The following is a 288,358-nucleotide window of genomic DNA, read 5'->3' on the forward strand; positions in this document are numbered from 1 at the left end:
TCCGCTGCTGCTGCTGCTGCTGCTGTCACCGTGCGATGAATGCGTCCGTCGGTATGTCGCTGTGTGTTCAGGTGTGTCCTTGCGTCGTGTACTTATGGGCGAAAAATTGAACCAAACGACAAACGACGACAGCGACGGCGACGACGACGGCATCAACCGACGCGACCGGGCGCGTACAGTGTACAACATCATCGCATCAATGATTAATTTAAAACGGCTCCAGGGTGTTTTCTTTCCATCGTGCCGTGTAAGCAGCAGCGTGTGTGCGTCTGTGTCCCTCTCGGTGGCGGTGCAGCAACATTCTCGAGCACCACTTCACCCGGCACAACACTACATGTCAACATGGCAAACAAAACCAAAACCTATCCGCATGTGTGCTGTTGCTGCTTCCTTCTGCCGCTCCTGGCAAAGCTGCCATTTCTCCCTTCCACTAAACCCATCATCGAGGCCTGGTGAGCCTCAAGACACTCCCGCACTGCCGGCCACACGGAAGGGAAGATCTAACACACCAAACGGATCACGTTGACGGGTGACGATGAGATACTGCCGACAGGCCAAGATCCTCCAGCCCGCCCTGTCAGAGCGTCACGTTCCTGAGAGGCTGCAACTGCGAAGCATTTGTCTTCCGTTTGCCCGTCGCCAGCTCGCCCGATTCCCATGCGTCTGTCTCCACCTGCCGGCCAAGCCGAGTAGATCAAATAAAGGCAACACAAGACCATCAGCAAAGCGCGGCGAGCATGTTGTTGAATATTCCTACCTTATACCACCGCCGGCGCATCCGAGCACTTGAGTGTCCTTCTCATTGGCCGGAAGGTTGTCCTCACGACCACGACGCTGTGTGTGTGTGTTTGTGTATGAATGAATGAATGATCCTTTACTCCACTTCGTTCCCACACACACACACACACACACGCACACGATGACACACATTGGGATGGATGACGGTGATGTTCTATTTTTGAACGGAAAAAGGATTAATTCAAACGCCGGGCCTTGGGTGAAATGGGAGCCCTGGAAGGAATTAATGTACGCAATGCCAACCCCGACCGTAGTGGGGCCGTAGCAGGTGACATCCTTCTTGCGTTCGGAAACACCGGAAAGGATTGAATTGGTTATAATTTCCTCCCTTTCGCGCTCTCTCATTTCTCACTGTCTCCTCTCCAAACATCGCCAAACCCTTGCATCGGGAAACACGGGCGTGATTTACAAGGGATGCCAGATTTGAGCATCCGTCGGTGGTACCTTTTTCGTTCCGGGTCCCACCGATAAGCCAGGTGGGCTAGAGGAGGATTGACGTCAAGGTTTCAACCATTTTAACGACGTTAGACCACCGCCACACGACCGAAATCAGGATGACTCAGGACTCCTGAGTAAAGTAGCGCCGAACGATGAGAAGATATGATCTATTTCGACGTTAAGGTGGTGCTGTTTTGAAGGGGGCGTTGTCCCAAACAACAGGTGCAGCTCGTGCTACGTATACGATCTTGACCGTCGTGAAATCGTGTCGTAAATCATACATCAGCAGCTGAGCCGGTTCTGGGAAGAGCTTCGGAGCGGTTCAATGGACCGAAAGCTGATGGATATAATTAATTAAAGGTGTTTTGTTATGGGGAAAGTTGAAATTGTTTGCCCGTAAGACCGGTTTTAAGGAGGGCGGTTGAGAATAACGAGCTCCTGTTTGGAAATTGTTGATTAAATTGTATTTTGCCATGCCTTTAAAGACTTGAGTGATTGCAACGTTTAATGTTAAACTATCCAAAAGCAAACACTTCGGCCGATAATCAGCCCTCAGTGTGTAAGCCCTGGTATTAAACGCCTCGTAAGCTGTGGTTGATGTTTTCATTTGAGGAAGAAAAAAAAAACAACAACAGGCCCTTCACAAAACACAACCCAATCAGTCCCATTGTTCGTCCTGCAATCGACAGGGGCATATTTTATCGTGAATGAAATTTAACCCATAAATCATGCAAACAAATTGAAAATCAATACCACCGTCGCTGGATAAAATATTGAAACTCGAGGCTCCGATCCATCGTGGTCGGTGTATGTGTCCACCACTTTAAAGCTAATACCTTAATTGATTTCACTGGCAACGGGAATTTGTCCTTCTCCACTGTCTCTTGCCCTCCTCCCATCTCGCAATCGATAATGCGATTATAAACACAAACTCATTAAATGCATTCAATTATGCATTTTTCTCCACCCTCTCCCAATAAACATACACACACACACAAACACGCTGTTGCGAAGGTAAGGACAATGAGAAAAGGTTAACGATCAAATTTTCAGCACAAAAAATTTAGCCTTCATCACACACACACACACGCGCATACGCACTTGAGTAGGGCTGGTACACTCCGCTGTGCGCCGTGTTTAATAAATATTGCACAGCGAATTTTTGCCCGCCAATGGTATTTCCTACCACATTCCAATGGTATGATGACGAACGGAACGATTCCCACCATCAAGGCCAATGTTTCGTTTCGTCTCCTTGTGGGAAGCAAAACATTCATTTCACTCCACTCCATCATCCTCTCTTATCCCGGGCACTGTTTGTTTGTTGGGATGCTGTTGCTGCTGCTTCAGCTGCTTGCCCTGGGATGCCCCGGCAGAACCAATTGCCTTGTACTGGAGTGAATAAAACATGCGTCGAATTATTCCTAGATGATGTTGATGATGATGATGATGATGATGACGACTGTTTGTACTGGGTCCGTACGCGTCACCAGGCGTCTCCATCGGGCTTGAGTGTTTCATTTCAAGCACCCCAACGCGAGCCGCGCCGCAACGGATATGGTTGCTCAGCGCTACGCAAACACTAAACACACACGCGAGGCGGTAAGTACGCGTGGCCTCGAATCGAAATGCGAATGCGTCTGCTTAACCATCGAACGTAGCTAATTGGAGGGGTTTGCCGGGGAGCTTTAGATGAATTGAATGTTTGTTCGCTTTGTTCACTGCTGGCCGTGAGCCGTGTGTTATCCAGCAGCTGGAATGGAATCTTTCTTATTGCTAGCAAACAAAAGCACACACTCATGGTTTTACTGTTTTGTTTGCTAAGTGTGCCCTCTCTTCGAATGTTGTTTGAGTGATGTCTAGCAGTGATGTCCAATGCTCGGCTTTATTTACTGTTTTTGTATTGAAAGTATGCAAAAAAAACAAAAATGTGATATCTGTTTGCTTTGAAGACAATCTGATACGGCATTTTGACACTTTGATGAGTTGAGCGCCTAAATGTATGCAAGATGTAAACTCTGACCCACTAATCAGTTTGAAGGATTTATGCAATAAGCGCCTGAATGTATGCAAAATGTTATTTCATTGCTTTACTTGGGGAATTTACAGCTTTAACAAAAACACAATTATCAACTTGAAACAAAATATTTATTTTAAATAAGTTTAATGGATTATGAGAGCGTTGTAAGAGGTTTGCCTCGTTAAAATTTATTTAAAGGTTCGAACACTGGTCCACCAACAGCAACTATTTATGTCAAAGCCTAATTACTTCCCATTTATAGGTACACCAAGTGACATAACAACCACGAAATTTTAATTGCAGCTTCCGCCTATAATTCTTCGTTTAGCAATAAGAGGGCATTAACATTTGCATACCGATCACACTAAACCATTAATGAATGTTACGTTTCAGCTCGTAGCCCGCTCCCCACACCAATTCGGTGCAGATTGGTGGCAACAAGTACTCGACACGACACGAGTACACCCACAGGCACACAGGCTTTTATGGGCTCCGGCCGCTTTCCCACGTTCCTGTTGCTTAATTTCGAACCCATTACGATACGATGTAAATTCCAATTAACGATGATATTACTCAATAAATACACCAACGCTCGCGCGTGTACCCATTATCGAATCTTACTTACATTTCATCGAAAACGCCACCCGATCACGATTCAGCGCCGCGGATCAGCAAGCCCCCTGCGTTTTCTCCTGCTCATGCTCATGGGCACGGCAAACGGTGTAAATGACCGACGTGCGAGAGGGAAGTCGATTAGCAATCGCGAGCCCTCGGCACGGTACACCGTGCGCGCGTAAAGCTAATGAGAATGTGATAATTTGTAATACAAGCCAATCACGCGATCCGTACGCATGTGAAGTGCACTGCAAGCGCGAGAAAGAGAATGGTGTGAAGGAATGGTAGAGAGAGAGGGAGAGAGAGAGAGAGAGAGAGAGAGAGAGAGAGAGAGAGAGAGAGAGAGAGAGAGAGAGAGAGAGTGATGGCATGAAATTTTATGTCTTTCTGCCTTTTGGGGAGAAAAGTGAAGGCAACTTTCGAGCTAGCGCAGCGTATTGGGATTCAATTTTAGTGCGATTTTCCACGACCCCGGAAGGAACAGACACCAGCACCGTAAAGGAAACGTCTTAACGGAGGAACTTCTTTCCTGTGCTGTGTCTTGTTCTTCGTGTACCATTAACAGAGGTCGTAAAAAAGGAGGGGTGGATGGGGTCGTCTTCAGCCATGTTTTAGAAGTCAGAACGGCAAAAGGAAAAGGTGAACATGCTTTTGAACGGAGAGCAATCGGGTCCACTAGCGGACGACAAGCGAACGAACAGAATTTTCAATTCCACACTTTCATGGGGATGGAAAGGCCACCATAAAGACAGGTGTGGTTCCGCAGCACAAAGGCACGGCAAGGCTGACACCCCTTCCGGTAGCAGTCCGACTGCTCGAGAGACTCCAGAAAATGTCCAGAAAATAAATAAAAAATAAATACACTCATGCGCTTAGGCGATACAAAGAGATACATTTTACGATCGGCGAAAACCGGGGAGGGGTTCCCATCGTTGCTTCCGAATGCGATGAAGCGAACGAATGAACAGCAGAGGCCGAGCAGAGCATTTTCATTAATGTTGATGAAAACCCCTAAACAACAATCCCTCCGAAGCCTTCCGAATGAAGACGACGAACGTGATGATGATGCGATGGGAAAAGAAATACACCAAAATAAAAAAAAAAGAGTGGATCGCCCGACGCTGGACATTCCATTCCAAATTCCCATTCCAATCAAAGCAGCTCACCCGGACCCCCTCCCCTCCTCCCCAACGGAAAGGGTCAGCAGCAGGGCCAAAACTCACAGCCCGTACCGCCCACAATCGTCACACGTTTCTTCAACAGGCATCTCGACAAATCCACAAATCCCAGTACGGTTGGGTACGTGTGTACGGTGGGTGTGGGATTGCATCGAATTGGAAGGCAAACCGAGAGAGAGAGAGAGAGAGAGAGTAAGAGAGAGCGAGAGAGAGAAAAAAAGGGTTCCTTTTTGCTTCTCTTTTCCTCAGCCCGTCGAGGAAACAGTCACCACGGGGATGTATTGGATTAAAACGGGCTGTGGGTTAAATAATTGATGAACTACAATCCTACCGCAATGGCCGAGCGATTCCGAAACGGGTCGGGTCGGGTCGGGTCAGTCAGTCAGTGCCCGGGCCCGGGTGTTCACGTACGGCTGCCTTTTTTTTTTGGCTGCCCCATTTTGGGTACATTTTGAGCTTGTGCTGTGCTGAAAAGGAATCTTCAAAACTGTCCCTTTCTTGCTGAAACTGGGACACACACAAACAAAAACTTGAAAGACAAAAGAAACACGCTAGAAAAAAAACATAATTTCGGTATAAATAAACCAAACTGTGTCTCCCACAAACTCACTTTTGAAAAGGGGCAAAAAAAAGCAAACCGAAAAGAAAGAAAACACTCACGCAGGTATGCAACGGTTTGTTGTTGTGTTTGTGTTGTTTGTTCTTCTTGTTTTCTTCTTTTCTTGGGTTTAGCTTCCTGCTTTTACAACAGTTTTTTTTCCGGGCCATGATTACGTTTAGCCACATCCGGGAATGCCCTTCCCATTGTATTTGCCTTCTGCTTCCATCATGCATCATGTGACTTGCTTTGCCTTTTCTTTTCTCTTTTTTTTGCGTAATACATTAACTTTTTCATGTCTTTGCCATGCCTTTGCGTTGCCGTTTGCTCTGTTTTTTTCTGCTTGTTTTTATCTGCTTTTCGAAAATCTTTTTGATTACTGGCACTGCTAGTTTCCTGTTTTGTCTTTTTTTGCTGTTGCTTTTATGCTTTTTATGGCTGTATGTGTGTGTATGTGTATGTGAAAGTTTCAATTAATCATTCTCTTAGCGTCGCCGCCAATCTTGTGTGATCTGCTCAAAAGCAAACCACACTCAATCCATGTGGGCTTCTTCGGTGTGCGTATTATGTGAATTATTATATCCTTTCCTCCATTCTTTCTTCATCTTTTTTTAGTAGCTGTTTGTTGCTTGCATTTTTTTTATTGTTGTTGCCGAAGCTTGTCTGTATATTCCTGTAATGTATGCTCCTGTATGCTGGTTTCACTTTGTTTGTGCATTGTGAGTTTTTTTGTTGATGCGACTACTATTTCACACATACACTTTGTAGTGTTTTGTTTGTGTTTGGTTTGGGTTTTTTTTCTTCTGCATGACAAATACTGCTTTTTTTAGCCGTTCTATTTCACGCCATTCAAGATTGGTCGGCACGTTACATTGTTGTCCACTGCTCACCCTCTTCTGTATCACTGGCACTAACATCCTTCCATTACGATATTATTGTTTGTAACTGGTGTGTGTACGTGTGCGTCTGTGTGCTTATGTGACACGCTTCCGTGTTACCGCAAAACCGAGCAGAGCAAGACATTACGTTTTGCACTGTCCTTCATCTGCACTTGATGGATGTTGTTTTTATCACCTGATTTTGTATTGTTTTTTTTTTTTGTTTTGTCCCTCCTTTTGCTGGTGTTGTGACATTTTCACACTACCAAAGGATGTGTTTTGCCTGCCCTGCATTATGTCATACACTGAATGCTGCTTTTTGCTAGAGCCTTCCTGATGTAAGCCGCCAGCTGAAGCCATGTAATCACTGCCTAATGCCTTTTCCTCCCATTTCCTTAATGCTCGTTCTACAAACGCCAACATTTATGCAATCCGCATAGCACACTCGCTATTAGATTACGTTTCATTCAAGGTCTATTGAAAAAAAGAGGTCGCTGCATCCGGCGTCATTTGAAGACGATACCGTGGGAGCGGTTTGAGAGTTGGAGTAGAACAGTGTATACAAAACAGTGCGCATCGCAGCATACTCGGGCGTAATTCGACAGCATGTGTCGTAAGATTAATATCTTTATACTGCTGGTTTGCACGGTGTTGGTTTGTTTGCAGCCACCTTCTAGCCGAACTGCCAGCTGTGTTCAAAGCAGTGGCCCGAGCAACGACCTCTGAGTTAAACAGACCTTCACTGCATTCCTCCCACTAACTCTAACGCGTTATTTTCCTTTTTTTTTTGTCCCATTTTCATCATTCACAGTACACATTGGGGGCGGGTTTTAGCAGCTAAAGATTAGTTGTTTCCGATCGTTTGTGTTATAATTTTTCATCTGAATCGACTACTCTCCTAAAACCTTTCCTATGCTGTATGTTTTGTGTATTTGTTTGCGTGTATGTGTATTTAATGTGTTTACTGAGAGCTGCTCAGGGCCATTCGGTCGTTAATATTGTCCGAAATGGTTCTGCGCGTTCTCGCATTTAACAAGTACAAGCTTAAATAATGTATCAATTACTCGCCTTCAACATACATGCTACGACACTTTTTCTTCTGCCTTTTCTTCTTCTTCTTCATGCGTTTTACTTCTTTCCTCGCATTGTTCGCATTACTAGCATTCACTTCCTTTCTATTGTTGCTTTATAAGATATATTGTATTTTGTTTTGCTTTTCTTGTTTTAAGTATAATTTTTATATGTTTTGTTTGCTTTTTTGCGTTTTTGCTTGCTTGCTTGCCTCATTTGTATTTTTCAACAAACGTATGCGCGCACTCGCTTACTTTGCACTACTCGCCACACTGTAACGTCTTTCTCGTTTTATATATATAATATATATTTATATGTATAGGGTTTTGCGTATTCATTTACTAGTGTGTATGTGTGTATATATGGGATCTTTCGTTCTTTTTATTTTGCATACTTGTATTCTGCACACTGCCTTCAACATTGTTTTCCCAATGTCTTCCCTACAATCTATATATCGTTCCCATTCTTTATCGTAACCTTATCTTTCACACACACACACGTTCATGATAACATGATAGAGTAATTATATATGCTACGTTTAGTCACACTACATTTTTTTGTGAAATAGTTTTACTTCTTCTACGACCTTAATGCTCTCCTCTTCCTTACTTCTTCTACTGCTTGCTGCTTTTACAAACACTACTATAATTCGCCAGCGAGGGCGGTACATATGGATTTTATTGATTTTACTTCTCTCTCTCTTTTCGCGTCCCATTTCATTTCTTTTTTGCGCCTTCCTTTGTGCTCTCTATCATTATCTTCGCCCACCACAACGCATCAAAGCTCCACGAGCACGCACTGGCCCGGCCACTCCCGGCCCACTGGCCTCTCACTATACTAACGGTCAAATTATTGTTTTAAGTGTTCCGTTTCCTGCCTGCACAGTTCCCAACCCTCACACACACACACACTTCCGGCACAACTTGGCGGCACTACGCATTGTACCGCATTCCTATTCATCGGCATAACATGCCCCATTGTGATCGTCAGCATGTGTGACCTACATGTCCTTTTCCTTCTTTTTTACCTGCTCTTTTCTACTGTCACTTCCTTCAACAGGGATTTGCAACCATTCGTTCTTGTTTTTTTTTTGTGTGTTTTTTCTGTATTTGTTCCTTTCCTTTCACCAAGAGCGAGCGCATCATGCTGCTCGCCTTGTTGTGTAAGTTCAACATCATCATCATTAAATCAGTTTTGCATAAGGTTATGTTTTGCTTACCATGTGTTTTATAGGAAACAATTAAACATTTGTGTGTGTGTGTCTTGCTGTGTTTTGTTTTGCTCTGCTTGTTTTAATCGCTATTTTAAATGCTGCAAACTACTCAAGAGCTAAATGCGCCTTTTGTCGTCTCCCGCTGTTGTCTTCTGTCTTGTGTATATCCATACATAGTAGTTGTATATATGTACTGTAAGTTTTAAGTGTGCCTGTATGTATATATGTATATGTTCTATATGCTTGTATGCTTGTCTTGTTTACGCATAAATATTCCGCTTAGTAGAAAATCGTGTTTGCCAGGCTTTCTCCTTTTTTTGCCGCTTGTTGTTGTTATAATGCTGTAGCGGGGAGGAGAAATTTCATTTTCTTTTCCAAATCACTTCACTAATTCTACCACCTCCTGATCCAACTCTCCTTCTTCCTTCTATCTCTCTATTATTACTTAACTCGTAACGTTTACTAAATGTTTCTAAATACGCTAATTGTTTTGCTTACCATTACTAAAACGTCATTACTCGTTACAGTTTTCGGTTTTTTGTTTTGCTGTTTGCCAGGGGTTTTGCTTCCTTCCATTTTTTGTTTTACGTGACTGGTTCATTCACGTTCCTTACCGACTAGTAGTAATAGTAGTAGTTATATCTTTTTTTTTTTTTAGTTTTCGGATCCAAGTGGTGTAAAATTGGGCGCCCCATTCCCGCCAGCCAGGAGGCGCGGAGTCGATCTTAGTCTCCGCCAAGGAGCTGGGGCGCCCCTTTGCGCCTTAAAAAGGGGTTTTGCACTTACGCTGCTAGTTTAATTACTGCGATTGATGATTTGTTGATGATTCATGAGATGATTACATTGCTGTATAATTTATATATATATATATATATATATTTGTATATATATGTGTGTTTGTGTATATATAACTCTTATTCGATTATTCATTACTTGTTTCTTGCAATTTGTTGCTTTGTTTTATGTGTGTACGTGTGTTTGCTTTTTGTTTTGTTGTTTTGTTTTTTAAGAACTAAACATTCATTATACGAAGATTTAATGCATTTTACGCTTTGCTGTATATATTATCCTGTCGCTGCTGCTGTGTTCTACTGCCACCGTGGGCACATATTGCTACTGTGTATATAGTTGTGTGTCTATGTATGTGTGAGTGATGCTTTGTGTACGTTTGTGTGTGTGTGTGTGTGTGTGTTTGTATTCGAAACAACTAGCCAAGCTATACTATTACCGCCTGGGGCATCCTTCACACTACCAGATGCACTACCAGTGACTGTAGTGTTTTAATAAGTTGTATGCAGTTTTGCAGTGCCCCCCGCTCTGGGAGAGCTGTTGTCTTCAAAAAGTTGGCAAATCGGTAGAAGCATCATCGTTTAAAGAAGGCATCAGGTGTATGGGTGAGCGTGTGTGTGTGTGTGTGCGTGTGATCACCGGACCACTTGAGCGTACCTTCTGTTCCCTTGTTTAAGCAGAAGGGTCCGACTGAAGGGAGCGGCGCCACCAACGCCACACCACCACCGCCACCATTATCCCTGTCTGTAAGCCCATAGATTTCAAATCGTGTATGTGTGTGGTGGTGTTTGTGTGTACAGATATATGCGTATGTTTGTGGGTTGGCTGTTGCGAGTGTGACTGTGTCTCCCACGTGTCATCACGTTCACTACATAAATGGCGTGGCTTAGCACAAAGATCAAGATCAGCAGATTTTCCCCTACATGGGAGGTTTTGTTGTGGGTGTCTAGTTTACTTCTTTTGTTTTTTTTCCGTTTGTTGCTTGTTTCATTTGTTTACTTTGCACAACCTTTTTCAAAATTGGTACCATTGGTTTTCCGTGTGTTTTTTTAATTCTTTTTAAATGTGTGAGTTTTGGATGCAAGTAAAGTAAGTGTTGTCCAGTTGTTTTATTTGTTTAGTTCATGTGTTTTGCCGTTCACAGTACGAAGTATCCACGCTTTGCTATGTATCCTTCTGCCGATGTATAAACATTTACTATCTTTGCTGTGTGTGTTGCTGTGTATGACGTGGTTGTGTTTTGTGTGTTCTTGTCTCCCTCGCCATTTTTCATTCGCTTGTAGTTTAAGAAACATTTTTTTTTTGTTTGAAACTCTAAGTCCACTAACGTTTACATGTATGATCAATAAACTGCTTATTTAATATCGTGTAGTTATGTAAATTGTGTATGTATTCTTTCATTCCAAATGCCATCCCTCCTCGTCTCCGCGGCTCTTGGCTTCTTTCGCATTGAAAGCTAGGTTGTGGTTTTACACAAACAAAGGGGTTTTTGTTTTGTTTTGTTAAAACCATAAAGCATAGGTATGTAAGTTTGTTTTCCTCTTTCTTTCTCTGTTTCTCATAAAGCTTGCGTCTGCAACAATCGGCATCGTTGCCGTCCGTTCTGTCAGAACGTTTCCGTAGGAGTGGTTTTGTTTTGTATTTTTTCTTTTTTTTTATCTCTCTCTATTTGCTCCATCAACTGCACTCTCGCAAAACTGTGCGCAACTGTGCGTTTTGGGGATGTTTTGTTTCTTTTTAGGATTTTCAGGGGAGGGATAGCCGAGCTACCGAACGTTCGCGGTAAACCCAACCGAACATCAATCTCCCGGTTTGCGCAAACTTCGAGTGGGAAGCAAACCGGCAAAGGATACGGAAATAAGCGGTAAAAAAGCGATCAATCGCAAGCATTTCTACAATCCCGCTTTGCTCAACCAACAATGCAATAATGCACGGTAAACCTCGTAACCTCCGACTGGCTCGTCTAGCGCGCAAGACGAGCCGTCCTCTTGCTTTCCTGAAATTGCTTTGCCCCACATCTTCCATTTTCCCTACACAAATGCATCCCAACCATGAAGCGAACGCAATCAAGCGCTACTCCGTTCGTTCTACTTGTGTGTTTTTGTTTAAAGCGACTAGCATTTGCTGCAACCAGCTTTGTCAGCCAGCAAAATGCGCATACAACTGCATATAACGATGTAAAAAGGAGAGAGCGGAGATAAAAAAAAACGCAAAACATTCTGTAACCGGGTTCCGGGCTTCGACACAAACAACAATTAACTCTGCCGACTAACAATTAGGTAGGTAACTGTTTGTTTCTTTGTTTTGCGTGTTTTGTTTTGTTTTCTTTACGATTAATGCAACCAGATTAATTATTTGTAACACATTGTGTATAGTAAACCGCTCACCACTTGGTGACGGCGGGCTGAGCGCGATCCATTAATCCTTGCGGAGAATTAATGAACGCTTTTTTTCAGCGGGCCCCTTGTTTTTTTTTTTTTGCTTTTTGGGGTTTTTGCCATTACATTGAACAACACTATGAACGAACAATCGATAATTTGTAATGCACAATGATAGCAATGTGTTTTTTCTTGTTCAGATACACTGATAATAATCATATTGAATAGTCACTTATATTAATACCTTTTTCATGTTTGCCTTTTGCTTCCCCGTTTTGCATCGCATATTGTATTTGTTTGCAATAGTACTCTTTTTTTTCCAATGATCAAAGTTTCGTACAGAAACAAGAGAAAACAGACCGCAACAGAGCGGAAATCAAACGGAATAGTGTATCAACACTTGCTTGCGGCGTTTCAAATGCGCGTGCGTTCATAATTCAGCATATAAAAACAACACACACGCACACGTTTAACGATAAACTCGAGCACGAAACATTGTTAACAAATAAAACGTGCATCACCCTTTACAGGTTTCTTTTTTTTTCGCCTGTTCCTGATCATTCATTCATACCAGAAAGCTACACACGAATTCCCAATCCAGCGCTCGTTAAATAACATCACCCTCGGTTGACGGTCCTGCCTGGTCCTGCTGTTTGTTCAGCTTCTCGCGTACCGACGCATCGACCCGGAAGGGTCCACCGTGGCCCGGGATGATCCAGCCGGCCAGGCTGGCAATGCGGGCGCGATGGATGCGCTGGGCGCGGGGATCTTCGCTGCCCGCCTCAAGCCACAGCCGCTCGTCCTCGATGTCCTGCCGCCGCTCGAACAGATCGCCTGCGATGGCAACCGGGCGTTCGTCCAGGTTGCTCTTTGCTACCAGCACCGTCACGCAGGACAGCGTGTGGCCCGGTGTGGCCTGAATTTCGATGTCATCCGTCAGTCGGTAGGGGCCTGCAAGAAGAAGGGCGAACAAAGAAACGCGAGAGGTTTGAAAATGAGGGTTTTTTGAACGACGGCCAAACATGGGTAATGAATGCAAAACGAGAAGGGGGATAACTGTCACCTAGAGGTGACTACTATCGATTGGTCAAAAGTGGCGATGCTCGAACACCCATTATTGACAGCCGGGGTGGTTTGACACAGGCATGCGGCATGGGTGGGATTATTAATAGGTCTATCTTCTGTATCGGGCTGTCGCTACGGTTTTTGTTACAGCTTACACAGTGACGTTGCTGTCATAACAGTAGATTGCAATGAGCCGGCCCAGTTGACAGACCGCGACAGTAGCCGGGGCAGAGATAAAAGCGGCGAAATGTCCGACCAACGTCTTCTGAACTTTTGCAAACTCCAACACTCTGCAGCGACTATATCCATCAACACTCCGTGAACGCTTATTTGATGAGACAGAGCGATACGCCCTACGCTGCAGCAGCACTTCTTTGTCTGGGTCGGGCTGCTCATAAACATTTATCCCCGGGGGGCGCCCAATTTCCCGACCCGATCTCCTGCCCGACTGACGCAGGATCCGACCATGAAGATTACCATCATGATGGCCATGCGGAGGTACCTTCTTCCATCCGTTCGATGGCCTATCTATCCGATGATAGCTGCCGACGGATGAAACTACTAGCTTTCCATTCACGTACCGTACCATGAAAACTTCCCTCCTCCTCGCCGAGGTCCTTTTGCCCGTCTCTGACCACAGAGCACGCAGCAGCAGCAGCAGCCGAAGCGCCGGCAAAAAGCAGAAAGTTCATTTCGGTGAACTTTCCACCGCACTGCAGGGTTCCGCGTGCTGTACGCCCAATGTGCGCCGCCGACTCCTGCAGTGCATACGTACATTTGCATACAACCAGAAAGCACCCGACCAGCGCTCACCGCAGGAGGGGCGATGAAGGGGCAGCAACTGGAGTAGTAACGAGAAGGATGGGAATGCCTTTACTCATCGCTGCACACCCCCCCACCCAAAAAAAAAAAAAACAAGGTAGAGCGAGCGGGCAGCTATCCTGCAGTTTTCGTCTAAGGCTTTGTTGCAACAAATTATTACATCGCCCCGAAAGTTCATTGGCGCCCGGGCAGGCGCGCAAGCAGAATGCGCACCGCGCGTAATTGGTTTTCGTTCAGTTCAGTCTCCCTCCCGGGTGCTCCCGTTCCGTCCCCTTTTGCTAGGAAAAATTCGGAAGCTCAGTTTCGGAAATTCCCATGACGCTGTGTGTGTGTGTGCCCCACGGTGTGTTGTTTGAACGAGATGAGAAAATGAAGCTGCCAGCGATGCCGGGATCAGGCTCCGGTCGCGCGCACTGCAATGATGAAAATTGAATACTTTGATGCTGATTAAATATTCCAATCAGTGTGATCCCAGCAACAGTTTGCAGCGTTTTTCATCACATTTGCATGGGAAGCGGTTTGTTTAATTTAAAATAAAGGAGCTTTTACGTCAGGATAAGCTTGCCGCCCGGGGTTGAAAGGTTGGAATTGTACCAGCATTGCATACTTGCAGGCGTTTTTTTTTACACTCTACAAAAGAAAGTTCACGATTGATGCTAAACTCTTCAATGAATCGCTCAATTTTAGCACTTTTTCGTTTAACAGTTCTATTCCCAGAGTGATGATACTCATTATCTCACTGCAAACCTAGCAATTGTTTCACGTTTGCACCTACCAATCAGGGTACAAATATTAAAATAGCAATTACCAGTTGCATTTGCATTTGCAGCACAATGCAAACAGTTCGGGGCGTGATTTCAAATCAAATTAACACCTTTGCCCCAAATCAATGGCCATTACCTCCCGCACGCACACACACTCACTCTTCCAGATAACGGCCAATGGTGACGCATATGTCGCCCGTGCTTCTTACACATTAGCGGAAGAGTGAATTCGGTCCAGTGCCGTTGCAATTAACGGTAATTGAATTCCATCAATTGCTCCACAACGCAACGTCCATGTACGCTAATCGTACACGGACGTAAGCTACATTTAGTTGTCAGGTATTAATGCGTCCATCTAAAACACTTTACCCGTGCGGCGTTTCGAGCGCTTTCCCCGCTAGGTCTATAATTTCCTATGCAGGCGTGCATCGAATCATAACTCTGGATGACACCAATTCCATTGCCTGGGACGCTCGGTGCCCGGGTAATACTCGGCTGTGAATGTTTGATTTGATTTGATGTCGTGATTGAATCGTCGTGATCGTTTGGTCCTTCCAACGGCGCATCGATTTGTAATGAAATTTGTAATCAGTTACACAGATTTCCTCCACACTGCGAGCAGCACAGACAAACCATACCCTTCACTGCAAGTTGATGATTAATTCTAGGAACTTTAGCTTCTCTCGCCTAAAGAATGCATGATCCATCCGACGCGATAATACGAGCCATTTCGATCAAACATCAAACCCTAACCACTCCTTTTCCAACTTGGACTGGGTACTGAATTGAAAAGGCGAGTGGATCGAAAATTACTAACTTCAATCAACTCAACAACAAGTGCCACACACATACATACACACACTCGATGACAGTGGGGATGACAATCGCATGCGGGCACAATACCGAACGCTCCGGAAGCTCTGCTTGATCCAGCGCCGTAACCGAGCGCTCTCGGAACATTGAAATTAAGCATTCCATTCAAATTCAGTCCGACCGGCAACCGACCTAGGACCGGCGGTACTTTCCTAGGCACTGCTCCTCCACCGACCGTTCGAATGAAAGCCGATCCGTACATGACGTGCACCGGGTTATACCTGGCCCAACCTGCCCCAAAACACCCGAGAGCACAGGAAGTTCGCTTTGAAGTGTAGTGATGCGTATTAAATTGTAAACTCCAGCTCGACGAGCGGTACTCGCCCAGCCATTCGACTGCCGCTTCGGTGCTCAATTCTTCTGCCCGCCTCACGCACTCAACCTTCAATCTCCAGCACGGTACTCCACACACCAGCGCGCGCGCTAGTCGCCAGAGACAAGGGTAAAATATTAATGTTTCTCTAAAAGCGTCCAACAGCGATTGCATTAATATTTCAACCGAAAGCTTAGAGTTGTGTCCCTCCAGGGGTGGGAATGATATGGGGGAGGGGGGATAAAGGAGAGAATGCGTCGTGCACTCCCGGTGTACAGTGGGAACAGTCACCGGGGAGTCACCGGGACACCTTCCCATCCAGCCCCGTACTCTTTAGCCCCAAAATTTTTCCGTTTATTTGCTGCCCGATGATAGCAGCGCGCCACACAAACTCGGGCGATAAATACATGTTACGAAGCGAAAAAGAGGGGCTATTTTATTTTCTCACTTTTCACCTTTCAAAACCCTCCCGTCTCCTTCCCGTCCTTCTCCTCCGGCCGGAAAAATTACTGATGCCATCAGCATACATACACGGCGGTGTACGTGCCGCACCGCGTGTGCAGGGCAATTTCCCGCCCAGTAAGTAACTGATTCGGCGGGTCGGGGAAATCTTGATTACTGTTTGCCGATTTAAGCGTGTGTGTGTGTGTGTCTCTGTCCGTGTACTTGTGTGTAAAAGGAAGGAAAGTATGAGACCGGACAAATGGTTCCGTTCCCAGGTTCGTGCCAGTCGAGCGGCTTCCTCCGGCTAACCGAACAGGGGTTTTTAAAGGGGGTCTTTAAAAAAAGAAACAAAAATGTTTTTCTTTCCTTCCCTGCGGGGCTGGGCGCGGCAGACAAAACCCTGAGACACACCGAATCAGACTGCTTTCCGGTTTTGGGTAAAGTAGGAGAGCTGGTTTCTTCGTAAAGCTGAGTGAAGAAAAGCGAGAGAGCAAAAAAAAACCTTCATAAACTCCCCATCCTGTCGTTCACGCAACTGCTGTGCGGTCCTTTATTTCCCGGTAGTCGGCTTTACTTTGCAAAAGTTTGCTTTTTATCGTTCCGGATATATTTTTTGTTTCATACTTCCCGCTCTCTGCATCCCTCCCCATAATTTATTGAAACTTACTCGAGGAGTCTTTAACGAGCGCTATTTCTGGTTGTAGCAAAGCATAAACATTTAGCAACAAACGGCCGGGTAACAACCCGCGCTGAGGACGAAGAATGCCATCCTGATGCCATCCTAGCTGTCGCTGGCATGATTTTTTCTTCTTTTTGTCTTCAGTTCTAAAGACGAAGTTCATCACGCTGCAGACCTCAGGTGTTTTTCCGAAGACACCCCGTCGACCCCACCGTTAAACGTAAATTAACGAACATCGGTTACCGAAAGCGGTATGTGAGTTGCCGGCAGAGCGTTAGTTAATATTTTTCCGCTGAAATACTTTCCCACTCCTTGGCAGGAGCGAGAAAATGTAGCGAGTTTGAAAACGATCGCAGCAGAGCAGGTAAAAACAACGCAAAAATATAACAAAAATACGAACCCACCTACAGGAGTTTTTCGGTACGGGCAAACACGGTTCTATCGCAAAAGGAAAACATGAACCAGGCTAATTGAAAAAAGCTTTATCCTAAAGCTGTAAACGATCCCGGTGTACCTTTTTTTTCCTCCGGGATAGATGGAACGAGAGAGCCAACGCAGCACAGATAGGTTGCTTCACACGATATTCAAATATTAATAAGCTAGCCCTCGGGATCGGTTAATGGTGGATGGATGGGTTTGCGTCCGAGGTATGTATTTTATGGCGGTTGTAACACACACAGGCTGCGCTGTTGTGTGGGCGCTTCGGCAGAAGTAACCAGATACACGAATTAATTCGCTGTACATTAATTTACGTGTTCGGGCGTGAAAGGCGTTCGGGTGTTACAGCATTCGGTACGATTGGTGGTGCGCTCAGAGTGGAAAAACATGTTACAACCCGCAAAGGGAAGAAAAAAAAAACATTTCAGGCTTAAATGTTACGCATAAAAGGCAAGGTAAGCAGCAGGCTTATTTATTCACCCAAGAAAGAAACAAGCTGTAAGGGTTGAAATTGGAGCCTATTTTCGAAGAATATTGAATAGCAAGAGTATTTTTTTCATAACTTTCGCGTGAGCGATAATGGAATAACATCCAATTAGGCAATTTTTTTTTCCTATCAGAAAATAAAAATCAATGTGAATAACCTTGGAAACCAAGATGCTTGGATTGCATGGATAGAGCGTTATGAAGCGCCTAAAGCTATGCAACATGTACAACATTATAACTAAATGTATGGAATGAACATATATTGCATAACTTTAGGCGTCCACGATGCTAAAAAAAATCAATATTTCAAGGATATTTTTATTTCCCTCTCTTGCGATAAAACTTAACATCAAACAACTAGCACCATTTCCATTATAAAACTAAATAGCTCAATTTATATCCTACATCATACTTTCTCTTGTGTATGGGAACAAATCCATACAAGCCAAACAACCCCAGCACCGTTCAATCACTGCACAACCGAAAACTATAAAGAACGCTCAATCAGGCGTGTAAAATCCCTATCCCGCTTTCCCGATTAGGATGCAGCGCGCCCCCTAGATCGGTGGATCCATTTTTCATCCCACCGGCACCCGAAGGAAATGATTTATAACTCACACCAGCGCTTCCGTTTCCGTTTACCATCGACCATTTTCAAACGCATTATGGCGTATATTTTCTTACTTCCCTTACCAAAGTAGCTAGCTATGATGCATGAAAGCTCATCAATTCCCAGTGTCCCAGGCGTTTGGAAGTGCTCCAACGCGGCTGAAGAAAACTGGAACGAAGGCAACCAAACTACGCCGATGCATCCAGCGGGTGTTGATCATGAAATAAATGCGTCAAATTTGTTTGCGAGTACAAAATAATGAGCATCGCACGAGCCTCGGGAAAGTGTGTGCCCATTTTCATTTTCCCTGTGCTGATCGGGATACACAAAAGAAAGAAACAAACATACACACAAAGTAGCACATTCTTTTCAATAAATTTGAAACCTTCCATAATGCTGTAACCTATGATTTTTTGCTCGCGCTTCAGTTTTGCGTCGCTTCGACGGGGAGGGTCGGTGATCGAAGGATAAATTGAATTCAGCCTGTGCAACTGTGGGTGTGGATGAGATGGAGTGGGGTTTAACCAAAAAAAAAGCGAAGGAAACACCATCACACTTCACCCTTATTCAACGGGCATTACGAATAGAAATCATTGAATGAATTGAAAACGATTTTATGTAATCGATGGATGACATAAATCGTCGTTAGAATTCGTCCCATCTCGATGGTCTCTACACCGATGGGGGTTTTTTTTTGTGTGTGAATCAAGAGTACCCTTACACACACAGATGCACACACACACAAATGGGAACGGTTCGTAAAGAAATCGTTCGATGGTTCAATTTATTCCACTCAGAGTAAAAATATACCCACTCTGCGCCACAAACGTGTTACGTCCCCTCTCTAGAGGAAAAAGAAAAGAGCAGATTGCCAATTGAAATGGCACTCAGCGGCCAAGTGCAAAAGCGTCTTTTTTTTTTCAGCGATAGGCCACCTCCGCGGGTGAACCCTGCGCTGCGAAGCGGAAACGGGACGCCAAAATGATTAATTATTAGCCGCCCGTTGGAAGGTATTATCCCGCGTGATATTCCATAAATTGTGTTCCCTTTTACCCACCGACGGGTGGGTTTTTGGTACGAAAACGAAAAACGGACGAGCGAACATAAACGTCCCCTCTCTGGAATGGCTGGAGCACCCGCGGGGGGGAAATGAGTGCCGCGAGGTGATTGAGTTTTTATTCTACGCCAATTTGTAGCGTTCGGTTGGAAGGGGGTGTAAATAAATATGCCACGAGATTGGTGCTGCACTATTTTGTGCGGATCATCGATAACAGTTCGTTGTGAGGGAAGGTAATTTTGAATGTTTTGGTTGGATGAAAGCTTAATGTTAAAGCTCGAAGATTATTATATAATATTCAGCTCAAAAGGTATTACTTTACTCAACTAAATAAGTTTTCAATTCATTTTGAATGCAACTATGTAAGAACGAACACAAAATTATGTTTCTGTAGTGTGCAAAAAAGGGTCTCAACCCCCTTCGACACACAAAAACAAGCAGGTTATATTTATGTAATTCCTAAACACGGTAAAAACTCCCATAAAAACTCGTTGAACATTGGAAAAACAAAATCACTGCTCCACTCGAGAAACTTTGTTCGCTGCACATTTTTATCCTCGCTGCAAGGAAAAACAAGCAAATTTCCCTCCACTGCAACTGCACCCCAAAAGCATTAACGCGCTTTGCTTTATCCCTCCAATAGGAACATTTTCCCTTCGACAGGAGAGTTAAACTTGCTGGGTACAATAAATCGTGTACAAATTCCGATAAGAAAATGGTAGATATTTTGTAGAGAGGGGATAAAAAAAACCCATCCCCAAAGCACTTCTTGAGCCTTTTTCTGGCAAAAAGACACTCAAAAAAAAAAGGCTCAGCTACACAAAATACATGGCGGGAAATATCACAAGAGCTTTTTGCCTTTCCAGGCGGCAACAACGCGAACAAGACAGATTCGATGGATTTTTCCCGGAAAGTTTGCTCTTTGTCGCTGGTGTTTGAATTTATTTCGCCGTTCGTGTTCGCCGGCTTACACAACCGGGTCGGGTGGGATGCGGTAGAAACACAGAAAAAAAGCATAAAGGTACTCGAAAAAAGATTACTCCAATTCTTTAAAAAAGAACATTAATTTATCCTTTCTGGTCCATTTTTCTTTGCCACCTCAGTTTTGCCATATTTTTCCACCTTTTCCCCGAAACGTATGGCTTTCCCTTAACGAGTTAACGTATTAATCCTTCCGCAAAGGCCGTGGAAAAGCCGGTGCCACTTTTTCCCGGGCTGTAAAATTGAACCACTAATGGAAACTGGCAGTCACACGATTCCGTTACGCATGTGGCCATCGGGTACTGGGGTACTGACCGGTTGATCATTGATTGAATTAACAAACAGAACGCAACAACGACAAAAAAAGCCTCCAAACCCAGGCGCCCAGGCCCGATAACTCTACCGAATTTCGTTCGCACCAAAATGTGATATTCAAATAAATAAAGAAATGCACTCCCGGGTGCGTCAGGACGGCCGCAATTTATAGCCCACCGAGTCCACGGACCTCCGAAACCAACCTCCCCTTCAATACATTAAACCAGCCCCCTTCAGACAGATCCATCCGGCGTGCACACCGACGACTGGCGGGTTATCGCGCACACCGAAGCGGAAATGGGGAGCGAAAAAAATATGACCACCGGAAAACCTTACGGAGGCAGGCGATGTTGTTGTTGCTGATGCTCCGGTCGATCGATTCATTTCAATTTCGACCAGTTTCGCAAAATACAGTCCGGTGAGGTGCGAGACAGTCCGCGGGTGTCACACTTTTGAGCATGGAGGGGGAAAGGAGCGGTTGTGAATATTGATTTATGGAAGCACTCACTCGCTCTCGCTTCGCTAGGGCGGAAAGCAGCAGCAGCACCAGGGTTTTCCGGACATCGGTTCGACCGTTAACTCCTCCCGCCTCCCAGCTAGTGGTCGCGCGGAGCATCAACGTGCCCGCTTAAGCGGAAGCTCGCTGACGTAAATTAAATCTTTTCACAGTATATCGAGCCAGTACCGGGGGCCAGTGTGTGAGAGTTGGAAAACGGCCACAGCAAAGTGGAAAGGATAGCACACCGGCACAAATGAAGCACTCCGGGGGGGGTAAGGTCAAATCGGTTTATAGTGTTTCCGAGGCCCTCCGATGTGTTTCACCTCGTAGGGGTGGTCCTGGCGCGGAGATAACGCCCGGCCCACAGAGTCGGGCCACTACCGCCGAGCGGGCAAAATAAAATCTAAATGCAAAGCATAGCAAACGGCGAGCGCTTCCGTGCGCTCTTCCGTCCGGTGTCTAAACATTGCCAATAAAGAAGTTTCAAAATAGGTAATTGCTTGCGAACGAGAGAGCGAACGAAGGGCGCTAAGAAACGCTGCACGCAAGCGGGCCCGGGCGAGTTTTGCGGCGAGTTTCCGGCTCACAAGTGGCACAATTCCAACCGAACCACAGTATGTGTTTGTGTGTCTGAGTGTGTAAATGTGTGTGTATGTGGCACACATTTGCTTCGACCACAAAATGACATTAAACCCAAGAAGGACGATGATATCCGACTCGGTACGGACCCGTTCAAGATGTTCGCACCCTTATATATATGTGCCTCTGTATCTATGTGGGTGTCTAGCAACGGCATGGTCCGAACAGATATATTGGTGGCATCTTTCCACGAGCATGTGCAGCATCAGAAGTGTGAATATTTATGGAATTCGTACTTTGCTGAACTTTCCACTTCCACTGCCTTGTGGCCGAACGGCCAACGGTTTTACCCGAGAGCTGTCCACCTGATAAAAACGGGCGACAAAACTTTCTCCATTGTGACAGGCACACAAACGCACACACACAAACACATTAGGTTCATCTTTGGCTTTCGCCGTTGGTGAGTGGGAAAATTTATCTACCACAAATAATCGAATATTTAAGAAGCCGGTCGAGAGGGTGTACATTTGGTGTGTGAACTCTCCGGCATCGGGCGGGTTGGTTTCAAACAGGTGAGAGTTGTCTTAAAGCGCAGCGCTACTCATAATAAGGCTATTTTCCCATGCAGATTGCATAACTTTTGGCGCTTGAAAGCACACTGATTGCATATCTCGTTGAATCACGAGCTCACCCCAAAAGTATGCAATGGTTTTAACTCGGCACGCCAAAAATTATGCAAATATCAGTGGCAAAACTGTTATACAAATTTAATTGGAAACAGACACAGCATTTTGACATCACAAACCATTAAAAACGACGCCATTTTTCCACCCTGCTTACACCACCACCAGGTGCACTCATTTTCGACCACAAAATCGAGTCATCGGGTAAATTGAAACTACATTATGGACAAGCATTTCATCACTCGCTCACGCCCGGAATGTCGTCGCACAGTCGCGCTTGGTTCGGCAATCAATTTGCGGTCCCCGGGTCATTTACGTACCTAGGGCCCGGCGCGGCCCAGGGACACTGATTTTCATCATAATTATCAAACTAACTAAACGTAATGTGCCCCGCCCCGCTCGCAGGCCACTCATAGCAGGTCAGCCACCTGATGATGGAGCCTGCCGGAAGGCACTGCAGCCTCGTACTACCAATTTATTACCCCGAGAACGTCCGAGTTTGCGCTTGCGTTTGCAAAATTAAATAGGGTTCTTTGAAATTATAAATTAGATTCACCGGGCTGCGATCGATCCAGGGGTCTAATGCAGTGAAGCGTGTAGTGGGAAAGAGGCAGAAATGCCCTATCATCCTTCATCCTCTGCCCACGATAATGGAACGATCAAATTGAACTCGAAATTACTCACCGTGCCCTAGAGCTGTGCTGGTTGGATTTGCTCGTTCGCCCAATATGAGCTGCCTGCTCTAATTCCACGAACAATCGCAGATTTGGAGGGTTTTGGTTCTGTTGCACCGATTACTTATGCACCTTAATTTTGCAATGCCATAGTATAGTATTTGTGTGTGTGCCGGTGGTGGTTTCGACAGTTTGCATCGATGATTTGAAAATTGCAATAATACAAACAGCGACGGTAAGCGATTGCTTTATCTCCTACATTAGGCCCTTTCGCTCCGATAGCATTCGAAGTGCTGTGTTTTATGGTAAGCTTACTAATCCGGGCATAATGGCACTACTATGAGCAAAGATAAGCAAATAGATGATGCCAACCCGCCATTAAATGGACATCGTAAATAAGTGCAATTTAGCGAACCACCTTCAACTCACATAAAGAAGACGATTCGATTTAGGCCGTTTGGTCCCTCCCGTTCGCGCAGCAGCAGCAAGATGAAACTACTTTCCCGCTGCCCTTTCCCAGGCTCAAGCAGATCATCTGGCGATGCTTTGTCTTTAACACCCTCGCACTAACCGAAGATATATGCTACGGTCGAGGATTTATGCCCAAACTCCTCGGTGTGCTCTTATCGCATCGCATCGTCCCTCCGCGCCCGGGCCTGAAAGAAAAGACTGGTGCGTGGAAATCACGGGGACACCCTCCCATTAGTTCCGGCACCGTTGGTGTCGTTTATCAAACTTAATTACAAACACACCCACGCACACACATAATAGTCTTAAGCACACGGCACAAACACACAACACACTCCCACCGCCACACAAACACAAACAACGGCATTAGACGCAATTAACGCATCCAAATTCGTTTCAGCTAAAACTTTGCCGTTTGCCGGGCTCAAGAGAGAGATAGAGAGAGACAGCGAAACCGCGACTTACGCGGAAACCCCCCATCGGTAAGGAAAATTGCAGACCACACTTGCAAAATGGCGCCAGTGTTTATTCGGCAACGGGCAGCTGCAACATAAATAAGGTGAAAGGGAAAGAAAGCATGAAGCCCACAGCAAACAAAACGAGCGAAAAAGCGGGAAGGAAAATACGAACAAAGTTCTCCTACTCTCTTAAAAAAAAAAGAAGAATTTCATCCATGAAAAGCATTATGCTCTTACCGTCCTCGAACAAAAACAAAAAAATGGGGGGAAGAACACAAGAAATCCTTCCACACGAACAAAATAACGTCGTCAGCAGCCGAAAAGGGGAGAAGGGAAACCACGGGGGAAGGGGGGCGCCGCCAGTGGGCGCGTAATTGAAGAAATTATGAGCCCAAAATTGATCCTTGAGTTAAGCGCTCGTAAAACCACGTGGGCGCACGCAAGAGGCGCCGCGCAAACGTAGCGACGCCAAAACCCGAATCCAGACCGAGGCCGCACACTTCCACTTAGCACAGAGTGCAATCACAAAGTTGCCAATGTGGCCGGTTTTTGTGCTTGGTTTTCCATCCCATCCTTCCCCTCCCTCGACGCGACTCGACGGTGTGTCCTGCCAATAAGCAAGTAAGCAGCGCAAGCAAGCGAGCAAAGGAGCGGAAAGAAAAACGGCAAACTCCCCTGCGGTCTTCCAGCACGGAAAAAATCATGCCTCGAATAAAACTGGAAGGAAAATGCAACGGAAAAAGCCCACACCACCAACCCATATTGGGGGTAGTGTTGGGAATTTCGTTAAAAAAAGGAACGGAACGGAACTAGTTCATTTTTCAAAAAGAACGGAACTTGAACCTGGGGTGCAAATGAACCGACCCAGGGCTTAGAAGCAAAACTGTGATCCGGGGGGGGGGGGGGTGTTACTTGAGACAGGATATGAAAAGGCGTTTCTTAAATCATCATGCTGAAATCACCAAATCCAGATGGGTTCAACCTGATGTCCAGTAAGCTGTACCAGCTGTGCCAATATAAAGCATGCATTTATTATCTAGCATTTTTTAAACTTTTTAGATGTGACGACCATTTTCGGTCAAAGCCTTCCTGTACCACTAATAGGCTTGACTATCAGTAACTTAAATGCCCATAGCAGGATAATCATCCCAGCGTATGGGGACACGATCCATTCGAGGCTTTTACCCATGCCGATGTTATTGAGTGGTAGGAGTTGACGATTGTATCACGAGATTGACTAATTATTTGAATTTCACTTACTACTTAGAACAAATAGTTTTTTTTTTCACATAAATCGTTTACAACATCACGGCACTCAAACGGTTGTCGAATGAAACAGAATGCTTTGAATCGAATGACTAAATATTGGAATCATGCCGAGTGCCAAGATCAAGCAGATATCGTGGCATAAAAAATAAATACATTTTATTTTTCGTTGTTCATAATCGCATATTATAATACATCTCTTCCAACCCGTTCTGCCATATGAGTACAGATTTAAATTTTATAATAATTATTTGTCTGGTTAGGATAAGCTAAATTATAACAAAAAGTATAATAGATGTTACAAATTGCACCATAACACCAAATAACATTTTTGGTCTCGTTTATCACGATGTTTATAAACGATACGCGACGAAGTGTGATGAATATTCCTGTGAGCATGGGAGAGTGCACAGGCAACACATACTGTGTGCGAGAAAGAGTGAACAGTTATCTTGCATGCAGCAAGCAACAGCCGGACAAAGCCGGTTTTTTTAAAGAACGGAACGCACGAACGATAGCACCTTGATGACATTATTGAAGCGGCAACGACCGGAACGGAATGAACGGAAAGAACGAATTGAACGAAACGGAATGAACGGAAAGAACGGAAAGAACGAAATGAACGAAACGGAACGGAATGAACGGAATGAACGGAACGGAACGGAATGAACGGTAAGAACGGAAAGAACGGAATGAACGGAACGGAACGATTTTGTATAAAGGATCGGAACGGAACGGCCTACATAAAGAACGGAACTTTTTTACTAGGTTCGGACCGGAACGGCCAACACTAATTGGGGGAGAGGAAACCCGTTCGGCAACGAGTGGCATGTAATGTAGCAAAAGAGAAAAAAAAACCGCCCGCTGAAACTTGCGGTACACTCTGGGGGAAGCCTTTCTTCGACCGTTCATCTCGCATTTGGTTGTGGGAGGGGGCGTGTTACAACCTTCTGCTAAAAGAAAACGGAAGCTAAAGCACACACTTGCCGCACACGGGGTTTTCGTGTATGGTTTCTCGAGCTTCGAGTTGTAAAAGTTCGCTCGTTCGAACTGCAGGCTCTCGTGAACGTGTCTGTCGTCCACGAGACTGAAAAGGCAAAAAAAAACAAAGCCTGACTATGATACATGCCCCAGACACACACACACCCACTGACTCATGTATGGGAGGTGTAATAAAAAGTGGAAAACCCTCAGCGCACTAAGACATCCCCCCCGACTACTACTAGACTGTGAAAGCTGAAAAGTGTTTCTACTTTTCTGGTGCTTATATCGCGCCTCTCTTTGCTCATCGGTGATCGAAAAGGACGTGAGAAAGCGGTAGTGAGGCAAAGGTGTTTCTCTCACCGGTATATTCCATCGTGATTTGAAATTTTACTAGCGAGGCGACGGGGGACAAAGAATAAGTATTTTTGGCCGTTTTTTGCCACTATTCCGCTCGTCCAGCAGCAGCAGCAGCAGCAGATGAGAAGTTTCCGTGTTGGCGGGTTTTTAACGTTCACTCAGGCTTCAAAAGGCTTCACCTCGTTGTCGCCATTTCCATGTTTTGCTTGCCGTTTCTGTCTTCTCAGACACGAGAAAAGGGCCGCAAGCAACAACAACAGCGAAAAAAGGTTTGTTCTCGGTGAACTTTTTCTGATTTTTGCACATTTTCTGTTTTCTTCCACACGACTTTTTTTTTCTCTTTTTGGTAACCTTAACCCCAAGCGCACTGTGCTTTTGACTGTCGACGTTGTGGCGGAATGGCTCGAGCGCTAAGGTTACGCTCGGTTGCGCGGGGTACTGTCCAAAGAGAACAGTCCCGAAGAAAGGACGTACAACAACAAAGGATCCGTGCACGGCTAAAGCGCGAACAAACCTTTCCCCTGCCCTGCCGTCACGGGCGTAAGAAAGCGTTCAAAAACGAGCCCCGACCGGACGGGCTTGGGGATCTTTCGATCATTTAAGCACAGAGCATCCGGCGGTTGCATAAAACCCACCCCCAGAGCGGTTGGTTGGCCGGGGTAAGTAGGTGTCCTGGTAGTCAAACTTCTGCCACTTCCGGGCGCCACACGAGTGTAGAACTAAAGAAAATCAGGGAACTCCTTCTCGTTCCCTTATCTCGCTCTCTCTCTCTCTCTCTCTCTCTCTCTCTCTCTCTCTCTCTCTCTCTCTCTCTCTCTCTCTCTCTTTCTCTCTTCCACGCCATCTCCCACTACGTTTTGGTGATGAAATCAGAACAGCTTTTGCAAAGAATCATCATTTTCCAGAACAATCAGAGCTGCCGGAGGGGGAGCGGCGGCCACCAAAAATCCCATCCCGATAAGCTGACAAGCAAACGGGAACGCCAGAGAGGCCGGAGCGGCTGTGATGATGTTATGGTAACTAGGCCAACCAGAAAGGAAAATTTTCGAAAGCACCCACTAGCTTCAAAGCAATTTCACTCCACAATCCGCACACACTACTTTGTGTTCCGGGCGGGTTCGCTCTTTGTTGCCTTTGAGAGACAGGAGCTGCGAGACCCGTTCACGTATGGGGGTGTGTGTGTTTGTGTGTGTGTGTGTGTGTGTCGAATATTCCGGCCTTTATTCTGCTCCCCCCTTCTCCTACAGCTAAAAGTACTCATCCGGCCTTCATCAGCATCATATGCTCGCATCAAGGATATGCATATACACACACCCGAGCTCCGAACATCCAAGCGTTTGCCGGGGCTAGTCATCCGCTTTTGAAAGAAATTTCATTTCCCCCGCCTTTCTCCTTACGACCTCCCCCCCCTTCCTGCTGCGACACGAAAGAATTAAAATAGGATGACAAAAATACAAGATGCCATTTCAAACGGGCAAACGGAAAGGACGACACGACATCGTGGATGGAGCTGCGGGGGAAAGGGAAAATAAAAACGCAAAAGCTAGTGTGCACACGCTGGGGGACCAGAAATACCAAAATAAATCATTTACAGAGAGAACTATAATGAAGTTGCTGATGTGTACTGGAGAGCCCACACATTTGCTAGAGCTAGAGTGCGCAGTAGTTTGAGAAAGGATTTGGACGGAGAGGTAGTTTCATTCAAAGAAGTACTTCAGTCACATACTGCTGTTTTGAATGCGAGCTGAATTATTATAACCCTCTTTGGCGTTTGTAAGAGATGAAGAGAAATTAATTTCAAAATGGAATAGCTGTAATGGAGGATATTTCTAAATTTAACCTAGTGGAATGAGGAAGATGGTTTTATGCAGTAAGTAATAAGTGATTATTGCAGTTTTTGGTTTAATGTGGGATATTAAAGTTTTCCTCAAACATGTATTAGATAAAGCAAGAAGCTTTGTTTCGACCGAGTAGCTCTGTAGCTCGAGAGATTTCAATAGAGTGACTCTGAAGATCCACAACTTCAAGATATTTTCAAGAAGAACATTGGAGGAATAGTTCAATGGAAACACAAAACAACATTAACTAAAGCCAGGATTTTACTAAGCTGGTACATCTCCAAATCTCTCAGATTTCCTTTAGCAATAGCAGTAATTAATAGATAAGATCCGAAAACTTTGCTCATGGTAGGATCTTGTTACAGGTCTCATAGGCCGAAGTCTACGTAGTTTCCACTATCTTAACTGTCCTTAACTAATTGCTTGTTACGCAAAATCTAGGATGTTACAGTTCCGTACATTAATAAACGAAAGTTTTCGGGATTTACGTCCAAATAGATAATCTTACACATCAGTACAGGGATACCACGATTACTTTGTAATGCTATCAGATTATTTATCATGAAACATATCCATCAAACTTTATGAAAACCTAACACATAATGGCAAACTACGATGCAACTCTTGAAGCCGATGACTATTTCTATAAACCTTCATGAATGATATTGGTAAAATTGTTCGTAGGAATAACAAATTAACATTAAGTAAGGCCAGGATTTAACTGAGCTGAAGCATCTCCAGATTTTGCAGTGGTCCTTCTGGCATAGAAGTAATTAGGAGATAACATCAGGATATTCGGCTCATGTAGGCTCTTAATTGTCCCTAACTGATTGCTTCTAGGAAAAGAAGTGGAAGTTCCACACATCGATATACGAGAATTTTCGGGTGAAATGGTACCAGACATCTTCGCCACACTGAAAACTACTGTACAATTCACCAAAGCGTAAATGTGGTTCAAACGTTTGCAAACTCAAGCACATAAAGGCAAATTAATGTACATCCTTCCCCACTGATAAGCCCCAATCGATAGATATGATATGTCCCGAAACTACAAATATGTACACTAGAGCACTCTGCAGTAAGTAATTAGTAATTGGGTAAATACGTTACAATTCCAACCACACAGAACAAAGTCAGCGGCCGTCTGCAGCAGGTTTGCATGGTGTACGGAAACTCATAAAATGCACTTTTTGCTACGTCGCCTGTGCCGCTACCTGCAATTGCAATTGATTCCAACGCCCAATATCAATATCTCGTTCGAACGTTTCCTTCCCCAACCGGGGCGGAGTGGACGCATTTCATTTCGCAAAGCAAACTTGCAATGCACTCTCGCTTTGATCGTGCCGTCACTTCCTGCCCCTCCGCTACTTCAAACACATGTTTATGCATTTGTAAACATAATCCCAGGGAGTGATGCACACACACACACACACAGTACACAATAATAACAGCTTCCAAGTGCCCGTACCACCACCACGCCATGTTACCTGATGCGATTACTCCGCACCAGAAATACGTTCCGGAGGACGCATCCGTTTCCGCATCCTCGGGGGGGGGGGGGGGGGGGGGGGGCGGGAAATCGGATGCAAATATTGCACGGAAATACCGAATGCCAATGCACAGCCAACCGCTGCAGCGCACACCAAATTGCCAACAGCCTGTAGCACTTTGTGCCGGAGTTTGTGCGCGCGCCATCAGGTGAAATACTTTCGGAAAACATCCACCTCCATCTCCATCCATTGCGAGCTTCCCTGGGCTTCCGGCAGCGCGTGAATCTAGATCGAGAACGCACACAAAAAAAGGGGACCGAAGGATGTTTTACATTTCCCTTGCAGCTTCGTACCTTCGTGCCCGCTGCACGGGGTCCTCTGGCAAAAACTGGCAGGGCAATTTTAAAACACCAATTGCACACGACCTGCGGGGTGGGGTGAAATTGCGTGCACACATAAAACATGTAATGGAGCAACTTGTGAAACGGAGCAACTCCCCATCATACCGCAAGAGGGAGTGAAATTTTCCAACTCACAAGAACAATGTCACCGGTGGGAGCGGTTTGCCGCTTTGGGGCTCACTTTTATCTGCCCGATTTGACATCTCTTTTTTGGAGGGGGAGGGGAGTTTGGAGACTCGGTAATTGTGGCTCCATCCTCTTTTCCATTGCTTGCCGAAACAGCACTTGCAGAAAGGAATGCTGCCGCAACTCTTTGAAAGGGAACGTCGTGGTTTTATATTCATCGCACAAAACTACCATCTTTTTTTCTTTTTGTTTCGTGCTCCGAAGTTGTAAAATCAGTTGAAGAAGGTGTACAAATTAAACTGTCTATCTCTGTGGAAGGGATCCCCAGGCCCGACGTCAACTGACTTAACGATTTGCCATATAGATGCCAGCTTAGTGGCGCCCGTTCGTCCCCCGGCAAGCTTAGTGGTGATCGTGCGATGGTGACGTGTTTATGGTGTAAGGACGAGTGCTCAAGTAGTGTGTTTAATTGCAACACACATGGACTGCACGGAGCCCGGGCGCACTGGCAGAGATGGACCAGCAAGACCAGAAATTAATTGAAGGATGAAGAACCGCAGCACACCGCCACTAAAGGACGGCATGATCTGGCTCTAGTGGTGTGCTCTTCCGCACACAACGAGAACGCCGATGCTCCAGCTTTGCAAGCAGACGGGTGGTGCTGTTTTTATACGCACACACCGAGACAACAGACAACAGCCACCAGCAAAGAGCGCTTGCCGTGTGACAGGCTACATAATTTTAATTAAATGACTCAATCCACAAACACGCACCCACACACACACACACACACGCTGGGTCCGGAGGCTAAGGATGTCCCTTCCCCGTGGTTTCCTCGGGAGCTGCCAGTCACCGCATCACAATTCCGGTATCTCATTTAACGTGATGTGATTTGGCAAAAGGACACATACGTAACGCAACCAATACACTGTTGGACACATCTTCCCGGTGGCACCTGGCACACCGATCCCATTTGCTGGAGTACGCACCGTGCGACATCGTTAAAGCTTGTTAGTCAGTAACCATCGAACGGATCCTCCGCTGGACATTCGGTGCGCTCCCCCGCCAGCCGTGTACCCCTTCGTTTACGGCTTCGAAATGGAATAACACGATTACATGGGCCTCTCTGCCTACTCTACGCCCAGCATTTCTCCACCCAGGGTAGCATGGGTCCGTGCTCGTGGGTGTGCCCGGAGAGCTTATCAGAGCAAACCCCGCACCCCCGACATCTCACAGCGCCCAATAGCTCCCTCCCCCACGGGGAAGTGATTCATGTCATGTTCCGGTGTGCATTCGGTTTTTGTGCATGTGTAATCATTTTCTCGCCCGTTGACGGTCGACCGCAGCAAAATCCAATAAACGATCACACACACACGCGCACACAAAGTTCCTGCTCCAAGTTCGAACACTAATCGATAGTGTAGCCTGTGCCCCGGCACGAGCGATAAAGAGAGAGTGAGAGAGAGAGAGAGAGAGAGAGAGCAGTGGCTTAACACGCAACCCTGGGCAGCGTTCCACAGTGTCAAACAAATGTGATAATTGATGTTGAAATTTCCATTTCACAGGGTTTTTCGGGATATTCGGAGCCTTCTCTCTCTTTCTTTTTTGTCACTGCTGCTGTTTGCTCTCCCACTCACGCTCATTTTCCGTTCGTTAGTTAAGTCACATCTCGCCGCTAATGGAGAAAGGCATCGGGATTGGGAGTTTTTTTTCCCCCGACGTCGTCGCTTTCCTTTCGATTGGAAGTGCCCCAATCGAGAAAAACAGAGACAGCGAGAGAGAAAGAGATGTCGATGATGATGATGATCGGGCCATTGCGGAAAGCTCGCCTGCCTCTCCCTCGATAAGCTCGAAAATCGAACGAGCGCCAGGATGTGGGCGCGCGTAGTTAGCGCATTCGGGCGGCAGCAGCTCTCGAATGCGTCAGCATATTTATTTTTTTATCGCTTTTGCTCCGGTCCTGTGTGTACCCGGTCGGACCCAATGAAATGGCAAAATCTCTCGCTGCTGCCAGTAAACGGGTTGTGCATACGGAGGGTTGTTAGGCGGAGCGCATTATGCCTTTGCCTGCCACTGCCTCGGCCTTCCTTTATGTGCGCCGTAGCTCAGGCAGCATCCGAGCGAGTTAGAAAAGAGCAGGCAGGCGACAGCATACTGGACAGCTTGAATTTTCGGACAGCTCTTCTTGCTTACCAACACTACTCCCATCTCCCCACCCCCCTCCCCCCGGCCTCCCACCGTGGAACAAGAAAAAGGGGTTATCAGAAAGCTGGCTGGCCACATTTTGTTGGCGCATGAGAAAATTGACATTTGCAACCAGCAGGCGGGGGGCGCGCAACGAGGAAAACGGACGCTTGGTGGCGCTAAGCGACGAAGAAAGGTTTACTTTTCCGCAGATTTCCCGCACAAAAGACACTCTCTGCGCCACAATGTACGCTCTGGCCGCTCAGATAACAATCGTACCGCCTTCGCTGCCTTGAACGAGGCCCGAACACCGGGGAACGGTTTTCGTTTCAAGGAAAATCCGGTTGCTTTTGCAACCCGTCCCACGGCGTACGGCGAATTGCGTAATCGCCGGAAGGAAAAACACACGCTCACGCTCCCACTCGGGTGGTGCCCGTTCCGGCAAATTCCTCTTCCGGCGCATTACACTTCGCCGAAGACGGTGCTGGTGGGCAACGATTTTTATTTGCATGAGCCTGCCCGACGGGACCAGCCAGCAACCCGCGGCGCAGGGGTGGTTACAACAGTGGCCACAGCTATCTGATCATGGGGTGAGCTCGGACGAGCAGCAAAGGCACGGTAGCATCCCCATGGACCACGGGCAAAAGTGTGTGTTTTTATTTGTACAATTTTATTTATTTTCTTATCCTCACTTTCTTTGTTGCAGTGTTTATCGCAGCCCACATCAGCAGCACGCCGTTTTGGTAGAGAAGATATTAAAACAATATTTTCTTTCGCTCTTTTCCAACCTTCCATTTTTGAATGAGTAAAGAAAGAGATAGAGAAAAGGAAAATGTATTTTTAAATAAAACAATTTGACGGCGCCATCTGAATAAGCTAATTTAAATTGTTTCCCGTCACACCGAAAAACCGCCAAATAAATACGCGACGACCATCAGCAGCCAAAAAAAAAAAAAACCCCGGTACAATCAATTATGTTTTCCTGTCACACCCGTTCCCCCAGGACTTTCCCCTGGCAACCAATTGTTTATCCATAGTTTATATTGGAACAGATTTTCGATTATGAAATGCAAACAAACCCCTCGGTCCTCGGGCCGGGTTCGCTCGCTCTTGCAGTCCCACCTAGTTTTTCCCCCCTCCAGCCGGCCGAGAGATTAATTCGCCAAAGCACTGAGGTTTCCATCAGAATCAATTGGCATGGGAAAATGACAACGAAGCCACCCGCAGCGCACTCCCGCCACCGTCGCCTCCCACAGCAAACAAACGTTTGGGCACACCGGGGCCCGTTTTGGCATTTGGAGACAAACATAGCAATAGCTAACGTAGGACGGCAACGATCGTGCCAAAAATAAAACGTAACAACACACACACACAGGCACAAACGGAACAAATTGATATTACAATCGAACGGTACCGGCGTTGCTCGCTCACTCACTGCCCCCCGCCTCGGCCGGCATACCCGCGCAACCGTGCTGAATTATTTATGATATCTGATAGGAAGATAATGGTATCTTTATCGCGGTATCTTCGCCGAGCTTTTGCCCGCCGACAATAGCAAATGCCGGCCGTAGTGTCGGTATCGCATAACACGCCCGTGCCCTCGCCCGGATCGCTAACGAGCCCGCTGAGTGCTGGAAAGTGCTGCAGAAATGACGAAGAGAACAAAGAGAATCGCTTCTACTGCCCCACGATGACGACAGCGAGATGACGATTGTGTCTCGTTTCTTTTGCACATCGAAATCCAATACTCGTACTTCATAGCAAAGAGTGCAAAAGTGCGATGGGTAGACGGGGCGAAAGGGGGAAGAGATTGAAAAAACGAACCAAAAAAAAAGGGGGTACAGTTAACGCGTAAAGATCAGCTGCCACAAAGTCGTTAGTGTTCGCCCGAAAGGCAAACAAGTGCGAGAGAAGCGCAGTTTGGAATTTTGTGCCCCAACAACGATGACAAAGAAAAGTAAGACATTCCACTGCACAAACCAATTTCCTTTTTTTTTTTTTGAAGGACCTGGAACACACACACTTACACGCGCGGGGTGATTTCCAATTGAGATGCATGCACTCCTCTTGGGGTTTTCGAAACGACCAAGAATGCATCGGTTTTGTTACGTGGTTTCTCGTGCACCATGTGCTGCATGAGAAATGAGCAACCATCACGGAGACGGCTTTAGCACGTGTGTGTATGCATCTCGAAGAGGGTGAAAATACGCTGTACGCGTATAAAGGGCAAAAGCCTTGAAACGAGCAATGGAAACAGTTCATTTTAACGTCTAGATTAAATCAACTGACACAGTTCCACAGCGGTTGGGCATCAGTTTGTCGTAAGCATGATACAGCAATTATGACGTATCGGTTTCCACTTTACCAACTGTGACAGTGCTAGGATAGAAGTAAAAAGAGCCATGTAATCATAAGTGAAAAGTGTTGAGAAGAATCGAATGCCGATTTCAGATACAGTTATTATATTCAATGGCTTAAGGCATATTGAAAATGCTGTTACGATTATAAACGCCTGTTTTTATGCAATCATTAGACAAAAGATGTTAACATCGCAAACGCCGAAATGTATGCAATTTTTAAACTTCATTTCAACTCATACTTGTTAACAGAATCAAAGCTATTTTAGTGAGTCAATTATTAAGTTTAATAGAAATGTTTGACTGAATAGCAATCACGCTCACTTAAAAGAGCATATTAAATGCGCCTAAATGTATGCAACTTCGTGACAGAATGCACTTTTTACTGTGCAAACTGCACAACAGCCAGTTCATTTGGTACAATTCACAACAACAATAAAGCGCAACAAACCCCTCGGGCGAAATGTCATTTTCCCACGCAGCTAAAGGATTTAACCGAATCGTTTGCCAACATTAATTACATTAAGGCTTTTATCTTGACAGCGAATGTTGGACTGTTTATAATTCTTCGGCAAATAGGATTAGCCCCTCCCTTCCCCAGAGCACTCGTCTCGTTAGCCCCGATGCTAATGACTAATATAATCCGCAACCGAATCAAGCATTCAAACGAGAATCGCTCCAAGGTAGTACGGTGGTGAGCACACCGGGCCCTTTCTTTTGCAGCGAAATGCACTCGCTAACTGCATCACTGCACACAGCCAAATGTGCAAATTTGTGCGCGCACACCGTCACCGCCGCCTTCCCCTCACACACACACACACACACACGAGCGCCCGCGTCACCAGCTGGCTGGCTCATTTTGCCATCAGCTGCATACGCTTTTATCTGCAATTCAAATACAATTTTCTGCTTGCAAACTTTTCCCACGGTAAAGCTTTTAGCTTTCGCCCGGAGCTCGAGGGCGTGAAGATTGTCGGCAACCGGAAGAAGCCGGGCCAAACTTAGCTATCTTCAACTCGAGCTCGAGGAGTTCGGTCCACCTCTTGTGCGCCTGCCATTCTCCACTGCTCCGCCGGATGACGTCATTGTGAGACCTTTAAACCCCAAATAGCGTCTCCGCAATGCATCATCAGTTTCGGAAAGACAGTTCAGTGCAGGAACGGACAGGTGGTGTGGGAAAGTTTGGTGGGAAAAAAGACAGCTCTGACTTCTGTCTGTTTTTGTTGTGCCAGAGTCACCTACTTTTTTTGCCCACTCCCGAGACCCTCAACTAGTCGTTTTTGAGGGGTTGTCCTGCTTTTTTTTATATATAGCTACTACTACCAAACTACTCCAAACCCGCTCTCTTTTCGGGCAATATATATTTGTCACACGGACGCATCCCGGGGCCGACCTTTCTCGAGTGGGCTGTGTGTTCCTTAATTTGTTTCCTAACTTTATTGCCGGCCACCGCAATCATTCGACTCGTCTTTCATGATAATTTATGTCCGTAGATAAATAACAGCCACGGTAAGGGTAAAAAAAAACCGGAAGGCCCCCTGGTAAAGGCAACAACCGAAAGAATGGGGCAGGGAAATAACCAGCACCGGATGGCCAAACCGGACCCAAGCTCCCCAAAACAAAAAACCTCACAAAAAGAAGGCCATCCCGACGACCGGAAACTCCTGAAGCGAAAACTTTTACACCCACCGCTCGGCCCGGCAGCCCGGCAGAGGACACAGCTCTTTGGGAGGGGAGCGAACTTCTTCGACAAGTTCGTTATGGTTTCGGTTTGGTTGTTTTGAGATATTTTTTTTTTTGTGTGCTGTGTATGTCTTGCTTTGTGTCCGCTGGTCGGTCCCCTGCTTCTTTATTCCATAATCACGGTCTTCACATATTTTCTTCCACTTTATAATGCCCGGTTTGCTCGTTTGCTTTGCAGAAGGTTCGTCCAAGCACGGGCCCAGAACTCATCTGCGCAAGGACAACCGTTGCCCGTGTGCCAGTTGCTGGACTGATCGATTAGCATGCGTTATGCCTCATCAAAAGCGTAATGAACTGGACACGGCTGTTCTTTATTACCTGATGTTCTCTTTTTGTCTGCTTCCTTCTGTGTTTGCTCCTTTGCCGGAGTGCCGTCCTACGCGGACAGCAAATTTATCTTTTCGTTCGGCTAAATAGTTCCTTCGTGCCCTGTGGGTTGCTGGGTCGGTCGGAGTAATAAAGGGCGGCCGGAAATAATCAACGACGCTAGAGAAAGGAACGTCCAGCAGCAAAAGAATGGGGACAGATTGCACCAAAAAAAAAAAACTGTACTTTTTATTGCGGGAAATGTTTAATGACTTCGAAGATCTTAATTGAAAAAATGAATAAAAGAGAATTTTCACAAATATTCCATCCAAAACCCTCCACAGTTCAAGAAAATTCATAAATTTCACCGATCGAAAACAAACCAGCCAGCAAAATGGAAATAAAATTGAAAAAGTAATCAGATATCATCCATCGCCAGACGCGTCTCGCGCTTAAACATTCCACGTCGCTGCCCTCGGATACAATATGATATCCATGGGCCCCAGCGGCACAAGAATCACCTCCAAAACGGTGCCAAAAAGCGATTTTGCATTCTATTTCATCAAACCGATCGAACCTCATCAGACGTATCGTATATTGATTTGCTTGACACGTCGAGTCACGCGCGTGTGTGTGTGTCGGTTTGATAGGCTAGCCAAACCATGTGACACATTTTCAAAAATACCAAAATACCAGCAATAGCTACCAGCGCAGCGCAGAAGAGTTGCGGACGAGAACGAAGCCAACACCACGAGCACGAGAACCCATCATAACCAAACCAATAAGAGAGAGCATTTTTGATGGAAGCTCCGTTCCGTTCCAGCGAATATCAATATTTACACGTTAGCGCAACACAGGGCCAACAACAGCACACACACCTATGCCACACCGGCACACAAACAACACAACCAACAAGATGGCTTTCGCGCAGGGAATTGCGTTTTGACACGATTTGCTTCGCTCCAAACAGCAAAAAAATGAAGAAACACCATGTCGCCGTTTTCAACAGACCTCTTTTGGGCTTGGGGAGTTCAAATTTGCACGAACCATTTCACCAACATCTCAGCCTTGCCGCGTTGGGTTGAAGACTCCATTCGGGGAGGTTCTAAAATCAGGAAAAAGAACCACACGACCTTTGGCGGTGGTTGCGGTTGCGAAAAAGCGGATGCGGTCCTGGAAATCTTGTAGGTCACGCAAACAGTCGATTTCTTTTATCTGGCCCTGTAGTTTGGGTGCTGGGTGGAAGTCAACCAGCTCCCTCGCCGGCCCACTGCAACAACGTTCGTGAGCACACACACCAAAGTAGGACAAAACTTTTGACACGCCAAGCAGAACCGCCACCGCCAGCAGTGGCTGGGGTTTTGCTGATTCTGATGCCTGCCATCACAAACACACACACACACACACACACACACACACACACACACACACACACACACACAGATATAAAGATACTATCCCATTCGGTAGAGTGTTTGGTGCCGCAATCAATTAAAAGCGGCCTTAAGCCTCCAAACTGGTACGAAGGCATGCACTCAGGCTCGAAAAGCACTGAAGAATGTGGAGCTTTATGCTCAACACAACCTAAAACTAAATCATTTTTCTTTTGCTCGCTCCCATTCCAAAGTCTGCCAACGAGCTTATCATCTGCCACGTCACTTCGGAAGACTTGGAAATTGAAAGGCTAACAGGAAAGAGCAACGCGGTTAGCATTAGACGCGACTATCCGGCACAAGTTCCGGACCTCCAAAAACCTCCCATGCATTATCTCATCGAAACCAAACGGAGCGGCGACCAAGCCCTACCGGGAAGCTAGGACTTGTATGGTTTGATCCTTGCCAATAAAGTCAAACCAACCCGAAAGCCCCGAAATCCAATTCAGCTGCAGTCGGTCTGTGGGCTGCTGCTCTAAGCCACCACCCATTTGACTGCTGGTTGTGTTCGCCGAGTAGCGCCGTGGGGGGGCGTGGGCTTTGCGCCGACCGACGGACACCTTCGCTCTGGTGCTGCCAAATTCCGCGACCAGCCGCCCGTGAAAGCTCGAAAACACGTGTCCTTAAGCGCTCGGGAAGTCTAAGCCCCAGTGTGGCCGAGTGTGTGCGGGCACATCGAAACCACCAATCAAAGCGCTGTATCTATCCCGCTGCTCGCGTGGCGTTCCGAAAGCAAACTCCGTCGTAACCGGGGGCCTAAATGAACGGTCCTCGCAACAAATGGCCTCGAGAGCGCGTGAAGCCGGGCCGCCTGGTGCGCTGTAATAGATAAGCCGCTTCATTAGGTGACTTGGTTTTAATTGATTTTTTTCTGCTCCATGTCCTGGGGAACGGCATCCAGAGAGAGAGAGAGAGAGAGAGACAGGGAGAGAGGCAGGAGGAGTGGGATATAAAAGGACACAACTTCCAGCCACATCAACTTTATTGTTTCCATTCGGTCAACATCAACAGCGAGCGGCCTGGGGGGAAGGACTGCAAGCTTCCGACGGACAACGGCTCTGACCCAATCGACCGTACGGTTCCTCTATACATTTCTGTGTGCATGTGTGTGTGTTCACTTTGTCCTTGTGCGAATTATCCTCATGCTTTCTATGTTGCTTCTATTTTGCTTTTGCTTTTGAGCGGGCAAAAAAGTACACAGCAAAACTAAATCGCACCCAGAGTGAGCTGGTTATGATGCCTAAATGAGGGAAAAAGTCATCTCTTCCCATGAACGCCCCCGGGGAGTTGACCATGTACGCCTCCGATGGACGCTGACGATACATGCCGGACGAGGACAAACACACACACAGAGCTGGATCTTTTTTTTTTTTTTTTTGCTCGGGCTAAAAAAAAGCTAAACCACCATCCAACACATCCCCATTCCGTTCGGGTTCGTGGGCCACTCCTAGCCGCTTGTGCTAAACTGAACAAATGTGCTCCAGTTTAGCAGTGATGCGCTCGCCCCTTTTTGTGTGTACTTTTTGGAGCGAATTCTTCCTCCTCCACCCAATCCAACAACAACACACGACCCCATTTCCTCCTTCTTCTCCATCGCGCTTATTCGGGAACGAGCAGCAAAACCTTCCCGTAAACAGGATACCCTGGCGAGCCGTGCTCCGGGGGAATCGCGAGGGGTGTATAGTGTGTCCCGCTGCTCTACACAGCACACTCGTCATTCATTAAAAGCAATCTGAGCTCGGAGTTGCGGGCACTGTTTTACTCGCCCTGCAAAGTGGTGATGCTGGTGTTAGTAGCAGAGCAGCAGCAGCCCGGTACAGCAAAATGCTCTTGATGGTGCTCGGCTCTCGCGTACACAGCACACCGGTGGTCATTGCGCGTTCCACTTCCCAGGGTAACACAAAATTGGGGCAACAATGCAGCAGCAGCAGCAGCAGCAGCAGCAGCATCTCGCTCGCTTCCGGTCCGGTGCTAAATGTACGGGCTACTCGCTGCTTTGGTCACTGGAGCATCGGTGTCATGTTAGAAAGGATGAAAGGAACAACTGAACAGGAGTAGAAGAGCTGGCGTACCGAATGGGGAGGGGACGGAAATAGGATCACGGAAAAACCAAGGTAACCGTGTACCATCATCATCGTCAACAGCAGCGCTGGAACTGGAAGCTGATGTGCACCGCGTTAAGTGCGGCGTGGAGTGTGTACAGTGCTGTGCGAAACATTAGCAATTAATTAATGCTTGCCGTAATTAATGTTGGTATAGTTTTAGCCAAGGTCAGACGTTTAATGGATTGGAGCATTCAAGGAGGGCGGTAATTATAATTCGTTTTCATTTTATCCGAGGATATAAATTAATTTCATGGATTATAGTCGAAAAGCATCTTTGAATTCGATGCAAGGAACCACATTACCTAAAATCTTCGAAATATCTAGAGTAAAAGTATTTTAAACAAAAATAATAATTGATACATCATGCTAGTGAGTAGAAAATGATATGTTATTGCAATTAACTGGATCCCTAGCGAATTTTAAAATCCTTTTCCAGAGGTTTTATAAAATGATTAATAAGGCCATGGCAAGTAGACCACGTATACTAAATTAAATATCGAATACATTTATTAAATAATGTTCTTTTACTTTAAATCTATGTAAGATTGTCAGAATAAATTGATTATTTGATGTAGCCAATACAAATACAATCGAAATCAATTTCCTGGATCAGTTCGAACCCAAACAAAGCAATCAGTCAAATCAACAATCATTTGACAATCACTGTACCCTGCTGCCTCTACCGCCAGCCCCACTAGTGTGCTATTGTGTGTAGAATGTATATGCTCGTCCCGAAATGTTCACTTGTTTTACGTTTCCCAACGGTACGACCGACCGGCCCACCGGTTTTGCGAGTCACTTTTCCGAACGCGATTTCCCAACACACATTCCAACCGCGCTCAAAGCTAACGCAAAACTTTTCCTTCCCCTCTCGCTCCCTCCCCCCACCAAAATCTAACCTTTCTAAGCGAGAAGCTCGGTTTGCCGGTGCAACCCTCGGGTACGACCGAAACAAAATGGACAAAACACTTTCCCTTGGCTGTGTTTTGTGTACACACACACACACACACAAGTTTCATTCCGTTTCCCTGGTGAATGAACCCGTTGTTGTTTATGGAACCTTTTTTTTACGCAACCGGTCGATCGGCCGCGTCGGCCGGTTGGTGGAAAATTTGATAAACTCTAATTCCTCACGCGTGTTGTTTTGTGTCATCGTTTTGTGTGGACCCCTTGTTGCAAAAGGCCACCTCCACAAGCCTAAGGCATCACACCACGCGGGTCCTCTGCGTGTGCGTGCGATTTTTGGAGTTGTGAGAGAGCAAAAACAAACCTTGTACTCTGTTCTCTGGAAAATAAAAAGTAACAAACGACACACACACACACATAAAGCACCATTCGTTTGCCCTGAGGGGTTCACGCTGGACCGTTCGGAAGGGAGAGAAGCAATGAAGAAGAAAAAAAATCTGTCAAACTGCAAACCCGTTTTAGAATTCCCACCGGTGCACGGACGGACCTCGTTACACGTTACACAACAAAAATCCCATAAAGGTGGGTGACCCTGGGCGAGCCACAAAAACCAAGCACAAAACAGTGGATTGAAGTTAAATTGGCGCACCGTTTTACAAACGAGCTGACGTGTTTTGCTAATGGTATCAATTAAAGAGCCAAATGGAGCAAAAAAGAAATAGACCCCCGTACATACACGAAAAGAAACAACTAACCAGCCAAACCCGTGCACGGGTACGTGCTAATAGTTTCCTATAAAAGTTGATGCACAGCCGCATTGCTATGCAGCATGGCCCACAACCACCCGGGCCCGTTCTCGGCAAAACGTGAGTGCATGCGCAAACAATTGTTTTAAACTTTAGTTAAACCGAACACTCACACACTAATGGGCGTTTGAAATAAACACGGCAGTAATAATAACACAATCGCGTATCGCAAAAGATTCCATTCCACACACACACCAAACGGCAGCGACGTGCGCGTATCGAGTGTTGAATTTTTAATCGAGCATCTTTAAGTGCTCTTTTCAGCTTCCCGGTGACACTGGGGGGCGGACGTGAGAGAAGTGTGGCTTACCCGCCCAGACAGCGTTAAATGCCCATAATTAATAGGACTTTTCAAAGCTCACGCTTCCGCTTGCGGGGAATGAGATGAGAGCATAAGCGCCAAACACCCTCACAGATTATGCTGAAAGTTGAAACCCGCACAGAAATGGAGAAATCCAGACCCTCCTCCCTAGACACAAACATGCACAGCACAATCTAAAGCAGCAGCAAGTCAATCAAACCGTTAAAAAACATGAAAAGTACATTATTACATTCGCCATTCGCCGCGTCTAGTGGCTGCGTGGGAAAAGTCGTCCTCCTGGAGAGAGCGACCACCAAAACCAAAGCCAGAGGAAGCAACAACCAACAAAAAAAAAAAGCTCGTAATTTGTTTCGCATGGGTACCGAACGAAGCCAGCCGTAAAAGTTGTTTCCCAAAAGTCCAACGAAACCGTTACCGAAAACGTCACGGCACACGGGGAAAAGTTACGCTAGGTAACGGGATTGGGGTGGGTGAAAAAACGGTTACACGTAACAGAAGATCCGCTCAGACGGCAAAGAAACCGAGAGAGAGAGAGAGAGAGAGAAAGCGGAGGGAAGAAAAAAGCTACTGCCAACAAATTAGTATGAGTGTTGGCTCTTGACACACGTCAAAAACTTTTCTATTCACTCACTCCACTCCCCCCTCACCCCGCTTTTCCAGCGGTGATTTCCTTTTCCCTGCCTCGCCAGTGGGTGTCCGTTTAGGTTGAAGAAGGAAATTAAAAGCATTTTTACCGTTTCTACTACCCGACGCAGGCTGTGGAAAACGAGACGGAGGCGATCCCCGAGTGCGGCTGTCACTGTGAGAGAGACAATCGTTCGCTTTTGCTTTCCCGAATTTCGCCTGCCCTGGGTGAAAAAGAGAATTCGTGATGATTCCCGAAAACCTCCATTCCATTGCTGGATTTAGTTGCTAAATCGTTCTGCTTCTTCGAACCGTTCCTCTTTGATCCCAGGCAGGGTAATCGATTCCAGGTAGAGCCACACAGCCGAGCAGTGGAAGGCACCGTCCGACGGAGTAAAAAAGTTACCTAGAAGCACTCCGATTACACCCAGCTTTGATCGTTGCAATGGGAAAGTTGCAGAGAGCGCAACAAAAAACAGACATGATGACATGGTTCGGTTTGTGGTTTGGCGAAAAGTTTGATGTATCAGTTGCAGCTTCCGAGTACAGGAATCATTTACCACCACGCACCAATCGATCGGGTTTTACTTTGATGATTTACATTTCCCCACAGATGATACATCAAACTTTCAACGACTTTAAGGACACACACACACGCCAGGATACACACCAAAGAAAAACAAACCACATCCGGTCTGTCACCCATTTCACAGTCAGCGTTCGATAAACATCGCCGGAGAGTGATAGTTAAACCCGAACCGGCAGGCCCCCATCCCTGGGTTTATTCCAATCGGATTGTGACTGTTTGTGGAGGGCGGAGAAATAAAGGGAGGGATTCAACACTTCCCTCCTGTTTCTCTCCTTGCTCGCCAGCTACCCCTTTAGATGCTGCTCCTAGTCCCCCTCCGAGTGGGCGACCTTTACGACACCAACCCGGGGCGCCCCGGATGTGTATTAATCAACTGTCCCGCACGAATCACACATCGCATGGCGAGGGGAGCAGAAACAGAGAGATGAAGAAGGGTCGTGTGAGCTCCGGTTATTTTGATTTGGGTTGGCCCGACACACGCACACTCACGCGCGCAGCTGGACGAAAGCGATAAAAATCGAGACCCCTCGGGCCAAACCGGACTTTATGCATTCATGGACCATCGCCCTGGGCACCAAAGTGTTTTGGGGCAGCCGAAATATAAAATATGAGGTTACAAAACGATCATCATTTTTATGAGGCTCATCGAACCCGTAGCGAGGGAACGAGTCGGTGTTTCACGGTGTGATGGTTTGATATGGGAGCTCCACCCACAACAACAGCCCCTCCGGCACGCCAAGCATGCACAATATATAGTCGCAGCCGCACACACTAATGCTAAGACAATCAATTATATTGTTTTGAAAGTAAATGTCGCCCCCGTTTTCTGCTATAAACATGACAGCATCCGCTTATGTCATCTATAATAATACTGGTTCATGTTTTATTGGAAGTTATTTCCCGGTGCGCTTTTCCCGCGCTCACAGCTCTCTTTGCACAGTCTTTGCAGAAGCGTGTCACAGACCGGCACTTTGATGCCATTATGCAGATTTTCCCTTCATCACAAACGGTTCTAACATAGTTACCGCGAAACACACAGTTACATCTGCCACTCCTCGCGCTTTCAACATCAGCTTCAAAGACGTGCGCGTGCTCGGCGTGGGAACGTTCGCACGCAGACGCCGCCCGCTTCTTATCGAGAAAAGGCTAAATTAATACGAACACATTTCACTTCGTCACTCGTACCGAAGGCAACATTCGTCTTGGAATGTTTGTTCCGAAAACAATTTAGCACCCACCCCAGCCCAGAGTGGTGGTGATGTAGAAGAAAAAAATAAGATTTTTCCCCGAAACGAAACCCCGAGTCGGGATGCCATTTTCCCAGAAGGAGGTAAATGAAAACAAAAACCGCTCCCTTTGCCTGCGACACATAGCACGAAAAACAGCAACAACAACAACAACAACAGCCACAACAACCGCACCTTTCCGGAGCAGATTCAAATCGGTCGAAAAGACAAACAAACGCACACACACACACACACACACACACACACACGTGTTGAGGGCTTTGCTGATGTATAAAAGCATAACATCGTTGCGATAGAAAACACACCGTGCCACAAAAACCGACTCCTCCTTGTCCACTCCTTTTTTATTTCTATTTTTTTTGTGCTTGGTTTTGGACGAGGTGAGCTAGTGGAATTATGGCGTCGACCCGAAATGAATGTGAACATAAAACGCGGACAAGAGCCACGCGCGGAGCGACATACTTTTCCAGTGGGCGTTTTGTTAGTGTCACCGCACCGATGACTTGTCCCCGTAATGGAAAGGTGGACGGGGAAAGGGGGTGGAGGATAAAAGGTTGAAACATCCCCCTTGTGTGAGGGCGATCCAGCATCCCGGAGCTGATGACACACGAACGAGCAGCAGCGACGGTACACCACCGCAGCGAACGACGGCCACGGCGCAACCGGCGACAATGACGCTCGCTCCATCCACGCCCACATCAGCATACTTTTAGCTATTACAATTTACCGTAACACATCCTTCCCGCGCCGCGTTTTTCGTTCATTTCGTTTTCGCTATTAACATCCCGGGGGCGAACGGGAAACGGTTTTACCCCCCCAGCGAGCGCACAGACACGACCAGAGAGAGAGAGCGCGCAGTGACCGTAATGGATCGTGCCGATGGGCTGCTGCTCCGTGGGGCTGCAGATGCCCGCAAGCGATGCGCAAGGAACGAACCCGCAACGCCGCTGGTGAAGCTGCTAAAATTTATTTGATCAGCGTCAATTTAAGCCCAGGCCACACTTTGCGAACCGCCAGAACGTCACTGCCACTGCCGAAACCGGGCACCGGGCGTCTCCATCGAATCGGGAGTTCGGGTTGAAGTGGAGGAAAAAGCAAAAAAAATCCCCTTCCCCGTTGAAACCACGATTTTTTGACGGGGGAAAAAACGAAACCAGTGCCACCACGGTTTGGTAAGAAAAAAAAAAACGAATACCCCATCTTTACGAGCCTTGCGGTGAAATAAAAAATGAGTTCACCTTACCGCACAGCCGCGGCACACCCGAATGCGCAAAAGTGCAGGGTTCGTATGGATGGGATGAGGATGGCAAAATTAATTAAACTTAATTTCTACAGAATGTTTATCCAGGCCCGGAAAAAACATTAGATTTGCATAAAAATATTAAAAATAGCACAAAATATTAGTTTGATTTTTGAATGATATGAAATTAAGACACTTTGCTTTAAATGACTGATTGATAGGTCCATGTCAGGCATTACTCTGACGTCAGACACTAAGATCTTTGCTTAAGATCAGAAAAATCTTTTAAGATTCTATCGTGAAACATAAAATGTTAAAAGATAATAAATTATTGCAAAAAAATATGGAAAATAAAATCCTGAATCTGTCTGAAACTGTTTGTTCCAAAATGATTAAATTTAAATAAAGTAGCTTATAATTTCTTGATAGAATTTGAAGTTTTAATGGGTTGAAAAAAGTTGGAATGTGTTTTCAGGTGTGAAGGTGTAGCTTTAAAATTAATTTAATTTTATTATATTTTCAAAAATATCAAACCACCTGGATTTTGTATGGATGCCTTAGAGCCAAAATTTGGCGGCAAAGACTGTAAAGAGAACAAATACGTTGCCATAATGGAAAGCAAAATATAACCTTATCTGCGTTTTTTTCGCGACACTAGCTATCTCAAGCTATTGTGTAAATAGTATATTTTACATTTTACAAACAACATTTGAGTTCCAAAATGCAAACAAATGCTACCAAATAAGAAAGTAAGACGATTTGCTTCAAATGACCCTGTCAGAGACGAACCCTGTAAGAAGCAGAGCTAACAGCAAAAACAAAACACAAAATACCCCCACAACACTAAGAGCGCGACGAGATTGCTGTTTTGCATCCTCGGCCGTCAAATTTAGGCATTTTGGTTGACACTAAAACAGTTTGCCGCCCCGCATTGACTGTGAAAACCCATGAACGAGGGGGGGGGGGGGAGAAAAGCCAGCAAAAACACATAAAATACGACACACTGGCTCGGGACACACATAATGACTCCTCATTTGTATTGGATCCTCGCCTCCGCGCGACACGTGCACAAACACACGCTCGAACGCACAACCGTGGCCACCGCCACCGGTCGCTCCCATATACACACACACACACACACACCGTGGGGAATTTAAATTAATTTTACCACCATATCCTCTACCGAAAACTGGAACCAAGGGCAAAAAAAAAGAAACTCCACCCAAAACCCCGTAGTAGCATTCCATCCCCAATGCTCAACCAACCATCCAGCCCGTCAACGCGGGGAGACCCAGCGGAATGGAAAAAAAGAAAATCAAAGAATGAATGATGATAATGAAAATGCTCCTTCGCATAATAATGTGAGTTTTCGCACGACGGCGTCGACGACGACGACGAGTTGAGCCACGGGGCGAGTTGAGCGATCGTTCGCACCCGAAAAGAGTAACTAAACACCACGTTTGAAGCTGCCATCGGAGTGAAGAACCAACGAAAACCAATGCCAGAAAAGAAAAAAAGGTAGTCAGAGCGCTCCTGGACGGGAAAAACCTGGCAAAAGCATTCACCGCCCATCAGCAGCAGCATTCTTTCTTCCTCTCGGTCCCGGCGGTATCATTGATTCAAATGCCTTTTCTCCCCGATTCCCTCCGCACGCTCTTAACTAGTTCCCTCCAAACCCCTGTCCCGATCGTCCTTCATCTATCTTTCTTTTTTGCTGGTGATGCTGCTGCTGCCTGTGCTACATTTTCATCTTTACGATCCCATCGTGACGTTTTCTCGCCACACTGACCAACCGCCTCCATCGCGCAGCGTTTTCGCACTTTGTTGCCCCGCCCTTGTGGGTGGTGGGTGTTCGCCCGCTCGGACACATCCCTCGCCCAGCCACACAGACACACAAACAATTACACCTGATGGTTGTTGCTAAAATATTTCCCAAGCATTCCTCATCCCATTTTCGCCCATTCGCACTACTAGCGCTAGCGGGATTTTTGCCTTCTCCTCCTGGCTCTCCCCCCATTTCATCCCTTGGTTGTCTATTCGTGCCATCTGTTTTGCTTGAATCCGCTTAGCCGATTGTTCGCTTTGCTTTTTTTCACCTTCGCGCGAACCACAAAAGGACCATCGCAGAATGTCCATCACGTTCGTTGCTTATCACCTTTTCGGGAGGAGTGCAGTTGGGATGAGCTTTTCTTTCTTTCGTTTTGGTTGGTGTTTTGTCCAAATCCCAGCAACCTCTTGCCTGCAGAGCACTGCTTCTTCCCAAAGCTAGGGCCCCAAACCCCAAACGGAACAGTATGGTCGACCCCGATTTTCTGCCCGAAAACAAAGCGAATACGTAACAGACGGAAAGGAACATGGAGCCAAAACATTCCATCCTCTCTATTCATACCCACCCACTCTCTCTCTCTCTCTCCGTCCACCCAGTGCATGCCTGACCCGTTTTTACGATGCTTTTCTTTGGAGACTCGTGCGACTAGCGGCAACAACGACTCGCAGCATCAGCGAAAGACAAAACGTCCGAAAAGCTCTGTGAAATGGATACAAATTAATTTTCCCTGCCACGGGTTTCCCTTTTTTTGCCTCTCCATTGCTGCTAGTATGAACCTGGCAGCTCTGGCTCTGATTGAGACCATCCGTTTTTCCGGCCAGGTGAACACATCACAACCGGTGTTCCCGGTACAAGAAGCTCGCCCATCTGCTACAGTTGTTGCTGATGGCAACGTGCGCAGTTGCTTTGAAACTCTCTCTCTCTCTCTCTTTACCCCGTGGCACGTGATAAGCGTGCACACATAACAACAGAACGAACGAACAAAAAAAAAACACACGAATGCTCTCACTTAAAAGAGCTCCACTGCTTCACGAACTGGTTTCAGATTGTACGAAAATCAACCCACTGCTGCTGCGAATGCGAAAAATACAAATCGTTTGCGGTAAGCAACAACGAGCCAGAAGTACAGCCAAAAGTAGAAAAATGAGCTCCCTCACTGCTCGTACCCAGCAATAGCGAGGGAGCACCACTTTCTGCTTCAGCTCGAGTTTTGCAATCGAATCCTGAAGGACCGCCGGAATACGCCCATTTTAAGACTTTCGTCATCGTTGCGCCAAACTGCCCTCTCCCATGCTCCCCGTTCCTACCCCGTATGATAGAGTTTGTTGTTTAAGTGGCCTCTCTGCTTTATTGCGCTTGTTACATTGTGATTCTTTGCTTCGAAGCCCTGACGACGAACCTGGTGCTCCCCGGTGATCGCTCCCCTTTCTAACCCATCATCATCGCGAGAAGGGGGAAAAGAGAGGAAAATTGGAACCAAAGTACCAAGGTTTCGAGTGCCCTCTCCACTCAACCATATCGCTGAGAGGTCCCGTTCTTGATGGGAAGTGCATCGTTGAGTTGCGCGCTCTGCCTGTGTGTTTGTGTGTGTGTTGTTCTCCCGTAACAAAAAAAAGTCACCCCCAACATCGAGTTGAAGCCCAGAAATGCTGTGCAGAGAGTTTAAAGGAGAAAAATTAAATAAAAGTTGTTGATCCTTCACCACCAATAACAACAACAACAACAGCAAGCCGATGGAGCTCGTTTTTGTTCCCTCTTCTTCCTTTTTCTAATGTTTTATTCGAGTGCGTAAGTGTTGTGCTCGCCAGTTTGAAGATGGCAATTTCGAGCTTTTATTGGAGCACGCGCTGAGGGGCTAATAAATTTTGCCAAGCCAAGCAGTTGGCGCACGGTGCGGGTGGCGGTACGGACGCACGTCTAGTGACGGTGAATATGTATAACAAAAAAAACGCATCATTTAAGCACGCAAGCACGATCGGCGCCTGTACTGCTTGCAAAGATATAATCAACGTTTGCCTGTATGACGTGTTTTATTTTCTGTCTCTTTCTTTTTACGTAGCGGTTGAAGCGATCCGATAGCTTTGTAATTTGATGGCCAATAAAGCAAGGATTTATCGTTTGCGAAAGAAATATTTGCATACAAGTGACACCATTTTAAAGCTGTCGATCGTTTCGAAGCTTTTATTGCTTTCAAAGCAGCAAGTGCTGAGGCGGTCCCCGATGGTGTCGTGACAAGTACTTTGGTTTTTCACAACGCAGTTTATGAGTTCGAATCTAGTCTGAGTCGATTTTCATGCGGAGGTGTGTGTGTGTGTGTGTGTGTGTGTGTGTGTGTGTGTGTGTGTGTGTGTGTGTGTGTACTAGAACGATTTGACCTTGTTATGTTTAAATGTGTATTATCATCATGACGAAAAACAAATATTAAATATAAATTTCTGAAACAAATGACAAAGTACTCAAAAAAGCATGAATAAAAGGGGTACAATCCTCCATAAAACCTATGTCCTAACAAATTTAATTGTAAAAGCTTTCGAAACTTAATTCCGTTTCAATTTTAAACCTTTATATTTCACATCCATATCCGTATACATTGTGTTTTTGCCCTAATCATACCTCTTTTAACCATTGCGTCTCATTCTTCGCCTAAAAGCCCCCAAAACACACCACAGAAATGTTTGAGCCCAATTGTCCCCACCCAGCCAAGCCGCTTTACTGTAAATAATCGTATCACATAATTGTATCTTATACATTAAATATGGTGGTAGCTTGGCGCGAAGTACTTGCCCAAATACATACAACTTAACACCGAAAATAATGTATGTGTGTGTGTGTGTGTGTGTGTGTGTGTTATGTGACAACATAGAAAGTGAAACACAGTACCACAACAAACAAAAAAACAAGTCCACACTACCCTTCAGCTTTCTGAAAGCTGTACTTCCATTCTTTACGCCTATTACACACAGCTGGCAGCAAAAATAAGTACCTGCCCGGGGGCGTAAATCCGTCCTTTCAGGCTACAAGCTCCACAAAACACTCGCTGCCGATGAAGGAGGAGCTTGGAGGAGAAAGGTACAGGAGAGAGATAGCGAGAGAGCACGCACAAAACATGCCTCCCGGGACTAGCTGTGACGAATAACAGAACCATAAGTCAAACATAGAAATTAGGCAGCAATCAAGCGTTGCCAGTGCAACCACCATTTGAGGTACCTTTGGCCGGCGGTGTCGTTGTTTCCCGGCAACACTGCTTTCCCTTTCATTCCTCCCCACCAACGGGTCACCTTTAACCCGTGTCCAGTACTCTCTCACACACACACACCCCCGATCCCAGTTAAAGGTTACTTTGCCGGGACAAACTTTTTCTTCCGCCAGGTCCTGACTGACTGTGTGCGCACAGTGATTGCGTGGACGGAAGGATCCATGGGCATGTCTCAACCGAATACTTGACAGGGTTCAACTCGAGTTGGCAGGATAAAGGATCAACAGACACACACGCACGTACACGTCAACCCTCCCTCTAAATGCAAACATAACCTCTCGAAAAGAGAAAACAGTACAAATAGAAAAGGAAAAAAAACGCACTCATACTGATTCAACCTTCCCGGAATTGTTCCACTCGTCTCGGTTGCCAGGCTGCAGCCCACGAAGCCAGGTTCCCTGCGCACATACACACACACCCCGTGAAAGCATATGGATGAATTGGTTTCGGTGCTTCTTTCGGTGCGCGGCCTCGTGTTGGTACCGATTTTTGGCCTAGGCCCGAGCTGAATAATTAATCACGACCACCGGCCCGGAACGGTTGCTCTCCACTCGCCGGCAATAATGCCAGCAACGGCAGCAGCAGCAGCAACGGCACAGTCACCGGCAGGTTCCAACCACAGCGGAAGCAACACGCCCCGGCTAATCCGCACAAAACGCAACTTTGCTCGGATGCTTCTCCAATATTGCTCCAAAAATCCATTATTCATCGTTGTCTCGCAACAGTTTTAAGGTCGGCGAGGTTGGCGTTCGGCGAGTGGCACTCACTGGCTTGGCATTGGGGGGAAAAAAACGGGAGCGAGTCTGTGAGTTCAAATACCGAAAGGGCTTCAGGTTGGCGCAGAGGTCCATAACACACGTTCGTGACCTTTTCTGCATAAGCGAATCCGTAACCGCACCCTGCATCGGTCTGTCTCTCATCCCCACAAAACACCTACTTTTCGCTGATTCAAAATGAACAATGCAAATATGTGGTACTTCAGACACAAAAAGGCGAACAGGACCAACGTGGTTTGAGATGCAAATAAAAGCAAAAAAAAGAAAACAGAAAGCTCAACACACACAAAGATAAGAAAATGGAAAGGCAATCTTAATTCAAAGCTTTTCTTCTCAGACAGCGAAAGTAAAAAAAGGAACAATGGGGCAACAAACGGGTTCCGTTCCGATTTTTCCGACCCAGCTCCGAAGCAGCACCCCTTCCTCCCTCAAAGAGACAGATTTTCCATCACGCGAATGGTGCGCGAGGATTTTGTGCGATTGTGCCACCCGTCTTAATTAAGGTGTGTAGAGCCGAGACCTGTCCCTGTCATCGAGGAGAAATGTACTTTCGTGGAAGCACAAAAATGGACAAAACAAAAGCATCGAAAAACTCTCCCTTCAGCCCTCCACCAATCCAGCTGCAGCTGCTGCTGTATAAAAACACGAACCGTTAAAAGAAAAGTCGTGAAAGTGACAGAATAAACTGCCTTCAAGCGAAACAATTTTGTAAAGCGAAACGAGAAAATATCTCCCCACAAAAGACACAAAACAAAGCGAGCATTGAGAGTGGGAAGGAAGTGCTCGGAACGGCGTCGGCGGCATTTGAATTATGACTTGAAAAATTCATAAAGTCACCATTTTTTAAGCCACAAAGGGATCTTCCTTTCGTGTGGGATGGTGATGCCAAACGGTGTTCCACGCGCAGTTTACTGGAGAAAGCCTTTCCCATCCTTCCCCGATACGGGACCGATTTACGCGCCATTTGCCAATCGAAGGCTCGGCAGAAAAAAATCAAACCACAACGAGCTCGAGCTTGCTGCCAGCTGGCCGTCCGCCCAGCAGGAATAAATTCGTGACGGCAAATCTGCAAAAAAATCGAGGGAGAAAAAGTTGCAAATGCGGTGGTTACTTTCGTACTGCCAACAGCAAGAACGCACAGGTGTTGTGTACTGTGGTGCGGGAACAGTCTTACAGGAAATTGCTTAAAAGCGGCCCAAAGTATATCACATTACGACCGACACTGAAGGAATAAATGATGATTTTAATGTCAGCTTCGCGCAATGGAGGGCGCCATGGTAGTAGCAGCGTTGTAGATGAGATTTTCCCCAATAAGACACCGCCATCGAGGGGCAAATGCTTTAGCGGTAGAGAAAATTGTGTTTTACCGAAACGGCGTGGAGCAACAACCATGCCTCTTGGCCTTCTTCCTTTGTCTGGCAAGCGTTCCGAGAAACAATCAATGCCGACCAAACGCAGCGGAACTGTGATCTAAAATATCAGGTAATTCACGGTTTGATAACGGTGGCTGCAAATGGCATTACCACCTTTCCCACCCGCCACTGTAAGCCGGAAGAAAGCGGAAAGCGCAAAATTTAATGATCGAAATGAAGCCGGATTTGGAAGAAAGCAGCGGGCCTGCCAATTCGTTAATCGACTGATAAAAGTTAATTTCCCGGAAAGTCCATAAATATTTGCATAAAATAGAACGATTTGACGCAACGCCGGGGAACGGCCCACCATCGGGTGTCATGGCAAATGGCGAGATGTTTTAGTGTTCCTGTCACTCTTTATCGTCTGCTGACTTGTTCAAGTTGACAAGTGCGAGCAGTGTACTTGCGCGGTACGTGGTAAGATGAGCTCACCGTTTTCCACACCACATAAAAGAACGATGCGTCTTTCTCGCTTTTGCGATAGCTAGCGCACACACACATACTTTGCCGACAATTATCATTCCCCCGCTTGACAGTTATTGCCATCGGGGCAATCGTGCTCATATATTTTGTTCCCCGGCTGGCGAGGCCAGGTGCCAGGTGGCGGGCAACTTTTGGAGCAGCCTCCGCCCTATTGTCGGAAAGCACACGAGGACACATGTCTCGCAGGAACGACACAACGGAGGCTGCAATACGCTCGCAGTTGAAATCGAATTTCCGCCCACCGGGAAGAACTGATATGACCTCCTATATGGGTGTGTTGGGTGTATGTATGTGTGTGTGTACAAGACGAAAGCACGAAAAATAAAAACGACTCCACAACGAAACACATTTAACGAAACTTTTGCGAACTCCCCCGAGAAGAGATGCTGTGGCAGGATGAGCCTACGGGCAGGGCGAATTTTGTGACATTAAAATTGTCCTGGGATGGGCTCCCACACCTCGCCACATAAGAAACCACCTCAAATGAGGTTCCGGTCAGCTGGAGCGACAACAAACCGACATCCGGTAAAAGTTAGTCCGAAACGGAGCGCTTCCGGAAGGCCTCCTCGGGCGGCACCAGTGGACTCCCGGGGAAACGTGGCCAAACCAACAACAAAAAAAAGACGGGAAGTCTCCGTTTTGTGGCCTCCCGTTACAAATCGGCTAGGGCTTAAGGCCCGGCAGGCCCAGCAGGGGAACTTCCTCCGACGACGGAAATGGATGGAAGTAGATAGAAAAAAGAGCAAAAACGCACACGCACACACGATGAACTCATAACCGTCGTCTTGGTGAAAGCTGTAACCGGAACGAGAACGCCCATCACGGTGAGAGTTTGATCGACTCCACTCGTGGCATGGCAGCGCAAAACCATGTCAGGTTCATTTGTTCACCGCTGGAGTGCGGCATCCTCTGCACATATGTGTGCTTTGTGCAAACACACACACAAACTCTCGCACACATTCATACAGGATATTACCATCACCGCAATCCTCGGGAGGAGACGATATTCGCACAAAATTGAATTTTAGTTTCCTCCCTTTAGCATCTCCCAGCCGGAGGAATCACACACAGAGAGCAGCGCCATTGTGAAGGAAAACATCGATCCGGGTGACGCAGAATGTCGGTATATGTCGAACCTGGGTACACAATGATCAACAAAAGCTTCTCCAGTTCTTTTTTGTTGTTGTGTCAGTGTGCATCCCATTCCACTGTGTGAGGAAAGCGGAGGGAAGACAGTTATGTGGGAATATGCCTTCCGCCGCTTTTCCAGGAAACTAACGGCCAAAGAAACGAGGGAAAGGAGGACACCCATATCCGTCAAACTGTTTCTTCGGTGCATGTCTCGCTCCCGCCAGTTAAAGGCAACTCGATTATGGAAATGTCACGTCGTGCACCACTACCTACACGACCACCACTACCACGCCACAGCGTGACGTGGATTTGAAGCTGTCTCGTCAAAAAAAAAAACGAAAAGCCGGCTCAGTCCGCGCGGCCCTAGATGATTGTGCTGCAGTAGCCAGAGCAGGGCGGTAGGCAGAGCAGAGGGAGAGGCAGTGTGAGATTTCACACTGTTTCTGATAGCTTTCCGGTTCCGCCCCCGTTCCCTGCCGCCACCGAAGTTGGCCGGCAAGTGGCAGGCTTAAGCAACGGCGGCCCAAAGTACCTACTATCATCATGTTACTTCTCGCTCAAATTTTCCTCTTCCGAAACGTCTCACATCATCAACCGAAGCTGATGGAACACACACAGACACCCCCAGCGCCTGGTGAAGGAAATCACAATCCCTCCCGCTGCTACGGTATGGCCCAAGTACACGGAACGGGTGAAACGAGGGATGATCGAGGCGAAGGGGGTCGCCACAGGATACGGACTGGTGACGGATGATGGAGAGCGCGCGCAAAGGAAAATCTTACCACGAGCAAATACGTGCCCCGACTTACACAAAATGTACACACACACACACACACACACAGGACAGGCATACACAGCGATTCGCATTTCCCGACCGTAGATGAAATTACGGCGAATCGGTCGTAGCAACAAAAGCTGCGTGATTTTTTAACTTGACAGTGACAGAGACGTCATCACACGCGGAGGGCGAAGGAAGGGACCGCTGTGAAACACCTACCGGATGTTACGGTTCTTTTCCTTTTTTTGCCTGATTTGGAAACAGCACAAAACAACGCTCTTTGCCGCGTTTGCCCGGACTACCAACCAGGCAAATCGGAGCCGAAGCGAAACGATAGCGCGAGGAAGTGCACTGTGCGAGCACATTGTTACCAGCACTCGAATCAAAATTGCATTCAGCTCCGTCTTTTCATGCGAATTCAACACAACCGAGACGTTCGCCGAAAAACACTCAAGATGTGTACGGGAGCGTCGCTGAATACACGTGATTCGTGCAACCCTTCGAAGCTTCATAATCTAGGGATGGAATAGGGTACAGGGGAAGGTTTGTTCTTTTTTGTTGGACTCGCAGCACTTAGTTTCCGCGACAATAGGAGGATAAATGAATAGCGATCGCTATCAGAAAAGTTTTTTTGTATAGGAACATTTAAAGCATCTCAAGGCTTGTTGTTGGATCTATCCATATGCGCGGTTTTTAGTACAACCAAGGATAGATATCAAATCCCATAGGGAAGAACTCAAATATAAGTTGAAGAGTCTCCTAATAAGATTTTTCATTTCCAGGGAAATAATAAAAACCTGATAAGAAAATCCGTATAAGAGCCAGAATTCTCCAAAAATCGGTTTACTGTTCTTTTCACAGAAATGGAAGTTCACAGTTAAGCTTTATTGAATCACAGCTCTGTTTTGATTGTCTACATGTTTAGCGAGCTCCTAAAATAAGCTCCACAAGGCTACCAGGGGAACTATAGTCTTGTTTGCATAGCATGACTTATCCAGGTACTGAAGAATTGGTGCCATATTATACCTATAATAGGTCGTTTTTGGTATTTGATAAAAAAAGACATTTTTAACCTGAATTATACCAACAAATTTTCCCAGGACAACAATGAATAGTATCAAACAATCAAAACTCTGAAATAAGCTTACAAGAACGTATAAAACGAACAATATTCTAATATCTACTGCTACTTCTTCTTTGGCACAACAACCGCTGTCGATGAAGGCCTGCCTGTACCCACTAGTGAAGTGAGCTTGGCTTTCTTTGACTTATTGTTACCATAGCAGGATAGTCAAGTCCTACGTATGGGGGAACGGTCTATTCGGGGCTTGAACCCATGACGGGCATGTTGTTACGTTGTTCGAGTTGACGACTGTACCACCAGACCGGCCCTTCTTTAGTATATTAATATTCTAATATATGGAGCGAAACGGCTCATGTTACCGAACAACACTCATTTCCTTTCCAAAAGTTGTAAACGGTTGTAAACGCTTGTGCAGCTAACCACATGCAGAACGACGCATCGTCGTGCAATCATTTTTAAGTGGTCAATTTTCCGTCAAAAATACCCAATATCGCACCCCATACATAACCATCGGTCGCAGTGCTGTCGTGCTGTTTATTATCCCACACAAGAAACAAAAGCCGGCGAAAAGCCAATCCCTTATATCCTTCACAACAATCAACCATACCACTCTTCCCCTTGCGCTTCCCTAATCAAGCTTGTTTGACACGTTCTGACACACTCTGATTCAGTGTATGTGTATGTTACGATAAAAGCGGAGAACGTTCTTCCTTCAAAAGAACTCGATAACATATGTTCGCGAACTCAGCGCAAAACCTCACCGGATCGTATTGGAAGCGTTCTTGTTTTGCTTTGAATGTTTTTTTTCTACTCAATCTTCTTTGTACTATCAGCGAAACTGTTTGCGATCGAAATGACTCTCCAACTGTCGCGCAGCACTCGCGTAACTGGCGCGCTGGGTGGGAGTGCGGAACCGAAACTGTTTTCATAAAATTTTATCTAAATCCTTCCCCCGAAACGACAGCATGCGCCAAAGCACACAGTAAAAAATCACTACGCATAGCGCTGCTGCTGCGCCGGCATTGTTTCTCGCAGCGCACCGGGCGAGCGCGTGAAGCGAAGCAAACCGGGAAACGACACCAGCCACATTCCCCACGGCGAGTTGTGTTCGTCGAGCAGGTTGGGTAATGCGATACGCGCCAACGTTTTGATACCGAGGGCACCGAAAAACAAACACGGCAAAGAATTACACACTACCAAAGCTGCTAAAGATATACCACCGTCAGTCACCGTCTTCCGAACTGCCTTAGCCAGCCAGTTACACCTTCGGAGGCTGATGATGGTGGTAGTGATGCTGCAAAAATAAAATCACATCACCAAACCTCCCCCCCCCCTCTGTCGAAACATTTCTAATCACAAAAGACTCCCTAATATACTCAAACCTCCCTCTCCAAGCACAAAGGATTTTAAACAAAAAAGAAGCGAAACTTCCGCCTCCAGTCGCACACGACCGTAATTGAAAAGTCTTCAGCGCATTGAGCGCCCCCCCCCCCCCCTTCCCGGCCGCCCATAAAGCAAACAAAATGGTAGTCGGGCACCAAAAGCGCCGGGTATAGGCGGAATTGTACCATTAATTTTCACTTCGGTAAGCTTTCAGGAGCGGACGAGGGCGAGTACCTGGGCCGTTTTATGAGACACCATGTCCCTACCGTACCGTATCCAAAATACACCCTGTACCCTCCTCTAGCTTCTCGTATCATTTTCCGCAGTGTACAGCCGCACTATCTGGCGCAGTCACGAGACGCGCACGGGCGCCGCTCGCTCGTTCGTGCGGTAACGAACGCGCGGCTGTTAAATGAGGCAAAATTGAGGTATAGTGGTGGAAATTATGGGCAAAATTAAAATTATCGATTTTTTGACACCGATTTTCTGCGCGCTGTTCGGGTGGGCTGCTGTCTTCCGGGGTGTCTTTGGAAGTCTTTGGAAATCTTGGCGTATTGTTACTGCCATAGAGAGCATTCAATTCTTGCTTGCCAGCCTGTAAAGACCATGTAATAGCGTAACAAGTAGCGCTGTTAGTGGTGTATATGTGTCCAGGGCTTTATTCCAGCAAAATGCCAACAAAATCGCCTGGAAAGGAGAAAAGGCACATTATTTCAGAAATGGGGAAATGATTCGGAATCCAACCCCGAAGGAAAGGTATTTTTTGTTGCAGTCCAATCAGCCCAGTCCACCGATGCCGGGGCTCCTTCCCAAAAGCCTCTCCCTCCACAATGAGCACACACTCAAACACATCTGCCCATACATCTTTGCGCGGTTGATAGCTTCAACCAGCCGGAAAAGTAAGCGCTCAGGTCACAGGCTCCAATGCACACGCCGTACGCCCGCACGGAGATCGACGGTAACGAGTGTTCGAACGTCGACCATCAAATAGGCACACCGGGGCCCTGGAATTGGCACGTTCGAACGAATTCCGAGGGCGGTGGAATAAGTGGTAGAAAAAATAGCACTGGTCCCGAAAGAAAAAAAAAACGCGCCACCCAAAAACCCTGGCAGCCGCTCAAGAATGTCACCGGGAAATGAGGCGAAGAAAATAAAATTCCAGCTCCAAGACGTCGTTGCCGTCCTGTTCCAGGAAGGTTTTCGTGGTCTTTCACCCATCCCCAGAGACGAGCTTGAAATAAGGCCAACCGACGCGGAGGGCGGGTGGTCGAAGAATGATACATGTTCCTATGAGCCAGCGCGCTAAAAGAATCACGGTACGAAGCTCTAGCTCTCTCTCTCTATCTCTCCTCTACCGAGGCTCCAAATCGCGACCGGAACGGCACATACAAAGTCCGTGAGGCAGCCAAGAGGCAATATCTAATTTCGACTTGATTTTTCGCATTCGTTAGTGGCCCCCCAAAATCCCACGACATCCCGCGCCAGAGCGTCCAATGCTGCTTCGACTGCTGCTGCTGCTGCTGACGTGTCAATTTTCTGTTTATTTATTTCGGTAAATAAGTTTATGGTGCACGCGAAACGAGAACGAAACACCCAAGATCATCATTATCATCTTCATCTTGTGCTCTACCGGCAACGACCGGCTTATCCCTCCCAGGGGCGGGACACGGTGCGCAAAGATTTGGCTAAAACGGTATCAATTTCGGACCAACGACACCACCAACACTCCGGCCTCTGCCATCCTCAGCAAAGTGCGATTCTATCCGCTTCCCAAGAAAGCGCAAGCGAAAAAAAAGCACCCCCCGCCCTAGAAAAGCCGGGACGGAATTGGAACGCTTTGAAATGAACATGATTTCGTATCGTTTCCCCCAGCGGTTCCATCCACTCCCGCTCATCGTGCGACAAGCTTTGTTCGTTTGTCTTAATGTCAAACAATCAAGTCCATCCGGGGCTGATCCTTCGGGGTTGTTGTTGCTGTTTTTGTTGTTGGCGGACAAAAACTCGGTCCGTCGCCAACGCTGAAGTGTCGTCTCGCTAGCTGTTCGTGCTCAAGCAAGCAAACGATACCCGCCGTAGCAGCACCCAGCACCCCGGCAAGACGTCAAGAGATAGGCGCATGCAGGCGCACCAGCCCAGCTACTTACCGGCGTCGAAATCATGGACGTAGTAACGATTCCGGTGGGAAATATTAGGGCCAACGATGTGCCGCTTCGCCCGCAGGAAGAGGTTATTATTCCCCAGATGGTCGGAATGTCCATGTGTGCTCACGACGTAGTCGATGTCGTCCGGATGCAGCTGATGCTCCTGCAGTCCTGTGTGTTGTGTTGCCCCGTCCGCGAACGCATTTATCATCGGATGAAGGAAAAGATAAAGAGAAGAGAAGAGAGAGAGAAAAACCAGTACATGAAAACACATCAGCTCCATAAGTTCGAGACAGTTTTTTTTTCTTGTTTTGGAAGTACACACACACACACACGACAGACGGGTTGGCGTGACGAAATTGGACACCGAGCACAGTGACAGATGGAGCAGCGCAAGGAGATGTACTTTGTGTACACACGAAACCCCTTTTTGTGCATCGTCACTCAAGGAGACATGCAGCAACCAAACAACAAAAAGACCTCCAAGACAGCTTCTGAATGCTTTGCTTCTCGCCTTTCCGGTTCAGCATAATTGCTCTCTGTCCGGGCGCTTCGTTTGATGATGCATCATCAGCCGACACATGTGATATGTGATACAGAGACCACATCGGCATGGGTGGGACGGTGGTTGACGTGTGTACACCAAGAAGTAGGTTTCCTGCAATCTTCCTGCAAAACCAAAAATGCAAAAAGAAACCACTAACCCCGGTTCCTTCTGAAAAGCATGCCATCACCTCCAGCATAACAAATCTTCATTCGGGACCCGTTCGCTATTGATTTTCCCGTTCCGAGGCAACACCAACCAACCGACAACGCCTTCCGGAGCACTCTCTCTCTCTCTCTCTGTCTCTCTGGAGCACCACAGGCTCTTCCAGGCCTTTATGCGTTTGCCGAAAGGATGGGGTTTTATCACCTTCCCGACCCAGTAGTACCTACCCAGTACCGAGAGCAAAGCGAATCGTTCGATTATGAACCCACGTGTTAGCTCCTACCAGCAACGATCCCTCCCTCCTACTCCTTACCCTCTTTGATCCAACCAGCAGCACATCCCCTGCAGGCCAACACACGAAGTTTAGGTGTCGGGCGAAGAAGAACAAACAACAAAAGCGCATAAATCGCACAATTGCCGTATCGTGCACACGTTGCCACCAACCTTCTCTCTTGCTCTCTCTCTCTCTCTCTCTGTCTCTCGCTCCCCAGTTTTTTTATTACCTTCTCCCCATCTCCACAAAATGCCACACCAGGAAAACCAGGGTGGGATAAAAAGGGAAGCAAAGCTACCACAGGGCGGCATTTTCCAATGCTGCGAATGTCTTCGGTGGTCACGTATCCGTCCGGGCTTCGCAGATTACGGTCCTCGGGTTTTACGGACCTTTCCGTTTCAGCGTGTATGTGTGCGAAATAACACCGTACACAATCCTTCTCCCCCGTACGCTCTTCTCTACCTCTTTCTTGGTTCCTTCCATACGGTTTCGTTCCTTGGCTTATGATAATCAATAACTACATTCATCTCCTGATTCACCACTTAGTTAGGGTAAAGCCCTGCGCCTTTAGTACACACGGGGTACACTGCTGCGGTGGCTGCAGTTTCCACAGTTCCCGTTTCACACACAAACACACACACCAACACGGACAAAGGACCTGCCACTCACACGGCCAGCGGTGTTGCCATCGCTTCAGAAAGGCCTAAAACATCGACCCACCTCAGTGTGTATGCTAGTGTTGTTCACTCACCCATACACACAGGACGGGTCCGCCCGACACAGCTTCCGGGTTTACCGCACACAGTAATACACACCACCGGCACAAGCGACAATGGGAAGGACGACGACGACGAACACGAACGACGGCACCCACCCAGCCGGTTCTTCGTGAGTGCTTCGTGGCACACAGGAGGCGCCGCATTTCAATGCCCGATGACCCCCGATGTTGTGGTTTTGCAGCCGTGTGCACAGCACTGGAATCGGTCACGAGGTTTTTGCCATCCCCCTTCTCTCTCTCTCTCACTTCTTCTTCACACTCCACACTCTACACAACTGCCTTTTCTCCAACAGGCCAATAAACTAGCCACAGCAGTGGCAGATCGACCCCCCGGCTCTTCGAAACTCCTAGCAAAGCTTCTCCCAAAGCCGGATCCGGATCCGGAGTGAGCTTACCGCTGGGGCTCCAGGCCGGGGAGACACAACCAGGTAACAAAAGGTAGCCCGGGATGCGAAAATTGAATGAAGATATAGAAATGAAAAACGTAAGCCTCACAAATCCTGATAATCGGACATCAAAAGGGATTAGACGGTGTCTCGAGAAACTGGTAAGTTAGCATCGAAGCGGAGTGGAGTGTTCTTAGATGCTACGATCATGTTCTTCCTACTCCGCTGTTCGGTACAATCTGCAACATAAAAACATCAAATTAAAATTATCGATCAAAGAAGCAACCTGAACAAGCGGCAGTGGTGGAGAGGCCTGAACCTGGACCTGCTGGCAGCTGCTTTTATTGGTTGTAACTGACGTGCTCAAGAAGGTGCTTCTTCAGCTACCGAGGTGGGATGGCAGCATTTGCATACCTTTCTCTACACAACTTTTCAACTCGAGCAAGCGTTCAAGTTCTGTTTTGCCTGACGGAGAGGACGGCCGCCGAAGAGATTACAAACTCGCCCCGTGGGCAGGATCGTCGAATGTTTCGAACATCTTTCGCAACCATAAATAAAGATAGCATGGAAGGGAAGCATCGGTGTTTCTTGCCTGTTGGTACCGCCGCTTTAACGGATAAGCAAAAAGTATTGCACAACAATATTCATACGCCTTGTTTCACTTTAATGCGTGTTTTTGCCTCGGTCCCCGTCCGTACCGTCTTATGAAGCAGTCAATTCTCCTCCTTGCCCACACGCTGCAACAACGGACACTGAGCACGGACGATGAATATTCATCAACATTTCATACTTTACCGCAAAAACCGAATGCTCGGTGCTCATTTTCGCAAAGCAGCGCCCCATCGCTCTTCGCCCGGTTTCTACGGCCGAGTAGATTATTCAAATCGGCATCCCATGCATCCCCATTACACTGACTACACGGGGCACTTCACGGCGGCGTACACACCCGGCGGGGGCCACACCGAAAATACAAGTGGAAAATGATTTAGAAAAGCAAAAAAAAGGAGAGCAGACACAAGCATCCAACAGCATCCAAATGGTGCAGATTCGCCGTATCGTGCTATCTAGAACGGCCTACAACCACACCAAGCACAGTTAGTACAACAGATTAGAATCGCCTGGCCCTGGCGCATGAACTTTCGCACTGCCGAATGGCGAATAGCACACACACACGCCGGAGCGAGGTGAGAGACGTAGGGAGCAAAACTTTCCCCGAGCAACCGTTTGCTAAAACCACTTTATGAAAACTACCAAACTAAAGTCCGTCTGCAGGCAGCAGTGCGCACTCTTGCCCCGGTTCCGGAAGCGGAAGTACCGGCGGAAGGTTACACTCTTCTGCCTCCCCCCCCCTCCCCTCTCAAGAGCCCCGAAAAATGAACTGACCCCAGCAAGTCGTTCCACCCGGTTAATTGTGGTAACGATTCTCCGCTTCTGCCCGGGCCCGGGGAGCGAACGATAAAAGGAGGAAGAAAAGTTTTCCACCGGATACTCGCGCGAATCCGATTTCGATGTGCAAAATCGACCGGTTGGGGTGGGGTGGGATAGGTTAATCCTCGTTTTGGCTTGATTGGCATCATTATGAAGTTTGCGAGGGATAGAGACAGAGCGTTATGTACAGAACGCGAGCGATAGAGAGAGAGAGCGCGACAGAGTTATTAGACTCCAACTCAGAATTGACAATCGATGGCATGGTTCGCGAACTGTGCGCCGCGAATGCCGAAATAATTTGCTTCCACATTCCCACCGCACAAGCACACACACACACAGTTTAGCTTAACTTTATATCGATTCCATTCTCGATTCCGGTACACACTGTTCCTCGCTGCTGTTTGGAAACAACTTCCTCATTTCGGTATGCGGCGCTGTTTGGCTGTTCCAAAAGTCCAAACCAACTTTTAGCGCTTATTTACATAACCTTCCTTCCCCTAGGGGGGGTTTCAGGTTTTTGTCGTGAATGATTAATGTTTCATGTTCAATGTACAAGTTTCTCTTTTCTCGCTTTGTTTCTATGAGCGCGCTTTGTCGTCTCTTCATTTCCGTGCTCCATGCACTTCATCTCACTCGTTCCCTCACACTTTCATTAATGAAATTCATCAATCAGCTCTTTCAGCTCTTTTTCATGTGCAATTATTTCCAATTTTTTGGTTGTTGTGTGCCTCCCGCCCCCACCAAACCACCGTTGCGCGTCTGGCACAAAAATTGCAAAGTCAAACGCAAACAATTCGACAAAATCAATCCGGCAAGATCAATTTATTTCGCCGCGGAGCAAATCATGCTCCCGGTGTGCTTGCACACACACACACACACATACACCACACCGTGTTGTGTGCCGTGAAAATATCGCAATCAATTGTGAACTCGCGCGCCGCTAGAGCGCCAGAAGAGCGCACACAGCAGCTTCCGGTTTGCCCGTTCTGGGGGGAAATGGAAATGAAAAAACTTTCTAAATTAGTTTCACCTTCCCCAATTCTTCTCTTTTTGTGTTTTTTTTTTATTGTACTGTAGAGCAACTTTTTTACTAAACTACTGTTTGAGTTTTTTTCAGCTAAATCGTCGTCGGTCATACGACGAACAGTTTGTGAAGGGGGAGAGTGAACAAAAAAGGGAAAAAACGAGATCTGTGAACACAAAATAAATGAACCAAACGGAATTGTTTTTGAGATATCGTTCAACTTGACTGGACTGGCTGGTTCGCAATCGATGGTATTTCATAGTTATTGGGTGGACAAACGAGTGAGGAAGGTTAAAAGAAGTGATTGAACCCAAATTAAACACATTCAAAGTATCTCTATAAAGTCATTTTCAAGTTGTATTTTTGCAAAATGTGCCATGAGCCCTGTACCATGCGAATGCGCCTGAAGGTATGCAATCTTGAAAATCTAATCCCAGATAAGAAAAATCCTGTAACATCGGTCAGCACTAACAATAACGGATTGATATCATCTAGTAAGTCCCTTAAAACAACTGCCGAAACCTTAATTTTATAGTAAACCTGGATACCAAAAACCTGAAAAGAACGGTCAAGATAAGATTTGAACGTATGTCGTTCGTTGTGATGCATCCAGCAGTTTGCCACGGCACTATGAGATCATTCCCAGATTCAATGCGTAAAAAGCGCACTTAAAAACTTGACTTTTCGATTTATTGCCTCTTGAACTGGCTTTATTGGCTGTTTGAACACCAAAAGTTCATTGCGGTCAAAGTTCGGGAACTTTCTCGCAACCCCAATGCACCCGCTTCTATTCCACCCGTCCGGGCAGTGGCGAACAATTCCAAATCCAACATTCAATCGCCCGGTTGGCAATAATATTTCGCCCGCCTTTCTCATTCGCAACTCATCCCGCGACGGCACATCGATTGGAAAAGAAACCATTTGCAAAACTTTCTTTTCCAAAGCACCCCTACCCACCTTTCCGGCCAGACAAATGGAAGAAAATGGGGAGAAAACGAACCAACCCATACCGTGCTGCACCCATCCTCGCGAGCAAACAGCAGTTCGCGTTCTGCCCGGCACGAACGAAACCACGGCAAACCATTCAAATGACCACCGTCATCGGGTGGCCAAAGCCCGTGCACCCCGTGCCAAGGGTGTGTTTGTGTGCGCGTGTGGCCGTTTGTTCGTTGCGGTATGTTAAGAAACGAAGCGAGCCTGGAGAACACAACACAACACAACGCACCCCAAACGCGCAAAACGACAAAAGCTTAATCAAAAGTTCACCGCTGGCAAGCTGACTCCCGGTGCTGCCCGGTCCGTTTTGTTTGGAGTCCGAAGGAGAAAAGAAAGGGGGTGGTAGGAGTTTTCTAAAACTGTACCGTATCAGCGACTGGTGCTGCTGCTGCTGCTGAATGTTTTCCGTTTGCGTTTGTTGTTGGCTGTTTGTTGGACGAACGCTACGGAACGCTGCAGAACTTCTTGCTCGTCATTGCGTGCTTTTCCGATGTTTCACCTCGTTCCGGAAATGTTCGCAAGCTCGCAACACACACACCAGAGTAGCAGGGGTTTTTGTTTTCCAACCCTCGTTTGAATGTTTTATTCCAGGCGGTACACGGGCACGGGCACGGCATTCCCACCATTTGCTGCCACTCCCGTCGGCGACTGTGTCTTACAGCCACGGTGGCGCGCTCTAACTACTTACGATAGTGTTTTCCCCACTAACAAAAGCTTCCTTTAGACGGTTCACACACACACACACACAAAGGTCCAACCCCTTCGCATTTCCTTTCCATTCCCGGTGCTTGCCTTGTGAGTGACAAGAATTGATTGGTTTGCGGGAAGCAGCAAACGAACCTGTGTGCGAAAATCACCACACTTTGCCATTCTCACTGCCAAGAAGAAGGGGAAGGGTAGTATCACCTCTTTTTAGAAGTTTTCACCCGCCATTCGGAACCGTTTTGTGATTTGTGAAGCCGGAGGGACGAAGAAACTATTTCAAACAGTTGTCTTCGGGTCCCCCCCGGGTCCGCCCGCTCCATCGCTCCCGCGGGAACATCACGTCGAACATGGAAAACTTGCTCCTGCTGCTTGGGGCTGCTTTCCAAACCTTCCTACACCCAGTCAATCGTTTATTCTGCTCCGTGGCTTTGTGCGTGTGTTTGTGTGTGTATGTGTGTGTGTGTGTCACGCGTGCTTGAATGCGACGCTTCGTACAACAAACAGCGTCGCCATCATTACCATCGTAATGGCGAAAGGATTCGACAGGCAGGCAGGCAGACGAACAAGAAAAAGAACGTCTTCTGTGCGACACAACATACCCAAAGCACGAGTCAATGGAAGTAGTAAATGCGCATTGAAGTACAAGGGAGTTGGGGGGGGGGTGGGGGGTACAAAACAGCACTGGAAGGACCGAAAGGATATTGAGCCATTTTTGTATCAGCAAGAGGTCATACAAGAGCATGTTTAGAGCATGCTTTTGGCCGAGCACGCCCCTTCTAAAGCTACTGTGCGAACAAACAAAAAAAAAACGCCCAAAGAGATTAAGGAAAGTGGTTATTTCTTCCCAACCATACGTTAGAAGTCCTCTTACCGATCTTCCCCTCATGGCTGGCTGGCTTGGAACCGGTCCAGTGGAAAGTGAAAATGCTGCCTCTCTTTTCCATGCACTTGACCCTGTTGGATTCGTGCCTTCTCGTGACTTTCTGTACACCACCATTTTGCCAAAAAAAAAGAAGCGAAAGGATGCCTCGACAGAGCGAATATCCTTCTCCAATAACACACACACACAAAACCCCCTCGAAAATGGCAATTCGATTTCAGAGCCATCCTTTCGCAACACTCTTTCCCCGCGGACCTTTACATCGAAGAAGCCTTTAGGTAATGAGCTTTTTTTCCTGCTGCTTAGCCCATGTGTGGATGATGTGGATGTGCTGCCGTGTGCTTTTGGAAACGAATAAAGCGAAGAGATACAGACACAAAAACACACACACAAATGGGTGGTACAAATGTCCGTGCCTAAACTCTTAATTTCCGGCTGCTTCGGAGATGCTCCGCCAAGAGGGCAGTAAAGAAGTGTACCGAGTGTGTCTACTGTGTTAAAACAAACCATCCCCATACTTACGCTGTAAAAGCAGATCGCCATCCCAAGGTGTCATCGTGTCGACGATGACGTTGCAATCGGGGCCTTTGATCAGGGTGCAGGTGCAGTTGGCCAGCATCGGGGCGTCGGCCGACGGCGGTTCGTTCTGCTCGTACTTCGAGTAGCCCTCGCTCAGCACGATTATTTGATTCATGGTGGTGTTCGCCGCTGCTGCTGCTGCTGGTCGCTTGTGTTAAGCGGAGGGAATGAAATTGATTACTTTGGTCTTTTTTTTGCCACTCCAATTGCGAGGGTGATGCACCACGTAGAGAACGAACGAACTAACGAAACTTGTTTTTTTTTTCAAAACCGAACGCAACACAAACCGAACGAACGTATCCTTCTCACTATCTCTCTTTTGCTGCAGTTTAATTTTCCACTCCACGCGTGACAAGCGGGAGTTGGGAAATTGTTCACACACGCGCGAGTGTGTGTGTGCTGATTATTTTTAAATCGCACAAGATCGGCGGCGGTAGGGGGGCGTTTAATTTCAGCCCACCGCCCTACAAGGAAGATGACCACCGCGGCAGGAGCGAATGAAACGACGACGGCGACGACGACCGGCGACGGAAAAACGGACGACAGGCAGAGTGACGCAGTACGCGTAGCGTTGAACCAACGTGGAGGGGGGAATGGGGAAGGGACGGGGACAGGTTTGGGGTTTTGATTTAAGAAATTGGCCCCCAAGTTTCCTCACACTTTCCTTCTTTTCTGCTTGCCACTTGCACACACACGCACACACTTTTCACGAGCGAGCACACTTTTCCACCCCTCCCATCGTGCGCGGTGGTGGTGCATGCAAAGGGGAGGCGATTTCCGTTCCAGCTGTTTTGCGTTTTCGCCTCCCCCCACTTCAGCCCCCTTTTCTTTCTCTCTCTCGTACGCATTTCCCGTTCCGTCGGGTGGGCTTTTCTTTCATGCCCTTTGCCTCTCTCGTTTTGCGCACACAAAACACAAACACACACAGAAACACTCCAATACACCGCACCAAAACAAGTGCACCACACGGCCGGGGAGGGGGGAGACCACCGACAACCACACAGATGGCTACGGGCGCGCACGTTAGCCACACAGACACAGACACTCTCTCTCTCTCTCTCTCTCGCACACCACTATGTGCGGGGTTTTTGCGCGATGATTTTCCGTACCGCATTGGAGGTGAATTTTGCACGCGCGCGACACACACACATAGAGAAACACCCCGAGAGTGGAAAAAAGACCCCGACCTTTGCCACCGTAGCGGGCCACCGAGCAACGGAGGGGGGGGGGTAAGGGAAAATCGAGCAGCGGGTCATCCGTACACGATATTCACCCCGACCCCGATGGTTCTACGAATGGGGCGGGTGGTGGTGAGTGGTGCGATTTTTGCCAATGGCCGGTCACGCACATAAACACACGCGCACGCGGTTGCACTTTTCGCACTGTTTTCCCGGCTGGTTTTTCTTGCTTTTTTTCTTCTTCTCTTTGAGAAGAAACTCTTTCCGGTGCCGATTCTAGGTGGTTTGCCAAAACACGCCAAAAACAAGCTCTGTTCGTCGGGGCCACTGATGAGGAGCACTAGTAGGGGAGGTGCCAGAGGGATGTAAACTGGGGATAGGGAGGGGGGAGACATACAGTACAAAGCTACGCGTACTACGGGTCGTCCGAACGGTCGTCCGCCGTTCCAGCCGGGTTGTGCCAGTCGTTCGCTTCCGTTCGCTCCTGCCGAGTGATCAACCTTGACTGGAAACACGGAAAACAGTGAAAAACGGTCGAGCCACCGGGGTTGGTGCCACACACACACACACACACAGCCTGCAGTCGATCGGAAAGCGTTTGTGTGTGTTTTTTTATTCTTTTTTTCGCATTCGCCACCCGCGCGCATGAGGTGGAAAATCGTCATCGGAGTCGTCGGCGGGTCGTCGGCGAATCGTCGGCCTATCATCGTTCGTTCGCCCGCATCGTAGCACTCACCGGCAAAGCGCGCACCAGCAGCCTGCACTCACTGAGTTCTCCTTTTCCGGTGCATTTTCTGGAGGGTGCTGGTTTTGTGTACTTACCTACGTTGGAGCCGTGTATATGCTTTCGATGAGGGTGAGTGGACGATGTTTTTCTGACGATGCTGCACTATGGCTTGTGGAACGCTAAAAAAATCTCAGATATGTCTGCAAAGAAAGTAAAAATAGATAATTAAGATAATTATTTAACATGCTTTAGTGTCTAAACACTTTATAACTTGTTTGATAATCCTAATCCGTGGTTTAATAAAAATATTGCTTTTTATTAAAAAGTTGGTCCTAATCAATGTGTCAATACATTTGGACAACGATAATATTATTGTTAAAAAATAAAAGCTTTTAAATTTGTTGCCTTTTTTGTCCACTCCAAAGCTATACTTTAGATGACATTCCAACGCATTGAAAGGTTCGTTTTGTCTCTTTCCTTTTCTCTGCAACCAATGCGATGATAAATTGGAACTCACGAGTAATGTTGTTGTTTTGCTTTCCATCCAAAACAAAAGTCATCCCATTTCATTCGCACCTATTGCATCTGTTGAAAAATGTATTTCTTTTGGTATAAACTGTTAGTATTGTGCAAAATTGTATAAACAAAATGTCAAAAGACCAAAAACACTCATATATAACTTTGAATAAACGCGTTTTAAGTCGCCTTTATTGCACTAAATTATCATTTAAAATATGTAAATACAAAACTAGCTCCTCACACACAATCATAATCCACAACGAATAAAGGCAGTTTAAAAATGGCACAGCAGTCCACATCAACCACCCCACTGTTTTTTGGCTCTTTGTATCGACTCGTTTCTGACGTCACGGTGGCAACATAACCGAATGGCCAACATAAGTGAAAGAGCGAATACAAAAGCACACCAAAGCTTACCATAAATCTGTGGGCTGCTACCTGAAACATACCCCCAGTTGCGCGCAACTTTTCATAATGTTGGCGATGTTTCTTGCATGCAAGCTTAATACCCCACAAAGCGATGGAGACGCTTTGCTCTGGTGGGCACTTTTAGATTTGTTCAATGATTTTAATTAAACTGAATTCATTCAGGAGATAATCGAGCCAACTTTTATGGTGAAATATCATATTTCAATCTGCTCACTGCAAGGGCATCGAATGACCTTTTTTTAATTAAAGTCCTCTAATTAAATTATTTGAACACGTTTTAAGCAAAAAGGCCATCGATTTGGCATCCCATGACATTAATTTTATCTTACTGTGCCATCCCTAAAGCAATCTGAACAAAATGCCAACCCCCCCTAAACCATTTACAAATAAATCACTTACATGCGAGACTGTCAATCTTCCCAAAACCCTCGCTACCCCCACGCAAAGGTTTCCCACGTCTCCACGTGAACACGCTTGCCCCGTGTGAAAAAGTCCTTCAACGCCTTCCCTATTTTTTTCAATTTGGCGCTTTGAAGTTCAACGACAAAAACCAAACAAACGCTCGCATTACAACATAATCTGCCCGTGCCAAGGGTGAGTGCGTTTACAGCGTGCCCTTGTCCCAAGCGGGTTCAACACGGCGATTGAATATCAATAGCGAGGAATGCGTCAATAAACGCACACACACACACACGGACAAGTGCTCATAAACACAGTCAATTAATCGTAAACCCTCTTCAATCAATGGAGGGGAATCAAGCGACGGACCGACACAACGTACGCGACGGAAGGAAGGATGGAACAGTTTTTTTTTTTTTAATTATAATTTCGCTCCGTTGCACCTACTGTGGTCACTGGGCCAACAAACTGCCGCAGCCCGTACGCGCTTTTGCTTCGCAAATCGGTCTCCGGTCGAGTTGGCTTGCAATGGCGACAACGACAACCACGACGACGACGATGGCAACGATGACAACCAGTGTCGTTACTGCTGCAGGTGCATTTTTGGGATCATGGCCACACAGTGTACGATTATGCCCGCAGTTTTGTCTTGTGCCTCCGCTTGACTGCCCTTTCTTGCGCTTTTCGTATTATGCGAAGATGAGCCGTTGGGGCCCGATTATGAGGCTACGGGTTCGCCGGTAATGTGTCAAGAGAGCCCCTACCGTACGTACATTTCAACCCACTGCGAAACGCAATGGTTCCTCCTGTAGGGGGTACGCAATAGCGCTTCAAGCCACACGTACCCACACACAGAGACCGACGGCCCAATGTGCAACAGCTGTGTAATGCCGCATAGAATTAACGTACTGTGAAGGCACGCTTGGATGTGATGTGCACGGGGTGTGGGCGCGCTCACGTCCAATCTAAAGCCCACCGTCCGCTTTCGCAATCGATCAATGCCTCCGAAAGTGTCCGATTCCGAATGGTAAACTTCACTTCAGTCTGCGGCACGGGGGAAGGGCTGCTGCTTCTAAACCCCTCCCCGCAACGCATCGTGACGTGCCCATCGGTGCAGGGCTTCATCGCGCAATCGCGCACGTCACGTACCCATCCGAAGGGGTTCCTACCTACCACACAGCATTTCCTGTACGCATTGCACCTTACGTTCCCTCGTGGATCGTGGCTTGAGACGCTTCGGCGCTCACCGCACGATTATGGGTACGCTGAAGTGGACACAGAACCTAATGCGGTGCCGGTGCCAACTACAACGGGTACGGAGAGATTGCTCAATCCATTTGGAGCGTTGGATCAAACGCATCGCTTACCTTGACATGGCGGCATCACTCCAATGCCCATAAAACATCCCCAGAACTGCATCCACAATATCACCCAGGCACCTGGAGACACCTGGTCGATCGGCCTGCAGCTTCCACGGCTTCGGGATGAAGATGAACTTTGTTAAGTAACCGGAAATCGGATGTGTAACAATCGATAAAAGAGCACTCACGCATTCAACACACAACGGACGTAATCGGATGCGATCATCACATCATGCCCTCTTCTCCCGTGCTTCCTCTATGGCTTCTGCAAACTCTGTCGCCATTCGCGTCGTCTGGCGGGCGCCAAAAATTTCGCCCAAATTTCTTCCTTCGAAAGTTGACCCGACCAGTGCAGAAGATCGGCGGGAGGAAGACACGGTTAAAGGCGGGGGGGGGGGGGTGTTGCGATAATCCAAACACACACTTTGCAGTCGACCGAAACTCCAGAAGAAAGCAACAAACCAAAAAAACGTCATCGCCGTGAGAGTGATAATGAACGGGGCGACGAAGAAAACGACAACCATCGGCCCAGCCATCGGTGCACCCTCCCCTGCTGTGTCACCTGTTACATAAATGTTGATCACTTTCATTTTGCATTTTTTTTGTCGTCGCTCAGCCCCTTCCCGTCGCAGGTCGGCATTTTTCTCTGTGGTTTAGGTTTTCTGCTTTGCTCCGGCGCTTTGCTGGTGGCAAGGAGCGAGGGTTTCCCTTCTGGTTTTGGTTATGTTACTCAGTCAGTAGGTTTGTCTGTCGATTCGTCTCCTCCTGCTCGGCCACCTTCGCCCGGCTGTTTAGAGACGCTCGAGATCGAGACACGCACACACGATTGAATGTCCGTTCATCCGGTGACAGAATCGTAGCACGCACCAAGAGGAACGCGCATGAAATATGGCGTCTATAGCGCAGTTGGCGCACCACACACCGCAGATCTCGCCCGGTTTGATTGATTTAGCGCATTAATTCCTTTTCAAAACAACGCTTAATCATCGCATCGGTAGAAGCATAAATTATTCCCCTCTTTTTTTTTTGGCAAACTTGTTTATATTTACATTCGTTACGCATCAATCAACCTTGGGAAGCTGTTACACCATTTCGTACATTAGCACCGAATACATTAAAAGTAAACAAGTCCGCAACAATTTCTGCATAAATCACTGCACGCATGGTAAAGTGTTTGAGCAAACGGAGTGCGATGTTCAATTTGCCATCAAACGTGCTAAAATGTTTGACACTTTTGCCAAAACGTCTAAATTATTACAAATCGAAAGACGCAAAGGGGATGCGCTCTGCGCACGGTTCCGTGTGCGCCCAGTGGCCGGGAAAGGAAGTTCGGAAGCAAAACCGCATCGTTTCTTTACAGCGGGAGTGGGGCAAGTGTTCGAGAAAGTGCAACCAGCCAGCCAAATGACAACAAGTTTGCACGATTATCGCAGCACGTGTTAATGGGCAAAGTAAACCCCGCTCTCTCGTGGCGTCATCGGCCATGCCAGCTGAAGATGGAACCGTGTACGCTTGGCGCTATGGCCATCATGCTGTCTCTGTACTGCTTTGTGATGCCAAACAGGACATATAGCTGCGCTTCGTTTGGACTGGATGCTTCGGTTTAGTGATGTGCTCTCTGGACAAGTCGGTCGGAGTCGGCTGGAGTCGACCAGAGGCATTTCATTTTGTGGTGTGTTTTTCCTCTTTTGTGCCTTGCGACAGCCTTTCTTAAAAAGACCTTTCTTTCTAAGAACAGCGATTTTAGTCCACTGTATTCAGCAAGAATCGGAGTCGGATACGCCTAATGGTAACCCTAAAAACCTGTATCCGGTCGACTCCGGATGACTGCAGACGACTCCGTCGACTCCAGACGACTCCAGACGATTCCGACTTCGATGGCTCCGAATGACTCCCGACGATTCTGAATGACTCCAAACCTTTTCGGACGACTACCGACAACCCCGGATGACTACCGATGACTCCGGACGACTCATGGTAACTCCGGATAACTCCGGATGACTCCGAACGACTCCAGAAGACTTCGGATAACTCCGGAAGACTTCAGATGACTCGGGACGGCTCCGGATGACTCCGAACGATTCCGGATGACTCAGAATCTTCAATATTCGAAGCAATCCCAGATAACTCCAGACTGCTCCGGATAACTCCAGATGACTCCGTACAACTCCGAATGACTCCTGTCGATTCTGGATGACTCCTGACGATTCTGGATGACTCCAACTCCAGAATACTCCAAGCGATCCCGAATGACTCCGGACTACTCCGGACGACTCCAGATGACACCGGACAACACTGGATGACTCCGGACAACTCCGGATGACTCCGGACTCCAGTGAACTCCAGATGACTCCAGACGACTCCGAATGACTCCGACTCTGGGCGAATCCCGAAAATTCCGGACTTGACTTCAAATTTGTGCCAACTTTACCCATCACTAGTTTGGTTGCATTGCATCTCCCGGACTCGCATTGTTGCACACCAGCCTACTCGATTACGGGTTAGTAGTGGCGGTACAACACTTAGTAACGCAGAGCCCGTCAACAGCAGCATTCCAGTCGGCCGTGCTGCGTATTTGCGGCCTTGGTGCACGGTGGGGAGAAAATGGACCAGACCAGCGCGATGTTAACCCGACACCCCCTTTTGAGGAAAGTGCGTTAACAGCCGCATAACACGATGCAGCATGGCGATTACGGTCGGAGTGTAAACCAAACATACACACATACACAAACATGCTCGTATCATATTATGACCGTTTTTTTTTTTTGCTCACAACAAAATTGTGACAAAATTTTGCCAAATAAACAAACGACGAACAAAAAGTGCTCCAAAAATCACGTCTCGCCTTCCAGCCAGACATGTTCAAATGTGTGCTCGCTCGACAAAAGAAAGGACCTGCGGCGAAAGGTTGCCAGCCCCAGAAAGAGCCTGCCAGCTCCAGATAACCCAGCGTCCGAAACAAAAAACCCCATCCAGCCATCCCCGAAACGGGGCGCACGGTGTGCCCTCACGATTACGCAATGTGCGGTGCCACTCGAGCGCTGATTATGACATTTCTAAATCACATAACCTCATCACCTTCCGCTCGATTGAAGGAACGCCTCGGGAAAGAGTGCCGTCAACCGAAGGCGATAGAGAGAGAGAGAGTGAGAGAGAGCGCACCCAGCCTCCGCTAACGCTCGCACTTGCTCTCTTTCTCTTGTCCCATCTATGTCGGGTGCCATCTAGCGCCGCTTAAGCGCTGATCGTTAAGCATGCAGATAAAGTTCACCACTAACAGGTAGAAGCAACCAGAAGGACGGCTAAACCATGCTGGCAACACTGCGCGGGTATGCACAGAAGAGAGAAAAGCAAAAAAAAAACAATCTAAAAACAAAAAAGCTCAACTCTCCCGAACACAACAAGCAGCAGCGAGGGAGCGAAGTACCTAACCATCAACAGCAATTACTTGCAGCGGTTGTTAATCTGCTTCTTCGCTGCTGCTTCCACCCTGGGTCGGTCCCGCCACGGGCTACGGATGGCCGTTTTGTTTTGCCTATGCTGCACGGCCTGTGCTCTTTGACGGATCACCGCTTTTTTGTGTTGTTTTTACTTGAGCACGGTCTCACTAACGCTAAAACACACTAGTGACACAGAAAGGCTCTCCCCCTTCCCCATGGTACATACACACCAGCTCTCCCTACGATGGTACGATCGTGAAGAGACGATGGTTATGCGCCTGATCAAGCATACGAGTGCACTTCGGGATGCATGTGACGAAAGAGGCAGCTTGAGTGGCTAATGTTAATGCTTCCTTCACACAAGGCATCGGGTTTTTGTAATGTTTTTGAGGCTCCTCTCTTTCTCTCTCTCTCCTCTTTGAGATGTGCCCTTTTACAATTCAAGCTTACATTTCCTTTTCCTACTGCTATCCGTTTCATGTCGGAGGCTTCATTAGGTTTTAATTAAGATGTGGAAAATCTCTCAATTTCAATGTATCCAGTTTTGCTAGCATAATTGAAAATTTTAAATAAAATATGTGTTCGAGTTTTAGTGAAAAAATAGGTAAATGCTGCAGGTTGATTAGATAGCTGACAATTTATAAAACAACAAAAATTCATTAATTATGATCTCGCTTTAAAACAAGAATCTTATTTGTATAGAAATATAGCAAACATAAAGATAGAAATATAAAACAGTAAAAAGTAAAAACAATTTCAAGTAAACCTTTTCTAAGCTTTTAAGTTCCGTTTTATAAATTGCCCCACATTATTGGTGAAATTGATGCCTACCTTTATTCAATCGATCGTTTCCCAACAGCATCATAATGCCAAACGCTTTTTTTCACATCCGCAAAAAGGCTCTCCGGCCTCTCTCTCTCTCTCTGTTACTTCCTGGTGACTAAGGCGAAGGGTATACTAATTTTTGAACATTTTAGCCACTAATTGGCAAATCATTGACGGAAGGTGATGCGTACTTTCTACCGCTAATCATTGTCATGAGAAGCGGATTATCGTTTTCACGTTCGAGGTAGTACGGAGAAAACAGTTTACGCACTCTCTCGGAACTCATTGCATCATGGTTTGTTACTGCCTGCGCTAGATCATTCACGAAACGCATTGGGAGGAATATATCATCCCAAAACAACTCCGCTCAAATAGTGAAAAAACATAATTTATCATACAAAAAAAAAAATTATGAAACGTCTATGAAAATATGCAGAGCGAACCGGGGCTAGATTAATGATACGAAAATCGTCCGCAGTCACGTGCCACTACCGCGGTGAGGGAAATTAATCGATCTAGATATGCTGCCTGATACAAATGGCGAACTAAATCGCACGAAATGGGCAACACTCGATCATCGACCGCAGATGGAGCTTGTTGTGAGCAGCCTGGTGCGCATGGTTAACCATCAATGGTGTGTTAGCATAAGTGGTTTCTATTTGTTATGCCGATCATGTGACGGAAGGGTCTCGCACAGCTGGAACCAGCTTTATCCAGTATACTGCTGATAAAAAGCACTCACTTACTGGATGACACACTGACCAGGAGGTTAGGTCAGCTGTCGCAAACACAAAAAAAAACCCTCCTGCATCCGATGACACTTCACAAACACGCTCGTTTAGGAATCCACCCGAAGAGGACCTCCAAGGACAGGATCAATAGAGGGAGAGAGAGAGAAACTACTGGAAGACCTTGGCGGTCCAGTGGCAGGCCGAAAATGATGGCAGCGCCATCGAGGTCAAGTTTGACGACACTACCGGTGCACTTCTGCCCACCGTCCCACCCCCCGAAAACACTTTCACACACACACACACCCGGCTCTGGTCCTCCAGTGCTGAATATTTTAAATTCAGACAACGAAAACAACGGGTCAGACAATAAAAAATTAACCACTACTACTGCAACACAAATCGGCACACGTCCGTTAGGAAGTCGTCAACGATTCCCAGGCGCACTTAAGACCCCGGGGGGGGGGGGGAGGGCTAAAGCTTTCAGCACGACGGTGACGACAACGACGACGGCCTTCCTCGCGGGGTTTGGTTGATGCCTCAAAAACAAAACCCCCATCATCGTCCAGCACTGTCCCTGCCATTAATGTGGTGTTGCGCAACGCGCAACTTAATTATTAATTTTGTGCACACACCCGCACACGAACGCACGCACGCACGAATGGCAGTGGCAGGTGGGCCTGTCCCTGCAAAGTCTCAGGTGGAGCGCGTCTTCAAGCGGGACAGGTTTTTTTAATGTCGATTCCGGCTGGAATGTTTACCCAAAGGACCCACTGCCAGATTGATTCGTCGACTCAGATTGAGCATCGTATTAACAACGTTTTATTTTTCCACTCCGATCAGTGGTTTGCTCCTCCACTTTACTACCTCCCCTTCAGCGCGTGACCGACAAGGCGAAGATGATACTACCCTTTTGTCAGAACATAATGCGCCTAAAAAGCTCGCTAATTTACCAAACGGAATCCGCTATTCAAATTGAGCGGCCGGGCACATAAAAATATGAATTTCAATCATTCTCTACCTTCCCTAGCGGTATCGGTTCGGTGCTAAATGTTTGATGTTTGATTTGCCCGCGCGTTGGGCGCACAGACTGTTGCTTTACAACCGTGGAGGGAATATTGCTGCTGCTGTTGTTGTGGTTGCCCGCCCCGGGGTCAAACAGTGTGGCGCACGGTGCGGTACTATTGGTTCACAGCAAACAACAATTTCACAACGTGAGACAACCGTGCATATACTGGGTAAAGCCAAACCAAAACCAAAGGCGCGCGTTCGGGCGGATGATGCTCACCCCTGTATTGTTGCGCAGAGCGCAGTTTGTGCAGCGCAGAAATTTTGTCCTAAACAATATTTTATTGTTATTTCGCAACGTCTAGCCTAGAACAATGGGTAATAAACTGTCCGAGATGCCAAACCGATGTGGCTGCTGGGTGATGATGAACGTGCCATTTCGTTCTAGGTTTGTATTTTTCTTTTTATTTTGCTCCCGAACAAACCATGCGACCGCATAAGCGCTGGCACAAGATGAACGGCTTTCAATTCATAGTCACATTTTAAAACTATAAAGCTAATAATAAGTCACCAATGAATTCATTTCTTATCTCGTTTTGAGTTCTGGCTGAGAATACCACTATTCCGATTTTTAAACTTCCTGCTTTAAGATTAGAACAGGTATGTTGTGCTAGACAATACATTATGCATGAAGAATGTTGCTGTAGGTTGTAAATTTCAACCAGGAAATGTACGCTTCACGATTCCTCCGCAACATTGCAAATACTGTGATAATCATGGCAAATAGATCCATTGTTATTCTTATTGTTATTCCTGTTCAAAAATGCTTTAACAACGAAACATGACCATAAAACCTTACATGTAAAATTGTGACACAAAAATAGCACCAGAAACTCTTAAAAACGGAGCGAACCAAGGTTCGTCGCTTGTTGCCAAAATGCGGAAATTCTCGCATTCTCATCGAAACGCTATCGAAAAAGAAGCTCGCAATGATTCATCGCAAGAAACGGATCCAAGAAACGCTTGAGCTCATTCTACCCACCAGCTGGAAATGCCACAGGCCTTCCAAAATTCCCTTCTTTACTTTTCAACATGACGACACACCACACCGTCAAACGGATGCGATGCCTCCTTTGGCTGTTTGCTGTCGTTTTATTCTTTCGGTGGAATTCTTACCTATGCAAATGTAACACGGCACACCAACTCAAACCGAACCGCGAGCGCGGCACACACAACCTTGGCTCACTGTTTGCTCACGATCACGAACATCTCCGCGAACCGATGCCGCACGGACGGTTTCGCACTGCACCGCGAGCAGCAACGTTGCCACCACCACCACCACCGCGCCACCACATCTTCGTAACGATCGCTCGGCGCAACTTTCTCCACTCGGGTTTACCGACGTGCGCCGAGAAGCCTGCCGCGCACGAGAGATCGCGGATCTCGCGGATTTCCAGCGCAAATAACGAAACATCCCAAAGGCACATCTACATACTACGTACTCACCTAAAGCTGGCTGTAACCGTCCGAAACCAGTTCGCCACCACCGTGCACGAGAGAGAGAGAGGAAGAGAAGCCTCGCATAAGGGCGCGAGAGTCCGAGACACGGGCCGTCGGGGTTCGACTTTTGATTTCATAAAAGCACGATCAGCACAACGCATCGCAGGCCAGTCGCTGAGAAGTCGTTGCGGAGTGCGCACGTGTGCTAAGCAGTGGGTGTCCGCCTCTTATCCCTTCTTTTCTTGTCTCTTTTTGGGGGTATTTTTTGTAAGTTTAAGTGAAGTGCATACGGGAGGGAAAGCCAAAAAAACAACCGAGTGTCTGGGCAGCCGCGGGGGCAAAAGAAAAGTGTAACGCGTGCGGGAAATAATGGCAAAACAGTGACTTCATCGAATGTGCACACAATTTGTCGAATTTCGGTGTAACGTTGTGCTGCTGTGATTTCTTGATGGGGAAAATTGTATTCCGTAACTCCGAAGTGCTCCGTTTGCAAGTGCAAAAATTAGACATACCCCATTTACTATCACTGTATCAGTGTAGCAGAAGCTTTTGCATCTTCTTTTACCTCTTTGTCTCCTAGTGGAAGTGATTTGTGTTGCACTGTTACTAAATTATCCTTTCCTTTTCTTCTCAGGGCATTTTTACTTTGGTGATATAGTTATTAGGAAGTGAATTGTAAGTGAGCACGTAGTGCAAAGTGTTCGGAGAGCTTAACATTTGAACGAGTACAGCAAGCAAACGTCCGACGCACGTTTCAAACCTTCTACTATCGTTTACCTGTGTGTGCACCTTATGTTTAGTTTTGTGTAAAACCGCACACCCATACGGTGAACGCAGCTAAGATGAATCTATGCACCACGACAGCTCCCTCAGCAAGGTAGGTGTTTTGTTTGGGTTTGGTCTTCTACTGCGCTCTCTGGGGCAGACATGTGCATAAAGCGTTACATTGTTTCGGAACGATCAAGACATTTGATTTTTAAATCAAGTAGTAGCATAATTCATTTTATCGCAATATTTTTATACATTCAGTTTCGTTGTGCATCGTTTGCTCTTTAATGTAAGCAACTGTTAAGATAAAAATTTAAAGTAGACACTGAATGATATCAACATGGTGTATAGTGACGGAGTTCAATTCAGATGATTGAATTAACAAAATACAACTAAAACCATATTTTAAAATTCCTTAAACAAACCTCAGCCAAACAATGTCAAACTGCCGCTTTCCAACCAAAACCTGTTTCGATCATTCTCGAAGGCGGATGGAAATAGGAAAAATCTGTGCGTGGGTATGGTCAGCTCTTATTGTCTCGAATTAAGCCACTTATTTACACTCATTTGATGTTGCAATTATGAGATCGGCCAGAGATTAATTCGGCACTCCAATTAGACCAAATTGCAAACCGCCAAACAATGCAACATGCCTTCCGGCCACCCCGCAAGTTCTTGTGGCTTTTATTGTGGCTCATTCTCACAGCCTCTCCCTCTGTGTGCGGCTCATGATTTATGCAGACATTGAAATTTCTGCACAATCCCAATTGCACAGTATAAATCATTACCGAAAAAATCAGAATGATCATACTGTTAGGGTACGCGTATGCTTATTTGCAATCATTCCAGTTTTCTACGCACACCTACGCAACACCCAGCGCCAAAAACCGGACATTCGCCGAAGGGCAACTAAGCGACGAACTTCCTCTCGCCACACGGTCGCGTTCGAAAAGATTCAAATCTTAAATCATTGTTCATCGTCTACCTTTTCTTTTTATGCTTTTTGGAGGGCGGTATGCGACTGTGGAGGTTATGCTCACGATTTTTTTTTGTTCACAAACCACCAACCACTCATTGGTGCCGGGGCACATCTCACGGCGAGATGATTCTCCCCTTCTCGTACCACCCCCAGAGCCGAGCGTTTCAACCTGTTCAACGATCGACAAGTTGCACGGCTCATGTTCACACACCTTGCCACCCGCGCAACAGTATCCCCCCTTCTCTTCCCAGCCCATTTTTCGCTACGGGGCACGACGAAGACGGCTGTGTCTTTTATCCAACACTAGCCGCCCCCTTTCTTCTGCGTACCGCCGGCACCAGGTTGCGTAAGACAAAAAGGCAATTTCATTGAGCAGATCTTTGGACTTTTTTCCGCCTCGAAGTTTCTCTCTCACCGGCCGCGTGATGCGTGATGCACGAGCTAGGCACGGTTTTGGCACATTTTATAGATTCACCGGCAAAAAAACGACGCCATGAAGCGAAACGTGTCGTTTCCATCAATGAAAATTGGTAATTTTATTCCACCAACGAATGGGACGATTGTTTATTTATGCTAACATAAAAACTCCACGGCTGGAACCGCCACGAACCACATGTGAAAACTGATGTACAATAATCGAAGACATACAAAAGTGGAGGATTAGTTTTATTAGCCGCTTTTTTTTTTTTGTTGGCCTTCCTCCAGACATCTCAATTCGTCTCGAATTTACAATTCATCAGCGTCTTAAGACCAATTTTTGGCGCAAAGGCAATGATCCGTCCAACAATCAAAACAAAATTAAAATACTAACAAAAGTAAAAGCTAGGCATAAAACATAAAGCCTCGCTTTAAATCGAGCCGATGAGCTAGCACTGTTGTCTCCAGCACGAACTTCCGATAATTGACACCATTTTTATGACACTCGACTTCGATCAAATTAAACAATACTTTGAATACCGTATCAATCAAATTATTGTCTTTCCTTTTTTTTTGCTGATCAACATAATAGCTCCGAACACAAAGAACAGTTTTAATACACGGAACTTCGAACTCCACACGCAGTCAAAAGCCATTCGGCTTGACGACAATTTTTGCAGAACGCAGACAGCTTTCATAAACCTGTTGGCCGTCCGTTTTCGTTGACGCTGCTTCCTTATACGCGTCGCTTTTTTTTGTTGTCTTCCTGGTCCCGCGCCTCAAACCCATCGAGCCTGCGGGGGCTATTATCCAATTCTTGCGCAGGAAGACCCGACCCGGCCGGTCCCCAACATCTAGGACCGGTCCACCGGGCCCCAAAATGACCCGAAAGACCTGTTGTTGTTGCCACTGCGCTCTGTGGTCGCTTGCACGGGGGAAACAAATTATTGTACTCTTCCTGCAGCACCTGCTGCTGCTGCTACTACTACCCGGGAGGACTAGCGACCCCACGCAAAAGGTGATAAAAACAAGGAAACAAAGAGGAAGATACCGTTTTTGCGCTGGTAATAAATAAGCCTCGAATCAGAACCGAACGCTTGCAACCGTCCAGACGGTGACGTAGTCCTTCAGCAGCGTCCACGTAACAGCATCGCCCCGGGTAAGAGGTTTCGAGGGAGTCCTCCCATCCTTTCGCCGACCGAACGGTTCATTAATAAAACATAAGCTTTCCCAAAGACACACACAAACGCGCGCGCGTCCCTCTTCAAGTATAGTCCAGCGGAAGATAACCTTCCCCCCTTTCCTTACGGTTACGCCATAAAATATGAAGCTCCAGCGCGGTCGAAACCAAATTTATTATGCACCCGACCGATTGGCGAGCGTTTTACACGTTACGATTTTATTTTGTGGCTTGCAAGCATAACCCCCCAGTCGTTCGATATAAACACTACCGCGGCATAACTACACATCGCGATTGAACACATGTTTCGAGTGCGCGTTTTTGCAGCTTGCGCGGACACACTCCGTAACGTGTACCGTTTAGACTGTGTACCATCATCGTGGTTTGCAACAAGTACAACACGCGTGTCCATGAATCGATGCGAATTATGCAGGGCGAGCAGACAAAAAAAAACACGATTACTGCATCAAACGATAATATTTTGCAGAACCAAAATTAGGTCACCCGGATCCTACTTTCCCGGTTGACATTGGACATTCGCGATTTGCAAAAGCGGCATTTTGAAGGACAATGGCGACCGAACTAAATATCGGGAGACCCTGGACGACAACTCCACTTACGCGGTGCACGGGGAGGGTGTTGGAACGTGACGAAGCTTGCAGACCCAACGACTTGCAACTTCCAACTACGGTGGTGCCAACTCACGGCGAATGTGAATCATCCGTGATAATTATTTCGCGTTGCATTCCACGTCAACGACATCATTCGTAAATGCTATTGAAGTAAAGTGTTTTTGTTAACCAAGAACCAGAGGGAAGTAAAGAAGCGCTTAACCGTGCGACGATTCATCAGATAAAATTAGATGATTTTTCATGCCTCAGGAACATTTAGAGAGGTTCGTCGCTTAAGAATCGCGTTGAAATCTTTTGTTGTAATAAGCGAGATTTTTATCGCGCGCGTTGTTTCTGGATGTCATATTGCTTTAATTACTTATAATTAGTATAATTTAGTCAATTTGCTCAACTCGGATCTTTGCTAAATTGTCTTTTTAAAAGAACCATCGATAATTATGAATAATTATAAATAAAAAAATTATTTTAAAAAATCATGTGAAAGTACAATGTGTTGTTCTACTTGCAACAACAGCTTACTTTCCTTCGCAATCTACTCTACTTTGTATGCTGAAGCAATCTGAAGCGCACCTTCCCCGGGGAAGGGGGTCTAACAACAACAACCTCGACAATCCTGCGCGCACCTATTAACATAATCCACCGCGAAGGTGAATGAATTCGGTTTAAAGCCGTCTGTTATGGGACATTCCTCGCCAGGCGGCAAACCTCGGATCCTGCGCGCGATCGTGACCGGTTTGACACGAAAACCTGCCAAAGCCGCGAGGCGAAACTTAGAACCTTCTTTTTTTTGTGTTGTTCTTTTTCTGTCGCTTGCCATCATAGGCAGAGGTGCTCTTGGAGCTTCGTTAAGCAACACATACAAACACATTCCGCGAACACGCCGTGTGGCAGTTTCGATCGGTGCCTTTGCCCGTACGTCAGCCAGCAGCAGCAGCAGCAGCTGTTGCACGCGGACGCTCCCACGGAAATACTTAGCACGCTCGCAAACGAGCATCGCATTAGAATCTATCGTGCCATCCAAACCGCCGCGCGTTGCACTGCGCCTGTCCAATTAACATCATTAACCTTTTTTTACCCCTCCATTCCCGGTCCCGTTTTCCCCTCCTGCTTGATCGTTCGATCGTTTCAATGATCGTTTGAAGATGTTTTTATTTTACATCCATCTGTGTTACGATACAACACAATCCTCCAAATGTGCACTTTCCCGCTGCCGGTAATGCATCCCGGATTCTCCCTCTCTGACTCAATGGCAGCGGCGCTATTTTCCGGAATGTGCACGCGCATTCGCCAAACACATGTGCGCTCCCGCAAGGCACCACAGCGACGTCACAGTGTAATGCGAGAAGTTTATTGCTCGCAGTGTGCGCGAGCACGCCGACCGGGATCGGAAGATCCGGGATCGTAACCGCGGGACCGCGTACCACAGCGACGCGACAAACGCCTCCTCCCGCAGCTCATAAATCTTCGCCCGTTTCGGGTTGTGTTGAAGATAAAAATAAAACACAACTCCGGCAAAGGCCTCGTGGCGGCCGGAGGATTATTTTTGGCGCACCAGTACATTGACGCAGATTCGGTCGCTTCGACTTGATCGTCTCGAACGTCCGAGGCACCCTGTAGGGCGGCAGCATCCACAACGACACGCCAAAAGCGGGTCTTATGTGTTTCCCCGCACGGGACAAACGCACACCCCACCCGAGCGATCTCTGGACTGGTTGCGCGTTGCGGTTTTATAATATACGCGCACGTGCACAACACAACCGGCTCCAGTTTTGTCACCTCCAACAAGCGAAATAGGGAGGCGGCGAGCTGTTGCCTTCAATCTCCCGGGCTGACAGACACCCCCCCAATGACTGACATCATCACTGTTCATCTCTTCAGGTTTTTTTTTTCTCTTTTGTTTCTATCATCATTCCCTGATGGTTCGCGTGCCGATTCCAACGCCATATTTCACTTTCTACTCTACCACCGGATAGAGATCTACCGACAGCGCGCCCTTCCGCCGAACCGCCGGGAGAGGTCGTCGCCAATGAGCTGTCAAAGTCGCCCCCACGACGCCAAACTGTCATGCTGGCCCGCCGTCCTACACAGACCGAGCGCGCGCTGCCACTTCGAGCTGCATTTCCTCGTTCCGTCTTTAATTAACATACAAAGCCGGAGTGGAGAGTTCGTCCGCAGACAGACGAACCGCGTCCATGTCACACACCACCCAGCACACACAACAGCAAAAAAAAAAAACAAGCGAGCGCTGGTGATCTTCGCGCGTCACCGCACGGTAAATGATTGATCGCTTCGAGTGGTTTGAAACACCCGAGACGCGGCGACCTTAACGTTTTGGCGCATCACACTTCGTCGATCGGATCGACCGGTGGGCCCCCGCTGCTTCCAACAGCACCAACACACACACACACACACACGCGCGAGGGAGGGTTATCTGGCGTGAACTTGAAACATGACAAATGGTGACATTAAACACCTGGCTCGACAAACAAGCGCTTCACGCCAGGCCAGCAGCAAAACATACCTCCACACAAATTAACGCAAATTTTCAGCGATATGTTATTCTATCGGCGGCGGTTGTGGTTGTTGCTTTTTTTCCTGTTACCTTCTGTGCTTTGCATCCCTTGTTGCTTTGCCGGCAAGGTTATTGCACTTTTTGACGCCGACTCGACACCCACTAAATTCGAAAAAAACGGACGACACAACGCACACCACCAAAAAGCACAAGACCAGACAGACGACAGTTGCATACCCAACGCTGTCGTCGTCGTCGTCAACGTGATCGTTTGCTGCATTCTGGGGAAGATCGCCCGCTCAAGGCGAACCGGTCTGCTGGCGCGTGAAGATGAGCAAATGTCTCTCACACGGCAGCAGTCGGCATTCAAAAACAGCGAGCTTACCTGAAATTCTTCTCCTTGCCCGATGCAAAAGCCCCTGGTGCCATATCTTGAGCCTGGGTCGCTTCGAGCGTGCACACGATTACACTTCGTGGACGGTACCCCCTAGCTAGAAGTTCTTGTGCCCGGGTACCACATCACCGACCAACCAAATGGTTGCCAATTAGCAACGGGTAATGAGACAGTTTAATTTCAGTTCTCTCCTTCACACCGATTCTGCAAAGGAGGACCCCGGCACAAGCGATAATTTAATATAATTAGTGAACACAATCGCACTAATGTACAAAATTTATGGGATGAGGTTTCACGCCTGCCCGCCCGTTGAAGTCTTTCGAGCTTTGTGCTATTTAGAATGAGGACGTTCTCAGTCGCTTTTGGATGGATTGTTGTTTTTTGCAAGCAAATCTAAATCTCAAGGCATATAAATAAAGCATAAAAGCTTATTTTTGCAACACAATTCACTAACACACTATCCCGCTATTACTTAACCCACGACGCGCTAACCGCAACCACGACTTGCTATAAAAGGCTAAAAACAATAATTGAAAAAAAAACATCAACACACGACATCTCCGCTTCATATCCGGCCGCACTCGTCACCGGATCGGAAGAAGTTATTTTCTCGCTGTTATAAAATCATTCCTCCTCTCCTCCTTCTCTATTCCGAGCCATCGCACGATTCGTAAGCGTAATGCTCGCGCGCTGCCGTGCCGAGACTACAACCACAAAGATACTAAGCCGTTCGCCGAGATCGGCTCCGTTGGGTGATGGGGGTTGAAAAACGGTGAAAGAGTTTCATTTCCTTTCGCGATCAACACAGACACACACACGGACAAACGCACAGTCGTTTGCAGTTGTTTCGGAAGAAACCCATCACATCACTCGATCGGTGGTTACCAGTGCCGCTGAGCAGATGAAGTAAGCAGACGCGTACGATCGAAAGTGAATGCCGCAATGCGTGAAGAAAGTGCGGCGGTGGCATCGCCGTTGCCGCTTTACCCCAGCAGTCCGGGGTCCGCTTTGGGATGCTGTGGGAAGCATGCTTTCCTTTTCCGCACGCCCAATGATGCGTTCCGTAGTTTCATTTGAATATATGCGCATTGCCTAGGCAAAGCCTGCCGTCGGTTGGCGGTTTGGTGGTAGCGTTTTGAGTTTAAGATGAGGGGGGAAAAAACACCCAAAATCACATCGTTTACCATCAATTTTGATATTTGATTCCTTTCAAGCTAATAATTTTCGCTTAATGATCGTGACATTTTGCCGAAAAGCCTACCAAAGCCCCCGGGGTGCTACACTACCTCCATGAGTGGGAGTCTGCACACACACGCACAGGGGAGAGCGAGAGAGATCGATTAAGCGCAAAACAAAAATCCATTCCACAAACAGGCTTGCATAAGCCCCCTACACCCATACACAAAAATGCATCATTTTAATGAAATGTTTCCTTTCTTTTCTCTTTCAGGTCAGTATCGGTGTCATGTAGAGGAATGGCCGAGGGTGGGACAAGATAGCGACTGTGGCCAAGGGAAAAGCAAACCCCGTCTCCCCGTGCTGTTTGCAGTTTGTATTTCTTCTTGTTCAATTATGAGTGATAATTTAAGCGCGAAAGCAACCACCGCTTCCACTTTCCAATAACTAAAACAATATGTGTTAAAAAAGAAAGAGCAGACGAGGCCTTCAGGCCGAGTTTGTGCATATGGTTGTATGGGTTTTGACTGCTAGGAGTGCATTTCCGGCACAAACCACCCGAAGAGGTTTCTCGCTGTACCAAGAGTGTGTACAAACAAACCAGCATCAAACCGCCAACATTAGACTAGATATATAGAAGGCAAACAAAGGGTGAGAGAAAAGTACAACCTGAACCAAAAAAAACCAGGAGAAGAATGCACGAGTAGGAACTGCACGCGCACGACCTACAACGCCCGAGAGCGGCGAGAAGGGTTTATTGAAAATGAAAGTTCCCTTAGCTCAGCCGCCGCTCCACTTCTGATGGGACCTCTTAGGTTTCTTGTTGTTGTGTTTTTTTTTTCTGTTCCTCTTCTTTATCGATCGCTTTTACTCTCACTGTGAGCGGGCGTACCAGCTGCAGCTTGGGATTGTGCAAAACTTTCTCCACCAACGCGGTTCCAGAAACCGGGACAATATTCTGCTGACCTTCGGTTGGAGAAGGAAAAAAACAGCATGAAACGGATACTAGCCTTTTGCACTGCATCCGGTTCGAAGGACCAAACATCGAAGGATTTGCTTCAAAGCGACGAACCCGATTAAGAATCGTTTTTCGCTTTTTTAAAGGTAAAAATACCGCATTGTGGACGAAACGTTCGAAAAGAAGCTTTTCCAAAACACCAAAACCACCACGCAGAAGGTCACGAATGCGTTTCGAAATATGCACGCGAAACGGCATTCCATCTCTACGCGGTGCGCGGCACACAATATCGCCCCAAGCGCCGGTTGCACATTTCGGTCTGTGTGCGTCGTTGGTCGTCGGACCGCAAACGACGCGACTCGATTATGATTCTTGTTTTTTTTTTGTTGCTATTGTAGCCTGTCCAACATTTGCAACCGGATTTCACCATTTGGCTGGTTTGCAAACGCAACGGATGGTTTAGCCCTGACATCTTTGAATATATATTTTTTTAAAGTTTTTAATGCGCAGGTGTAGATGATTCGGACCCACCAACACCAGTCGGTTGAGCAAGTGCTGGGTTGGGGAAGTTCTGGAAGGTTACTTTGTGGCAATGTGGTGAAATTTTAAGCATAAAAAGAGCCTCAATGGCATCATTTTCTCAACAAAAATGTTGAGGCTAGGCTTTATTTAGTAATTGGTCTAGACTAAGAAAATGAAACAGCTACATTTATGCAACCAAACAATAATCATCAATTAAATGCAAATCCCAAAGATAATCATAATTTTCGTCCACTTTTCCCGGCTCGATTTTTTGTTGCCTCATCGTTCAGCCACTCAATCGAGCCAACCATTCCACAAACCGCTCATCTACTTCTGCAACAAACTTTCGCTTTCATCTTATCCGTCCAACCCCTTCCCGTTCGATTGCCGTATCTTGAGAAAAAACAGCCCACTCGACTGTGACCGCATTCCGGGCCGGCTTTCGGCTCTTAAAACCGATCACCGATCGTTCCAAAGCTTCCCGCCACCAAAGTTCGAAATCTTGCGGAATCTTCGAAATTGCACCGTCCCATTGAATTGCACACACACATAGACCGCAAATTCCCACGAAGCACTATCGCTCCCTCCCCCTAAACCTCAACTGCACGCGGCTGTGTTGATGATTGGAGAAGATGCCTGGGAAATTTTCGCTCTCGGTGTGCAAATACTAACCAGGCGCTTCTTGCCAAGCGTGATCGTTCGGCGGAGCTGCATTGTAAAAAAAAAAAACATGCCCGTTACAACGACCACCATCACACAACGCCGTTTAATGCGGAAGTGGCCCGGGCAGTAGTAGCTGGGAAAACAAACGGCTCGTCTGTGCGTTTGGGTGTTAGTAGCATGATTTAAAATATTCATACCAATTCGCATTGCAAGTACACTTCCTACTCGTCGCGATCTTCCTCCTGGCGCGGGGGAAAGCCATTGAACCGTGGCGCGAAAAAGGGGGCAATCGTTTTCCACCAGTCCAAAAATCCGCATAGACTTGTACGCACACACGCACACATACACAGGCGTGTTTATGGTCGGCCGAACAAAGCGCGGGGAAGGTGGAGATTGGTACTTTGTTGCTCCGACAGCATTAAAATCGGTTTCGCCTTTGAAATCATCTTAGCGTGTAAGGCGTAATGTTTTGCAACGCGTGTGGGTGGGAGGGCCGGCTGCTGCCGGCGTGATCATCACGGGCTGGTGTGTAGTTAATTGCGTGGAAAGCGATTAAAAAAATAAAGCGTGGAGCGAGGGAAGGAAGCAAAGATCGATATTTGCACTACACAGTGATAAATATTTACAAACAGTTGCTGATATCTTTGTTTTTAAATCGTGCCCGATATGAGATGAGGAGTAAAGGCAGTGTCAATGCTCCCGAGCAATAGGGAGACATGACCTGAGTAGACCTTCGTACCGAAGGGTGAATTGTATCGACTGTGCGCTAAGTTCAGATTCAGCAAAGCTCTAGCAAATGATGCAACAAGCGCAGGTTTCAAAATCATAATCATTTCTCAGTTTTATTACCCTTAACCGATGCTGGTAGCAATATCGAGCCGCTATAAAACCGCCACGAAGAAACGGGTAACTTTTGCAACCTCTCAAAACCAAACCATCCAAATCCAAGCGCCACGGTCAGCGGCTGGCCCTCCAGACAGCACTGCACATTGTTTGCCCGGTCCGTTTATGGCAAACAAAAGCACCCCCCTTTGAATGTGTCTTTGCGCCTTAAGCTTACGCCACCCACACATACGCCTGGGGTACCGCTCGGGCACAACAATTACGTGCAGAGCGTACCAACCTAATGTGTCAATTGCTACCTCGATCCTGCACCATCATGGTGCGATGCAAACAGTGTCATTACTGCATCCGACCCACTGCACCAGAAACGAACGTGCAGACTACACCGCCTGCACCCCTGCGGGTGCCAAAAAGGGACGCTGCTGATTTCGCTTTCGATAAACTGCTGTTGATGCGACCGATGTGATGGTTGGGCGTAAGCGACGAACCCTTGTAGTGTGCTCCCTCATCGCTTGGGTAGATGTGAATCAGCTGTGAAGCTGCCAAGTGTGGTTCGTTTTAAGGTTTGCCCACACAGACACACACACACACAAACGCTAATAGCTGGGGTACCTCTTCCTCCATCCCATTTTCTAGCGGTGCCAAGTGCGGAACGGAAAGGGTAACAACGACACTTAGCACACATCGCTCGGGGTAAAAGAAGCTCTAAACCCTTTCTAAAGAGCACTTCAAATAAGCAGCCATTTACGCCATATCCCTTCGATTGGATTGGACCTAGCGATTGACTTTTGCATCCATGTTTTAATGTGTTTTTCTTTCTCTCGTGCAGCTTGGGAAGATCTTTGCAGGTCGAAGAATGTCTGGCTGGTGAGGTAGCATGACGAGACATAAGAACAACAAACACATAACCCTATATAACCTTCGTCGAGGGACGGAGCTTTAGTATGTGGGACTGTGCGTGTGAATGAAGGGAACATATTGAAAGCATTGGAATTGGTACATCGATACAAACACAGCACCGATGAAATGGATTGGTTCCTTTTACTAGGACAGAGCAACCTGGTCGAAGCGCATCGTTCAAGGGAATTGCTTTTATTTGTGATGACCAACCGTACGGAATCGAACGGTTGCATTGGATGAAGCAATACATAAAGGGATTAATCGCACAACTGTTCTTTCAATTCAAAAGGATTAATGATCCGTCGTGTCCTTTGCTTTTCGGAGCAATTTTAATCACTATTCGGACATTGCCAATACATAGCGAACAACACAAAGTTAAGCCTTCACAGCCACCAATCTTGAGAAGAGCAATTTCCAAGTATCATCAAAGGTCACATGACTCACCTGGAGCAAAGACCCGAGAAGCACGAATCTAGTGAGTAATTTCAACTCATTCGAAATCCATCTGCAATCAATTAAACTCTCCGCACGTCGATGATGCTGCTGCTGCTGATGATCGCATCACGCCACGAGGGATTCCCCCGAACCGGAATAGTGTTGTTTTGCACTCAGCCAAAGCTCATCAAGTTTCGCGAGCGTTTCAGGAATGTGACAATGAACTTTTGGTATCCTAGAACGTTAACACACACGAGAACATCCTCTGGCTCCTGGCTCTTCTGGGCAAACGGCACCGTTCGTGAGTGTACAGTACAGCGCGTGTTGCGTTTTGTCGTGAGCACTTGTTGCTACTACCACTTACCGAACCGACGAGCGTCGGTTGGTGAAGTGGTGCGCAAATACACAGCCGGTAAGGCAAACATTACATCTTGGTACATACGCGTACATTGTTTGGTCGGTGGATTTTTGTTGATTATCAAGAAGTTTGATTTGTGTGAACAACAACTCCCTGTTGCTGCACAAATCGTTCACACAGAGATATATCCAGCGCTAACGTGCATGAGTTACTGAGCACGCTTGTTCCGTTTTTTTTTCTTCGTCTTCGTTTTCTTGTAAATCCATTATCTTCATCAGCGATACTATCATCCTGCGATGAAGGGTTCGTCGCCTGAATAATGCATTCCTAAACGAGAAGTCTTTTGTGTTTTTTTTTGTACTCAATTCATTCCACTGTCGATGAAGCTTATCCGTAAATCATTCCACCAATCGGCACACAATGTAGTGAGTGTGTTTGCGGCGAAACTGACAATCAACGCCTCTCACACCAAACCCATTCATAATTAAGCAAACTCAGAGCTGATGATTTAATCAAGCAGGGAGAACAAACATGTATGGATACCTCACCCCGCTCTGTACAGCCCTCTGGTGGCAAAATCTCCTCATACACCATCATACTGGAAGTTCGTGTGCCCGCTAAAGTCACGTCCGTTCCAGCAGTACCTTGCAGTCGCAAAACAAAAACATCCTCACCAAGAATTCAAATTAGCATTCCGCGACACACTCGTCAATGCTGTGTCCCTAACGGCGAAAGTACAGAAGCCGTTGGGTCAGGGTCTACCGCGTTCCGGCCGGACTCTGATAACTTCGGCGGGGAGGGCACGATTACACGTGTGACGGGGGCGCGATTTACGATGCCTGCCAGCGCCATAAATTGGTAGGTAAGGCTCGTTTGCGCGGGCTGTGCACAATTCTCGTCACGATGCCTCACGCCAAACGACAATGCAGTGTGCGCTTGTCCTCTCTCATCAGTGTCCCTTTGGCGTCGGAAGATGACTCTATTCAAGTCACTCCGCACAAACGACCAAGCGTGTTAGATAATTGTACTCCTTTTTGCGTCGATCGCTCAACGTCACCGATGTTGGTTTGATTTATATTCTTATTCACACACTTGGATTTTGAAGTATGCAGGAGCTAGCTGACGAGGAGGGGAGTCTTGTGTCCAAGGTGTTACACCATTCCCAGGCAAGCCCCCGGACATTGACGGGGGGACCGTCCCCTGCATGATTGTACCAATTTACTTTCACTTTTTACCGAACAGGTATGATGATTGGGTGACCGGACGGCACATTCTTGGCGGCATTTAATCGGCACCCTCTGGGGGTGACTTGACGATTGTACAGAGTGTGGAGGGAGTTAAGGAAGGGGGCAGGATTTATTACCGCATGTCTTTTCGCGGTCGGGTCATATCACGTTGCCTCTCCGTCTCTCTCGCTGATCCAACTACAATGCACAGTTCCATTTGTCTAACGCAGCATGAAACGATAAAGGTCAACATTCTTTTGTAATAATCAAACAACATTGATTGATACCAGAGACCAGAGACAAGAGAGAAAAAAGCGTACAGCCAACAAACAGCAGTGAAACACAAGCTGCCTATTTGCACAAGCCTGCACAGAAGTCTCCAGAAAAGGAAGTTCAAATGGCAGTATCATCAATCAGCCGAACTCGCCCGAGATCATCTTCCTTATCTGCAAAGATCCGCGAAGGTCATCGGAGTGGGTTTCTGTTTGCTTTGCACTGATTCTTCATTACGACAGCAGACCAATGTTCGTCTCAGGGGACACCCCGGATCCCGTTTGCTGATTCGCGACACCGTTTGTTCTAACAACTACCGCGTACTCTCCCTTTTTTCTCGAGCCATAATTCAATTATCACGCCAATCAAGCAGCTGATTCAACCCGGCAAAGCCGGTAATTCCTCACAAAAAAGAGGAACGGGCAGTCCATTATCTGTCCCGTGAGCTAAACGGCTGGTCGCTATTTGCACGCAAAGTCTCTTTGGGTGCTAATGGCGCTGATTTTCATTCATACCACCTGCCCCCAGGGAGAGCAACCCATCGAACGATGGGAAGGAGGAGCTGAGAGTTTCTATCCTACTATCTGCATTCTGTTCGGTACATGATCTGGTACGCAGCGGTGCAAACCGAACAGTGACCATGACAAGCAAATATTGGCGAGTGAGTAAGGATCATGCAAACACAAAATGTTGGGTAGAATTGAATTTTGATTCACGTCCGGGGTTTGGATGGTTTTTGAGAAGTCTTCGAGGTTTTTTTTTTTCTTGTGGAGGAGGGCCAAAATGTCAGGCACTACTGGAAGCCACTTCTGAGAACGCATGAGGGATTGATTTCCAAAACATCCGGGTTCTATGGGCTGCAGCGGAACATCCGGGATAGCATTTAAAATTATCAACATTTTAAAATCGCTTTTAGTGTAAAACATAAGGAGTGATACATTGGAAACTTTTAGAGATGCATTTGTCATTTCGAATAATGGCTGATCTTGCACAAAAGACTCCTTCAAAGACTTCAGAAGATACTTAGTATATCTCAGCTATTATGTTTGAAAGCGATGGGAATGATCCGTATAACGGGGCATTGAAAAAATTACAAAAACAAACACTGAAATTGGATGTTGTATCCCGTCCGCTGTATAGCCTAGACATTGATCCTTCGGATTATCGTATGTTCTAGTCGATGGAGCATGATTTAGCTCATCAAAATGTAAACTATAGATATCGATGCACGAATAGGAGCATAAGAGGCGATCTTTCTCCACGATTAAATCCGTGTAATACTCAAAAGATGGAAAATAGTAGTATTGAAAAAATTATTTCACCAATCGATGTATCACCATAAAATTTCCATTTTCAATAAAAAAAAAATCATCCAAGCGAACTACTTATAGTCCTACTAGGTATGAGATAATAACATAATCAAATTTCCCATAGAGATTACAAAAAAAAACTTTCACTATAAATTAATTACCGATATTCTACAAAATATTCAAATGCGTTACGCAGTGCTGCCCTCTACCGGCAATTCGCGCCCTGAAGCGCACGGCGAAAACGCCAGCTGTCATCCGCCCCAGCTGTCAAATCGCAACCCCGACCACCACACGTTTTGTTTACGTTCTGCTAGCCGATTACGTTCTCGGGCCCGCACTTGGCTGTTCCGTTCTGCCGTGAACGAACGTGAAAACCAAAACACGGCACACGAAAGACCACTAACTATTTATATACCTCGCCCGTCCAGTGCAATTTCGCGTGTGATAAACAGTGCAGCAGTGACGTGGTGCTGTGTTTGCGCAACACAAATGTAAGCACAGAAGAGGAAGCAGTAGAGTGAGCTTCCGAAAAGACAACCCGCATCAACCACAGCCAATCGAAACGCGAAGCAGAGAAGATGTCGAGCTGTTCACGCAAAATTCTCGCCCTCCGGATCCATGCGCTGGCGAAGACGTTCAACCGGTGCTACCACCGTGCCACAGCCCTCCACTGCCCGTCGGGGCCACCGAAACTCTCGCCATACGATGTACGTGCGCTGGCTCTGCTGGCAGGGGAAACCAAAAACAGGTTTCTTCCACCAACTTCCAGCATTACCATATTTCTGTGTGTCTCTCATACCACACCCCGCTGTTTCTCTCTCTCTCTCTCTCTCCGCGCCCCGGCAGGTCAACTGTATACTGCGAACGAACGAACACACGCAGGAGTTTTTCGGCGGCTCGGTTAAAAGCTACGACTCGAACCAGCTCGCCTCGAACTCGCCGATCGAAGACTCGCGCAGCGAGGCGAGCTGCGTCCACACGTCCGGTTTGCTGCTGGGCATCTTTGACGGTCACGGCGGACCTGCCTGCTCGCAGGTCATCAGCAAGCGGCTGATGCGCTACATCGCCGCCTCGCTCGTGCCGCCGGACGATCTGCGCCAGCACGTGCTGAACGGTGCGCAAAGCTTCTCCTTCCTGAGCTGCCATAATGATAAGGCAAGATGCGGCTAGTGCCCTTTAGCAGGGCGCTTGGAAGACACAAAACCATGTGTGCGATACTAATATCTTCCCTTCCCACCGGGGGCTTCTGGAATGTTCATTGCAGCTAGAGTTTGTGAGCGAAATCAAGGAGCTGTACGAGAAAAGCTTCCACCAGTTCGCGAACGAGCTGACCAACACGACGCTGGCCGGGTTTCAGATGCACCAAACGCTCGAGAACGCGTTCATCCGGCTGGATCAGGATCTGTCCCGGGAGGCGATCGAAATGCCCAGCCTGCGGACGATGTCGGTGGCGATGAGTGGGGCCGTGGCGCTGGTCGCGCACATAGACGGCCCCCATCTGCACGTTGCGTCGGTTGGCGATTGTTCGGCCGTGCTCGGTACCGTCACCGACACCGGGCAGTGGATGGCGAAGAAGCTCACCAACGAACATAACTCCGACAATGTGGGCGAAGTTCGACGCTTGCTGAGTGAACACCCTGCCACGGAGCGGGATACGGTGATCCGGGGCGAGCGGTTGCTCGGTCAGCTGGCGCCACTGCGAGCGATGGGTGACTTCCGCTACAAGTGGTCACGCGAGCAGCTCGAACAGCTGGTCGTGCCACAGTTCGGAGAGCAGGTCATTGCACCGTACTACCTCACACCGCCCTATCTGAGCGCGTGCCCCGAGATTACGCATCACATCCTAACGCCGCGCGACAAGTTCCTGATCATCGCGAGCGACGGCTTGTGGGATACGATGAGCGCCATGCAGACGGTACATCTGGTCGGGGAGCACATGTACGGGAAGGCGTTCCTGCAGCCGCTAACCCTCCCCAAGCAGGACATTACGCTCGGGGAGATCAGTCAAATGTTAACCACTCGAAAGGCGGGTCTGCAGAAGAAACCGCTCGATCGCAACGCGGCGACACATCTGATCCGCAACGCACTCGGCGGCACGGAGTACGGCGTGGAGCACTCAAAGCTGTCGCACATGCTGTCACTCCCGCAGGACATTGTGAGACTGTTCCGGGACGACATTACCATCACGGTGGTGTACTTTGACTCGGAATATCTGCGAAATTGTCCCACTTGATGGCGGGAGGGTGGAGGTGATGGTCCCCGCCGTGAGTTGGACAGTGCTTCATAGGGAACCGCCGGAAGCATTTAAAACACACACACACACACAACACACTCAGAGACAGTTCAATGTCGACAAAATGGTAAAGGCTGGCCCCTTTTTACCGCGCAAATATGTCCTACCGCTCAACTCAACAAAGCGTGCCCGTGTGTTCCTGTAGCGCGTTAGGTGTCCTAATGAATCATTTTATCGCAACAGCGTTACAACAGAGGACGCACACACTCACATTAGGTGCTTGTTTTTTTATTCCCTTGTATTTATGTTTCCGTTTATATGTTTTTTTTTTAAAAGCAATTTCAAAGGCCAATGAGTTGATCAACACGAATCAATCAATCGAGACCTGTCATGCGGTCGTTCAAAGCCGGCCACAGCGCAACGACGACGCACACGACGAATTTTATTTTACGGAAGTGCAATTTGACGTGAATTTATTGGATTGTTTTAAAAGATTTATCTGTTGAGTTCTTGAGTAGTTAAACGTGAATAAATTAAAACTAGTTCCGATTGTTCCGCCAACTCTGTTTACGGTCTCCATTTTTTGCGCCCAACTTCATCTTCCGAAACGTGTTTGGTAACGGATTGATGTAATCCATCCATCCAACCATCCCTTCCTCCCGGACACAAGTGAAGGTCACACAGGTGTGTGTGTGTCCCCATGATCGGGAGAGCCAAGCCAAAAATGAGCTGAAAGTTCGAATCAGAAATCCGTGCTTTGGAGAAAGTGATCCCCGGAGAAGGTGGCACCACTATTACGCCATGCCGGCTCAACTCATCGAGCGCTCCCCTGGCGGTGTGTTACTCAACGGTGTGAACGGCGTGGAAGAAGAAGATTCCACACACACACACACATACTCAGTTCCGGTTGATAATCCGGTGGACACAAAAGACGAAAAAGTGTGTTAATTTGTGCGCTATGATCGAACCTGTTTGGCCGTTTAAAATGTGCCCTAGGAGTGGTTTGGAGGTGTGTACCTCCAGCCCCCTGAAGGAAAAAAACCCAAAAGGTGCAAAAGTAAACAGTAGCCCAAGAAACGGACAGGTCTTTTCGCTCGAGTAACGCTAATGCGGGCACGCCACGGATGATCGAACGTGCGATCTCCCACCGGAGGCGTGAGTATGTCCGAGGCGAATGCCGATGACGTCGGCTTAACGTAGTCCCCCCATTATGGGGAGGGGAGCATGGTTGCAGGAAAGTGAAAACCAAAACATAACCTAATTTCCAATTGCACCCCTTTCCTCTTGGTCCGATCGATCGTGCAATGAATACGGTATATGCCGTAAGACCTCGGGGAAAGAAGGCTTTCGTCGTCAGTGTGCCAAACGGTCCGATCCGCGTGATCGGAGCAAACAAACACATGGGGGGGGGGGGAAGACGGTGCGCGGATAACATTGGAATATTTTACGCCCTTTTCCCACAACACAACTATTTACATGAATTTATAAAACAAAGTTACTTAACACTTACGGTACTTACGAGAAATGGAATTCCGGCACACGGAGAGCGACCTTTTCACTGCACACACTTGTTGGGCAGCGTGCAGCATGCGCTACTACGATGATTTGAAGACGGGATCCAAAACACTTTTCCAGAAATTCACCCTTGACAGTTGTCAGCTAGAAACAGTGACTGACAAAAAAACTTTTTACTATTTTATAGACAATATAGAAAATCGATTTAATTTTTTGGGACACATTAATAATGTTTTCACAGTAATTACAAACTATAAGGTTCTATAAGGTTTTACACTTTTCTTCTATCCTTTTTTTGTCTATACCTGTATCAACTTTCAAACCCATAAAACAGATAACTCCACCGCTCTGGTTAGCTCGAACCCAATTTCCGGAAACACCTCTGGAATTCATTTCCACATTTACAATAACGAATTCACTATGGATCATCTTCACCGTCGAATTGGCAAATGGCAAGTTTGCGTAACACTATCCCCGTTAAGCCTAGTTGGTCATTAAGCCTTCGGATATCAACAAACACCGTTCCCTCCTTGCCATGGGTACGGGATTTAAGCTAATCATCATAAGACGGTGCTGCCGTTGCCTACCATGCTACGGCGGAAAAGGTCGCCTTCGCTTTGGAACAGTGGACGCTCTTAAACGCATTTGCAAGTGATTTATCTTCCAGCGGAATCGTATGGTGGAATAATCAGAAAGCACCTGGAGACGACTTCCATTTCACATTTGCCGTACAATCAACATTGAATTTTGCATAAGTATGTAAGACCTTTCCGGTTGATTAAATGTAATCAGCGTGCGGCTCCCTATCCTATCCTATTTGCAATGAATAATTGAAGCTTTTTGTGCGTGTGTGGAGACTGATCGCGTGATCGTTTTCTTACAAGCTTTTCCAACCCTTCTAGATGGTTAGATGACCTTTTTTACCCGAAAATCCATAATTCAGCTGTTAAACGGGACAACGTACTGTAGAAGATGGATTTTAACGGAGTTAACACGTGCTCGCATGCCACCAAAGCGTCCCAATAATGCTCGTGCACGTCCCTTGCCTATGGACAATAAATTACACAGCCAACACGATTGTTGTTTGGTTGTTTGAGCAAACCAGACACCGGGACATGGATACCAAAAAACCAATAAACAAATCAAACATGAGTTCCCCTTGCTTGGCAAAATACACACGACTCGCAGTATCGTCAGGGAGCACCAGCAACAGCATCTCGCGGTTTTTGGTCTGCCGATAAATTTAAATCAAACAAACAACACACACACGGCACGGAGTGTCTCGGCAGCAAACCGATACCCCCCCCCCCATCCCACAAAGCCCCGCACAGGTTTCCAGAAGATTCGTAAAACATGCGGTACATTAATTTCGCCCAGCCAAACGTTGTCACGCGAAGCTTTGCTCTTAGTGCCTTTCTTCTTTCTGTGCTCGCCCTCTCTGTCCAGAGCTATTCCCAGGAGGATGTTGTTTATGGTTCTGACCAAAACACAGTCACAGCACAGGCATGTCCACAGAGCACTCCATAAACGGTCATTGCCTTGGTCATTTCATTGCTTCCTTCCTGGTGAAATCAATAAATTAACAACAGCTGTTTTGTGTGGATGATAAACAAGTTGCAGGACGACAAATGCAAACTTGTAACGGGGTTTTTTGGGGGGTGGTGGCCACACATTTCCGAGAGGGAAAACGGCAATAAAACACGGCTGTTCCTGATCGAGACGCCCAGACTTTAGGACCAGTGCAATATGCATAATTACAAACAGGTTTTACAGCGATCTCCGAAATTGCAACTCCAGTTGCCCACTTTCACCACTTTCGGAAAGGGGCGTTTGCTCCAAATTCTTCCAAAAGTGTTCGCAATGGAAGGTAGCAACTTCCTTCTCCGTGAGGCTATTGATGCTGGTTTTATTATTAGCATAGAACTAACCACATCAGGCCCTATTCAAGAATGTTGTTATCGCATTACGCGATGACATCACCAGCAGAAGCAGAAGAAGGAAAACCGGATTCCAACGCTATCAAGCCCGATCAGTACCTTCAGAAGCGCCACCTACCTATCTGGTGGGGTGTCACGCGATATGAGCAGCATTCCAGCGAGCGATCTTCTGCGTGTGTCGCACACGCTGATTTCATGCTAAATCAATTAAATATTCAAATTATCTTCATCTTCTGCCACTGCCACAGAAAGCTCTCGAACGTGTTGCCGGTAAACCGGATTAACGGACGGGGACTGACACTCCCCATTGAGGCCGATCTTTTACTATCCAAATGAAAACGATATCTTTGGGGTGGGGGGAGGAGGGCGCACCCTATGGTCACATAGTAACAACAGATAAACCAGCGTCATTGACCTTCTCTCTCGCTGGGAGAGCCGTCCTTGCGAAAGATTTTTAACACAAGTTTCCCAATTTCTTCCCAACATCTCCTTCATAGGTCCCAGCGATGGTACCCGTTTGCCTGCGGACTGCTACTACTCCTTGCCCTCCTAGCACACACCACCACGGGAGCCGACCTGAAGGAGCGGGCCCGTGCCGCCCTGCTGCTGGAAAAACCGAACGGCCCCGCCAGCTGCCAGGTACAGACGCCTCAGACCTGCCCCCCGAGCAAGTTCCGCTCGGCGTCGGGCGAATGTAACAACTTCAACCACCGGTACTGGGGTGCACGGGGTGATCCGTTCATCCGATTGCTGCAACCGGATTACGCCGACGGTCGCCTAAAGCCTCGCACATCCGTCGGGTCGCATGCACTGCCCACGCCCGACGTTATCGTCAATCAGCTGCAACGCTCGGTGGACGAGAAAGCCATCCATCCGCACATCACCGCCATGCTGCCCGCCTGGGGACAGCTGCTTGCGTACGATCTGGTGCAAATACTGTCACCCAACTCACGCTACCGCTGCTGCCGCAATCAAACCGAAGAGACGGTGGAGGATGTGGTGCAGTGCTACGTGCGGATGGGCGAAGGCTGCCGAGAGTACAAGCGATCAATCCCGTCGCACGATCCGACCAACTGCGAGTTCCACTATCGCGATCAGATGAATGCCGCTTCCGGGTTCTTGGACGGATCGGGCCTGTACGGTACGACGGAGAAAGAAATCCACGCGCTAAGAACGTTCCTGAACGGCAAGGTAGATACGGCCGCGTGTCTGCGCTGTAACGAACCCGGTGCGATCGGGGCGCTCCACACGGTGCTGCTGAAGGAGCATAACCGCATTGCCGAGCAGCTCGCAAAGCTCAATGCAGAATGGAGCGACACGACACTGTTCTACGAGACGCGCCGCATCGTGATGGCGCAGATACAGCACATCACGTACAGCGAGTTTCTGCCCATCCTGCTGGGCAGCCAGATTACGAACAACCCGGACCTGCGGCTGGAGAACGGTGGCTACTATAGTGGGTACTCGAGCGCCAACCGGGCCGGTATGTTTGCGGAGGTTGCGGTCGGTGCTGTGCCAGCCTTCCTGACGATGCTGCCACCGGACATGTACAACGATTCGATGTCGGCCGAGATACTGCTGTCTTCTCCGGCGATGCAGCAAACGTTCATACCGGATCATGCGAGCTTCAACGATGAGTGGACACCGATCTCGCTGGCTATTCAGCGTGGACGCGATCATGGAGTGCCGGCATACCACAAGGCGATCAATCTGTGTGAGAAGCGGTTCGGTAAGCCGTTCGGGGAGAAACTCAGCTTCGACGACATGCAGTACTTTGGGCTGGGACAGGGCAAGCGCGAGGTTCTCGAGAGCATGTACCAGTAAGTATGGCGAACTCTTTTTCCCCGTCTCGCCTTGTACTTAGTACTTAACTTCCCCAACTCTGTGCTCCCCTTCCAAAAAACAGAGATCCAGAAGATATCGATCTTCTCATCGGTGGGCTGATGGAAACGCCCGCCCTGGGCACGGTGTTCGGACCAACCCTCACCTGTCTGATGGCGATCCAGTTTGCGAACATGCGTAGCAGCGATCGGTTCTGGTACGAGAATGATCTTCCACCGTCCTCACTGACACTGCCCCAGCTGCAGGCGATCCGTCGCGTGACGCTCTCCGGGCTGCTGTGCGAAACGAAGGACGTCCAGCGTGCCCAACCGAAGGCTTTCATCCGCGAGGATCCGTACCTGAACGCACGGCTAAGCTGTGAGCAGGTCGCTGGATTGGATGTGTCCGCCTGGCGCTCCGAGCAGGACGATGTGGTGGAGGAGTACATGCAGGAGGAGCAGCCGACGCCGCCCGAGTTTGAGGAGTTGAACATGGACGTGATCTCGACCGCTATCAACAAGGCCAAAACGAAGCTGAACGAGCGCAAGCGCCAGGAGTACGAGGCGTGGGTACGACGTAAGTATTCTCTTCGGGATGATCTCACTCATTGATGGGTGCTCTTATACAAAACTCCTCGATTCCAATCCTAGAATCAGTTCCATAATCGGAATGGGATCAGGAATCGGAATCGGATCCGTGATTGGATTCGGATTCGGAACCAGTTCCGGAATGAAAATCGAAATAATAATCAGTTCCGTAATCGGAATCGTATTGGGAATCTGAATCGGATCCGTAACTGGATTCGGCTTCGGAACCAGTTCCGGAAAGTGAATCGAAATAGCAATCAGTTACGTAATCGGAATCGTATTAGAAATAAGTTTCAGAAATGGAATCGTATTTGGAATCGGAATCGGATCCGTAACTGGATTTGGCTTCGGAACCAGTTCCGGAAAGTGAATCGAAATAGCAATCAGTTACGTAATCGGAATCGTATTAGAAATAAGTTCCAGAAATGGAATCGTGTTTGGAATCAGAATCAGTTCCGGAATTGGATTCGGATTCGGTTTCGGTATTGGAATCGGATCCGGAAATGGAATTCCAACTATTGGGATGTTTTTTAATGAATGTTCTTCCTCTTCACCTACAGAGGGAGGCATCGATGCCAAGTCCCCGGACGGTACAGCCGCTTCCTTCAGCAAGGCGAACCGCAACGCACTGATCATCGCCAACACCTCACTATTCTACGAGCTGGCCACCAACGAGATCGTCAACTCACTGCATACGTAAGTAGACGATCAACCCTGACCTTCGGCTAAAGATTAACCTCCCTTTTCGCGTGTACCTCCACAGCCTGCGACGTCGCAAGCGTCAAGTGTTCGATAACAATCTCGGTGGCTTTGCGAGCGACGACTTCAGCAATGCGCTCCAGAGCGTGGACGTCAATCAGTTCATTACCGGGTCGATCTCGCCCATCAATCTGGAACCGCAGTGCGAAAACCTGGAAGCACCGTGCGACACCACGACACCGTTCCGCACACTCACCGCGCACTGCAACAACCTACGCAATCCGGAACTGGGTCAATCGCTTACCGTGTTCGCGCGACTACTGCCACCGGTGTACGATGATGGCATATCGCAGCCACGATCACTGTCTGTCACAGGGGCACCGCTTCCCAACCCACGCTCCATCTCCTCACTGATCCATCCGGACATTTCCAACCTGCACACGCGCTACTCCCTCATGGTGATGCAGTACGCCCAGTTCCTCGATCACGATCTCACCATGACGCCCATCCACAAGGGTTTCCACGAGTCGATCCCAAGCTGCCGGTCGTGCGATTCTCCCCGCACCGTGCATCCGGAGTGTAGTCCATTCCCGGTGCCACCGCGTGACCATTACTATCCCGAGGTGAACGTCACCAGCGGTGAGCGACTGTGCTTCCCGTCGATGCGATCGCTGCCCGGTCAGCAGACGCTAGGTCCTCGCGAGCAGATCAACCAGAACACGGCCTTCCTGGACGCGTCCCAGATTTACGGCGAGAACGGCTGCATAGCGAAGAAGCTGCGCGGGTTCTCCGGACGTCTGAACTCCACCATCCATCCGATTCAGGGCAAGGAACTGCTGCCGCAGAGCCCGGTACATCCGGAGTGTAAGTCCCCCAGCGGGTACTGCTTCATTGCCGGTGATGGACGTGCCTCGGAACAGCCAGGCCTGACCGCAATCCACACGGTGTTTATGCGCGAACACAACCGCATCGTCGAGGGACTGCGCGGTGTCAATCCACACTGGAACGGAGATCAACTGTACGAACAGGCACGCCGTATCGTGATCGCTCAAAACCAGCACATCACGTACAACGAATTTCTACCCCGAATTCTTAGCTGGAACGCGGTAAACCTGTACGGGCTGAAGCTGCTGGCACAGGGCTACTACAAGGAGTACAACCCAACCTGCAACCCATCGATCGTGACGGAGTTTGCGACGGCCGCCTTCCGCATCGGCCACTCGCTGCTGCGTCCGCACATCCCGCGCCTGAGCGTGCAGCATCAACCGATCGATCCGCCGCTGCTGCTGCGCGATGGCTTCTTCCGCACGGACAACTTCCTGCAGCCCGGACTGGTGGACGAGATTTCGCGCGGCCTGGTCGCCACACCGATGGAAACGCTCGACCAGTTCATTACCGGCGAGGTGACGAACCATCTGTTCGAGGATCGGCGCATACCGTTCTCGGGCTTTGATTTGATTGCACTCAACATCCACCGGGGCCGCGATCATGGCATGCCGTCGTACAACAACTACCGAGCGCTTTGCAATCTGAAGCGTGCGCAAACGTGGGAAGATCTGGGGCGGGAAATTCCACCGGAGGTGATTGCCCGATTGCGCCGTATCTATGCGCACGTCGATGATATCGATCTGTTCCCGGGCGGCATGTCGGAGCGACCGCTGCAGGGCGGACTGGTGGGACCGACGTTCGCCTGCATCATTGCGATCCAGTTCCGGCAGCTGCGCAAGTGCGACCGGTTCTGGTACGAGAATGAGGATCCGGTGGTGAAGTTCACCGAGCAGCAGCTGGCTGAGATTCGGAAGACGACGCTGGCGCGCATCATCTGCGAGAATCTGGACGTGGGCGGGGACATGCAGCGGGCGGCGTTCGATCTTCCCAGCAACTTCCTGTAAGTTTCGGTGCTGGTTTGAAGATGTTTTAAGATCGTCGCAGCTAACCATTGTTTCCTTCTTCGTCTTCTTCTTGTAGCAATCCACGTGTGCCGTGCAACTCCATGCCACAAATTGATCTCAGCGCGTGGAGAGAGAACGTCGTCCAGGGATGCCAGATCGGCGGTAAGAACGTGAACGTCGGCGAGTCAGCCTTCCCGTCGCCCTGCACCAGCTGCATCTGTACCAACGAGGGAGTAAGTTCTCAGAAAGTTCCCAGAGTGTGTTTGTGTGATCGCCTTTCACTAACGTGCTCTCGTTCGTCCTTCCAGCCCCAGTGTGCCTCGCTGCGCATTACCGACTGTGCCCAGCTGGCCCGCGAGTGGCCCCGCGATGTGATCCTGCGGGACGACGTGTGCAGTGCCCAGTGCGGGCTGGTACTGCAGAATGCCGGCACTCCTCAGGGACGCAACATCCCGATCAGCTTGCGGCCACCTCCTCAGCGCATTGCACGGTCGCGCATCGTGCAGCAGCAGACCGGCTCGGCACCGTTCACGTTCCAGGGCTTCCAGTTCCCCGATCTGTCGCAGTTTATCGGCTAGAGGAGGTCCCGGATGACCCAGTGGACTAAAAACACTGTCCGGTGTCCAAACACTTTTGTACATATTGAGCGGCCATAATTGATAGTTTCCTTTCTTATTTCCGTATTTTTTTTTACATATATTTTATTGTGAGGAATTCGTTCCTGGTTTCAGTACCAACCTTATCTATTTACCAACTGCCCACCATGTCCCCCGATGGTGATCTCGCGACGAAGGCTCACACAGGCTCCTGTGTGTGTGTGTCTGTGTTTCTGTATGTCTACTATTTTATTACTATCTTCCCCCTATTTTCGCCTTTTCGCCACTTCGCCTCTTGGCGCTTCCCTTAAGTTATGATCATCTTCTGCGCTACTAGGGACTAGCGCGAGAAAAGATGCTACTACTCTGTCCCCTACAGTGAGGTGTTGTTTTAACCTCCGATAGAAATCAATGTAACGTTAAATAGCAGCAGAGAACGAAGAACGAAGTGCGTGCGAACGAATCAGCTAGTGATGATAGAAAAGATACATGTAGTTCTATATATTTACGATTTGCAGGAGCCGGAGTTCCGTTTAGTAGTGTCTCCCGTAATGTTGTTAGTCTCGTCGGGAGAGGGGAGGGCGAATGATGATGACTTCACCTCATCTTTGCTGGGGTGTAATTGTCGAAAAATCCGTATAATAAAGAGTAATTCAACAAAAAAAAACATGTGTCTGCGCGTGTTTTACCATTTTTTCAGCATCTCGCGGACCTCGTCCAGGGTGAAACAGTCGGGCAAGAGCGATTGTGCCCATTCGATGGCGGGCAAATGCAAGCCGAGTGTGTACACTGCACAGCAATCCTGGCCACGGGTAGTAATGGGCTGACTTTCTTCAGAAACTTCAAAGTCGAATGAAGTGAAGGCTTAGCCATCTCGTTGTAACTATAGCTGACAGATTGGCTACGGGAAAGGCAGATCGAATTTACGACAAAGAATCAATTCGAATTTCTCTCAGCTTTCCCTGGTAGAGACTTTCTTGCCGGGCTTACTTACGTGCGTGATGACTTTGTCGATCTCATAGCCACAGGGAGCGATAAGCAAAAGCACGATACACAGTAGGGTCAGCGTGCGGAGAACGTTTCGGTTTATTTTGTGAACACTTTTGCGGAACAATTGCGAAAGAAAAGAACGCGATATGGCGGAGTTCGGCAACAACCAGCGAACGCACGATTGCCGTTGATCAACCGCACAGTTTGGCCGCCTACTTTGATCTGGACGAGAATACAGCAACTGTCAAACGGCCCAACATGACGTTTCATGCAAACCAAGGTTACTAGAGACACTACCAGACGGCTTGAGTGGTGAATGGAAGGATTGCACCAAAAAGTATTTTATTTTATTTTGTTTTAATTATAGGTATTAACTTATCTCCTTCTTAGCAGTATCAAATTCGATTGATGAGATGTGTCCTGCCTTGATTTTAGGCATTAAGCAATCAGGTGCTTCTCAAAGAACCGGATTCGATGCCGACCCGCATAAACCTACATAAAAATCCGAACTTTTCTGAAAAATTTGCACCTTGCCGGCCCACCGTCACGCACACACGCTGCTCAACTTTACACATCCGCCCCGGAAAGTCCAAGCTGCGCGAACAGATTGCGCGACAGAAACCGGTACAGATCACGCGCATCTTCCGCACCAAAGTACCCGGTCAGCCAGTTCACGATAGTCCCGCTGGCGACCTTCGCGCTGAGCGGCTGAAAGGTAAGCGAGTACATCAGCAGACACTTGGCCACCCGCAGCTCCGCGCCGAACTTGCGCAGAAACTCGCCAATCACACGAAACGCGAGAATGATCAGCTTGATGCCACCGACCACACCGGACGTCCTGCGGGAAGAAGTGCAAGCTGCCATTAACGGGACTGTACAGCCGCAAATTGGCCACACTGTTACTTACGCACGAGAGGAAAGCGATTCACTGAGCAGGGACACATTGGACAGGGCGGTCGACTCCTCGCCTGCTGCACTGCTGCTGGCCACCGTCGCCACACCGCCGTAATGCATCGAGTAGCGCTTCAGTTGATTCCATTGGGCCGTTGGCACCGGTGCTGGGGATGATTCTGCGCGCACGTGTTCGATAATCAGTCCACCGTACGTGTCGTTTAGCGACTGTCCAGCGCAGGAGGTGAACAGGAAACCGACAATCACCCACAGGACGGTCATTCTCCGCCGAGCTTTGGGAAACGTTTGCCACTGTGACGACGGACTTGCTTGCGCGCACTGTCTAAGGAACCACGGTGGTGCGCTGTCCCATTAGCGCGAGGCGACGGCGACGGGTGGAACGATAATAGCAATCAAATGAGCGAACAGGAAGAGGCAACGGACGGAAAGGACCCGTCTGTTGAACCTTTTTTCCCCTCTTTTTGGTGCCCGTTCTTCTACCGCTGGCTGTACGCACGCACACTACCAAAGAGGGAATTTTGAACTAAACGCAAAGGCAAAGGTATGCCCGGAACCTAACCGAGCAGGGAGAAGAGACATAAAATAGTTTTGTTCAACTTTTTTTTATTACCTTTTCAAGAGATTATACTGCAACACGTAACACGCTGCGCTTCCTTTCGCCGTGGGAAAGATTGATTTTCCTATTAGAATTTAAACCAGTTTTTACTTCTTCGCGAAAAAGCTCATAATGGAGCCTTGCTTCGTTTTCGGCGTTGGCGGCGTTGCCTTCTTCTCTGCCGAGGACGATTTGCCTTGGCTTGCGAGGGAAGCTTTCGGCTTGGTGGGTGCTGCTGCTCCAGCTGCCGGCGCTGCCATTTCTTTCTCCGTTCCATTGGCCGTAGACTCATCATCTTCCGAAACCATTTCGTAGTCTTTAACAGTGACTGGAAAGCACAAAGGAAAATGGTATTACAATTTAAGACGATTGTTGATGATAAGAACCCTCCAATACTCACTCAAATATCCCTCCTCGTCGGTGTACGTTTTGGTGACCAGCTTCTTAACCTTGCCCCTGTTACGGTTCACACTGTTCGAATCGTTCTCGACCGGCTTTTCCGGCGACAGTGACGGCTTGCGGCCCTGCTCCTTCTCCTTCTCCTCCACCTCCGTCTCCATCGGCGTTTCCTCGTCAAACTGCACCAAACGTTCGCTTCGCTGCTCGACCGCGGCCCCTGCTTCCCTCCCGTCCGCATCCTCATCGCTGGAAGAATCACAAATTTGCAGCAGCCGCGATTTCTTCGACGGATTCGACGGATTCTTCTTGCGCTGCAGTAGCGGCTTTCCGGTGTTGCGCTTTTTACTCTTATCTCCGCGCTGCTTTTTGCCCTCCTGCGGGGTGCTTGGGATGACGTCCTCCTCCTCTTCCTCCTCGTCATCGGTAATGGTTCGCTTGCGGGACTTTTCCACCGGCTTTTCGGCTTTCTGCTCCTTTTTCGCCGGTTCCGGCGCGGGTGACTGAGGCTCCTGCTTTACTGGGACAGAAGTGGGTGCTGGCTTTGATGCCGTACCAGCGGGTTTGGCGGAGAAAAACGATGAAATTGATCCCTTTCCAGTGACGGCCTTTTTCGCGTCCTGTTTCTTCGGGGACTGTGTTTTCGGTGAAGCTTTCGGTGGGGAGGCCGCCGTTTTGGGTTCCTGTTTTACCTGTGCCTTAGCGGGTGGTGATTGTTTTTCCTCCTTTACCGGGGGTTGTTGCTTGCTGGCCGCCGCAAACATGCTCGGTTTCGAGGGTTTTTGCTCCTGTTTGACGGGCGCGGGAGCCGGTTTTGGCGTTGTTTGTGGGGCGGTGGAAGAAGATGCTTGTTCTATTTGACGCTTTTGCGATTCCAACCGTAAACGGATCACACTGAACTCGTTGTCGTTGGATACGTTCAGCGGTCGAACGTCGGACGCAACCTCGACGGAGTAAAGCATTTTCGAGCACTTGGGGTAGGCTTTGCTGATTTTTTCTAGCTTCTCCTCATTCGCTAGCTGAAAGGAGGGAACGGAAACGCTTAAACATCAATACGAAACTCTTTCTATGCACTCTGCTGTCAACGTACAGTGATGAAAACGTTGCCATTTTTATCGACGCCCCTCACGACGTACTCTTTCGAGAGTTTGTTCGGCTCTTTCTGCCCTTCAACCCATTTCTGCAGCACTTCCAGCGATTGTTTACTATCCAAGCTCCACGTGTTACTGATCCGACGGGTCGAAATCTACGGGAAAAAGGTGGAATTTGTACGCAAAAGGACATTGTTGTACCGGAACCGTAGCCCCCTACAAAGGCCTTGAAGCTTACCTTCTCGTTGGCATCGAACACAATGTGCCCTATCTCCCTTTGGCACGTTTTCAGCAGCTCGTCATCCATAGCTAAGGACAACTTGCACAATCTAGAGACACAGAAAACGGCAATATATCGACAGAAAAATGCTTTTTCACCAACGTTTAGCTAGTAGAAAGGAGCGTAACAACAAACTGCACAACGCACAGGATATTCGCGCAATTTTTCTCTCGCCCTGACGTTTTGGCTGTCAAACGTTGTTTACATTGCCCGCCATACTTGATGGATCAAATGGCGTGAGCCACACGAGCGGGTACACTTTCAAATGTTCCGTTAAAAGGAATTTCGAGTTTAAAGTTGAATTACCAGCACATTCAGTGGATTTAATGGACGAATTAAAATGTTTTGTAGTATATTAAGTAATTTTTTTTTTTCAATGTAACGTTCTTTCTTCATTTCTCACCGATTGTTGAATTCAACCACGGACGCATTTTCTTACATGAGCTGCCAATTTTATTCGTTATTAAATCCACCTGTGTTTGCTGCAAGTATCGTCATTATAATTACCTAAACGCTTCAAACCCTTCTTCAAACGCCCCCCGCCAATCTTACCAGCCCGAACCGGTACGAACGGATCGGATCGACGTCCGATACACCCCCGATGTAGCATGTAGCTAGCAGCAGCTGCAGGCTTTAATATTTGCTTTAATAGTAGTTTTTTTTTTCCAATTGTAGTAAATTATCTAAACGTTTCTTGTCTCGTCCACTCTCGCCCGAGAGGCCTAGCGGTGGTGCAGTTGGTGAGCTGTTGGTGTTGGTGATGCGGCGTTCTAACGTTATCGCATAGTTGTTTTTTTTTCGATTACATTCTATTATTCTTGCCATCTTCGATGCTAGTTGGGGCGCGCCCTTACTACCTCAACGCTCAACACTTGCTGGGCGCACACGGTCGCAGTCTTTTTTGCACATTTGCCCACTGGCCTATCGGCTATCTGTGGAAGTGTGTGTGTGTGTATGGGGTGGATAGGAAGCTTCTTGTCTGCTTTAATCCTTTCCTCGAGGATGGTTGGGAACAAAACTTGGGTAATTTGAAGGCTGACTCTCACAACTACAAGCTATAGAAGAAGGGAGAAGGAAGTTCAAATGCCGCAGCACTGCCAACGGCCCCGAAACGTAATACTCTAACGTTCTCTGCACTTTTTTTTTGGTATGAAATGATCCTGGTTAGGTAACGCGCGCCCTCTCTATACAGTACTACTACCTTAAGTAAATAATCGTCCACTAAATAAAAGGATGTTTTACTGGCTTCCCACTTATAAGAAGCTTTTGCCCCGTTTGTTCGTGAGCAAATTCGTCGCCTTATTAAAGTAAATGCCCAAGCAAAGCTCCAGAGCAGCTGACGGCCAGGCAGGTGTGTGAGCAAGAAATCTATAATGGCCAAGCAAGAAAGCGCGAACGTACAATACACAGCTATACACAATAAACTACGCACAACCGATAACATTTGGCAAGGTAGGAGAATGTGGCTTTGCCAGCGCAATGGGGGGGAGGGGGGGATGTGGTGCACATGCAATAAAACGGAAGTGTGTGTGTGTGTGTATGCCTGGGTGTATAAATAAAATCGCAAAGCAATTGAATGCACTGGGGCAGGGCTCGCAAGCCCATCGAAAGCGCCAAACTAAACCTAAAAGCTCAATCAACCCTCGTTTTTTCGCTGTTTCCCTATCATAGTAACCCTTGAACCTTTTTCTTTACCTTGGCCTTCCCCGAACACCAAAGGCTGGAATGCTTCACGCCTCACTTTAACCAAATATCGTCCATCGTATCGTCGTGCAGCTCGGCCACCGGCATCGCCCGCAGCGTCCGCAGTGTTTCCATGTAAAACGTCAGCTCCGAAACGACGACACCGTGCTGGGGCCCCCCATTGTTGGTGATGTTGTTGCGGAGCAGCTGCTCCCGCAGCTTGTCCTTAAAGTTGCGCTGCACCGTCCGGTAGATGGTGTGCACCTGCTTCTCCGGCAGGATCGGTGCGATCGCTTCGTGCAGCTTCACGAACTGCCGGCTAATGTTGCGGAACGGTTGCGACGGTACCGGCGGCCTGGCGTCCCAATTGTTCAGCTGGCCCGTCACCACGTCACACACGATCGACAGCACCTTGTTCTCGATCTCCTTGATGTGGCTGACGAAGTCTTTCTCCACCGAATCGTACCCGGCAATGGACGAGTAGGTGGTGGTGGAGGAGGAGGAGGAGGCACTCGTGGGTGGTGGTGGTGGTGGTGGTTGCTGTGTGGGCTGATGCGTTCCTCCATTCGTTAGTGGGCCAGCCGCCGATCCGGAGGTAGTGTGGTTTACACCCGCGGGTGCTGCGCTCGCGCCCTCGAGCGCCCGGAAGTGACGTTTCACGTGCGGCAACAGCCACAGGACTAGTTCGAGCGCCCGGGACACCAGCGCCAGGTTGCTGCTGGTGATCGTTTTAAGCCCCGCGACGTGTAGTGCCCCCGCGCCCAGCACCAGCTGGCAGCAGCGCGAGTTAAACATGCGCAACAGGTCGACCACGTTCCGGCCCAGCTGTGGCGCAATCACCGGCAGCTGCGAAGCGCACCGGCAGTACTCGCTAACGATCTGCACGAGCAGCAGGGCCGCACCGACCAGGGCAAACGGTTCGCCCTCCACCTTCAGCACGGACTGGGGCGGTGGCGGTGCGACACCGCCCCCGTTCGTCTGCTGATGCCCGTTCAGCGCCGGTTTGCTCCACTGAAACTCGCCGCGCGCGATACAATCGATCATCGTTTGAAACTCGGCCGGCACCTCCGCCTGCTTCCAGCGCTCACTGTCCAGCAACAGCGCCAGCTTCGATTTGCGCTCCGTGTGGAACTTTTGCGCAAACCGATTGCCCTGCGCACAGAGGGCCAGCTTCAGCGGGGCGCTCTGCACGCCGCACGCCGCCTGGCAACCGTCCGCAAACCGCTCCACAATCTGCGCCAGCTGTGCAATCTGTTCCGCACTGACGGAGCTCCGCTCCAAGCTCTGGTTCGAGACGAGATTGGCGCACCGTTCGTGGCAGTAGTTGCACACGCTCTGCAGCAGATTGGCTAGCTTGCCCTGCACCACCGCATAGTCCGCCGCGGACAGGAACGCTTCCGTGTCGATAAAGCTCACATCGTCCGTCAGCCGGCCGGCGCTGGCGTCGGCCGTCTGCTGCATCACGTCGTGCACCGCCCGTATGCGCCGCAGCAGCTTCAGCAGCGTCCCGGTCGCACCCTCCAGCAGCACAATCCACTCCGAGAGCGATAAGCTTTGCGCCTCCTCGCCGGCCCCCGTCAGGCACACCTCCGCATCGCCCGACGCAATCACCTCGATCACGAGCTGCTTCACAATCGCGCGCACCGTCGTGATCGCCTCGTCCCGGTACGTGTCGATAAAGTCCAGGCTGCGCTTCCGCAGCAGCCCCGAAATGATGCAGATCAGCTTGTCCTCCTCGAGCACGCGCTCCTCCCGAGTGGCCGCCTCGCGAAAGGGCCGGTTCAAATCCGCCGTCGAGTAGCGCTCAAAGTCCGTCTTGAGCATCTTGTCGATCAGCAGCTCCATCTCGCACAGCTGGGAAGGCAGATGGCGAAAGCAGTGCACCCCGGTCAGCTCCTGGCCGAGTATTTCCTGCGTCGTGCTGATCAGATCCAGCGCCGCCACGTAGTCCTGCGTGCTGAGCAGCAGCTGTATCATCGGCTGCGTCTGGTGCACCGTCGACATGAGCTTTAGCTTCTCCAGCACGAGATTGTTGTTCGAGCGGATGCGCTCCGCTCGCACGACCTGCAGCGACTCGCGCACGATCATGTCGTCGATCTGCGCAATCTTGGCGCGCAATCGCTGCACATTCGCGAGCGCCTGCGTCATCTGCTCCATGATGGCGTCCTGCGACGTCATCGCGTGAAAGAAGGCGGACGATTTGTCCGCCACCTGCTTGGCGATCAGCACCTCCACGATGTCCAGGTAGTGGCTGAGCCGCTCCTGCAGCTGGCGGCTCGATTGGCGCGTCTGCTCGCCGCCCTCGGTGCCGATGCCGGCAAACGCGGCCGCAAACGTGGCCGGCCGGTGCAGCTCGAGGTGCTGCTTGAGGAACACCTCCGGGATGTCGCTCAGGCTGGCGGTGGCCCCGTTCGGCAGCCGGTCGCTCACGAGCGCCTGCTGGCTAGTGGCGTTCGCCGTCGGCACGTTCGCGATGCGCGTGTGCACCCGGTACCGCTTGCCGATGCGCTTCAGGTACGCATCGAACTGGTCCCACCGGATGTCGGCGAGGCGGGGCGACGGCCCGATGGACGCACCCTCCACGAAGCCGTCGCCCCATTTCTTGGTGAAGAAGTTCGTCTGCTTGCCCCGGCTCGGGTCGTTCAGTACGGCGGGCAGGTTTTGGGCGGCGGAAAACACCGACCACTTCACGTGCGGCTCCTTCTGCTGCGCCTGCACGTGGCACCGGGTGACGTGCGTGTCGTAGTCGCGATCGCTCACACCGTCCAACGGTAGCGACGCGCACACACCGTTGTAACCATAGCGACACACGTACGAGCCACCTTCCACCGTGCAGTGCTGCTGGCGAAGGTGCCTGAAACGACATGGCAAGACAGACAGAGAGAAGAGGGAGAAAGTAGAGCAAATATGTAAGCAAGGCGCGTGTGTTAGCACCGGGCGATAAACGGGCGCGAGGAGGAGAGCGATTGCGCCATGCCCGTACCGAAAAACGTAACGCGAAACGGTAAAAAACAATTATACAGATCAATTTCCTCGCAGCCTGGGGTGGGCGATAGTACGCAAGCGGCCTCCCGATGGGGTGGGTTCGGCACAATTGGTGCTAATTAACCCCAGGCCCCAGGGCGGCGTGGCAAGGTCTCTCCGTGCTATCATCACTGGCGCAACCCATCCTCCCTCCTCCGGATGTGTCAATCAAACTCGCCTCCCCATTACCTCACAAACTCGCTGGTATTTTTGAACAAAAACTGCTGTTGCTGCTGGGACTGCTGCTGGTCCTGGCTGCTGGTCTGCTCAGCTGACCGGGCCGAGACGGGGGAAAGGCAGTACTGGCAGCTTTGCCAAGGCGGTGGTTCCTTCAGATCGAAACTTCCCGAGGTAGACTTTGCCATTGGCACATATTGTTGGGTACGGGATGACCCTGCCCGTCCCGTTCAAAACACAAAACACACACACACGCACGTCCACGAAGAGACAATGATGACGGAGCACTGGAACTCCGTGCAGCAGCCGGGTGGAATGAATTTTTCGGAACACTTTCACAATACAGCACACGCACACACACACACAGCACGGGTTTCTTATCAGCCAGAAAGTAAACCAGGCAATCCGCGTCCGGCCGTCGGGCGCTACGTGGGACACACGGGCAAATAAATGATACGAACGGCGAGCAGGAGCATTTGGGGAAAAGTACACACACAACGTATCAAAATTCTTCAGCTGACACAACACCGATTTTTTTCGTTTTTTTTTTTGTTTTTTGACAGCTCAGTGACGTGCGCGATTGTGACGAAGTGACGGGTTGATAGAGGTGAAGGTGTGACACGGTACAGGTGGTACACGGGGTGTGCCTTTTTGGGGGAGTGAATATTATTTTATTTAAATTACAATAACCATTCGGGATGGAATCTTAGAAGAACGACTAATTAAAAGCATTATCATGTAGCAGATGGATTTGGAATTCAGCAAATAGTAGCTAAAGACAGAAAAAAGCAGAAGGGAAAGTTTTTGTAGCATCTTTGAGGCTGACGGCAGCTATTAAGCAGCAGAAGATTCTTTGCACCAAAACGACGTCCATTGGAGCTGATTGATTGGGAGCAAAGAGCTCGTACTCTTTTCTCAAGTAATTCGTTTTGTTGCTTTCTAGCTAGTTGGGTAAGACTCCATTATTCAGTACCAGTATTGGTATTGTTTTAGAATCTATTCCGAACATGTCGTAGGTTCAAGACATGATCTTAGACCATTATGGATAAAGGATCAGTTTCATTATCCGAATATCCTAAGGATAAGTTCCTGAACTGGTATAGGTTTGTGATTAGACTCAGAATCTGTATATGTTAAGAATCAGTTCCAGGCCATCATATGAGTTAAGCATTAATATCAGAACCGCTATGAGTTCAGGATTAGCTCCAGGACTGGCATTGATGCAGAACCAATTTCATGAGTAATATGACTGTTGGATCATTTTCTGCACCGGTATGAGTTCAGAACAAATTCCTTGACCGGTATTAGATTGAGATCAGCTCCAAGCACTGTTATAGACGTAGATAGTTTTGGTTTAGTATCAAGACCGTTATGGGAATAGTTATGAAAGGTCCTGCAAGAGTTCCAGGATCGTCAAAGAATTGGGATCAATTCTAGGACCCGCACAGGTTCAGTATCAGTTTCAAGACAGATATGGAGTTGGTCAGGTATCTGTTCCAAGACCGATATGAGATATGAAATTCCAGGATCAATATGAGGCGTAATCAGCATTACGCGCATCAGCATGATGCGTTCGCAGCATCAAGACTGATATGGATGTATGATCAGTTCCAAGATCTGTATAGATTCAGGATCAATTCCAGAACTTGTATGAGATAAGGATATATTTTAGGACAGGAAAAGGTTTGAGATCAGTTACAGATCACTTTCAAGTCATTCTGGAGACTCCAGCTCACAACCATACCTTCTTGCATCGTTTCGGATTCACCAAACATTAACCCCATTTTTGCTTCCAATATTCATTTGAATTGCACGATTTTTCTTTATTTTGCATTTTCAATTTTCACCTTTCGCTCTCCCCGTTCGTTTTATTCACTGTGAACACCGATAAACATTTACTTTTTTACTCAATCTCTCTTGAGCGAGGAAGATAACCATTTGTTAGTGTTTGCCATTACGAGTGTTGTGTATGGGGGGTTGTGTGTCTCTCTATAATGATTCCTAAGTTTGGGGCATTTCACTTTCAGTAAGTGTAATAATGGCGGTAGTGTAATGGATCCACCCTTGTCTCAGGTTCTCTGCAATTTTTGGGGTTTTGTTGTAATATTTAATAGAGCTTTTTCACTCCCATCACGACGAGTATACATCTACAATGTAGGAGGGAAAAAAACATACACAGGACAGGAATTGATCTATTCGTTTTCCGGTTGTTGCTTATCCACTTATAGTCGTAATATAATAACACAACAAGTATTCTTTCCCCTCCCCAGTTGGGGGTGAGAAATGCAAGAGTCAGGATGATAGAGACACCTGACCCAACACTACCCGAAACACGTGGTCCGAGTAGTGCAGGTCCGAGTTCGCTGTTGCACACAATAATCACATCGTGGCTTCCCCCGCTCCGTACAGCAGACCATTTGCCCTGGGGTGGGGTTACTTCATTTAACATAGATACATTAGCCCTATATACGTGCAGTGTACTATTGCCTGGCTGTGCAGCTGCTCTACGGCCTCATTTCCCTATCGCACCTTCACCTTAATCAAAGTGTTAATACAAGTGTACATTTGTTTTTAATGCTAAAAATCTGACGCTTTCATTAACATTGTACCATCGAGTTTTATTTGGGCAGGTTGTTTTCTTTTCTTCTTCAAAGGGAACTTGCTGTCTGTCTCCTCTCTGTGTGTGTGTTTGTCGGTGAGTAGTTTTTCACATTATCTACAACGTACGGGGGGGAGCATTTTGGAATTCTATCAATTCTATATTCATCATACATTTTTGTACAGCGTTCGTAGTATCAGTAACCCACAAGAGCGAGACTAAAACTATAAATGTTCAAAAATGTATCACCAAAAAGTGTAACGAAAAAACGTAAGGCAAAAATCAGTTCTCGTATAAATTGAAGCAGCGTTCCTCTCTTCTTAATGCTAGAAATTGCAACATAATGGTTCTCACAAAAACGCGGTGTGTGTTTTGAGAATTTTAAATTCCATTTCACATTCACACTCCACACTCGCGATGGGGACTACTAAAATGGAGCCTTTGTTTTGTATAAGCGAAAATAATTAAAGTAAGTTATAACCAGCACAGAGTTCTTCTCTTCCCTCAGCTCTCTCTCTCTCTCTACAGCTCTACACACACGTATCCTTCGCTTTCTAAGGGGTGAGCGACAACTAAACTACAAATCCGCACAGTCAACGCACACATTTTGTTCTTTTAGTTTTTGTTCGATCGTTTGTTCGTTCATCGCATCGCTATCTAAGTATAAGCCGGATTTGGCGGCGCATCCTCTCCCGTAAGGCGCATATATAATATATATGTGTAAAACACAACCAGTTGCAGCAGTGTGGCGCACACAAAACAAAAAAAACGCAAAACGGAAGCAAGTGTAAGTAAACGGTGGCCCTTTTCTTTTCGCAATCTTCGTAGTACTCTCCCTGCTCGTTACCATTAAACACTAGGAATCCTACTAATTCGTCAACGAAAACACAACAGTGTCACAACATCCCCACAAGCCACAAGGCGCTGTAAGCTGTAAGCGCAAAAACAAGGCAACAAGGATACGTGGGGAAGAAAACGTAAAATCTAATCTTTTTGTTTTTCTTCTCTAAACTAACTAACTCTCTTATACACATTGAGTTTGTGTAGAAAAATAATTATATGAATTCATCTCTGTTTCACTAAAGCTACATCTCTCTTTCAGCCACCGATCCTCCGCCGATGATGATGATCATGAGGGGTCGGAGGGATAATATAAACTATATACTACAGGGGGCAATCACAATCCTCTTCCGCACCAGGTTTTTGCATCCTTAACGAGCTAAAAATGACTAAACGCGACGGTTATGGTGGTGCTGTTGGGGCACGCACACATTCACACATCGTCCACATACACACACACACACGACGCACGCCACAATTCTAACGGGTTAGGTTTGGGGCGGGGGGTGGTGCGGGTGTGGTATTGACGCGATGATACAAGGTTTTCCAGGAGTTCTCATAGCTGTGGGACATTTTATTGACTCTTTCTTAAGTGAAGTGAACCTAATGTAATGGGAATTGCACTCTATAGCACACCCTGTTGGACGAATCCAATTGGATTTTTCTAGAAGCCTGTCCAAACAAGGTACCATGAAGTCCAATTTTCCTACATGTAAAGTTCATTTCTAATAGGAAAGAGTCTAGGAAGTGTCCCTCAATTATGAGAACCCCTGGAAAACCCTGTAAAAGCAATATATATATATATATATATATATATATATATATATATATATATATATATATATATATATATATATATATATATATATATATAGAAAACATAAACATAACTTTCACTCTCTTCTGCGCTATCTACTTAATATCGTCCTTTTTCTTATTATGCACCTACACCTTTTGTGTGTATGTGTTTGGGAGAAACCTTGTTTGACACGCTCACTCTATTTTCTTGTAAGCAACCTTCTTCAATCGTTAATAAAATTCTAATCCAACAAACTTGTTGCATGTGTTTGTGTGTGTTTAGGAATTGTTTTTTGTTCTACATCTTTGAATACAGCACAACAGGGGAGAGGCAGCGCTTCTATGGTTTTCTTAAGTAAAGTGCCTTGCCTTGGTCAATTTTTGAGTCCACGTGTGTGGTTGAATGTAATATGTAAGAGTTTCCGCTACTGATTTGCATGGCATGTCCCGTCGCCTTCCTTCAAATCCTTAAGCTTTTCTTCTCTCTTTTCTATTTAATCTGCTATTTGACGCTTTCTTCCATCGATCCATCTAATTGGTAAAACTGTGTTTTTTTTTTATGTGAAACCACCGAGTGCTAAATTCATTTTGCAAAGCAGTGCTTTAAAAGCGCCTGTGGATATACACTTCTTTTTTAAACTATTTTCTATTCACTTCTCTACTCAGTTTGCATTTGAGTTTTGTTCTCTCGCTCTCTAATTAGCTTACTTGTGTGTCTTTTTCTCGTTCTCTCCTGATTTTCCACAAAATGGTCATGTTTGTTTTAGTTTTGTTCTTGCTTGGGGGGTTTTTTATCGTTGTTTTACGTTTTGCTGCTAATGTTTCTACTTTTCTTCTTCTTCTTCTTTTTCTTTTCATTCTTCTTTTACTTCTTCTTCTTCTTCTTTTTCCCATTTATGCAGTTTGTGAGTGCGGGGGGTGTGATGAGCGTGCGTGTTTTGCTGCTTGCTGCTTTGTCTTCGGGTTTCAAATTTAAGTGGCACTTTGAGAAATTGATCTATGTTTATTATTCGTTACCTTTTCTTTTAATATAAGTTTCTTTTACTTTTTTTGCTAAGCTTCTTCCTTTGTTCAACAACTGCTACCGGTCGTCTTCTACTAGTGAGAGAGATCTCAAGAATTCAATAAAGAATTTATGGGTGGAATTTTCGTTTGCCCTCCATCATTACACACACCACAGATGAAGAGTCGTTCCAGGCGCGAAAAGCCATCCATAGGGCTGAGGGGCAGGGCGTGAATCATTTTCTTTTTCTACCATACTAACGACACAACGGTCATACCGTTTGGCGCGCGAGTTACCCCATATTCCGGTCGGCAAAAAACTTTGAACTATATATTTTTCTTTTCAGGGAAGCGTTTTCATTTCGTCTATCCGCAGGTTTTGGTCGTGTAGTGAGTGTGTGCGTGTGTGTGTCGTTGTACTTGAATAATAATCTCAATCATATCGCTCATTAGTTAAAATTTGCGATTCCCCAACAGATCGGAGGGGCACACAGGGATCCAATCGTGTTTCTCTAGTTTTTGATAGTTTAAGATTCGGGGAGGAAAAAGGCTCCGTGTAGAAAATTGGTACCAGAGGTTGGGGTTAAAAATAGTCATAACTAATGTAATCGTAGGAAAACACAGTTCCAAATAGAGTATGTAGTTGTGTGACTGTGCCTGTGTGTGTGTCTCTCTATTGGACAGTAAAATTCTTCTCAAAGCGATCGTTTTCACAGTGCAGCATGACGTGGCTCGCCGCGTTTTCGTGGAAAAATGTATCGATCGCCCATCCTTTCGTAGGATTTCGAGATAAAGTTCTGAGCGCTTCCAGCTACACCAAAAACCCTGTTACTAATATTTCGCTCTAGTTAGGTCCCCGTGCACTGTAAACTAATTTAGAGTTGTAACACACACACATAGTAGATCTTGCGTGTTTACTTCGCTTCGTTTTCTTCTAGCTTTTGTTTCAAATTTCTCTAATAAGCCACATCTATGTATACATAATCACGGCACATACATTTCATCGTTCCTTTCCCATCATTAAACAGGATGTGTGTGAGTGTGTTCAACCCACTAATAGAGCCCTCTTTGTTATTAGTATTTCCCCATTTTAGGCGCACATTGGCATACTACTAACACACACACGTGTTTTGTGATTGCCACACTACGAGTAAAGTGATAACGAGTTAATAAAGTTATAAGTATGTACGAGTATGGCTGTGTAATTAGTGTTAATTAACACATACACACACACTCTCTCTCTCTCTTAAACTGTACACATACACATACACACACACTTTTGCTTGATAAAAAGCGCAACCAACGACGACGAGGTTTCCCAATAGACTATTTCTAATATGATTCCGCTAGAACACGGGACACGAGTATTTTGTAAAAAGGACAACCATTAAGATTCGTTCACACAATACTTTCTTGTACACCGGCCATCGGGTTTGCATCTCTCTCTTCGCACTATCTTTCCTTACAGCTTTCAATTTGTTTTCCTTCACACTTAATCCTTTGTTTTCTTCATCACGGGGGGAGGGAGAGCACATAGAGGAACGGCTAAAACGTCATTCAATACACTATCCATACTGTTTTGTTTCTTAGCAAGTGCGAATGTATGTGCTTGGCTTCTTTTTTTTCCCTACATTCTCTTCACAACAAATAGCGCATCTGTGTATCTAATGATCATCAAAATTGACGAAGGTATGTGTGTGTGTGTGAGAGTATAGTTATATCCATAGCATAAGTGCGAACGCGCGTGCAATCGGTTTAGGCTTTGGAATACACGATTCTTCTCCTCACGACAACCGTTGTTGCGCTCACAAGGAAAGGTGACGCGACTTGTTCTTCCCCATTTTTATGGCGTGTGCTGTGCGCAGAGTGCTGTGCAATCGTCTCACAGTTAAGTTAAAATACAGATCCCACACACCATCCGTCGTGGTAGCAGTGTGCCTGGGTTCGCTTACCTGCTAGTTCTAAGACTTTACACCTTTTTCCATCTTCTGTGCTCTTTCTTCTCTCGCTCTCGCTCTCTTTCTTCAAACATTAAATATAATGGCTTGCCTTGCGCACACAAGAACACGCTAGCGCTTATTCACAGATTCTATTCAACTCATCCGCCTGTCTGCGAAACCTAATAGATCGGTTCGCCGTACTGATTGATCATGTCGTTCAGCTCCTCCAGCAGCTCGCTGAATGTCATGCGCTCGTGCGGATCCCGCTTAAAGCACGGTGCCATCAGCTTATCGTACACGTACGAAAAATCCTCCGGAAGCTGTAATCTGTCGGTGCGCGGAAAGAGAAACAAAGAGAATCACATCACACGTGCGAAAAGTCAACCACCACGACCGGCACCATCACAACACACCACTTACATCTTTGTCTCGCGTTGCAGCAGTTGATACAACTGGGCCGCACTCTTAACGTCCACGTGCGAGTACGGTGTCGCACCGTACGTGAACATCTCGTACAGCGTCACGCCAAACGACCACACGTCCGACTGGGAGGAATACTTTTGCGTTTCGAGCGTTTCCGGCGCGTACCAGCGGATCGGCAGCTCGCGGCTGTGCCGCGCCACGTAGTAGTTGCTGCCCTCGGTTACCTGCGCCAGCCCAAAGTCGGAGATTTTGACGCACTTTTTGCTCTCCACCAGGATGTTGCGGGCGGCCAGGTCGCGATGCACGATGTTCTTCTCGCACAGATAATTCATGCCCTAAGAGGGGAGATGGAACGAAATTCGATCATTAGTTTTTTTATAAAACGTACAATCCGGTTCCTCATCCCGTTCACCTACATTTGCTATATCGCGCGCCATCCACAGCAGGTCCAGCTCCTTCAGCTCGTACCGCATGTAGCCGAGGTACGCCAGCAGCGATCCCAGCGGCACGTACTCCATCACCACCACCAGCTTGTCCAGCTCCTCGATGAAGCAGATAAACTCGACAATGTTGGTGTGGCGCAGGTTTTTCATTATATCGACCTCGCGCCGAAAGTCGTCCTTCACCCGGCCCAGGTCGGGCCGATCGTCGTAGATCGTTTTCAGCGCAACGTCGCGCGGCGCCTGGTTGTCCCGCTCGAGCGTACCCCGGTACACGCGCCCATAATTGCCCTCCCCGAGCATGTTGTGGAAGAAGATGCGCTCGCTGCCGCTCAGCTGAATGTAGTCGGAACAGTTGACGAACGTTTTCTCGTAGTACGAATCGCCGCTGAAACGGTTGATCGAGTTCGAGAGCAGCGGAAGCGAGCTGCTGCCGCTCGAGGCATTGCTGCGCAGCTCACTGTCGCTTCCGTTGCTTACGTAGGACGAGGAGGTGCAGTCGGTACGGGACCGAATCAGGGTGGAATCTGTTGGGAAAATGTAACAAAACAGAAGCGATAAGCATTGGCGTTGTGTAGAAAGAAAAAGAGCCTGCGGAGAGCTTTGGTTCCCTCTCCTATCCTACTCACTGGTTTCCATTGACAGGATACTGTTTTTAAAGACGGACCCATTCAGCATGTTGCTCGTCGAGTGACCGTTCACGTGTCCATTCCCGACCGTGCAGTAGCTGCCATCTAATTGACCTGTTTGTTTTCAAACAATTTGAACACAAGAAAATGATTATTATAATTCAAAAATGAATCCAAGCTCGGCAATACATACGCGCATGCACCAGCAGCCCCACGACCGTTTGCGGTGCGAGCCGCTTGTCCGGATCGGCGTGCCAGCCGCAGCTCAGACACTCGTAGATCTGCTTCGAGTCCTTCAGCTCGGGCGGCATCGTCTGCAGCCATTTGCGCGTCGGCAGAAACTCGGCCGGCTTGTACACGTGCATCTTGATGCCGCGGCTAAAGATTTCCCACAGCGTCGAGGTGCAGGCCCACGCATCGGTGGCCGGATCCGCCCGCAACCGGGCCACGCTCTGCTCGCTCAGATCCTGATACTCGTACGGTATCCAGAGCAGATCGTGCTTGGTTAGCCGGCGCTGCCCGTGCATCCCCGGGTCGCCCAGCTTGGCCAGCACGCGCTGCTCGCCCTCGTCGTACTGCGTGACGAGCATGGACGAGCACCGGATGTGGCCGTGGATGATGCCGTGCTTCTGCAGGTAGTACAGGGCCCGGGCCAGCGAATGGCCGATCTCGATCAGTGCGGTCGGCCGTACCGAGGTGCGCCGCGTCCGCAGAAACTCATCGAGCCGACCGTACCGGGGGAATTCGAGCACCATCGTGATGGGTTTGCAAACGGTCATACCGTACAGCTTGATGATATCGATCGAATCGATCGTTGCCCACTGGCCAGCAACCTGCAGAAAGTCCTGCAAAAGGGAAGAGGAACCACCCAGTGTGCTGGTTAGAGAACACATTCTAGCGGCGCGCGATGATGGTAGCGCAGCGACAAACCTTCAAATATTCTCCCTCCTTCTCGTTCTTGAGCAGCTTGAGCGTAACCTCCATCTTGCTGTTGTTTGGCAGCAAAAAGTCGGCCCGCGTTCGCTTCGTGTAACCGTCGCTTTCATCTTCCACCGCATCTGTACAGAAAAAGAGCACACGAGAAAAAAAAAAACACGAACAAACACAAATTAAACCAACTGTTCCTTTTTCATTCATTAGCAAAACAGCATTAGCATCGCCGTATCTCATACGCACTTCGATTGATAACCAGCTCCTTGGCGGCATTGATAATGCAGGCCCGCTTCTGGCCGAGCTCCTGCGTGCCGCCGCGCAGCAGCCGCTTCGGGGAGGCTTTGTGCGTCGGCCGGCAGAGCAGCAGGTTCGGGGCGGTATCGTTGTCCGATGGTGGCAACCGGTACACGCTCGTTATCTCCGGGTTGAGGCTCTTCAGCGCCTCCGTCAGCTGGTTGTACCGGTGCAGTACCTCCTCTTCCTCCTTGTCGCGCTGCACGTGCCACTGATCTTCGGCGTGGATAAGCTTGTACGTTTTTATCAGTCCACTGGAGGGGCAGGAGATGGTGTGCGATAAATGAATTGATAAAACATACAACACCGCGCACAATTGCACGTCCTTCTACTTACTCGGTTTCTAGCATATCGACATAGTAGGTATCGTACTGCTCCTCGCACTGGCGTATAATGCACGCACCGCAGCTGCTGTTCTTTTCCCGAATTTTGTCGGTGGAGTACTTTCCGCTGAAGAAAAGAAAAAAAAAGGCATAAGAACGCTGGGGGTTAAACGAAACCCCCGACCAAACGGGGCGATGGCCACCCTTAAACAGTGGGAGGGAGGTTTGCGTGCCTAATTTCGCAGAAGCGTCCCAGTCCTTCAACAATCTGCGAACTATTAGCTAAGGATACATGGGGAAAAGTCCTTATTTTTTCAAAATCCCACTTAAAGCTGAGCTCGGGCCTCTTCTCCATCCGGTAGAGCATATCAAAATGCTACAAAAAACTAACGCGAAAAATGCTCTCCTCATGATGACATGCCGTACCTCAAACTCATCAAACTCACAAAAGGCGCCTAGCGACCATTTTTCTAAAGCCCGCCCTGTAAAATGATATGCACCGAGAGTGCGCGCACCAAGTTCGAAGAATGTTTCCTCCCCTCCCACGCCCCCCCCCCCAATCCGAGGCAGCAGCAGGATGGTTGGCTTTTGCGTAAACTTTCCATTCATCCGGCCCGGACGGACGGAACACACCAACCACGTTGGCGGCGGCGGCGGCGGAGGATGATGATGACGACGATGACATGCCGATTCTCGGTAGTTTCTCGGTGTATACGATGTCGCGGCGCACCGACACACACACACACACACACATAAAACAATGAAAGGAAAGCGCAACTTTAGGTCTAAGCCCTTTTTCCAAGATACGAGCAGCAGAGACCGGGAGACAGGCGCAGTTCGGCTCGTTCGCTCGTTGCGTACTGTTGTTGCTGAATGCGTGGAACTTGGTCCTCGGGTATGAATGAAACCCTACCCAGCTTCGATGATTTTACCGGAATTACTACACCTCCCCCCCCCCCCCCACCATTTCCCACCGAAAAACGACTCACCCGATGGGACCGTGGCACTTGAGCTCTTTCAGCAAGTTGAGCATCGGCGAGGAAAGGTAGTCCTGGCATAGATACACGGTCCATTTGCACATTAACCTGTAGCGAGAAAAGGGTAACGGAGTGGAGGACGTCCCCCCAATGCCGCATGTTAGGTGCCGGGTTTGCGGAAAGACATACACATGCCAGCTTACCTATAGTAACCGGCTAGGCAGGTTACGAACGAGTTCAGTTCAGTCTGATCATGAAAGTCTATACAGTATGGCTCCGACTGGTCTTCCAGCGCGAGTTTCACCGTCAGCTTCTCCACCAGTATGGTGAGTATTTCGTCGATATTCGTCACGTGCTGCCACTGTTGGAATGGAAGCGAAATGTGAGTATGGAGTAAGCATGCAAGCACATTCTAAGGTCCTCTGGCGCGTATAACAGGACCGGACATTACCTTGCTGGCATAAAACACCTTCAGGCCGGGCGTCGTGGTCGCATCCTCGTGGTCCAGCGTACGCTCCAGCCCGCCGCCCGTCGAGCCGTACTTGGTCGTTTCGCGGCTCGATACCGCCGTACCGTAGGGCTGAAACCGTAGCTTCACCGGACATTTGCCGGTGCGCGAGCTGAACTCCCTCCGCGGGTACTGTATTTCGGCGGCGTACTCCTCGTACAGATAGCCCGGCGCGATGTTGTCGATATCGTTGATGTAAACGTTCTTCACGTAGCTGTGTTGCGATAGTAAAAAACGGGAGAGTTTGTACATGAAAAGGATCTTACGGGTGGTGTGACGCATGTTGTCGGCTGTGCCGCCGCCGCCTCCCCTCCCCCCCTCCCCCCAAACCACTTACTTCACATCGTGATCTCGGTTCTGGATGGAGTTGAGCGATTCGAATATCCGCTTCTGGGCGACGTTCACGAAGCACACCGAATGCTCGCGGCTAATCTTGCGCGGGATGTACTTCTCAAAGTCACGCTTCAGCTCGCTCAGCCCGACCTTGTCCTCGATCATCTTCCGGTACATGTCGTTCACGACGTAGCCGAGTATTTTGTTCTTGTACTTCCGGTAGTCGATCTCCGGGATGCGGTTGTGCAGCAGATCGTACCGGAGCTGGCTGTAGTAGTAGTTGAACAGCTCCTGGTCGAGCGCTTTCAGGCAGGATAGGTCCGGGACCTGAGGAAATTAGTGAAAACAGGAAGAGGAATGCATGTGAATATCAAATGTGATCTTCGTAGTATTTGTTTGTTTTGAGAGCCCTTTCGCTTTGAATATACAAAACAACATCCTTTTGTGGTTGTCTTCCAGACTAGAGATAGGTAGTAGTGATCCAGATTTATGAATCTGAGTGAATCTTCAGAGTGTGAATCTTTGAAATGAACCTTAAGTCGATAATTTTTTTTATGGATTCATGAGTCACTAATGATTGACGAATTTCTCGAACATTCTTAAATCTCTGACAATTCTTGAATCTTAAAAAAAAAAAACCATAAATCCCTGAAGATTTATGAATCTATAGAGAAACAATAATATCTACAGATTCAAGGAACTCTAATGAATCATAAATCCTTGAAGATTGCAGTCTTCAAATCTCTAGCGATTCATGAATCTCTAATGATTCGTGGATCTCTAAAAATGATGAATCACAAAGGATTCATCAATCTAAAGAGATTCACCAACGTCCAAAGAGTCAATGTTTGCAATACCCCGTCATATGTGGCCATATGAAACTTAAAAGATTCAGAAATCATTACGTATGAATCATTACGAAAAATTCAAGAAGCACAACACTACTCCGAACATAATTAGGACGCGCAATATAGAACAAAAAACCAACTATTTGCCAACAACCGAAAGATGAACATCCCTGCCCAGGGGTGCCATTTGCAAGCGATAAAACGCGAAGATAAATTCCTATGTACCAGGTATACGTACGCTACAGCTAGCTTCTCTCGTCGTGGGGGTTACAGGCTTTTGCTATCTCAAAACGGGAGACGACCACAGAGAGCTGTTAAGATAGAGCGGCTGGAGCGGATGTAAACTAGCGCAATTGTTTAAAGTTTCACATCCCGAGAAGGAGGGGAAGGCAAATATTTTGCTAAATCATCACACCCGTTTATCTAGTCCTTCCCCCTGCCACGAAAAGTGCAAACAACCGTCTTCCCGGAGCGACTGCTTTAGAGGGTTTGCATCCATTCACCGCACACACACTCTCTCTATCTCTCTCCATATCTTGTACCGTCCAAGTTTCCGACGTAAAGCAAACCGTACACTGGAGCAAGGGAACCGAACGAACGTAAAATCACGTCCCACCATCAAGAACATCGCGTCCAAAAGGCAAATAGATTAGTTATATTACAATTCCGAACCACACCCATACGCCATAAGAGCACAAAACACACACACACACACCACTGCATGTATTTAATATCAAGTGCAACCAAACTAATCGGTCTAGGCAGTGCCCTAGGCAACAACAACTGCCGAAAGAGAGAGAATAATCAAATAAAAGTAAGTTTGCCCAATCTGTTATACAGTGTGTTCTGTGAAGCCTACGGGGGCATATACAGTGCAGCCCAAGAACGCTTGGAGGATTAATTATGGATGCAGCAGTGTGTGTGTGGGGCTAAGGAAAATAAACAGCCCGAATGGGCCGCTGCTGGCTTCCACGATCGATCCACGAGCACACTTTTTATTAGTTATGCATGGGCCTGGATGTTTAATTTATTAATGTTTCACTTCAGCTTTTTCCACTGTTTTTCTCTCCTTCTCTTTGCCGCTCCCGGAGTTAGCCGGGGATGGATATCTAATAATTCATGGAAGTTACAACTATGCAACTTTTGCTCTAACTGTGTCACCACCACTACCGGGGTGGGACGTACTTGTAAGCTCACCCCACAAACAATCTTTACACCCGTCGAAGTCTTTTATTATTTAAAAAAAAAAAAGCAAGAAAGCACTCCAATAACTTCTGTGCTTCTGACACATGGATTGACACAATTGACAACAGCTTACCTTGAACCGCAACCGAAAGTCGTACTTCTTGTCCGTGGACGGACGGCTCCCGCCGGCCAGGAACCATTTCTCGTCGTGCAGCCGCAACCCGACCAGCGCAAACACGACCGGCTTTATCTTGAGCTGCTCGCAGACCGCCCGGCAGACACGCTCGCACGTATCGTCCTCACCGCTGGCGCGGCCCACCACCGGCACCTGGATGAAGCAGTCCGCCACATAGTTGAACACCTGGTACGCCGCTTCATCGGGCATAGCGAACGGGGTTTTTCCGCGGGTCAACTACCGGCGCAACGATCGCGCACCGGTAGCCACACAGGAAGGAAAATGATATCCTTTCTCTACCACTCTCTAATCTCTACAGCTTGCTGTCTTTACTACCAATACGGACGCGTTGTGTGTTTATTGGACACTTTTTTTCATGGACGCAAATAACAAGATAGACGTTTAAGTAGTTATAACTGCAGTAACATTGTTTAAAACTTCAAACTCCTTCAAGCTCCTTCTTTCTTAGCTCTAACCTGCTCTAAATCTGGTACGCTCTCATCGACCAGCGCTCGACGGAACTAGACACATTAAAATGGGAAACCTTCTAATTCTGTGTGACATTTGATCAATTCATTCGCCTTCCGCGAACGGGATGGCATCATATCCGCGTCGTTTCCGCAACCGCACACACGTGTTGTTGTTAAACGCACTTTGAACATTTTACACAGATATCACAGATATAAAATTCCTTCGACTTTGCACCACACCAACCACACATCGGTACCGATGCATCGGACGCGATTGATGAACGGCAGAGGAATGTTGTTGCTCGGCTGCTCTATTCTACGTGCTTAATTAGGCGGGCTCAAACCGAATGCCTTTGGAGCCACTCCGTGTGCGTGTGAGTGTGTGTCGCCAAGGCTTAGACGTGGGTAGGTCCTGCTGTCGTCTGCTGTACATCTGTTCAGACGCTTGAATGTCGGCTCGTGGCCGTTACTCTGTGAGTTGATTGGTGGTTGTGGTTGGTTCCTTGCTCAAACGGTTTCGATGATGTCCGTTGGGAGGTCACTTTGGCAAGCTTGCGTTGCAGGGCCACCCATAACCATCCTTTCTAGCCGGTGGCTGTACGTATGTATTGGGCTGTAACGATTCGAAGCAGAGAGAGAGAGAGACATATAAGAAACAGTTTAATTGACCATAGGAAGGTAGCTCGGTACTTGGTAAAACAATTGATTACATTATGCGCGCCCAAATAGCAATTCCACTGTAAAGGGTGTGTATATCTGTATATATTTAATTCATTAAGCTTCACCACCACCCCGGGGATTCCGCGGACGCCCATGCTTTAACGGCCGAACCATCGACGATGCCATCATCACACCACAACACCACCACCAACGAGTGGTACGGGAAAGTGACCACCAATTTCAACAACTACTGACAGCCGAAGGATGAGTTAATAATATATGCGGTAACCTGTTGCCGGGCATAACGCCACGACAGGACAGTGAGCGCGAGCGCGTTAACGCGATAGGATGGGAATGAAATCCCCTCCCTTAAAGCCGGAACTCTGATAAACCCAATAAATGGGTGGGTTAACATAATTTAAAGCCATTGAACAGGGGGTGGAGGGTCAGTAGAATCGTGATAAGTGAAACGAATGCACACGCGAAACGCGGTTTGATCGGAGGAATTAAACGCGCATTAAAATGATTCCGCGACACGCAAAACCACACACACACGCAGACAGTGGTGTTGGGTAGACAAAACGAATTTAAATGCTCATTAGAGATTTAATTGTAACTGATGATTGGTTTGATGGGATTTTTACGGTAAAATAAAACGAACGCATTGTCAGGGTGATTTAACAATGAATTATCAATTGTAAACATACAAAGCAGCTACAATCTTCATATAGCTCAACAAGTGAAATTTATTATTTGAGTTTGGTGAAAAAATGACCTTGCTAGATACGCAGACGACGCTTTGGAGCGTGCCCCAACGACTCCGATCCGACTCCGGCTATTGTTAGTTCGATTCCGACTCGGGTAAAATTGGATCCACTAGCTCTTTCCGCAGTTGCGGTCGGGCGGAGTCGAAGTCGTTCCAAGACGTGCGGAGTCGTTCGGAGTTGGCCAAAGGCATTTCAACTAATGGTGTTTTTTCCTCTTCTTAAATAGACTCCGGCCGACTCCGGACGACTCCGGACGACTCTGGAGACTTCGGAGCACTATGACTTCAAATGACACCAACTACGGCGTACGACTCCGGACAACTCTGGACGACTCTGGACGACTTGGTACGACTCCGGATAAGTCCGGACGACCCCGAACAACTCCAAACAGCTCCGGACGACTCCGGAGACTCTGTGCGACTATGACTCCGCATGACTCCAACTACGGACGACTCCGGACGACTCTGGACGACTCCAGACAACTCTGGAGACCCCGTACGACTCGGGAGACTCCGTACGACTATGACTCCGGATGATTCCGGACAACTCCGGACGACTTCGGACGACTCTGGACGACTTGGGACGACTCCGGATGAGTCCGGACGATTCCGAACAACTCCGAACAACTCCGGATGACTCCGGAGACTCTGTGCGGCTAGGACTCCGCATGACTCCAACTACGGACGACTCCGGACGACACTGGAGACCGCGTACGACTCGGGAGACTCCGTACGACTTTGACTCCTTACGACTCCGGACGATTCCGAAACGACTCCAGACGACTCCGGACGATTCCGAAACGACTCCAGACGACTCCGGACGACTAAACACTACTCCGGACGACTCCTGGCTAGGCAGGCCTAGTCGGTCACGTCCCCAAATTTTTTCCAACGTTACCCAGCACTAGACCTTGTACTTTGAAGGTCTTTGATTCAGAAATCATAATCATATGTCCCCTTTCTTCACGTGTGCCAATTTCAACCGAAAGCCATCGATCTGTGGTTGATACCTTTAATCACTGTCAATGACGTCGGGATACCCGCGAGGTACACCGCGTCTTTTGGGGAATCAGTTAGAAACATCATTGTCAAGATTTACCCCTCTCAACCCTTCCATTAACATCTACTGTCGCCAGTTAAGCATTCCTTAACCTCTTTGATATCAGAATGAAACGTTCCCCACCAGCACAGCCCAGAGAGGTGGGGGTGGTGGTTTTGCACTAATTTCATGTGAACTGGTAGAATCCATTCAACATAGCTTTGGGGTGTTGTTTTTCCCAGAACAATAGATATTGAATAGCAGCAGGCCCCCGGGACAGGCAACCGATGTTGTAACCGATCATGCACGAACGTGCTCATACAACTTGGTTGGTGGTGATTTGATGCTAATTATTTGATTGCCATTTTACGGACAATTTTTTGCCGATCGACTTGAGTTTGTGTTCGGTGGAAAGTTATGCTATTTTAGTTAATTATCCTTACGCATACCGAACAGGGCTAGTCCTAACAAAAGAAGCTATTTAAACAGCAAAACACTTTCAGATGTGTGGGCAGTCACAAAACGAAAAAAAGTAATCTTGCAAGCGGAGCTGCTGGCACACGAACGCGCGGCGGCGCCGTTAATGACGTACGACTTCCCTTTCTTCCCACCCACCAGGCGGCATCACACACGCCGTAGAAAATGCGTTTGTTTGTGTATTTTAAAAATATAATAAAACAGAAACGCAGAGACGCGATATATTTGCGATTGAAATGTGCAAATGAGAGCGCGGCTCGTTGACGCGTTACTGCCACTGCTGCTGCTGCATCATCATTCGATATTTTCTCGATTTTCCCCTGGGCCACACAAAACGAAGAAAAAGGCAGCAGCAGCACACACACACACACACCGACGTATCGATTTTTCGTGACCAAAACCATCAACTGGCTGGTTTTAACTTCAACACTTGAACAACTGCATCCTAACGAGCACACGCGAGAATGCGCTTGGCGCACCGTTCCCGGGGTTCGGTTTTAAAGCGCGCCTCAACCTCAAGCACCACCGTCCTCCACAAGCTTGATAATTAATGCACATTAACTGCACACCAACCACAACACAAAACACACAGCAGCAGAGCACATGCACATTGGGACGGATTATTTGCTTCGGTGCAAAAACGAACGGTGTGTGTGCAGGTGTTACAGTGTGAGCTGAGAAATACATTCCGCATCGCGCCATTGCATGACTTGTTCCCTCCTCTCCCTAGAGGGGAGGGAGAGTGCGCGCATAAGGTCCACGATGGCCGCGCGTTGACAATTGGGCAGGTCGTCTGCTGCGTCGATCTGCGTAGCCGGGCATTCGACACACGAAAGGAGGCAGCACCATGCAACGCACACGCGCCATTACTTCTCTCTCATCAACTTTATACGGCTGAATGCACTTTGGATGCAACGGAGAAAAGACTCTTCTCCTGTCTGCCTTGACCAGTGAGGCAGAGAAGAGATTTGTTTTAATTATTCCTTGCCCTGTTTTCTGCCCCGTTTTCTTCCTTTTTCTTGCCAGCAGCAGAAGGGTTAAATTAACGATCTCAGTTAAACGCAGATCTTTGCTTACACTTTATGGAGTGCGCGCGCGCGCATTCTCAACCCCCGCGCTTTGTGGTTCTGTGTTCTGCGTTTAGATAAATGCACTAAAACCCTATCGTTGTCGTCGTCGTCGGTATAAATTGCTGACACGCCGTGTTAAAACGAATGCTTTCTTCGCTGCGCCAACCGGCAGCACACATCGTCGCTTCGCGTTTGCATAAAGCTCATGTGTGCTGTGTGCTTCATTGTAAGGGAGCCTACAAACGGGACACACGGGACACACAGGGGGGAAGGCAGTTCTCAAGTGCAGTAGCGGCGGCAAGTGTGCTTTAGCTGCATTTCCTTGGCATGCAATTATTTTGCAGGGGTTTTTAGTGGGTAATTAAATTGGCATTTTTTACAAATTTGGCTACATTTTGAAGGTTATGTATCATTTTATGTGGTAGATTTTGCAAAACAAGTCATACCTATAAAGGACAAATTAAGGATACATTAAGGACATTATAAGGATATCAACAAAAATAAATTAAAAAGCCAACAAGTGAAAGAATATTAAAATCCAGTTAATAAAATTTAGCTCACATTATAACAACCTACCCAGAAATTGCATCCGAAACTGTAAAATAATCTGCATAACTGTTAAACAATTTGCCAAACTATGGGGGGGGGGAGAAATTAAATTAAATTCAATTAAAAAAAAAGGAAACCCTGCGACCTTACCACCCCTTGGAGAAGGGCTGGAGGAGAGTTCATTCTGCGAAATGGAAATGAAAAGACCCGAGAGCTTAATGTATTTCTATGCACTTTGTTCGTTTTTTTTTTTTGAAACGATTTTGCAACTCGCTGGTGCATAAAAGTGAGAAGTGCATACGAGCGGCGCGCGCGCGGACTGGAGAGAAGGTTGGCCGTGTTTTAAAATGATAGCATTCTCCCGCCCCTCCAACTGCATTCTCCCTTCCGCAATAAGAGTAACACGCCACCACATCGCTCTACCGCCCTTCCAACTCTCCGCCGCTTCCCCTGTACCGGACGGCTTTGGTGCATAAATTAATAAATTTTGCATTGTTTACACTTGCAATCGCAGCTCCGCTGTTTGAGCAGCAGTGGATGGATAGCGGGGTGATGGTAAGAAGGGAGAAGGTTATCTTTAACTTGTACGTGTGTGTGCACATGCAGCAGCAGCAGCAACGGTCCCCGCCAACACCAAACTCACCACCCTCTGCCACGTATCGACTCGGGTGTAGATTGCTTTCTTCGATAATTGCACAAACCCCTCGCCCTTCAACGTTTACCGCCTCTTCCTTCTACTGCTCCTCATAGTCTGAGCGACAAAGTACATGTGACAGAGGGAGAGAGGGGAACATACACACAACCGAAGGGTGATAGAGACGTTGCAACAGAATGTGCCGTCGTTTTAACATCCTCGCGCGCGAAATCCGATGCAGCGCTCGAAATGACGAACGAGCGCGCACACAGACACACACACACACACAATTTCCATCGGATTATGCACTTTTCAGTGCATACTGAACTCACTCCCCCCCAAACCACCCGATCCCTTCGAACGGAGAGTTCCTTTTTGCCAACTTGGAAGGCATGCATAGTTCTATTGTTTTGATTCTAGAGGGCACATGATGCGAAAAGGGATTGCCGCAGCAGTTGGAGTGCAGTTGTAACAAGAGCCACTCCACAAAAACCCCGGGATGGAAGGGAAAACGGTGCTTGCAACAGAGCCGAGGTAGAGAGAGAGTGTTTTGTAACTGCTGCGTTCGGGAATTTGCAAAAAGGAAAGAAAAACATGGTGCGTTGTACGGTGAGGAATTATTTCAACGAAAAGGCCTGGAGATAGACACCGTCGGGAAGGAAAGCTGGATGGAGGCCATGTGTCACGCGGATCGCAATTCATTTGCTCGACAATGAATGGACTAGTGATGGGTTAGTTTGAGAAAATTCCGGAGTCAACTGTGATCCAAATCCGACAATTTCGCAACCGTCTCGGGACGGTAGGTCCGCCCAACATTGTCCGGAAACGTTCAGAATTGTTTGAAGTTGCCCGGAGTCGTTCTGAGTCGTCCGAGATCATCTGGAGTCATCTGGAGTCATGCGATGTCGTTCGAAGTCGTCTGGAGTCGTCCGGAGTCGTCCGAAGTTGGAGTCTTCCGGAGTCGTCTGGAGTCGTCCGGAGTCGTCCCAAGTCGTTCGAAGACATCCGGAGTCGTCCGGAGTCGTCCGGAGTCGTCCAGAGTCTTCCGGGGTTGTCCGGAGTCGTCCGAAGTTGGGGTCTTCAGGAGTTGCCCGGAGTTCTTCAGAGAGTTATCCAGAGTCTTTCGAAGTCGTCCGGAGTCGTTCGGATTCGTCTGGCGTCGGACATCTCCTGACGACTCCAACTCCGGTCGACACCAACTTCAGACGACAGCGACTCCGGTCGAAACTAGTGATTTCGACTTAGCCGGATTCAGAATCGGCCTATCAATAGCCGGAATCAGATCAGAGTCGTGGATGCACTTCAGAGAGCACACTACTATAAGGGACAGTAAAATTCAATGCACCAAAATTGGTATGCAAAACAACAATTAACTCGTTTGTACAAACTGCCTCCTTAACTCCATTTCCCAAATAACGCCAAATTTTCCCTAAATATGCCTTAAGCTGCATCATTCAATCAACATAATTAAACATTCGTCTGCTACTGTGCGTGGGTTTGTTTTCTGTCCGTGTGCGTGTGCCATTTTAATTAATATTTCGACAAAAAGCTACAATTAATAGGCGCATATATGCTTTCACCTTTGTAGGCCCCCATTCCCAAACCCGCACATCAATTTTACCTGAAAGGCATCAGCCGATTGAGAGGCGGCTTTGACGGTTGGACTTCATTTGCTTCACCGTATGTAGTACACCACCATCAAAACCACACCCGGCCGTGTTGTTCAGCATGATCAGAACACGCACCTACCGTGTGTCGGCCAGGGATCGCCTGTAATTGATATTTTCCATTAGCGCTAACGTCAACTGTGTGCGGTGTGTGGATGCGGCCGCTGTGGAGCCGAGGAAGTGGTTTGAATTACAAACCGCCAACGCACACACCCCGAATGCATGTGCAGCGGGACACAACACGCGGTAGAAAACCTATGCCGCCGCTGTGGAATGTTTAAAAAGGAGTAAATAATGCGCGCGCTTCGGGCTTGCCGATCATGCATATCATTACGAGGAAAGCGTTTGTATTAACGGAAGCGAGAGGAAGGAACAGTAGGGCTTGGTTTTCAAATGGTGGCGCGATGCACAAAATTACAGAAAAATGGGTTTATTTCCCATTCCGTTAAATATTGAAACTGGTGGCGTCCGTAAGTTTTCCATCACTCGAAACCGAACAAGTGCGCTTGAAGGGAAGAGAAGCGTTAACGATGATATGAATACGGGAAATATTAGGACCATGACACAACACCACCAGCAGAGAGCTCTGCCGTGGCCCACAGGAGCTTATTTGAATGTGAATGATCCATCAAGTTATAAACAGCATTGACTGTGCTGAAGATCCTTGGCGTGAAGCACCAAATGGCGCTTATTCTACTTTGTATGAACTGTATGAACCCCACATTCTAATCTTGCAAGCAACTTGTTTTCGAGAATCGATTACTCCCGACCCATGAAAAAGGTCGAAAATAAATCAGAAACCTCAACCGTGTTCCACCCTGTGAGCAAAGATTGATTTGTAACCAAATTCTGACTAGAAACAAGCCAAGTTTATACCAACAAACTGTGACCTGGGCAAGTCCGGCGTAGACTACACAAAAGAATCAAATGTTGATACCGACGACTGGACTGTGTGTGCGCTTGGTGGGACAGGACGTCAGCCTCCCTCTGTTGGAGTTGGCCGAATCAACCCCAAAACGTTGCATCAACTCCAAAAAAAAAAACGGGGTTGATCGATCACTTTTCTCACTCCGCATTGCATGGCATAAACTTTAATCTTATCAGTTTTCAGGAGGGCAAGCAGAAAAGAAGACAGCCAACAAAGCTCCCATTACCAACATCGGGCTCGGTTTGATATTTACGAGAACCTTTACCGATCGTGTTACACACACATTAGAGGTTTGTGATTTCCAAAAAAAAGAAAGGAAGAAATCGCGAAACACAAACCAAAACTTTTAAAATGCTAAAGGTACAAGCTACGGGCACCGTTTCCCATCGAATGTCAACAAGCAGGGGGAGAACATGTTTCTTTAATTTGAAATTTAGTGAAATATATTCCTTCCGCTGCGCACGGGGGGGGGGGGGGAATGGGGGTTTGGAGAACGAATTAAAATCGCTGCTCTGATCGTGGAGATGCCAAAAGCCAGCAGCAGCAGCAGCAGCTTCACGCTGCGCCTAAAGAAGAGCAGTTAAAGATTACACAACAGAAACAGCGTGGTGGAAGGACTTGAGAAACAAATGGGGACGACTGGGGGAGGGGAGGAGGATTTATTCCAACAGACAAGCATTTAAAATGTAGCAAAAATACAACCGTGCGTGTCTGCCCGCCGCCCCAAAGGGTCGAAGGATCCAAGCCAACCGAACCCAACACAAAAAAAACGAGGCAAAAAGACACACAAGGACAGATAGCGATAGAGGATCGTTCTTCGTTTTTCTGTGCTTCGCTGTTCCCTAGATCTCGTGTCATTTTCGGGAACCACTCGGAGGACTAGAGGTAGCGCGGGGATCAAAGTGATATCTTCAGTGAAAGACAACATCCCAGTGCGAGTTTGCCTTCCAGCAGCGGTGGTTGGTGGTGGTGGTGGTGTTGGGAGGTTGATGCTTCGATTAATCAAGCGTCAACCGAAGGAGCATAACGAAGGAGAGAGCCAGAAAACGAACCTTCTTCTTCTTGGCTAGGCCTGTTGTGGACGAGGATCGTGAAGGAAACTAGGATAGAGAGAGAGAGAAAGAGAAAGAGAACGAGAGCACGATCAGGTACCGGACGGGGAAGGATAGCGGGTGCACAAGACTAAACGAAACCAGACACATAAATATCAACAACCGTGAAGTCAAGTCGAGTCGCAGCAGCACGCCGTGACCGGGACACGGAGGAGATCCGCCAACAAAAGAGAGCCTACACCATCGCCAAGGGAAGAGAGAGAGAGAGAGAGAGCGAGGAAAGGAGGGAAAGGCAGCAGAAAGGGCTGCGCGCATGAGCAATTAAATGTGTGTGGCGTGTCTTTTTTCTTTTTGCCTTCTTCCTTCGCCTTCGCTTGTGGTCTCTTGCTTGCTTGTAGCATACACACAGACACAACTGGAAAGCGCAAGCACACAGTAGAAAAAAAAGGGGTAGCAGCATAAGTTGAAAATCAGAAGGCAGCATAAAAACATCGCCCATCGCCTTAAACGAGCGCTGGGAAGGACAGGAAAGGCCCCGTGAAGGGGGTTCCGTATTTAAGCAGCGATTATCAAGTCAGTCGCGTTGCGTCGTTTGCGGTAAGAAAAGTGGGGGTTTCTTCTTCAATCTCTTGCAGCCACCAAGTCAAGGTTTTTTTTTTCATTTTCTTGGTTGAAGGAGAGAGAGAGAATGAGACTCCAGCATTACACCGTGTGGGTTTGTGTCTGTAAGTTGAGAAAAGGAAATCCAAGTTGAAGCCCGATGCCGTGTGTGAGCATGAGCATATGCACGATTGGAAACGGGGAACACACAACATTAACTCGAACTGAGCTGGCAGCCATCACCATGCAGACATATACTGCGAGCGAGACACGCCGGTGGACCGTCCAGAAAAGGGCATCCCATCCATCAGGGCGAAGAAACACCCGATCCGCGGGTAACGGAACCTCCTCCTTGGGGTCCTCTGCTGCGGGGCTGCAGAAATGAATTGACATCTGGGACGTTTTTGAAATGGGTCGGCGGGACTGGTTAAGCATAGCGTGCACAACACACCTCGCACGCACGCCCTGGACACTCTAGGCAACACAGCCAGCAAAAGCAAAAAAAAAAAAGGCAACAGAACCAACAACCAGAGACAACCGGGTGCTGCCCCAGTCGAACTGAAACGTAAATTTCTATTTTTGACATTTTTCACAATATGTGTATAACAGACGCACACACGTTTGTCCGCGTACTTTTTTTTTTTAAAGGTTCTTGTTTGCTGTGGTACATATTCCAACTCTGCCACACCACTCCACTACGCCAGCCAGCCAGTGATATCACCAAAACCCCCTGACTTGATAGCGCTTTCCAACGGGTCCACACGGTCCCCAACAACTGATAACGCTTGATCACCCCGCCCGCCTGTGTGTGTGTGTGTGTGTGCGGGTAGGACCGATCGGCCGTGTAATACGGTTGAGTTTCGGGTCAAATATTGCTGCCGATTGATAATCTGTGGAGCGTAAAAGTGTAAACAAACAAACACTGGTGCGGACACACCCGACGGCGTTAGTCACACACGGCCCTCTAGACCAACTGGGTTTTGCCCTGGGCGCATAGAAACAACACGGGGACACGGCCACTGCCGCTGCAGACCCGCGAGCAGATGAATGTGTAAAATTAGGGCACCGTTATCAGGCAAAACCATTGCGAAAGTTTGTCTGTAAATTATCAAACGTGACGATACAAAAAAGTATTGCGGAATAGCTGGACGAAAGGAATTCCATTTGTCCGTGCTCGAACGGCGGGAATTTACCACAAGATAAGATTAGATCGCAACGATAAGCGGACTTTTCGGCAGAAATAAAATTGCAAATTTTAATCCAATTTAAAAAAGGTCTCTTGGAAATATCTTGTGACGTTGACACATCAGCTGATGATATCATATACATAGCTTCAGTGCTCCGTTGCCCAAAAAAAAAAAAAAAAAGATAAGATTAAAAAAGCATCAAACTCATCAAGCAAAACGGTAATAAATTGTAATAAAACATAACCCCTTTTTGCCCTACCTACAAGCACGAAAACAACCCCCCCCCCTGTATTAAGAGTGGTGGGGCGCAAAAAACAAACCTCCGCCCAAATTAGCGCATAATGCCGCGGCCATTACTGGGAGGGAGATGGACCTAACAGCGGAGGAAGACAGGTTATTGTCCATTAATTAATAATAGAATCATAAAGCTTGTTTTTGTTTCCTGCGGGCCGTATAAAGCACAAACGGAGCGTGCGTGTGCTGGGCGCGCGGGACGACTCCGAAATCGTTTCCACATGATCCTCGCGCTGTCCCCTCCCAATATGTGCGCTTGTGCGCCGGTGTGTGTGTGCCCATATCGGGGGACCTTTTCCGCTCCCACAGCTTGTACAAGCACAGAAGCCACAATTGGAACCGCCAAACATGAAAATCAATTAGCTTCGCGTTTGTGGCCACAGCATATGCCAACACAGTGCCAAAGCGCCTCCGTGTCCGCGTCATTTCGCATTAGGAACGTTTTGCGGGGTGCGACGAACAAAAAGGCCAGAGAAGAGAGGGGCAAGGTGCTGGAGAGGAAAAGAGGGCATACAAGAAAAAAGCAATTCTGCTGCACACGCACGTAATGAAGTGCCGTCTGGTGAATTAATTCAAGACCGCGCCGCGCACCAATGACCGAAGGATGCCGGGTCAACATGGTTTCGCTGCTGCTGTCCCCATACAGTGGTGGGTTCTGTGTGCCACGCAAGCACTTCATCAAACATACATAAACATTACATACATTGAAGGAGACGGAGAGACGGCCCACCGAACTTCTACGAAGGGACAGAGACAGATCAAGAGTGGGGAAAAGTGTGCCGAACAAGCGTCCTGTACCCACCAAAACGGCCAAATTAAAATCCCTTTCCATACCGAAATGCGCGTTTTCCCCGGTCACCCAGCCATATGTTGGAGCTGTGGATGCTTCCCTTGCTTCTTCCTTGCCAAACGCAAGCGACACCCGACGACGAACCTCCGCCCGCAAAAGCAGCCCTCCCGGCATTATTGTTCTTATGGACGGGCGCGGGCCTTCGTTTGATCAGCACATGATGGAGTAATGGATATATTAATGCCCCACTCTCCCCAGACAACACACACACACACAGACACACTGGGGATGGGACATTGCCATGGGGACACGAAGCCAGAACAGTCGCCGGGCTGTTCATAAATTCATCACAGCACAGCACACAACCAAACATATACACAACACGATCTCCATTCCGTTTTTGTGCGCAAAGGCACGCAAAGAAGGGATATGGGAATGAATACCCAATGAGACGGAGACCTCCCCAACCTCCCCAGAACAAAACAAAACAAAAAAAAACTCCTGACTGCGGGGGTGTGGACAAAGGAGTCGTACACATTGGCAAACATAACCAATTCGTTTAAGTAAAGCCTTCTCCGGGGGGGGGGAGCCAAAGCCACAGAGAGAGAAATAGGGAAAGAGCAACTCTTCAAGATTCACAAACGCGCTCCACAACGCGCAAAGTGTGTGTGTCTTTGGGGCGGTGAGTTTGGCCACATCTTCACGGCAAGTCTTCGGCGGCGGAGCGCACGTCTTGTGTTCGATATTCTCTAATCCCTCCATTTCATTCCCCAACTCCCTTTCCTTCCCGTCAAACTTCAAACCAGTCTCGGGGATGGGAACGACCAGAATATGGGAGATGTTACCTCTCCTTCAAGTAGTAGCTACAGCCAAGCCGCAGCCATCAATCTGCCTGCTGTTGCTCCAAAGACGGTATAAGCAATACAAACAACAACCAGCTCCTCCGTTTTGGATCTCCCCCCCCCCCCCCCCCCCCTGGTCCTTATCATATCATCCTCCTCAAACTACTCCCCGGTGTGTTTTGTTGTTACGACCTATCCCGGCCGAACTTGCTGCTAGCAGAACTTGCCCCTCTCGACCGCCATAAATAATGCTGCCCTGGTCGGTCGTTCTAAGGCTGTGGTGCGGTGGTGCGGACGGTTGTTCCACAAACAGCGTTGATCGGGGAGAACTTCTTTGAAAGCTCGTTGATCCAGGCGTTGTGCCTTTTCTTTCGTTGTCGTTGCTGCTTACACCTTCCTGCTACGCGCTGCCTGTGGTGAACTCCCAACAAGGGAGCGCGCGCGCACGGGTGTGTTATCTCCCTGTTTTTTTTCGCTTTCTCCCGTATTTATCGTGCTTCGGGTGGGGGTTTGGTTTTATTACGTCGCAGACGCATTTACCAAAACGTGCCTAATGCTTTTTGGAGCAATGCAAACACACACACACACACTCCTGTTACTAGTGTGAGGTACTCCTCCCCTTTGGACCATCAGATCTTTTTTTGCTTTGCTTTTATGGTCCCCAAAGGTTTCGGTGGACGCATTACCTTCGCATCGGGGATCGATGTATTCGCTGATCTCGAGAAAGGGATTTTGGCACGGTTTTTGGAGGTTTAAAAATAGCGTCCTAAAACCCCCGCTGGAACTCAATTAACGCCCAGTGTGTCCAGATCATGGCGCAAAACAGAAGTACAAAAAATGCCTAACAACGTGTCGGGATGAAGCTTTCCAATTATACGTCACACCAACGAATGGCTTCCAGTTGACACAATCTTTGCCCGGGGGAACGAACAACGGTCGATGTAAAACAGATTTCAAATTTGATTGCTAAATATAACCGTGAGCCTCACAGCCTCTGGAAGGGATTTCGTTGTGGCGGGAGAAGTAATTTTGGAGCAAAGTTCTTGTTTCTGTCAGATGTTTGCAAAGAACATGGGGCATGAAATTGTAGTTTGATGGATTGTTAGGGGCTCATTGCAAGATGCGTTATTATGTTATTAAGGCTTAAAATTTGAATATGTACCCAGTCCAACGGATCTTAGCTAAGTACACGTAGTACGGTAAAGCAGAACCTCATATGTCCTGATTGGCTATGAGAAGATAACGTGGCTTAAAGTTCTTGTACAAAAGTTTGATGGACATCGTCGTTGAAATATGCGTTCCAATCCTACACTGGACATCTGAAATGTCCTAGGCAACATCCCGAGAGGTCCTAACGAAAATCACAAAACCATAACCAGTTTCTCCAATGATGTTGTCCGAAGTCGCCCAGTCATATTCCATTCGATCAACAAGTGCCAATACAGAATTCCGAGCGTGTCTTCTGATAGAGATATCCGAGAGGTATTCAAAGACACGTGCAAATGGCAATTCGCGTAATACTGGAAGGTTTAGTGCAACAAACAACTCGACCAGATACCGGAAATGATTCCCACTCTTGACACTCTTTGACCGAATTCCAGACTTTTGTAGGCTTAGATTCACAAAAGGATAGATCAATCGTGCACACTTGAGGAGACAAGCCCCCAAGAAGTACCATCATACAAGAGCACACACATGCTATCAGCGGATATTTCCAGTCACCTCATCAGTGGAGCACAATTCACATTTCCCTCCGATTTAATGATAATCCCAAAAATCAAAAAACACCTTCCCACCCACTTCAACACATATATGCCCGGCCGGATTTATACATAAATCCTTCGCAAATCGCATTAGGGTGCAGAGCTCCGGGAAGTCTCTCTCTCACACTGTGGAGCAGTTTGCCGCACCGTCGAGGAGGTTGGGTTTCCGGCGAAAGCACAAAACGCACTGCTGCATTCCAAAGTTATTGCCTAAGCTCCATCGCTCCCCCCACCGAGTACTTTGAATTGCGTTTGGCAGAATTGCTGGAACCCGCTGTTGCAGGATGCAGGACGAGGGCCGTAGTGTAATTCGCACGAAGGTGCGGGTGGCTGGAGAGGAGGCTGTTCAGTTCCACGGCCTAAATGCCAGTACCGAGTAATAATAATTACACATCCCGGGGTTGCATATGTGTGTGTGTGTGTGTGTGTGTGTGTGTGTGTGTGTGTGTGTGTGTGTGTGTGTGTGTGTGTGTGTGTGTGTGTGCGTGCGTGCGTGCGTGCGTGCGTGCGTGCGTGCGTGCGTGCGTGCGTGCGTGCGTGCGTGCGTGCGTGCGTGCGTGCGTGCGTGCGTGCGTGCGTGCGTGCGTGCGTGCGTGCGTGCGTGTGGAAAGAGCAACAACTTTCTTCCTTGCTAATGCGTGACCTAACAAACGGCTCGCGAGAGAGAGAGTGAGAATGAGAGCGATAGAAAGAGAGAGAGAGAAAGTAGGTAAGGCGATCCCCGTCTGCAGAACGGAACGGTTCCGGGAAAACCGGAGTCCATGCCGGATTGCCAGAACCGTTGCCAGCGTCATCGTGCAGCACCAGCGTGGCACAAACCAAAACAACAATCACACACACACACACTCTCTGGTGCCGTTCTTATTGTTTTACTTCACTTTCGACCCCCCTGTTCGCCGTACATTGTGTTCCACGAATGCAGTTTTAAGCGAAAGCCACGACTGCCCTGGCATGACCTCGAAGAGACACGTGGGTGGGTGGGTGGGAGTGTGTGGCGCACTCGTGTGGGCGTGAGCAGTTTTTCAGCCGAGCGCTCCTCTTCAGGGGATTGAAAATTTGATTTTTGCGTTCGCAACACACACACAAACACATTGACAGGAAAGAGAAAAAAAAGGACCAAGCAATTATCCTTCGGAGGGGGAAAAACCAACAAAAAACAAAAACATTGTTTGCATTAGCGGTTGTTCCTGCTAATTGACCCCGAGAGCCCGTCCCCTGACCGCTCGTGCACACACACATACACACACTCGGCATCGATAGGCATGACATCCTTCGATCGATTGGACGAAGGGATGGAGAAGGCTCGAGCCATTACAGGGCCGAAAAAAAAGGAACCTTACCGACGAAATCAACGTTTGCTACGTCTTACATTCTCTGTTGCTCTCCGCTCGGAGCGCATTTTCCACCTTCACTCTCTCTCGCTCTCTCTCTCTCTCTCTCTTGTTGTACACCAACCTGATGCTTCTGTGTGATTTTTGCTGCATGTTTGATGTTCGTCCTTTTTTCCTTCTCGATTGTTTTTGGCCTACTACTGTTGCTCTCTCTCTCTCTCACTCTCTTTCTCGCAATACTCTTCCATCCTATCATCTGGATTGATGGGACCGGACGATGGCGGCGGCCGTGCAATATGATCCTGGAATTGATACATACACACACTTTGGGTATTACGACATCCCCCACACACACACAGACACAGAGCTCATAAGGGATGATTTTTCCGTCAGCCACCCAACGGTTTTTTTTCTTACACATCCGCTCAGTCGTTTTTCTCTCAACCTGTAACACACACTCTCTCTCTATCTCTCTAGCTGTTTCCTTGTCTTCTACAGGACACACAGAGTTGGTAGGGAAAAACGGCCACCCTCCTTCTCGCATCCTTCGATGGCGACGGCACTCCCGGGAAAATTACACCCAACTCGAACCTGTCCGAAACGTGTCTCACAACAGCGCAACCGATGGCCTTTTTCCCGTCCACACACACACACACAGGTGACCAACACCGTGGTACGAGACAAATGGGAAGGGTGGCCTTTTTCCTTCGTTCATTCAGCTCATTCTATTACTGGGAAGCAGGGCAGCTTTTCCACACTCCTGCCCGGGGGACCTGAGGCCTGTGTGCTGATGGATTTTGACAGGGCACACACCACCATCATCGTAGGCGCGCAGCAGCGAACAAAAAAACGGTGGGGTGAAATACACTTACAGCACACATATACAACCTCGCGCGCACACACACACACACACATTACAGCATTTACACCCGAGCAAGCGTTCGCGCACACGCGGGGAGCAACAGCAGCGGACGATTTTCCCGGAACCCGAAATGTTTACGTGCAGTTCAAGGAAAATGCCCAACGATCCAACATACAGAGAAAGAGAGGAGAGGAGAGGAACATCGAATGGGGTGACGGCACGTGTCTTGATGCTTTTATGCTATTATAAACAGGCACACATAAGCACACATGGGGTTTAATTCCAAAACTTACGCCGCGTAGTTTGCGCCGTGTTGCAGTGCACTTGGAAAATCGGGCTGGAAAAACTCACCTTTCTCAGCTCGTCCGTGGTGCTGCTCGTCCGCTCTCGACCTGTGCCGATTGACAACGGCCTGCTCCGCCTCTCATGGCTTTTGCTACGGGCTGATGGCTGATGAAAATGATGTTTGTACGACGACGAACCCACACACACACACACACACGAAAACTTTGCAATTTTTTGGAACAATTTCGGAACAATTTCTACATGCAACGCAACACACATTCACTTTGGGATTGGGATGAAATAGACACGATTTGGGGATTTTCCTTCTCACCGCCTGCTACCTTTTTTCCTTCGAAATTCACATAGGCACAAACACACTTATACACAGGCGCGCACACTAACAGGACGTTCTTCAAACACAACGACACAATAACAGCAACGGCAACGACAAAAAAAACAACACTGCATCCGCGGGGCCACTCCGTAGGTGGATGTAGAGGATAAACGGGTGTGTGTGTGTGTGTTTTTTTTTGTTATAAACCTCCTCGGGTTCTAGAGCTGCCCTGTACGCCAAAGGGAGACTCCTCGCTTCCGGATCTAGGAAGGAAGCCCGGAGCGTGCAGCTGAGTGAGCTTAACCTCCGAGCACTCCCCGCGCTCTTCCCACTCTTACTGCGTCGTTTTCACTTCCACTGTTTTGCCCCTTTCCAGACCCTTGGCAGCCTAGCACGGTGCAGCGTAGGTGGGAAAGGAATGGAAAAACACAACCATATCACACACCCGCACACACACACGCGCGTACGGGATGAAGCTTTACGGACGCTCTGCTCTAGGTTGCATTCCACCGAAAAAGGACGGTTCACACACCCACACACGCACACCACGAACGCATCTAGAACGCACTTGCAGCACCAACACTGTACATACACGCACACACATACACACAGAGCGCACGTTCAAAAACCCCGGAATCCTTGTATGGACAGAAAGGGGAGGGCTGCGTTTTGTAAAATCCAATCAATTGCCCCGTTGGCTACTAAACAACAATTGTTCCGTTACCGTCTGTTTCCCTCAGGGCGAAACACTTGCCTGATCCTGCAATGCACAGGGAAGCTGGCGGTGGTGGTGGTGTGTGTGTGTATTAAATTTGCTCCACCAAGCGCGAGCAAACGCAAAAACACAACTGTGCGTCCGCTTGTGGTATTTCTGTCTGTCAGACTGAGGTTGTTTTGGTTCGAGCGCTGTCAGCGGACCCGCTCAACCCGGTCGGGGTATAAACGCGCGCTCGGAGCGCGTGCCCAGTGGGGCAAAGTTTGACGTTTGAGGATTGGTGCGGGTGCTGACAGCACTGGATGCGAGCAGTCAGATAAGGGTCACATAACGAAACGAAAGAAACAACACATGAAGATAAATGAAATTTGAAAACGTTTTTTTTTGTTTTTTATTTTATTATTTTTTATTTTTCTTATACACTGCTTCTGCACTGCAGTAATACCACCGACAAACCGACGTCCCAAGCGCCACAGATTAAGCTTAAACGACTGGAAAATTGAATATCCATAGAAAAAAAATGAACCCAAGCGCCACAGATTAAGCTTAAACGACTGGAAAATTGAATATCCATAGGAAAAAAATGAAAGCTTCACAGCTTCATTGGTTTGATCAATAGATGGCGTATTACAACTCATCATTATATTGCTATCCTTTTCTTGCAATGTGTTTCGACAAGTTTCATCTTATAATGACCTATATAGCCTTCTAACTTTCTGAGCAAAAATCTATACGAATGGTCGTGTGGTCAGATACGTGGGTATCAACACCAACGACCATTTCTCAAATCTCACTTGCTTCAGTACTGGTGGTTTCCGTTGGAGTTTAGTATTTAAACAATCGTATCGCCGTTCTAGTTCTAGCGATGCATAACTTCAATGCGAAACCATACAACAGTACAGAGGAAATGAGAAAGCTCTCCTCCAAGCGAGGAAGCTCCACAGGTTGGGATCCCACAAACAGATGGCGCCACCAGCTTTTTTGCTATTTTTAGAATGCATGAGTCGTTTGCCGTCTGCTAAACGAAGTCTTTCTATATTCCGTTTAGGTAGAGAATTTGAGGCGTTTAGAAGCCGTTTAGTGGTCGTTTAGTGGATTTGTGGCACTTGGGAAAGCTCCACAGCTTCATTGGTTTGATCAATAGATGGCGTATTACAACTCATCATTATATTGCTATTCTTTTCTTGCAATGTGTTTCGACAAGTTGCATTTTATTATGACGTATATAGCCTTCTAACTTTCTGAGCAAAAATCTATATAAATGGTCGTGTGGTTAGATACGTGGGTATCAACACCAATGACCATTGCTCAAATCTCACTTGCTTCAGTGCTGGTGGTTTCCGTTGGAGTTTAGTATTTAAACAATCGTATCGCCGTTCTAGTTCTAGCGATGCATAACTTCAATGCGAAACCATACAACAGTACAGAGGAAATGAGAAAGCTCTCCTCCAAGCGATGAAGCTCAACTGGTTGGGGTATCCCACCAACAGATAGCGCCACCAGCTTTTTTGCTATTTTTAGAATGCATGAGTCGTTTGGCGTCTGCTAAACGAAGTCTTTCTATATTCCGTTTAGGTAGAGAACTTGAGTCGTTTAGAAGCCGTTTAGTGGTCGTTTAGTGGATTTGTGGCACTTGGGGTGACACTTCGAACAAAATGAGTTTCAAAAGTTGTCTCCTTATTTCAAATGAAAATACGTTAAACACTAGCGCCATCTCTATAATGATTCGCTTACTACACTGACACAGAGAAGAAACTGCTAAATCCCCTTTTTGTTTTTCTTCGCAAATTCCAATGCGTATTGTTTTATGTACTTTTCACATCTTTTGCATTGATTTGGAAACTTATAAAATGATGTTCCCGGGTGTTTTGTCCAATAATCCTCACAAAATTATGCCTCACACTTCCTTCACCATTTGTATTTAGAAAAGTTGTTTACATCGAAGCAGCAGTGAACAGAGCTTACTTTGACAGAAGTGTTCGCCTCACTGGTAAATGACAGTACTTTCGTGTGGGTCACTTTTGTAACGCCAGTGTCACGTCGGTTTGTCGGTGGTAATACAGCTGGTATTTCGTTTCGCTACATTATGATCTAAGGAGGCCATACATTCGTGCTAGATGGTTTGACAGATAGAAAGTGACGATAAAAATTGTCGCGGAAAACTTTTTGGGTCGTCTATGTAGGGAATGAGATCAACATAGGCCGTAAACAGTAGGCAATGACGACAACATCAATAAAAAGTTAGCAATTTATTATTCTACATTAAAAAGCAAAATAGGATGTACTTATATAATTAAGAATCACCATTACAACGGCAAATTCAAAAATACAGTAGAACGTTGATTATCTGGGCAGCTCGGTACCGGGCGGATGGAATATTTTTTTAATCTATAACAATTGATTTAACAATTGTTCTTCATCAAAAATTAAGTTAAAAAATATCACTAGACTCTACCCAAACGCCACAGATTAAGCTTAAACGACTGGAAAATCAAACATCCATAGAAAAAACAAGAAAGCTCCATAGCTTCACTGATTTCCTCAATAGATGGCGTTATTATAACTCATCATTATATTGCTGTCCTTTTCTTGCAGTGTGTTTCAACAAGTTTCACCTTTTCATGACCTATCCCAAGTGCCACAAATCCACTAAACGACCACTAAACGGCTTCTAAACGCCTCAAATTCTCTACCTAAACGGAATATAGAAAGACTTCGTTTAGCAGACGGCAAACGACTCATGCATTCTAAAAATAGCAAAAAAGCTGGTGGCGCCATCTGTTTGTGGGATACCCAACCTGTGGAGCTTCCTCGCTTGGAGGAGAGCTTTCTCATTTCCTCTGTACTGTTGTATGGTTTCGCATTGAAGTTATGCATCGCTAGAACTAGAACGGCGATACGATTGTTTAAATACTAAACTCCAACGGAAACCACCAGCACTGAAGCAAGTGAGATTTGAGCAATGGTCATTGGTGTTGATACCCACGTATCTAACCACACGACCATTTATATAGATTTTTGCTCAGAAAGTTAGAAGGCTATATAGGTCATAATAAAATGCAACTTGTCGAAACACATTGCAAGAAAAGGATAGCAATATAATGATGAGTTGTAATACGCCATCTATTGATCAAACCAATGAAGCTGTGGAGCTTTCATTTTTTTTCTATGGATATTCAATTTTCCAGTCGTTTAAGCTTAATCTGTGGCGCTTGGGATACAAGTGTCCCCCGAGATACGACTGTATTTGGGACCGAAAAATTGTCCCAAAGCAAGGCGTAAGTCGAAATAGTCGTATGTCGAATATCTGTGAACATTTAGTTTTTAACCGAAGTTGAAGAGTTGGAATCTATGCTATTGTGTATTTTACATAAAATAATGTTCGATAATGTATTAATTTTATTCCAAAAGCCTGATTACACGATACAGATATTTAAGATCGAGTAGTTGTAGAATCTTTGGAAATACGAGTGTAATGGTTATCAGCACGGAAATTAAAAAAATACTTTTTTTTTTCTCAATGACAACTTTTAACTGTCAAAATCAAAATCGTCGTATCTGCGAATCGTCGTAACTCGAAGGGGATCGTAACTCGGGGCACGCTTGTATAGCCTTCTAACTTTACAATCAAAAATCTATATGAATGGTCGTGTGGTCAAGATAAGTTGGTATCGACACCATCGACCATTACTCAAATTTCACTTACTTCAGTGCTGGTGGTATACATTGGAGTTTAGTATTTAACAATCGTATCGCCGTTCTATTTCTAGCGATGCATAACTTCAATGCGAAACCATACAACAGTATAGAGAGAATGAGAAAGCTCTCCTCCAAGCGAGGAAGCTCCACTGGTTGGGTATCCCAGCAAAAGATGGCGCCACCAGCTTTTTGCTATTTTTTAGAATGCATGAGTCGTTTACCGTCTGCTAAACGAAGTCTTTCTATATTCCGTTTAGGTTGAGTGCTTTAGTCGTTTAGAACCCGTTTAGTGGTCGTTTAGTGGATTTGTGGTACTTGGGTAACCTGCCGAAAATCCGTACAATTACCCAAAATGCGCAATCTGAGATTGTGCATCATTTTTTGATAAGATAACAGATAAATATATGGTCAATCTTAGATTGCGCATTGTTTCTTGATATGGTAATATTTGACCTCGTTCCTACACATACCTTGTTTCATCCTATCAATTTTGAATGATGGCGCCCGGCAAATGCGATAATGATTCACCTTCTAAATACATACATCTTGAGACCAGACGTTGTTACAAGTCCATTTTGTTACAAGCGCTGTTACGTGCCGTGTGTAATTGTTGTGCATTATTTTGTTTTGTGTAGCGACAAACTCCAATTGAACAGCAGTAAGTTGAAGTTATAAACTAAAATGCAGATAATTGGTTCAATTAATGAATGAAGTCAATTTCTCGAACATTATTAATCATTTCGTTTTATTACAGATGAAAACTCGCCAGCAAACTCGTGCTGAAGCCGAAGCAGTAAGTATTACAGCCTGAACTCACTGTTTAGTATTTTTCATGAATGTAATATTATTTTGGATGTTAACATAATACGATAGATGTTAGGATAACTGTACCAGTTTTCGGCAGGCTAGTGCAGCAGTTTCATAAAAACTTCTCATATACCTACGTATACGTTTATACGTATATACGTTTTTTTAATTATTATTTTTCATAAATATGACAGCTGTTCAAACGCACGGTGAACATTTGCAGCGATAGTAAAGTGGGCAACCAGTTTTAGGTGCAATTCTGTAGTGTCTGATGGTTTTTTAGAACTTTATTTTTGTCTATAGTTGTTGCTTAAAATTACAGATTAATGGCCGCAACATCGCAGGAGCTCAAGCAGAGCCAGCGGTAAGTATAAACGAATAAAATTCCAATTTTTATTCAATCCCCGACAATGGCGTTAGTTGGAACATTATTAATCATTTCGTTCTATTACAGGTCAATGCCTCCAGAGGCCAAAAAAGAACTCGAGTAGAGCCAATGGTAAGTATTATTACAGCGCCTGCCATACAGCGTATTAAATTATACTATTTACACTGTTTTGCGGGTCAGTGTCGAATGTGAACGGCATTATTGAACAATCGCGAGAAGTTTTTTAACAGCTCAGCTGCCGCAAATCATGACAGCTGTTGAAAAACATGTGTGGGTTTGTTTGTTTGTCTGAAACTTATTAATCATTTCGTTTTATCACAGGTGAGGATCCGCCGGATCTGCTTGCCAGGGCACGCACCTACAGTAAGTATTACTGCAATAACCAATCACCCATCACGTTTTGAATCATTTAAGGCCACAAATACACGACGCGCGTTTCCGCGATATGTCATTCGCGTTTCCGTTGTAATGAAATGTCATTCGAACGCTCTACCACGGAAACGCAGCGATACTCTTGCTGGATATCTCTGTTATATGCGAATCGGTTATACGCGTTGCAACGTACCCGCGGAAACGCGCGTCCTATATTTGCGGTCTACTGGAATTAGTTAAACTTTCATCTGCCCAAGTACAAACGCAAAAATGTTTTATTTTTGTTGTAGATAACGTATGAAAGATGCCGGGACAACCGCTACACGGATTTTGGGCAATAGTTAGCGCGAGAAACGTGGCCGCTAAAAGATGATCGAGCTTCAGTCGTCTGTGCTAATTGTGGTCAACTCATTTTCCTATAATGAATAAGGGTAAGGAAAATAAAATATATGGGTAAAAATTACTTATAACCTGGGTTAGTCAGTCTCGCAAGTCAGTTTCGAAAGTAAACATTGTTATTCACCGCATGCAAAATGTTGTTCGACATCGATCTGACATTTCATTTCTATCGCAATCTTTTTTTTTTATTTCTACAGCATGATTTTCAACACGACTCAAGCAGGATTGAGTTTGACAGTTATCGTTATGTGTTGAAAATCATGCGTTGAAACTGAAATTTAATTTTCAAGCAAATACACCATTTGACAGCTGTTGAAAAACATATTGGATGAGATGAATAACAATGTTTACATTTGAAACTGACTTGTAAAACCCTGTAAGTACTTTTTACCACACTTGTTACCGAGGTTTTCAGCCATTTTGCGTGGAAGTTAGGAACTTGTGCGCAAGCTGGTTTATACTTTTTACCAAACCGCGTATTTACAATTTCCGTGCAAGTCGAATAACGCCGTTTCGAATCAAAATATAGCTAATTTTCGTGTGAGTTTGCATGTAATGCGGTAATCCTATATTTTGTCTGTTAGTGTTCAAACGCATTTGCGCTGTATTCTTGCCTAATGTGGAAAGGCCTTTAGTGCTGGAAGGTTGCTCAACTCTGCCGCCAAAAGCATTTGCTAGGAATTTATCCTCAGCTTTGAAAAAGCTTACCTAAAGCTACACTACCATTGTACATAGCGCCCTCTATAAAAAGGCTTTCATCCTGAGCTTTTTAGAATACGTGCAGTAGTTTTGTTATTAAAATTTGGTATCTAGCGATAAATAATATTTTCTTTTTCTTTATGCACAACAACCGCTGCCGATCAAGACCTGGTTGTACCACTAGTGGGCTTGGCTTTCAGTGACTTACTGAGTACACATAGTAGAATAGTCAGTCCTACGTATGGGGGCACAGTCCATTTGGGGCTTGAACTCATTACCACCCCACCGGTCCGATAAATGAATAATCATTGATATTTGTTTATCAACACTTTTCTTTGTTTGAATAGAAATGAGTCAAATAAAAAAATATGGTTAAATGAGAAATGGTTGGGTTAAAAAATACTAGCAGCTGAAACGAATAATGTAACATTACCATTACTACAACATGTACAAAACAAGCTTGGACTAATCATGTTATAAAAAAAACAAAACTAAGGAATTTACGCAAATCAGTGCAGTGCAATCTCGCGTACCGTGTGGCTTGCGGCAAAAAGGTTTCTCGCGCAACGTTTCCCATTGCGCTCTTGTTTGATTAGGTTACGCGGTGGCATTTAACTACTGCATTTTTCATACCATTTTGTAGTAAAGAGAAATAATTTCAAATACGTATCACGCTACTGTCAGAACCACAGAACAGGAACGCTCTTGGCAGGGCGAACGAAATCGAAAATGTGAAACTTTCGCATGAAACTTTATTGTGCGTTCAATATTTTATGAACGGAATGAACCTGCCACCCACGAGCGGCAATGTTGGAACAGTATAAATATTTTTGAACGAATCCCACCAACGGTTGTAGACTAAAAAATGTACATCGTGAAAAAAAGATTACAAAACGGACATGAAAAATACAACCCCACCGCAAAGGATGAGCTTTTGTTTCTAACATTTTACGACCCATAAGTATCTGGCATTTTATGACTTTAAGCATAATGAAGGAATGTGTGTGTGTGTGTGTGTGTGTGGGGGGGGGGGGGCGGATGTGCACGTGCTGTATGATTTTTTGTTTCTCTCCTCCCGCCAATTGCATAGCCAATGTGTGTCCATTTTTTGTTATGTTTAACTTAAAGTTCACCCCGCCCCGAGTCACATACGACGCCCTGCACGGAATCCTTCCGTTTGCATAGGAAACATTGCACCAACCCCACGCAGTGTGTGCACATTGTAGCCAATGTAGCATTGCAATTTTCTAGCCCTCTAGCCCCCGTTCAACACTCGCCCGGGAGAAGTGCACAATGTGCGAGCGCTCCTCGGGAATAATGGTCATACGATGGAGCCAACTGGTGGTTTCCACTCAAAACAGGGAAAAAGGACGTTTGGAAGGACAATATTCTTCATCATATTTTATGACCACTTCAGCGTCATAAAGCACCGCTTGCATAGCTTGTCGAGTCGGGCCCGCTGTGGTAGTCGGTTTTGAGTGAGTCCCGGAATCCAAAACAGGATAGGACGGGTGACGGTGGCTAACATTTTAAGATTGACGGTTAAGTGCAAGCGCCGTGCCGATGCGCTATGTGGGAAAACACATAAATGGAAATTTGATAGACTTCAATATTTTTTTTTCGGGTAGCTCGTGTGTGTGTTGCGGGTGCCACTGACTGGGATGGAATGTTTACGATGCACACTTACAGTAACGGGTGGATTAAAGTGTATTTCCCAAAGCGAATTTGGTTTTGAGATTTAAGTAGACTTTTCGATCGAACTGATGCAAGTGGGAGTCGTATATATAAATAAGGGTAATAATAAGTGCTGGTAAAGATGGTGGAAGATGGTGGAAAAAATCACATTGTTCTAAAGACATTTTGTGACATTTTCGTTAAATAGGAAAACACGCGCCTAAAAGTATGCAATTTACATAACAAAATCGTCATAGAATGATTTAATTGATTATTTTGTTCAATTGCTGTATTTCTAATGGTAATGTTGCAGTCCTTCATAGCATTATTGTATTTTTTTTAAACCACATGTATAGTATCCTCATTCAGTAAGGAGAATAATAATCATGTGTTGTTTTATGTCAGCAAAAAGACAAAAACAATTGCGAACCTTTTCCCATAGCAACTCTTCAGGACATTGCGCGCATTATCTGCGGCGAAGGTGTTTATGTGTTTCACTGCATTTTCATTTATTGGAGAATAGCATTACAACTTTCATTACGTGGTTGTACGCTATCCACACCCCCTTTTAGCTGCTGCTTTATCCCCTCAGCTCTTACCGTTTGATTGGTTCCACTTTACTCCCGCTTTGAACAAGTGCAAGCAATAAAATCCTCCAACGGTTCCAAAAAAAATCGAGGGAAACAGGGCGAAGAGCCCTCGCAACATCCATGCATGTGGAAGCGATTTTTCCCCCTCTCTAGCTGAAGCTATTTTTTGTTCTTTCTATTTTAAGAATTGCTCAATCTTGAATTTTTCCCCTCAAAACGCTTATCTTTCAGGTAGATCCACGCATCGTAAGGGTGCGAGAGAGCGGTGCGGCAAGCAGAGTAATGGCCAATTCGCTTGTTTTCCGGGCGAACTGTGGCGAAGGGCAAATCACGGCTCTAGGCCCCTGGATGCCCCGAAACAACGGCTGCAACGAAGGCAGAAGGCAGCAAAAAACGCAAAAAGCCACCAATCGTCACATTCTCCTGCAGGCGGGAGGGTTTTCTCCAGTGCTTCACAAAGTAGCGAATAAAAAACCGAACGAACCCCTAACTTCTTACCTTGCTATTCATTGCAAAACTGCTACACTGAGAGGGAAAGTTTTAGAGCTGGTTCCCCTCGAACCAACCAAGCCGTTGCTCGAACAGTGCGAGGTGAAAGTGGCTCAGCAAAAGTAAAATAGATGGTGTGAACTTGAAGCGGTTCCACACTTCCCTTTTCCCGGTTGGGAAACAGCCCTGGGTACCTAAGCTCGTTATGGGTTCGTACCTCTTCCCAAGGAGTTCCCTTTACGTTATTTACTGGGTGCTTCCGGGTTTCGGGACTACAACCAGCGTACGGTACAGACGACTACACGGCACACTCTGCGGAGGCTGCGATTTTCATAAGTGATTTGTGGGATGCGGACGAAACGTGCGAAAGTGCGTTGTTTCGGAAGTTGCTCCGGGTGGGAAAAATGCGGCAAAGAAAGCAGGAATCGAGTCCTCCTGCAGGGTGAGGCCTCCCATACGCCCTTCCTTTGCCGTCCCTGTTACAAAACAACAGAGACGTTCATCCAAATTTATTTACGTTGAGATTAGAAAATTTATTTATTTATTTATTCATGCAACAAGAAGTTTCACTTTCAGGGTGGGAGGGTCGTGGAGATTTCTTTTCCCACCGTTAAAATGCGGGATGAAAATACGGGTAAAAAAACACGGGAAGAGGGATTTTTTTTGTTTTGCTTCCAAAGGAAGAGGACGTGACAAACGCAATGGCTAGATAGTCGCTTAAACCAGGGAGATGATTTCTTTATCCATATTTAATATTGTAATGGGATTTTAAGAAACGGTTTATTACCTCCGGAGCTGGCCTTTTCGTTGCTTTTCTTAGAAGAAGAAAAAAAGAGATCAATATTTTTCTCCCCACCTTCCCGTGTACCCTGATCTCCTTGTCCTTGTTCGTATACCCTCTTTGACAGGCTCCGGTGTCGGTTACGATGGAAAGGATAGCGAAGGTTATGCGGAGGGTTAATTGTTGAAACGTTCATCCGTTTTCTAGCCGGGCCTGGCGGTCAGTGGAGCTGGTGGTGTCGGTTTGATTAAGGGTCGATCATGATAATCGGACGAAGCATCAGCGGGAAAAAGTCGAGGACGAAAATGTTAATGAGCGAAATAATTGAACTTCCGGAGAGGAAAACAAAAAACGGAGGGAAACACTTTCACGCACGAATAGAGAGTCGGTTTTGCGTGTCCGGAGGAAGGCTTTGCGTGCGATTTGTTTTGCAATGCAAAATTTTAAAATATCATAAATTGGTGCTTCTCTGCAAGATGTTAAAAAAGGATTTTGAATTCAAATACGCTACTTTACCACTGCAAGCTCTAACAAGAATGTCTAAATCCTGACGCAATAATCCACGGTTGGTTCTGTGAATTAGCTCAGCCGCTGTCCGTCAGCCTACCTAAGCGTGAGCCTACCACGTATTCGCTTTGCTGGATTTGGATAGTCCAAAAAAGACCTGAAAAAATAACAAGCCATCCTCCAACGTCATTCGAGTGCGTTGGACAATTGCTTGTTGATGCAAAAGGTAGAACATTGTGAGGGCTTAGAGAAATTATCGTTGGTGGGATTTTTTCAAACATGCGGGCTTACATATCCATCTGTTCGTGCATCTCGTACGAATGATTTAGAAGAAGTGGATCATAAAACTGAGCCTGTCCCGCATGGCTTTAGGGGGTTGAAAAATGAGGGCCTTAGTCCCTTTTTTTAAACTGACAGAGTTAATACGACGCATATGGTTGGCTAGCTTTTCCTATACGAATACAACAGTACTGTATACGATTCAAGTTAGCATTGTTACTGTAATCACTATCGGGAAATCGGAGAGAGAAATCCATCGCAACGAAACAAAAATATGGCCTTGAAACACGCTTGATGCAGTGATAATAATGATGCACTTCACCAAAAAAGTTGCGAAAATAATATGTTTTATTCTGATATGAATTGGAATTTAAATAAAGAATCGCTTCTGCTCGGAACAGGGCTGATAAAAGTATTTTCTGTTTTTTTTTTCAACCAAACCGTAAAAAAAGCCTTCCGAGGTGAACGAAAAATTGGATACATGAATGTCTCTCCACTTTCTCCGAGGTCCCCGGTTTTCCCCCCGTCCCGTCCGGGGTCACATTACTCTTCCGGGGTAATATTCGTTAAAGGGTTGCTTCCGCTAGAACGACACAGCACAATTGGCTCCATAATCTTATCGGATGTCAGTCAGCGTCCGATGTCGGGTGGGCCCGGATGGCTTGGCGAACTTTTTTTTTCCTCTTTATCTGTGGGTGTGTGTGTGCAGGCACACGAAAAAGGAAACTTTTTGAAATTCATACATGAATGAAACATTCCACACGAAACAGAAGAATGCAGATGAGTTGGGGTGCGGAAAAAAACGAAACGAAACCGACATTGTGGGCGTGTGTGTGTGTGTGTCTGTTTTACTCTTTGGTTATCTCCCCAACGGTGCATATCTTACGCCACAGTGGTCTGCTGACATATGTTGGCGGCTGATCAGACTCAAACAGGACCCTCAGGCAGGCTGAGCGTGTGTGTTCTGACCTCGCACGCGCGCGCGCGCTCGCTCGCGATTTCTATCCAACCGACTGAACTGCCTGTCGGGTCGGATTCCTGCCTGTAATCCCTCGTCATCCACCCAGACAGACAGACATCTATTGTTCGCTGGAAATAGAAACAGGAAGCAACGCCAGCACGAAGTTAGTCGAAAAAATGGGATGCTTTTTTCGGTTTAGGGAGCAAAAAAAAAACGAACATTTTCAAAAAGTCAACCACGTGGCACGCGCTGTGTATTTGTTCCAATTTGTCTGCTTTTTGAGGGGAGGTTGAAACAGATAGCGATGAAATCATCTAAACGAGCGTTTTCACACAACCAACGTGATCAGGAACGTAAGCTTGACCAGGCTGACCATTCCGAAGCTGATGGAGGGAAGAAAACATGTGTCCGAATTGTGAGTCTGGCCTTTTGTTATCCGGGGGAAATTTGCACAAACACACGGAGCGTTTTTAGGTGGACGCAATGATAGACACGCAGGTATGGGGAAAACCACAATTGGAAATGGATTGCATTGAAGGAATTGAACGTACCCATTTTTGGTACATACACATTTGCTGAGGTTTTTTTTACATTTTTATGGCTTAATCGTTATATTTTGTAATAATTATAATACGTGGAAAGGGTAAACAATTACTATAAAAAATCGTATACGTTATTGGGTGGCTTCAACATCTTCTGTTCATTCAGCAATCATAACAATATCATCAAGGGTCATTATTATGTGTTAGAAGATGTGGATGTACTTCACATTCATAACAGAAGGGTGCATTATTCTCAAGAAAATTAATTAATTAAAAATTAATTGAAAAACTTAAATTCCAAACTGTCGAAGGACTGTAACGTGCATGGCTCTTGCTCTATAAACTCCCAAAAATGTGAAAACTTATACAAAACGCATTACAAACAACTTGTAAGAACTATTGCATACCTTCAGGCGCTTTAACTGGAAAAGAGATCCTATTCATCTTGGCAGTCGTTTCTTTATAGTGACAGCCAGTGCTGCAAAATGTCTTGAGCATCACGAAATATTCACCAACGAAAACATTGAACATATCCGTGTTAGCTAGATGTTCATTGCTGATACTCAATGAACGTTCGCCATGACATGCCAAACGCGACGTGCGAATGCTTGTGTCCAACGCGATACTCTGACTGACAAGCTGAGCTCAATCATGATTTTTTTGGCTGTCAACAGTGCTGCCAAATGCCATCCCTCGTTTTCAGGAACCAATACTCAAACGAAGCTCGAATCAGCTCACGTACCCAACTGAGATGATCATAGGTAGGACTCAACCAGCTGGTGGTGGTCCAATCACATGCTTGATGACATTTTGTTTACTACACAACTCTTGGTCTCCCTCACTTGGTCACGACATTTGCTATCGGTGATAATCACGACATTCTTGGAGTATACCTGGTGTGTGGTCTTAAGCAACAAAATGGGCATTCTTTCTCCCTCTGTCTGCTTTGATTGCCTGTTGGGTCAAACAGAGCGATTAAATATGTTCATTAAGTTTCTTGAAACCACTCGCAAACACCGCACATCTCCCATCACTATCGTGATAATCACCGACACAAAATGTCGCAACCAAGTGACTGACCACGAGTTGGATGCACACAATGTTGCACCAAGCATGTGATGGTCGCACCAACTGTTTGAGTCTCGCCTCTGTAAGTCACAGTAAAAAAAAAAGTCATGACATTTAGACTGACCAAGCGATGGTCGCAAAAATGTCACGAAACATGTATTGGCCACACCAATCGTTTTGAGTATCAGCTCTGATCATCACAATTGAGTACGTGACGCTGACATGTCTGACATTTTGTTTCAGTCAGATTTTTTTATGACATTGACAGCGACGTTTTGCAGCACTGGTGATAGCAATGAGGGAATGCCTTGTTATGGCAAATGTTAGCTATTGAGCTCAGATTTAGGCTGTGTAGTTATAAAGTTATTTGACCAATTCATATACTTTTTTGTTGTTGAATTCTTTGCTTCCTGGTTGTATCTTACATGTTTACGCTCAAAAGCACAAAAAACTCATCCAATACAATTGACGAGAAACCGTCTTGCCTATGCACAGGATGGCAGCAAGAATTCGATTCCAAAGTTACAGCATTGCCAAGACAGGCTCCGTTCGTTGTAACAACGTTCGCTTGTTAAACATATTGTTTTATTTTCTCCGATCTCTGTGTACGTGCCGACAAATGTACCGTGTACACTCGCTCTAAAGAGTCGTCGGTGGAGAAAATGGTTGCAGAATACTAAAATCTACCCACCAAACTCCGTTACACAGTCCAACACACACACATGCAGTCACTCCGTGCAGTTCATGCATAAAAAAGTAGTCGATCGAGGGAGAGTCTGGAGAACTCCCCTCGCCGTCCCATTCCATGCTGCGATTGGTACACATCGCTATGATAAGAATGTGGCACCATGCACACCATGAACTGGGAGGGCCAAACTGAATTAAAGACAAACCCTCCCGTGCTGGAGCTGGTCGAAGCACGTTGGAAAAATAGTTTTCGTTGCTCCAAAACAGCAAAAAAAAAAAAACAAACGGGCTTTTTGTTCTACGACGCTCGTTTCATGCTTCATCCAGCATTCAATGGAGTGAGTTTCAAATGTGTGTGTGGGGAGGGTTTATTTTCGTTGAAATTTCGGCACCCACACGTACCGGGCTTGGGGTGGACCGGTTAACAATGGCATTGACGATCAGCGAACAGGAATCGAATTAAGTGGTAAAGTTTTCCCATTAATATTACACACTTTGCTGCTGCACAATGGAAGTGGATGGATGGATGGAAAGCTCTGCGGGAGCTGTGCATTGCTGGTGTCACACCATTCACATTAAAGGGGCAGGCACACTTCAATTGACGACTCAACAATTGGCCCGATGCCATCGCCGTCGGCTCCGGGTGAGCATACCCCAAGGGTGGCGCTGGTAAAGTACCAGGCTTCTCCATTTTGGGTAGCTTTCCTCCCCGTACGGCAAAACACGCACGCGGGACGCGCGCGCAGATGAAGACAAATTTCACGCCTGACTCGCGCTGCACAAGTGGTGAAAGTTTTTCGATTCTAGTGTTTTTTTTTTCGTTTTGTGTTCGCACAAATGTCGCACGGGGGCTCTTCTTTTTTATGAATTTTGTTTTCGCTTCATTTCGATACTTCCGGTCTGCGGTGGAAATCGTTGATGGAACAGAGCCGCTTCATGGTTGAGATTTCAGCCATCAATGGAGTGTGTACATTGGAGGGAAATGAACGGATGTATAAATTATGCTTATGCTGCCACGACCCTGGCCACTGGTTATACGCTGGCTTGTGAAGTTGGGCATCCCGAAATAGCTCATGCTGAGAAAAAGTTTTACTGTCCCGGGCGTTCCCAATGAATCGATGGGAAAAGACGATGTTTTTGCTAAGTCAATAGTGACGTAAAACGAAATGGTGATGTAAAACTCTCAACTTTACTTGTACAGAACATTTATTTTATCTTTCCTTTTCTTGTTGCGCAGTAAAATTTAAAGTTGATTTATGTATTTTAGTTGTTTGCTGTCTATTTCACTGTTATTTTTGCTCATTTGCTAATATCGTTAAACTTTTCTTTTGTTTCATTTACATATTTACAATTCTGAATTTTGTTCTATAACCTTTTCATTGTTTTTTTTACTGTATTTTTACTTTTAATTTAAAAAAAAATACTGGACCAAGGTGATTAAAAAGCTATACTTCAACAATATATTTTGGCAAGTAAGCTTAAATAATTATCAATCAAAGGAATGGAAAGAATGGAATGAAATTATCTCTCTTTTTGGTCTACTGCTACCCGAAAAAAGTTTACTTAATGCAAAAGTTGGCAATTTAAATATTTTCTTTTATTTTCAAAATTTAATATGTTTAAAATTCCAAACAAAGAATCCAAAATTGCTTATCTGCAATTTAATGTGCAAGGAAATATTTCTCCCTAACATGAAACCAACCATGGAATGCACATTAAACAGGCCATTGGCACAGAATTTCAATTTACATTCCTGCCAATAAGCCACGCTATAAACTTAAAATAGATTCATCGGCCAAAATACCATGTTTTCCCAACAGAACGCGTACCATTGCTTGTAGTTATTTTTTTTTACAATTCCTCCCCACAAACCTGCCAGCTGCAGGACATTAATGGGCAGCAACCTAAAACCAGGTGAAAGCTACACGCTGTATCCATTTCCTTATGCTTTCACAAATTCCTTCCCAAACTATCCATCATCTTTAATGAATGGTTTGCGTGTGACGATGCAGCGGGAACTAGCGGGCACGCTCGACAACAACAACAACAACAACAAAAAAAACGCAAGAGTAGCAGCAACACAGAATTAGAAAACTACGCAAATGCAGCCGCCGGTAGGTTTTACATCGGCTCGTGCATCATCGTGACCGGATGGAAGGAAAAAGGGAAACAAACTCGCAAACGAAAGATTTATGCACCCACCCTGTGCTGTGCGATTGTGGAACCCTCGGCACAAGCACTGTTTGCATGTCTCGTCTCGCTGCGGTCGGTGGCAATTGGTGGCAACGCTTACAGACATCAATCATTTGTGCAGCTGACCCAGGGGAAGGGAGGGGAGAAAAGAATATAAGGGAAAGAAAACAACCGCACCGTCACGACACACTGGCTGGGTTGCATTCATTAGGATCGATAGAAATCGGCAAAACGCTAGTCGCTTGCCGTACACTGGTCATTGCATGAGGAATTGCTTCACGAAACCGGCATCCGGCAAACGCTGGAGTTATGAGTCCATTTAGCGAAATGGGTATGGAATGTCAAAGGCAACACAATTCTCTTAACAGCAACCGTCCTCTCGGTTGGTCATCGGAACGAAACGTCAGACTCTGCCGCGTTTTTCTTTTGGCGGTTGTTGTGCCTCCTATCCAACATAAGCGACGTGAAAGATGATCGTCACCGATGCCCACTTAGTGCACGTAATTAGGCTAATGATTTGAGCTCACCCTAGGTGGCCAAGGGGAGCTGAGGCAATGAATTAGTTGGCGAATGCCGCAGCCATTACACTTCCGCAAAACAATTGACGAGAAAGGTTTCTCGTGCTTAGCAGCACCGCAAGTACTATTTAAGGGACAGCAAATGGTAACCGCAAAACCGCAGCACGATACTTTCGATTGATTTCATTCACCCACTTGATTGCTTTTCGGTGCTCACTGCAAAAAAAAAATACGTGCGACGAATCGTAGACGAAAGTTTGAAGATGAAACAAATAAACGAAAAGTGAATTTTATTTTATTTTTTTATTTTATTTTTTTATTTTATTGTTATTTATTTATTATTTATTTTTATTTTATTTCAAGTGAAGCTTTATATTTCTATCCAATTGTCCTTATTTAATCTTTTATGCAGGAGAACTAAAGAAAACGTTAAATATAAGGCAAATTCAGTGTTAAAAATAGAATATGCTTTACAGATTGCATACTATGAGGCGGTTTAAATTGCAAAAATCATGAAAGCTCCTGGAATTTTCTTCATAGCTTAACCTGCTTGATGCATATCATTGCAGCAATAAAACGACAATACAATTACTGCTCGCAGCTCTGTTTGCATAAACATTATTAACCTTTTTTCTTCCTATTTTCCTTTCCCGCTACAAAAATCCATCTCGTTACGCCTGAATAGGTTAGCGTGTCGTCCGTGATTTTCGCTCCACGAGTTCCTGTTACTACGGCAAGTAAAAAAAAAAGAGTGCCATTTTACTGTGGCATACATTAAGTGTTACCCGCGTCGTACCGAGGGCCACGCTTGCAACATGGTATAGATCAAGCGTACGTCCTTTTATGTTTTCCACCATACATTCACCTACTTCCAGCGGCAGCAGCAACAGCAAAACAGCCATCAAAATTCATGCACAATTCATATGCCAACCCCATACAGCCCCCATACATTTTAGCGACATTTTCCATCATCAGTATCTGGGAGGATGGTTGCACCAGCGCTGGGCTCCAGCCCTCCATCCATCCATCCATCGGTTTCGGTCGAACGAACATTTCGCTCGACCTTAACATTTATGTGTGGGGAAGAGCGAAAAAGCGCCGCAGCTCGTTCTGTTCCACCAAAAAAAACCCTCCATTTAAAGCCACCCACTGGCCAGAGTGGAGAAGGAGAAGGTAGGAGAATACGCGGCACGTTGGGCGAGGCTCAAGTGAGGTGCACAAACAAGTGACAAAACGATAATTCAATAACCCTGTTTGCCCCAATGAAATTATAATTTATGATAATGAAGTGGAGTGATGAGTTTAACGCACACATATGGCAGTTGGCAGACGCAACAAAAAAACGCATCAGACTTTTTCACACTCCCTCGTCCACAGTTGACACGTTCATGAAGCTCCCGGGAGGAATGATGCCGCGTCTTGCACGATAATGAGCGCGGACCGTGCTGCACCACATGCACCACAGCTGTGTCGAGCTACATAAGTGTGATATGTGCAATAAATTATTTCTGCACATCACAGAATACAAAGGTGTCATTTAACGTGACTTTCTTTAAACAATTACAAATAATGCAAAGCGTTGCCAATCTCATTAAACCTCACCCGAGTGTAAAAACTCTATTCAACTTGCTCAAAAAGGGCACCAATTTCAAAAGCATGACAGCAAACATCGGGTAACATTGCTCTAGCATTGCACTTCCTTGCCCCATTCTTTCCCAACATAAAGAAAACCGTTGACAACGATTGACAAATTAATCACCACCCAGCCGGCAGCTTCATTGCCGCTGATAACATTATCAAGGCGAGGTGGAAAATTACAGCTCAAAGGGTCGACGGTTTTTTGCATTGCTTCATCGTCCTGGGATTATTCCCACAGCCGTGTCCTCCCAACAGCAAGTCTACAAGAGTTTTATCATAATTTCCTTTCCCTCTTTCACCACCACCGCCTTTACATGCTCTTCTTCAGTCCTCTCCAACGATGGAGAGGACAAAAAACGCCGGAACGAGACATAAACCCACCTTCATTCTTTTCATTTAAAAAAAACTACCCCACTGCGCACCGGCGGGAAAATGAGCGTCCAGCCTGGGCCGGGGGCTTCAGAACCAACCGGATGAGTTATGGCTCCTCCGTGGGAAGGTATTAATCAGTTGCTCGGGCAACTTGGAGACAGCCAAGCCCTTCGACAAACACGGGCACAAACTAGCTAACCAGCAGCGGTGCCGCAGAGCAGCCGATCAGTTAGCCGGACGGCCCGGCACTTGGCAGGATTCGTTTACGTAAAATCCAACCACCCCGGCTTCCGCTAGCCATGGTCAAAGTTCAAAGATGACGAAAATTAGCAACGGACAGTTTAATTCCCTCACTACGCTCCATTAGATGGACACTGTTTGTAGAGACGCGCTCGAAATGGGCTCGCTGGAGGAGGTCGAGCACGGGCACGATAATTGAACGATTGCCAGAAAGCAATGTAGAAAAAATAGAAAGATACCAGCATCACGTTTTGTTCGTTCCTTGTGCCCTAATTAATAGGGATTAAACAGTAGCCGGTGGAACGGCTTCGTCGCAGGGGTTTAGAAATGAAATAATTGCGCGTGCTCAAACTGGGTCAACCGGGGCTCGATTTAGGAACGTTAAATCATGCTTTAGTTACTTTGGGTTATGCTTTGGGATTGCAATGGCGATTTGCTGGGTGGATTTATGACATTTTCTTTTAGTAGCTGTTTGTGAATTGTATAAATTAAAACAACAAACTGGTGAAATGTCTACTGAAACGCGTGGATGAATAGTAATGAACAAGCTGAAGATGCTTTGTCCATTGCATACCTCTAGGCGTTTCATTTTTCGAGCACAATGCTTACGGATATATACGTACAAGTATCCCCAAAATTATTCAAACAGTTCAGATGAGCTACATTCAAAGTAAAACGTCTTTTAAAATACTTACACAAAAGGCAACACATTGTTGTCCCATGACCTCATTTAGTGGTTCTTGTGACACCCAATACACCCGTTTGAGTAATCTCACGTTCTGTATTTACTTCAAACGCCTACCAAAAAAAGAACACTTGCAACAGTAAGGCATTGTGCGCGCCACAAAACTTCTCAATAGTAGACGGACACAGTACATTCCCTTACTCGCCCTAACTGTGCATCAAAGAATCCTGGGCCTCATTTTAATCAATGATTACAAACAGTGCTGCGCTACAACAAAGCTGATGCTCACTATGGTTTGCACTATGTGTATGCTCTAGCCGCCGCCAGCTGCAAGAAAGGATTCTGGGATTTTTATTTTTTGCTCTTCGTAACCACACATTCACCCAGTGCCATACATGTGGTTTCTCCGGGCGGCACATTTTGATGAAGGAAAACTTTTCATTTTCAAACACACAAACACCCGCTAGTTCCGCAGTACTTCAAAGCGAAAGCGTCGCACGCTGGTTTAAGGAAGCTGGCTCCATCAGCAGATAAACCTCAAAAGCCTTTGCTGCTGCTGCAGCAGCTTCTTTTTTCAATGTGCTTGCAACGGAGAAGAAAAGTTATCATTCCAGGCCACAGTGTGGTAGTTGTTTTAGTTCTTTAGTTTGTAGTTTGCACCAGTTTCTGCGCAAACAACCAGCCCAGGCACGGGTTGATGGTGATCTCGCTATTGTACTACCGAACCAGAACAAAAAAAGCTTAAAAATGGCCGAATGTGCAAGAAAACTTACCATGTTACGCTGATGATGGCTTCAGTCAGCAAATTTGAGTGCGGGTTGATAAAGGGATGTGCAGAATCGAGGCCACGGATCAACGAAACGTGATCGAGGACCTTAAATATGTGACGGTAGCACATTTTAACATTTTAAACTAATAAAAGAAAAATACTGAAAACGTGATATAAATTAGATTTTACTTCTAAATCATGAACACTCTCGCCTAGATCCTTCCACAATCTTCAAGAACTCAACGGTGGCCATGCCCAACGATGCCAAGTATTTGCTTATTGAAATATTTCATGACGTTCACCTGCAAAACAGGATCGCTTCACTGCCCTTTCTAGCAAGAATTAGGATACTTGCCGGCAAAGTTTACCTTCACAACGAGCTATATTTATACTGCCTTACCTTGACGGTGGACCAAGCGAGCGATGCAGCAGCAGGTGACGAGCCCGGGACGAGTCTAAGAAAATTCCAAGAATGAATCCCTTCATTACTCGGATTCGAAACAATTGAAGGAAAATGTCCTGCATCCCTTCCAAACTTCACCCGGGCGCGGCTACCGTTGATTGCGAGTCAGTGCGTCAGAGTGATTGATGTGCCGGACCGTCAGAAGACTAGTCAGACCTTACGACCAGTTTACAACCTAACAGCCATCCTTACCGGAGCCAAAATTCCAGACAGTAAATTCATCGTTCACCGATGCAAACATTCCATCGCACAGCGCAAAAGGCACACACAACAGTTAACGAGTGCTTGCGATGGGGGAATTTTTAATCTCAAACCTTTTGGTCTCTCCGACCCCTCCGTTTCTACCTCCCGCCTACATTTGCACTCGTAAACCGCAATCATAACTGGTTTCGTAGATTGGCCACCTTTGAGGCCACATTTTGGGATTGCCTGCAGTGCTGCCAAGCGAGCCTGGTGGTCAGTTACTGTTTCTTTGGCACAGACGATGCCTGTGTGCCTGGCCGACCGGACCGGCGGGACATCGGGTAAGCACCATCTTTTGGGTAAGCTCAGTGGGCAGTGGTGGCAGCATCAAATTGTTTGCGGTCACACCCACCGGCTGGGAAATCACTTTACAACCGAAGCTAAGATACCGGTAATCGGTTTGAACCCCTTTCCAGTGGGTGCACAGTGACGTAGAGCTAAGTATAGATTGTTTGCGGGAAGTGCATTAAGCTTTCTCGTTTGTGGTTTCGAGAAGAGGAGGTTAACAATTGATTTCGAAATTGAAACATGAAGATTAGAGATGTCAGAAAACATGTCAGAAGCTCTTTAGTAAGTGATTTTGATGATGAAGGTTGGTTTTTTTATGTACAATATGCCTTATTGTGTCTATATTTTTACTATGGATACATTGAAAGCGCCTAAAAGTATGCAATTTACATTGCATTTGGCCTCTAATTGTTATTTTTCATGAAAATGCTGAATTATTCGATAAGATAACTGAGATTTTTCAAATTTTAAGCTTTTTTTCATTTTTATTTATTTACAAATTTGTTCATAAGGCTCTCTTTGCCCTTTCCCAACAAGTTCATGCACAAATGGGAATGCAACAATGTACATTAGCCCTACATAATAAATCAATACTCCAACTACGAGCTCGTGTACGATCTTTGCCCTTTCGAAAGTAAAGATAAGACCTCCTCCGGTACGGTATGGTTTTGCACATTTATTATCACTAATTTGCCATGCGAGCCAAACTCCAACGTTCGTACAGTAATAAACTCCACCAGCACCACTGTCGCTGAAATATGCCCACTACTAATCGGGGTAACATTATATCAAAACTTCTAAACAATGGCGTTTGACACTCACTATCCCACAACCATCTCCGACCATCTCCACCCACAACATGTCTCGATTTCATGGGCATTGAATGTACCTCTAATGAGGCTGGTACCCCAATCCCAGTACCGAGGCGTACCCGTGTAAAGTCTAACCTTAAACCTCTCCACTAATTACCGGATATTGTTTCGTTGAGGTTAGGACCTCAAATGGCTTATTCGGCACGCCACCACCGGCAGCCGGGCCGGGCTGCCTGGGGGACGCGGTTGCATCGGATCCATTCCGAGGAAGTTCATCGGAAAGTATAATACTACTTTCAACCAGCACCACCGGCACCAGGAAGCTATCACCATAATGGGCCTGCCGTACTGTCTGGTGCGTCTCGTTTCCGGTGCAGTCAATGCACAAATGGGGATTATAAATAGAAATAAACCACACGAAAGGATTGGTTTAGGAGATGGCTGAAGCTTTCCTGGGGAAGGGAAGTGGGAGACTGCAGCCGGCAGCTGCGTTGCGGTTTGTGGCTGTGCTCTAAAGTCATCCCGCTGCTGGGTGGATGTATATAATGCATCCGTTGGGATTTTGAGCGAGTTCACTAACGCAACCTGATCGCTATAGCGCTCCGGTTATGTGAAACATCTTGCTGGGTGGAAGGATTTACTAGTAGCTTTAGTTTATTGTATTATTTGATAATTTTAAACCAACGTTTGAAACCACATCGCTCTATTCGAGTTGTCAACTTTAGCCTATTTCAAACCTTAAAACTTAAAGTACGATTTATTACATCCCGCAAACGGTTCACATCTAATCCAATTACATTGTTTTATCTCATCCTGTGCTTACCTCCTACTTCCTGCTAACCGATCCCTCTCAAACACGCACACAGTATCACGCTTTCTGCAACGCAAATGTTGATCCAAAAATGTTCCCACTAAATCCGCTAACAATCGCTCCTTCCAGCGGAAACGGACTCGTTTCCCAATGGCAAATATTTGAAATGTAATTTAAATTATCTTCCATACCGGGTTCTGGTGCAGTCCCTTCACCCTTCCAGTGAAGAAGCTTGCCAGTAAGCGTATACCAGTAGTTGAGTAGACACGATCGGCAGAGATACGCCGGCAGAGAACAACGACTCCAGCGAGCCCCCCCTTTGTCCCCATTGTCGATAGTGTTTCAAATTTGCAGCTCAGTTCATCATTCGACGGCGCACATTTACACCGCCAGCCGTCTTTCCGTGGTCGTCTCCATGGAGGCCTCTTCCCGCAGCTTGGTTCCTTCCGGTTAGCTGCCACCACGAGCCACGGAAGCGCTAAGCGAAGCGCAAACCAGAGCGCTCAAGAGATATGCCACCCGCCTCGAGCACTCCTTCCAGCAACGCTGGCGGTTCCGGCGGCGGTTCTGGCTGTGTGAAGGCTGTATTTGAACTGTAACCGAAATCTGTATTTAAATGAGAATTTCATTGGCGCTATTTGCATTCGACTTGAGCGGTTTTGCAGCGCTTCCGGAAGCGCCACGGTTTACTGCCGGCGTTCGGAGGACCCGCTACCGAATAGGCGCACAGGCGTCATCCGTCCGATTTATGGTCCTTTCCTACGGGTTCGGTGTTTCGGCGCCTCCCTCGGAGACTGTTCAAACAATACTTACCTTCGCCCGAACAAGGAAGATGTCGATGCGGTGCCGTGCCGTGCAAAAGACACGGAGCATGGTTTTAAATGCTTGCATACCGGGGTGAACTTTCGGGGTGAATGCTAAATTTGTTTAATTATCTGTGAAGAATGTGGTCCGCTGTTGAGGGTTTTCCCCCGCTACAGCCGTGAGCGTTACTTTTTACGCTTTAAGCTAGCAGCAGCACCGTCGTGTTTCGGGTTGCCGGTTTGTCCGCCTTTTTTTGTTTCATTTTACGAGTCTCCTGTGACATTGCTGACCGCCGTATCTTTGCAGCAAACAACAGTCTCCAATTTATCGGTTAATTTCATTTGAAATATTCCTTACGCACGATTTGATAGAAACGGCAGTAGCACATTTTCTGTGGCTCGTTTTGAGGGCAGCCTTTTTTTGTTTTTGGTCTTATTTCCCGACTTTGGGTGCGATACGTACTTTGGGAATGCTTTAAAAAACATGAACCCAGCAAACAACAAAACCAAAAAATGAAGCTATTCGAAAGCAGCTTCCCAAACTCGGTGGGCCAGTTGCTCCAATAAACCACATCGACTTCCTTCCCGGTTCAAGTTACCGTCTTGTGTGTTTTTTTGGATCCTTTAGACGAATTCACGGTAATGGCAAACCTTCTCTCAAACTGTGCTTCCTACCCGCCGACGCTGGGCTAAGGGTAAAAGAAATCAAGTTGATCCGCGCAATACGAAGGCAGATAAAAACACAACCGACACGACGGTTCCCTTCTGCTACTGGCTCATTCTGCTATTGTTGCTGCTTCACCTCAACAAAAAAAAAGGTTGGACAGAAGAAAATGTTTCGCTTTTTTATGTATTCCTCGTTTATCTCGGCTGTATATCAAAACTACGTGAGGATGCTGTTGCTGAAATATGGTAATTCTTCGATTTTTCCGTTCTTCCGCCCTTCTACGGAGTACGGAAGGGAGACCGGTACGGTACTGCCTCCTTTTTGCAGGTTGTCTTCTTGTCGATTGTTTGTGCCTATGCAAGAGCGACAGCAATCATTGGGCTGCTTTTGCGTGCTTTCTCCGATCGTTCTCCCTGCATGGGCACAGTGGAATAGAGTGCGAAAGGGGTCGCGAAATTGGTTACAAACTTATGCAAAATGTAGCAAAATATTTCACAAGAAAATAAGTAAATAAAAGAGTAATTAAAACTAAAATGAAATTTTCTTGTCAAAAGAATAATATAAAGTGATTTTGGAGATATCAAAAACGTCTAAAGCCTCCAATTAGACCTCTATGGGAAATATGATTGAGTAAGAATGATTTGCTGCTTGCATAACTTTAGGCGTTTCAACTCAATGCAGCAAACTGATTACTGTATCCGCCTGAATGTATGCAATTTTGCATTCAAATTTTGACTGAAAAAGACAGTATTTCGTACCCATAGTAATCACATACCCCGATCACAACCATCCCCCGAGCTTCCGAACCGTGCGACCGGCAGCTTCTGGCGTAGGCAAAATGACAATTGATTGGATTCGATTTCGTTTCCTTCGCCTTCGGGGCATTTTCGCTATCGATTACCAATCTCGTTGGCCGGGTTTGTTGCGCGGTTGGAAATCTCGGTCGCTCCGGTGCATTTTCCCGACATTCCCATCCCAACCACACCTACTACCCTCCACTCCCCCGATAGACTGTTTGTCGGGATAAACTTTCCAAAACCGTTCGATCCCCTGCCCGCAAAACAGTCCAGGACCACCAACAGCAGCAAATCGAAAGAAAGCTTGAGCCTACCGAGACGCCTACAACGTGAACAAGGGAGAGAAAAAAAATCGATGAAGCTATAAATTTAAAGATTTTCATATAAATGATGATGGGAGCGGTGCGATAACGATTTGAATATTTCGCTTTTCGCAGCAATCTCGGGGCGCTCCCGTTTTGTGTTCCCGTTTTTTTTTTTTTTTTTTTTTTTTTTGTATCTGGCTCTCATTCGATTAAACTTTTGAAAAACGCGAATTACCTATTGAGACCCTCCGCTCCGATGCGATGTTTACGAGCGTAGATTGTGGGGTAGGAAAGAGGGCAGCAAAGCTTCGACGGACAGCAACAACAGCATCCCATCCCACTTGTCACCCCATCCCACCCTGGTTTTGATAACGATGAACTGTTTTAAATCCTGGAAAATTTACGCCTTTCCGGGAAATGAGCGGGAAGATGGGAAGCTATCAAATCCCTGCCTCGATACTGCAAATCCTGCCGCGAAGCGCTTCATTCTGCAACGGAACGGTCCATTAAAGCACAAAAGCGCGTAAACCAAAGTGCTGAAATAAACAGCGAAAATCGTTCACGGCACAAAAAAAAAAACGCTCGCGGAAAACCCGATCCAGACAGGCTGCGGGAAAAGGGCAAGGGTAAGCACAGTACGGGCGCACGGATAAGAACTTTTTAGACAGACAGTTTTATAAAATCGCAAAGCCTCACGCTCCACGGGTGTAAGCACGCGGCCGTCTCGATCTCGATAGCTCGGGCCGCAGAAAAGAACAATAAAAAGGCAGACAAACAACCGGCGAAAATCGGACGCTTTTACAACAAAGCTGAAGGGCAGAAGGGAGAGTGGCTGCGGGGCCCAATGGAAATAAGTAGGAAATGTCGGTGTGCTTACAGCCGAGTGGCGGAAAATTGTTATCCAACAGTGAAAAGAGCCACCACTTTCTTGACGAAAGGCTCTCGCTCCCCGGCAGCTTCGTGGGCAAGATTAATTGCATGGGCAAGATTAATTATTTTACACAACTGCCCGGCAACAAATTGAACGTGCATAAATGAATTACTTACTTTCGCAGGGAGCTGTACAGGGAGCTGAGTCTTCACTTCGCTCAGGTGCTTTCTGTACCAGTGCTTTGGTAGAAAATTAATGAGCAGCATCATAATAAGTGAACAATTCGACAAATGAACGGTGAAGCACGGGTTGTGACGGGTTAAATGCTGCCAGCAAGTATCGTTGACGTGATCAGTGAAATTAAATATGACTTCTTGGCGGATGGTGAACAGAACAGTCATAATTAATGTAGCCCTAGATTTTTAGTTTTATTCAGGAAAGCAATTTAACCTTTTTAGACACTTTGGAAACGTGGCTTAGAATCAAATTCAAGAAGAAAAATAACTAAATAATTCACAAGAAATATTTATTAAAATTAGAATAGAATATAAAATTTGTTTCTACGTTCAAAGTATAAAAGTAAGCAATAATCAAGATATAAAAACAAACAAAGCGACAATTAAAATTTTACAATATTTAAAAAATACAGTAAAATTGTACTAATGAAAAATAAATATAAAATCAACAACACAAAGTATTGATACAAGCAACAAAGTAACTATTTAGGATTTAAATGCGCCAAAATGTAGGCAATTTGTTATACCCTTTAATTAACCCACAAACCATCGATATCTTGCGGCGAACTCCTCCATACTTAATAGAAGCGCTATCTGCGTAATTAATCGTTATAATCATGGGGTACAAGGGTGTTTGTATCAGCTAATAGTTGAGAAACATTTGTATGTTAACGAAATGAGGGGAAATTAAGCCATCGTACAAACCCAAAAATGTTTACATCGCTATCGGAACACAGCACTGTGTAATAAGTACTCCAAGAAATACATGCAGAATTCAGTTAACAGCACAGATTTCGGAGTCTGAATTTGTTAATTTCAAATCACCTAGATGGAAAATCTTTAACAGAGTTCGTGGCGGGTAGCTCTTTCTTGTAACTTGTCAGAGCTCTCATGAGTATTTGGTATCGTGAACGTCAAATCGCGAGTTTAAGGTAACTGGTGTAGGACGCAATTATAGACAGTAACGTTTGCATTAAAACATACTTTTTCAATATCTCTGAGAAAACAAAAATTAAGAGAGATTAATTTCGTTCCATGAACATCCTTTAAAAGGTAATTAATTAAGCTTTCTTGACAAAATAAATCAACGAACTTGTAAGAAAATTCCCTGTCGTCAGTTATCCGGAATTTTCCTCATGTTGGGCGAAGACAGACATGTAGACATGATCTAAGGTCTACCTTTGATTTTTATCTATTCCTGGTCAGTTTGCGCGACAAAATTGTTGGAGTAAAGCTTATGTTTGTCCAGTAGAATTCAATGGGCCATAGCTGAGGGACGTTGGACCAGTTCGCGGACTAGGGTGTCATATCGAAATTCCTCCAAAATTCGTTTGAAATGGTCGAATTGAGTTTTGACGTCATTGCTTGTCGCTGCAAATTGGACACTATTTCTACTTTCTCATATGTTTATTCATGATTTCCCAGGTACTATTTCGCTCTTTGACCGGCTGCATTTATCTCCGTTGCATCGGCAAAGCGAATGCAGCGATGTCGCCATTTGTTCCTCGATCTTCCTTTGGAACCCCAACTCGCTCATGATCATCGGCCATTCGGAACCGGGCCTCTTAGATCTTTCGATGCTCCGATTGTTGTCTAATAGTGCCAAGTTGTTGTTGATGCCGGAACAGGCTTATACGACGTACACGAGGCTTATACGAGTGCTGTTCTTTGATCGCACACGCTTCTAAACGAAGTTGCTTCACTTTTTTAACCATCGCGGTTGGAGTTCGACTGATAGAGGTGTCAAATTTTGTCTGCTGACTCATGGGATACTATTAATGAAAATTAACAATAAACAATACATTAGTATGGTATAGTTAACCCATAAAACTCGAAAATGTGTGTCTATTTTTTTTAATCCAATTCCCAAATTTTAAGTCCAATAAAAAGCATTAAAACATACGTATTAAAGCGTAATTTTGACGTTTTCGACTGCCAGAATATGGAGGGAAAACAATTAAATCCAGAGAGCAACATTTTCCCATCCTTGCCATGTTCCAGCTGCTGAAACTGAAATAAACGCGCTTGTAGCGCTCATTGCCAATTGCAATAATTTATGGAGCAATCGTTTAGTCTAATGCTTGCAGGAAGATTCCTTTCAATGGATCATTTACCGGGGCCGGTTTATGCTGTTTGTTCAGTTTTTCGATTGAAATGAGCCCTTCTCACCCCCCCCCCCCCCTCTAGATTGTTCCTTTAAGTAGATGTTTGCACTACCCGAAACGCAGCTGCTACCAGAGCTGGCTAGAGCATGTCCAGCTTGTGAAAAGGGACATAAAAGCGGCCAAACTTCCACACTTTGGGTGTTCCAAACGTCCGAAACGAAGCAGATCGAATCCGAATGTCAGCCAGACTTGCCAGTCCGATCAGAGCAGGGGTTCGCGGCAGTTGTATAAAATCAGTGTTTTATTGGTTTTGTATTGGAGATTCGTTCGTCCCTTGTTGCCCAGCGCTGCCGGTTGGCGGTGTAATAAAGGAAAAAGCAGTGTGTGTTTTTGTTTTGTTTCCACTTTTTATTTATCAATCATTTGATAGCGCACACCACGGTGTGGTGCTTGGCGAAGGATGTTACGATTGCTGCAGACACTGAATCCTTCGTTGTTGGTTTTATTGCCAGAGCACAGCAGCAGCGAGGGAGACATCGTTCACGGCTTAAGTAGTGGCCTCCGGGGACGACCGTTGTTGCCTTCCGCTAAACCGGCTTAATAAGTCGTGAAAACTCCGCACCAAATCCGATACCTCCTTGCTCCTGTCTTGTGCCAATAAAACACACTTCCCGAAGGTCCCTCCTCCTCCCCTCCCTCTAATCGCTCGATAAAGTGACGAAGAGAGCGAGAGCAAGTTTTTATACCAACTCGCCATATGGACAAACTCCGCACAGCTTGGCTGTTTGGAAAAATGCCTTCCCTGAGCGCTGTTCGCTGTCCCTGGTAAGCTGTGTGAGTATTTTTGGATGATAGAAATAAAGGAGCGAGAGAAGAAAGAAGAAAAAAAATACACGTTCCCACCCCGCCCGGTTCGGTGCAAATAAATCAAAATGTAATAAAATACGCAATTTACGCTAGACTACTGTCAGCTGCGATTCGCGTAAATCACACCGACGATGGCAGCAAAGTTTTTGATCCCCCTCCTACTGGAACTTCTCCGTACGACGGCAACGGCCGCCTGGTCCCGATTGTACCGCGTGTTGGCGCGTTGTCACATGCACTGGAACGGTGAGAAGCTTACAGCAGGATGAGTGTTATGATGCTGTTAATTAATTTAGGAACTTTCACCTTCCCAGTGCAGCTGTCTCCGGTACGGGGTACCGGGGGAAGGTAGTTTTCGGTGAAAAGGCGGTATGAGGGAGCGCAGGTATGGTGTCAAAAAGTACCATTCCTTGCCCGCACTTGTCTTGAGAATAAGTGTAGAAACAAAAACAAAAAAGTGATAATCAAGAGGACATTAAGAGTTAAACGATTTTACTCGGTTTGTAGTCAATTTATCATCGTTTATTAATTTTAGGTTTGTCTGAGGAAATTAAAAGAAATGTGCATTTGACATTGGTTTTTGAGAAGGATGATCTTTGTTAAGAAAAAAAAATGATTTATAATTGATACAACGTGGTTTATTTAATAAATTCTATAGCAGAATGTACTTAAAAAGACACATTGCTAGGTTAATGTAATGTAAGTTGCATATTGTTAGGCGCATTTTAGGATGCCGTTACGATTCAAATTGCGGACAACTTAAAATTCCGGACATTCGGAATGTTTTTATTGAATTTCTTCACATGCAGTCCCTGACCATATCATTTTTTTAATTTTACATAATTGCCTTAATATTCTAGAATCAATTAAAAATGTGTCTGACCCCTAGTAGGACGTGATGCCACAGTAAATAAATATTTTCTGTCGCTCTGTTCCTCGCCAAGAGGTGCTCCTAGCAGTTTGTTACGACGCCAGTGTTATTTCGAAACTATCCGGAATAGAAATCAAAATATTGTTAAAAATTAATGAATTTTTGCAATGTTTCTAGTAAATTTATTGCAAATCTTTGTTTTTTTTTCCTCAACTGTAGAAGGGTTTATTTATTAAAAGGAGCTATGCATACGTTTGACTGATTAAAACTGAATTACAGTGGAGCGACGTTTATCCAGGCTCATCGGGATGCCCCGATATGCGAATAACACGGATAGTGAATCAATTAATATATTTTATCACAAACTACTGATTAGTTTAAAAAAATTATCTTATTTGTTCATCAAAATAGACCAGTTTTTATTAACTTCATGTTTTTCCCATAAGAATATTTGAAATTTGCCTTGAATTATCGAGTCTTTTGTTATGACAATGTGGGCTTTTAGCCGCTTTTTCAAATATCCTGCTCTTAACGCAATGTCACCTTTGTATTGAACTGTCATTTCTTAACAGCACGGATAAACGGACAGCCGGATAAAAGGTACACGGATATACGGCGCATCACTGTATTTAAACAATATTAAATGCCAAAAATGTCTTCAGTGTTCGTAATTGGAAGCAATATGGTAATTGTCACAACATAAACACTTTTTTTATTTATTTTCAAGGTTTGCACGTCGCTTCGTTCTTGAACTGCTACAAATAATTTGCAAATCAGATCAGTACAGCTTTTTTTTAGCATTTTTTCTAGAAATTTCATTCGTAAAGTAAACGTATAAAATAAATTCCCAACATTTGCATTTGGATGCAATAAATCTTTACGTTTGATGGTTTCATAAATTAGCAAAATCCTTAGGGAGCATCCAGAAACAAAAATCCTCCAGAAAGTAAACTTAAAAAAAGGAAAAACTAAAATAAATATCATTCTTCTTAATCACTTGAAACTTAATAAACAAAAAAATGTGAAACACATCCAACGTTTCTCATCCCTTTCTTCTTCCTCACTTGCGTTTACAGTAAAAGCTAAGGCAATAATCACGATAGGCAGAAAACTTTTCATTTTCACCCAAATGTAAATGTGCATGCCGCTGTGAGTGTTATTTATTCTTTCCATCTAGTTTTTGGGAGATGGTGAATCTATGACCAAAACAAAAAATAAGGACAGCTTGACGAAGGTATCCCCAACAGTGTGCAGGCATCATTTTATCTTCCCCGTTTGGTGGCCGTGCGCTACATTTAGCCGGGACGATTTGAACGCCAAACCTGAAGGGAGGACAAAAAACCAAAAAATTAAGTGCCTATTAGGGCGTTTAACGGAATGATAATGTTTGATAAGTGTAATGCCAGTGGGGCTGTTGTTGTTTTTTGCTAAACTTCCACCCAAAGGGCGACGGTTATTCCCGGTAGCCGAAGGATGGCGTTGACCATTTAAAAGACTCGAAAAGTCCGGAGATGCTGTGCGCTCGATCTGTAGTTGAATCAAACTGACACCACTTGCTTGGGAGGGAGCAGCAGCAGCGAGGTATAAATATTATTTGCATAAAATTGAAATGAAAATATTAATAAAAGTGTGCTGCTTGCGCTGCTGGCACATAATTGTTTCTGATGGACGTGCTACCGAGCGGCCAGTGGGGGCCGTTCCTGCTGGACGACGGGGAAAAGTTTTCGCACAATAACAAAAAAAAAAGTCCATTCTCTCTCTCTCTCTTGAGGAGCACAGGAGAAGGAATTGAATGGGCGGAATCCGTGCAAACGAAAGGCAAATGGGTGTGCCGCTTTTACGAGGCTCATCATCATAAAAAAGCATTCATTTATGCGCACCATCGAGCAGGAAGCAGCCGGCTTCTTGGCTTCACTCTTGAGCATACTTTCCACCCCATAAGAGAAGGACACATGGAGCAGCAGCAGCAGCAGCAGCAAACGTTCTACGACATGATGAGAACAATTGTTATTAACGACCGTTGTTTACACTTCTATGAATCTCAAAGGTGCCACTTAAAGAGTCGACAGCCCACTCCTGGCCAGCCGTAGAGCTTGCTTGGATAGGAGAAAGCACCACCCTTGGGCGGGCGGGTATGTGAAGGATTGTTGGCAAATCTTGGCCCACATTCTGCTCACCTATTCTTTCTTTCTTTCCTCCTTTCTTTTGGTTGAATGAAACGATGGGGGCCGTTGAACGCCCGGTTGAGCCAGCATGAGCAACGGAGCGAACGGTGACAACGAATGATTGTAAGTGAGCGTAGCGAAAATACGAAGTAAAGCTCATCAAAAGTACAGCCCATAGAATCACTTCGCTGCAAGTGTTTCCATTAGTGAGATTGTTGAGCTATGCGTAGGAAAGTTTAACGTTTTGCTCACACCATTTTACAAGATTGTACAAAATTTCGTACATATTTGAATAAAAAACTTGCGAAATCAGGATGCAAATAGATCGCCTTTTGACACCACCCAAGGCTATTACAGAAGAATATGTAGTGGAATTTTTGATAACGTCCCATATTTCTCAAGTTTTAATACGATATCAATAAAATGACGTTTACTTTTATTTTAACTAACTTTTAATATTATATAGCGTAATATATTGTACAATAAATTTCGATATTAATCATATAACAATAATTTAAATAATTAATAAATAATAATTTCAAAATAAGTCGTAATTATGATCAATTAACAAAGTTGTTTTTTTGTTTCGTTTGGCTAAGTTTGGCACAAAACTTTATTTTTTTAATTTTACACGATTTTTTTTAAATGTATGGGAGTGTTGACATAGCGACGCACGACAAGCGGCGGTTTATCAATATGCAATGTACTCCATCACCTGTCTTTCTATAATAGCCTTGATCCCACCACCTGATCGACTATAATAGCCTTGATTCCAACACCTGTTATCATATAATAGTCTTGCACATACCTGTACTTCCTTGCCCGGCTGTACGCACGTGGAGTGAGCCATTTCTGTTCGGACTGCGGTGTGCTTCGTGTGTAGTAATTGTTTTTTTGTGCGTGTGTTCCCGTTTAACTACAGGTAATTTAAGTTCCATGGAATTGCAAATCGTGTCATTGATGTATCAAACAAGGCACTAATTATGTTATTTTTATTACAGATGATTGAGATGAGCTTTCTCCTTATCGATAGACTTGAAGTCCTTGAGCGATAGGTAAGTCCATGTGACTGAAAATAAGTTTATTATAAATGCCTACACCCTTCTTAAAGTTAATTGCAATATTAATTCCTTTATAAAATAAATCAAATTAATTTTATTAGTTAATTGAATTATATTAAATTTTATAAATTTATCAACCTTCCTTCCAACCTAAATTCCTTTATAAAATAAATCAAATTAATTTTATTAGTTAATTGAATTATATTAAATTTTATAAATTTATCAACCTTCATTTCTCTAACCACCTACCCGTGTATTTTTTGATCAATATTTTATAATAACTTTTTATTGGAGAATCAAATCGATCCAAAAACTTTAGAATGCCTAGAGAAACACGTTTTCAAACAATGGTAAAAATATGATATTTAAACAAATAATATACCTCAAAAAAAATTTAGCACCATATACTTAAAACCGTTTTTTTAAATATAAAAAAATAGCTTTATGTGGTAATTGCAGCATAGATTCATTCAAATATAATACCCGTTGAATCCAAATAAATTACCCTAAATATATTTGTGATGGTGTGTTGGCTAAAATATTTGTGAATTTGATGAGTCGGCCTGATTTTTTTGTAAATGCAGCGTAGCTAAAAAGTACCACCATCAATGAAGTGAAGAATGTGATATTTCGATACAGTTCACGCTCGATAATCCGCATTTAACTTTGCGCGGATTATCCAATGACGTTTTGATAAGTTTTTTTTTAGTTTCTTATTTTCGTCTCGTTCCATGAGTTAATTATAATATATCATATTTTTTTACAAACAAAAGCTTATATAAAAAATAGATTACTTTTTAATAAAGTATCACTACTCAACACTATTTCTTCGCGTGAATTTGGTTGTCAAAAGTGGGGATTGCTGAGCATATGTACAGTACATGATTTGCTAACTATCCAAAAATGTCCAAAAGTCCTCAAATGGGTGAAAATCTGAGGAATTCGATTAGCGTGCCGTCACTAATCAACTATTAAAACTCATGCTACATGCCATCTTTGGTGCTACCTTACCAAAGAAGCGCCTTTGAGTTATATTTACTCCACTCTTCGTTTATCGAACTACTTAGACTAAATGTTTCTTCCTTCTATTAAAGTGGATCAAAATTAGCGCATCCTTTTTTCTTGTCTTTCAACTTACAATCTATTTTAGCTTCATTCAAATAAACGTCCAAGTTCTTGGCGGACCGGATTGAAAGCTTTCGTGGGCCTTACGTTAGACGTGTCTGTTCCTGTAGTGTTCTGAGGAAGAAGCATTGTACAAGAATTACACATTTTTCTTTGTTGGCGACATGACACTTGTCAATCGATTTGAAGGAAGGAATCGGTGGACGGTTTGTGTCGTTTGGAAAACGGGTGCGTTTTTCAGGATGAGCAATAGAAAAATATCCTCTTTGATTTTCCTCAAAAATTGCATTTCCTATTTGATTGCTATTGCTACAGTTCCCCAGACGTTGATATAGACGTTTGATGGTAGACATTGCATAATTTTTCTACGATCTCCTGAAACTAATTCGATCGGTTTTTGCATCAGGATTGGAACATGAAAATAATGGTTAATTTACTGAATAGAGTATTTATGATAATACCTGTTCCTTCTGCAGTGACCGTTATGACTTTGGACCAATTCTGACCTCTAGATTCGCGTTAGACGAATTCTAACTCCATCTCCATCTGACCCTGTGCACCTCAACCTTCCACCTTCCTCTAATCGGGTTAGACCATGGTTGCCAACCGCGTTAGCAACCGGAGGAAGAATTGGGGCACTAAGGGCATGCGGTCCTTATGCCCGTGGCAGTGCTCCATCAGATGCAATTTTATCGGAAGGCCTGTCAAATTTTATTGATATTTTACAGAAAACATCAGAGATTTTTATTTATTTTTTATTCCGTCCGATCGTCGCATCCAATTTTATCTGTCAATGTAATTATGTAGGCTATGTATATTGTATGTTGTATACAGGGGTTCCCATAATTTTTATTTATTTATTCATCGTATCCCATAGATTTTTGTTTCGTTTCCATAATTTATTGGTATCTTCCGAATGGTTATCAATGCAATTGAACCAAAAAATTCTGAGAAATGCCCAAAAAGTTGTGAGAACACACCAAAAACTTATGGGAAGCTACCAGAAAATTATGGGAACCAACCAATAAATCGTGGGAAACCCTGTGATGGTTAAACTATCAACATCAACCAAATAATCGCAATATGAACCGCATTCGCAATGACGGGCACTGGCATGGGCCTTAGCTCGGGCTCGGCTCGCTCAGCGTCGTAGTGAAATTGCCGTAAGTAATAAAGTGTAGAGTGGTAACGTGATCAAACATTATAAGTGGTGACCCCGACGAGTGAATAGACAAATTAAATTATCTGTATATGCGTGGGCCGGTCTGGCGGTACAGTCGTCAACTCGAACGACTTAACGACATGCCCGTCGTGGGTTCAAGCCCCGAATAGACCGTGCCCCCATACGTGGGACTGACTATCCAGCTACGGTAACAAAAAATCACTGAAAGCCAAGCCCACTTCACTAGTGGGTACAGGCAGGCCTTGACCGGTAGAGGTTTTGTGCCAAAAAGAAGAAGATCTGTATATGCGTACGGCAAATTTGCCCTATTCGTATAAATACATAATCATGTAAATAGTTAAAATATAAAAGTAAGAAATTATTATCCATCAGTATAAAAAAACGCGGTTTCTTTTATTTTGAAGCTGCTGATGCTTTGGCACGTATCCCATCAACACAAAAACAAAAAAGCAGTCAGTGAAAGTCTGAGTTCAAATAGCTCAAAAATTGGGCAGTAGCATCGTTCCTATATAGTAACGGTACTAGTCGCATACGCCTCTGAGACATAACCGTCAGCGAAGAGTTAAATCACGGCACCATGGACAGCTACAATCCACATCGGCATCATCGCCGCCGCATCGCCATCACCATCGTGGTCGAAACTAGTGTTGGGTAAAGTAGCACAATTAAGCGCTGAATGTGAGCATATTGCAAAAATTCCAATTTACAAAACCAACACGCTTTTTTGCTCTCTCAGGTTTAATGGTCCGCTGGGTAGAACGAGAGAGAGAGAGTTTGTAGGTTTTGTTAGTTGGGATGTTAGCACATTCGCATAGTACCCAACTAACAAAATCAACATGCTTTCTCGGTCTCTCAAGATGGGTAGTATGTTGAGTAGAACGAGAACGCATGATGATTTTGTTAGTTGCTTTAGCAATACGTCCACAGATGCGAAAGTGTTAGCACATTGCTAGCATTGCGTAAACTGCACACACTCCGTCAATAGCATAGCACACTTCGATCAGCACTTTCCGCATAATGCGCATTTTGAGCGGTGGGGTGTGGTATGGAGTGCACACAGTTGTTCTTTACCCAACACTACGCACTCGACGTACGCAATGTGCGAAGTGTGCGCTCGAGCACAATTCCCAACACTAGCCGCAACCCGATGACAACGAACGCTTCATCATCGCTGCCGCCTCGAGACAAAATTGTCAGAGCATCACGAGCCCCACAAATATGATCGTGAGCCGTTGACCAGTACGTTCACAAACAGAGTGTCCTACCCGTTAAAATAAAGAATGTCTTGGACTGCCAAACAATGTTAATGGTAAATAATTACTTTCTTATTCCGAAATGAAACAGTATATCCTATTTTCATTCAATCAAATGAATTGAACAACTACGATTCACGTTCAGTTTATTTATAATGAAAGAACTATCATCTTCACGTCTATGAAAGCGAACCTAATTGTCCAAGCCTAGTCCTCACTCAAAAACGTCTAGCCTACAGTCCTGGAAGGCGCAATATGAATCAGTTGTGTAAACAGTATAAATTAATTAATTGTTTGCATTTTTGTTTTTTTCAAATGACATCATGTAGCCAAAAAATATCTCACTGGTTGTATCAGACTCATGCTCTGGCTTACAAGCCACATTGAAATCATCCAATAAAATGTAACTCCCAGAGCATGGGTTAAAATAGCAGAAATGGCTCGGAACACCAGTATCGGAACAGCTCATGCTCTGGCAGACGAGTCATGAGCTTTACAACAAAAGCCAGAGCATGGCAGAGTGTAAATGCCAGAGCATGGGGCTGAATAGCTCACAGGCTAGGGAGCGTGGCACCAGCTCCGATACTAGTATCGCCAAATCAGGATGGATGCGTGAGCTGGCAGCTATTCGACAACGATAAAGACGGCAATTCTTGCCGTATTGGTGGCTTTTGCTGATATCGAGTGAAGGTAAGGAAAAATACTGTTGTAGCATAGCATAAAACTCGCGTGAGCTGGTATGTAAACCTCACTATCCGCTAGAGCCATATCGTAACTGTTGTGTTCGGATGGTAATTATGACGCGAACACAATGATCAGAATTAAAACCTCTATACATTAACAATTAAAATAGGACATCGCTACACATGTCCGCTCGCAACCAAGCCCAAGATCAAGAGAAAACGATCGGACGATCTGCCAAGCCCTGCACGGCTCTCCGAATTACAAATCTATTCGCATTGCTCTTACCTAAAATAACATTTTATTAGCCTAATTGCTGGCCACAACATTAACACATTTCGGAAGTAACACAACACACTACTGCAACACATTCATTATAATACACTAAGCGTTCAGGCCAAACCGTTCATCTACAAACAAATGTAAAACACTTATTGAAAACTCCCGAAACGCGTAACATAAGCTAATTGAATCATTACTGCAGCTAAGTAGAGAACGGATAGCATCTCATATCGCTTAAAATATAGCATAGAAAAAGACCGACTAACGCACCCGCTCTTTGGCTAGAACAGTTGAAACTTTCCAGATCGTTCGTAAAAACACTGGAAGCGCAACATAGCTTTAATTCAGACAAAAACACATTTTACAATCAAATGCATGAAAGCCATGTGTATCATCTTTTGAGCATAAATAAAACCAACTCCGACCATGGCAGCAAGTCTGATTCGTTCGGATATCTTTATCCGGATTCGTTGTTAGGATAGGACTATTACCCATCCAACATTTATCCACTTATCATTTAAAGAATTCCATTTCCAAGAGTTCTCGTAGCTGTTGGACACTTTATTGACTCTTTCCTACTTGAAATTAACTTAATGTAATGGGGATTGGGAGTTCTAGCACCTTTGTTGGACAAATTTAATAGCATTTTCCAAGGATTTTGTCCAAATAGGGTGCCATAGAGTCCAATTTCCATCATATGAAGCTCACTTTTCATAAGAAAGAGTCAAGGAAGTGTCCCACTACTATGAGAACCCCTGAAAAACCATGTATTACAGTTAGTTGGTAGTCTCTTTTCTTCAACTAAATGGACCCTTACCAAGCCAATGCTTGCCGATGTAGTGCTAAAATTTTGAGTTATCGTTAAACTAATTCATGATTTGTCTTTTGTTTTTTTTTGTAAGGCCTTAACCCGTAGCCTAAAGTTACAGCTTTTTCGCTGCATTGAAAAACACCCCTTGCTCTGGCAGACAAGTCATATGTACTATGGCAATAAAACCCTTACTGCCAGGGCATGGGGAGCAATAGCTGCGGGGCTACGGAGATCGGTGCCGGAGTGCAAAAAGATGTGGCAGCAGCTCAGGTTCCGCTATCGGCAGGTTCAGATGCGCGTAACCGCTGCTAGCCGCAATGGCGAAAGTAAGTAATAAGTTGCTTGACGCGCTGTAAATGCATGAAGTAAGGCATCATAAATCGGACTTTATTTATTAATGTTAATTTCAGATCCTAGGTACAGGCCAAAATGGTTCGCGTACGAGGCCATGGCTTTCTTAAGAAGCAGCAGCACTGATGCCATGCTGCAGAGAGATGACCAGGTATGTTAATGAAACAGAGAATGAGTTTCAAAGGTGATACGATAATGTGCTCTTGTTTTGCAGGTTTCGTACCGACCAGCAGAGGAAGCTGTCGGATTGGGCAACCCTTTGGCTTCCTCAACGCCTAGGCCTGTACCTAGGGAGGAGGATATGGGGGCGTACGATTTTGGCCCATTGTTTGAGGTGGCAACTCAAGCAATGAGACCAAAAAGAAAAAAAGACGGCCCCATAATTCTGCAGGCCATCATCGACGCGATCGGACTTTTTGAGGACGCCTAATTGTTTGATGTTTTGTTTAGTTTATTAATTTATTTATGTATTTATTAGTTTCTTCAATAAAAGTTATTGAGCCACTATAGGCCTACACTGTTATGAATAAGCAACGTTTTGTTTTTTGGGTTTGACAGTACTGGCGTATGGTAGTATATAAGCGATTCAAAATTGTGAACTTGTACAGTTGCGTCTCAGGAATAAAAGAACTAACATCGAAGCTTGGTCGTTATTCTTTTTGCTCAAAGTTCGTCGCGTTACATTTCTCTCGGTTGATGGTTTGCTTTTCGTCGTTGTTTTAACATACATAACTTATATTATACTGAATGGGCGAAAGGTTTAACCAAAGACAAAACAAACATGTTTACAATAATATGCGCTTCGATATAGTATTTTAAGTTTGTTTACACTAACATTAGAATATACAGTGCAATTTGTAGAAGTATAAGCATTAATCATTGTTGTAATCGGGTCATTTGACCCAAACATGTTAACATGTTCAGGAATGAACAGGGGTGTCAATAAAACCACAAAGTAGGTTACGTAGAAATACACACTGTGCCGTCATTCGTCTGTGTTGGAGAGACTCCAGTCCGAAAAGGATGCACCTGGTGCGGTAAGATGATGGGTAAGTATAATCGCGAGACCAAGGCAAACGATATAACATTGCGCACAATCTATAATGTACTGCTGTGTAGGAGTCCATAAAACACCTAAGGATTGTATGCACGATATCACAATACATATATTAAAGGCTGAAATGGGTCTTTGAAATCTTCACCAACAAGTCAAATTAAACCTAATAAGCGGTTCGCTTTGCAAATACAGAGCTCGTAGTAATCTTTAAACAGCCGTCTAATTGCACACCTAAATTCACGCACCGAGTTAGTTATTGGAACTGAAATGTCGGCAATTTTAAAGTTCAGTACAGTATAGTATTCTTCAGTATAGTACAGTATTGGAAATCTTTTTCTCGAGAACGTAATCACTGCGAATTTGTTGATGTTGACACCCAAACGATATAGTTTGCACCAAGAAGGGAAGCTATACAGACAATTTTTAAGTCTCAAGCAGTCATTAGTATCCGAAACAGGCGTAAACATCTTGGGATCGTCAGCATGAAGTAATGTATGGCAGTTCGGAAGCGCGTAGATGATGTCGTTTATAAATGTTAGAAAAACCAGTGCTCCACGAATGATCCCTTGGTGTGAATGGGAAAATGCTCCCGAAGCGCTGGTGAAAGGTGTCGAAAACGGGGCGTTTAATTTAACCTCCTGTTGATGAGATAGCTTGATGATAGCTCGAATCCGGCATGAAAGTCAGTAAAGGTAGTGTCGACTTGTTTTCCGTTGTCAAGCGCTGGAAAGCAGGAACTCAGCAAAGAGACAAGATTTGTGTCGATACTACTACGGTTATCTTCAATATAGAACTTGTTATAAACCATACTATCAGCTATTGTAACACACTTCCCAAGCGCCACAGATTAAGCTTAAACGACTGGAAAATTGAATATCCATAGAAAAAAAAAGAAAGCTCCACAGCTTCATTGGTTTGATCAATAGATGGCGTATTACAACTCATCATTATATTGCTATCCTTTTCTTGCAATGTGTTTCGACAAGTTTCATCTTAACTTTCTGAGCAAAATCTATATGAATGGTCGTGTGGTCAGATACGTGGGTATCAACACCAACGACCATTACTCAAATCTCACTTGCTTCAGTGTTGGTGGATTCCGTTGGAGTTTAGTATTTAAACAATCGTATCGCCGTTCTAGTTCTAGCGATGCATAACTTCAATGCGAAACCATACAACAGTACAGAGGAAATGAGAAAGCTCTCCTCCAAGCGATGAAGGCTCAACTGGTTGGGGTATCCCACCAACAGATAGCGCCATCAGCTTTTTCGCTATTTTTAGAATGCATGAGTCGTTTGCCGTCTGCTAAACGAAGTCTTTCTATATTCCGTTTAGGTAGAGAGCTTGAGTCGTTTAGAAGGCGTTTAGTGGTCGTTTAGTAGATTTGTGGCACTTGGGTTACTGGAAAGTCAAACAAAACTATTGTAACACATTCATTATAACACACTCAACAAATCAGATCGTACCATAACAACACAACCGGAAGAGTTGAGGCCACACCGTTCATATACAAAAACAATTGTAAAACACTTATTGAAAACACCCGAAACGCGTAACATCAGCTAATTCAAGCATTACTGCACCTAAGTAGACAAACAGAGAACACATGGCAACTTACAAGCTCAGCGACGAAAACATCCATTCTTTAGTAACAATAGTTGAAACCCTCTTTCGCAACACAGTAAAACAGCAGCATAGGCACACATCGACAAACACCTCTCACCAATTGAATTAATAAAATGTTACTTACTTATCTGGCGCTACAAGCGCTTTGCGGTCTTGGTCGGCCTCAGGAGTGTATAAATTGTTACTAATAAAAATCAAATTTAATTAGGACAAAATCAAATTCTTATTTTGAGTAAAAATAAAACCAATTCCGATCATGGCAAGTCAGATTTGTTCAGATTGCCAAGATAGGCCGTTACCCTTCCTAAAAGTTCGCCTTCCAACTCATTCAGGGAGTTTAGTTATGTCCCCTACATTCAGGCGGCAAGGCTTTTAAATTTCAGCGTTTCCAGCAAGGGAAACCACTACCGGGTTTACATGATCGCCTGCCATGGTCAAATGCCGGGTTTAATCAGTCCGCTTGTCAGTTAAACATGGACCTACAGCGAAGTATCCAAAAATTGATCATACTACACTGTTATGTTATGTGACTATGGTTATTTATTTACACTTTTATAACTCATCACGGTAATTAATATCTAATACGCACAATGAACAAACACTTGAAAATATTCAAGTGCAAGATGCAATATTCAAATGAATTCAAACCTAGGATGGACCATCTCCCCGTAGCTACGAAGGATTGACTATCCGGCTGCGTGGTAATGAATTAAGTCTCGCAAGCCTTTATGGGTTGGCATTTTTGCGAAGGATGCTATTCCAAATAGAAGAAGATCTACAGTAATGTAAGTAAATAACTTTTCAAACAAGCATTTGAGAGAAAGTACCAGAAAATTAGAAAACAAAACATGATTAAGATTTTTTGATTGTACATGTCGTGATCGTCACACATTTTAAATATTTATTTGGTTCGTATTATCGTATTTTTATTCAATTCTTACGCTCAACCGATCTCGTTGCGATTAACCATAAGACTGACTCCCCAATGAGACATTTTGGTCCTAGCTTGAACTCGGCTGTCTTGCTTTATCTTCTATACCGCTCCTGCCTGCGCTCATTTGCGAGCGTTCAAATATACTCTCCCGATTTCATGTTCTCGCGAATTGCCTGCTGCTGTAAGAATGTATGAGTGAATGAGCTGCGTTTTTCTCTATGCTTCCTCTTCTCCCCCCTCGTGCGTACTCTCTTCTTCCATCGATCCGATGCGCGATTCCTGATTCGATCGCGCAATAACATTTTTGAGGTACCGTCGCAATGAGATACTGTACAAAAATGTACACAGCATTTCCATTGAGTATCTGTGGTCCACACAGAACGCCACAGAAACTTCTTCTTCTTCTTCTTTGGCGCACCCCCCAAACCCATACCCCCAAACACCACCGGAAAATAACAAATTCTCGATATTGGCGGTGTGGTGGGGAGTGATGGTGAATGTGTCAGTCTCCTCCCTCTACTCATCATTCAATTATATTTAACCCACTTGCTACATCTCTTCCCCTTTCCCCCCTCTCCTAGAACTCATACAAATGAAATTCGTGAGAGAAGGGGAAGAGAGGGAGGAGCATCAGCTTTTTGCTCTCTCGCAAAAAATAAGTCCAAAAGTGTCTGTCTTTGGGTACCAGTATGGGTACTGAGATAGGGCCCCATTTCAGGTCCATAGTTTTACCCATTCATCGCGCGTTTTGGTCGTTTGGGTCAAGGCTCGCTTATTTCTCCCTGTCGCCTGACTCGTCTACTCTCCCTGATCTCACGATCTCTCTCTCTCTCTCTCTCTCTCTCTCTCTCTCGCTCCGAGTTTACTCTCTCTCGATCCGAGCTACCGCTAGCTACCGGTAGACGTCTGTCTCCCTTTCCGCGAGCCTTCTCCATCTGTATCTCTACTTTCGTCCAATCTCTCCTCTCTCATCCTCATTTTTGCATGTCTCAATATTTTGTCGCTCTCCTTGATTTCACTTAACTTCTCTCGCACTCTTGATCCCCTCAGTACACATGACGGTTGATGTTATTTGTTTATTTATTTATTTATTTTTCATTATTTTTTTATTACTTAGTCACCGCAGAAACATCCGGAATGGTTGCCTCACGAGGAATTTTGGCGTCCTGTGTAACGGCTCTCGACAGGAGAGCATTAATTTGCTGCTGTAGCAACACTACCGTATCCGTCTACATCGCCAACGGCTGCAACAGAACCAGCGAGTTCAGCACATCGGCTGCCGCCCCCTTTTGCAGCTCGAAACGCCCATCACGGATTTTTTTTGTTTTCTTTCATAGAGACTTTGAGCCGATTGGCCTCATTTGCATATCTTAATCGGTGAATTAGTTCTAAAACTTGAGGTTATAGTTTTGAGGTTATAATGAATAAACTGATCACGTTTTGAATTTGAATGTTTGTTGTTCTTTACCTTTTTGGTGCGCATTTAGTATTGTTGAGAAATTGGGTTTCACGTTTTTTGTCCCACTTTGAACGTTCTGGATTTTTAAAGTATGCTTTATTTAGTACACATGCTTCAAATCATTCCGAAGGAGACAGTTAATATTGAGCGTAGAAATGGGCGCCGACATAAACTAATGTATCCAGCAGAAGACCAAGACGGGATTGAAATAAACTGGCTACTTGCGGATTTTTTTTTTTTTTGATAAAGGTAAATGTTGGGATGTGGATGGGTGGAGTGATGGTGAGTGAGTGTCGTGATCGATGCACATTTTTTTCGTTAACAATACAATAAACTTCACTTTTATTAAAATTTGTTCTTTTTTTAACTTTATTTCTCCGATTTCGATCCTCCCTGCAACCTTGCTACAATCGCTCAACCACGAGACTGACGTCCGTCCTCTTGCAACTTCCTTTTCTTTCCTGTTTCGCCCGGCCTGTCTAGCGCTTGCGGCTCTTTCGCCCATTCAAGCAAATTGCTTGATTAATTCAATTTTATGTTTTGAATATTATTATTAGCCGTTCCTATCAATATCAATCCTTCTAATTCAACTGATATATTAGTTTATCTCCTACTTATTTTTTGTCATAATTTTTTATTACTTTTTTATTGTTATCATTAAATCGCTGTCCTATATCAATCTCATGAGCTCTCTGGAGCGCACCCACGACTTCATCACTACTGCGGATATTGGGGGCTTTTACGATAGCAGCTAAATGTTTTATATGGAGTTTAACATTTGGCGGTTGAAATAATGTGAACACTTCATTCAAAACAACACGCAAAACTAGCCTCACTATATTAGCTTAAAAATATATAAAAAAACGCAGATTCTCATGAAGCCAAATTAAAGCAAGGCGTCGAATTGTAGTTTAAAACTTATTCTCTTTAAAATAAAATAAAATTATTCGCCACAGATAAAATTACCATATAACAATTAATACAAGCGTATCACGCAAGTCTGGCCTTTATCGCTGTCCGTATGAGAGAGCACCCATTCATGTATCGATTTCTCGCATCATACACAAGAACGATCACCGACTATCTCTCACGAGCGGCATATTTTCATATTTTTGTCGAATAAAACAGTTTAAATAAAGAGTGTATGCATATTTTCACAAATTAAATTTAAAATGTGTCCCAAGGTTTAAAGAAAGAGTATTGAACCAGGTATTGTTTAAAAATATTTCCAGTGCAGTAAATAAAGAAGTCATTTTGATTAATCAACTCCTAATTTTGTATTGAATTTTATTGCTTATACCGGCCATTTGAGTCATTATAGCGCTTCCAAATACTTCCTACTGTTACAATGGCTTCTACGGGCCTGACGAAACCGACGGCTCCGTCGGCACGCTGATATTCGAGTTGTGCGGATTCCTCGGGAACGCACAAACCGCGGAACTCGGGAACAGGCTGTACCGAATTCACCATAATTCATATTCTGTTGGACTCCTGATTACACAGGTATTCAGGGAAACGAAATAGGAGATCGACTAGCCATCGCAGAACGTAAAAGCCCGGCCTGCTGCCATAACACTCTTCACGCCGTAACTCAATTTGCCTTAGCAAAAATATCCTCACCAATAATTTGCTGGAATGGTTATTTGTTTAGCAGCGGTCGCTCTTTCCAGAAAATCATGAAGACCACAACACCACCTTGCGTTTTGTGTAGCGTTGATGATATCACCGTCCGCCACATCTTGACCGAATGCCATGGATGTATTGCGGAACGCATAACCTTCGAGTTAGACCCCAGCATCGACACTATCCTATCAGCAGACAGCCATTGCCAGCGTCAACTTTTACAATTCTTTCGTATGATTAGCCTTTATCAAGAACTTTAACCAAAACCTTATGTAAACCAGATGCACATTTTTCATAAAATCAACAGATTGCTTAAAGTAATCCGAGACTACCCGGTATAAGGTAATTTGTATATCACAAATAGCTTGCAAAAAAAGTTAGATTTTAAGAATGTAATGAATTTACTGATTGTAGTGAGAGCACTGTCTTTGCAGCATAAAAGTACGCAGCCACCTGCTCGACGTCGACATCGATAGTCGGCCATCGACGCACGATCGTGGCTGAGTGTCTGGGTGAGTGCGTAGCAACAATCGTCGAAGTTGACGCCGAGCGCTCTAGGGCAACGTAGGGGTTGCACATGTATCTGTATTATTATTCTTGTCTGTGTTTACTATTATTTATATTTGTGTTTTTAATAGCTGTTAGAATCACAACACTGATTAAAACAGGCGAATGAGGCCAATCAAATTCTAGAAAATAAAAATCGATGCTATTCGGTTGAGATCGGTGATATCGACGCCACAGGATAGTGGTGGTGGGCTGTCCAATCAGAAGACCTGCTATTACTCCCAGATTTTGGTGAGATGGATGGTCTCTCAATGGTGATGTTGTGATCTTGAGGGATTTAAGAAAAGAGCGGTCACAGATAACCTAATAACCGTTTGAAAAAAGTCCTTACTGAACATCAACCGATGCTTTGGAATAGAACACACTCGGAATATAGAATATGTCATAATGGGTTGTAACGTTGCGAAGTGCAAAGATGTATCACATAATTTACCCGTCCATTATTCCGATTCGCGTAGTACAGCGGTAGGCAAACTTTTGAGGCAGAGGGCCAAATTTATCAAATGGTCGCCGCGGACCAGGAACTAGCGTTGTTTCAACTGTGTTTGCAATTGATACATTTTAACATTTAAAAATCAAATAATTTGTGGTAAGTTTGCTTTTGGGTACGGTCGCCATTTAGTATAAAAAATAAATTTAGTATTAAATTAAAATTAGTATTAAATACTTGTGGACTGTGTGCTCTCGATTCACCTAATGGACTGCTGTAGCGCTTGCTTTGCGTATGTTTAACGTGTCGATTGTTTTCGTGAAGTGTAATACAATTGTTTTTGTGTGAACGGTATGGCCTGAACTCTTGCTCAGTAGATTGTAATGGTGTGATATGGATTTGTGAAGTGTGTTACAATGAGTATATAATAGCTGATAGTGTTTATTTCAATAGAACATCAAACGATGTTCTACTGTAGTATAAAAGTTTTAACGTGCGGTGTTGGTGTAGAAGAGTCCATCAAAAATGGCGAAGGTTTGTTACAAGATGCTAGGTGCGCTGCAAATGCAAGAAATGAGGCATATTAGTGTATCGTTTTAGGTGTTCATTGCGGGTCTGAGGCTTTCGTGGTATACTTACGAGCTGATAGCTGTCCTCCAGGACGACGTCGAATAGACGAATCTTTCCAGAGCAACGTTCAGGCATATCCATGAAACAGTGCCTTGCGGTAAAAGTGTAATGCCGCAAATGGAACTCATACTACAAGATGACGAGCGACACGATGTTGGCTGGCTCATTTATGCAGCTAGTGGTTGGTTAAAGAAAGGATATGATTTAGAAATGATAAAAAATGTCAGCCAAAGCACAAATGCTCGTATAAGGTGTGCCGTGCAAGCAATGAAGTAAAAATATTACAGTAAGGTTAGAGTTAAAACTTACCTCGGAATTCGAACTTCAGGGTAGCGCAGATTCGAGCTTTAGACCTTCGTAGTACGCTTATACGTGGCGATGACGTTTCTGCAGGAGACAATCGACGAACCTGTGCAGGAGAAACATCCCATTGCCAAGGAAAATATCTCATCGCTTTTATTGAGAAGAAAGCGATAATGAGTTTAACATCGTGTTATATCTCAACCTAATGGTCCCCTAGATGGCCGAGAATGGCACTCAAATGAGGCTGTATGTCGAAGTGGGCGTGCGAACTATAGGGATGTCGGTGAACGCGCAATCCACACGATTTGTGAGTGCCGATCAGAAGAGATTAGAAAGGTCGCGATGAAAGTTTGGCCCCAACCAACCATGTAATAACAAAAAAGGGGACAATCATCTTCTCTCTGCCTGAGTCAAAATAGACGAAACATTGGCCAGCAGCTGATGAGAGATGTGAGACGCGAAAAATATCTATGCTATGCTAAGTGGTAAGTGATCCTAAGAAGATAGAAGAGCATCTAAATAATGCTTATAAACTGTGCTTTTTATGTACGTCAATTTCATCAGATGCGATCTCGAATTCCAAACGTTTTTTTTTTTTTTTTTTTTTTTACATGGAGAATTAAATCTTTATGACTAACCTACGTGGGGGACGTAGAGTGGGGGACTCACGACACTAAGCGTGCCGCGTTACCGCCCTAAACGCACTCCATGTGCCTCTTTCTTCTGAACCCTCCGGCCCCATTAGGCAGCAGGGAGAAGGAAAGGCAAAAAGCCAATCTGCAAACCTTTAAGGCTACATTCGGCGAGCACAACTTGTACTCCACTAGGTACACCCCCCGATGTACCCTATTAGACCCTCATTAACCTGACTCCACCGTAATGATACGGCCCCGTATATTACCGTGAGCTAGGTCACGGTACACGGGTCACTGCCGTTCAACCACCGGCACTACTCAAGGAGGGACAAAAAAGGCTATTGATAGCCATGATATCGGAACACCTCATGCTCTGGCAGACGAGCCATGCGCTCTAGAACAATAGAAGTGTTACAGCCAGTGCATGGGTTAAAATATCCGGCAGGCTAGCCACAACGGTGGCTATTTGCCGGGAAGTGTGGTACCAGCTCCGATACAACTATCGCCAAATCAGAATGGCTATTTGCCGGAAGGTGTGGTACCAGCTCCGGTACAAGTATCGACAGAACAGGATGCGTGAGCTGACATCTATTCGCAAAGGCGAATGTAAGTAGGAAGTTGCTTGACGCGCTGTAAAGATATGAAGCTGAATTTTGATCCTTTTTTGAGTGATCTCAAAGCTCGGATGCGGCACAAAATTAGTAAAGAGCGACTGGCAAATGGAGCAGGCGTTTTTTGCCGATGCCAAAAAAGGATATTGATAGCCTTGGTATCGGAACACCCCTGGCAGACAAGTCATATGCACTATGGCAATAAAACCCTTACTGCCAGGGCATGGGGTGCAATAGCTGCGGGGCTACGGAGATCGGTGCCGGAGTGCAAAAAGATGTGGCAGCAGCTCAGGTTCCGCTATCGGCAAGTTCAGATGCGCGTAACCGCTGCTAGCCGCAATGGCGAAAGTAAGTAAGAAGTTGCTTGAGGCGCAGTAAATGCATGAAGTAAGGCATCATAAATCGGACTTTATTTATTAATGTTAATTTCAGATCCTAGGTACAGGCCAAAATGGTTCGCGTACGAGGCCATGGCCTTCGTTAGAAGCAGCAGCAGTGGTGCCATGCTGCAGAGAGATGGCCAGGTATGTTGATAAAACAGAGAATGAGTTGCAAAGGTGATACGATAATGTGCTCTTGTTTTGCAGGCTTCGTACCGACCAGCAGAGGAAGCTGCCGGATTGGGCAACCCGGTGGCTTCCTCAACGCCGAGGCCTGTACCTAGGGAGGAGGACATGGGGGCGTACGATTTTGGCCCATTGTTTGAGGTGGCAGCTCAAGCAATGAGGCCAAAAAGAAAAAAAGACGCCCCCAGAATTCTGCAGGCCATGATCGACGCGATTGGAAGGTTTGAGGACGCGTAATTGTGTTGTTTTTGTGAAGTTTAATTTGTTTGTGTATTTATCTATTTATTTATTTATTTATGTATGTATTTATTTGTTTTTACTATACATACTATACTATACAGAACATATTGTAATACACAGTACCAGCCACAGACACATAGTAACACACTTTGGAAAGCCAAATCACACCATTGCATCACATCCATTATAACACACACAGCAAATCAGATCATACCATACACACCCGGAAGAGCTCAGGCCACACCGTTCATATAAAAACAATTGTGACACACTTAACAGAACCAACCGAAACGTACAACATAAGCAGGAACAGTTTATGCATTATAACCCAAAGCAGGAACAGTAGAAGCATTAAACCTAAAACAGGAACTTAGTGACAAGAACCATCATTCTTGTCAACAAAAGACAATCGTAACTAGCTTAGTGAAAACAATAACTTTCCAACATACAACCCGGAACCAATTGTGAGAAACCCTTAACTTCTTTTGAGTATAAATAAAACCAACTCCGATCATGGCAAGTTAGATTCGTTCGGACTGTCAGGATAGAAATATGCCCATCCTACATATATCGACTTCTTCATTTAAAGAGTTAAGTTATGTCCCCCTACCCAAGGTAAGGCCTCTAAACTCCAACGTTTCCAGTAAGGGAAACCTCCTAAAGGTTTCTATGATCACCTGGACGATCAAGTGTCGAACGTCCGCTTCGAAACAGTATCCACCTCAGTTCTGCTTATTTCGGCAAACGATGACCTTCCTCAAACGATGTTTGAAGGCCACCCTGGCCAACGCGAGTTCAAAGTTACTACATTGCGATCGACCCAAAATCGAACATACCGTGACTATCTCAAAACATACCACATGGCGACCGTAACAGCCATCAAACATATTACATAAGTTTGTTCACTCTAACATTAAAATAAACAGCGCAATTGGCAAGAGAATAGGCATAATTCATTTTTGAAATCGGGTTATTTAAGCCAAACTATGTCGATCTAAAATTTGTTCAAAATAATGATATTAGCCTAAGGATTCGTCTAGGTGCACGTAAGTTAGCCTGTTCAAGAATGGATGGGGCGTCAATAAAACCACAAAGTAGTTTATGTAGAAATACACACTGTGCCGTCATTCGTCTATATTGGAGGGACTCCAGTCCGAAAAAGAGGAACCTAGTGTGGTAAGAGGAGTAAGTATAATCGCGTACGAGGCCATGGCCTTCTTAAAAAGCAGCAGCTCTGATGCCATGCTGCAGAGAGATGGCCAGGCTCCGTGCCGACCAGTAGAGGAAGCTGGAAGATTGAGCAATCCGGTGGCTTCCTCTACGCCTAGGCCTGTACCTAGGGAGGAGGATATGGGGGCGTACGATTTTGGCCCATTGTTTGAGGTGGCAGCTCAAGCAATGAGGCCAAAAAGAAAAAAAGACGCCCCCAGAATTCTGCAGGCCATAATCGACGCGATAGGAAGGTTTGAGGACGCGTAATTGTTGAATTTTTCTTTTCTTTATTTATTTATGTAGTTATTAATTTATTTATCTATTTATTTATTTATTTATCTATTTATTTGTTTATTAAATTAAAATATTAGAGCCACTACAGGCGTACAGAACTTATTTCTATACTGATAAGGCAAAAGTTTTAACCTAAGACAAAACAAAAATATTCACGATAATATGCGCTTCGAAATAGTGATTTAAGTTTGTAAGCTGGCGGATTGGGCAACCCGGTGGCTTCCTCTACTCCTAGGCCTGTACCTAGGGAGGAGGATATAGGGGCGTATGATTTTGGCCCATTTTTTGAGGTGGCAACTCAAGCAATGAGGCCAAAAACTAAAAAATAAAGACGCCTCCAGAATTCTGCAGGCTATAATTGACGCGATAGGAAGGTTTGAGGGCGCTAGGACTTCAATGCTTTGTGAGGTCTAGGAATTATTGTTTTGCTGATTTATTTATTTATTCAACAAAAGTAATTGAGCCACTATTCCGGCTGCAGTTACACGAAGATAGCAACTAGCAGTATTTTTGCAATTTCACGCCTGTGTGGTTTGTGTTTTTGCAGTCATACATTTTCAGATGTCTCGTATGGATTTTAATAAAATCGCCAACATATGGCTATCCATATACAGTAATAATTCATGATTTGTCTTTTTTTGTAAGGCATTAACCCGTAGCCTAAAGTTGCAGCTTTTGCGTTGCATTGAAAAACACCCCTTGCTCTGGCAGACAAGTCATATGTACTATGGCAATAAAACCCTTACTGCCAGGGCATGGGGTACAATAGCTGCGGGGCTACGGAGATCGGTGCCGGAGTGCAAAAAGATGTGGCAGCAGCTCAGGTTCCGCTATCGGCAACTTCAGATGCGCGTAACCGCTGCTAGCCGCAATGGCGAAAGTAAGTAATAAGTTGCTTGAGGTGCAGTAAATGCATGAAGTAAGACATAATCAGTCGTACCTTCCATAGAAATGGATACCAGCATTACGTGTCAATCATAGAACACGTAAATTTTTAAAGCGCAACGCTATAAAATGAGTGCGTGAACATAGCACAGTTCAGTTACGCAGCCGGTAACGTAATAGGATTCGAGCAGTAGCATCGATTAAAAATTGCAGAGGTTTGTTAAAAGATGCTTGATGCGCTGGCAAATGCATGAAGTAAGACATGGTAAATTATGCATTAGTAAATTAATGTTATTTATAAAACCATGGTTCATTAGGTCTTGTATACTTACCATTGCTTTCCTCCAGGATGACGACGAATGGACGAATCTCTACAGAGAAACGCTATGGAGCTACCAAAGTATCTACTTGACATTTGGAACCTGTGCCACACGAATGACGAGCAGCACAATATCCGACGCAATTGTAGCGGTCAGTGATATATTCTGGAAATGGTACAGAAAAATGTTAGTAATTGGTTCCAGGTAAAGAGAAGGAACATAGGAATTATATGCTACACAATCCTTTGGAACGAAATTTACGGAAACAACCCTACGGATGCGGAAATCTCGTTTCATCCATTTTATCATGCGTAGTAGTTGTGTGGCTCAAAACGTTTAAATAATAATGATAATAGAGTAAGACAAATATGTACTTGCTTGGAACTATCTTCCAAGTGAAGTCAATTGCTTGCTTGCAAAATCGACGATGAACATTTAGAACTTTCCATTGTAGATTAACCCAAAATTGCGTGGTAAAATGCAATAATAGTGAATCTATCGGAGCTACATAACTAGGATTAAGTGTCGCCTGAAAGACGGATAAGACTTTGCACGAGTTGTGTTAAACAGTTGAAAAAAAATCTATAATTTAATAATTGAATTTTAATATTTATTCATCGATTGAAAGTATATCTTGCGGGAAAAATTATCTTATGGTTCAGCAGTGGCATTACAGCTGAACTGAACTGAAAAACTGAAATGAACTGCAATTCCTATTGGGAAAAGTAGTGGTACAATAATGTACACGGAATAAGGACATTCCTGCGCCAAGGTGTTCTTTTTGATATGAGCACATGATGAAGCAACTAATTTTCATATCTTATAGATCATCAACATGTTTTTATATAACAAGCAAAACAGCTAACAAATGTATAGAACTTTTGAAAAAAAAAAAAAACGTAAGTAAAATTTAGAAAAGACTTTAGCATCCTCTCAAAACTTGCGGCCTGGCCGGTTGGGGTGTTGGAGTTACAGCTCATTTTTATTGAAAAAATATTGGTAGGATTTTTTAAATTCTAATTTTACTACGATATGTTATAAAACATTGTTATGAACCTATAAAATAGTATTCATTCAAATCTAACAAGTAATTCAAAAGTACACGCTTTCAACCACGAAAAACCACATTCTTCCATACAAAATGTATGGCCTACCCGGGTATGCCTGATGAAAATTTATTCTTGATGGTGGGAACAAGTGGTCCGCAGACCAAAGGTTAGAACACTGCTTAATATTATATATTATACGTTTCGGATACGCTTTTTAGGGGCATGGTTACTTACCAATTGGTTGCTTTCTTCCAGGACGAGTCCTATTGATCCCATTATAATGATGAAAGATCAAACACGAATATATCAAGCAGAAATATTAACAGGACAATAATAGCTCAACCGCACAGCTCGGCACTTTCAGTGTAAAAGAACGATATGATAATGAAACGGAAGTGAGGCTGTGACGTTAGAGAGAGACAAAGATCGAGAAAAAAAATAAGGTGTCTGATCAAAAACGATACGAAACAGCTTGATCGTTTCGTTGACAATCAGTACCGTTGCGTAACCGATCGCGCGGAGGACACATGACCATGTTTTAATACGATTTTTTTTAAATCACTTGCTAAATTTTTTTGATGAAAAACTAAGAATTTTTACAACTGAAAAATATTTTGAATGAATTTCCGCTTAGCATTTTCGTAGAAAGCTGGCGATATCGGAATGATTGCCTCATCTCGTCATGCATATGACTCAAGTTACACTAAGCAATTAACGCCGCGCTCTGGCAACTATCGAACAGAACATCTGACCCGTTTACAAGGTGGCCATAATATAGAGGTTATCTTTTCCCAAGATGTATGTAGTAACAAGGTGTATTAATATCGCAACTACCCAGTCAGACAAATCGGACTTAATTTACCCCTATCTTACCCCTAAATTACCGGTAATTTAAGAGTAATTTAATGGTAAATTAGCAGTCGTTGATTTATCCATTCGAGCAGTTTTGAAAGATCCTGTCAAAGTTTGGATAGCTCCTATCAATTCCTTCCTCAATTTTTTTTTTATTTTTTTCGGCCTCATTTCATTTTCCTTAAGTTATACAAACAATTTCTATTTTTTTCAGCCAACTCGACATGTACAGCCGCTTCACCCGGAGAAAATGATGCACAACAAGCACTGATAAACGTACTTTCTCGGCTGATTTTTACGTTTAACAGTTTAGAACACACCGCCGTCGTCTTCTTCCGCTGAAGATCATTAAAACTACACTCTTTTTGCTCTTATTTATATCTTTTCACTGGCAACAAACGACAACACTTCCATCCGCTAAATTGCTCTTAAATTACTGTTATGCCAGACACTAAACTGCTCGAATGGGTAAATTAACAGAAGGGTGTCTGACTGGGTGTTACCCAGGTGACAACTGTTCTACAGTTTTAGCTTTTGCTTCTTGTGAGCAGCTCGATTTAACCCATTGCCTCATATGAACGCTTGAAAACATGGATGTGTGAGTGAACAACGATGTGTTGAAGCGTTGATGTTTATGTCAGAGCTTCGGTAGAAACCGGACAAGCAAGTAGCTTGCAGTTTCGTCCTCGGCGTTCAACAATCAAAACACTGAGTAAGAAGAAATAAACTATTGTAATGTATTGAATTTTCGGAAGAACGAAAGATCGGAAGACGCTTGCAGCTTGCTTGTTCAAACTCGAATGCCCATTTTATTTTTCTGCTGCTGTTACTTTCGGTTTTGACATTAATCAAGATTCACATAGACATAAGGTGAGACGGAATACCACGATTGCTATTAACAAGATATTACACTCTCTATCCAGGAATATCAGAATAGCGGAGAAATGCAGGGAAATTAACAAAACAACGCGAAAGAGTGTTTTATAATAAACTTTTTGTTTGATACGGATTGAAGAGTACGCATGTTTTGTTTTGGGCAGGTAGCTTGTGCACAACGAGATGACAATTCTCAAAATGGCACCAGCAAAAACGCTTCACTCTGACGTTTCAACTGTTTTAAGCCTGCTCTTTAAGCTTCCAGCAGCTTAAAAAACGCTAAGAATCTGCTCGAAAATGTCACTTGGGTACCCACTTTGCCAGCTGCTCGAAAACTGCAATTCAATGCAAACAGCTGACAGGCTAAATTTGAATCCAACGAACTGAAAACGGAAAGGACCCCAATGATCGTTTTAAAAAATCAATCCTGAAATGAGCGTGGAGCAAAATATCAAAACATGCACCGCCATAAATCTCCTGCCCTTGTGTACCGGTGAAGCGTCAAGCCCGAAAAGAAACACGGCAAAGATCCATTTTTTTTTGGAACGATAACATTTTACAGTTTACCCGCTTAATTTCTCCAGCAGTGCCAACTACGACAGCACTTATCTGCAGTATTCACCGCCAGTGTGGCTTACTGCGCTGCATTTCATGGGAAGCGACCGTGTTTGCACTTACACATCGCAACGGCAAGAAGCGCCGTGTGGCTGTTCAGGTGAGAAAATAATAAACAAATATAGTGTACCCTGGGCTGGGAACAGATTCCCAGGAAACGTGGGCTGTGGTCGGCGGCACTACACATCCTTTCTCGCATACACTATCACGGCGACGTGCAAGCAAGGACGGAAGATTAATTCGCAGCTTCCGTAGAGCTCCAAGCTTTGGCCAAGCAGCGCGCTGCTACAGAGGGGAATGCACCGGTGCATTCCATCGCTACAAGAGTGTGCAGCACGCGCCACATAAAGCACTCGGGTTGCAGTGCAAACAGTTTTCGGTTGAAAAGGGGGGCGGTTGAATCTTCATTTCATCGTCCCCATCCACCACCATCAAGAACCGTACCAAACCTTGAGGTTGGTAAGCTTCGTTCCGGCAGCGTACAGGAGGAACGCTTTCAGCGGTTAAGCTTTGTGCCTGGTTGCTGTTTGCACGGGATCTATAATGCAAAAAAGTATGTACCTTGTGCAATAAATTTTGCAAAACCCCGAAAGTCGTCGTGGCAGATTTCTGGGCTGCAAAGTAAGGGTTTAGCATTGCGTAGTGTGTATATATTACGGTACGGGTTTTAGGAATGCTACGAGGACTAGGAAGTGGTATTGGCAGTCTGAAAGGAAAGGATACTAAAATATTCACTGCACGGCACGGCATCGGTTCGCACAAATATGGTTCTGTGGATGGGAACCCTTTGCGGGCAGGGTACGGGCATCGGGTGGTAACGATGAATAAAAGACGACAGCAAACCAGAAAGAGCCGGTGCGAAGTGACGTAAAACAATCCACAATTACGTTACCCACGTTTCGACTTACTTGCGCCCCGGTACCAATCATAATCAAACAAATTGGATCAGAAAGTTTCTTTTCGCTGTGTTGCTGTTGCTTTCTTCGCGATAGATTGATAAGCGGCTGGAGCAGCGATAAACATTGAACGTCCGGGATGCCCATCACAATTACATCAATCTTCGGGGCTGTGAAGTGCGGGTGGAACTGAACGCTTTTGTACGAGAAAATGTTAAAAAAAGGCATTTGTTTTTAAATGAAACAGTGCGAAGATCGTTTTGGTGCAGCTGATTGCCTACATTTGGGCGTCTTTTGCATATTGAATTAAAAAATCAACTAAATCGCCTGAAAGTATGCAATGCGCATTGCACACCATTTACAAACCGTTTTACGATGCATTGTCATAGAACCCATCTATTTACTCAATAATCTAACGGTTCTTGTTTTCTTTTTTCGCCAGCTTCACACACTCATGGGAGGATTGATTATTTCCCCTCGCTGCGCCATAACGCCATCGTCATTCAGCTTAGCAAAAAAACACACACACTTTGTCTGTACCGCAACGAGAGCGGAAATATACAATATTTTCATTCAATCAACCGTCCATTCATCGTGCCAAAGTCCGGCCCGGTACGTGGAACGGAAACAGTGGAAACCGGGCGCTGGTGTAGTCTCTTTGATGACTTTCCGTCTTTCGGCCGTTCGGGATGCCGTGGTCCGAGCGGGAACGTGCTTCCACTGTGTGTTGAAGTTGTTGCACTCAAAATCAGAAAAAAATACACCCCGACGGAGCTAACGACCAAACCCCGTTGCCCGGATGGTAGTTTGTTTGATATTGGTTAGCTCTTACTGGCTAGTGTTCGCGACAGATGAAGCACACCATACATACTGGTCGTGTTATAGGAAGCATAATGGGAGCGGAGAGGAGGTACAGAAAAAACAGGGAAGAGCTGTCAGAAGGAAAAAAGTTGATAAATTTAATTTATGAAACCATTGCCGTGCACTGCTAGGCGGCTGTTACTGTTCCAACGGATCCCCCCCTCGAGTATGAAGTGGCAACTTTTTGCGGTTATGTATTTCGAGTTTTTTTTCCCTCTTCTATCCCTCTGTCCATCGTACGCTCTGACCGATGGGAATAGTTGGGTTTCAGATTGATTAATTAAATTATAATATTCCGAGCAGGTAAAACCCGTGCACCTTGATGAGCCTTCCGCACGGCAGTGTAGTGTGCGTGCGGGAGAAGGCAGCAAAAGCTCGTTAGTGAAAGGCCAATCAGGTCGCCTTCTAGGGGTTTTTCCCCCTTTGCTCCTCTTTTCAAACGCACAAAGATTAGAACCAAAGGTTTCATTAATGAAGAAGCGAACGTTAACTTCTTCTGGCGAGTTTCACCGGAATGCCGCCGGAAGGGCGGATGACAAGATCCGCCTTGTAGCGCACTTGATCGATCGACTCGCCGGGCAGGATACGGTAGCTGGCCAGCAGCTTCACGATGGTAACTTTCATCTCGAGCAGCGCGTACTTCTGACCAATACAGTTCCGCGAACCGGCACTGAACGGGATGTAGTCGTACGGGCCGCGCGGGATTTCGTTCGCGTCGGAGAACCGCTCCGGGATAAACTTTTCCGGCTCGGGGAACACCTCGGGATTGCGGTGCAGGCAGAAGATGTTGAGCGAGATGGTTGTTCCGGCGGGCACTACTGTACCGTCTGGAGTGAGGAAAAGAACAGCTTAGTTGCAAAGCTACAGAGCGAAGGCGACCAAAGTGACCTACTCATTTCCATATCCTCGAGAAGTTTACGCCCCACGAACGGAACCGGAGGAACTAAGCGCAACGACTCCTTGATTACTAGATCCAGATACTTAAGCTCCTGAAGGAGTGCGTTCGTGAGGACGATCGTCTTTGCACTCTCCCCCAGTACGGTGTCGATCTCTTCGTACAGCTTCTGCTGAACATCCTGATGCTTTGCCAGCTGCAGAATGGTGAACGAAATGCCCGAAGTCGTCGTATCATGCCCCTCGAACATGAACGTGTCCACCTCCTCCCGAATGTCGGCCGTGCTGAGCGGCTGTCCGTTGACCCTTACCTTCAGCAGCTGATCGAGGAACGTGTCGCGGTGTTTGGAGTAATCGTCCACCTGTACGGGTTTGTCTTCCTTCGCTAGCTGTTTCCTTCTCGTATCGATGACAGTGTTTGTGAAATCATGCAACCGTTTGATGATTCTTCCCTGTTCCCTCGCGTAAGAGTACAGCACAAAGAGGGCGGGGAACTGATTCAGCACACTGAAAATGCGCCGAAACACGTACTCGGACACCTTCTTAACGCCCTGGGTGTACTCGTTGCTGGGGTCTTCCTGTGCGTTGATGTGAACACCCATCGATGTTGCTAGAAGGCCCAGATAAAACCATTGTACGATAAGCTACACCAATAATCCCACCAACACGCAAATCCCACGCCCAATGACCTACCGCAAATACTATCCAGCGCGTACAGCGTGATGTGATCGTAGATATCGAACTCTTGCTGATCGACGTGCCGTTCCAGCTTGGAGACGAGCGTGTCCGCCTCTCGGTTGAACACGTCCATGAATTGGTCGAGAATTTTGAAATGAAACGACGGTGTGATGATCTTGCGACGCTGGAACCACTTCTCGCCGAACGAAAGCAGCAGCCCGGTACCGAGCCACGGCTCTAGGAAGTCGTATTGGTAGGATTTTTTCGTTGTCTTTGCCAGCAGCACCTTTTCGATGTTTTGGGCGGAAGCGATTTCTAGCTCCAGCATGTTGAATGCACCGATTAGGCATATATCCTTACCGTATTGGGCATGGGAGTCAACAATGGTATCGAATATTTCTGTTGTAAATGCGGAAATAAGCAAGTTTTTTAACACGGGAGTTCAAAAACATTGCAAAAACTCAATGCTCACCTGTAATAGATTTGTTATGAAACAGGTAACTACACCCAAGAATGTACTCCGGCTGGGGTCCTGGGAAGTACCTAAGAAGCTTCAGCCTCTCTTGTCGCTTTTGATGATATTTTAGCAATAGGTAGGAAAGATAAACCACAAACACCGCAACCAAAACAAACATTTTGGTAGTGTAACTTTGAACCTTTACGCCTTATCGACACGGACCGCTAGCAACTGATGCGTGAAGACACCGCTGCGCTGGACGTTTATATAGCAAGGGTCTTATCGTATCGATAAGATCAGCTGATTGCAGGTTTGTTTTCATCAAAAGCGTTGGCTACAGTGAGCAGTGAGTCGTGGGAGCAAAGCTCATGGGCGGGATTTCTGAGTGACTTTCTGAATCATCCAAGCAAAGTCGGTTTTGGCGTCTGTAATCTTGTTGTCGAGTGACATCATTTTTCAATTTAAATTTTAGTTTAGATTTGGATACCAACAGAATATTTGCTGTTTTGAATATTTAAGGCATTTTTTGTGTGTAAATTAAACCAAACCTTAAAAAATTGTAAAATGTACAGCATCCACGCCACCTTTACGAAACAAGACAGCCACTAAAAAAGAAGCACTTGTCCCTTCCTACGTTAACTCAAACAAACCGTGCGCCGGATAAGAAATCTCTTCCTGCCACGACGTAACGCTCCCGTTTTGATTGGCAACGACCGGGCAATAGCACTCTGACCCGTGTGCTCAGATCAAGATTTGCCAACTGTGTGACCGGAACGTGACAAACCAAATCCAAACGTAATCCTTTTTGTCTTCCGAAGCCCGTGCCCGTGTCGTGCTCGCTATGGTGACGCTACGATACCAGCGATACAGGCGCTCTGTCTGTCTGTTCTTCAGGGTTCAGCGAAAGCTTACCTCGATTTAGACATTGGGCTTGGTAAAAAGAAAACCAAAACTCACGGACAACTTGAAGAAGCGATGCTCGTGGTCCCACTCGAGATAACGATAGGATCACGGCTTGGAAAAGGCCCATGAACTCCGGCGGTGATGTTACAAAACTGTCCAGATTTGGACAACGCAGCATCATCATGTAACACAACGGTCTGAACTCCCTTTTCTGCAAAAAAAAAAAACCACCGAAAAAAAGGGCAATACTAACCCAGCAACTTAACGATGCTTGTTTTTAATGTGATTTTGTACGGATTTTATGCCCGTGTACCATTCGCACCGTGACAAACCAACTGGTCTTGTTTAGCTGCGAATGTCGTAATTCGCAAATGTGTACAACGTGCTCTCGGAGTTGGGGTTTGTGCTGCCGTTTACCACACGCCATTTCCCGTTGTATGGCTGATACCTTAGAAGCCCGTTTTAATTCACATTCACCCCCCCCCCTCCCCCTGACCCGTGTGTGTGTGTGTGTGCACAGGAAACGGACGGCAAATGTTTACCCAGAGGGTGGGTAAAATGGACGCAATAAAAGCATCTTCAGCTGTCCCGACGACGGCTGGTATCGGTGGTATGTATCGGAAACGGTTAAACGGTTTCATTACGAAGGGACGGTAACGTTTCACAACCGTAAAAGGGTGGGGTTGAGTGTATGAATTTTGCTGTGTAGCTTTTGCACCGTACAATGGGGGACGATCGGGAAGGTTTTTTTCTGTTTCGAAAACAACCCAAATGACAATCCAGCCTACTCTCACTATGGCGAGCTCAATGACAGCTGCTTCAACCCATACTGAGAGGCTATCATCGTTTCCTCCTGCGTACTGAGCAAGCTTGTTTTTTCCCCTCGCTAAGGCGAGATGATTTTGTTTGTATGGTGAGCAAATCTATCGCCGATGATTGCTCTAATGAGATGATCAAGCAACAGCCGCTCACATGATGAAATCATGATGAGGTCGGATTTTGGAGTGAGTAAAAATATCTTCCCCACATCGAGCCGCCATTGTGTTGTGGTTTTAGGAGAACATTGGATCATCTACGAATTTTTTACATTTGTAAAACGTGCAATAATTGCTCGCGGTCTACATTTCTCAATTCTTTTGTTGAAAGAGCATATCAAATATCCCAAATCAGTTAAAATATAGTGAAATGTTGTATCAGACACACGATGCTTTGAAGAAAACGTGAGGGCAAACATGGGAAGATGATGAACATCTTCCCGTACCAATAATTGATTCGCAGCCTATAGGTAAGTGTAAAATACCCAACAAAGTGCTGTTGTCAATATAAAAAAAGTTTTAAAATTGCAGAGGATGATTCGTCTCCATCACAGGCATCAACAAAACATGAAGTAGCGTTTGACGATGAAGAAGATACCCAGTTGTGCGATGACCATTAACGTTGAAAATCAAGAGAAATATTACATGGATTGAAAATACCTAGAGATGATACGCATCGAGTCGAATTTAAAACGGAAAATAATGGTCCACAAAAGCCATCTAATATTACATGAAAGGCCATGTTTTGGATATTTTTGATTGTTAGCAATGGCGGATTAAGACGAATGGAGGCCCTAAGCGGTCACACGAAAGTAGAGGCTTGATTGAAGCGTCTAGCAGGGGATTGTATTAAATGTCCTAACCAGAGAAGGATTGAGTAGCAATTTAACTTGTGAGCGGGTCATAGGTGCCTTTTTTGGGGCCCCTGGCCGACACTGATGTTCGACACTTAAACAACTGAATTCGATGGAACACATTAAAACTGAAGGAAATACACATCTAATCAATTACTTCAAAAATAGTATAATTGTATTGATTCGTAATATATTTTGTAGTTCTGACCTGCATGCACAATTCTAAAACATTCCTATGAATCACAGAAAGGCCTAAAACCTAAAGGCCTGCCTAATAAACTTGAAAAAAAAAACACCCGGCAAAGAACCCTATAAAAGCTAAATAAAATCACGTGCTTTTTATGGTTTGTAGTGTAAATAGAGTGACAGAGCCGGCTGGCCACATGTACATAACATGTGCTGTTTTGCAGTGTTCTTACATCCTGCGTCATTTGCAAATTCATCCCTGCTTAGAGAGCGTACACTCCTTTTCCACTGCTAGTCACATTGGAATTGCTTCAGTCATTATTTGTACTTGGAGGATTTATACATTCCGTTTTCACAAATTTTCTCCAAATCCTTTTTCTTTGTCTAGCCTGGATCCTAAATCAGCAGCTACCATTAAAAAAGAATCAAATTTAGTTTCCGCAATTAACGAAAACAAAATTCATTACTTGCACTCTCCATCGTTTGCTCTTCACCATCCCTTGTTGTTTCTTGAACACCTAGAAATCATCAAAGGCAACACGATATCATCGTCAATATTTTCACTTGTACGTGGATCTATTTCTGCTTCAAGATTCGATGCGTCTACTGGTGCCCTTTAAACGTCCTAGATTTCGAAGCCTTCAATGGTTTACATGTTTAATAGAGCTGTTCTGACTTGATGTACTGCGGATCAAATCCAACCATGGCAGTACAACAAGTCAACAGATAAACTGAATAGAAAGGAAGAGTCAGAGTGTACTAGGGATGTAACGGTAGAAAAAGCGAAAGAGGGGAATACCTTTTTTTCGCCATGACTACCATGACGATGATTGCACTGATTTTCCCCTTACTTTTTTCTCACAGCACGCTGCTCAAAGTGAGATCGCTTTCGTCTGAAAAGCGGAACGGAAAGCGACTTGCATCATATGTCAACTCGATTTTCCGTGCTGAAATTGTCATCCGGGAAACGTCGCCGGCTCGGGGGATGGATGGATGGATCCCGCAAGCGGAACGGAAGCTGCTGGGAGCCTGGTGGGCGTTCAGTAAATCCAGCAGGGATTAGCTGCTGGACCGGTGGAGAGTGTTGCGTTTAATAGTTGCTGAAAGCATAAATAAGCGACGAGATAAGACGGAAGGAATCTATTTTAATTTTATAGGTTTCGGTAACGGTGCAGGAATCGGTACCGGGACGGTGGACAGGATTATGGGCTCTGTATTGCTAATGGGAGCAATACTACTTACGGTGGAGCATTGTTGTCATCGAAAGCGACTTGGGGGGGAGGAAACGTGGCAGTTGTGTTAAAGTAGGAAGTGTTTTATTGTACACGAGCAAACAGATGTTCACTGAGCGTTGATGTGTATGATGATGGTTCTTGTAGCAAAGAATCGTTTAACAGGATGGAAATACGTTTGCTCTAAATCAGCTTTGGTTAGCAAATTTCAAGACTAAAAAGTGTTGTTATTAGCTAGCCAAGCGTTCAACTTGACGGTTTGTCGTCATAAAATAGATTTCAATTGCAAATTGCATGCATTTAGGCGCTTCGATACACATTACATTTTAGTTTTTACACGCCTAGATGTATGCAATTAACACAACAAAAACGCGTTAAAAACTTGTTTATTGCCTTTTTCGCCTTATTTTTTGTCATGTATTATTATTATTTTTAGAGCTAACTTTAGCTGTAGTGTTTGCTAAATACAATAATTTGACAAATGTTGTGCAATTTGCCTTCAACTCTCTAGATGTAGTCCCAGCTTCAGTCAGATAAGAACATGCCATCGATGTTAATCCAATCACCGTGCAAAGAAAGCATAACAACATGTCCCAATGTCCGGCCAATAACGGAACCTAATTCCTTCCGAAGCTTCTGTGTGCTTTGGGAATAAATAGTCTCCAATCTCAGCTGACCCAATAAAACACCAGCATGAGAAAGAAGGAAAGACGAAGCACACACGCACACACACAATCGAGTGGACCTATTATCGTAATCACATTCTTTCCGGTAATCTAATTTCAATCGAGATCAATCTTGATGACATGACTCACTGTGCAATAGGTCGAAAGGACAAAGACAAAAGGCTAGAAAAAAAGGGCTAGCTAAATGTTGAATCTGTAAGCAATCCGAGCGTCAATCGATCTCAGCTCTATTTGGACGGGTTCCGGTGTCGGTTCGATGTCTTCGTGTCGCCATCATTTATCTTTCATGACTAGCCCCGATCTCGGAATCGATTTCGGTGCAAAAAGGAGTGAGTGTAGGGACAGGGGTTTGGGGACAATTTGGTGCAGCCCTGTCGTGCAAGCAGCTGTGCGCTCGAAGAGGGCAAGACGGAGCAAAAAGCATGGCCATATTGGAGCAAACGCAAACGGAAGCGAGCATAAAAATGGGAAAGTTTCTCTTAATTACTATCCTCGCCACATTGATCACAACTAATGTGAGTGAAATAACGTTTGCGAAATTAGATCCTATTTGATTATACGGCACGAAGCCGGTCTTGGTGTCTGGTATGAGCATTGGGAATGAGCTAGGCAGAGGGAAGTGCGGGAAGAAGCTTTCCGAAACAGGAAGCGCTGCGACAGGAGCTTTAATTGCTTTCGTTAAAGGGAAAAGATTGGTTTTCCGGTGCTTGTGGAGTGGAGTGTGAGATGCGCTTGGGCTATCGATCTTGGCATTGAGTTTTATGGAAATCGGACCGTTTCAGAAAAGGAAAGATTGCTGGTTTCGGTAAAGCTACAGGGATTTGGAGTGGAAATTGACGTGCAGAATTTATATGAAGCTCAAGGAAACGTCTATGCAACTAGGATAAATATTCAAAGAAGGATCCCAAAATCCAGCATCCAGAAATATGAAACAGTTTCGTTACGCTCTACTATCCGCAGCGAAGCGTCATTTGATAAGCTAAACAAACAACAACCATCCACCCAGCCCATCCATGACGCTCTATTGTCTTCCGTTACCATCTCACCCCAAAAACAAAGTCCTGCGGGAGTTTCGAAAGTTTTCCTTTCCCGGTGGCAATGCAATTTCGACAACAACCAGTCACCAGGCATTGGGCAGATGGAGATGGAGAACCTGCCCTGGAACATAAAACCATTACTATTATGATTATTAGCATTCGCATTATGCTGCTGCTACAACTTTATCCGAGCCGGGGGCCAGAGGGGCTAAACAACCGAACCGCCCGGTTCGGGTTCATTTTGGGCTACACTCCAGCAGCTAACGTATGCTACGTTTTGGCAGGAAGGACTGTAGAGTTCTCTCTATGTGTGTGTGTTTTTTTTCATAAATATAGAGATAACAATAAAACGTAATAACAGGTGACCTAAGGTGGGTTGAGAGTTGTGGAGGGAGTTACATTTACGTGGAATGCGGTGTTTGGTGCGATGCTGGGAGAGCAGGAATTGGAAGTTCTTCTACACCAGTGTATGATCCCCCAGTTATTGATAGTTTCTTTCGGGTTGTTAGCGTGCAGGAAAAGAAGTATATTGTACCGTGTCTCTCTTAAATGGTAGGCCAAACATGTGAACAGGCTTATGCATCAGCAAATTGACCTTATCGTACCAAGGCCCTGTAGCTGTACAAAGTGTACTCGTTGCTCATTTGCCTGGATTTGGGAAGGCACAAGTTAGTGCAGCTTCCCTTAGGCAATGTGTCCTTTTTACAATACCGTAATGAGTCATCGGGGAGCTTGTTGGATTATATATGACTAAGGCGGTTTCTAGTAGCTCTCCATGGTCTTACGACCTGCATAAATGTCCGCTCTGTGGTGGACAATTTTTGGTCAAAACGTCCATAAAAGTCAAACGATGTTTGCAGGGGAGTGTTCATATTTATATCCTTTACAGATAAATATCCCAAAAGTATTCGAGGTACAGTGGAGCGCCGTTTGTCCGGGCTTGTCGGGACTTGGCCTCGCCCGGATATGCGAATAACACGGATAATAGGTTAAATTATATATTTTTTCACCAATTCCTGATTAATTTTTGAAAAATTATTTTGTTTTTTTTTTTTATAAATAACCCATTTTTAATTTACTTCGTGTTTTTCCATTGAGATTATTTGAAACTTGCCATGAATTATAGTGTTTTTTGTTATGACAATGCAATGCTCTTATAACCACTTTTTCAAATATCCTTCTCATAACGCAATCTGACCTTTGTATTGAACATTGCCATTTCTCAACAGCAAGGATTAACGGACAGCCGAATAAAAGGCACCCGGATAAACGGCGCTCCACTGTACTTCTTACAGGTTTTTCCAAGTCCTCATACTTGTGGGGCACTTCGTTGACCCTTTCTTGTTGGAAATTGCACTTTATGGTACCTTGGACGTATGGACCGGCTCCGTTGAAAAAACCTATTGGATTTGTCCAAAAAGTGTGCTATAGAGTCCAATTCCCATTACATTAGGTTCATTTCACGAAAGAAAGAGTCAATAAAGTGTCGCACAGCTAAGAGAACTTCTGGAAAACCCTGTAAAGCATCACTTCAAGGAATGAACTTGCAATAGGACACCGAGCTAGATGATTAAAGTAACTTTCCTTCATTCAGCGCAGCGCTAATTACTGACAGGGTTACATACCGTCCGAAGCAATCTAACAAATTGTTATTTTAAGAAACTCAAATCCCTTCCCACTCTCCCGGCTTCCCCCCTTTCCCTCCATTACACCTTTGTGAGCATCTTCCCCGGAGCAGGATTCATTTCATCCTGACCAAACACAATAGCACCGGTAGCAAACGGTGGTAGAGCTTAACATTTAATTCCGTCATAATTACTCCCCGATTCGTTACTTCCGTCATCTTCCGTCTTATCGTGCACACACCTTTTCAAATGGCAGGGGGCGAAAAGAAGAATGCTTGCCGGAAAACTCGCGACGAGGGTGGCAAAACGGTTGGTGGCCACCGTGAAAAGTCAACGCACTTCACAAGAAAACTTCACCCAATCTAGGTCACTCTGCGAACGTAACCTCCGGGACGGGGTTTTCGGGGCGTCTTGAGGAATGTTTTGGCGGAATGAAATTGTTAATAAAACCGTGTAACCCTTCCGCATTAGACTTTTGCTTTCCGAACCCTTCGCGGCCTCTGTGGAGGGGTGGTTTTCGGTGGTGTTGGCTTCATACTTGGGAGCCTTTCTTTTTTGGGAAGTTCAAAAACGGCCTAGGGCGACCCTTTACGGTTGAGTGGCCGGCAGAGGTTGCAAATTGCGCGCTGCCTTCTTGGTTTCGGCGTTCGTTTGCATTGCAAGAAAGTCCCCCTCCTATGGTGAGGAATTTCTATCAGCAGGTGGATTTAGCAGTACGGAAGCAGAGAGCGAAAAATGATAGGGAAAACGATTGCGAGGGGATGGAACTTTTTACGGCCGTCTCTCTCTTTTCCAGGCCAACCCACCGACGAGGGAATTCGGTAGCAAAATCAAAGCAGGCAGCAGGTGCATGTGGAAGTGTGCGCCGGAATGGAATTACACTATCGCAGGGGTTGAGATGCTGATGAACTTTTTTTTTCCGTGAAACGATGAAGAGATAGTGAAGCGACAGGGAAATCACGTGCATCGTTAATGACGTTAATGGGGCTTGAAATGAAGCAGGTGGAAACTCTGGCGAGTTGTGCTTGTTTCTCTTTTTTTCCCCTTTCGACCGTAGAACGCAGCATAAAAGCTTAATCAGGGATTGAGTGCTTATCTGAAGCATGCATGCGAAGAGTGCAGCCCCGAACGCTTGATTGTTGCATCGCAGCACTTACTTTAAGCGAAGTACTTACCTCAGCTCAACAGTTCAGTGATTTTTCTTTCTATTTTTACACAAATTTTTACTAAACAAAAAACCAACCTAATGCAGTCTTTTTATAAAATTATTTTCTATTTTCAGTTGATTATTTCTCGCTCTCCCTCGCCCTTCAATACGTTCGTCACATTTGTGGCGAGCATCGATAAAAGCGGTAGATAAAAAGATTATACAATACACCTTTCGTGCAATAGCCGTCGCAATAATGGTAATAGTAATTACAATAGTATAATCGGTTCATTAAGAGGCTGGTGATGCTTCTCAGTTCTCACGCACGCACCAACGCACGCGCGCTATATAGGAAGGAGGATCGCGGATTTTGGATAGCTAGCAGTGTGTGTGTTTTTTTTCTCTCTCTTTCTTTCGGGATCAAAGCAGCCGACGCTTGCACGACGAACGACAACAGGGGGCATAGGGCAACGTCCGTCTTTTGGGATTGTTGTAAAATTTCATTCTATAAAACTGTGTACCTGTATTTTCGGAACCGGATACCACCGGTCTGCCGGCTGTGTGTCTCCTGTATATGATTAGTGATGATCGTTAGTCGTATCCTAGTGCCAATTAAAATCTGTGTTCCGCTCTCATTTGTGAGTGGTTTCAGTGCTGTGCTGCTGTTTGTAGATGGCTTAGTAAACGGTAGGTTTGTAATCTGTTGTGCTCAATTCTTGCAACAGCTGAAATGCTTCTTACAAAAGAGATTGTTTAAAAAATGAAATAAAAAACAGCTGTACAAAGACCGGGTTTAAATACAATTTAATCAGCATTAAAGTGTTGAAGAATCGAACTCAACGATTGTAAACAAACGGCCGCGCGGCCGTGTTGTGGTCGTTACTAAGAGGGATAACGTCATGCTTTTCTGCTACTATGATTGTTGACAGGTAAAATTGATATCTTTTCATACTTCGATTTACTATTTTCAACTCTGTCTGTCTCTCTTTTAACCATTCCCTGGCTCTCTCTCTCTTTCTCTCTCTCTCTATTTCACATACTTTCTCTTCCTTTTCCCATAAACTTGTTCGCTATTCGTTTAATCTTTTTTTCTTTTGTTTATTTTATTTCGCTACTTAAGACCGCGCGAACACATAAATCGGATTGCAAATCATTTACATTGCCATGGTGATTATCGCATCGTAATTGCCACAATTGTTCGATCGATTTGCGAACAAAGAGCAACAAAAAAGCAGCATGGGAGAGGGCGGCCACCCACTGGTTCCGCCACCCAAACCCAACCCGATAGAGATTTAATAACAGATTATACATAAACGATTGTTTCGTGTAGCGCTTTTTTGCGTTGCGTTGCGCTGATGCTCTACTGGTAGGATTTGCATTTCGATATTTGTTTATTATTATTTTTTTACACATGCCCTCTGTAACAAGCGACCATTCAAAGTGCCCTCAATATAGTGCCGTAAGAGCCCCTCGCACCCCGATTGGGAGATAATTATCGCACAAATCAGTTCAATTGCCCACTTAGTACGGATCGTGCAATGCGGAGCGGAGGGAGGGCTTAATTTCGCTAACGCAATTAGTTACGGGGCGACATGGCATGGCATTTAGCGCGGAGCGGCAGCGACATTTTAATGGGGTGGGCACATTTTTGGCAACCGAGTAATGGTAGTAGTGTCATTAGTTCGATGCGGGCCTTTTTCAATGGAGGTGAAATTTAATTTTAAAAACATTATTCGATACAACGGGAACCGCGGTAATGGGACATGCTGGCTTGAATTAAAAGTCCAAGCAGTAATAATCGCATTAAAATAGTCTGTACAATCGGTTTGTGCCATAATTTATCTGTGCGATTAGAGCGATTAGGTAGCATTTAGCCCAGAGGCAGCGAAACACGCTGCCACATTTGTTGAACGATGTTCGAATGATAGTTCGATAACAGCAGGGTAAACAGTACAATTATCCAACAACGACAGAAAAGCATGACATAACGATTATGATTATGATTTTTACTCAGCAATGATGTGAAGAGTTAAGAGAGAGAGAGAGAGAGATAGAGAAAAGGAGATCAAGAGAGTGGTACAGATGTAGGAGCATAACCGCAGGGCTCCACACAGCATAACACGGAGCGCAACATAACAACTGACAGCTGTCAAATGCTTCACAAAACGCTTGGGAAAGGAGGTAAATCGTTTCATTAACTGTCGGTCATCGCAGTAGGTTGGTAGCTTTTCAACGAGAAATGAGCGGCCTACTAAGGATATTCAAAACATGGTACCGGCAATGAAGCGTTTTCTGAAGCGTTTAGCAGCTGTCAGTTGTTATGTTGCGCTCCTTGTTATGCTGTGTGGAGTCCTGCGGTAAAAATAGAAGTTAAATTTGAGAAGAATTGATTACTTTTCACTGTCATCCTGCGATGAAGCACCCTACCAATTTGAAGCACCAATTAGGGTTAGTTTCTGTTCCGCGTCTTACAGCCTCCACCCAGTACAGTTCGTCCGCGTGAGCGTTTGGATCAAGCGATCTTATTGTCAGCAATATATAGGCGATATTCTGGCGATGTAGCAGGCTTTTGCAGTAAACCAAAAAACTAAACATACAACACTGATGTAGCTTGCCATGGCGAAGTTGTCACGACGACGCGCAGTACAGCACGATGAACAGATTAGCTAAAGCACATCGAACGGCCTTCTAGAAGTCACTGATTTCACCCTCCGTGTCGGGATAGGTGCAGTTGAACGGGTTTCGCAGCCAGTGGCAGAGCGATTTGTTGTCGGCACGGTTGCGCTTCTTGCCACCGGCACCGGCCGACTTCTGGTGCGCCCTGGACGCCGCGGACCCGAAGCTCGACTCATCGCTATCGCGCACCGTCCCGACGCTATGGTATCCGCTCTCGGCGCGCCGCGAGATGCCCGAATGTTTCGAGGTGCGGGGCGTCGAATCGTGCCCACTATCGTACGCTTCCGGTGTGGACAGAGGTAGCAGCGGCAGGGTGGGCAGGTTCTGGGGTGGTAGCAGAGTGGACGACGGTCCTTTCAGCTGCCCATCGTCGTCTTCGCTCTGGCAGTGGAGCAGCTCGGCCAGCGGGTTCTCGCGGATGTGCGTGTGAGGTCCGTCGTCCGGGTCCAGCATGTCGTCCGTTGTTTTCTCCAGCTTCGGCAGGTTTGGGTCGGACGCACCGTCCGGATGGCGAAGGGAGGCGTACTGTTCCATGCCCGCGATCGCCACTATCCCCGTGAGGCTTGGCAACGAGCTTTGGCTGGGTGTGCGGGACATTGTCATGGACTGGCGACAGTCCCGGCAGCGTGGACTCGGTGGACGGTAGGCCGGTTCGCTGCAGACACTGCCCGGGCCGGCATTGAAGCGATAGGCGGGCTCACTGTACACGCTGTTCGTATCGCCGAGCCGGAAGGAAGGTGTTACCTCGGCCATCGCTAGCTGGGAGGTGAAGATCTCGCGTAGTCGTGCGAGTTGGTCAAATTGGCTCCTGGAGTAAAGAGGAGTCCATGGAGGAAATGTGTAAGGGACGAAGAAGTTGTGCAGGTTATATAATTTGGAAGTCTCTCCAAGATAAATAGATCCTCTAGTTCGAATATCTTTATCTCCAAGTTGTAGATCTTTTCGAGAATCACCTTAGAGAGACTTCCAGGTTTTATGCAGTAATTTCAAAATAATTTTAAAGTATCCCAATTCCCCTTACCTCATGTTATCGCCGATAACACAGTCACTAAAGACATCTCCACCAACATTGAAGCTCGATACGATTGACAACTCTCCATGACTCAAGGCGCTCAGTGGATGCTCTCTGTGGAAGATCCAGCACAAAACAACCTTTTTGTTAATATCAGTTCAAACCCCAACATTCTCCTGACTTACCCCTTCATAGTCTTCGCAATTTCATCCTCCGTCACCTGTAGACCACAGTCCATCATGCCGATGTTGTGACTGTTGTGGCTATGCACGCTCATCGCGTCATCCCGGGACGCATGCCGTGAGCAGAGCATGTGGATGCTTTCGTGTGAGATTTCCCGCGAACCAAGCGGATCCATGAGCGGCAACGCAGGCGGTACTTCCGATGGTCCACTGTCCTGGTCCTCTTCCTCCTGGGTGGTAGCATCCGTTTGCTGCTGTTGCGTGTGGGACGCCCTATCACTAGCTTGTGATGTAGCGCGTGATCGTTCCGAGTGATTGTCATGCAGAGAGCTTGCCGAGGTCATCGTTGCTGTGGGTGCCGCGGTGGACATTTTAGCGGCATGAGACACCGATGCATACAGTGGTTGACTCTGCTGGGGATGTTGATGATGCTGCTGCTGCTGCTGCTGCTGCTGTGTGGTAACATTGTATGTCTGTTCTGCGTCGAAACTGTAACCCTGCTTGAGCCCCGTTCGCACGTGACTCTCCGAGCTGTTCGCGGCAACAGTAGTCGCCGCAGTGAAGCCTCGCATTGCGATCGGGTTCACCAACTCATCACCGGTCGCACGATCGAGCTCGAGCGTCAAGAAACCATCCTCATCCGATCGGCTCGGCTTAAACTTTGGCAAACTGTAAGTGGTGTGGTGCTTCGTGTGCATCGGTGAGTTGTTGGCCGACATGGACTGCTGGAGGAGCTGGATGGACTGGTTTTCGACCCACTGTCGGATCATGTTCTTCTTGTGCGTATCCATAAATCCGTACCCGCCGGCAATGTTGGCAGCGGCGGTGGCCGCTGCTGCTGCCGCACTTGCTGACAGCGGTTGCGACTGACTCGGGTGAGCTTGTGCGCTGTGTGTTCGAGGACCATCGACCCAAGTTTCACACTTCTTCACGTGATTGATCTCGCGCATTAGATGACGCGCCTCATGCACCTTGGATTTGGAAACTCGCGGACCGTCGATCCACTTCTCTTCGCTGATTTGTCGCGAGGGACTCTCCCGGTTTGCGGAGGGGCCGCCGACGTTCGCGACGGCCGGCCCTGCCGTTGGGCGTCGCATAGGCGAACCCTTTGGCGTAGGGATGTTGGAGCCTTTACTGACGCCAGACACATGCTTAAAGGCTCCCGCTATCACTTTGGGCGAGGCGTGCTGGGCCGCTATCTGAATGGCGCTCGAGACCAGCTCCGGACCCTGGCCCTGCTGGTGCGCGTACGCTGGATGCTGGTTGCGCTTAAGACTATCGGTGCGGCCAGGAACAGTGGTGGCACTACTCGTACCGGGAGCGTTTGTGGGTTGAGCTGCAGGATTTTGTTTAAGAAGTGAAGAACACACATTTCCAATAAGCCTGGAATTTCCCCCATTTATTGCAAACATTGTAGTCACTTACCTTTGGAAGCACTTGCCGCGGATGCTTTCTTCTTGGGCGAAGGAGTCGCGGTGCAGGGTCCTTTCTCTGCCACCGAACCCTTGAGCGCCTTGTTCATGGCGCACCGATTGTCGCCCGAGTTCAGACTTGGAAGATAGACGGGTGGATGCTCCCCGTCCGTTGGATCATCGCAAGGGCCCATGTAGATGACGGTGTCCTGCGAAAAGTCGGAGCTGGATGGATCCGGACCCTCGGACGAACCACCCGACTGGTGGCCGGACGACCCATTGTTCAGTCCCTTGTCGCCTAGCAGATGGTTTCGGGGCCGCAGCCTTCGCCGCATCCGATGAATGCGTGAGGCAAGCTGGATGGTCGTGAGCGTGTCCGTGTGGGTCTATGTACAAGAGTCATGTCATATGGGAAAATAAGGTTGTAAACAGTGATAAAGACGTCTCTTGTTATTAAGAAAACTTGTGTGTTATTACCTGTGTGTGAGCTACATGCGCCACTACCGCTACGTGACAGGTGATCGGTGCTAGGCAGTCCCGCAGCAGTGGCGTCAGTGGATGATCCCGGTTAGGTGGATGCTTCTGTCCGCTCAGTATCGCCAGCAGCACATTTCCAATACCCGACAGTGGAAGACCTCCGTTTCGATTCGCACAGCCACCGAGATCGATTAGATGCAGACGACTTCTTCCTCCTTCAACTACGGTTGTACGGTGAAAGTACGGTTCGGAATTAAATTTTCCGAATCTCTAGTCCATCTCTCTCTCACTCCAAAACTTACCTCCTCGCTTGCCCGACAAGCTGTACTGATAGACGTGCAGGGTGTAGATTAAGGCCGGCTCGAAGTTGCACTGCGATCGTCCCGATAGCGCCAGATCGAGAAAGAGTGCAGCCCGTTCCGCTGTGGGCGCCCGAAGCTCCGTTGGCCGGCCGAGAAAGTCTCCCCGTAGGTACATCCCAGGCGAGTCATCCGATTCTGAGCGAAATTATGATTATGAAATGGGAAAAGAATAACCGAAAAGAAAGGATTTGCTTAATAAATTGTTGTTCGGATAAATAAGGGAAGCCAATCAGCTCTCCCACTCTTCGGCTGCTAACCCCTCTTAACCCATTTTGATAAACGGATCCAACTTTATCGTAATCGATTTATGACGAAATTGAAACCCCGGGTTTTTGTTGCTGCCTCCTAAAATACCCTAAAACTGCACACAGTGTGTCCCTGGATTTGGTTGTACCAGCTTCTCTTTGCCGATAAAAAACGATCGATTATAGCACTTGTGTGATTTGGGGGAAAAAAACCTTTTTTCTTGTGCCTTTTTCTTCCCTAAACCCTCACACACACACACACTAACACCATCATCACGTGCAGGACATTTGTCTCAAAGGGGTGGCGCGTCTGGAAAACCTGTGCACAATCTCTTCCCTGTCACTGCTCGGTAACACATCTTGTTACCGTAAATAAAATGAACCTTATCAAAATTCCAAACACACTCACACACGGTCATATTCGTCCCGATCTCACTCCAAGAGTTATTCTTCCAGGGCAACTGTATCCTTTTTCGGTGACAAAACAAGCCTATCCCAGCTGTGTCTGAGGCAATTCGTTTTTTCCCCGACAGTGGAAAGAGAAATGATGAGAGGAAAGTTTTCTTTTCGTGCACAATGAAAAGAAAACAAGCGAGTCCCTCGTTTTTTGAAGGTAGCAGGTGAGTGAAATGTTTCGAAAATCGATTGATCGAGCGTCGGAGAGACATTCCGATGCGTTAAATAACACATCCAGAAATTCCATAGGGCGAACCAGGGCGAATTTGATTGGAGGTGGATGAGTTACAGTGGACCAAACAGAGAAGGGGAAAACCTTCCCGAAAATGCAACCAAAATTACACAGAAACACCCAAAACCTACCAAGCTGAGGCTAGAATTAGTGCTCAGTCATTGGAGTTCGTTAAAGTTGTGCTCCAATCTTTTCACTCATTGTCCGTACACCCAAGAATGGAAATAGAAAGCAACGAAAAACTCATCTCTGGTTGGAGCAAGGGCGAAGTAGAGTTGAAAAAAAAAATGTTGAAAAAGAAAGAGTAAATCGTTTGACGATTATGAGGGTTCTAACGAGGGTCACCGTGTGCTGCCTCGAAGAAGCTGGACCGTTCTTCCCGCCCCGGCGATACGCTCACTGGAAAAGGGACTTTGCAGCATTTCTACTCGGGATGACAGGTTTCGGAAGGAGCAATTTACGAAAAAAGGGACCTGCGTTTTTCCACCCATCCCTCGTCGCAACAACACAACTGGACATTTATAAATGATTTGATTGAAAGGCACACAGCAGTGGATTGTAGGTTAGAGCACGTTTCAGTTTTTGCCAGCCATTTTCCCGGCTCGGGCGGTTTGGGTTTGGGCGTTTTCTGTTTCGTATGATTGTGTGTCCTTTTTATTTCCTATGCCTGCATCTGTATCCTTTTTCAAGAGCTCGAAGATGTCCCGTCCCGTGGTTGGGCGTGCTATTGGGGGCAGATTGAGCTGTTTGTTTGTTTGATTGATGATGATGCTCGCAACGACGCCGATGATGATGATGATGATGGTGATGGTGAAAGTGAGCAAGCGATGGAATACAGACATCAGCAGTGATCAATTTCTTTTGCTACAAACGGTGAGTCAATTTAATGGGATGGCAACAACAAAAAACAGACTGCTGTCCATATGTGACACTGGCCGTGGAGACATAATGTACAGTTCTACATTGTACGATTGCAGAAAATCATAAACCATTGACAGTTTGTTGCATTGCAGCGATTTGTTCAGATAATGGAAAATTAAGTTGTTAAAACGGTCCTCTTGCTAGCGCTGTTACTTCCACCGTGCGCTACATTGTGTGCGGGGTTGTTAAAATCCAATCAAGTGTGTCCGTCAATGGAAACGAAAGACGTAAACTGGATACAAAAAAGAGGCAACAATGGCAATGTAGAATGAAAATATTGCAATGATGCCTTTTTTGCCGGGCGGAATTCTCACCGCGGCACGTGTGCAGTTGCGATATTGTACGACTCAATCGATCGCCCATCAAATAGCGTCGTCCATTAACCAGTGCTATCGGTTTGTGTGGCATCGATCAGCCCATTAGCAAATCAAAAAGATATAAATCTTTATACTTCTTTTTTGCTCGTCGATCGATTCGTCGTTGCGCTTCAATTTGCCAGTTTTTTTTTCATTTCTTCTGCTTCTTTACACTCGGTCCCTTCCAAGTTCCAATTTGCTATAAAAACACGACGCGCTTCATTCAACTTGATTTGAGGTTGACTTTTCCATCGTCGTTTTTCTCCACTGTTGCTTGCGAGAGAAGAGGGTTTGCCTTTTTGAGCCGTCAAGAATAGAGAGGTGACGCGAATTTTTACCTTTTTCGCTCGATAGAAATAGCTCGCTGAGAATCAAGGAAAGGGCTGGAAGTTTGTTTGGCCAATTTAAATGCTATCAGAAACGGCCATTATGGTCTTCTCTCGCTTCTTGAGCGGAAGCGAAACGTGGGGCGGCCGCGAAAAAGGGGTGAACAAATGATAATGGGCAAATCATTACGGTAATGAGCCAAGTGCAGCCAATTGCCTCCTGAGGTGAGCAGCGATGGCCGATCGGCCGATAAAGCTGTTTGCATAATAAGAGCTAAGTGATTGATATTTACTGCGGAGAGCAATTCGCGTGGAAAAAGATGCTACTTGATAATCGGTACCATCAACCAGCCATTTTAGAGGGGTTTGGGAGGATGGTTCGTTCGTGTTCATGTTTTTCCGCATCAAGCGTCAGTATCGATTGGTCGGCCCGCGTATCACAGTTGAACAACGCGCGCGCCCCTCCATCCGCCAGGCCCAGGGATCATGTACAACCAGCTTTTCGCGGTTGATTTCCGCGCCCATCCCGGTGGACAGCAAAAAGGCTGGCTGGCTGGCAAGGCCCAAAAAACCGATGTCAACAGTAATGAAATCAAATAAATACAATAATTGCTCGAGCGTCCTGATTGCCGCCATTAGGGGGCCGCACTCGTCCGTTCGGCTGGCGCGTTGGTGCGGTTGCAAGCGACTGTGCACGTCAAGTGCTTTATTTACGGTTCACCATTTCAGTGTAGTGGCAGGATGTTACCGGCAGGCCCGCTGCCGACATGCACAGGGCGCTGGTCATTTGAACGGTGTTGGTGAAATTATGTTGCCCTTCTGGCACTGTTGGGCAGCATACCATCGGGAGACGGTGGCTTTGTGAGGCGTCCTGACATGATTATTGTCGAAGGGAACGAAAAGCGGACGCTTGGGGACAGTTTGCGAGTTTGCAATCGAACGATGCACTTTTAGGGGGGGGGGGGATTTGCGGAGGGGACTGTGGCAAGCCAAACCGACATGCAAAATGATAAATGTTGATGCTATTAGTGAATTATTAAACAATTAATTTATACACCCTAATCTGGGATGATGAGGCCGGGTTGACCCGGGTACATACAGCATACGGAAGGCTTATCGGATTCCAGCTAATGTGTGTATGTGTGTGTGTGTGTGTGTGGTTATATGCGGGCTAATCCCTGGTGCAGGATGCTGCAGTGGAGTGGTTGGATGTTTAAGCCTATTTGAGCCGTTCGTGACAGGTCGAGAAGAGGGATAGAGTGGGCTGCACTCGGGACAAAAGAGTCAAATGGGAAGTTGAGTCTGGTAATTTTGTGCTTAAAATGCATGTAAAGAATGCTGTTTTCCAATGGGCATAATGCAATGCTACTGGTGGACAAAAGGGCTTGAACGTTTCAGCTGTGCTTATCGCGCTGTGACGCCTAAAAGTAGGCAATATGGAATACGTTAGTGTCTTTTGTTTCAAATTGGATTCATATTACATTTTTTTATAATTAGAACTTGAAATGCTAAATTAAACAATTTTACTTCATTCAAATCCTTATAAAATTCCTTACTGAAATGATCCAATCACCCCACGAATTGCTAGAATATGTCCACAAAAACTCTTCAGCGGGAATCTAATCCCTTCAGGTGACTACCCCGACCAAGAGCGCTCACCGACTCGTGGAATGGAACGTGGATTTTAATTGGAATTTTGCCATCATCGTACACTCATTTGATCGTTTCGCCCACGAATGCAGGAATGTCAATTATCTAGATACCGCTGTCCGGTGCGAATAATTGTCAAATATTTATCCTCGACTCTACAGTTTTACGCTCTCCGTGCGCGCGCTCTCTCTCTCTCTAGCGGGTAGCTGATGAACACGCCGAAATACTGATGAGATTTCTATGAACGCCGTGCATCCGGAATGAATGTTGTGGAGTGGAATTTTTGCTGCGATTTGGTTGCTTTATTGGCGGTAGTGGTCGTTGTTGTTGAAGGGGTTAAACAGTTGTTGGAGATGGTGGATAAACGATTTAGTTGTGATTTGAGTTTTGCATTCATAAGCATATATAAGATTGAAGGACACGGTAATGTTGTAGATTTGAATTAAATTAAATTAACTGTACATCAAATAGTACTGCACTCTAAGTATCGAAACGTCACGCAGCACGCGTGTAACACGAACTGGAGCTACAGTTTTGCAAAACACACTCAAACGGCACGATAATCGGTGCACGAAATTTCGTGTAACACGAATTAAAATCACATTCTTTTGGTGCGACACAAAAAATATCTGCCATCAACCAATTCACTTTACGACCGAAGGAACCTCTCCACCCCATGCGCCGCCCTTAACCAAAGGAAGTAAAGCGAACTGCAATAATATTTTATTATCTCATGAATTCATTATTATTATCATTTCACCGTTTCTAGCATTTACGCAAAACGAGAGCTGCACGCCGCCACGCCATGGGGGTAAGGCATCGTATGCGTACCTTTTGTTGAAAGCGGAAAGCGCTCTTCGTTCCGTTGGTTTTCCCCCCCTATCACTCGGTATCCTGCTCGAGCTGAACGAACGGAAGTCACCTGGCTGGCTACGGTGGTTTCACGGAGGCTTTTTGGAGTTTTTGAAGCGAGTTTGGAGTTTTTGGTTTTTGTAATTCCGGGGAAGGGAGTGAAGTTAGCGTTTAATCATTCGGTAGCTGGTTCCGGCTGTACCTAACCAAATTGGCAACCGGATGCGTACTGCAACGTTTAATGTTGGCAGTACTGTAGAGCAAGTTTTGGTTGTAAAATTTGAAGCACCGATCAAAAAACGGAGCAAATCCGTACATTTTTAATAGACAAGCGGTTTGCAGGCGCTTGAACTGTGTTGTGTCTGTTTAAATAATTAGCGGTCAGTCGGACAGCATGAAGGCAGAAGTTACCTTTAGCATTACCTGCACCAACGGAACTTCATCAAAGAATCATAAATCCATCCAAGCGAGCTCCTCCTGTCAGATGGTAATTATTTAAAACAAACAATAGAAAAGGAGGGCGCCACCACCGTCGTTGGAGAACTTTCGAACAAAATGCTTGTGCAACAATAAACAGAGCGTTTAAAAACGAAGAAAGTTTACTGCACCTCTTTCCCGACTGTGCAGTAAAACGTTTTGCAGTACCTTTTGAGCGCACTCGAACATTTTCTTAAACCAGCGACCGTAATTTTCGTTACAATAAAAAAGGCCACACGATTGGGTTCATTAGTTTGATCTGACTGTGGTTGTGGTGCGCGAAGGAAGGCTGATCAAAATCGTGAGCCCCACAAAAGCCCAGCACCCATTCAGATGGAACTGGTCGTAAAAATGGCAATCGTAAATCGTCTGATATTCATAAACTTTATGCCAATGCTCCAAGCCGACAAAACCCCGTGGCAAACGTTCATCATTAGCCAGGATGATGTTTTATAGAGTTTTAATCTGTTTTTGCGGGCGATCGGGGAGGAGGCGATGGTGTCCCTTTTTTCCCTTCATTTTTAGTGCCACGAAATGCCTTTCGGGCAACAGTTCTATTAGCTTAGCCAGCCCCCCGTTTGTGTGGTTGTGAAATGTGCAAAACAAAAGGAATCAAGTTCTTTATGGGAACGGAACCCGCGCCACTCGATGATTGACTGGCGGCTTCCGGAATGAGAGAAGAGGACGCTTCGTTTGATTTCCTCACAATTTGCCAACATTGTCACGTGGGTGGCTAGAAGAAAAAATGGTAGCAAATGGCGGGACTGTTTGCCAAAAGGAATGGTTTGAATAGACCAGAATGGTAGTAAAAATTTTAGCAGTAAAATCAGAAAATGGCAACTTCTTTCCGGCCGGCCCGGAGCAATCGAATGCAGAAAGCAAAAGGAAGCGCACTTTTTGCGTACGAACAGGCCGCATAGACGCAATTAAAACAGGAGACCGAAACCGGGTGTGAGTTTGGCTTGGGGCTACTTGCAAAAAGTATATATATATTCAACAAATACAGGGAGCCGTAGCATCTAATAATCCAGCGACGCTTGGAAAAAGTTTGTTCTGCATCTCGTGCCAAACCAACCCGCCCGAGGGACGCATCGTGGACTCGTGGATCCGCTATAGGCGGTTTGGTTTTTGTGTGTTAAACAAAAGAAAGGAAAAAACACACACACACACACTTACACACAAAGACACACGCACCGAGAGAAGAAACCCCCGTAAGCAAATTGAAGAGCAGCAGTAGTAGTAGTAGCAGTAAAAGCTAATCGACTGATGGCGCTCCAAGCGTTGGGCATGGAGAAGACAAAATACTGGAACATAAGGAAATGGAAGGAGAAAGGAGCAGCGGGGTGAACGGGGACCAAGGATAACAGCTAATGGAGGCAGGAAAGGGATTATCATTCGGTAGCGTAATGTGCCATTGTTCGGGACTAAGTACCGAAACCGAAAGGAAAATATGAGAAATTGTCGGTGGGTTGATGTGGCGGTGTGGTAATGAAATAAAATGTTGGTTTTTATTCATTTTTGCTACCTAATTTGGTGTGGTGGGATTTGGGTTTTAAGAAGATTTCATGGGAATTCCTTGGGCTGAATAATGGTAGCTGTTGAGCTGTATGTAAGGACGATAGGAAGAGGCAGCTCTATCTGTTAACAAAGAATGAAACTATTGATACTACTTCAAAGCTTTGGAGAGAGTATCTGTTGGCACGATATCGAACACGCGTGTGATCAGACAGAGAACAGGTGATATTAACAAACATGAGGCTGCCTTGACAACTCGATCAAATACCCTAAATACCCGGCAGATGGCGCACCAGATTCACAAAAAGTGATAGCACGAATAGATTGTGCGACAACTTACTTACTTACTTATCCGGCGCTACAACCGCTTTGCGGTCTTGGCTTGCCTCAGGAGTGTCCGAAACCGCTCACGGTCTCCCGCCTTCGTCTGCCAGTCCGTTATCCTGGCCTTAATGGCGGACGCCTTCGCGCCATCTTGCCACCTCAGTTTTGGGTCTACTACGCCTCCTCTGTCCTTGCGGACGGCCTAAAAAGACTTTACGGGCTGGGTCGTCCGTTTCCATGCGTACAACATGGCCAGCCCACCGGAGCGTGGCGAGCTTGATACGCTGCACGACAGTGAGGTCGGCGTACATCTCGAATAGCTCGTCATTATAGCGGCTCCTCCATTGTCCTTCCACACATACGGGGCCAAGTACCCTTCTGAGCATCTTCCTCTCGAACGCGGCTAAGAGGGTTTCGTCGGATTTGGACAGTGTCCATGTCTCAGGGGCGTATGTGAGTACCGGTACTATGTTGGTACTATATAGTCCCAGCTTTGTCCGTCGCGACAGGTTCTTTGAGGTGAACTGATTTTTCAGGCTGTAGAATGACCGGTTGGCAGCCAGCATCCTTGCGCGCAACTCAGCTTCCATGCTGTTGTCGTTGCTGACCTTTGACCCAAGATAGGTGAATTGTGGGACGACTTCAAAAGTGCGTTCACCTATCTGCACGTCACACCTACGTAGATTCTGATTATTTATTGGTAGGCCCGCTGATGTTGCCACCATCAGTTTGGTCTTTGCAGATAAACGAGGATCTGCAATCCGAGGTTATCTGCCGCCTGCTTGATCCCTTGGTAGGCTTCTGCTACATAGGAGCGCCGCAGACCAATGATGTCTATATCATCAGCGTTTGCCAGGATCTGGGTTGACTTATAGAAGATGGTTCCCGTAGTCTCCACCCTCGAGTCGCGGATGGCCCTCTCTAGCGCCAGGTTGAATAGGAGACAGACAAGCCCATCCCCCTGGCGCAGACCTTTAAAGGTAGCAAAAGGTCCTGAGAGTTTTCCATCCACCCTCACCTGGCATGTGACGTTGGTCATAGTCATTCTAACTAGCCTTATCAGTTTGGCCGGGATTAAACTAGATCTCCGAACAACTGCGACAACTAGATCTCCAAAATCAGGGCCAATTAGGGAGCGGAACAAACAGGGTCAAGTAGCACAACTGATCGGAGAAACAACTGATATACAAAATAGGCAGTTGTAGAATAGTCTGAATAAAGCTACTCAAAATAAACAGATAGCTACACACCCGCAGAAACAGAATCAATAAAGCAACATGAAACCTAACGTCTCGATGTATAACCATTTCCAAAATAAAGTATAATTGCCACTATTGGATGAAACATTTTAAAGCAGTTATCACTTTAACTGCCTGCTTGCAATTAAAGTAGTAAGAGTAGCCAATACCACTCCCCTCTGGCCTGCTGTTGGAGTTTGGAGCCCGCCGGGGCGCGCGCTGTACAAAGCGAGCGGAAAATTTAATTTCCCCGCAGCAAACAGCAAACTAAATCATGTGCCTCAATCGTACTGCCACTAATGAGCTGCACCCGGTGTGCTAGGGACGGGTTGGGCGCTCGGGTAAAAACCCATCCTGGCGAACCAAGCTTAGTGTGGCACCACGTACAACGGAAACTACTGTTTACCGCAGCACCGGCAGCAGCAGCAGCAACTGTTCCAGCCCCCTCTACAGAGCAGCCCAGCCCCGGTCAGCTTAAAGTATTTAGTCTTGAGAGAAAAGCGAACTAATTGAAAATAACGAAACTTTTTCCTCCATGCAAGAGGAGTGGGAACGAGAGAAAGACAGAGAGGAAAGAAAAGCTCGTGTGTCCAATGCACAGACCGTGCAGACCGGTGCAGGATTCGATTTAACTTCCTCCGTTCCGGGTTTGCGGGATGAGCCGGGAAAGGAGCAAAGGAGCAACGAGAGAGAGAGAAAAAAAATCCCTTTGACTTTGGAATTAAAAACTTTTAATCTTCCAGCCCGGGGGCATATTGCAAGCCGGCCGGGGGTTGTGTTATTCGCTTTGCCCTTACTTTGTGCTACAACCACACACACACAAGCACACTCTCGTATGCATTAGTTTTCTGAATGCAGTTTTTCATCTCACGGAGCGCAGGTAAAGATATTTCTCCGTTTTTCTCCGCCTCCCACAGGGCACAGATGGCGCAAAGTTGGGTGCGCAAAGGTTGCGCTTTATCTTGCCGGAAAACGGAATTACATTTTCCTTTCGGAGCAATTTTTGGTAAAATTGAAGGACAGCATAAAGGAGGAGCAATTTTGCCAGAGCATTACTCTCTGTGAAAGGGAGCAAACCGCGGCTTGATAAAGTATTTATGAAATCACATGTCATGATGACCTTACCTGGAGGTTAATTAAAATTAAAGAAATAAACTAATTCCCTGTTTCTAGGTCATTTTACTTAAAGTTCTCCTTGTTTTGGAATGCCATGTGTTCGCAACAGTAAATCCCATACCTCTACGTGCTTCTCTGCACATTAAGCACAATCCGAACGAACAGTGGGGACAATTCTGAATGAAAGTATTCCCATCCTCCTCGGCTATGATTAACAGGATACATGAAAATTCACTTTTATCTGGCCACCGTTGGTGTGTGTGTGTGTGTGTGTGCATGCGGTCACTCCTATTGGCATGTGTTTTTGCTTCCCCGAGCCGAGCCAGAGAGTTGTCACTAATCCAATGAGTGGTTGACTCCTCTCGGTGTCGGGCGGTTTTACCGTACACCGCTCGTTGTTCTATCGATGCGGGATGAATGTCGTGTGAATGCGATACACTTTCCTTCAATTACTTCCCCAAATCCCATCCCATCGCGAGTGTGGAAACACTGGGCAGTGCGTAGTCTGTGCTGCGATGGCTGTTCGGCTGTTCGGAAGTCAGCTGCAAAGGGGTGTGTTTCGTGTTATCCTCGCATGACTGCATGACGATACAGATAAAAAACCCCGGGACAAGGGGGTAAATGTACCGGATGGCCCAGACAGTACGAGAAGGTTGTCCGGCCGGTGTATGTGCCACAGTTTTTTCCGTCATAGCAACCTGAACCCAACAGCTGAGCATGTCAGTCGATGGCCCAACAGCACATGAAGCGATCCAGTTCATTTGGGTGTTGTGCGGGATCGTCATATTTTTCGACCGTCCATTTTCGGTGTGTTTGTGTCAAAAATTGACAACACTGGGTACTGCTGGGTACCAGAATGTGGCGTGATATGGTTGAGGGAGGGGAGGGAGGGAGGACGCACAAGTCACCCAAAACTCATCAGCTGCATCGGTTTACACAGCAGGGCGGTGTTTTTCTTTCTCGGGAAAGGGCAGCAAGTGAAATATAAAATTTAACTACACACATAGAAAACAAAAACAAGGACTAAGGGTTTTGGGGCGCTTTTTGGAGCTGGATGTTTCCGGTTACAAGGGTACATTGTAGCTCGTTTTGTGTAGTGTAGCTGCAGAAGAGAGGGACCTCTTTCTCTCTGTGCGTAGCACTAAAAATAAGGGGGGAGGGAGCAATGGAAAGACACAGAAGGGCTAACAATTTGTCAACGGTTTAGCCCGAGCTGTCGTGCATTCCCGGTGTCACATTTCGGACAAATGCAGAATTGTGTACATGCCACAGACATGTAATACGTTATTGGCAGCATTCTAGGGTTGTTTGGGGAGGGTTACAGTTTTCGACAAAAGGGTTCTTCACAATGCTTGCAATTTGGAGTTGAAGTGTACCGGGTGTAGTGTTTTGTTGCTTTTATTCCTTCTTTTTTATTGATTTCATGAAGAGTATCTTTGGTAGTTAGAATATTACCCCCTGGAGTACACTTGACATGACCTGCCCTAGGCCAGATCTCTTGTCAGATCTCTTTCTCCAGATCTATATCGAAGGTCTCGCTGGAACAAGCAACGGATCGTCGGGTCACAAAGCTTTATCGGACATTTATTATCTTGATTGGCTTTTGATGACATTAAGGCTCATGGGCCGTAAGAGGATTACACCACGCGACGCTTGGTACATTATTGATATACTCCCAGCAGTGAATTTTATTATGACAAGCCTGTCAGCGACACTGTAAACTCCATGCTGATCCGCTCCACCACCACCAGTCGTCGTCGATGAATAAATTACCCATCAAAGGACGATTATGTGCAGCAGTTTGTACGGTGGAGGTGATAATAAATGTAAAACAAGTATCATACACTGTTTGCACTGTGTATGATGGAGTATGATATGGCAGGTGTTGGGTGGGGAGTGTAATTTTTTTCTGCTAATATGTAGAAAGGTTCACACTCTGTTTGATGAAGCACGTGTCGACCAGAATGAAAAATAGTACTTCAATGGATGGTGTGAAAAAACGAGCCTGCTGGACTTGCCTGGATGCAAAACCCGAGCTATAGCGGAGCCTATGCATTTCTGTAGGCGTGAGTGAAGGCATATTAACCCCGGCTTGCAGGCTTTCGAACCATTTGCTTTGTTTTTGTGCCGGTTGGTCCCTCAACCCCCCCGCCAGTAACATATGGATGATGTGACGAAGCAGGAAGTGACTGGATGGGGGAATAAGTGATTAATTACCTGTCGCATGTCCGGCTAGCAGATCCCTCGAGGATGAGCCCGGCTTGGTCGCGTTCACGCCGAGCGCACTGACGCGCACGGAAAAGCGGGCGCCCGATTTTTGACGTTTCTCATTAATGCCCTTGTACAGCCACGAGATGGCGCACGGTATCGCGCCGAGATCTCCCGGGGGAGACGTCACCGTGCCGAACATGGTGCGTGATTGACCTGGGGAACAGACAGACGGGAAATGGATTATTGTGATTACCTTTGTACGAGCGATGTGCATTTTGTGCAGGTTTCATTTGGACATGTTTAGTGAGCGTTGAAATGGAGTGAATTTGCCCGCAGATGGCGCTGCTGTGTTGGTGTCAAATAGGCGTCAGTTAGGCGTGTAATTGTTCAAAGTCTGTTAAAGCCGTCGTTTTTGGTTAAATATTTATACAAATTCTGAATCCTGAACCAATATACAGCTGTATAGGAGAAACATTTGGTATTTACAATTCAAATCAAAATACAAACAAAAACCAATCGGAAAGGAAGATACATTCATACCAACGTGACACCACGTCGGTCACATAATTCTCGTCCAGCCGACGTTATCAGCCTCCCTTAGGCTGAGAGGCGAGATCTAAGGACACGTAAGAACGAAAAAAAGAGGAAAAAACATACCGAAAGCAAGCACGACGCACAAAATGTACGCCCTCTAGCAAAGGGATGTCGCTTTCACCTCAAATTCGCATTCCCCAAAAACGAAAACTTGCAAATGCAATAAAAGCGGACAAACAACCATTCCTCCCAATCCGGAACGTTGGGTTAGACGGCTGTTCGTTCGATCTATTGGGCCATGTGTTTTTGTTTCCTCTTTTTTTCCAGTCAGGTCCTGCCGGAAGCGATATATTGACATCCCTTTTAAATTTAGCCTACTCCTGCGTGAGGCCGAGGCCACACCGTTATGATGCAAGCAAACGGGGGGTTTTTGTTTCATTCGGGTTTGTGTCGCTTTTCTTTTTTCCTGGAGTGAGATGCTGCAAGCGATTTATCTTGTGCAGTGAAAGTGGAATAAATTTTGTTCCGCACACCACTGCGCTTTGTTGCTTTCTTCTGTAGAGACGCAGGAGCAGAACCGAGCAAAAAAAAACATGAAAGAAAAAAGGCATTTTTGGGGCGCTGTCGCGCTAGCAAGTACAAGTGTAACGGCAGCTGTGACAAAACTTTCGAATTAAAAAGAGAAACAAGCTCCAAGACTGGGCAGGGAGGAACGGGCACAAATGTTGTACAAAAGAATGCTAGAAGAAGCCAGAAAAAAATAAAATAAAACCATCCCGCGGGTGAAACTTTGTGCGGAAGGTTTTTGCATGTTGCATACGCGCACGGACTGTACCGTTTTTTTCCCCCATTTGCCTTTAGGGCGAATAAAGGGCTCGTTTGTGGTCCGGTTCGAACGAAAGGCCGTGGCGAGCCAAAAGGGAACCCCAGGCCGGTGCAGGGCGCTGCGGGCGGACGTTTGACGAAACTTTGCGATTAAACTTTGTCCACTTTGGAACAATCTCGTTTGACACGGTGGCGGGAAACGGCCCAGGGTACAATCATAACAGCACACGGAGACACCATTGCGCAAAGTGTCAACAGTGACGCAGTGAACAGGAGACGACACAGAAGCCTCCCCCTGGTTGTAAAGGGTAAGTTTGGTTCACTTTCTTTTTTTTTTTGCCATCGCGCTTGCCCAAATCTCCACAGTCTACGGAACAGTCTGTGCGTGGTGAAGATTTGAGCGGTGCACTGGGAAACAGATGCACCTGTGGCGATGCACGGACGGATCTTGGAACGCAGAACGGCTGCCACAGACAGGCAGCACTGTGCCGTCGTGTGCTCGGTACAGATTGGTGCAGCAGTAGCAGTGGCAGCAGATGTTGTATTACTTTGTTATGAAATTGTTAAGCCGTTTACACGTCCACAGTTCACAGACAAGTTGTAAGTAGTTTTGGCTGGAAGGTAAACGGTCGTAAGCGGGATTATCGGGGCGTAAGTTTACACCCGGTCCTGTTGGGCATGGGGTCTTGATTGATCGTGCAGCTACTAGTCTTATGTCCGCTGTCAGGTGTTGTTTTGAGTGGTAAAATTTTATGTCTTCCAGGGAAAAGTGCAGAAAATAAACAGCAGCACTACTGAAATGCATCGGCAAACACACCTGCTCCTGGGTAGCCGAGCGACAGGAGACATCCATCCGATCCTTCCAGCACGGCTGGTATCACCTCGGAAAGGGCCGTTCCGCAAATATCTTGCTGCAAGTAGACGAACAGAGAGAGAGAGAGAGAATAAGAGAGTAAGAAAATGATTGTTAAAAGCAATGAAATAGATTTGTGTGCTTTAGTTTAGTGCATCACTATCAGAAATCGGTCGGATTATGGCTTTCAGTTTAATCCCTGAAATATTACGAATACTCCTGGCCGTCGCCTGAAACCGCCGTGTTCAATATTCTCACACCCTTTCGGTCGATGCAATCGCCGTTGGAAAGTTTGTCAACCAACACTCCTGCTTCCTCCTTCAACCCCTAAATTAACACCGTTAGATCGAGCTCCCGAGCACCTTGCTACGATGATGCGAAGGTGTTCGGTTTCACTCCAGCCGGACGGAACATACCAGCTAAAGCCTGGCGATGGCATTTTGTATTAAGATCACGTTTTTCATTAGCCAACTTTTTGTCACCTTCGCTCGTTATTATCATATTTCGGGCTGCGGGCTGCGGGCGGAAGACGATGATAAAGGGCAAACGGTGGTTGGGTCGTTCCGTCGATGTGCAGCAGATTGTAAGCGCGATATGGCGCGTGAAAGCTTGAGCGGAGTTCGGCCGGTCTTCTTCTGCAGTGGGAGGGACAGTCTTGTTACGGGAGACGAACACGCTGAAGAAACTACCATATGGTGGCAATTTTCTCCTTTAAGATTGATACTTTAGGTAGTTTTCTGCAGATTAAAGTAAATTTTACGATGCGTTGATATAACGCCCAGAAGTATGCAACACACATGGCAGAATCACGCTATCATTGCCGATAGTATAGTACAATGCCCTTTTTACATTGAAAACAAAAAAAAACTCCTTGCCACTTATGGTTGCATCAAGAAGGTCATAAAATTTCTGCTTGAAAAACATGACTTATCGATTACATCACCGTACGCCATTCTCCCCTTCAGAATCATCCCAATCTCAGGCACGGGAAGCAACCCAGAAACCATTATTCGCTCCGAGGCCGAATCGATGCACAAGTTGAACTGTTTTGACAGCGTTAATGGACGGTAACGGCGGCAAAGTGTGCCGAATTCAAACATGGAGCGAATATTTTATGACCCCCACTCGATTACGCTTTAAATAATATCTCAAATCGTACGCATCGCCATCACCCTCACTGGGAACAATCTGGTCGGTCAACTAGCTGCGTCAGTGTGTGTATGTGTGTGTGTGTGTGTTTGATAAACGCGTCCTCGAGAGAGGGGATTCGCAGTTTTCCCGAAAAAAGGTTTACCTTCGTTTTGCCAGAAATTCTGGGAGAGGGGAGTGCTTTCGCTCAGCCTTTCCAGCCTGAGCGAGGGTGAAACCGAACCAGCGTTTCAGGGCCCGTGCAGTTTACAGCCCATTAACTTTGCCGAGGTGTGATCAGTGGGCACATCAATTATGCACCATAAGTAAACCGGTGATGTGGTCATGGACACATCCAACCGTCCGGTACCCAGTCGTGTGGCCCGGTCGGGACGAGGGTTGACTTGATTGAATATCGTTAAGCATTGGTAAGAACATTAGAGCGATGGGCCGTGTGGGTTTGTAGCGCTGCTCAAATGAGCTGGAAGAGAACAAGCTGTGTTTGGTTGTTACGGCGCAAACATTGGCACAGTTGTGTGCACAAAGTTGGCAGGCATTTTTAGGTTTTTAGGCATTTGGATATAAAAAAAAAACTAACAGCTTGTTGATGCCATCAATTTTCTTATTTTTGTACATATTATTTTGTTGTACAGATATTGAAATGAAGTTTGCATAACTTTAGGAGTTTAATAGTGTGTCGAAGTAATTTTGCAATCATTATGGCATACCTTTAGGCGCATTGTTGTAGACTAAAATTGAATTCCAAACATTTCAAACAGATAATAATCCACCCAGTGGTTCAATGCAATCTTAGCATTCCAATTGCTCAATGCCACTGCTTTGTTGCGCCTGTGTTGCTTCAATCTCGCAAAGGAGTGTACATCAACCGTACCACTCCTTTGTGCACGACAACCAGCGAGCACTGCTTGATTAGTTGATTAGATTCCTTCTGTCCGGGTTCTGATAGACTGCACCGGTGCACACGACAATTGTTCTGAATCAACCCATGCTACATACCTGCGAATCCTCGGTCGTAAATAATGCATCGAATGCAAACATTTTCGGTGCGGACACCATCGGGCCGCGCTCGGACGGGGCCATCGTTGCGCTGCTGTGCGTCTCCGTCAGCGTCACCTGACGCTTCTTCTTGTCCACGGTCAGGTAGGTGGGCGGAGGGTTGCTCGATGTGGTGGCGGCTGGCGCCGAAGACTGGTCCTGCTGTTCGCCGGCTTGCTGCCTCGGTGGGTCATCGGACACTCGGAGCATGACTTTGACCTGCGGGAGAGAACGGGAAAGGCACAGAAAAAACAGACACAAATGGAAGTGAGAATGTTGCACAAGGGAAGAGCAATAGCACTTATGCTATGTGGGTGTGTGTGTGTGTATATGTGAAGGGTGTGCGTGTTCTTTTGGATTTTGGAGGAGCGGGATTAGCCCTTACACTGGCGCGTAATGAGAGGGACAATGAGTAGGAAAATCCTCCGTCGAGAGTGAAACGTTGCTTAAGGCAAAAGGGATCGGGTCGGGTTGATGGAGTGGAGTGGGTGTGCTACTTTCTGTATCAAGTAGCTTGGGAAATCGTACCAGTGCTGGCGACGCCTAGCCCAGCCCTACCCAGCCCTGCATGTGAGCTAACGAATTAAAATGTTATACGATTAATGTCACCTACGAGCAAGTGGGCAAGTAAAGTTCGACCGCCACCCCTAGGGAAGGGTCCAATCGGTGACAGTTTATTTATTTAGAACCATCAGCAGGAGACCTGGCCCGGTCGGGGACTACTGGTCAGCTCAGTGCGAGCATTGCCTTGTCCGATTGCTTTCTGGGAAATGATTTTACTGCCATATTTTCCCTTTTTTGGTTTGCACACAAAAGGCACAAAAGGGGACAAAGGGCGATAGGCGAGACTAACGTTAAAAAGGGGGCGTTTATACGGACACGGCCATCACGTACATACACACAGGGAGTGCAAAGTGAGTGTGGTTTGGTAATGAAAAATAACCACTTTAGTCGATATTTATGGCCGTGACTGGGTAACCGGTTTTACACCCGCTAAAGAGATAATGTATTTGTCGACGCAGCAAAAGTGCCGGAGTGGTTGTAAGTGGTGAGACAGTTTTTCGGCGAGAATGAAAGTACTTTTGGGCAAAGCTAGAGAAAAAAATAATATTGAATATTAAGAGCCTGCAGCTATGCAATTTATCGTATAATTCTTGTACAGTGAGTTGTTCTTATTAAATAAACTTCGTACAATAGACATTATAACTATCTTTAGCGTTTAATTTCGATTCCGTGAAATATTTGACATATTTTTGGGTAAAATATACAAAGTAAAAATAAAATGTAATGAAATAAAATAAAGATTAAAACAATTTGCATACATTTAGGCGAACAACAACTATATTCCAATTTAGATTAAATCCTACAAGATTATTTATACATTTGTGCTACAGATTGCTACCAGCTGATGTAACCTAACCACACAACAGTTACACAACAGCACGAATCACGCCAAACACGCTTCCATCACTGTTGATTCTAAATCTCCTCGACTTTCATTATCGCAAAGCAAATCAGCTGTCTGTGTAGTTGCAATAAAATGTGCCACCAGCGTTCGGAACCCCGACAGCCGCAACATGGCGTGTTGGGTGTAATTATGCATATGCTTTATGATTATGATTTTATAAATACCACCTGACTGATTGTGCCAGCCAGCCAGCCAGCAAGTGCCGTTGTCATTACCCGCACCAACAAAAGGATGTGTAAGACTGTTCCTTTTTTTTTTGGTTTTGTTCATTTCTTCTCTACACGGTGCAAGGTGTTTAATATGCGCGCGAAAGTCCTATTAAATCTTCCCAACCTTTTGTGCCGTTTATTAGCTGGAAAGCTGGAAGCATGAAATGGTGGATTTTATTTCGCTTAATGTGCTTGCGATGGTAGGATTACACACATAAAAAAAAAAAACACTACTTCGCTGATCAACTGGCGCCATCGTTAATGTTAGTGAAAGAAAAATCGTTCCACAAACCATTTTATGGGTCTTTGTTTACGGCCGTGTTTATGGTCGTTACGTTTACGAGAGAGTGTTTACATATGAATGGCTATAATTTAATGTCACTCTCTCTCTCTCTCTTGTGTTTGTGGGGCGGGCTGAGTGTTTGCGTGTGATACAGGTGATTTGCGGCGAGACGGGAGCGAATCCTGACCCGTATTAAAAACAGCCCCAGCCAGTCTGGATCGATATTTTCACTGTGCTTTTGCTTTCCAATGTGGCTGCGGTGGTTTGGCGACTGTCCAAACTTCTGGTGGAATTGTTTTTACTCTAATCCCTATTGGAAGCAACACGTCTCAATCGATCGTATTAGAACGGCCCCTTAAAAGAATCGGCTCCGTGGAAGCTAACTAGAAAAAAATGAGTCGTGTCTTAATAAGATAAAACGAGCGCTTTGTTCCTGTTTCCCACTGCCTTCGGCATTGTCGTCGGATTCAAGGGGATGTAACCGGCAATTGATTTACCGAACCGTAAAAACCTATCACCACCAAGCGTTTAGCAAAAGGCTGTGCTACCGTTGCCATTGCATGATCGGGTGATATTTTTCATGTCATTTGTTTTGTAGACAAGAGAGAGAAAAAAGCCAAGACTAAACCGAAGCCCGTCTTGCGTTGGGTGTAACAAGCTGGAAAGATAACTTCCAGGTCGAGTTGAAACAGTCCCGGGTGGAAAATATTGCTCACATCGAACACGCTCGAAGGATGTGTCTGCACTGTACTATCTGTTAAATGAACAACACTAGACATATTTCCCAACAGACACAGGCACACATTCCATTACAGGGGAAAAGGACACGCAGCCACCGCGGCGATCCTGGCTCCCGAAATAGATTGATTTGTCCACACATAATTAACTAAATTCAATTAACTTTGTGGGTTTCCCTTACTACAGCCGGGGCGAAGGATACGGAACTTCCCCAAAGCCCTAATTCCGATCAATCTTGCCAAACGTTCAAAGACACCCTCCGTTCGAAAAGGGATAGTTATTCGCCTAATAAATGCACTCTCGAAAGGAAATTCCACCCAAAACGGACCCTTCATTCATTCCTCGAAGAGGCCCCGAAAAGCCTAATGTTCCGAACCCCTCGTGCGTGCGAGGCACGCGAACAGCGCCGTAAGTATTATTTTCCCCCACGACTATTAAGACTTGACTGCTCTCGGAGTCGTGGATGATTCCTGGAGCTGGGATAGAAGCAAGCAAACACGTCGCCCTTCGTGTTTTGCCCCACTCCGTCGGAATTGCTGGAATGCATTTTTCAATGAGGTCATCAATGTGTGGGGTGTTTTTTGCTCTTCTCCTTGTGCTCGCTGCCTGCCGAGATGCCGTTGGGTGAAAATCAATACTGGACGTGGTTCGTGATCGATTAATTAATCGAGATTTGACCCCAGTGCAGTGTTGGGGAGCCGGGAAGCCGATGGGTTGGGTGGAGGGAATTCGGTTTCATGTAATGAAATTTAATGCGTCAAATTGAGTCAGCTCCCGGGGGAGGTTCGGCTTCGCTGGAATGCGCCTTTGAGCAGTCAGTAAATTCAGTGAGTGTCTGAGATTTTTTTATGTTAAATTCCACCCTTACCAGTTCATACTAACTCTAGTGAAACTCCTGTTTGCGGGGTTTCTTTTAAGTATTTCTTTTCTGATTCGTTTAGAAAGTTTCCAGTTAACCGAATTGAAGCACTTTCCAGCACAACGGCTTGCGCCAAGGAAAGGAAGTGTTTTTAAAGTTCAACAATACGTTTGGTGAAAGTTCAAAGATTTCTTATTTTTTTGTTGGTCTGTTTGCGTCCCGATTGTGTTTGTGGTACAGACATTCCCGTTTACACCTTTTTCCTTGTCCTTTCCTCTATATTTTCTTTAACAAAAGTTTCCCAACACACCATGGAGTGTCCTGCTTCACTGTAATGGGGGAAAGTGTTAGAGCGCGGAAGTAAAGATAAAGCAAAAAAGAAAACTTCCTCACATTGTTTCGCTTTCCTACTCCGGGTGCAAACTTACTGCTCAGTTGTTGTTGGTAAAAGTTTCGCTGTGTCTTTATTTGATTTCTTCCCAGCCACAGAGGGCTTGTTTCGCTGCTGGCTGGACTTTGTCATCCAACACGTGGTTTCGAGCGCTGTCGCGTGAGTCGTTGAATAGGAACACTCAAATGTGAGCAGCAGCAGCGGCAGGGTGCGCAGCAGTAGTGGAAAGCAAAGTTATCACCGGAAAAGGCCAACCAACCACCACAAATTGGAAGTGCAGTGACATTTGGGCAAGCCTTAACAACAGCGATCGGGGCAGAAAAAAAGAAGCGAAACTCTGTGACAGCTTCGGAAAGGAAATGGCCGGCTGTGTACTACAAAACGGAATAGGAAAATGGGAGGAGAGGGCGGATTTTGGGCGGAGCAGGCAGCAGAAAAGGTGTCCTTTCGCTTTGCCGAGACATGTGTGCGTGTGTGCACGTCTCTGCACGTGCCACCGTGCCACGTTCTGAACACCTTTTGATGGGAGCAAAAGAAATTTAAAGTAATGGATTCTTTCCGTTAGCGTCACCGTGCCAGTTGCGTGCCGTGGTTGTTCCCCCCTCTCCGAAGAAGAACGGAAACATGATTTGCAGAAAATCGAAACTGCCACAATCTCGACGCGTCCTGCGGGCCAAACGAGGAAGTACTGCTTCGCAACCCCAAAAACGTTGCTCGGTTGCAGATTTAATTTGATGTTTATTTAATTTGAAATGAGTGGCTCGAACTTTACCGTCACACCTTTGGCTGCTTGGTGTGACGGTATCCTGCGTGTCGCCACCGGGGGAATGTTGCCCGTTTTGCAGTTTCGATACATGGTTCGGGAGTGAGTGATTGGAACATTGCGCTTCAGGTGTGTGTGTATGCAGCAGTGATTGAAGGAAAAATGACATATCTTGTATGAGTTTTATAAGCTATTTTAACTGACTGACGTTGTATAGAGAGACGGCTCCCTCTTGAACATATTTTTCATCTAGAAAAGCGTTTTCAAAGTGCAAGCTCTTTTTGTTCTTCATTTAATAATGTTCGATGCATTTAGGACCAGTAAACGCTCACAAAAAAACTTTACCATTCATAATATTCCCTTCTTGCAGATACTAAGCGACCCTGTTCAGAGCGGAAAGTGAGCTTTTTAAGCTCACAAAAGTTATGCCTGTGGTTGGGAAGTAACTCTAGCAACAAAAAAAAGGAAGGTCTCATTTTACTTTGAATAAACAACGAACATAATTTGAAAACGGAACACTGCTACGATCGAGCGTAGAAAAAAACCCCTCTTTTGAATATTTAAACATAATGTAAAAACCTCCGACAAAAGCGACACGATTCGCTTTCTTAGAGCATGCTGCTAGGCGTGCTGCACCATCGCCTTGGTGGGAAGAGCAGCCAGATGCTGTAAAAGTTTGGCGGCGAGTTACTTTGCTTAGCTTTGCCGCAGCAGCAGCAGCAGCAGCAGCAGATACGAAACGAACGAATGATGCAATATTTTCCGATCTTTATGAAGCGAACGGTGCACCGCATCAAGGAGATATAGTCTTCCCCCTTTTTTTAGAAGGATAACTTTGTCTTTGAAATACACACTCAAATGGAACAAAAGGGCTCAGCATCCCAAAGGAGCAGGTCGAGTTGGGTGCATCGGGTGCACGAATCGACGGCCCCTTGCGTGCACACTCACTTGCCTGCTCGGTGAATGAGTAAGTTTCGTCTATTATTGCTAAAGTGAAATCATAAATAATAATTAAAACACATGGCCAAAGTTCACGTGCTGAAAGCTCGTGCTGTTTAGTTCAGTTCTCCACCCCGCTCCCCTAGAGGATCGGTAGGGATGATGATGTATGTTGTGTGGTTCTTATGGACGTTTGCCGCTCGAGTTTTGGCATGATAAAGTTGTTTAACACATTGGTTTTTCACTTTATGCACTGTAGTTTCATAATTTATGGCTTGTTTTCAGACGGTGAGGGTGAAAACGAGCTCTATCGCTCACTGGACACTGCTTGAGTGTAGTCCTGTGAGAAGGTTAACAACATTCGTTTAGTGGCAAACAGTATTAGGAAAATATGTGAATAATTGCTGGCAAAAGAAAGAAAAAGTGAACAAATATTTGTTTTCTAATTGAAAACAATCATCCTGTTTGTGTATGAGCATTAGAGCCAAACACGTTCAAATAAAACTTATTTCAAATCGTGCGATATCTGCTGAAGAAAATACAACCAAAACATGTTGTTTTTAAAGTAAAATTTTCCATTTCTCTTGAAGCTAGTTGTAATCAAATTTCGTGCCACCGTAAAACGCTCACATTTGCCGGTAGACGAGCCGCTACCGCAAAATGTTTGCCTTCGGCAACCTCCCGGTATCGATTCGTTCGCAGCGATACGCCACACTGGGTTGGGCTCCCCACACACACACACACACAAGTTGATGGAGAGCAAAAAGTTGTGCGCTTGGAGTTTATTTGTACGGTGGGGAAAGCAAAGAAACGGGGGCTCCAAAATTGTCAACTTTGGAAAAGAGAAGAAAGCCCAACCAAACAGAGCTTCCCCGACCGACCGAACAGTGACAGCCACAATGAAGATTTCCCTCGAAAGCCCCCTTAGACGGCGACGGTTTGCCAGGTAAGTGAGACGAGGCAGCTTTTGTATAAATTAGCCCGTAGCGATCTTATTATGAGTATTTCGTACGCTGCAAATTCAAAAGCAGCATAGGCTCGGCATACCATTCGTGGTTTCGCTGTACCAACAACAGAGAGTGAGGGAGAGAGTGAGATGGAGTCACTTTTTCGGCCTCGGAGCCGCCCGAGGGCTTGGATCCTTTAATTTGAAATTTAAATATAAATTTTCAGCTTATCTAAACGATGTCAAACGCTGCAGGTCTTGCAGGGCGAGCATCTTCCCTTGTGCTGCTCATTTTGCTCCGGACCGGAGGGAGGCGTGGCAGGGTACGCGTAAAGACTCTACCGGTGATGGGAAGCTCACGATCGGCACACGTTGTTGTGTGGCTAGTGTGAACATTTCGTCCCACCCGGTGCTTGTCGCTGCTTAAAGATGTGTAAACAATCGGATTTACCTGCTCTGCGCTGCGCGTTTTCGATGCCGTGACCAGGATCCAATAGACGCCTAAATGTATGCTATTCAGGCTAGACAGCAGGGCTTATAGACTATGCTTGCCCGGTTGAATAAAGAGCGGAAACAAGAAGTGAATAGGTAAATTTACAATCCTTCTTACTGGATGCTAGCAAACCGCGGAAACAGCGCCCCTGAACACACACCATTCGCGTAACGTATGCACTCTGGCGCGAGAGGGCAAGGCTGGGATCGAAATTTCACGGTGAATTTACTCCCAGCCCTCAGTGGAGGTAGAGCACGCCCCACTCGCGTTCTATTTTTGCCCGAAAAGCCATTTTATTCCCATGCCTTCCCATGCATAAGGTCAGGGTGAAACGGGTGTGCTTCCTAAAAAAGCGGAAAACCATGGTTGGTGCATTGAAAATATATGCAAAAGGAAGCACCGGCGGGCTGGAATCGATTTTGGGGTAAGATAAATTCTCCTCCACACGCACACATTCACTCGATAAAATATATGCGACCAGACAACGGGATGCCTTCGGGTAAGTAATAGGAAGCGAGAAATACCTTTCAGCTTACCGTTGAACCGTCTTCTTGCGGGGTTCGGCTGAGCTGCTGGGAAGTGTTTGAAAAGGACCGCCCCAGCTAAAAGAGAACCGGCATCCCTAAATGCCGCAGAACGTCTCTTGTGACTCTGCGTCCGCACCCAGCCCAGCGGAAGACTCACGTGTGCCCTGATGCGTGTGTAACAGGATAATGGAACCAGGCACAATCGAGATCTGTTAGATGGCTGCTATTTCCCATGCTGCGGCAGGCTGAATCATCTGTTTTTCGGGCGCTTCTCTCGGAAAACACGGGATAAGAATCTGCCTACTGCTGCATGCATGTGGGAGCGCCATCGTATCCGTTGCACTGTTGATGGGTGGGTATGGTCGGAAGCTCTGGGAAAATCCTAAAAATAATCAATGGGTGCGCCTTTCGGTTTGGTGAAACAGTGAAACCGAACTACCTTCATCTTGAGCAAGGTTGGGTTAGGTAAGTCCCGTGGCAGTAATCGACTGGTGGGGGGGGGGGGGGGGGAATGAGAATCGACTTGAAAAATGTGATGAAATCAGATCGTTGAACCAAGGCGTATGGGAACATCAGCATCATTCGCATGAATTTTGCATAATCGTCGAAATTTTGATGAGTTTTATGCGTACCGTGGAGCAATTCCTCCGGTGACGCTGGGTTCCGTATACACTCAACACCGAACTTGTTTGTGGTGAACGGGGAATAAAGAATGCTAATGATCCAAATCGATGAATAAATGAAAAGGAGAATTGAACCATTTGTTCACCAACTTCACTAAAGAAGATAATCGTGCATGAAGCTCGTCCGGTTAGGGGTTAGCAGCAGCTGAGATGAGCATTCTTGCAGAGGGGGCGCACCTTAAGTCGCAAAACTTTACCTTTCCACAGTCGAGGCTGATTTAATGAAGAATGCCGCCCCGCCCTTAAGATTCGAGCTTCATAGTTTTGAAGCATTTTGTATTTATATTCTTCAATCGGAAAAATCTTCCATAGAACTTGAAAACTTTGAAGGATTTTTGTCTTGAAAGTTTATCATTTGGCCGTGCCGGGTAGGTCGCTACTTGAGGCACGTTCCAGTAAGTCGGGGATACTCTTCCGGGGATGCTGAACCACAAGAGAAGCACAGGGAAGGATAAAGAAAAGGTGGGTTCACTGCTTTCGGGTGCGTCCTTGATGAGATGAGCAAGGTAAAACCGTACCTCGCACCGGCTGGGAAATTGAAAAAAGGATGCAACCGTAGTTTCGAGTTGATGGTTGAGTATTTTGTTAGGATCAGTGTTGAGTTTGTACAACTGGAAAAGGGATAGCAATAGAGCGTAGTTTGAGCTTGGGCGGAATAACTCAGGTGAGTGTGTTGTAGAAAGAGCCGTATGAGCTGTTTATAACGTATTTTTGCATAAACTTAGGCGCTTCAACATAATTTCAGTAAAAACTCCTAGAAGTATGCAATATTTATACAAAATGTCTTTCTTAAGGAACGTTTTAAACTTATTAAATCCCTACAAAAGCATTTCAAAAGTAAATCATGCTAGACATGATAAAGGTACCTTTTCTCTTTTTATAGCAGCCGGATTAGATTTTGATGAAAGGGTTTTTCGTTCGGGAACGGTCTGCGGAAACTTTCCTACTCAAAACGTCCCTAATGATAAACCTGTATAAACATTAGGAAGAAACAAACCCACTCGGCTGGTGGACTAAGCTAGCCAATCAAATGTGCTAAAAGGACCGACCACCACCGACCCAGTTGCTTAATGTTTCGTAAACAAGTACACGAACTGGAGCTGGACGGACGATGATGATGATTTGCAGGAAAAGTCCGTCATCCAAGATAATGAATTTTTAAATTCTGACCCGCACCGTGCTCAAGGGGGAGTGGTGCGATTGTTTCCAAACCGTACCGAGCCCCAGTGCCGCAAACGCAAAACGTCACATTTGACGTGCAGTAATCCCAGGAAAGCGCTCGAGTCTTGAAACGTTGAATTTTCCACCCAGTTAGTGGAAGTTGGAGCTATCGGTGGATGAGTTTTCAGCTTCAAACTTTTGCTTTCCCTTCGTTCGGTGGTGGGCGTTCGCTATGTGTGCGTCATCATCGCCCTCCGATGACTTGTGCGGTGTCGTACCCACCCCTGGTAGCGCTGGTTCGATGGAAAATGCGACGGAATTAGTAAGTGCTCAAGTTTAATTAAGCAAATACACTGGCCAGGATTTATTGTGTTCATGATGCATGACGTGAATAGTCGTAAAATTTTATATTTCTCCCCGCACACGACGCGCCCCTTCCATCCTGGAGTGGCGTTGTTGTTTTGTGTCCAGAGCTCCTGCAGGACTAGATACGACAGTGTAAAAGAGGGCAGCCTGTTCGCCGGTGGAAAGGGGCCGCCCCTAGCACACACAAATATGGCCATAAATTATTTCTAATTAATTTCCCTTTTCCGGTGGGGGCAATTTTTCGGGACGCGGCAGCAAACCTTTGCGGTGGGCAAAAGAGCACTGCGTTGCTCGCACTGCGTACTGTGTCACGCGGCTGACAGGATTGTACACTGTGCCCACACTCCTCCGACGGTTGGAATGTAGCAGCAAATTCAAAAACCCCAAAATTGAATTGGAAAACTTTTCGCTCCTGCTGGTGGTGATGGCGGTGGTGGATGATAATCACAGAAAGCATCCGGTGGGGCGAATAGGGAATTATTGCTGTTAAGTAAGGAATTACGCTCAAGACACCTTCACCTGTGAGGAGACAAGTTCGTCTTGAATTGTTTTGCACTCTGTCTTCTGTCTTCTGAAAACGCAAACTCTCAGCCGGTGAAATAATACCCAGCCCGGCAAAGGAATGACGCGTACGCGTACAGTCAAAAACGCATGAAATCTGTCCAAAGATGTCGTCGTTTCACCACCCCAACGACTGCGAACAACGCCCCGGCACGGTGTCTTATCGTCGATCTGTTTGCACTCAATTACGGGAATAAATAGTGCTTGAGAATGTAAACAGTGTCATATCTAATTGTCTGAGAGCTGGGAAGCTGACGTTCATATGTCGCACTCAACCCCGCGGTGGCGTGAGATTGCGAGTGAAGTTTTTGACTGCTTGAGACGCCGCTGCTTCTGTCTTTCCACTAGCTGAGATGGAGAACAACAAGGCGTGGTGTGAGACATTTGAATAATCCCGCTCCAGAGTTTGTGGAACGAATCTTATGGCAGCTTTGGTGGTGGATTTGCATACGTTTTGTGGAGGGTGACTAACACTAACAATGTGCCTAAGCGTGCGTCATGTTCCCGGGCGGGTGCTACAGAGCGATAGTTGTTGAAGGAGCGTCAACGTTGTTGAGAGAAGTATTGCAAAAAATCTTATGATGATTAGAACAGTAAGCGAATATGTTTAAAGAGAAAAGTATGTGGTTTTGATTGAGGTTACTATTAAGGTATTGAATCTGGTCTAAAAATCCCGAAAAGAACACCTTATTGCATAGCTTTAGGCGCTAAAAATGGCAAAAGTGCTATTATTTCAATATAATGATTTAAATACCCTCTCTCTTGCAGAGGTATTTTTCTCTAATAGCAACTTCAATTGTCGCGATTGAGCACAATTTGCGCACTTGAAAACTTTTTGAATAGTTTTGCAAAGAGACTAACCACACTCAGACCGAAGACAGTGATACCTAAACTGTACGTACCGCTACGCCAGACAACATTTCACACAGCACATATTTGCACTCACTTGTGGGCAACACGGCACCGTTTCCAGCCCGCCGGCCACACTTTGCCACACAAAACACATGCATACACATACATTGCGCACGAAGAAAGTGATATACGAATCCATTCATGCACAACACCATTCGGCGAACCAATTCGCTTCCAGCAGCGGCGGTGCAAATGCTACTTTCCCAAAGTGTCATCGTTATCTCGCTCCCGGGACGAGCGCACGCGGAACGGTAGGAAAAGTGCAAAGTCGAGAGACTTTTCGCCTCCATTTAATTCCCGACTTTCGCAGTCGCTTGACAACACACCGTCTACCCCTGTGCAGCGTATCGTACACAAAAACACATTTGTCCTCGGTGGCGTATAAATGTTGACGGGAGCGAGGGAGCAACCATGCGGCGGGCTTTGGCTTGCCACCAGCGGAAGGAAAACAGCGAAAATGTCCTCCCATTGCAACGACACGGTACATTCGCGCAGGAAAAGCTTACCGTCGTCGCTGACACACTCACACTCACACACACTCACACACACACGGGAACACACTAAATCCGCACTTTCGCATTCCGTTTGTGCTCGGGAGTTTATGCTCAACGGGTTTCGCCATCTTTCGCTTCACCCCGTCGCGCGATGGGACACGGTACCGATACGAACGCGCCGGGAAGGTTCTGCTTCCTTCCATCGATTTCCAACCGGTCGGATTAAGTGTGACAATTGGAATAATGTACGTCGTCAATCAGCTCGGATACTCAACCGTGGTGAAACCGCTAGCTGGCTGGCAACTCGGCAAGCCAACAACAGTAGCGCAAACGGAGTTGGTGGTTCGTGCGGGGAGCGGAGCGGAGCAGGAAAATTGTTCGGAAAATGTCACACGTGTGGGTGTGTGTCTCGGTGCTCAATTTCGGTGGCTGTCATTTTGATGGGGACTAAAAAGCGTATCGGGTTTGGGTGAGTGCGTTGTTTTGTTATCGGGAGAAAGGAAAAGTTTTTTTCCCTCTTGCTGCCTCTTCTTCCACCTTCTCAGCGGCATGGAGAGCGATTCGCGGAAAGTGGATGCGTTTTATCGTGTTAGGTATAAAGTGGCTCACAAGTGTTTTGAGAGGAAGAAAAAAGCCAAACTCAAGTTAGCAAATGTTTGTGACAGGTAGAATGCATCACTTTAAAACAAAGCATAACAAAAGCATTGTTTAAAAACGGAAGCTGAATAGTTAAGCAATTCAATGAATAAATCGAAAAAAGGTGATTATGTCTTGCGTATTGCATAGCTTTAGGCGTTTAACTCAACGATTGGCGAACATGCAATTTTTCCACAAAAAAGCATGCGTTGCTGAGCAAAACAGTAATCACATAATCACATTTACACTTCTGTTAGCCAATCCAGCATTAAACGTGGTTTAGTCAATAAACATTAAGCTCGTGTAATCTAACCATTTCAGATAATTATCATCGACTGTTTACAAAACCCGCCCAGCGTTCGTGTTGCGAAACCCAAAATCCTATTAATAATGGCTAATGTTTTCCCCCAAATATGTTGACATAAGCGCACAAATAAGCGCAATTATATTTACACGTCGTGCCAAAAACAGAAAAGAGTCCACAAGGCACAAAAATCACTCTCTACAATGTTTGCGAATCCTTTTGTTTTGCTTAGCCCTGCGTTCGCCAGCGGTTCGGCTGCTTACTGACTGCCCAAAACACTGCTACGGCCAACACGCCAGCTGGTCCCGCGAGACCAGCACGCGCTTTCTTCGGACTTTCGGGTATGAATTAAACATTTCACGCTTTGGCGTATTTGCGTGTGGCCCACCGAGCCCACGGTGCGCTAGAGTCTTCGCCGGGTTCCGCCGGCCAACAGCGCCACCGGAAGGAGGAGTCTAATTTATTCACCGACAAGCAGACTTTTCACATTATGATTAATTGGGACACATTACGGTTTTATGCTAATGACTTCGTTAGGCTCTTCTCGCACTCCACCTCCGGGGAACATACTGCGGCAGTCGGTGGGTCGGTTGGTGTGCGCTCTCTCTGCAGTAGCCACGCCAGCACCTTAAGGCCCCGCAGTACGTATACGTACCGTGTCCGTATCGTCCCGCTCCCTGGCTAATGATATTGATAATGTTCACTCGGGAGGACCTCCAACAAGGACCTCTCGAACTGGTGGGCACGGTTATTATAGCCGGTGTTGGTAACTTCTCGGCGAGCAGATTACTGACTGGGAAGGAACGTACACAAGCAATCTTACACAACGCCGGCAAAGGCGGGATAAAGGATGCCAGTTAATGAAATCATAACGGGAATATGAAATGAGATTATTAATTTAAAACAATGCGGGATTAGAACATTAGTGGCAATGAGCAGCCGGGAGAAGCGCCCGGGAAGTAGCGCGCACCAGCGAAGCAGATTAAAAGATTGTTGGCGATTTAAGCTTGCGCGACCGCCGGCCTCGTACGGTGTCTTTCGTGTTTGCCGGCGTTCCTGTGTCCAATGGTTCTTTGGGAGCTGGTTGGGTGGGTCTCGTTGTGTGAATGTGAGTATGGGGAATGCGCTTCTCAGCCGTGGATTAAAATGTGCTCAGCTGTAAGTGATAGGATTATGGCAGTCGCACGGGATGGTTTGGGACACGGAAAAGACAATGGTGTATAATGGTTGTCCCGGGGATTTCGGTTGCGCCAACACATCCCACCACTGGCCTATGTCTCGGGGACATTATCACGATACACGGAATGGCTAATTGAGCCGGGGGAGGCCGGCAGTCCATTTTGAGCAGTGCAAAGATGTTTGTGTCAATGTTGTTGTGTGTGGTTTGGGGAGGCGAAGTAAAGCTGAAGAAGGATACGAAAGGCTTATCTTATAGCTAGTAAATGAATTATAAAGCACAGTACGTTGTCAGTCATGGTAGTTTTGGGTGGAAATTGTTTTAACGGTGAAGAGAATATGCATTTCGCGTGGTTTATTCAATGTGAATTAAATCTCTTTTATTAAGAAATGATATTGGTGAAGTAAGACGCAATTCTAGCCGTGAATCCTCCCATACTGTTTGAGATAATTATTACGAAATTTGTGGAAATTAATATCGCAATCGCAGTTGGAATGAAATAAAGTTAAACATTACTTATATTTGTAAAATTCTTAACTGATAAGAATTGACTCATTAAAATTAATTTAAAAGGAACTTTCATACTAATTACCGTTGAAGCTAATCCAGCTCAGCTCATCACTTCTAACTTCTAATGCAAATATTTGTCACATAAAACGATACAACAACTTTTCCCCTCAGAGCACTTGCCTTTGAATCGTCGCTTTAGCTGATTATTTCATTCAATTAGCAAAACTTCTCATGGCAATTAGCAAACACAACTGCAGCCTCGAGTGCGGCACAAAACCCATCCAGCTCGTTAGTGTGCTTACATCGCTGCACTTTCCCGCTCGCACGAAAGCTCACGGTACGATGGGCGGAGCAGCGGAGTAAAAGCATAAAACTATCAAGACACGGAATCGCACAAGCGTACAACAAAGCATGTTATCAAACTCCTAATTGTCCATCCCGAAACGGGGCTGTGGGAAGAAAAAGGAACTAGGCAAGGACCAGGCAGGAATCAAACGAGAGACGGAGCAAGCAAAAAAAAGCACACGCCCTTAAAGCTTCAATCCTATTATGACTTCGACTCCAAACGACTCCAAAACCACATCATCAAAGCTTCTCGAGCTACCAGGAGTTGTGCAGGGCTGCTGGTGCATACTATCCATGCACGCACACCCGGCACACAATGCTCGTGCTGTTTCCATTTGCCAGAGCTCGTTAGCAGACAAACAAACCTCCAAACACATCCCCGAACATCGGTTCTTTGTGTGTGTGTGTGTGTGTGCACTAGGGGAGAATGGTTCCACCACACAGAAAGTTCGGAAAGTTCGTCCCGTTGCCCAGCGGAGATAAATGAGCCAACTTCATTTGATCACGTTCTTTTGCATCTCACCCGGCCTCACTGTTCTCCCATGCAATCCTATACGCCTCGGCAGTGACAACTTTGGCTCCATAATTGTTGGACGATGTTTGCTCTGACTCTGTCACAGCCGTTCGCTCCGTGTCAGGGGGAAGATGGATGAATGTCGTCCCTTTTTTTCCCCCTGTCCCGTTTGTCTCTAACTCAGATCGAGTGCATCAGCAGCATGGGGCGCTTTATGCATGTCAAAATTTATTTGCCATCATTAGGCGACCTTAGACGACGGTGACGACGGATAGAACTGACCGAAGCAAAACCCCGGCTTTTATGAGGTCATGTTCGTGGATGGTGGCGTTCGATTTTGCAGCACCGGCAGGATGACCCCCATTACAGTGAAGGGCAAGATGGTAGTAGATGACCGTCCATGGTTGATGGTATGCATGAGCTTCACTAATGGCAGGTCGGTGCATAACGAACTCAACTCGTTTCAACTTTATGACTTCTTCAGAGTTGAGCTGCAAGAAGCTGTGTCCCAAATTGGAATCAACATAATAGTAATAATGAAAAAGTTCGGCACTGAATCGATCATCGTGCTGTTGGAAAGTCTTCTCAATCCCTCCAAAAAAAAAAACGTTAGTCTTGCTGGTCTTTGAAAAGCTGGCGTTTGAAGAATCATCCATCTTACCAGCGCCGGACACAAATTATGCTGCAGTGCAGATTCCCGTCCCCGAGTGTTCCTGGGCGGCTGTACATGCCCACCACAGCTGCAGCTCATTGATATTCCGGTTGCGGTTTGCGGACAACGGCACTACGTGTGAAGTGCACGCTCACCATGGTGAAGCATCTCGTCGTACGCTCGTCTGGCACCACCATACCAGAGGACAACTTTATTTAGCTAATATATCAATTTCTATCGATTTAATCTAAATCGATTTTCGAGCTCATCCCACCCGTAGCGTCGTTCCTGGTGAAGAATGGTTATCCTGAAGCTGGGGGATCTGTTGAGCTGGAAGATATAAATTGTCACAATCACCGGCTCGAAAGGAGCCGGCCAGAGAGCATGTGCAAGCCTAAATGATAATGGTGCCTTGCTTTGGACCAGTTCTCTGTGACCACTGGGCTCCCTCGGATGTCCCATTACTGACTGCTCAAAGAGAAGACATCTTCAGCAGATCAGTGCACGATAAAGACACACACAGAGCGAGAGAAACATTTTGCGGCCTTTCCCCCTGAGGGGTTAATGCGTTTGCCATGACCGCTTGAACCACTACGGTACTTCGGCTATGCGCCCGGTAGGTTGGTGGTTTTTGTGGGCGCCCAGGTCACCCAGGTTCGGTCAAACCGGTGCAGGCTGTAGCCGGGCAGGAAATTACCGTCAAAACTTTGGCTAATGGATAATTAAACACAATCCAATTAAAATGAGGCGCCCCCGGTGTCGGCATTATCCCGAGTACCTGTACATTCCTTCCCCGGGCAGGCAGGTTGATTGGGCTGGGGGCTGAAAGTTACGAACAATCCCCGGCAAGGTGACAGTTGGAAAATTGAAGAATCAGACGGCCGTGTGCGCGCTGGCCGTCTTGAATTTCCGATCCAGGTTTTCCATTTTAATGAAGTTATGTGGAAACGGGAGCCCGTACAAGTTGGGGAGGACAAGATGTGGTTAAGGGAATGATTGCGCTTCTTGGTGATTCTTGGGAAGTTCCAAAATGTGTCACAACCGAGGAAAAAGTCTCGAGGATGTTGATTGCTGTGACTGAAAGTTTGGAAGCGTTTAAAAGACTGCAAGTGGCATGTACTTACAATCTGATGTTCAGAATACACAGAAAACTGATGTTTTGGAATGTGGAATAGTATGTTACCTGAAAAAGACAAGAAAAAGACATCTGTTAATCAAAAGTTCAAATCCCTTTATCTTAAACCGAAATTATTTCTCAAGCTCCCCCGTACAGAACAAATGTGCTTTCTATAAATTAGTTCTGCAGCATCAACTTCTTCGCCGGAACAGTATGCCACCGCAAGCAATATGTTGCAAATAGTGCACTGCAGTCTCGTGCCGCATCTTCTATTATCTGATCGATTTCATTCAATACGCTCGGCCCCACAAAGAAGGGTGAAGATTGTTTTATGGGTTTGATAATTTCAATAACGAGTGCGCACTCTTCGTGCCACAGTGCCAAGAAACCGTCCACTTCAGCGGCAAAGAAAATCGAGCTGGCTCCAAGTTGCATCACCAGTGTTTGTGCTGCAGGTTAAAAGGTTCTTTCCCTATCCGGTACCACGGTCTGTGACAAGAGTAATAAATAGAGCTGGATGCAACTGGACACCAGCTGGCATGCCGCATTGCCAGCTGACCCTTTGGCCGGTGCGCTTTGTCTCGATCGCCATGGTACGCCTCTTTGTGTGTGCCGGTCTTCTTGGCTGTTGGGGAGCGTTGGATCTTGGGTTTTGCCATCTTGTCTGCTTCAAAGTCCTCTGGACAATGATGAAAAAGTAAACTCCGATGCTCTCGATTCAGCATCGACCGGTTGCTTGCTTGCAAGCCAAGAACAAACATGATGCTGATGCAGCATCTGCCATCTGCGTACTGCTTTATCAACTGTCCCCGCCGACTGGTGCCTGGATACATTCCGGACACGGAGATGAGCTTCCAAAGCTGGGTCCTTTATTCCATTGGTCTTTTGTGTGTGTGTTCGGAATAGCAGCAACTTGGGAGACAAATTTCAGCTGCTTATCGATCCATGGCTGCTTTACGCTCCATTTCAAGATATGTCTAACCGATTCCTTTTCATGCTGTGACGGAGTGACATTATCGATGAAAAGAAAGCACAAACAGCAGGACCAAAGACGATCATTGCATGCCGGTGGTGTACTAAATTCGGTGTAAATAAGATGGTTGGGTTTAGTCACCAAGACTAAACAAACACTTGTTTGGCCGATTGACTTGGGGACCGCATCGATAATGGGTTTGCTCGTTCAATAGTGCGCGATTGAGTAAACAGGGAAAATCCATTTGAAAATAATAGCCACAAAATACGTCTACTGCAAGCAAGGAGTATTGCACTTGCGTTAAATATGTATCGCAACTGGAAGCGCTCATTAATATTTAAAGGAATCAACCTCACTCAAGCGTTACAGCTTACGAATTACCGTTTGTGGCTTTAATGAGCGAAAGAGTAACAGTAGCAGAATCTTGTAAGACAAAGCAGAACGCCAGGAGAATGGATGCACCGTGCAAAAGGGCCAAATTATTCCCCTCAGGCACCGTACAACACGTACCGGAAATTATCAAACGAATCCAGTAAGCTCGGACTGCATGTGGTGAGTGTACTTGTGAGTGTGTGTGCATTGCTAGATTTGGGATTAATATCGAACGTCATTCTATCCCCATTTCCTACCCAGCGGGAGTCACAATCGGAAGCGCCGTAAATCAAACGTGAATAATATCCACACCACAAATCATCCCGTTGATACATGCATCCTTTGTTCCGAGGCGGAGAGGATGTAAATACATGGCACCACAACAACAACAAAAAAACCGATCCAAAAGTTACTGAACCTGTACTGCGAATAGGCATTGCCTTTAAACGCGAGGGCATGAGTGTCTTTGTGAGGGGTTTTGTTCCCTCTGACAATCTGTTTTACACCAAAAAGGCACACCCGAACAGGCATCAAACACAGAGGCACAAAACAAAGGGAAACATCGATTCGAGTAATCACGAAAAAAAAAGCAACCACAAATGCACACAGCTGCGGCAAGTGCATCGCATGCAGATACGCAACAAAAGGTTTTGTGGAAAAGTTGCAAACAAGGAAAGGGAAGGATCGGTGAAAATCGGCCTACACTAACCCGATAGGAAAGGATTTGTCGCACAGTGTTCGTTTAGTGGTCATAAGTTGAGTTGTAGAGTTTTCAATTCAGAAGTTAAGTGGAATTTGTTTAAAACTATCTTGCTAAGCGCCTGAAGGTATGCAATTGTATTATGAAGGAAGAAGCAATAAACATACATCCCAAGCGCACAGATTCCAAAGCGTATGTGTTAGCATTTGGAAGAAAATTAATAAATCAATTGCATACTTTTAGGCGATCAAGTACTTATATTCTACACTTACTAGTATCGATACATCGCCTGAAGTTAGGCAATTTGCATTGCAAAACTAAACTTTTGTCAGTTGTAATGGTGCATGAAGATGTACATATTCGATTACTTAGTTGAAATGGTTTGAAAAAACTAAAATCAATGGAATATCGCAAAATAGTATTGATATTCTGTCCATTTGTTCGATGCTGCACTCTACTGTGTCAGGCTATCGTGTGCAAAGGCATAAAAACAGCCTTTATGTTTTTTCGGTACCACACAAGAAAAAACAAGCGCCAAATCTACTTTGATGGTGTTGATGATTTTTTGCCATTTTTCTCGACTTTCTTCCTTGTGTCCCTTTCCCAGCTCCTTCCAAAACCCCCTCTTCCGCTTGTCAAACACGGCCAGGATAATGGATAATGAAAAACACAAACATATGCACCCGACAGGGGGAATGGAAAGGTTGCACCACTTTTTTTGCTTGTCTTTTTTTTCAGTCTACTTGGTGTTTCTGATATCAGCACAATGCTTTCGAGTATCTCCTGCCGGTGGTTGTTTGATTTCTTTCAGTCTGTTTGCCTATGGATGCGGTTGTCGTTGAAGGCCTATCGTTTTCGCTACAAATTGATGCCGGCAGGGATGCAAAGGGAGTGATTATTTCTTTTTTGTGTGTGTATGTGTGCCTTCTTTCGGGCTGCATTTATCATCAAAAGAGTAACCGCATCTGGTGTTTGGTGTGCGTTTAATGCGTCTCAATCCAATAGTCAAGATAAAAGGCGAATTTGAAGCACACGATAGCGAAAGAGATACGAAGATACATGTGATATTTTACCAATTTTTGAGAAAAGACCGTACAAATTGTTCATACTCGCTTCACTGTTTAGCATTGCTTTAATTTCCCCCTTAACGGATGAATTCTTCTCACCACACCTCTTAATGCGTCGGTAAGCCAAATTAAACCAACTCCACGTCTAGGGGTACTGCTTTGCGCATCCTTGCAGTGCAATGAAAAGTAATGCCGTCCCTCCCCAAGCAGAGCAATTTGAAGCTGGCAGTTATTTTGAAGTCTTATTTTATTTCACGTTGTTTTGCATATTGCACACTTCTGCATGCAAACACGGTACAGTGATACAATAATGAAGAGCATGATGTACGGAAGCACACCGTAGCCGTAGTAATGAAGTGGGGAAAAAAGATTAAAGCGCTGCCCGTGAAGAGTGCTTGAACAGTTGCTAAATTAATGGGAAAAGATCACTCATTTCCGTTGCACCGGATAGAGCGGGCGAAGCAAACATAAATGAACGCTGTCTTTCATGCGTCACGCTTACTGCTGTCATCTACAGTGGGCTGGATAATGCTGCAAATATCAAGCGACGAAAGATAAAAGACAAAAATAATGACCACCAGTTAGCGGGGGGACAATTAAACGCATTACGCGGAGCAGACAGCTTGAGTGCAAAGTACTACTCGATTCAATTGCCTCTGCGAATGGCCGATAAGCAATATTGCACCTACAGAATTTGATACTGTAACTTTAATCTGTTATCTAAGCGATAATAATTCGATAGTAACAGCAATTAATCGTCATCTTGTTGTTGGTATAATGAAATTACTGTATGAATGATGTTTTTTTTTTCATTCAACTACAATGATAACACATATTAACTATTACAAGGTTGTGATGAGATAAGCCTTATCAACCTTCCACCACACCTAGCGTGCGATAACAGGCATCGAAAATCCAAAGCCAATGTTTTGGATGCTCCCCAAGCTCAGTTGATAAGTGTCCACCGTACGAGAAAGTGTTACGCGCAGCTGTTTTGCAAGCTAGAGAATGTTTTGGCTAGTCACGCTGCTGGCCGTGTACGTGGCTTATCTGCTGCTTAGGTACCATCAACAGCGGCAGAAGCTGCTGGCTATTCGGGCTAAATTCGGCGGCCCAGAGTCGAGCTACTTTCTTGGAACGTTTTATTTGTTCAAAGACAAAAGTATTCCAGGTAAGAACGATGGTACAAGTACACGATTTGTATGCGAATGTACATCATTTATGGTTGTCGTTTAGATATATTTGACCTCGTTGTTGGGCTTCACAAACGCTACGGTCAGGATGTGGCCATTATCGGTGCTTTTAATGATTTGGTGCTAGATCTGTCCAGCTCCAAGAATGTGGAAAAGATTCTGCTTGCGAAAACCACGAAGAAATCGTTCGTGTACGATTATCTCGAGCCATGGTTGGGCACCGGGCTGCTGATCTCGTTCGGCGAGAAGTGGTTCCAGCGGCGCAAGATAATAACGCCAGCGTTTCACTTCAAGATATTGGACCAGTTTATTGACGTGTTCAATGAGGAAGCGGATGTATTGATCTCCAAGCTGGAGAAGCATGTTGGAAAGGGAGAGTTTGACATCTACGACTATGTGACACTGTACGCGTTGGATAGTATCTGTGGTGAGTGAGAGTTGCTGAAGGATGAGAAGAATTTTTGGAAGAATTTTAATACAAACTCAACGCATTCCTAACTTAGCAACTTCAATGGGTGTTCGCATCCATGCGCAGGACGATCCCAACAACGAGTACGCACAAGCCGTCAAGCAGATGAGCGTGTTCTTCCTACGGCGTGTGTTCAGTCTACTGCGCCAGTTCCCAGCACTGTTCTTCCTGTATCCGTTTGCCCGGGAGCAGGGGCGCGTAATCAAGAAGCTGCACCACTTCACCAACACCGTCATCGAGAGCCGACGGGCACAGCTCGAGCAAGAGCAACGGCTCGGCAAGCAGGAGTTTGACGTGAACGAAGAGGATCTTTATTCCAAGCGACGCAACACGTTCCTCGATCAACTGCTCAAGGTGTCGATCGATGGAAAGCCTCTCAGCACGGCCGACATTCGGGAGGAGGTGGACACGTTCATGTTCGAAGGGCACGACACGACAACGTCGGGCATCGCATTTACCATCCTTCATCTGGCCAAGCATCAAGATGTGCAGCAGAGATTGTACGAGGAAATCGACCGAATGTTGGGAGAGGAAAAAACGAAAGTTCCGCTCACGAACGCGCTGCTACAGGACCTCAAGTACCTCGATATGGTGATAAAGGAATCGCTTCGGCTTGTACCGCCCGTGCCAATCATTGGGCGGAAGCTGCTGGAGGACATGGAGATCAGTGAGTAGTTTTTTTCTTCTAATTCTATTCTTCGACCGTGCTCTCAATGCTTGCGGTGTAGTGCTGTTGCTTGTGTGCCTGTGAGGGCCGTTTTTTTAGGGCTCCTCCGTCCTTCAGATCAATCTTCATTTGCGTTCATTTGCTTTCTTTTTTCGGCGTCCCTGAACGGACGACGGTGTTCCCGTAGACGGTGCCATTATCCCGGCGGGCACATCGATTTCAATCAAAATCTTCAACATTCACCGCAACCGGACCGTGTTCCCCGAGCCCGAGCGGTTCGATCCGGAGCGGTTCTCGGAGGCGAACGAAATCAAGCGCGGCCCGTACGACTACATCCCGTTCAGTGCCGGCTCGAGGAACTGCATCGGACAGCGGTACGCGCTGCTGGAGATGAAGGTAACGATCGTGAAGCTGCTGGCCAGCTACCGGATCCTGCCCGGGGAGTCGGCAGGGCGGATACGGTACAAGACGGACCTGGTGATTCGACCGACCGAGGGCATACCGGTGAAGCTGCTGAAACGGACGGCGTGATTGACGTGTAGGAGTGGTTGTTGGAGTGGGCCGTGAGATTGAAACGCAGACATATACTTAGGAAAAGCATTTGGGTGGTTGAATTTTCAGGAAAAAAGGAAAGCGATAAACGTGTAGGTGTGTGTCAGGGTACTTAAAAGCTCTTTCGATAAAAAAACAGCTTTGCAACAGGATTGACTTGAGCAACAGCCCAAACGTATGCAATTTTCTTTTCATTACGAACTTTTATTCAAAACTAGCATACATTTAGGGGTAAAATGGAATGTTTTGCTCTAAAAGCCGGGTTCGTTCATGTTTGATTTTAATATTATTAAAACGTACCTCAAATATTACAAAATCCATTTCCAAAAGTAACAAAATTGATCTCTTTATTTGTGCTCCTGCTCCATGCATTTCCTCTGTGTTACATTCCGCAACAGTGGTTAATCCGTAAACTTTACATTCGCTTGTTTGCGTTTTCTCTCTGCGCAAATATGTGTACATCGAGCCGAATCCAAAGATAAATAAGCTTTGTTTGATTTATCATGTTCACCCAACTCCATTGCTTACGAGCCGGAACAAACGTGTCCACGGCCACGGGTTATACGACGTGCATACGTTTTTCGCCTTTAAATGTGTAATTCTGCCTCAACAGAACCCCTCACCTTGGCGCTCTTTTTGCATGCAAAGAATAATAATGGATTGTGTATTTGACTTATTCAGTTTTGGCAGCATGACGGAAAAAAAGGTTGAAGGTAAAATATACCTTTCTAACAGACAAAATAAACTTCCTCACACTCTACCAGCGCCCATGTCTGCCAGTGAACCGGGTCTGGGCGGCTACAGTACTATCGTGTGCCCTGTCAAAATTCGTCACGCATCCGTTTCCCGCCTGGCCGTACAATTTAACTCACATTACCTTGGGAAACTTATTACATCCACCACTTATTTATGACAAACCTCACCTTCGTTTCCAATGCCGCGCTTTGTGTGGATAGTCTGTCACACCATCGGCCACAGCGTCTACCCGAATGGATGGAGGATGGCCAATTTGGGGGTTTCATTCTACCTTTTCTTTTTTCCGATATCGGACACGTTATGCTATTTCAAAGGCTATTATTTACCGACTACTAAAGCATCGCTTTCGCTAAAGGTAGTCTGGGCTAAAGCTACAGAACGAAGGAAGGGATATGCGGATAATCCAGGAATATGCGTCCAGCAATAGAAAACACCGGGGAGCTCCAGGACGCGTTCCCACCGGAAAGTGCGAACATCGACATTTCAGACATGATTATGAGCAGGCTAATATAAATAAATAGAGGAAAAATATCGTTCCAGGGGAAATGCTTCACTAGAGTGTTTTGGGGCGTTTCCGAGAAGCAGCGAACAACTCCTCTTTCCTTGGTTCGTTCCTGTATGTAGGAAGACGCACAAGGGACTGCCCTTTTTTGCTGGTTGCCCCGGACCTGGGCATAAATATTGTGAAGGAGTAATAATGTGCCCTTTATTGCCCATTGTTGCGTAACCACACGCGCAGGGCGGACCCGTTCGTGACCGAGTAAGGGAAAGAATACCCAAAAACTGGGGGGAAAAAAGGTAGCGTTCGGTTGGATGTCACTGGGCCACTGAGGGTCCGGCTGTTTTTTCGGGTGGTGCAATTTATGCTAACCAACGTGCTGCTTTGCTGCTGCTGCTGCTGTTGCCGACCTGGTCATTGTTGAAGTACGTGCGAATTGGTGCTGGGCGGTGTATATATGTAGGTCGTTCCGTTGGGCCAGGTTTGGCTTCCTGATTGTTTGCTGTTCATTTCAGTTCTTGCCACTCACCACTCGTGTTCCCCTTTTTGGAAGGCAAAAAAGCAGGATATCCTTAATTCTCTGATGCTCTACTGGAATACCCCGTCGTGGGGCAGTTCTTAACCCCCGCAAATAGTGGTAATGATCGTACCGATGATGATTATGAGTCTGGAACGAGGTGTCCCTTTTTGCCCGTCTACTACCATCCCTGCTGTCCCAACAAAATAAAAAGGCGATCGATACTAACACTATCAGCCGGTGACTTACTACCATCACTAGAAGCGCTCAGCAGGACACCCCCCGTAAAGGTAGATTAGCAGCAAATGCGCCTTACCCCCAGCGTGCCGGAAAGACTAAACAAACGAGAAGACAACCAACCGCGCTTGAGGTAGTTTCGATAAGAAACGAGCGACTGAAACCATTTCCCCGGGAAACTGGCTTTGGTTTTCAGTTGTTTTGGTTCTGATTTTATTTCTATCCCTCTCCACCCGCAGCCCAGCAGGAAGTCCATCCGTATTGATTGCGCACGGTGCCGCTGTCGAGTGCAGCAGGCAAAGCAGGTGGTGGGAAGGCTGGGGACGCCTTCGAATCGTAGCATCCTGCTGGGTATTGTTCCAGGAAAATTGTCCCGTAGGTCGCTGTGGTTCTACAGAGGCTTTTTTTTCTTGCCCACGAAATCTATTTTTATGCTCGCGCTGGTGGTTTCGGCGTGTTTCACATTTCCTTTCTTGCGTGCGTACGTCACGTGGATTTTCTTTTCCTCTGTTCCTGGTTCCCCGGTTTCGGCGGTCGCACGGGCGCAGTGTCGCTCATAAATTCGATTGCTAACGACTTTCCAGCATACGAACGGAGCATAACAATAACTTTAATTGAGTGAGTATTTACCGGGCGCGCCGGGCAAGTATGGGCCGAAGTATGGTTGGAATGTTACGGGCTTTCCGGGCCGGGTTTCACTGCAGAAAAAAAGTCCTTGCCGGGTGTCGTTGTGTGTGTGTTGTTTCTGTGCTGGTGTGAAGCTAAATTCCTTCACATTCTTCCACACAAACACTCACTCACACACAGACGCCCATGTACGAAAAACTTTAAGCTCAAGTTACGCCGAAGCCTCAAGAATTGTACATTCAGGAAGTGAAACTTTAACCTCAGCCTTTAGCCGCACGGCAAAATCACAAAAATAAAACACACCGATAGGCCTTGGTGGTGGTGGTGGTGTGATTGTGTTTTTGTGTGCCAATGTGGGTCAACATCCACAGTACGACGGCGGGCAACGGAAGCCCCCGGAAACCGGAACAAAGTACGGCCGGAAAATGCTCCAGTCTAGACCAATTTATTTCACTACCAAATGAGTGTGGGTGTGTGTGTCTGGAATGTTGACCCAAACCGGCATGATGCGGGGCATTTCGGTGTGTATGTGTGTGTGTGTTTGTGCGCACTAAATGTTACATGTTGCTTCATTGAAAGCTGTCCGAAAGTGTTGAAATTGTATTTCTGCTTTTTATTCGTTAAATTCCACTTTGAAGTGCGTTGTTTTGGAGTGGAAAATGGGAGGAAAACGGCGGGTGTTTTGATTAACCGTAATGAAAACAACACACCCTCTCTCACACAGGGCGCATTAACTGCGCTGAGTGTGTGTGTCTGCAACGAGATTTCCATTGTAAAGTTGAGAATAAGAAAAACACAAACCTTCCAAATTCGAATTGGAAAACGGTATTTTTTGTTGATGTTTTCTCAATTTCAAAAAGGTAATTGGAAATAAAACCAAACCGTAATGGTTTCTCCGTTTACGATTCACCTCTCCCCAGCCCTACGGTTTCGGGGTGGGCTGGGTGGTGCAAGAAAAGCTTCTGCGCACGGGGGAAAAAGCTAAAAAGCAACCCCATCCCACTCGCAACCGAGCTGCTGCTTTACAACTGTCACCTGAAGCGGGAAGTCATCCTTTTCCTTTTTTGCCCTGGCAGGATCCCTCTCCCACCTGTTCCCTCTCCCCTCCTTCGGCACAGAAGTGGGTCGTTCCGTGCAAAAAAAGGTATTAACAAAATGTGGCAGATAGCAAATTGAAAATCACATAAATTATTTATGACATTCGTTTGTGGCGCGTTCGGTCACAATAAGGAGCCGCGCAGGCAAGGCAGGTCGACGGCGAAGGTGGCTGCAAAAGCATAATGGCAGTTGCTGCCAGTGTCATGTTGGGTCGGCGGGCTGTTATGTTGCTGCATGTTTTTTTCTTCTTCTGCTTGTTACTTACTCTGTAAATAAATAAGTAGACAGACAGACGAGGACGGGCTAGCAAACTATGGTCGAAGTGGCTGTCTTTCGCTTCTATTTCTCTTTTTCCGAAACACAAGCAAGCGAACAGAATCCCATTGCAAGGCACAGCCTCGGGAAGTTACATCACTGTGGGTAGAAATGGGATGTGCTGAGAGAGAGAGAGAGAGAGAGAGAGAGAGAGAGAGAGAGAGAGAGAGAGAGAGAGAGAGAGAGAGAGAGAGAGAGAGGGAGGGAGTTGGAAACAGTTGGCCGACAGTTTCTCCAAGCCAAGAGCTTCAAACAAGTACCCAGTTAGTGTGCGGCAAGAAAGAAAGAAGGAAGGTAAAAAGGACGTTCAAGTATCGGAAGTGGCCGGAACAGTTTTGGGCCGGATTTCTAGTCCATCACCTTGTCCCTCGAGAGAGAGTGTCGAGCGAATGGGACTTTTGCTTCTTTTCGCTATGCTTTTCTTTGCAGTGAGACGTTTGCGAAATAAAAATGGAAACAGTTAGCAAAAACCCCATTCCAGTAGCTTTTACTTGTGTTGTTGTGGATCGAGCCACTCCTACACACACACACACACGTGGGAATGGGCATCAAACTTTACTTTGCCACAGTCTTAGCGCTGTCGTATGGCGAACATGTTACGTTTGTTGCCATCAGCCTTTCGCTCGGAGGCAATTCCTCGCATGTTGCTTACTCACATTTATATTTATATCGAAAACCACTGGGTCCCTAAGCTTGAGGGTTCGTTTTCCCCAATAAAGACGTCCACACTGTCAAACTTGGCGTGTGCGTGTGTACCGCACTGCCAAACCACGCACTGCCCCAATGGTTTGAGGTTGAAGTTGGTTGCGAACGAACTATGCTGTGCAGTGGACAACTTTCCGCAGCATGAAATTAGCTTTATAACTTAGTTGTTACCGCTAGGAATGGCAAGAATGTGCCACACTGTCACAGGTAGCACCGGGCAGGGAATGTAATGCACCGGCAGTTGGTAGGAGAACACGAGAACACAGAAATCTTACAAATATTACTCCTGCTTCGTGCCAACGCTTCGAAACACGAACCTAAAGCTTGACAGTTTTTAAGTCGACTTTGTTGCGCCACTCTTGTTAGATGGAGCAACATGGAGCGTGGGTGAAAGCAAACGACCGGTAAATAAACTGACATCATCCGTGGTTCGAGTGGACACCTGACCAGGTCATGTGTCGCCAGGCTCTTCCCGGCAACGGAGTTCACAGTCCATTTCGAGTTCAAGCAGGTGTGCGAAGCCAGCAAGCCGTCTGCCATCGTCGTGATAATTATCCTGCACTGAACCGGGAACCACTGAACCTGTGGCTGCTGGTTGCACCATGCTGGCGCACATGGAAGCGGATTAAGGATGTAATTATTTTGAAGACTTCCTGCCTTTGCTCTCGTTTGGGGTTTCCCCTGGTTTTTTTTTTGTTGCAACGCTCAATTCCTTTTTCTTTTCGGTCCTCATTTTCACCCGGCGTGTACCCGGCCATTCCCAACTGCACCGTGTGATGGCGAACATTAATGAAAATTACCTCGTGTAAGGATGTGAAATGTGGCAAAAAGAAAAACTTCACACTTAACCGCACAAAACCGTCATCTACTGTGGGAAAGGTAGAGGTGCATTAGCAGTAAATGGTACCATTTGTGGTTTAACTAGCGCAATTTGCTGGAAAAGTGTGTTAGGAGTTCATTGTTTTTTGGAGCGTTAACAAATGTTAGATCGAAAAAGTATGAAATTTTACCGCTTTGTGTTAATGTCGATGTTTGAATCATAAAATATATGCGTTTGAACATTCATTTTATCACCAATATTAAAAAAGTAAAAAAATAATCATTCTGCATTGATTCCCTTAAACCGCCTAAAGGTATGCAATCTGTAAGGCAAATCTCAACTATTCCTAGTACACGAACCACCATGGCTCGATTAATGTTCCTTGTTCAGCATCTTGTTCGAATAAGCCATTTAAAACGGGAGCTTATGGTTATCCTTCCGGGCGCTGATAGATTTCAATTGCTCAAGAAATCAAATAAGCTCAACTAACCCCTCGCCCGCCTTCACGTACGTACGCAAACAGAGGTTTTGGTGGGTAAATTTATTTCTTCATCCATTCTCAAGCGCCCGAGCTTTTGCCTGGGGCTGAGATGGTGTAAACCTTAGCATGGTATGCTTTGCCATTGAAATGACCCTTGCAGTAAAACAAGAGCCCTCCCCTCTAAACTAAATAATGGCACACAATGGGTGTGCTGCTGCTGCTGCATCGTGCTGCATGAACACCTTCTCTCTTCACTAGCAAAACGAACGCAAAGTTTAGCAATTTATGGAAAACGTATGTTTGCTCCTAATTTATTCTCCGGTACGGTGTTTAAACTGCTGGAATATTTTATACGACTGACCCCGTTCCGGACGCCGCCGGATCCCTGAAGTTGCTGTTTGGGGTGCAAACATCCTGGTGCTCTTTCTTCGATTGCATTCTTACCGGGGACTATGGTAGTGCCTGAGTGCGTTCCAAACGTGTGCCGTGTGCCAGTTCGGAGCTTCCGATTCGAGGATGCACGTACAGGCTCGGCCAGAGAGAGAGAGAGAGAGAGAGAGAGAGAGAGACGTACCGCCCGGAAGTCGTTAGTAGTAGCCTCAGCCGGAAAAGGGACTGACCGTTTTACACGACTCGACGAGACGTGCAGACGGAGAAAAGTGGCTAACGCGTCGTGCGGTATATGGGAAGCGAATAAAACAAAGCGAGCTGAATCGTCGGCGGAAACAAATCATTAGTTCCAGCTCCAGAAACGGAGCGGAGCCTTTGCTGTGGGAGTGGGGCATGGGACAAGCAAGGTATAGGAAATGTTACTTTGGAGTCTTGGCAAGAGCTTCCACTACAGCACTTGGGCACTGATGCAGCCATGCAGTGCAGTGAAAGGATACTCGATGACGGTGGAGCACTTGCGAAACATGACACCGGCAAGGAATTAATTTGGAATACATTTGTTTGGCCAATTAATTTTACATCATTCGCAGGAACGAGATAATTGAAGGTAGATACAGCAGAAAGGACGAAGGGGGAGCAGGAAAAACATACAGTACAAACTCTCTCCCTTTACACACTGCCTAAAGCAGTGTTTGGTACAAGTTAGGCTGCTTAATCATCCACTGGTGCCATTTGATTTGGTGATTAGGTTCATAATTTCCTTGATTGTATTTGATTGTTGGTTTGTGTGCCGAAAGCGTCTATTATTAGTGACCATCAAAAGACGTGGCGCGTGGCCCCGGGCCGGGGCGTGGCACGTCTTGAACAAACAATTTCCACTTCCCGATTGGCATCGTAACACTTATCGGCCCACTATAACCCAAAACGACAGCAATAATCATAGCGCGCTAATGATTGTGTAGGAATAAACATAAATATGAAGCAAAAGCTTCGAACTAACCAAGGGGAAGCTTGGTATGCATATATTTTCGGTTCGACATATTGCGTCCTTTGAGACGGTCGACAGGGGATCGAAAAGGGCGAAAGCTTACTTCCTGCGAACACATTATGGAAATGCGGAGAGCACAGGCCAGAGCGCTTACACCAAACGAGTGCAAGGGAAATAAAACAACAGCAAATAGGGCTTAATTCCGGGCGCATGGCGCCCTCTGCTCTCCCCCCATTGCCGCCCATTTTGTTTGCAGCATAATTTCACAATAATTTAATATTTATTTCAATTATATTGAATCACGCATTCATGTGACGGTCGTTCCGTGACCCACCGCTCCTTGGTTTCCGCAGTTCCGTTATTGTTCCGCCGCAAGGCTGCGAATGGTCAACCTGCCAGGGCCAATTACGATGACTACTGAAGCTACCCACTCCACTCCAGGAGCATTTCCCCATCGATTGCTAAAATCGGATCGGAAATTAAAAAATCAGTCGCCACAAGGCATTGATCCTCTTAAACAAAGCCCATCGCGCAAAAAAAAAGGAACATCCGCAACGCTCCGACAGGGACGGAAATAAAATGAACCACATCGACACCTTGATCCTCATCAAAATGGCAATCGACAGGAGACAGGAAGACAGGAGGGATCAATTTATGCTGCTTTTTTTGTAGGAGTACACCCATTTCAAAAGAATTCAACAATCCAGTAGGGGGATCAATTTCAGCACAGCAGCACAACTCACGGATAAATTGCTCCAGGCAATTCGAAATGGCGTTTCGCATCAATTCCAGGATTAAGCATTCATCAGACTCTGGAGTGTACTTTAAGTTGCGAGTGTGCGCGGGGGGTGGGGAGGACAGGACATTTCTACCGCAACGCAGTTGTTCGACAGTCGCGCAAATCCACGGAGCGATGACGCTTGTATCGGTCGCGTAAATTTTAATCCTGTCGCTCACTCTCACGCTCCCAGCTTCGGTTACAAAACGTTTATATTGGAGGGACGCGACCGGGCTTATTGATTGCGGACCCGGCTGGCCCAATCAATACGGTAAGCCAAAGTATCAAACGGGTGCACCGTTCTTAAACAGAGCCAACAGTCCCAACCAACTGGGAAGTTGTATCGTAAAGTGGAATAGCAGAAGGAGCAGAAGAAAAAAACAGTCCTTGTTGTTATTACCCTTGGAAAGCTTTCAGATCACGTCCAGAATGGAATCGCTCAATCAAGCCATGGACACCGATACACACACACACACAACACTTTCCCGAAGTCACACCGTTGCGATGGTTACTGTCCCGGGGAAAGAAGTTGAATAGAAGAAGAAAAAAAGAAAGGACCAGCTACTTTAGGACATTAAATTTCAAGCGACCCAAGGTGGCTCTTGAAAAGCTCCCCGTCCCGTCTCGCAAGGCTCGGCCCTAGGAAATCTCTGCCCTAGATCTGGGTCATTGATTTTTTGCTTCTCCATTTTACCCACCTTTTTTGGTGCCTTATTTGGGTAGCAAAAGGCCCATTTCAGATTCCAACTTTGGTAATGTATGGGCTCTTCCTGTGGGCCCGTGAATTCTGTGTGCTCTTCCAACCAAAAAACAGCCACGGGGCTGCCGAAAACTTCCTTTATTGACACCACCCGAATTGTGTGGGTATTTCCTTGGGTTTTGGGAAAAGTTTTTGCGTGCAACCATATCCACAGCAACACATTGCCGTACACGCTCCTACGGAGACGTAAATTACGGTGAAAAACTAACTGCCCCTCAAGGGCAAACGCTTGCTCCGGGTGCTCGGATCGATATGCCAACCTGTCTGGCGGTAGTTAGCTCGGTAGGTAGCTCGCAGAAGCAGAAGGAATTTGTCAAATTAATAACACGATTAGATCGAGCGAAAGGATATCCGGGACAGGAATGTGATCTGCCAAAAGTGTATGTGTGTGTGTTCGGTAAGCAACGGACACACCTTTCACCCCCCGGGGGTACGAATCGCCGAGATGGGACTTCCGATTAGGAAATGGGCATACGTTACTGTTATTGATACGGACAGGCTACAGGGGCAAGATACGCACACTGTGACAGACGTCATCTTTATTGGGGTAGAATTAATGGTAGCAAAAGATAGAGCAGGTGATTAGTTGAAGCTAACTTATTGGAGAACCGTTTTCCAGATATCTTCTTGGTACACATTAAATTATAGAACGGAGAAACCGTACAGACGCTTTAAGCAGCAATTTGCCAGCCTTTCTTAGCGGAGCGGGAGAGCACAATCCCCGTTCAAGTTTGCAGCAAAACATTATATTGCATTTCCTCTCAACCAGCTAAAGCCCACAACGTCTCACGACCATGCGACAAGTGGCTGTCTCGAGTATCTAAATGGATCTAACTCTTTTCGCAACATCGACACAACTTCCCCAACGAAGCCAGCTTTATCCACACATCTCCGGTTAAAGAAGGTTAGAGTGGCCAATACACTGTATCGAATGCAGTCCGGAAATTGAATGCTGCTGCTGCTGCTGCTGCTGCTACTGGCGGGAAAGTCATTCCTGGGAATCGCTTTTTTTTCTTTCTTGCAGCTAAGAATAGTAGCGGTTGGTGGTCAGCACAACAATCGCTGTGCTGAAACGGGTTGGTTTGTGTGTGTGTGTGTGTGTGTGTGGGGGGGGGCGATCAGGCGGAGCTGGTTGTGCGCTACACAGGGGGGTGGGTTGTTTTGTGGGACCTTTTATTTGCGTTTTGTCTGCGGTTCAGATATGTTCGGTTGGGTTCGACCGAACCTCCAGCCAGCCAGCACGAGCACCTGGAGCAATTGTGGAGCAGGAAATTGCTCCTTTTTTTCTCTCGCTCCTTTGCGGGGTTTCGAATATTTATGGCATGTGCAATGAAGCCTGAAAAGGGAGTGAGTATGTTTGCTCCCTCCATCATATTTCAAGCAAAATGGGAAGATGCTCGATAATGTCCATTAGAAATCGATTTGGAACAATAAATTGTAGGTAAACAGCATCGGCAACAAAGATCGAATAATTCAATCGTGAAGCAGTCATAATTATTCTTTATCTACATCTCTCCGAGCAAGTTAGCTGCTGCTATCGATTAAATCCTTGTTTCCAATCTTTTCCTCGCTGGCCTTTAAGGCGCCACAAGTCCCAATGCTCATGGCTTTGGTGAAACAAATCACGTCCTACGCTTCCATCGGTTCGGATCGTTGGCTAAAAATAATGTCTTTCGCGAGCTTGCCCATCGTGCGCTGAAGCAGCTCCGAAGCACCACTCGATTGGGACGGTTTGCTGGAAAACCCACCCATTGTAAACTGCTTTCGTAAGTCAAACTGAAAAACTTCTCCTGCACCGAAAGCCAACCTAAGGGATAAGGGCTTTTTGGGATGAAGAAGGAACAAGTGAAGAGAATATATTTAGCCTCCAAGTGGCCAGGGAAAGGAAATGCGAAATGACGTGACTTACGGAGCTGCCAGATTGGTTAGAGCCAAACTGCAGTGATAGGGAATGGTTTTTAGGGTTCACAAATTCAAGCCAAATTCAAGTCTGAGGTCGTTCGAACGAGTTGAAGTCAGCTGGTTGCACTGTTTTAGTATTCAATTCACCACACTGCAGTGACCGGGCGCTCGATTTGTCATTATTGAAGGCCTTTTTGTTTCGCAGTCTCACAAAGAATTGTTTTAAGAATTGCAATACTGCAACGCACGCACACACACGTTGTTTGTATAGCCACGACACTGCTCAAACAGCAGTTTCAGTCAATTGTTATATCATACGCACACAATTTTCCACTCAGTTGAGGAGAAAAATGGCCCCAGCCCCCCCAATAACCAGCCCAATCTCAGGAAACACGATAAACACTCCGGAAAATGAATGTTGTTTCAGCGTTGCAGCAGCAGCAGCAGCAGCACCAGCAACCATTCGAATCAACAATTTTCCATCCATTAAAATAACATATTGCAATGTCCTCGTGCCGCTGCCCGCGTTCCCCGTTTTGCGACTTACCTTGCCGAGGCCGATGTTTTCCCGGTTTGCCATCCGGCGGGCCAAACCGGCCGGTACCGGGGGCGGTGCCCGCTGGATCGCTCCGCAGAAACCACCGTGCGCACTCATTTCCGTGGTGCCGCTTTTCGCTGTGGCCGGTGCAATTTCGCTACCGCCGGAAGCCAATCGTTGTGCAGCTCTGCAAAGGAGAAGGAGAAAGGCAATGGAAAATATTAATACAACATGCTCAAAAAAAGAGGGAATATGTGCGTTCACATATCGCGAGACAAAAGGCATAACATGGCATAACGCGACGCAGCGCAATGGCACAAACAGACGAACCCGCAAAAATTGCACCTCAAACAGCAACAAAAAACGTCACAAAAAAACGAATCATTGTGTCAAACAGGGAGAGTGGCGAAAATGAAAAATAATGTTTTTTAATCAAATGTTAATTTTGGCACATTTGGGGAACATTTTTCATGCTAAGAAAACATTACTCTCGCTGATGAAGTGGATGAGGATTGAGGAGGAAGCGAGTACAAGCAATGCATCGAACGGAAAAGACGATTTGCGGGCATCAAAATCAATTAAAATATTTAACACGCCGTTTTCCATTATGTGTCTGCCATATTGGCCGCCATGGAGGGTGGGTTTCGGTTTGAGGTTTTTGTTTCACTCGTTTCGTTTACACTCTTGATTTATGGACCAATTTTGCAATACAGTCTGTGGATTTTTGCATCTTTTTTTTTTGGCCACGAAAGGCAAGATAAAACAAATGATGTTTGTCATCAAATAGAAGGTCTTTTTCAGTTGTAATGCTTACACCACACATTGGAGCTCTTATTCTCGGCAGCAAAAAACACGAAGAGTCATCCCAATCTGCACTAATTAATGCTTACACTGTATGAGATGCAGTTTTGGGCTGTGCCAGTTCCAAAGGTTACAATTAACCCTGCCTAGTGTGAAACCGTTTTTGTGCTGTGTCAGCATGACTTGTTGAAATATTTCATAGCGTTTCATGCATCAATGTTTATTGAAACGTCAGTAAGTGCACTAAACACTCACACTGTCACCAAGCCTTATCAGCGATTAGTGCTTTCCCACTGCAGAGATATCAAATCTCTATCGAACGTTTTCTATCGGGCGTGATTAGGAAGGTTTTAAAACAATCATCATTGAGGTGGTAGCGAACGGTTCCGAGCCAAACGGTTCAGTCAGTGTCGAAGAGCGGTGTGGGCAAGTGTTACAGTGGCAAAATGATGCTCCTCGTGGCTATTGTGGTGGTGTACTTGAGCTACGTACTGTTCAAGTATCACCAAAAGCGACAACAATTGCTAGAAATAGCGAAATATTTCAAGGGTCCCCGAGCGGACTACTTCCTAGGATGTTTCTATCTGTTCCGAAACAAGTCCGTTGCAGGTACGTAATGAACAGTGCTCAATGAAAGTGATTTGTCATTCCGATGTACCGTTTATGCCCGAAAATGTTACAGAAATATTTGACTTGCTCAATGACATGCATCGCAAGTATGGCCACGATGTTACTATGATCGGAGCGTTCAACGATCTTGTGCTAGACATCTCCAGCACCCAGAACGTGGAGAAGGTGCTGCTCGCCAAGACGACGAAAAAGTCCTTCCCGTACGAATTCCTCGAGCCGTGGCTCGGTACCGGCCTGCTGCTATCGTTCGGCGAGAAGTGGTTCCAGCGGCGAAGAATCATCACACCAGCGTTCCACTTCAAAATACTCGATCAATTCATGGACGTGTTCAATCACGAGGCGGACGTGCTGGTATCGAAGCTCGAGAAGCGCGTCAACCAGGGCGAGTTTGATATCTACGATTATATCACGCTCTATGCGCTTGATAGTATCTGTGGTAGGTTTGGTTATTTCACACCGATTAGCTGACTTAGCTGGTGCGTTATCTAAATCACACTCTCTTATCGCAATTTCTCCCCAAAACCCCTAGCGACCTCCATGGGAGTGCAGATCAATGCGCAAGAGGACCCAAACAATGAGTACGCACGGGGCGTTAAGCAAATGTCGGAGTTTATCTTCCGCCGGGTGTTCAGCGTACTGCGCCAGTTCCCGGCCCTGTTCTTCCTGTATCCATTCGCGCGGGAGCAAGGGCGTGTGATTAAGAAGCTGCACGACTTTACCAACTCGGTGATAAACACGAGAAGAAGTCAGCTGCAGGCAGAACAGGCCGTCGGTAGGGTAGAGTTTAATGCGGATGAGGATGAGCTTTATTCGAAGCGTAGGGACACGTTCCTCGATCAGCTGCTGAAGGTAACGATCGATGGAAAACCCCTCAGCACGGCCGACATTCGGGAGGAGGTGGACACGTTCATGTTCGAAGGCCACGACACCACAACTTCGGGCATTTCGTTCACCATTCTGCAGCTTGCCAAGCATCAGGAAATTCAGCAGAAGCTGTACGAAGAGATCGATGGAATGTTGGGAGCGGAAGCTAAGAGCACCGTACTGACCAGTGCCTTGCTTCAGGACATGAAGTACTTGGATCTGGTGGTGAAGGAGTCACTCCGGCTTGTACCACCGGTTCCATTTATCGGGCGTAAACTTCTCGAGGACATGGAAATGAGTGAGTTTTTGTTTGTTTTTACTTCCTCGGTAACAATGTACTAGCTAAAGCTATGAACTACTTGCAGATGGCACCACCGTTCCAGCCGGCACCACGATCTCGCTCAACATCTTTAATGTCCATCGCAACCCGCAGGTGTTCCCCGAGCCGGAAAAGTTTATTCCGGAGCGGTTCTCGGACGCGAACGAAATTAAGCGCGGCCCGTACGACTACATCCCGTTCAGTGCCGGGTTTAGGAACTGTATTGGACAGAAGTACGCGCTGCTGGAGATGAAGGTAACGCTCGTGAAGCTGCTGGCTAGTTATCGGATCCTGCCCGGCGAGTCCATCGATCAAGTGCGCTACAAGACCGACCTGGTGCTTCGTCCGACTGGTGGAATTCCAGTGAAGCTTGTTAAGAGAAGTTAAGGTGCGGTGTATTTATTAAAGTTCTAGTTAAGGTGGGTCGTATCTAGTCTGGATTTTGTGTAAAAACTGTTGTATATCTTAATTCCTTTAATAAAGCAATGCCAGCTTGATAAATGTACATTTTTCTCAAGTTTCCTAGTACTTTTAAGCTCATAAGTTATTCTACCACGCTTTGTGTGAAATGAATTTATTAACCGAGGAGCTAAGATGTTTAATCTTTTCGGTCGTGATTTCTACCGCAGCTAGTAAGAAAAAGCTTAAACACTGGCGGAACACACACAACTAATCTTTTCGGTTTGCTGGTGCCCAGTTTTATCCGTCCGGAAGGTCGTCCGCACACTGCTGGTGTCGCAAAGTTTTTTGTCCTCAAGAGATGGAGTTTTTCTCTTAACAATTTTCCTCCCTTTTTTCCCCTGGCAAGCTACCACACAGCGTCTTTAGAAAATGTCCCAATTGTTAGCTGTTGTCACTTGAGGTTTCTTGGTTCGGTTCTGTTAAGATTTCCTGCGCCCCCTCCTCGTGCTTTCTTTGCACATGTTGCGAGTGTACAAGAAACGGATGCACACAAGAGAACAAGCCGTCAAGGATTCTTAAACTTTTTCTTCGCTTCCGCGCCAAGAAGAAAAAAGCTACCAAAAGATGACGAAAAAAGAAGCAGCGTAAGAATACAAGAGTTTGGTTCTCGTGAACGGTGAATGTTTTTGTCAGAACTTTTCTCATGCTTTGGCGTGACCGCCCTGAACGCGCTTGGCATTACGCCTGAACTTGGTCAACTTTCCTCTGAGCGGTTGAAGCTTTTGTTCGCAATCTTGGTTTGTGTACGATCTCCGCGGGGATGCACGACCCTACCCATCGCCACACAGCCTTCACATGTACTGCCATTTTCTTCAATTCCAAGCTGGCCACTAAGCCGATGCGGATAATGTTAAGAAGCATGAAACATAACAAATAATGCTTGCTTACTGTGCGAAGCGGGGCGAAAAATAAACTGCTGTACAAACGCGCGGTACAACCGGCACGTCCCTGGCACAATCCGCTCTAGTCAATCCGTCTTGCGTGGAGTGGGTGGGTGGGCCAAATATTTCACAGAAGATGTACGACCACGCTCGCCTCCGCCCAAACCAACGGACGAGCGTGAAAATCCGACCCAGCGAGGTCGAATGTACGAGCCGAGACGGAGTGTGTATGTGTGTGTGGTTTTGCTACTCACTCGCGCGACTTTTGCTTCGTTGTGAAATGTGAAAGCTTTCGCGAAAGGGCCCAAGCGGGCTGGGCCGTGTACTGGGTGAAGCGTGAACATCCTCTCGGGACGATGGCGGGACGTTTGGCAAACTTTCCGAAAATGGATGGGCGTTCATCCATTCACGGCCGTGTTTCCACTTATTTGGAGAAGGTGCAAAATGATGAAAAATACATGTGACGGATGGAGTTTTTTTGTTGCGGGTGGCATCTCGTACAAGTGCGGATGCATCAGCCAGGGAGGGTGGACGGTGATGATGATGATTTTTTGGTCATGTTTGGTCTTTGGCGGAATTTATGCAGCTGGGGTGATACGAATCAAGAGAGGGAAGAGATAACAGAGTGAAAGAGAGTGATAAAAACACACACACCCAAACGAAAGGATGTTTCTGCCAGCCGAGAGTCTGGTTGAGGCTGTGGTTAGACGATTTTTTAATTAAACTGTCATTTGGATCATTGCACGAAAGTTTTGAGATAAAGGTAGAGAAAGTGGAAAGCGAAGAGAATGAGTCTATTTTACCGTAGGCTTAGGTTAGCAATTTTGGAAAAGTCAATCACTTTTGCTTGGCATTTTCAACAAGACATCTCAGAGATCAAACTATATTTTATTGCCTTTTTTATTGTAATTAAATATTAGTTTTGGATAGAACTAGAACTTATAGGACAAAATTCGGAACTTGCTTTGGTCGTCAATTTTTACATAAATTACGCTTTTCCTCATTCAAGTATTATCCTGTAAAGTATTAGTGCCACTGTCGTCGAGGTACATTACATCCCAACGAGTTAAATTTCGCTTGAAACATCCCTTTTCCAGTTCCAAGTTCCCAGCATCATAATAACAATATGACTCATAAGTGAAGACGAAACAACAGCGCACCAACCAGCAGGAGTACGGTTTAAATTGCTCGTCGTGCAACAGCTAGAGTTGCCTGTACCTACACGACTCCGGCACGAAGAGTTTAACGAGCAAATGAAGCAATATCCCTTTCCCAAGCTAAGCAAAGCGTCGCAAACGCTCATGCACAACCTCCCCACACACACACACGAAGCCGTCATAAAAATTGACGATAATAACTAGAACCCTTGATAAAGACACTGTGACACCGCAAAAGCTGTTTTCATTACAATTATTGTACAGCCTGCCCTGTGTGCGTTTTACATGCGAATTCTTACGCCTTCTTGGAGCATACACGAGTTGCTTAAAATGTCGTCTGTTTGCTAACAGGAGTCGACGAGAAGCAACTGCATGCTGTGTTGTACATGAGTTTAAAAATGATCTTTTCCCTTCTTTCTAAACACACTGATGATGTTGTTTCGAGACGCCCGGGTTAATACATCTGGGCACGTTTGCATCCTACCAGCATTAAAACCTACCAACCTACACGTTTCAGAGATGTTTCATTCACTTTCACCTTTCGTTTGGCGAGCAGCGCGGGGGGCAACAAACTCCCCAAAGGAGCTGTTGCTGTAGAGGTAGCAAAAAAACGAAAAAGAACACAGAAGGAAACACTCGGGAAAGCACTCGAGCATCCCCATTCATTTATTTAATAAACGAAAAATGAAAAGCTTTGTAATTGCGAAGTCGAGAGCGAGAGTCGACAAACCCCAGCGCACTGGCTGGTCGTTCAGGTAAAGGTTATCATGTTACGGGGGCCGTAACGTCGGTCGGGTCGAACTGTTTCGGAAGTGCTTGTTGAAAATCTAAACTGTTCCGGACTCCACACCCGAACTGTCCGTGGGCATGGGGAGAGGAAAGTTCAAATGCTCTTCGTGCATCTGCTCTTCGTCCGCTGGTAGAGCAGGTAGAAACAATAAGTGGAACGATCCGGGGAGTTTCGGGTTCTTATTGCTTTCTAAGGGGAATTTCGAGAGTGTGAGAAGGATGGCTGGTGTACGTGATCAAGTGTGAAGGTTGTGTCAGGACTCGGTAAAGCAGTTGTCGACGGACAGAAGAAACCATCGTCATCGGAGGGGACGGGAAAATATTTGTGGAAACTGATTTTAATGTCCTCCAAAAGTCCACCTCGAGATTCCCATTTTACACACACACACAGAGGGGACAGCATCTTTGTGGTGCAAACGCATGCGAGCCGGCACATTTCTTCGACCCTGGCTCGGAAAGATGCTGGAAGTAATTAAATTCCACAACAAGGCAACACATACCGAGAAGGGTATAGCATATCGCCGGAACTCGCCGCCCCTTCAGCTGAAATGTGTGTCGAATGGAATGGTTCGCGTTCGCCCCAAAACCCCTCTCCAAGAACGGCATGGAAGGGATTCTTAACATTTACATCTTTTTCAGCTCAGTCGTGTAGGCAAATACAACCCGACACGGGCACGTCCACAAACAAAACGGCAAAGAGGTCGGATAATGTGTGGGTTAGTGTGCGTGTTGCGACCTTCCCCGTGCCCGATTAGCCCAATGTTTCCGGAGCCTGTGCTGAAGGCTTCCGGGGTTCTGTGTTATATCTCACTTATCTACTGTCCATTCTGTTGCTTATGCCAGGGATTTTCCGGTGAAAAGTGGGCCGGAGGAGACGACAAGGCTTAGGAAGTTTATCTGCCACCGACGCCTGTTATTAACCTTCATTAAAATGTCAGCTCGTCGTCGTCGAAAAAGGGACTGCACACGGTTTCAGTGAAGCGAGCGACCTGCACCGTGGCCGTTGTGACCTCCCCATTAAAAAGACATCTTTCATTTGCGAATTGATTATTTCGAGGTTGGATCAATTATGATATAATAGTCGGAAAATGAGCGTTTTATGGGAAAACTTTCGGCAGCGCCCGGCAGACGGACGGTTCGGACGGGCTCGGCGATGGCTGCCGGCTGATAAAAAGTTTCACCATCACTCGTACTCGTTTTTTGTGGTCATGCATTTATTATGGATTATGAACGGTCTGCTTAGCAGCCGGTGTGGAGTTTTGAGTACAATGGAGAGAGAGGGTCCGGATAGTGATGGGTGTGATAATAATAGAGCAAAGTGTGCTTTTCCGTGGGAGAGAAGCTAACGAAACTAAAACACATTTTGATTGATTTAGGGTTTTATGACGGGGAGTTTAATCATGTTTCAAGCATCAATGGATACTAGCTTGAGGGAGTTGGAAAGTGTTTTGGAAATTGGGATTTGCGATAAGGTTAAAATATTCACAAAAATAGCTAAAAATGTGTTCTCCCACAAGATTAGTGCCTGCAACGGGAAAGCCTTCCGTAAGCATAACAAAAAATGGTACAAAAGTAATTCTAAAAATCTCTTCACCTTTTCAGCGCCATAAATTCTAAATAAACATATTTCCCCTTTTTTATTGTCATTTCAAGCACGTGAAAGGCTAGCATGATCCTTCCAGTTCAGCGGGAAATGGCTTTCAATCTATCAGATAACAGAAACCCTCTGCCGTAGGAGCAGCTCGTACAATCTCCACTCCAAACACCACACCTCCAAAAGCAACAATAACACCCCTTTTCTCCTCCCCTCCAACGGTAGTCGTACAAGCAAGGACAACAAAAAAAAAAAGGCATAGTGATGGCCCGGAAGCCATCCTTTGCAGCAGTGCAGCAGCACCGCTTAAACCCCTCGCCGCAATGTAAAGCACCCGAAAAGTAGCATATTTCCACCGGAGACATAATCGTTTTATGCTAAAAGTAATGGCAAAAATATTCAAATTTTTCCCACCACCTTTTATCCCGACGATACAGAGCGTGTAGTAAGTGTGTGTGTGGGGGGGTTTAGAAAAGAAACTTGCCGAGGAGAAAGTGCGGCATATGCGTACAACAGCAGCCCCACGTCTGAGCAGCAAGTGATAATGGCTGAAGGGTGGAATGGAAGGCAGAAAGCGCCCACTTCTTATTGAAACTTCTGCAAAGGGCTCCATGTCAGCCGCAGCAGCAGCAACCAGAGCAGAAGTTATCCCGGAAAACTCACGGAAAAAGCTGTCACACCCGCTAATGCTTGTAATGTAAGGGGGAACTTGTTTTGTGAAAAGCTGCAAAGCTACCACCACAAGTCGTGTGTGTGTGATTGTTTGGTTGAATGAAGCGCGCAAATCCTCCCTTTGATAGAAAAAGGATCCCTCGAAAATGATAGGCCCCTCCCGTAACGCATTTTCACACACTCTTCCACAGTAAAGCCACTGTTGGAAAGTAAAAAGCTTTCACGCAGGGGGATGAAAAAAACAGTAAACAAATGCTTGCTTTTCCTGCTACTGTCCATTGCTGTTCAGCCGCAGCGCAAGCAGAAGCGCTTAATGTGACACTTCCGGGTACGGGTGTCCTGGCTCGTCCCCCTTCCGGGGCGCCCCAATAAATTTATCTAATCTGGGGGAGGCAGCGTTTATTTGAATAAAAATGCGATAATTCTCGGTTAAATCTCAATTTTCACGATAAAATCAGATTACCGCCCCGAGAGTGTCCGGATAAAAGAAGTGCGGCGAGGGTTCGTTTACTGGTTTCCAAGGGGGAGGGAAAAATCACATCCGATTTTCCACACTTCGAGGTACGGTTTGGTTGGCAGTTTGTCACCGGGCTGGCTCCACCGGTGAAGCATCGAGAAGCATCGTTTTCGTAATTCGTTTTGTTTTGCGGGGCCAGTGTTCATCTGGTGCTTCCTTCACGTATCTTCATTTGTGGTGTTCACCACCATTTATTCCCCCCGCATCGTAGTAAAGCCGTTAAGGGGAACAACGTTTTGCAGAGTTTGAAGAGCGATTTCCGCGCGGAGGGTCGGCGCCTGGCAGACAATCGATTGCTTAGAATCGGAGCCACCCTTCGTCACCTTGTCACAACAGAAGCGAAAGTACAAGAGCAACAACACAAACGTTAGGGGGAAGGGAGAAAAAAAAACATCGAAAAATCCCCATCCGCCACAGTGAACTGCGCGCAAACCGAACCGGAAGCGCAAACGAACGGGAACGAACGCGAACTGGAGCGCATAATAAATGAGCGAAATTATTTTCCTCATTATGGTTCCGATGTTCTCCGATTTGGCGTTCGGGTGGCGGTTCGGGAAAATCGCCAGACCAAATCCAAAGCGGGATTGGGGGTGTCCCGGTGTATTTTTTTTTTCTTCTTCTGTGGGCGCCCCAGCGGTTAAGGTGTCACCTGAAGGCTGGAGGTTTGCAGCGTGGTGAAAATTATATTTGCATAGAAAATCACGACATCACAACGGCAGCGCCCCTTTTCCACTCCGTTTCGGTGTAGGATTTTGCTACTTTTTTTATGGGGGGGGGGGGGGGGGGGGCGGGGAAGAGGGCAAGGAATAGGAAGCAAGAAACGTCTCGACGGGGCATCCGTTCCCTTCGCTCCGAAAGCAAAATCTTAGCCCCAGCCTTCTGGCATCGCCGCAGTGTGTACGCAGTGGGAAAGGTGTACAGAACAATATTTATTTTATGCGAATCTCGGGAGTTGGAAATATGTTTTGAATATAAATGATAATTTTAACGCAACGCTCCTATCTTTAAAGCACGCTCCTGTGTCCTCGGGGAGGGAATGAGAGAGAGAGAGAGCCAACGACACATACAGAGAGCTGGCGTACGCTCCGCTTCTCTTCTGCGGGGTTTAGCGAGTGCGTGTTTTCTCCCGTGGGGACATCACTAAACAGTCGACCCGGTTTTAGTTGGCCGTATTTTGTGTCAACTCACTGTTTTGAGGGGGGGAAAGTATGAAGCAACGTTGTTTATTTTGGGGCAGGCTGTTTATGCAGAACAGGGAAGACTCCCCCCCCCCAGGAAGAGAAGCGCCCACGGAAGCGAAAGTACACGTCCGGGATTTTGGATACAACTATTACGCTACGACATGCTCGAAGCGCTCAGTGGTTGTGCGCTTTCGCCGCTCGGAAGGAAATCCGATACACGCCAGGAGGCAGAGGATTCACCTACCGAAAGGTAGAGCTAATCCGCGACATCCGAAGCAGGGCGCACAAGAGCCCCGGAAAAGGTGTATATGTTTCCTCGCCCCTTTTTATTAATGCGACTCCATCCTTCAGGACACGTAGGTGCAGGAAAACTTCCAGCTTCGGTTCAGTACGTTCGGATGGAAATTAAATGTTGCTTTTGATTTGAATGTGTGTTCCTTCTTTCCCGGAAGGTCTTCACACGTTCTCTCATCCTTATGCCTTTACCTGGAGCTGGCAAGCTTTTTCCGGACATGCCGGCAAAGGGAAGCTGTTTGATGTTACTCCCCGTACAGTTTCGTGCTAGTAAAAAAGCGAGGAGGAGAGAAAAGTGTCTCCAAAAACGACCTCCTTTCTGCGCCACTCGCCACTACTTCAGGGGCTCCATCAGGGGAGTAATTTTGTACCGGAAAGCATAATGAGTGTTTTTGGTGGAGGGAGTGGGGGGCCACGAAGGTCGCAAATTAAACATAAATAATTTGCCAAAAACCTATTTTTAGACCACGACACGCCACGGCTTCCGCACAGAGCGTGGGATCGGCACCCGGCAACCGGCAATCGCCCTCGGCAAAGGGTTTCCGCTTTGGAAGCCATCAAACGGGAAGCTATGGGTGGGGAGGAGAGTGTGAAGGTGTGTAGGTGTGCTTCGTATTTCGACCACTAGTTTTGGTGGGAAACTGTTACACCTGATCGCGCGGATCGTGACCAAGTTCGCGCTGCTTGTGCGGTGAGCCGTGAATCACTGTGCCGCTGAAACGGGATACGGTGGCATCGAAATTAAACGGCACACTAATTAAGCACAACGATGGGTGTGTGAGCAAGCGTGTGTGGTCAGGTGTGTATGTTTGCTGGGTAGGCCCAATTTTCAACCACTAGCAAGAGAGAGAGAGAGAACGGGGCAGTGAGATTGAATTTTGGTTTGATTTGCTATCCCCTGGAGTGGATTGGAGGTGCTAGAGGACAGCAAATATTTGCACTGGGCGACAAATGAGTTCTCTTGATTAATATTTGATTTACCGCAGAAAACGGTTCACGGTGAATCACGCGTTTTCATAATGTTGGTGGGTTATTATGCTGAATGACACTTTAGAATTTTAGTGTGTAATTGAGACAGTTTATAAAGAAAGTTACCTCACTTTGCTCTGAAAGGAACATGTAGCAATACAAATACATGTTGCTCTATTATCAGCCTAAATGTATGCAATGCTCGTAACAATTGATTCTTTTGAAGATTTTATAGCAGTCGTTTAATGTATTTTTCGCAAAATTGAGCTTACATGTATCGAAATTTCAGTTGTTCTCCACATTTATTTTGTTTATCCATATTTCAATCCATAACGAATTCAAGCAAACACATCTGCTACAAAAACATCCAATTTATGGCTGCTCCTTTCATCGTGGTCTTGATTTACAACCACAAAATAAAATAAAAAAAAAAAAACGCCCGTACTCGGCACTCTCTTTGTCCAATGTACCAAGCGTGCGTTCGGTAGAAATTGATATAATTCTTCAAACATGTCAGAGCCATGTCGGTGGCACGATGATGTGACAGCATATTATTATCATTTTATCCAACATAATCGAACCAGCCGAAACCGAAGGGATGAGCATCGAGCCGTGGTGCAAATCGTAACAAAAAAAAAAAACACACACACAAAAAGGCATGTGACATAAAATAAAATATTGACAGGCGATGGATTTTTTCTGCAGAAGAAGTAAAAACCACCCCATCGTTGACACATCGTCATCGTCGGAACGAACGATGAACCATATGTGACCGGGCTTGCTGCTTGGTAGAAGAGCACACAAAAAAAGTACAAGAATCAAAACATTTTGCTTGCCAACTGCGCTCATCTTCTGTCAAGGCTGTGAATGAATGCTTCCCTTTCTTGCCTCCCCGGGATGGAAATATAAACACAAGCGAAGCGAGCTGGCATCGCCACCATTCTGGTGCTGCCTTCAAACGATCGGCTGCAATCCATCTCATGGCGGGTGGTATCCTTCTCTTCGCGGCTTGGAAAAGGAGTGATTTTTTATTAAAACTCATCCATTGCGAAGAGCTGCGCTGTTTTGTACGCAAAAACGCGGGTTCGCATCATATCATCGATCGATCAATCGAACACACACGCTCTCAACGCGTGCGGCAGTAAGTACGTGTGACAAAAACGAACTCATTTAGGAACCATTAGCAGGGAAGGTTTCGCACTTTCAACGCCAACATTAACGCGAAGCGTCGAAAGAAACACTCTCGAGAATTTGAGAGCAAAATGGAAAAGCAAGATGACATTTTTCACACCCGGCTAGGCGTCCCCATCGGTACCATTTGCCTCCGTTGGCGTTCTGGCGCTGATGAAAAATCACAACCAGGGAGAAAGAGCGAGCGTGTTTGAAGTGGTACCAGAACCTCTGCCGAAGCCGCCTGGACGGATGGATAGATGGGATGGATTTAATCAATTTTATGATTGGCTATAAAATTAATTATATTCAGAAAAGAGTTCTCCACACTTCACACTCTTCCATTATCCCTCCTGTGCTGTGCTGTGTTTCGGAGCCTTTTTTGTGTTGTTTTTCCACACCGTACTTGATCGTTTTTCACCATCCACAACACCACCACCACCACCACTGTCCAATTTTCATTTATCGCCCCCCCCCCCCCCTGTGCCGCATCGCAGCGCATCAAATAAACAACGGCTTCAGAACAAAATTGCGTGGCGCAACACAAAGCGTACGGTGACGTCGTGCCTGAACTTTGCCACCATTTTCATCATCTGCTACACTTGATGTGGGCAAAGCCCCCGGACTGTATTAACGGTTGTTAAAAGTAATGAAAACACTTGTACACATCACTCGCCGGACATTGTTGCTTCGATCTCGGGGGCTTCCGGAGCCCGCGCCCCGGTGGCGCTAGTACAAACGAGCGCGCGAAAGCGGGAGTCATTTTTCACGACTCCTTCATGACTGTTTCCCCGTCCTCTTGCACGGGGAGGTCAGATTTGCAAAACCCAGGCGTCAGTGATACGAACGCACGCAGCATCTGATGGATGATATTTAAGATGTAGTGCTACTCGTTCGTTCCCTTCCCTCGATTTGCTGTTCTTCGGCTTCAAGCGATCAGTTTACAGTCCATTTCCAGCACGACCGAACCATGGATGCGAGGGTCTGTTTTTACAGTCAGTAAATTTGATTTATTCCCGACGCTCCCAACGGTGGCCATCTTCGCACCACGCGCACACAGGCAGCGACAGCGGTGGGATGGCGAAAAAGTGTCGGGAAGATCCGCCTTCGCAGCAGGAGCAGCTTGCGCTCTCGCTCTCTCGCCACTGAGTATGTCTCGCACAGTGAAAGTATTTATGGCGCACGATGGCGAGAGTGATCTCATTAGTGTTAATTGAATCCTGCTAATTGAAATTAGTACCGGTTCCAACGAACCGCACACACACACACACACCGACACCAAGGCCCACTTGCCCCGCGTACCGGGAAGGATCGCACTTTACCACCACCCCCAAAGGTGAACCGGGGGCCAGCGAGCAGGTTAGAGGGTAATTTATGGTGACAACTTCACTTAAGTTAATTTTGCACCGAAGCTTCACCGTTTAAAGTTGCGAAAAGTTGAATCGATTGGCGGCAAATCACTGTTGGTGGTGGCTGACTGTTATTGAGTTACGCGGTTGTAGCTGCTTCGTAGCGGAAAAT

General features: G+C 46.1%; 11 protein-coding genes and 5 long non-coding RNA genes across 22 annotated transcripts in view; 5 read left to right on the plus strand and 11 right to left on the minus strand.

The window, feature by feature from the left end:
• Nucleotides 1-6,383: 6,383 nt before the first annotated feature.
• Nucleotides 6,384-100,057, minus strand: LOC121595210 (metallo-beta-lactamase domain-containing protein 1). Its single transcript, XM_041918984.1, has 5 exons — nt 99,952-100,057; nt 70,540-70,644; nt 68,483-68,687; nt 60,784-60,951; nt 6,384-12,927 (listed from the first exon to the last, which is right to left on the minus strand). The coding sequence occupies exons 3-5, from the start codon at nt 68,652-68,654 to the stop codon at nt 12,584-12,586; spliced, it is 684 nt and encodes a 227-aa protein (XP_041774918.1). The 5' UTR covers nt 68,655-68,687; nt 70,540-70,644; nt 99,952-100,057; the 3' UTR covers nt 6,384-12,583.
• On the plus strand, nt 80,788-107,638 carry LOC121595205. 3 transcript variants are annotated; one of them, XM_041918974.1, is made up of 8 exons: nt 80,788-80,865; nt 81,288-81,530; nt 102,382-103,704; nt 103,791-104,281; nt 104,853-104,988; nt 105,056-106,879; nt 106,960-107,116; nt 107,192-107,638. In XM_041918974.1, exons 2-8 carry the CDS (start codon nt 81,496-81,498, stop codon nt 107,459-107,461), a joined length of 4,236 nt encoding a protein of 1,411 aa, XP_041774908.1. In that variant the 5' UTR covers nt 80,788-80,865; nt 81,288-81,495; the 3' UTR covers nt 107,462-107,638. The 3 variants fall into 3 exon arrangements, with proteins under 3 accessions (XP_041774908.1, XP_041774907.1, XP_041774911.1); XM_041918973.1 differs by having other exon boundaries at nt 80,805-80,920; XM_041918977.1 differs by having other exon boundaries at nt 80,817-80,911.
• On the plus strand, nt 96,468-98,993 carry LOC121595209 (pyruvate dehydrogenase [acetyl-transferring]-phosphatase 1, mitochondrial). Its single transcript, XM_041918983.1, has 3 exons — nt 96,468-96,906; nt 97,046-97,354; nt 97,464-98,993. The coding sequence occupies exons 1-3, from the start codon at nt 96,778-96,780 to the stop codon at nt 98,430-98,432; spliced, it is 1,407 nt and encodes a 468-aa protein (XP_041774917.1). The 5' UTR covers nt 96,468-96,777; the 3' UTR covers nt 98,433-98,993.
• A 327-nt stretch (nt 107,639-107,965) lies between the features above and the next one.
• LOC121595213 lies at nt 107,966-108,686 on the minus strand. The gene is made up of 2 exons (XR_006005138.1): nt 108,474-108,686; nt 107,966-108,380 (listed from the first exon to the last, which is right to left on the minus strand). It is a non-coding gene; the product is annotated as an uncharacterized LOC121595213 (long non-coding RNA).
• Nucleotides 108,687-108,778: 92 nt separating this feature from the next.
• On the minus strand, nt 108,779-110,024 carry LOC121595212. The gene is made up of 3 exons (XM_041918985.1): nt 109,992-110,024; nt 109,377-109,904; nt 108,779-109,307 (listed from the first exon to the last, which is right to left on the minus strand). The coding sequence occupies exons 2-3, from the start codon at nt 109,640-109,642 to the stop codon at nt 109,037-109,039; spliced, it is 537 nt and encodes a 178-aa protein (XP_041774919.1). The 5' UTR covers nt 109,643-109,904; nt 109,992-110,024; the 3' UTR covers nt 108,779-109,036.
• LOC121595208 (DNA polymerase delta subunit 3) lies at nt 109,965-111,911 on the minus strand. The gene is made up of 4 exons (XM_041918982.1): nt 111,702-111,911; nt 111,463-111,618; nt 110,377-111,391; nt 109,965-110,304 (listed from the first exon to the last, which is right to left on the minus strand). Exons 1-4 carry the CDS (start codon nt 111,768-111,770, stop codon nt 110,084-110,086), a joined length of 1,461 nt encoding a protein of 486 aa, XP_041774916.1. The 5' UTR covers nt 111,771-111,911; the 3' UTR covers nt 109,965-110,083.
• A 271-nt stretch (nt 111,912-112,182) lies between these two features.
• On the minus strand, nt 112,183-117,170 carry LOC121595207 (vacuolar protein sorting-associated protein 54). Its single transcript, XM_041918981.1, has 2 exons — nt 116,640-117,170; nt 112,183-116,280 (listed from the first exon to the last, which is right to left on the minus strand). The coding sequence occupies exons 1-2, from the start codon at nt 116,813-116,815 to the stop codon at nt 113,481-113,483; spliced, it is 2,976 nt and encodes a 991-aa protein (XP_041774915.1). The 5' UTR covers nt 116,816-117,170; the 3' UTR covers nt 112,183-113,480.
• Nucleotides 117,171-121,501: 4,331 nt separating this feature from the next.
• Nucleotides 121,502-149,344, minus strand: LOC121595206 (tyrosine-protein kinase hopscotch). 3 transcript variants are annotated; one of them, XM_041918979.1, is made up of 15 exons: nt 148,207-149,344; nt 138,161-138,309; nt 130,833-131,957; nt 128,671-128,993; nt 128,277-128,547; nt 128,029-128,186; nt 127,838-127,933; nt 126,862-126,975; nt 126,475-126,779; nt 126,229-126,356; nt 125,492-126,143; nt 125,299-125,412; nt 124,646-125,196; nt 124,227-124,564; nt 121,502-124,133 (listed from the first exon to the last, which is right to left on the minus strand). In XM_041918979.1, exons 3-15 carry the CDS (start codon nt 131,082-131,084, stop codon nt 123,986-123,988), a joined length of 3,450 nt encoding a protein of 1,149 aa, XP_041774913.1. In that variant the 5' UTR covers nt 131,085-131,957; nt 138,161-138,309; nt 148,207-149,344; the 3' UTR covers nt 121,502-123,985. The 3 variants fall into 3 exon arrangements, with proteins under 3 accessions (XP_041774913.1, XP_041774912.1, XP_041774914.1); XM_041918978.1 differs by lacking the exon at nt 138,161-138,309; XM_041918980.1 differs by lacking the exons at nt 138,161-138,309; nt 148,207-149,344 and adding an exon at nt 147,118-147,826.
• Nucleotides 149,345-182,697: 33,353 nt separating this feature from the next.
• Nucleotides 182,698-186,921, plus strand: LOC121598024. The gene is made up of 3 exons (XR_006005507.1): nt 182,698-182,769; nt 182,849-182,902; nt 186,799-186,921. It is a non-coding gene; the product is annotated as an uncharacterized LOC121598024 (long non-coding RNA).
• A 9,380-nt stretch (nt 186,922-196,301) lies between these two features.
• LOC121597108 lies at nt 196,302-197,797 on the minus strand. The gene is made up of 3 exons (XR_006005381.1): nt 197,230-197,797; nt 196,930-197,095; nt 196,302-196,848 (listed from the first exon to the last, which is right to left on the minus strand). It is a non-coding gene; the product is annotated as an uncharacterized LOC121597108 (long non-coding RNA).
• A 3,021-nt stretch (nt 197,798-200,818) lies between these two features.
• LOC121596744 lies at nt 200,819-203,757 on the minus strand. Of its 2 annotated transcripts, XR_006005309.1 has the most exons (4): nt 203,534-203,757; nt 203,270-203,436; nt 201,999-202,151; nt 200,819-201,905 (listed from the first exon to the last, which is right to left on the minus strand). It is a non-coding gene; the product is annotated as an uncharacterized LOC121596744 (long non-coding RNA). The 2 variants fall into 2 exon arrangements; XR_006005310.1 differs by lacking the exon at nt 203,534-203,757 and having other exon boundaries at nt 203,270-203,500.
• A 3,046-nt stretch (nt 203,758-206,803) lies between these two features.
• Nucleotides 206,804-209,394, minus strand: LOC121595321 (cytochrome P450 4d1-like). The gene is made up of 4 exons (XM_041919230.1): nt 209,180-209,394; nt 208,723-209,106; nt 208,028-208,639; nt 206,804-207,962 (listed from the first exon to the last, which is right to left on the minus strand). The coding sequence occupies exons 1-4, from the start codon at nt 209,340-209,342 to the stop codon at nt 207,622-207,624; spliced, it is 1,500 nt and encodes a 499-aa protein (XP_041775164.1). The 5' UTR covers nt 209,343-209,394; the 3' UTR covers nt 206,804-207,621.
• Nucleotides 209,395-211,909: 2,515 nt separating this feature from the next.
• Nucleotides 211,910-212,834, minus strand: LOC121595322. Its single transcript, XR_006005154.1, has 2 exons — nt 212,722-212,834; nt 211,910-212,653 (listed from the first exon to the last, which is right to left on the minus strand). It is a non-coding gene; the product is annotated as an uncharacterized LOC121595322 (long non-coding RNA).
• A 4,927-nt stretch (nt 212,835-217,761) lies between these two features.
• Nucleotides 217,762-288,358, minus strand: part of LOC121595317 (kinesin-like protein CG14535) — a 115,034-nt gene continuing 44,437 nt past the window's right edge. For both annotated transcript variants that reach the window (XM_041919226.1, XM_041919227.1), the window contains exons 6-15: nt 274,547-274,724; nt 240,047-240,304; nt 237,866-237,959; nt 235,696-235,902; nt 223,711-223,905; nt 223,409-223,629; nt 222,945-223,317; nt 221,523-222,855; nt 221,347-221,451; nt 217,762-221,133 (exon numbers count right to left, since the gene is read on the minus strand). In XM_041919226.1, the coding sequence (XP_041775160.1) occupies nt 220,338-221,133; nt 221,347-221,451; nt 221,523-222,855; nt 222,945-223,317; nt 223,409-223,629; nt 223,711-223,905; nt 235,696-235,902; nt 237,866-237,959; nt 240,047-240,304; nt 274,547-274,724 (3,760 nt within the window). In that variant the 3' untranslated portion in view covers nt 217,762-220,337. The remainder of the gene's footprint in view (nt 221,134-221,346; nt 221,452-221,522; nt 222,856-222,944; nt 223,318-223,408; nt 223,630-223,710; nt 223,906-235,695; nt 235,903-237,865; nt 237,960-240,046; nt 240,305-274,546; nt 274,725-288,358) is intronic.
• Nucleotides 261,199-263,195, plus strand: LOC121595318 (cytochrome P450 4d1-like). The gene is made up of 4 exons (XM_041919228.1): nt 261,199-261,416; nt 261,482-261,865; nt 261,942-262,574; nt 262,762-263,195. The coding sequence occupies exons 1-4, from the start codon at nt 261,254-261,256 to the stop codon at nt 263,103-263,105; spliced, it is 1,524 nt and encodes a 507-aa protein (XP_041775162.1). The 5' UTR covers nt 261,199-261,253; the 3' UTR covers nt 263,106-263,195.
• LOC121595319 (cytochrome P450 4C1-like) lies at nt 275,710-277,652 on the plus strand. The gene is made up of 4 exons (XM_041919229.1): nt 275,710-275,947; nt 276,021-276,404; nt 276,498-277,130; nt 277,198-277,652. The coding sequence occupies exons 1-4, from the start codon at nt 275,785-275,787 to the stop codon at nt 277,536-277,538; spliced, it is 1,521 nt and encodes a 506-aa protein (XP_041775163.1). The 5' UTR covers nt 275,710-275,784; the 3' UTR covers nt 277,539-277,652.

Source organism: Anopheles merus, chromosome 3R (genome assembly GCF_017562075.2).
Source record: "Anopheles merus strain MAF chromosome 3R, AmerM5.1, whole genome shotgun sequence".
Taxonomy (NCBI): Eukaryota; Metazoa; Arthropoda; class Insecta; order Diptera; family Culicidae; genus Anopheles; species Anopheles merus.

Coding starts and splice junctions, on each gene's coding strand:
- LOC121595212 (XM_041918985.1), bottom strand. CDS start 109,642: ATGACCGTCCTGTGGGTGATTGTCGGTTTCCTGTTCACCTCCTGCGCT. Junction 109,308..109,376: donor GAATCGCTTTCCTCTCGTGC/GTAAGTAACAGT, acceptor TTCTTCCCGCAG/GACGTCCGGTGTGGTCGGTG.
- LOC121595318 (XM_041919228.1), top strand. CDS start 261,254: ATGTTTTGGCTAGTCACGCTGCTGGCCGTGTACGTGGCTTATCTGCTG. Junction 261,417..261,481: donor CAAAGACAAAAGTATTCCAG/GTAAGAACGATG, acceptor GTTGTCGTTTAG/ATATATTTGACCTCGTTGTT. Junction 262,575..262,761: donor GCTGGAGGACATGGAGATCA/GTGAGTAGTTTT, acceptor GTGTTCCCGTAG/ACGGTGCCATTATCCCGGCG.
- LOC121595207 (XM_041918981.1), bottom strand. CDS start 116,815: ATGGCAAAGTCTACCTCGGGAAGTTTCGATCTGAAGGAACCACCGCCT. Junction 116,281..116,639: donor AATACCAGCGAGTTTGTGAG/GTAATGGGGAGG, acceptor ATGTCGTTTCAG/GCACCTTCGCCAGCAGCACT.
- LOC121595321 (XM_041919230.1), bottom strand. CDS start 209,342: ATGTTTGTTTTGGTTGCGGTGTTTGTGGTTTATCTTTCCTACCTATTG. Junction 209,107..209,179: donor TCATAACAAATCTATTACAG/GTGAGCATTGAG, acceptor CATTTACAACAG/AAATATTCGATACCATTGTT. Junction 207,963..208,027: donor TCTCGAGGATATGGAAATGA/GTAGGTCACTTT, acceptor TCCTCACTCCAG/ACGGTACAGTAGTGCCCGCC.
- LOC121595205 (XM_041918974.1), top strand. CDS start 81,496: ATGAATCTATGCACCACGACAGCTCCCTCAGCAAG. Junction 103,705..103,790: donor GTTCTCGAGAGCATGTACCA/GTAAGTATGGCG, acceptor TCCAAAAAACAG/AGATCCAGAAGATATCGATC. Junction 104,989..105,055: donor ATCGTCAACTCACTGCATAC/GTAAGTAGACGA, acceptor GTACCTCCACAG/CCTGCGACGTCGCAAGCGTC.
- LOC121595206 (XM_041918978.1), bottom strand. CDS start 131,084: ATGCCCGATGAAGCGGCGTACCAGGTGTTCAACTATGTGGCGGACTGC. Junction 126,357..126,474: donor GGAGCTGGTTATCAATCGAA/GTGCGTATGAGA, acceptor TTTTCTGTACAG/ATGCGGTGGAAGATGAAAGC. Junction 124,134..124,226: donor CTGCAACGCGAGACAAAGAT/GTAAGTGGTGTG, acceptor GCGCACCGACAG/ATTACAGCTTCCGGAGGATT.
- LOC121595208 (XM_041918982.1), bottom strand. CDS start 111,770: ATGGATGACGAGCTGCTGAAAACGTGCCAAAGGGAGATAGGGCACATT. Junction 111,619..111,701: donor TGTTCGATGCCAACGAGAAG/GTAAGCTTCAAG, acceptor TTTTTCCCGTAG/ATTTCGACCCGTCGGATCAG. Junction 110,305..110,376: donor CGACGAGGAGGGATATTTGA/GTGAGTATTGGA, acceptor TGTGCTTTCCAG/TCACTGTTAAAGACTACGAA.
- LOC121595319 (XM_041919229.1), top strand. CDS start 275,785: ATGATGCTCCTCGTGGCTATTGTGGTGGTGTACTTGAGCTACGTACTG. Junction 275,948..276,020: donor CCGAAACAAGTCCGTTGCAG/GTACGTAATGAA, acceptor AAAATGTTACAG/AAATATTTGACTTGCTCAAT. Junction 277,131..277,197: donor TCTCGAGGACATGGAAATGA/GTGAGTTTTTGT, acceptor AACTACTTGCAG/ATGGCACCACCGTTCCAGCC.
- LOC121595210 (XM_041918984.1), bottom strand. CDS start 68,654: ATGAATCAAATAATCGTGCTGAGCGAGGGCTACTCGAAGTACGAGCAG. Junction 60,952..68,482: donor TGGCGATCTGCTTTTACAGC/GTAAGTATGGGG, acceptor CACAACACACAG/GACTGCAGGAGCATCAGCTG. Junction 12,928..60,783: donor CGTCCATGATTTCGACGCCG/GTAAGTAGCTGG, acceptor TTCTTCTTGCAG/GCCCCTACCGACTGACGGAT.
- LOC121595209 (XM_041918983.1), top strand. CDS start 96,778: ATGTCGAGCTGTTCACGCAAAATTCTCGCCCTCCGGATCCATGCGCTG. Junction 96,907..97,045: donor CGAAACTCTCGCCATACGAT/GTACGTGCGCTG, acceptor GCGCCCCGGCAG/GTCAACTGTATACTGCGAAC. Junction 97,355..97,463: donor TGAGCTGCCATAATGATAAG/GCAAGATGCGGC, acceptor TGTTCATTGCAG/CTAGAGTTTGTGAGCGAAAT.